At 44.8% G+C, this 288358-nt stretch overlaps 1 protein-coding gene across 1 annotated transcript; it reads right to left on the reverse strand.

Moving 5' to 3' along the window:
• Positions 1-6858: 6858 nt before the first annotated feature.
• On the reverse strand, positions 6859-154651 carry LYPD6 (LY6/PLAUR domain containing 6). The gene is made up of 5 exons (XM_075529814.1): positions 154536-154651; positions 40056-40244; positions 30305-30403; positions 11615-11745; positions 6859-9834 (listed from the first exon to the last, which is right to left on the reverse strand). The coding sequence occupies exons 2-5, from the start codon at positions 40171-40173 to the stop codon at positions 9667-9669; spliced, it is 516 nt and encodes a 171-aa protein (XP_075385929.1). The 5' UTR covers positions 40174-40244; positions 154536-154651; the 3' UTR covers positions 6859-9666.
• Positions 154652-288358: the final 133707 nt, after the last annotated feature.

A 288358-nucleotide genomic window follows, 5' to 3' on the forward strand; every position in this document is an offset into this window, starting at 1 on the left:
GTCATCCTTGATTCACAGTCAGTAGGAGTTCCCGGTCTACCCAGCACACACACAGACACACACACACACACACACACGTTCAGCCGCTCTCACAGTAATCCCGGCGTTGCCTGCAGGAGATGCGAGAAACACGTGGCAACTGGAACCCTCGTCACCAGAAATCTGAAAGGGTCAGTGGTTCTCCACCTTCCCAAGGCCACACCCCTTTCATACAGCTCCTCAGGTTGTAGTGACCCCCAAACCATAACATTATTTTCGTTGCTACTCCATAGATGTAATTTTGCTACTGTGATGAATTGGGCGACCCCTGTGAAAGGGTCGTTCAACCCCCAAAGGGGTCGCGACCCACAGGCTGAGAACCACCGCTATAGGTGAAACTGCCCTCAAGTCCTGGACAGAGTTTCATTTGAACAGAAAGAACTCAGCCGAGTGTACACCGTTTAAATGGTCATTATTCATGTGTTTAAAGTGCGATCTTTGGGACACTAGAAAATAGCCTATACTCTTTCATGGATGATTCCATCCTCGGATTCGATCTCTGAATGTACCCTCACACGCTGTACTTCTACGTTTAAACTTGATACTTCACTCACAAACTGAAACATTAACAAATATGTATTTTTAAAGGTGGGCAGAAAATTAAAGTTCCAATGGTGAGATCCAGCTATTTCACCGAAAGCTGTCCCTCTGAGGACGAGCGGCCTTCCCAAGGTGCTGGGGAAACACACCAGGACAGTGCACAGGGGCTTTCTGGAAGGAAAGGTGGCCCCTGGGATACATCAGATGGAACTTGTCGGGTTTGACAATTCATGGCTAGAGATCTCTCGTCTGCACGTCTCTAATCAACTTCCACAAAGGTCTTTCTGGGTTTTGTTCTCTTTGTGGTGTCAAAGTTGAAGACTTCTCTGAACTGCCCTCTAATGTGGGGACATCAATCCTAGGGTGCCCTGAAGGTGAAGGGAACGGGGTACTCTGTACAAGGGAGGGACTAATCTCCTTGGAGCTTCTCCCCAAAAACCCCCAAATTTAAAAAACCTCACTGCCATTGAGTCGGTTCAGACTCAGATATCCTATAGGGTAGGGGAGATCTGCCCCTGTGGGTTTCCGAGACTATAACTCTTTATGGGAGTGGAAGGCCTTCTCTCTCTCTCTCTCTCTCTCTCTCTCTCTCTCTCTCTCTCTCTCTCTCTCTCTCTCTCTCTCTCTCTCTCTCTCTCCAAGTGACTGGAAGATTTGAACTACTGACCTTGCGTTTAGGAGACAAACTTGTAACCCCCCAGGGCTCTTTGTGAGCTGCTAGGGGGACAGAAGAGCACCAAATCCTGATGCAAATGGAGGCTAGTGTGGTGCAGTACGTTGAGGTGTTCTCCACTGCTCTTTGCTCTTTTCTGTGTGACGTTGAAGAAGTGCCATCTGTGGAGCCTGAGGGGGGAGTTGGAGGTCTGCAGGGCGTGGCCTGGGGAGGGCAGACTAGGTGCTTGGCAAAGTCGATCAACCGTGAGTGCCTGCAGGGGACTAGCTCATCAGGGTGCGGGCCAGGCTGAGATCTGGCCAAGAGCTTTGTACCTATCTGGCGCTGGTTAGCTCCGTTTAAATGAATCACTTTGACCTTGTGTGCTGGTTTGGTACCATCATCACACAGGATTATCTCTGGACAGAATAACTCCCCAACACTTTTCCATCATCCTGGACCAAAATCAGTTTTCTGGGGGGTGACTGTATCCATAGAGAATACTCTAGAACTAAGCTCTTTTTACAGCCATTGAGCTAGTGAATTAATCAATGTCTGTTGTTTCTTCTGTACAATAGGCATTGTGGTCTATATTTTCGAAAGAGTGTACAATATAGCAGAACTTCCTTCTCCTTCTTTGTGCCATCTAGTCAATCCCTATTCACAGAGACCCTAGGCCAGAGCCAAATGGAAAAACCAAACTCACTGCCACTGACTGAGTCAGCAGGGAGTCATAATAATAACCAATGAAATAATTTCAAGTGAGTTAAAGGAAACCCTGGTTGGAGCAGACAGCTGCTAAAAGACTAGAGGGTTGGGTTCACTTCAGAAGAAAACTTTTGCTCATCTACTTCTGAGAAGCCAGCCATGGAACATCGATCACATGGAGGACAATTCTACTTCGATACTGTGTTAGTCTGGGTAAACTAGGGAAACAAATCCATAGAAACTCATATATATATATATGATAGTTTTATATAAAGGGTAAGTGTACATTAAGAAAACATCCCAACCCAGTGCTGTCCAAGCCCATAAGTCCAACATTAGCCCATATGTCTGATACCGATCCACAAAGTCCTCCTCTATCTCACAAAACACACGCAATGACACCGACTACAGGAGGAAAGCCGAATCAGTGAACAAACATGTAAGCATCTCAGCACAGGCAGGGGTCTCCACACGGGTGCTCCAGCACCCAGGGCTGCATCGGGGTAGGTCCATTTGGCTTCTCCTCAGGGATGCCTTGCAGGAAGTGAGTCTTGCCAGCTGAAGCAGGGAACTGGCTAAGGCAGCTGCACCCTAGTCCGACCATCACAGACAAGAGACCCAAGAACTAGAAAGGCGAGGCTCACGGAGCCACTTCTCTCTCCTCCCTTTAATTAACCCCACATGTGTTTATCAGCCAGGTTGGCACAATAAACCTTAACTATCTCAGACACACATGAGGTTGTCATGATTCAGAATCTACTCACTGGCAACTCAGTGTTTTTAAAGTGTCATGAAAGGGAAGTGCTGCTTCCCCTTTCTATAAAAGGAAGGTGACTATTAAATATTCCTGGTGATTTTTTTCAATGCCGTCACCTAGCCTGGACTTAACTCACAACCCGTGCTTTCCTCCCGGTCTCTTACTTCTTCAAGGAGGCCTTTCAGTTCCTTACACCTGACTCTCACGGAGTCATGGGACACTTTCCCTTGGGTCTAGGACGGTCTCCCATCACACAGGGTGTGTCTCTTCACTTGGTATTTAGGTCAGCAACAAAACCACACTGTGTCATTAATTAATTGCATATTATGCCACGGTCTGAGAAAGGCCCTACCGTTTAAGTGTTTAGAAAGCGTTTCGAGGGACCAATCTTCCCAGTTTTGATGTGTTCTAGGAACAAGCCAGCCTGGTTCAGCCATGAGGTCTCCTGGAGAGCTCTGGACCCAAAAGACCTCAATGAAGAGTAATTCCAGCCCAGGCACTCTGCTCAAGCAACTGGTCTTCGCATGCCAACTGTACAGTGGGGGCCCCATGTTGCTCGCTGTTTTATTGCAGGGAGGGGCGAGGTTGGGCCAAATGAAGCCAGTGAGTGGTTACGCAGCTGGAGGAGAGGTTATTGCACAGGGAATATGGACAGCTGACGGGGTGCGCTCAGACTCTGGGAGCTTCTCCATGCACCGCCACAGACACACATCCTTGTGGGTAGAGTGACCCATTGCTGGCAAATTGATTCCCCTCATAGCAGAGCTCAAAGATTAAAGAATGCGTAGGGGGTATGGCTGGTGTTTAGCCTGTCCTTTTACATGACAGATAGGTTCTGGAGATTTGCACACTCAACAGAAAGGCTTTCGGTCACACTTTCCCCACACTGACAACATGATTTCTGTCACCTCCTCAGGCCAGAGCCCCAGCCCCAGGGACAACCAGGATTTGGGAGGTCATTTCTGACACTAGTATGAACACAAATCCCTCAGAGACGATTTCCAAGTGACTGATAGGCCAGGAAGCTAGATGCAGCCTTCCTCCTTTTTAGATGATAATTCTGAAATTGATTATTTCCCAAGTATTTTTCTTCCCAATTTAGAATCTAGGTTTCCTCTTGGTTAGCTTGCCTTTCTAGGTACAAGTCTGCCCTCTCCAACCTTTACTCTCTGCCCTTCCCAACCCTGATGGTCTCAGTAGTGCTGCCAGTCCCACGAGAATGAGGACAGAGATTTCGACAATGATTTCATTCTCTCCACCTCCGTGTCCTTGAGAAAAAGGAGCATTTGGAGAAGTTCCTTTTTGTCTTTCGTATGGGCCATGCGGTTTTCTCAGAGACAGATGATCTCCATTGCCCAGGGTCCTTGTCTCTCCTCTGTAAAACAAAGGCACGTTTTCAAAGGCCTTGCTCACTTTTTACATGGGGACCCAAGAAATGGCTTTTCTGATAAAAGTGCCAAAGAGAGGAGCCATAAAGCATGTCATCCTGGTGACAAGTTGATATGGCACAAAGGGCCCTAGGCCAGGTGTCAAGATCCTTGAAGTTGAAACTCACAGTCGTTGTTGTTGTAGCTAACTGCTGTGGAGTCAGCCCCCCGGTGCGGGTGCGTGGCCACAGCAGGAAACACTGCCCGGTCCGGTGCCATCCCCATGATGGGCTGTGTAGGAACCGCTGCAGTGCATTGTGCGGATGTCCTAAGTGGATCCCGACGCTTTGCTTAGTCTGTGTTAATCTGCACCTGGCTCAAACCCATTGCCATCAAGTCAGTTCCAATTCATACAAACCCCAAGGAGCAGAACTGCTCCAGTGGGTTTCTGAGACTGTTTATCTTCCCGGGGACAGATGCTCTTATATTTCTACGTTGGGGCAGCTGGTGGGTTGGAATTGCTGGCCATGGTTAGTAGCCCAATGTTGAACCCGCTGTGACACCAAGGCTCCTTGTTAATCTGGAAGGCCCGCTAAAACCTGGTCGTCATCATAGCAACACACAGCCTCCAGTGCCAGACCAGTGGTGGCTCCGTCGGGAATCGAACCTGCACCTCCTCCAGGGGAGACATGAATTCTGTCACCGAGCCACCTCTTCCCCTAACGTTGTAATGGACCTCCCTTAACCACGCCAAAGCTTCTGCATGGAAAGCTGTAAATGTACATGAAATGTTTTGAAAGTAAAATCGTATACAAAAATCAGGGCGGCTTTGTTTTTGTTAGGTGTCGTTGAGTTGGTTCTGACTCACAACGATCCTGTGTACAACCGAGTGGAACACCGTCCGTCTGGTCATGCGCATCCTCACAATTGTTCCTGTTTGAATTCAGGGCTGCAGCCCGTGTTCACCTGTCTGGCAGAGGGCCTTGCTCTCTGTCCCCGCCCCCTACCACGCATGTTGTCCTTCTCCAGGCAGATGCCTGAGGTACAGGAGACAAAGGCTCGCATTCTTTGCCTCTAAGGAGCATTCTGGCTGTAATTCTCCCAAGACAGATTTGTTTGTTCTTTTGGCAGTCCATGCAACTTTCATTATTGTTTGCCAGGATCATAATTCAAATGCATCGATTCTTCTTCAGCCTTCCTTAGTCAAGGTCCAACTTCCACATGCATGTGAGGCCACTGAAAATACCAAGGCTTGAACGAGGTGTACCTTAGTCCTCCAAGCAACCTCCTTGCTTTCCAACACTTTAAAGGGGTCTTTTTAAAAGGAGGAGCAGCGTTTCCCAGAGCAATGTGTTGTTGGAGCTCTTTGCTGCTACATTAGGAGCACAGGTTTGCTGCAGAACAATAGAAAAGGGTCTCCCTCAGAGGCCATTCTCAGCCTGGGGGTGGTAGGTGTCTACTCAGCTCCAAATTCAGCATCTGCTTTGGACTTAAAATTTGCCAATCATAGTAGCAAGAAAATAGTCCATCATTTGGTCCAGGGAGAAGCCCCGATTTTAAAATTGGCTAGAAAGAGCAATAGCTGAGAATGAAGGCTTGGCTTGAAAGGTATTTGACAATCTGCATTGGTTTGGGAATAGTAACTTATTGTAGACATTTTGATTAAAAAAATAAATCTTTTTTCTAGTACATTCCAGTAGAGAAGGCTCCATGATGAAATCGTGCCATTTTATATTCATGCCTTAGTCTTGGCTCTGACTTCTTGTGCATCCTTAGAAAATTGGCCAAATCTCTTGGGTCAAGTTCTCCCAATTATAAGATGGGCAAATCACAGATGCTCAAAGACTTTTTGCATATTCACTGCTGGTTGCGGTAGTTTATTAAGAACATTTGTGAGCACCCCTCATGCATTTCAGTTCAAAGATAACATAATGTATCCCTGGCGCTCCGCCTGGCTTTACCTACTTAGTATGCCTTCAGTGGTGTGTTTGTAAATAAAATTTTATAAATGTGTTAGGGAAGAGATATGAAAAGCCTTCATAAAATAAAGAACTCTTTTAAACCTCCCAACTTGGTTAAATGTGTATGCCTATGATTTCAAAATTAGGTTTTCTAAAAGCACAGTCTGCCTGCGGGGCTATTTACATGAAGCACATGTAGCTATTCACAGATCAGCAGCTTGAGCTCGCTCGGTGTATGGATGGCATTTTAAGGAGTGCTAACGACATCATGGATCCAGAACCGAAAGGAGAGACTTTGTATTTCCTAGAAATTTCAAAATATTGGGTGTTAAAGAATGGCCAAGAATGGCAGATAGGCTGGAGTTTTGCACAATCACTTCCAATAGCTATAATTTTGTAAGAGAAATCTAATGTATTCATTGTATAAATTAAAATGATATTCATATGATTTCAATGTTTATTTTTTACTTCAAGAAAAACCAGGAAAAAAGGTCTTCTATCTGATCATCATTAACGCAATTCACCCTAACAACAGGATAAGGTGCAAAAATAAAGGTGGGTTGAATAACAAAGAAATGTAAGAAAACTGAAGTCCAGGTTGAAAAATCTAGTTTTCTTTCATCTTTGGGTTGTTTTGCTTTTGAGGCTTCCCCCCATCTGCATGCCTCACTTAGCCCGGTTTATTTATCGTCTATCATTTCATAAATGTTTCTCTTCTCTCTACACCTGAGCTCCTGAAAAGAAGCTCCCTGTGATCCTAAGTCTTATCCACAATCTGAGATCACTAACCATTGATTGACAAGGAGACTGGTGAGGTACACTTAAAGCCTTTATTCGTTGATTTACAAAATGTACACTATTTACAAAATTTAGGTATTAATCTCATACTGACATGAAAATGCTCAGGGTTGTCTAAAAATAAATATGTGGTACAAAGGTTAACACACACTTCGCTGCTCCTTGCACGTTAAGCCTCCATCAGTGTGGGACTTAACTGGAGGTTAAGTGTGGTTGATCGGTTAGAAGGCTGACCCATCCTGGGCCTTCCAGATAAATATCCCTCCTGGGATTTTAGAGGCTGGGGATGGTGGGAAACCACATTCTTGTGAGAGATTCATCAGAAACTGTTCTGGCAGACCCACTGGAGACTTGCAGCAACACCTGTACAGCCTTCCAGGATGGGTGCAGTGTTGGGTGGGGGGGGGTGAAGCCATACCATGTCAACCTGCTGCCTGCACCCAGACAGGGAGACTTTGACGGGTCTCTTTCTCAAGAAGAACCAAAATTTGGATTTTGTCTATTATTCAAATAAGCATGCAGTTCTTGGAAGATGTCAATGAACAATGACCATGCACAAAAATGGTACTTGTAGACATGTACAACATTGAAATTCAGATGCAGGATCAACCTGTCTTCTCTTTTAGTAAGCGGATGAATGAGAAAGCCCTACCCCATGCCCCAGAGAAAAGCAATCAACTAGGCACACACACCAAGGGCCTTCTTAGACGCAGAATGTGATGCACTCCACAGAATGAGATGGCCAAATTCTCACGAATCAGACCTGGAAGTTTCCAAGGAGGGGGATTTCAGCGCCCCTTTTCCTTTAATCCCACACCTCATCCTACTTAACCTACATCGGAAGGAAAAGACCTCATGTTATTGAACTTCTCTGAGCCTCAGTACCTTCATCTGTACATTTAAGGATTACCAACATTCCTCTGTAGGGCTCTTGCGGGAATGATACGACCTAACGTACGTAAAGTGCTTAGCAAAGTGCCGGGCATGTCTGAGGTGCTTGCTTCATCAATGTCGTCCTTTCTCCCTCTCTAGCCCTCGCCCTCCATTGTAAGCAACAGATTGATAGACCTACCAACCTCTGAATTAAGGCTGCTTGACGCGATTTCGATTATTTTGTCTCAGAGGTACCAATAACCATGCCTGTGTAGTCCCTGAGAAGGTCTCGTTTTCCAGGCCAGAGACATTTTTCTGTACAGGGCAGAAGAACCCTGACAACGCGGTCCTCTTTCTTAGCACCGGCTCCACTGCGGTCCATGCGGGCATGCCTCCACACCCTGCACAGAAACTCACCCCAGCAGGGAGCACCACCTGACCACTTCCAGGATGTCACCATTGAGGACATGGTGATCGAAATCCTTGAGGCAAACACAGCACTCTCTCTTTCTCGTGATATAAGTTCACTTTTTTTTTTCCAACACCGGTATCAGTATTATAGGTAACTTTCAACTTACGAGCTCTACCACTGTTGAAAAATACGTATTCTAATTTGACCATCTCGTTCAAATGTATTCTTTTGGTTAACAATATATTGTTATTTCTAGTCATGCCATAGAAAAATAAATATTGTATAAATGATTTACAAGGGAGAAGGGAAAAAATAATAATTTGGAGTGCCTCAAAAGAAGAGGAAGGATGGTGAAAATATCACCATGAACTTAAAAAGCAGTGTCTAAAACAAACCAAGAATGTCCCACTGCAAAGTCGGCTGGGTCTCCTTACCATCACGGGGCCATCCTACAGATCCACCGTGTCCTCACCTTTGCATATGACATCCCTTCCCCTATCGATCCTGAGGCGATGCCCGTAGAACCTTCTCGCAAAAGCCACTGGGGAATTGTCAACAGCACAAGGAAGCTCCTTGGGCAACAGGAACTGCAGATGGGGGAAGAAGCTGGCTGAAATACTTCCTGAGCCTTGATTTAGCTAAGACTGGCCTGCGAGTCATCTCCTTGCTTTCGTTCCCCAAATTCTCTGTCTGCATACCCTCTCCCTGGGGAGAACCCACCTCGGGAAGCAATCCCCATCTTCCTTTGGCACTCGGAGGGCAGTGGCCACGCTTACTTGTCCAGGTGCAGTCTGGCCCCTCAGGCAGCACAGTTAGGTGCCCACACAAGGCCGCCCTCACTCATTATGGGAAGGGATCAGCCTAGCTGCGATGTGAAGTCCCTTATGGATTTCCATACACGGCAGAAAATACTCCACTAGCCACATGCCAGACTTCCACGGCTGCCCTTTCTCTGCCACACAGAGCCGACGAAATCTTAGTCACGCCACTAGAAGGTGAATGGTGGGGAAAAAGACACTGCACAAATTGCCTCCTATCTTCCAGGGAGGGGCTCAATCAGAAGCTCCAAGGAAAGATTCCATCCATTTAAGAACAAATGTTGGAAAATTCTAAAGCTGTCAGTTAATTCATGACTGTATTAAAACCAACGATTCTTTAGCCTTTTCCTGAAAACATACCCATCGATGAAGAGCCATTAAACGTGTCCTAGAGGATCCCGGGCCCTCCCCCGGCTTCTGCATGTATTCCAAATGAAGACACCCCACCCCCCAACTCAATAAATGCACAACTGTTTTCTCAAGCAAAAATAAAGGTCTGTGGTTGGGAGCTCTGGGTCTGTCTCGGGGGGAGGCTGGCGCTCGTGTGGTCTTGGAGAGACACGGAGTGATCGTGCTGAAGCAGGGGCAGTTCCTAGGGGCCTGTGGAAATGCTTGGCCCTGACGGTGTCCTTACGTGTTGGGGTCTCTCACAGGTAACTACCGTCAGGCCAGTGACTCATGCATGAATATGGACCAGTGAGAATCCCTTGGATGGCTACTATACATGGTGCCCTGCAGCCGCTATAAGGCGAGGCCCAGCCACACCCACAAGCAGGACACTATCACTGACACGCAGTGTGGGTGTCTGTTTGTCTGGTTTATGGGCGATGTGGTCGCAAACGTGGCATCGGTTTCATTTCGGGGGAGCGGCAGGTTGCAGATATTTCCTTCACAGCAGGAAGTGCAGACCTTAAAGAAAAGAGGACAGAAAGCAGTGGTGAGAAGCTGGCAAGCAGGCTTTAGAAGGAGGCAGAGGTTCTGGAAGGAACCGCGTCGCTCATGGCAAGACTCAAACAAAAATGACCTGACTTACAAAGGAAGGCCCACATGCACTTGGGGGCACCGGGGTGTTATTTTATCTCAAAACCAAACCTCCTTGGACTGACTTCAAGTGCTCTCTTTTTGGCAAGGCCGCCATGCAGTTTTAACCAAGTTTCACAACCTTGCTGGGCCTCGGCTACTCCATCTGTACAATGGGGATTATGACACTTGCCCTGCCTCTTTGAAGAGGCTCTTTTCGGATCACTTAAGGCCGCCGTCTAAACGGCAAGCTGGCATCTGCCAAGTTTCAACAGTGAGAATGAAGTGGCCACAACCCCGGTCAGTTAACTTTGCATGTCCACTTCCATTGACCCGTACGCAGGGCCATCCCTATTCTCACAATTGAGGGAACGTTTTAAAGGGTCTCTGCGGGTGCAGGGCTGTCAGGTGGACCCTGGCTCCTGGTGTGCCCACACCCGTCGGGGTTTTCAATGGCTGTGATCTGTCAGCCACGCTGTTCTGTCGATCCCAGTTTGGGAAAGAGTTGGGAGTTTGTTAGAACCGTCGACCTCACGCTCCACTCTGGACCTACAGAAGCTGCATCCGCATGGTGACAATAGTCCCCGGGGGTTGTGTGCCCAATGAAGTATGAAAAGCTCTCCGATGGGCCACAGCCGAGGCGGTCATTGTCCTGCAGGATTTGGGTCTGTGGTCACAGTTGATACAGCCTAGGAAGGCAGTCTGACACGGGAGAGAGAGCCGGGAGGTCAGACGGGAGTTTGAATTCTGTCTCTGTCACTTAATCGCTGTGTGGACCTGAATCTACCACAGAACCTGTCCAGCTCTCAACTTCCTCCCTGGTAATCAGAGCCATGTCTAGCTTTGCTCAGGGGGTTCAGGCCAACAATGTGTTTGAGATGTTGCTTGAAAATGACGTTTCTGCTTTTTCAAGTCTAAGCCCTAAGGACAGTGGCGTTCCAGGGTCACGGGAGGGGCCCCTAAACAGGAGAAGGGCAGCCCGATGGGGAAAGAGGGCAGACTCGGAATAAAGACCAAGATCTGATACAAAAGACGACCCAAGCAGCTAGCTCGCAGGCCCCGCCGGACCTGCAGCTGCACTCCCTGCTCCAATCGCACGCCAGCTGGTCTCTCGGGCTCTCCATTCTCCTGCGAGGTGGCCCTCAAAGTCCCTTCTGCACAGAGTGCATCTGTGGACAGGATGCAGATGAAGGGAGCCAGTTCACAGATGATTGTCCTCCAGTGGAGCCAACCAATAACCTTCCCGGAGCCTGCAGACTCATAGACACGAGCTTTACGGAGAGCTCTCGCGACTCAAATGCTGGGGCCACCCCCGGCTGCAGGAATTGCTGGGACAGCTGCAATGGTTTCCTGGGATGCACAGATCTGGCCCCTTGTTCCTCCTCCTACTAGTACATTCATTCCTCTTTTCGGTGGGAAGTAAAAGATGCCTGGTAATTCCCATTACCTTCTTGGGGTGTGCTTACACACTTCACATCAGTTGTTCTGTGCCCTGTGAGTTTGTACTGTTTTAGAACAAAGAGGACAGGAAGTGTTTTTTTCACAAGGGATGAAGATGGTCAAAGGCCAGCCTACAGTGGGGACTGAGCCTCTGCTCACGGTGCCGACAGGCCTCTGCATGGGAAAGGGCCGACTAGGAAGTACCAGTCACTTGCTCTGTTTCCCAGACCTTGTGGCCTTCATGCTCGGAGTCTCTGCAGCCAGTGGACAAGCACTCCTCCAGCGGCACGCAGCGTTTGGTGACAGAGATGCTGTTCCCTGTGACTTCCATCGTGTGCTGTGTGTAGCAGTATCTGGTCTCTGTGAACAAAGAGAGAACATTTGAGATGCGAAAAGGCGGTCCAACTAACCCGGATGGAAAATGACAGGAATGTGACACTACAAGTTCTGGACAATCCAACCGTACATGGGGTGTATATGGGGTCACGTTTATGCTCAAGCCCAAAGATCTCCTTTGGGAGAGAGAGCCCCTTCCCCAGGGAAGGAGGACAGCATCCCAGACTCCTGTTCTCTCTGTCCATCATAATCGTATCAGATAAGCACACAGCCGCATCACTTTTGCCTTTTAATGTATTTGCCATGGTACTCATTTTTCTTTGGGGGGAAGAAGATTTAAGGGCAGGAGGAGGATTTGATGGAATAATTTCTCTTGTGAGATCTAGAACAACGTTCAGAAATCCGAGCCTCACACGCACTGGTATCAAGTTGGTTGCCGTTCACAGCAGCCCTCTATGAGGTTTCTGAGACTGCAGATCTTTGAGGGAGAATGCATTCTTGTCTTTTCCCAGGGAACACCTGGTGGGTCTGAACCGCTCAGCTGGGGATAAGCAGCCCAGAGCCTAACCCACAGCACCGCCAGAGCCCTCAGCAAACCAATGCGTCATTCGGACTCATCGGAACCCTCTACGACAGAGTCTAACTGCCCGCGTGGGTTTCCAAGACTCTAACTCTACGAGAGAAGAAAGCTTTGTCCTCACCCCACCAGAATGGCTGGTGGTTTCGAACTGCCAATCTTGAGGCGAGCGGCCCAACTGGTAATCATCACCATGCTCTGAGCTCTCTGAAGAGGTGATTAAATTAGAACACATGATTAAAGAGGTGAGACAGGTAACTGATTGTTAAGGAAAGACCACAGCAGAGGCGGAAATGTGCATCCGTGTGGGGTGTCTTGTTTGTTCATTTCAGTAAAAGAACAATTCCCAAGTAAGGGTGGAATAACTGAAAACAGGTTCGTTTTATCTAGAGAACATGACTTTATCCCAAAGAAAAGCCTTCTTGCCAACGTGCAGAGCTGCGACCTAGACATCATGACAGATGCAGACAAACCAACAGCACAGGCTTTCCGGGGCCCAGGAGATGCTTCTTGCCTGAGCGTCAGCTCAGTGTCTGTCTCCAGACCGGCAAGACCAGGACCCCGATGGGAGTCCTTGGGGGTCCTTCTGAGTCCGATGGGCTCTGAACACTGGAGAACTCTTCCAAAATTCTTTAGAGTTTTCTGATCTTTAATTTAAAAACCAGCAAAAAATGATGGTGGCAGTGTCATTCTTTAAGGCCTCCAGGTGGAGTTCAGCTTTCTGAGCCTGGGGTTCAGGAGACTGCTTCTGCTCCATTTGCACATTAATAGAGAAAAATGAATAATTCCTAGGAACTGTCAGTGAGCTGTTTTTCATCTATGTCGTGGACTCAACTTTGCGTGCTTTATACATTTTAGATACCTGGTGACTAATATAGAATTATGACCTTCGCTGGTTTTACTTATTAGGCACTAAAAGCTCCCGCCACCAGGTTCCATTGTGATTTCGGGAGCTTTTAGCTTGCATAGTCAGAGCCAGAGAAGAAAGCTGAAGAATTTCACTCCTTGGTAGCAAGTGAATACAGATTACCACACTGATACCTTGTAGAAAGTCCAGAGAAATCAAGGGCATGGAGCAAATGGGTGATGTACTCAGCTATACCCAAAAGGTGGGGGATTTGAGTCCACTCTGCGGTGCCTTGGAAGAAAAGCCTGAAGATCTACTGAAAACCCTACACAGCACCATTCTCTTCTGGCCCAAACGCCTTGTCCTCAGTCAAGTCAACCAAACGGCAACTGCTTGGAGGGGTCGGGGTGGCGGGATAATTTCCTTAGGCATCCTTCACAGGTGCCATTGAGTTACTTCTGACTCAGCGCCCAGATGTGTAATAGAGCCGAACACTCCAGTCTTGCTCCAGTCTCATAATCATTGTTGCGTTGGATCCCACTCTTACAGCCACGGTGCCCATCGCTCCATCTCACTTGAAGGTATCCCTCCTCTTTTGGTTAACCCCCTGCTTTACCAAGCACAGTCTCCTCCTACGGATGACAAATCTAAAGTACAGAGCTTGGTGTCTCGCCAGCCTTAATTCTAAAGAGCGTTCTGGCTCTGCTTCCTCCCAGAGAGATATGACCAGCACCCACCCCCGGATTCAATTTGCCAATCCATCTTTGGTCTTCCTGATTTATCCTTCAGTTTTGCCTTGGCGACGAGGAGATTGCAAGCACTGTGGTTCCACCAGGTGCAGCTGAGTCCTCAAAGTGATATTTTTGCTTCTGAACGCTTTCAAGAGGTCTTTCAAAGCTCAATGCAATGGCTCAATGCAATACACTGGTTTAATTCCTGACTGCTGTTCCCTTGGCCACTGAGTTGCAGATACAAGCAAAATGCGTCTCTTGACCAATTCAGCATTTTCTCCGATTATTGGTCCAGTGGAGAGGATTTCGGTTTCTCTTATGTTAATGTGTAATCCATAGCTCAGGCTGCACTCTTTGATATTCATAAGTCCAAGCTTTATATCCTCTTTGCTTTTGGCAAGCAAGGTGTGTCGTCTACAGATCACAGGGTGTTGATGTGTCTTCATCCATCCTGATGTCTCATGCTTTTTGAAATAATCCAGGTTCTCAGATTATTTTCTCAGCACAGACACTGAACAAGTATGGTGAACCAATACAACCCTGACACACACCTCTTCTCACTGTCAACCGTGCTTTATTCCTGTACTCTGTTCATATGACTCCCTCTTGGTCTATGTACAGGTTCCTCCGTCGCACAATTCCGTGTCCTGGAATTTCCATTCTTCACAAGATTATCGGTGATGGTTACTGGTCACCACTCCGTCAAATGCCTCTGCATCGCCAATAAACGCAGGCATTGAACTTTCTGGTCTATGAAAAGTGATCAGGGAAAACCCTTACCCGAATGGCCTCCGAGTGAGTCTTCCCAAGGTGGCCCCTTTCCCCATGGTGACGCTCACTGTGGTGTGACTGGGCAGAGTCTTTGGCAATGCCTTCTCCCTAAACATCCTCTCATGCTTCACCCCGTCCAAATTCTGTCAACTAGAATCAGGCCATCCAGTCCCTTGCCTGCTCTGGCGCGGACAGGGAAAACGGTGGAAAGTTCTGTACTGGGTGATGATTCTCCCAAAGCCTTGGAAGACTTTCAAACAAGAGCGCCGGCTTCTTGTGAGGAAGAGCACATAGGGATGGCAGCTCTCCTCCAGGTATGATCTTCCAAGCCTTTGGCAGGTTTTGACAAATAGCGGCCAGGAGCCTTTAAGATTTCACACACTCTCTGAGACGGCATAGTTGGCTTCTTGGGCACCAGCCTGGATGGGCATTTATGGCCACAATGGGTACACTTCTCCACTCCCATTCCATCTCCAAACGTCAAGAAAGCCAGGCAAACAGTAATGTTCTTACCTGCGGTCTCTTCTGCTTCCAGACAACCAGAAACAGCTGCCAGCCTTTTTATTTCTCCGCTTGTACATCAGAGCAGATAAGATCCTACTTTATGGAATAAGTCAATCACGACGTGGGTTCCGTCTGGGAATTAGATGCGCCCTCCAAGTAGTGAGTCGCGGTGCTGTAAGTAAGCCTTACAATAGCAATTTGTGGACTTGGTAGCAACGACTTCTCGGTCCTTAAGAAATGCTCGGATGGACTTATTGTTCAGGAGCTTAGTCCACTGAATGGAAGTGAAGGCAACACGTGGTGAAAAGATCTTTTCAGAAAATATACCCCCGCGAGGTCCCTAACAAGCCAGCTCTGGCCATTCTCAGGAGGAGTGGGGGCCAGTGGTGTGACTGGAGAGCATTTGTTCCTCACGCTTCTCCGAGTGCAGTCCATGCAACACAGACGTGTTGAGAACACACCATCCTTCCAGCACCACAGCCCTCCTTTCTGAAACATCAATTCCTCACTAGTCTCCAACCACCCTTTTTATCTGACAGGATGCCTAGGGGTCATGGAAGGAAAAGGAAAATTGCTGTGGTTAAATAAGTCTTGGAAATGCTCAGAGCTAAATGGGCTTCTTTGGGTGCACACATTTTGAGAAACCCAGTATCTAGTGTGATCCCCAAGCGGGAAGACAACGAAGACAGATGATCCCATGCAGAACGAGGTGGACCTCCTGTGGTTTGTCTCTGGGCTGTAATGTTGATACAACTGAGTTTCAGCCGCAGAGCATGGCTCACTGTCCCGTTTGAATAATCCTTCAGGTCGTAATGAGGTTATACGAGAGAATCAAGCCTGCTGAAAACTTCACCTGAAAGGGTTTCGAAGGCTTTTATCTAAAAGATAAAAGCTGGATTTGAATTTCTACCAGGGTAGTTTTGGCTGCGAAAATCTCATATCCTGCCCCTGCGTGATATTCCCAGAGGTTGTGAAACAAAAGTTTTTACTCTGAGATGCCCAGACACTCTGCGAAAATCAGCAGAGGGAAGGAGAGCTTAATTGACTCTTTAAAAACACAACATAGAATGTTTGTGAAATTCACACATAGTCCAAAAATATGTTCTCAATTAAAAAAAAAAGATCAGGGCTCCAATGTCAGTTTCCACTGGCCCCGTGATATTCAGCTTCTAATAACAGGCACTCGGGACAACGAGGAGGCCTGTTGCTCTCAGAGAGAGACTGGCGATGTCAGAAATCCACGGGGCAGTCGAGGGCCGAGGGTTTGTTTGTTGTTCAATAACAGGCAATGGATTTAAATGAAATCTGTATAAAATGATTGGACTTGAAATTATACATTAGAAAACAGCAAGCTCTGTGGTAAAACGTGTTCTTTGCACAGACACGCATAACCATTAAAACAAGGTTGGACTATCAGTTAGAACCAAGTGCAAGAAAATCAACAGGGGTGGGAGTGGAGGGTGGGGGGTCACCTTAAAACTAATGTCATGAATCATCCTGAAGAAGAAAAGGCTAGAGAGTGGCCTGTTCCCGCATGGTCCCCATCCCTCACTCTATGCCCAGCCTTACCTAGCCGCTGTCCTAATTCCAAATTGGCATCTCAGGGACCTTAACCCAAGTGTCAAAATCAAGCTGACCCCATCAGAGCCTTTCTTAGCAGGGACTCTGTTATTAGCTGCCATCCAGGGGGCTCAGGACGACCCCAGCTGTATCAGAATGGAGCACAGCCTGGTCTTTGTGTCTTCTCCACAAGTTCACTAGCACAGTCACTGGTCTTGAAGGCCTTTCAGTCTAGGAAGTCGATCTTCTATATACTATCAGACAGTATGCTGTGGTGATCCTTAGGGTTTGCATCGACTTATTTTCAGAAGTAGGCTGCTCAGTCTTGCTGGTCTAATGTGGTCCGGAAGCTCCAAAGACACCTGGCCTCCCTGGGTAATCTTGCACTATTTTAAAATACCATTTGGCATAGCTTCCACCATCAAAGCAACACGTCGACCACAGTATGGCAAACTGGCCTATGGGTGGTGGCACAGGACCTAGCTATTTATAATTTCCTTGGGAAACTTCCCCATCCTTGACTTCCTGGTTTTGTGTTCTTGCAGTGCAGCGAATTATTTAATATGGCTTTTCAAGCCATAATCTCTGTAACTCCCAATCAAATGGTCCTCTCCTGATCCGGCTGGGGAAGAGGAAGTGAGAGAGGCTCCTGATAGGATTCAGCTGAGTAACTGCTCACAGGTTTAATTGCGATCGCCATCCTGCTGGGAATAAATGGGCCATCACAGAAGTAGGGAGGGAGAATCTCACTACTAGAGAAGAGTCAGGAGGGAAGGATGTCCTTTGGACCCCCCAAGGTCACCATGCATTAAATCTCCTTGACCCAAGTGACAGCCTGGCACTGGAGGAACAGCTGAAGAGCATCAACAGGGGAACCAGGAGCCAGAGCTTGACACAGAGTAGGGGGTTTCCCAGCCCACAGAGCAAGTAAAGTTGAGTGCGTTGGGGCAGGAGGCAAGCTTGTAGAGTTGGGTGACAATGAACACTTAACTGAGTGAGCTGGTTAACTTTGGGTTGAGGCATACAGTAGGGTGGTCTGCTCTTTGGGCATTGATTGGCAGCCCTGAAAGAGTTTTATAACATTGCCTAACCAGGTGGGAAGCACAGCGAAGCGCTAAGGACCAGAGAAAGGCCTGGCTAAGTAGTTACATGTTGGGCTGCGAAGCCAAGGGTCAACTGTCTGAAACCATCAGTGGCACCAAGGAAGCAAAAGGAGGTTTTTTCCGCCTGTAAAAAGTCACAGTCTCAGAAACCCTGTCCTATAAGGTTGCTATGAGTCAGAATTGACGTCGTGCTGGTGAGTTTGGCCAGCATAGCAGAGAAGAAACTATCCTAACTGAACAACCATGTCTTGGGCATTTCTCTGGTCGATTGTAACCTGCTAACTTCCCTTTAATCTTGACTACCGTCTGAGTCCTGAGTGGCCACACAATGGTTATGGCATGTATCAAGCACCCATGACTTTTTGTTGGCCACATTCTTCCATGGTGTACGGATGTAGCAAAGTTTGGAAAGATACCTAAGTTGTTTCCAGGTTAGGAAGTGGTTATGAATACAGCTGCTGGATGTAAAGGCCTTTGGACAGGCTTCTGTGGGGACATTTCTCTTGGAAATGGCGTACATCTGCACTTGAGTTGTTGTAAGAGCTACCTAGCTGGTTTTCGGAGTGACCGAGCAATGTTATATTCCTACCAGCAATACCAGTGTACAAACAACCTACTGTCTCCTCATTCTTAGCATTACGTTTTATTTTTATTTTCAATTTTATCTATGCTGATCTATGTATAGTAGAAACTCATATTTGCAGTTTATATTTCCCTAATGAACAATGATGTTAACTATTTTTTTCTTGTACGTTTTTGTGACTATTGTGTACATCAAGTTAATTCCAACTCATAGTAATCTTACTTGCCAACTATCTTTTTGGATAAAATGCCTTATTTTGGGGGGGGGGTGGGCAGGCCTATTTTTTAATTGGATTGTTTTTGCTTAAATTTTTCAACAGTTTTATTGGCACATAATATCCACATCATAGAATTGAACGGAATTCAATTGCTCAAACACATCAAGAGGGAATTGTACAATCACCACCACATCCATCTTTGGGCATCCTTTGCCTCCCTCCCTCCCAGGGTTGACACATCCCCCCCCAAAGCGAGCTGTTCAATCACAACCAGTGCTGGGCTCCCTGCCCCCTCACAAAATGCTTTCATTTTTAAAAAAAAACTGTTGAGCTTTGAACCTTCTTTGTGTATTCTAGATATTAGTCCCTTGTCAAATACAGTCATTTTTCAAACACCGTCTCCGAATATATAGTCTGTCTTTTAATTCTCTTAACAGGTTCTTTTGCAGATAAAAAGTTTTAAATTTTTATAAAGTCAAATTTATTAAATTTTTTGGTTATTCTTCCTACTCTTTTGTTTCTTTGTTTTTAAATCATTTTATTGGGGGCTTTTACAACTCTTATCGCAATCCATACATCCATCCATGTGTCAAGCACATTTATACATTGGTTGCCATGATCATTCTCAAAACATTTGCTTTCTACTTGAGCCTTTGGTATCAGCTCCTCATTTTTCCCCCTCCCTCCCCGCTGCCCACTCCCTCATGAACCCTTGATAATTTATAATTATTATTTTGTCATATTTTACACTGTCCAATGTCTCCCTTCACACACTTTTCTGTTGTCCATTCCCCAAGGAGTTTATATGTAGATCCTTATAATCGGTTCCTATCTTCCCTCCACCCTCCTAGTATCACCACTCTCACCACTGGTCCTGAAGGGATCATCTGTCCGGGATTCCCTGTGTTTCCAATTCTTATTTGTACCAGTGTATATTCTCAGGTCTAATGGATTTGTAAAGTAGAATTGTGATCATGATAGTGGGGCAGAGAGGAAATATTAAAGAACTAGGAGAAATTTGCATATCTCATCGTTGCTATACTGCACCCTGACTGGCTCGTCTCCTCCTCACAACTCCTCTGTAAGAGGATGTCCAGTGTTTAGTTGCCTACAGAAGGGCTTTGGGTCCCCACTCCGCAGTCCCCCCTCATTCACGATATGAGTTTTTGTTCTTTGATGCCTTATACCGGATCTCTTCGACACCTCGTGATCACACAGGCTGGTGTGCTTCCATGTGGGCTTTGTTGTTTCTGAGCTCGATGGCCTCCAATATTGAGGGGATTTTTGTACAGTTCAAAATTTTATTTCACTCTTTCTATTTTAAATTTATTTCCTTAGAGTTTCTATTATATAATTCATTTGACGTGTGTTCATAATCATTCATTGATGTATTTTATCGTGACTGCTTTAAGATCCTCAGTAGATAACTCTGTCATCTCAGTGTTGGCATGTATGAATTTTCACTTGCCATTCAGTTTGAGACTTTCCTGGTCAGATGACCCGTATTTTATTGGGGCATTTTAAAACTTTGAGTCTCATTTCAGCCCTCGGTGTTAACTGTCCTTCTTGGACACTCTCCAGTGGGGCATGCAGGGAGGTGCATCTCATTAGTGCCAGGTAGAGCTAGAAGTCCCGACTGCCTCTCAGCCTTCCTTCCCTGCTGCGGGCTTGTCTTACTATTTCTCAGTGGAGTGGCAGTTCCAGTCCCCTCTGGCTTCCTCCAACATGCCCCCCTAGCTGAGAAGAACAAGAGTGCCTAATGGATGTCTCCACAGGGGTGTGCCTCCCCATGACAGTTATAACTATCCACTAGGCCTCCCCTGAGACCACCTGAGGACAGAAGGGGATGGCCATGTAATTCTTAAAGGGCAAATGTGAAAGTCCAAGCTCCCTACATGGTCTCTACTGACATCTGTTCCAGCTATGAGCCCATGCCTCATTTACAGCCTGTTTGGCGGGGATGGGGGAGGATAAGCCTAGGCATTTCCTTTAGCCATTGCTGGTGTGGGTAGGGTGAGGCCACAGTACTCTCTCCGCCACCCCTCCACCCCCTACCCCCAACTCCCAGCTCTTGTCTGCCCTGCCCTCCTGTGGAATTAGGCTGGAGTTGAGCAGTGATTTTCTGCAACTTTTTTGTATTGTTAGGTCTCCTTCCTGAACACTTGACTAAGCAGAGCAAGCTTTCCCCCCAAGCCCATTTTGTCTGTGGTCACTGACATTTCTAGGTTTCTAGCCTCTTGAGCTCTGAGTATAAAATATGTGAGGCAAAATCAAAACCGGGAACACTCCCCTTTGCCGATTTCCCTGGCTCCTGAGGCCCCTAGCCAGTGTTTGTTTGTCTCAGACACCCATGTGATGGTCAGGGTTGTAATTTAGCAGGATGAATAGAAACACATGACGACTCCATTTCCCAGAAGTCCTCAGGTCTTCTAATGCTTAGGGCCAAATGATTTTTCCCTTGGGTGGGGGCGACCCCATGCAGTGCAGGGTGTTTAGCAACACCCCCCACTGACATCCACTAAACCAACTTAGCCTCTTGTCATCAAGTCGATGCCAACTCATAGAGCCCAAGAGGACAGGGCAGGATAGAACTGCCTGAGAGGGTTCCCAAGGCTGCCAATCTTGATGGGAGCGGACAGCCCACCTTTCTCCCCCAGAGGGGTTGGTGGGAACCAAATCGCTGGTCTTTCGGCTAGCAGGCGAGTCACTAACCACTGCCCCACCAAGGCTCCTCGTTGGCAGGAGCCCCCTCCATTTCCACAATCAAACAGGTTAATAGACCTAGACAAATGAAGGGGAAAATTACTTCTAGTTGAGCCCTACTGCTCTAGACTATCTTCCTCTTGAGAGAAAGATTCGTTCTTACTTGTGTCTGCATCCCCTGCAGCCTATAACACAGGGATGTGTGCAGGGCAGGCCCTTCCCACGTCAGGAACAGCGCTGGCTGAGTGGGAGGGATGCAGCTAGCAGAGCTTGCCAACTCTGAGTTGAACAAAATTGAAATGTTTAATTTAAGTGTTCCATCATATTTGCAGACATATCTCATTTCACATTTTTGTTTTTGCGCGGTGCTGCCAAGTTGGCTGTGACTCAGAGGGGCTCTGTGTGCAGTTGAAGGAGGTGCTGCTAGTCTCATGCCGCCCTCCCCTGCTGCCTGAGCCCTTGTCGCAGCCTCTAGGTCAGGCCAGCTCCTTGGAGGTCTCCTCTTTTACTGACCCTTTACTAAGCATGGACTCCCTTTCCAGGGACTGGACTCTCCTAATGACATGTCCAGCGTTAAGTAGTCTCATTAAATTTTAAAGCAAAACAACACTGACTTACACATCTACTCACAGCGTAACCTCATGATGCCGGCAGAAGTGTACATTGTGTAACCACTTTGGAAAACTGCTCTGCAGAGGCAACTAAAACGGAACGTACTGCGTATTCTATGAGCCAGCAATTCCACTCCTAAGATACCCCCCAAATGTGAATCTCCATCTATATTAAGTTCAGACTGTTCAGAACGATTTGGATAGCCCTAAGTGGGAAACAACAAAGATGCCTGTTATAGATTGAACAATGCCCCCCCACCCCCTACCTCCAAATATGCGTTGTGTATCCTAACCTCTCTCCCTGTGGCTGTAATCCTCTCTGGAAATAGGTTGCCTTTGTTATGTTCATGGGGAAGGAGTAGGGTACCTGTATCCTGAGTCCATCTCTTTTGAGATATAAAAGAAATTAAACAAGGAAGTGGAGGCGAGAGGTCAGATACATGCTGATAACACAGATCTCCGAAGAAGCCAAGAAGCTGAAGCTGAAGAGTCAAGGTCAAGGAAGGACCCTCCTCTGGAGGCAACAGACTTGTAGCCTCCCTACTGTGGGACCGCACCTTTCTGTACCGCAAAGCCACCCCCTCATGGAATTTCCGCTACTGCGGTACTAGATAACTAGAACAGAAGTTGGTCCAGAGGGTGGGGTGCTATTCCAACAGATTCCTACACTGTGGAAGCACTTTGGAACTGGGCGATGGGAAGGGGCTGAAAGAGTTTAAAGGTGCCTGAGAATAAACGCATTGAAGGGCAAAGACCTCCTTCTAGAGGGAGAGAGCCTTCTCCCAGGGCTGAATTCAGACGTCCAGCCTGCGGAACTGTGAGACTCCATCTGTCTGCGTTAAAGCCATCGGCGGGCAGAGTTTCTGTTGTAAGAGCACTAGAAAACTAAGAAACAAGAAACTAAGGCAATGCTCGCCAATGGTAGAAGGAATAAATTAGAGTACGTTTTCACAAAACAGTAAGAATGAAGGAAGTACAGCCAAGAGCCCGAATCGCAGGAAACCCACGAGACAGGCCAGAACTGCCCCTGTGCATTTTTGAGCAAGGCTGTCACTCTTCATGGCAGCCAGAAGCCTCGTCTTTCTTCTACAGAGTGGCTCATAGATTAGGACTGCTGACCTTGGGGTTAGCAGCTGTGGAAGTCAGATATTATGCCAACTAGATACTCTTGGCTTGGGGTGGTGTTCAACCTGTCAATCAAGTGGTAGCTTGATGGATGATTCCTCCTTGAGGGTGTGGCTTCTTATAAGAATGACAGAAATGGGGACTCTCCCTCTCTTTGCTCCATTGCCTTCTGGCCTGCTGGGATTCTGTGTGGCCTGCCTGACCCTGAAAGGGGCCGACACCCCGGCCACGTTCTTACTGAACGTGGCTCCCCGGGACTCTGCGCTCACAAGAACATGTTCTTGATTCCCAGCTCACCTTTCTGCTTTCCCTGTCTGTGGCTTTGAGAGGGACTTATGGATTTGAGGCAGGACTGGGCCAGCATGCCTTCTTGATGTAGAATCACTTCTGGACATCAAGCTCTTTCTTATGCATCGAGAAACTGGATCTGTTTCTCCAGACAACCGGCCCAACACAGCAGCCTAGGATGCAACTACTATGCGGCCAGGGTTCCTGGAAGTATCACTAGATCTAACAAGACAGATAAATTGCACATAATAATACTGAATGCATGAAGACAGAGAGCACATGCCGTATGATTTTACTTCTCGAAAGAATAAAAGATGAGGCAAAAGGAATGAAAGTCAGGACAGTGGCCCAGGTTAGGGGCAGTGACTGAGAATGGACGGGAGGAGAGCTGCTGGGCCGCTGCGGAGGGAGGGTCTGTTTTTCCATCCGGATGTTGCTGGTTACCTGGGTGCATTCCATCTGTGAAAATGTGCCACACCATTTGATTACTGTTCTCTAGGTACGATGCACCACAATCAAACATCCAAAAGAGAGGAAAGTGAAGAAAAAGGAACCCAAGATGAAAGAACACAGGTTTATAAAGAACACAGGTTTAAAAAGGAACCCAAGATGAAAGAACACAGGTTTATAAAGAACACAGGTTTAAAAAGGAACCCAAGGTGAAAGAACACAGGTTTATAAAGAACACAGGTTTAAAAAGGAACCCAAGGTGAAAGAACACAGGTTTATAAAGAACACAGGTTTAAAAAGGAACCCAAGGTGAAAGAATACAGGTTTATAAAGAGGATGAACCACAAATCGAGTTGCAGATACACTGAATTATTTAACGTATGCTAATTAGGGATTCTCACTTGGTCTCTAGGATGCAGGCATCAGATTAGCCTCCTGGCTCTCCTGGCCCTATCAATCAATCTCCAAAGACCCTTAAAAATGATTCCTTTGCTTTTCGTGCCCCAAGTAAGACATTCCCCGTGGCAGAAATTAAAAATAAATACTCCTCAAACCCGATGGGGTCATAATTAACTCTCCCTTTACCTTGCGGTCCACATCTCTTGAGAAAACTGCTGGTGTTTAAAAGTTACAGATCACAAACTCTTCTTCGGGAGAGCAGCACACTTGTTTGCAGAGCCTCCCCCATAAAGGAAAGGCCCAACCCAGGAAGCAAAGCGCTTGTGACCAGGAAAAGTCCAAATGAAACTAAAAAGGGAGCACTCTGTGCCATCCAGCTGGTTCCGACTTATAGCGACCCTGTAGGGCAGGGTAGAACGGCTCCTGAGAGCATCTGAGACCATAACTCTTAACGGCACTAAAAAGCCTCATCTTTCTCCCAAGGGGAGGTTGATGGTTTTGAACTGCTGTCCTTTCAGTTAGCAGCCCAATGCATAACCACTACACCACTAGAGCTTCTATTGCCAAGGTGCCCAAAACCCACACTCCAAACTCACTGCCATCAAGTGGGTGGCGACTCATTGCAACTGTACAGGACAGAGTAGAGTGTAGCCTGTGAGTTTCAGACTGCACCCTTCAGGGGAGTAGAGAGCCCTTTCTCCCACGGAGTGACTGGGCAGTTCGAATTGCTGACCTTGAAATTAGCAGCTAATGAGCAGCCATTGTGCTACCAAGGCTCCTAGACACAGTAAAGATACAATGAAACAAACAAACAAACCAAGAACAACACAAGAACGAATATGTAGAAGAATGCATAGGAATCTGCCAGGGCAAGTAAGGATGTGAAGAAGTTGGGAAATCGAGTGGCAAAGAAAAGAAAAGCGCACTGAGGCGAGCCCAATGGGTGATACCAGTTCTCCCGAGAGGCCTGTGCTGATTCGGCAGCTGCCGGGTGAAGAGGCGGTGACAACCTGCAGCTCTGTGTTGAATGGCTTGGGAGGTGAGACCAGGAGTTCGGCGCTCCCAGCGCAGCCAGACGAGATGGAGGGAGGGGGACAGAAAAGTGAGACTGAGGTTCTGTGAAGGCCTGTGCTGGTGGCATGTTCCTTCCGGCGCTTTTCAAAATGCATTCCCTTAGCTTTTCCTGTCAGTGCCAAGAGCTGGCAGCCCTCCATGAGCTGCTGGTGAGCGTTTGACCATTCTGGAAATGGTGAGGTAGCTTCTAGCAACGGCTGAGTGGGCACACCGATGCCCAGCAATTCCCCTTCCTGGTGGCCTGGTGGTTAGGGGTCGGGCTGCTAAGGCCAATGTCAGCAGTTTGGAACCACCAGCTGCTCCGTGGGAGATGAAGAGTGACAGGCTGGGAAATGCACAGGGCCCTTCTAGCTGTCCTGTAGGGCCACGGCGAGTCGGCCTCGACTCGGTTACGTTCTTGGAAACCCACAGGGGCAGTTCTAGCCTGCCCTACAAGGTCACTGGAAGCCAGAGTGGACTCGATGGCAGTGGCTTCTTTTGGAGTGAGGGTATGGCTCCATCGCTGTCCCAAGGGACACGGACAAGAAGGGGCAGAGCATCCGGGCGCAGTAGCTCTTCTGCTGCTACACCCAGATAGCAACTAATGCCCTGTCCGTTGGGCCAGTGACCTTTGTCTTGCTGGTTTTGATATTTGAGACATTCCAATCTTAGCTGTCCCAGCTACATGGACTACTTACTCATAGGCTTGCTTTTTCACTGCGTGGCAAGCTGTTTGGGTTGTTTCGCCTTGTGTGCCTCAATGCAGGACTTTCTATTTATCTTCTAAAGGTATTGGCAACGAGATAAAAGTTGGAGGGAAAAGAAGTACAGAAGGTAATTTACATGAGCCCATATGTGAAGGCCCAAGGTGAGTGGATGTCATGCACCAGGACTCAGAGGCTGCAATGCTGAATGTAGTTAGGCTTCGTCTCTCAGGTAAGAGACTTCAAGAACCATGATCTACCTTATACGATACTTCAATGGGTTTGTTTGTTTGTTTTAGTTGTGGATTCACTGGAGATAAAACTTTGAGGGGATAAAAACCGAAGTTTTTATTTTGAAAAACAATAGACCATCTGTGATACTTCTAGGTATCTGCACTTCGATAGAGTCTAGAGAGAGCGTGTGCTTTAGAGAAATTGGGGGTTTACAAGAAAAAGTGTAGAGAAAGGACAAAGTTCCCTTTCTGTATCTCCTTTTGACCCAGTGCACAATGTATCTCCTGTCAATACCGTGTCTCACCACAATGGTAGAAATTAGTACATTATGACTAAGTGAAGAATATAGTTTCCATTAGGGGTCACTCTGTGTGACAGCTTCTAGGTCTGGACAAATACATAATGGCTTGTGCGCCCATCGTGGTCTCCTGCAGAAGAGTTTCATGCTCCTAAAATGCCCTCACTTGAAAGAGTGGATTTTGACTTCTAAAGCAAGCATCGCAAGGGAACGTCCCATCTTCCTCGGGGGAACTCAAGTCATAGTGCTACCACTCATTTCTCTCCCTCTGGGATGACGGATGTACTTGTGCACCATCAGACTTGGACCGGCTCGGCGACATACAGACGGAGGCTGCAGAGAGCTCCAATTCACAATGTGTGCACCCCCCCCCCCACTATTATGCATGCTCTCTGCCACCTTGGTGCAGTGCTAACCTAATCCGCAGAGGAGCATCCTCTCACTTCCTGAATAATAGCTCCGAGCAGCAGCAATGCTGGCAGCAAATCCCTTAGGTTTGCCCTCTCCCGCAGCCAGGAGCCCAAAGTGTCCTGAATACACATGCAAATCATCCTGTAGCTTGTTTCTAGCAGGTGCCACCCAGCTCTTCTCAGGTTTGGCTGCCGACTCAAGTGACCCTGGAGGCCACAACAGAACTGCTCTTGGGGGCTTTCTGAGACTGTAATTCTTTCTAGGAGTAGAAAGTCTCATTTTTCTCCTGTGGAGTGACTGCTGGCTTTGAACGGCCGACCTTGAGGTGAACAGCCCAACGCGTAACTACGACACCACTAGGGCTCCAAGCCGATATACTCCTACCAATAGCCCAAATAAGAATCTCTGGGAGCGGCACCAAACCAAACACCAAACGCATTGTGGTTGAGTCCATTCTAATTCAGATCATCCACCCTACAGGATAGTGGAGAACGGCCCTGTTGTGTTTCCAAGGGTATTGTCTTCCCAGAAGCACACTGTCACCTTTGTTCTTGGACTGGCTGGTGGTGGGTTGGGACTATTGACCATCAGCAGGTACCAGGATTTGAAACTTACCAGGTGATTTCAGTGGGCAGTCAGTTTTGAACCTCTGGGGTTACCAGCCCCCTTGCCCCCAATGCAGGCACACTTGTTCTACAGCAGTAATATTTGGCTCATCCAGAAACCACCCAGTGAGTCCTAAAGACCATCAGAACTGGAGCCGTATGCAGAGGGTGAGCTATCTAGCTTGTCACTGGATAGTCTCTAGTGTCTCCTCCTGCCTTTCTTCCCTGTGAGCTTTTAGGACCCTATTGGCATATGTATGGGGCCCTGGAGGATAACTCGCTGGGTTGTGAACCACAAGGCCAGCAGTTCAAAACCATCAGTCACTCCATGGGAGAAAGACAGGGCTTTCCACTCCCATAAAGATTTACAGTTTCGGAAACCCACGGGGCAGGTCTCCTGTATCCTCCAGGGCCGCTAGGGGTCAGAATGGGCTGGAGGGCAGTGGGTTCTTTGTATTCACAGACCTACCTATGATCAAACAAGGAAAAAGTAGAAATGATTATGCAACAATTCACTTTCTATTAAATCTTAATGACGGCTCCTCCCTCCGCTCAGAGATGCAGACTCAGAGCTGTGAATCATCCAGTGGAGTCACTTCAGAGCTGGAGCACCCAATAAGCAAGGTAAGCACAGGCTTACTTGTGTTTACCTACTAATCTGCAGTGAATCATTTCACTGTGTCTGCAGCTGACTCGGCCATACTTGCTAACCGGTAGTCAAGAGTTTCACATTTGTTTTTATAGCCTTATCTTTGATGTGAAACTGACCGTGTGAAATGATTCACTACAGATTAGAAGAATCAGTGAGCCCGTGCTTACCTTGCTTACTGGGTAAACACACACCCTGCTCCAGCAGCAGCAGCATCATTGGGAAACGTGCTAGAAATGCAGATTTGCAGGGCTTACTCGCCCTTTATGGAATCAGACCCCTGATCGGAGGCAGACATGTGCTTTAACAAACCTGTCAGGGAAACAGCGCATGCTGAAGTTTGAGCCCTCTTTTCAGAAACTTGTAGGCAGGACCCAGTGTCCCTAGGTGGTATAAATAGTTCATGGACTGACTGTTCATACACACACACACACACACACACGCACGCACGCACACACCCCACACTGGTGGGTTGAGTCCAACTTTGGTCAAAAGGCAAGTAGGAACAGAGCCCGGCAACCTACTTGGGGAAAATCAACCATTAAAACCCCTACGGAGTAAACACGGATGGAGTCGTCATTCGTCAGATCCAATTTGACGGCAACTAGCATGCTCGTTCACAGACAGGGCAGACACTCCGGTGGTTTTAAAAGAGCGTAACAAGTATTTCTCCAGTGCAGTCGAGCTGGGGACTCCAGCTGAGGTCACACAGTACTGGGTAAAGTGGTCAGTATCTGCCTCTTGACTACAGTTTCCCTGGTCTCCCAGTTTCTAACCCACCAGAGGGATAGAAATCCACCGGGCTGAGTAGGAGAGCTCCCCATGCATTACGTTGAAAAACAAACTGGGTTTGTTGGCGGTGTGTTGATTTTGACACCTGCAACGAACTTAGTTGGTTTGAGCTGCAAACTGCTCAAATATGGGTCGAGAGAAGATGGCCCAGCCGTGCTCTGCTGCTCCAAATGAATCAACCGATTAACAGCAGTCCCAGTTGCCAAATAGAGACATCTTTTTAAAAAACGGGACTTAAAAGATGTTGCAAAGAGGTGCCTCTTCACTCTAATCTGGAGCGTGGGGTCAAGTTTTCATGTTTCAAGTGAGCATCTATCTTATCCTTGAAAGAGAGCTCATTAACAGTTTTAAAAAGTCAGAATTTTTTTTTGTTCAATGATGACATTCAGAAACCCAGCTTTCATGTAATTTCAGGGCAAAGGTCTGCGTAATATAACTGCTGAATGGATTCTTTCTGTGAACATCGTTTTATAATTGACACGGAGGAGGCACCTAGGCAATGGCTGACACTTCAAGGAAGAGTGGACATCATGCTAGCTGTGCTGCGTTTGGCTGAGCCTGAGGTGGAATGGATCACTTACCTCTTCTGGAACTCCAAAGATGCTTCATGAGAAAGGGGGCAGTCTGATGGCTGAGCTGATGTCTTGGAGAGTCTTTGATGATAACTTTTTGAGGTGGCATAAAAGATCTACTCCCTGGCGGGAGGATGGGGAGCGGGGGAGTGGCGGGACCTGGCTACCACCAGGAAAGGAGAGCAGGGAGCAGCGTATGTCCTTTGGACCCAGGGTACCTGCTCTCACAAGCTCCTAGACTCAGGAGGAAGATTGCACCAAGATACATGGGAATGTCCAGGGAATGCTGGGCCCACAGATGTTGAAAAACAAAAAACAGCCTTCCCCAGGATTGGTAGAGAGGGAAAGTCTTTCAATAGAACTGGTGCCCTGAATTTGGACCTTTAGCCTCCAAAACGGAAGATAAATGTCTGTTACAATAAAAAGATCTACTACTACTTAGAGCAGGTGCCCTCAAACTACGGCCCGCAGGCCACGTGCAGCCTGCTGAGGACATTTATCCGGCCTGCCGGGTGTTTTTGCCTCATTTGTTTTTTTACTTCAAAATAAGATATGTGCAGTGTGCATAGGAATTTGTTCATAGTTTTTTTTAAAACTATAGTCTGGCCCTCCAATGGGTCTGAGGGACAGTGAACTGGCCCCCTGTTTAAAAAGTTTGATGATCTCTGATTTAGAGGCTCTGGCAAGAGCGGTGCCTGAAAGTGCATGCACACCGCTCTCCAAGCGAGCACCCAAGTCCACAGCACTGTCATGCACGGATCACTCTGGGACCCCTGTGGGGGTGCTGGGGGGTTACCTCGTGGACAGTAGATGTCTGGCGCCCACCGGTTGCATTCATAATTGTCTGCTGCCTTTTCACAGGTGAAGCACTTAAATCCCCCAGGGTATGGCGTGGCTGCAAAAAAGGAAGGAGAAAGTAGATTTCAGAGGACACAGAGCCAGGCACCAGGAAGCTAGACAATGTCATTAAAGGGTTCTCAATACAGTTTGGGAGTGTCTTACAAAATGAAACAGGCAAGTACCCTGTGAGCCAGCCAGCAACGGCGCTCTTTGCCATTTGTCCCGAAGAACTGATAACATGCGTTCACACCAATATCTGCACTTGCTGTTCATGGCAGCTGTATTCCTAAAAGCCCCCAAGCAAGAAATATCCCAGATGTCTTTTAGCAGGGGACTAGTTAAAAATCGGTGGTGCGTCCATACTAGTACCAGTCAGCAGTGAAAAGGAACGGACTGCTGACTATCAAAGAAATTAAGCTGAATGTAAAAAGCCAGTCCCCAAAGGCTACACGGTCCGCCCACCCACCCCAACCCCGATTTTCCACTTTTGACATTTTAGAATAGGAAGACAGGTTAGTGGTTGTCAAGGGTTAGCGATGAGGGACAGGCAAGGGGATGTGAGGGCAACAAGAAGACTCTTCATTCAGCATCAGTACTAGGGCGGTGGACACACATATCCACACACAGGAGAAACCCAGATCAAACCATATATGCAAGCGTACCCGCGCCAAGGAGTACCAGGAACACTGGGCAAAGCTGAGCAATGTGAGTGGATGAACTAGACTGGGATACCATAGTTCTTCAAGACCTGACCGTTGGGGGGAAACTAGAGTGCACAGAGCGTCTCCTTATTATTCCTCACAATTGCATGTGAACTTGCAATTATCTCAATAAAAATTTCAACAAAAGAGCCATCTTCTGAATTTTATCTACTCTACAGAGAGGCCCTGAGAGATGGGATACTCTAATTATGTCAAACTGCACTTCGGACCATCTGGTTTTATTTTGTGTGGACCACCTTCTCACCAGAGAAGGAGCCACCGTGCTAACTGAAAGGCCAGTGGTTTGAACGTGCTGTCCACGTGGAGGGAGAAAGAGGTGGTGGTCTGCTTCGAGAAAGGTGTCAGCCTAGGAGACCCCAGAGGAAGTTCCCCTCTGCCCTTCAGGGTCGCTGTGAGTTGGAGCTATGTCAGTGCCACATGTCCCCGATCTATGTCAGTGCCACGTGTCGTCTCTGATCTATGTCAGTACCATGTGTCCCTGATCTATGTCAGTGCCACGTGTAGTCCCCGATCTATGTCAGTGCCACGTGTCGTCCCCGATCTATGGCAGTATCATGTGTTGTCCCGATCTATGTCAGTGCCGCATGTCGTCCCCAATCTATGTCAGTACCACGTGTCATCCCCGATCTATGGCAGTGCCACGTGGCATCCTTGATCTATGTCAGTACCACGTGTCATCCCCGATCTATGGCAGTACCACGTGTCATCCTTGATCTATGTCAGTGCCACGTGTCGTCCCCAATCTATGTCAGTACCACGTGTCATCCCTGATCTATGTCAGTGCCACGTGTCGTCCCCGATCTATGGCAGTATCATGTGTCATCCCGATCTATGGCAGTGCCACGTGTCCTTGATCTATGTCAGTACCATGGTTCCCTGATCTATGTCAGTACCGTGTGTCCCGGTCTATGTCAGTACCACGTGTCGTCCCTGATCTATGTCAGTACCACGTGGCGTCCCTGATCTATGGCAGTGCCACGTGGCGTCCCTGATCTATGGCAGTACCACGTGTCATCCCCGATCTATGGCAGTGCCACGTGTCATCCTTGATCTATGGCAGTGCCACGTGGCGTCCCCGATCTATGGCAGTACCACGTGTCATCCTTGATCTATGTCAGTGCCACATGTCCCCGACAAGACGGTCGTGCATTATCTGCTGAAGTCCTCACGCTCCGAGGTTCCCTCACGAAACTCAGTGTTATGATTTGTGAACATGCTGAGAGTAAAAGACCATCATAAGGAAAACCTTTTTCATGGGGCTCCTGACTGACATCAGCTCTGACTTCAGACAGAGCCAAGGAATACATACCTTAGTCTTGTGCGACACCTTCGGGGACACATGGGTGTATAGTTATGGACAGTGGGTTGGATCAAAATACTATTTCTGACCAGTTTTGAACGACAAAAGTGGAGACTTCTAGGGCCGTAATTTTAGCTGCTCAGATCTGACATGGTTAAGCATCTTTGAGGATGGCAAACCCAAACCAAGTGCACTATCGTCCAGCCCATGGGGACTCACAGTCACCCTATCGGACAGGATAGAGCTTCCCCCATGAGCTTCTGGACTGTAACTCTCTACAGGAAGAGAACGCTTCAATCACCTTGACGCAGAGGGTGCCACTTAAGAGAGGAGGACCTATTGCTAAAATGTGTGCTTGCTTACGCAGGGGCAACCTCCTACGGGCCCTTTGGGGCACAAGTTCAAACATCCAGGTCTCTGTCTGTCTGTCTGTGGGTGTTAGGAGCAGGCTGCTTGGGGGACGTGGTGAGCAGGTGCAATTTGGGGTGAATTCTAGTGAGGGGTCTCTTGGTGAAGGAAATGGTCAATGGGACGGTTTGCTGACCACAAAGAGGCTCCGTTCCACCAAGCGGGACCTTGGAAGATAGGCCTGGTGGTGTATTTCAAAAAAACAAAAATCAGTCGCTGAACATCCTTTGGGACACAGTTCTGTTTTGACGATGAGGCATCAACTTGATGGCGACTGCTTCCAGTTAACTCTAGTGGTCTAGCCTGAGAGAGAAGAACCTTCTTCAGCAAGGCCCTCCTTCTTCTGCTCCCCCCCCCCCAAAAAGAGTATCCCCCAGACACTTTCATGCACTGCCTTGCATTTAAGCTCAGGGGACTCGGTGTCACGTGAAAGTCATGCTCTGGAGCGCCTTCTGGCAGCATTCCAGGATGAGGATTTACAAGTGATGTCTCCGGCCAGCTGTTCTCTATTCTTCTCACTCACATTCTTTTCACTGTGCCCTTGTGTGCCATCAAGCCCAGGCCGATGTGACAGAGTGGACTTGCCCCGAGGGATTTCCTAGGCTATAATCTTTTCTGGAAAATATCTCCTGGTCTTTCCCACTCCAGACCCACTGGTGGGTTTGAACTGCCAACCATTCAGTGAGCAGCTGAGGACTTAACCACTAGGTCTTCAGGGTTCCTACTTGGTGCTTATAATTATAGAGTATAATAATTATATAATATTATAATTATAGAGTATAATAATACTGAGCACATGTAGTTTATATTCTCTTCTAATTTTATTAGAATATGTTACTCTAATCATATTAGAATATATCCTCATTCTAATATATTCTATGTAGGATATACTTGTTATAAAGAGTATAATCAATTGCTTGTTTGGTACCTAAAGAACTTTACCTTTCATAAACAAAACGTGTGTGTGTGTGTATGTGTGTGTGTAATTCAGGGCTTCAACCTGTTTGTTCCAGTTCAATCTGCTGATAATTTGCACTTCTCCCTCCTATCTACTGAACTAGAATCTACGTTTTAAACAACATTGTACATAAGAATCACCTAGGGACCTATAAGGCTCACAATCTATAGGAATCATCTGGGGATCTTGTTAACATGTAGATGGATTCAGTATATCTGGGGGGGGAATGCAAATTTTGAACTGGGAGGGGGTGTGTCAAACCAGAATGAACCAGTTGGGGAAAAAAAAGTGAGTTTTGACTCAGAGAGACCTTATAAAACAGAACAGAGCTATCCCTGTGGCTTTTCAAGACTGTAACTCTGTATATAGGAGTAGGAAGTCTCATCTTTCTCTCAAGGAGCAGTTAGCTGGTGGTTTCAAACTGCCAACCAACACAACCACTACACCACCAGGACTTCTGAACAGGTTCCCAGCCCTGGCCAATTTGTAAAATCACCTGGCCTATTTGAACGTGGCAAAGGCTCAAGCAGTTCATCCTCGGGAGACAACTGTTTCCCTCGCAGATGGCTGAGCAAGCATATCCCACTGGGGAAAATAACCATCTGGGATAAATTGCTTTGCCCACATGGAACCAATTAAGTATGTTATCAAAAAAAAAAATGGAGGAGGAGGCAGCCGCTTAAGGCCAGAATTATGATCCTGAGATAACTTTGATTCTCACCTTGCCTTGAATAGCTGCCCATCCATGCACTTGTTTGCAACATTTCACAAAACCGACTGTGGTAATATCCCATGACCGAATCTGATCAAGAATCACTGACGTCTGAAAAGACACGCTATCTGGAACTTTTTACGCGGCCCGCAGGGACTCCCGTGTTCCGACAAGTGGATTCATCTTCCCGAGCAGGTTGATAGAGAGGGCGGGGATGTCTTAGAAATGGAGAGAAGGGCGGAAAGCAGCTCAGATCTGGCTCTCAAGTCACAACAGTCCCCGAAAGGGGATTTCACTGTGACGGGACTTGCTGTCCTCGCATCTTAAGTACAACTAAACGGACGTGGGTTGTGTGAAACTACAATTCCTGTAGCGTTGTGTCCCACAACCTGGAAAAGCGATTTCCATCTGAGTTAGAAGACTCCAATTAGGTTAAGTGCAGGTCTGAAGAACTGAAAACAAACAGATGCTCTAATTTCAAAGCCACTTAGCATTCTCATGGCCATATTTGCTGACTTTGTTTTAAGAAATAACATGAGAAAACACGTACAAGACATTGTTAGGACATTTTTGTGATTGAATGGGAGAAAAGACGGGGCTTTCTACTCCCATAAAGAGTTACCGTCTCATAGACCCACAGGGGCAGATCTACGCCGTCCTATAGACTCAACTCGACGACAGGGAGTTTGGTTTTCTTTTGGTTTTTGATTGAATGTATTAAAGATATCTTTATGATCGATTAAAACACATATGACCTATATGTAGCTCTCAAAGATATAGCTTTAAGATGGTTTGTAAGACTTAAAGCAGAATGACCGAAGCGGGCATTTTGAAAAACGAAAGCCATCTGTCAAAGACAGCATGTGTAAAGAATGAGCATCGTATGTACACCAACACACCAAGGTTTATGACGGAAAGCTAAGCCGCACCCCTTCAGCTGCCATGATTAATTCACTAGGACAACTAATTTTACATGTCTGTCACAGCAACGAGTGACACCGTGGGCTGGAATGTGACATTAGTTATTCCTGGAAACTTTCCCATTGAAGAGCTACGTTATGCATTTTGAATGAAGTCTGATGATCCAACTTCTCGGAGAATAACCATTCTTAAGAGCCTACCGCTAATAAGTTGTAGTGTTCCCGGATTTGCATCATCAAATGAACGCTTCACATTTTTCTCTTGTAAGGCTAGTGGCACATGAAAGCACATCCCATGTGAGTTCTAACACACCAGTGGCCCACGGGAGAAGGAGGAGGCTGTCGGCTTCTGTAAAGGTTTGTAGTCTCGGAAACTCTAGGGAGTGTGTCTCCTCTGACTTACAGGATGCTGTGCATCAGAGTAGACTCAGCAGTGGCCTTTGGTTTGGTTTTAAAAGCTAAAGCAGCTGTGCTTCAATGTCTTTCTCTCTGAATGTGTATACCAGTATGTGTCATTGGCAGGTAACCAAGGGATCTCATTGTAGGAGAGTTTTACTATTCCATACCTGTGCAGCCTCTCAAAGGTCAGAGATTAAGATTTGATAGGAACTTTTACTTACTTCTTGGCCGGCAGCCTGGTTACTGAATAACTACATCCTCTTCCATGGCAAATCCCCACACATCCTAAGCTTTACAGTGGCCAACTGTAGCCCAAGGCCCGAGGAAATGGTTAATTTCCTCCTCCCTCAGGTACTCTTGAGCCACAGCCTGGGCCCATAGAAGAACAGCTCTCTCCAGGCTCCTGTGAGTTGATACTGCATCTGATAAAGGTTTGTGAAAAAGGGCAGAAAGAAGTTCCAACCAGAGGGTGTTACTTCAAAGCCTTCCCGAACAAGTGAAGTTTCAAATTGTTGTTGCCCCAGCTGTGAATGAATCAAATTTGGCTCTTGATCACAGAGTTAATAAGCTTAGTGCTCTGTATTTCAGGCCATAAGTCCCTGGTCCCTCAAGGGAAGGCGATTGTGAAGGGAAAAAAGGGACGCCGAAGTGCCCAGTTCCTTCCTGTAACCTAATCTGTCCATTAACTCTTGTGGTCAGCCACAGTTCAACCAGCCACCATTCGTTCGCAAGGCATCGGAAAAGATGTAGTCTTTGTCTGCATCTCTTGGAGCTTTTGCCCGGACAAAGGCCTTCAGTCACTGGAAATGTGGGGAGAAGGGGATCTCATTTTGAAAAGTATGCTGGTGTGTGAAATGCACCCCAACTCTTTTTGATTCTTGCCCAATTAATTAATTCCCATTGTTCTTGGAGACTGGAAGCAAAGATAAACATTCTAGAAATTAATTACTTTTCTTAGCCCACTTGGCAGTACAGTCAGTGCAGTTTTGAGAGTAAGAATGTAATACGTCTGGACAGAAGTGGGTCTCCTGGTAGCTTTCTAGAAGGTCTCCTTAGCCTCTAGGATGGACACAGGGACGGTTTGTGAGTGAACTAAGAGGTTCCCTGCCTGGGCACAGGCAAACCACCTGCAGGGATAGGCTAAGGCTCTTGAGTGCACAGGATTTAAAAAACAAACAAATTTCGGAACATACAACCCGAGAGATGCTTGAAATTCTAAGGAACGTTTTCTATTCCAGGGAGAGAAATGGAGGCCAGGAACAGGACAAAGACACTTCAGCTACCAAACGGTTCTATCTCTTATCTGGTGTGTGGCGAACAACCAAACCAGTAACTTTGTTTCTCTGCCTGTCAAGAGGAAAGCCCCCCCACTCCCCCACCCCCCCTTGAAGGGCTTCATTAAGCTTTGGTACTTGAATCACACGCCAGGATGCAAGGCACCGTGATAAAGCCACAGGCACATATAAATGATGGGAGAGAACGTCATGGGGCTGGCCCCTTCCGTCTGACAGCCAGGAGCGTCCTTTCTCTTCAAGGCTTCAGAGCTTGGAAGACCAGGAAACCAGACAACAGAGGTCAGTCCCAGACGGGGGAACGTTCCCAACCTGGTTTCCGTCTCACCCGTTGTTCTTGCCAGTGGTGGTTCTGGGCCCACGAGAAGCGAGTATGTCTGCAGCTGGTATCGAGAGCCTGGGGGTCGCCCACACATCCGGCTTCCCCCCATTTCTCCCAGGGCAGGTCCTGAGCTTTCACACCTAACGTGAATCAGGTCTGCTTCTGTCACCGAGACCCAAAGCAAACTGCCTGTTCCTCCACCTACAACATCTTGAATCACATCACTGATTTACAAATCAAAGTCATCTCCTACTTCTTTTAAGTATGGTTTATGGTCCCTGGTTTACAGAAACCTGTTTATTATAAATTGAAATTAAAATATATATACAAACAAGTTTCTGGAGTACTGCAGAAAAAATACGAAGCAAGCTCTGAATTCAAAGAGGCAGCGTGACCCAGGTGCTGGCCATGGAGGAGCCTTCATTCCCAGTTCATTCGATCCACCAAGAATTCACAGTCCTCACGACCAGTTACAGAGCTCACCAGAGAACTTGAGCCAGGTCTGCTCACCGACAGTGAGTCTGATGTAGCAACGGCTGTGTCCTACATATTTCAAAATCACATCAGAAAACCCCACAGATTCTGAACATACGGCAAGTGCCTTCTAATCAGGTCATGGTTCTATGCCATGAACACACATCATGCGGGCAGACCTTCCACCAGTTTTTGTAGAGCGGGAGGGGCTCACCCTCTGACCTCCTTCAAAGACCCGATCCTTCAAGAGCCTCTATCCGAATTGTACCGACTCCCGTGCCATGGGGCAGATGCGGTGTGTCTGCTTGCTGGCTTGTTTTGCTTTCGTTCGCATGAGCACACGCAGTCACATCGCGTTTCCTTCCCTCCAGGGAGCGCTGTAATCAGCCTCAGAGAAGCGTTTGGTGGGGCCTCTTCGGTGGGCCACATTACGACAGTCTCTTAGTAAACCAACGAGAATCTTAAGAAGCCAAGAACCCTGGCGATCAAACCTAAGGGGCTGAGTTCGACTTCACTTCTGCTTCACGACGCAAGAAGAGCGACTGGAGAGAGAAAAAAAGCACGTTCCTAGACGGCAGTAACCAGCTCTGCAGCTTCCTCTCGGGAAGGAAGCAGACAGGTGCGCCACAACAAGCTGGCGGATGTGCGGCCCAGGTAGTTACTGAGTAGGCACCAAACTACTGGGCGCAAGGCACGACTATAGTAAATGTCAACGTTGTTTTGCTGGTCCAAAGGGTGGTTGGCGTTGAGCACAATTTGTTGTTGGTGGCTGTGGGATCGCCTGCAGCTCCTGGCTACCGGGTATGTGGTGCAGAGCGGCTCTGTGGGGGTTCTCAAAGGCTGGGGACCCCGTGGAGGCAGATCCCAAGTCTATCTTTGGAGGCATCTCTAAGTGGGCTTGAACCACCAACCTTTCCACTAGTCGTCATGCACTTAATGATCTGGGTCACCTAGCCATCCTGTGCAAAGTGAGGATGCTGAATTTTCAGGACCTTCCCTTGACCAGATAAGTCAACAACGACGTTGTAAACAAACACGCTTTCTGTGTGTGTGTCTCACATCTTATGGATACTGCTCCTAGTCTATAAAATATGGAAGGGACGCTCGTTACCTTATACACTTGAGGAATGAGGAAATGAGCACCTACAATGAGGCCGCTATCCCTGGGTGAAGCATCTGCTATGGCTCCCATTGGGTGCTTCATTTTTCACAGGCCCGACTTCGCCAAACCTTCACACAAGGTGAGGCTCTTTATTTCAGGTCACCAGGCTCAGAGGCCTGGGTCCCAGTCCCTGGGCGTTCCACGGCAGAAGGCGCCCTCTCATCCATTCCAGAACACTCAGTGTGCAGCAAGGTTGTCACCAGGACTGGAGGGAGGCTCGAGTGGCTGCCTCCACATTGTAGATGACGAGGCCCTCCCTTTGATTTGCCTTTACGCCTCTGATGACGATCACAAGGCAGGACACATAGGAGACACGCCAACGGGAAAAAGGAAACACGTGTCTGCTGAACAGACCGGTTCCAAAGAGGCATGCACCTGGGGGCGGAAGCCGCAAGGTCAACCGCCCACCACAAAGGCAACACTGCATCGCAGGGGCCACATAGGAGAGGACGCATTGAAAACTCAGGAAGACAAGACAGACATGGGCTATACAGCCAAAGGGGAAATAAAAATGGCCGCATCTCCCAGAGTCATCCTTGGAATGTTAGCATCAGAAGCACACAGTGGCTTGCTGGAAACCAAAACCCACGGATCTGGGAATCCCTCTTGTTAGGCGATCCCTAGAGAGTTCTTACTCACGGGAACCCCAAAAGGATGGAGGATGGGACGTTGCAGGAGGCGGTTCTGTTGAAACCGAGCAATGGGTGAAAGAGCAGTGATTATTCAGCCTGACAAGACAGTGATCTTTCACAAACAATCTTCTCCAGGGGCAGGAGGGCCACTTTGATAAGGGACTCAGGGCTGCCACGACTCAAAAGGAAGGGTGTTCAGGATCAGAGGGATGGTGTGGGGGAGGGAGAAAACAGCCTGACCCTGCGCTTCCTGAGTAGTCATGTGCCTTGTGTTGAAAAAGTGAGGGTCCTTACCACACCCCTCCAATTAAATCACCAAAGGGGTCTACGGCTTGCCTTCTCCTGGCCAGTTTTCAACCCGTTTGGTAGACAGTGACATTTCTGTGCCGAGAGAGCGACGTCTTACTTGAAGGGTGGAGGTAGACAATGTCTTTCACGGTGAAGTCTCGGGACTGGGCGGCTTTCAGACAGTCGGCCAGCAGGCTCAGGAGCAGGAGCCAGGCCAGGGCAGGGCCCGGTTCCATGGCAGACTTTGACGTCAGTCATACAGAGGGCCCACGAGTGGGGGCTCGGGCCGCTGGGAGAGAGCTCGCACCTGGAACAAAAGAGAGAGAGAGACTCATCTCAATGTCCACCTTGAGAAGTGCCCTGGCTGCTTGGCTGAGTGCCCCCACCAGGGAGTGGGCAGACATGGAGAGAAACTTTATAGAAGGTAATTTTAGAACACTTATAAAATTCCAACCAAAATCTGTTCTGAATCAGGTCTCTAAGGCTCTGCTGGTAGCAGTCCCCTCTCATATCCAGCAGAGATGGTATCACGAGAGATTGAATTTTAATGAAATCCAGCTATTTTCGCTCGGAGGCCGGGGGGATGGTTGCCCGAGAGTAACAATAAATAAGTCAGGTACCAAAAGCCCAGAAGCGTCTCCTTGATAACGGTGTGGGCCAAGGATGAGAGCGCAGCCTTCCTGAGTCAAGCCGTTCATGCAAACCTGCCCAGGCTAGCCTCTCAGCAGGAAAACAGAAGAGGTCAGTTAGCCCCTGCCAAACCTATAGCACAACACCTGCTTGGTGTCACTAATATTTTCTGGCCCAGTCATGTTGAAATCCTGTGCAAAACTCCATTGCCAAGTTTCTCCTAACAACTTGATGAGACGGGCATTATTTTTATCCCATGTGGAGTAAACTAACTGGGGTTTAAGGACTAGAGAAGCGGGTTCAAATCCAGCCACTCGATCCTCTGGACAATTTTTAGCCACTGGGCAATTCTGAGATTTTAGACACTGGGATATTGTGAATTCTTCCCAAATGGATTTGAAAAGTACAAAATCCTGATGAAATCGATGAATTCCTGTAGAATACACATCATCTGTCCTCGGCCCCCTTTAACTTATAATCGAGGTGGCAGCAAATGTGTCGAATTGACCAGCTTACTTGAAAAGCAGTGCTAGGTCTTCATCCAGTCTCTGCATGTGCTATTCTCATCTATGTCCCTGATTTCCTAGAAAACTGGCTCCTCGTGTTCTTTTCTACCCCCACCACCTGCCACCCACAGGCACCAGCATCTCAGATGACCATGCAACGGGTCCTGGTTAAATATCTACTTTATTTTAACCTGGCTGAAAAACAAACAAACAAACCAACCATCATTTGGACATTTTTGTTACTAGATAGATATTGAATGACAATCTCTTAAATAGTATAACAAAATAATCTTTAAATTACTCTTGCAAAAAAAATAGTCAACGCGTACCTCAAGAAACAGGATATCAATGGAGGAAGATACAGCCCGGGTATGATTAGGATTTCGCGTCTATGACAAACACAGCATTAATGAAGACATGATGATAGCGTGCGTACAGATGAACGCAGAAAGCAGACCCTCTATGGAGCTCACAAATAGACTCAACTCTGGGCATGACACCAGAATTTTTTTTCAAGAAAAAAATTAATATTTTTAATAGGAAAATATTAAATGAGTTATGATAACTTGATTAAAACACATGAAAAAGATTAATGGAAACCAAACAATGCATGTTTCACTGAAAGTTCAGATGGATTAGTGTGTTCCATGTAAGCAGCAGCAGAAGGCACAAACACACGGTGAGAACACGGTAGCAGAGTTATCACCCTCTAGCAGTGTGATGATGCCAATTTCATGCTCGCTCACCATCTTCAGCTTAACGAAGTGGTTCCACAAAGCAAACTTGCACTCAGGGAGAGAAAGGGCTGCTGGTCGCTCACTTACGAAATAACGACTCCCAGGTACTGTGCTAGGCACCAGGTTGAATGAAGCGATGGGGAAAACAAACTAAGCCGAAACCTGTGTTTTCTTTCCTGCACTGAGCAGGCAGCCGCATGAGAAGAGCAGCGCCATCTCATCTTAAAGGAATGCCTGCTGTGCTTTGATAGAAATCAGTTCTGGCTTTTCTGTGCCAGGGAAGTGAACGTGTACGGGGAAGGACAGGCGTGTACAGCACCCCCCTCTCCTTACAGTGTGCACCAGGGTTAATTGTGAGGGGGAAGAAAGGTAGATGGTATCTGTTTGTAACCGTAATAGTAAATGTGGAGACAAATATGCAGACCAAAGGTCGGAAAACCAAACCCAGACCGAACTCAGCCACCGAGTTAATTGTGACTCACAGTGACCGTCCATATAGGACAAGCTAGAACTGCCCCCTGGGGGTTCCGATATTGTTCATTCTTTACAGGATTCAGAAGTCTCACCCTTCTCCCTCGGAGTGGCTGTTGGTTTCAGACTGGTGATCTTGTGCTGGCACCCCAGCGTGTGACCCCTTATGCCAGCAAGACCTCTTCCTAGGGCTGGAAAGGGAATGACAAAGTGGCCCCAAGGCTGTGCTGCTCTTAGGAGGCATTCTCCTGAGCTTCACAGTTATAATGTGCGTACATGGTCGTTTAGGATGTTATGTGAATGAACTAAAGGTGCTACTGAGTTGTAAGCTCCTTCCAGAGTTGAGGGACAGGAAACCCAATGGTGCAGGAACTTGAGGTGATGATTTAGGCCTGCTCTTGCTCCAAACCTGGCTGCCTCTAGGGTCCAGCACACGCGGTGTGTGTGTGTGTGTGTGTGTAAACATCTACATCAGGCTAGTTCCATGCAGTTCCTCCCCTCACCAACCCAGCCTGTTTGTGTCAGGAGAGACTATTGATTTAAAAAATACATTGATTTTAAAAATACTATTGATTTTAAAAATGCAGGGCACCGGTTAAAAAAAGTGAAAACTATCCAGATCCAGGCTAGAGCATAAAACTTAATTTGATGTGAGATATACCATCCCTGTATCTATTTTGTGAACCCGGTCATCAACCAATGGGAAGGTGGGGGTCTTGAAGTGCTATTGTAAAATTTACCAATAATACGGAGACTATAGAAATGGATTGCCATAGGAAAGAAAATGGAAGAAACTTTACTAATTTGCCTTTGGTAAAAAGTATAAGCAGGTTTGAAACTATGGGGCATCACCAAACTTTTCTTACTGGGCTTTAGGCAGCATCTGCCACATTGGGGTTTTCAGTTTGGTTTTGGTTTGGTTTCTCAATGCTGTGTTGAAATTGTCTAAAACACTTTCCCTCCCTCCATGGTATAATTTATTTATCATCTAACTGGTGGCTGCAAATATCCACCCATTGTGTTTTCCCTGCAGTGGAGACAAATAGGTATGGTTTGATAGCAGGTATTAATTATTAATCTAGAAAACAGTGTATTAAAGAGCCTTATATTTATTAAACATAAATGATAGAGTGTATGTTCCGCTTCTCCTAGAGGTTTCTCATGGCAGTTTCTACCAGCTGACCCCCTCAAACCCAGAATATGTCAGAAAGTACATCCATATGAATTGTTTCTTTACACTGGAAATATAAGTCAGGAAATCATCAGTGGAGAATAAGCTGAGCATGAAAAGGGGGTGAGGTAGTTATTTTATTGTGCCAACCTGGCCAATAAACACATATGGGGTTAATTGAACGGTGGAGGGATAAATGGCTCAGTGAGCCTCGCCTTTCCAGTTCTCAGGTCTCTTGTTTTCTGATGGTCAGACCAGGGTGCAGCTGCCTTAGCCAGTTCCCTGCTTCAGCTAGCAAGATACACTTCCTGCAAGACATCCCCAAGGAGAAGCCACATGGACCTACCCTGATGCAGCCCTGGGTGCTGGAGCACCTGTGTGGAGACCCCTGCCAGCACTGAGATGCTAACACGTTTACTGACTTGGCTTTCCTCCTGCACCCTACATTATAGTGTGTGTTTTGTGAGATGGAGGAGGACTTTGTGGATTGGTGTTGGACATATGGGTTAATGTTGGACTTGTGGGTTTGGGCACCACTGGGTTGGGATGTTTTCTTGATGGCCACTTACCCTTAATATAAAACTCTCTCTTATACATGAGTTTCTGTGGATTTGTTTCTCTAAAGTACCTGGACTAACACAGGGGGGGAAGGAGTGACTACTGTGATGTGCTGAACAATCCCCCACTCCCCCAGAAAGATGTCCAAGTCCTAATCCATGGGATTTGTCAGTGGCACCTCACATGGTAAAAGGGACTTCACAGTTGTGATAAAGTTAAGGACTTAGCCGTACTTCGGGTGTAATTTTTCTGTACACCTAAAGCTTCTCTAAAAAAGAAAGTCTATGTCAGAAGATGAAGCAGGAACCACTCCTGCTGACTGAAAGAAATGCTTTAGGCCTGCCGTGCTCAGCACATATTTTCAAATTTTGGATGCTGAATTCATCTTTTAAACTATGGATTTTATATGCAGTAGAGCACTGTCTTGTAGATGATCCCTTCAGGTTGGAAAGCGCTCAAAATACGACTGGGGAAAGAGCTGCCGCTTCAAAGTAGAACCAACCTTAACGACGTGGATGGAATAAAGTTTTCGGGGTCTTTGTTTGCACCTGCATGTGGTGTTTCCCCACAGGATGAATTTGAATCCCACCCTGTCCTCTTCAATGTGTCACATGTTTGTCACCATGGAGTCAGTTCTGCCCTAGCATGACCTACGCACAACAGAAAGAAACACTGCCTGGTCCTGTGCCTCAGCCCACTGTTGCAGCCACTGGGTCCATCCATCTGGTTGAGGGCCTTCACCTCTTGCACCGCCTCTTACTTTACCAAGTTCAACGTCTTTCTCCAGGGACTAGTCTCTCCTGGCCACACGTCCAAAGTACGCGAGACAAAGCCTCACTGTCCCTGTCTCTAAGGAGCACTTTAGTTATCATTCTTCCGAGTCAGATTGGTTTGCCAATGTGGTTTTGGCAGTCCATGGTACTTTCAATATTCTTCACCAGCACCACAGACAAATGTATTGGTTCTTCTCCAGTGTTCACTATTCAATGTCTAATTGTCACATGCATATGAGGCAATGGAAGAGAATATGCCTTAGGTCAGGCCCACCCTAGTCCTCAAGGTAACACACCTGCTTCTCAATTCTCTAAAGAGTTCGTTCTTTTTATTTTGTTATATTTTAATCTTTTGAGGAAGAAAAATATACCCAATGGTTTTTCAGTATATTCACAATGTTGTGTAATCACCACCAATATTGACTTTTATCACCCTGCCCTACCCCAAATCACGTACCCATTAGCAAAACCCCAAATCAAGCCCGATGCCAATGAGTTGATTATGACTCATGGTAGTCCCATGTGTTGTATGCTAGAGCCGGTTCTGCGGGTTTTCTTGGCTGTAATTTTTATGGAAGTGGGGCACCTGCCCTTTCTCCCATGGTGCTCATGGGAGGCTTTGAGCTGCCAACCTTTATTTTAAGAGTTAGCAAACACCCAAGGGCCTTACCCATGGGCTCAAACTCACAGCTATCAAGTCAATTCCAACTCATGGCAACCCTTGTAGTAGTCACTCCCCAATTCTCCCTCATCTCATCCCTTCACAAACCCCAATCTATTGTCTCTATAGATCTGACTATTTTAAATATTTCATGTAAATGGAATCCTATAGTAAATGGCCTTTTTGTCTGCCTTATTTAGCATAATATTTTCAAGGTTCATCCACATTGTAGAATAAATCAGTACCTCATTCCTTTTTATGGTCAGATATTTTTCACTGTAAGGTATTTCACATTTGTTTATCCATTCAGTTGATGACATCCAGCTTTCTATCACTTTTTTGCTGAGGAATCGGTGCATTGGAAATATGGTGCTGGTGAAGAAGACTGGAAGGACTGGCTTGGAAAAGTCTGGACAGGATGCTCCATCGGAGGAAGGACAGTGAAACTTCATCACACATACATTGGATAAGTTAAGAGGAAAGACCAGTGTCTGGGAGAGGACTTCGTGTTTGGTAAAGTAGAAGGGCAGTGAAACAGAAGACCCACAAGGAGATGGGTTGACTGTGGCTGCAGCGATGGACTCAAACATAACAACAGCTACGGGGATGGCCCAGAACCAGGCAGGGTCACTCTGTCGAGCTTAGGGCCACTATGAATTGGAACCATCTCAAGAGCACCTAACCGTACGGAGTCCTGAGGACACAATGGTCCGTTGCTTAGCTGCCAGCGGAAAGGACCGAGGCTTGAAGAAAATGAAAAGACCTGGTGATCCGTTGCTATAGAGATTACAGTCAAATCCCCAACATGGTATGAACAGATAGGATCCACCCTTCCCTCTGCTTGTCTATGTGAGCCCTGACATGAACAGGCATGCATGCCCAGGTTCATCACAGCACAATCGCAAGAAATATAGAAACAAATGTCCATCGATGGAAGAAGAGACCGACAGCAGTGGCGTGCTCCGCAGTCTTAGAGAACAACAATGAGTGCGTGCGTCAGACACCTGATAGCATGGGGGAACCTGGATGACATTGTGCCTAGTGAAATGAGTCAGTCACGGAAGGCGTACATGCATGGATGTAGCAGCAAGCTGAACAGCTGTGTAAGGCAGAGTGGGGTCGGGAGTATACCTTTGAATATGGATCTCAGAGCGTATTTGCATATGGGTATTTACCTTTGCTGTAACTATATCTATAAAGGTAACAGAATATACAAGGGTCAAATTTATGAACATTTATCAAATATAACCAAATATCTTTAAAAAATGAGTCACTGGACCTAGGGGCTCAAGACATACTCCTGGTAGACTCTGTGGTAGTTACATGATTTCACGTTAACTTGATAATAGCGTGTTGTGGTAAAGTCTAGCCTGTCATCAGGTCCCACAGCCTAATGATGTCTCCTTGTGGGTGTGGCCTTCTCATAGGGAGGGGCCTGGGGACCTCTCCCTCTCTCTCCACCTTCCTGCTGTCGAGACTCTCAGAGGGCTGTCAGAGCCACGCTGAGGCCTGCGAGAGCTATGGCAGTGTGTCCACTGCCTTGGATCCATAAGACTTTGAACTCACCAGCCTGTGATCTTCCTGCATTCTGTATCATTGTGTGTGGCTGTGTGAGTCCGAAGAGGGATTTATGGATTAGTGTCAGATGTGTGGAGTAGTTTTGGACTTATGGACTTGATCTGGACTGGGTTGGGATGTTTGCTTGATACATAATTACTTCTTGATATAAAGCTCTCTCTTACACATGTATGAGTGTCCCTGGATTTGTTCCTCTAGTCAACCTAGCCTAACACAGAGACCAAAGTCAATGGCATAGCCTTTTCCATAAAGACAATGTTCTACACGCGACAAGGGTCTTAAATGAACAGGACAGGCCATCTACAGCACATCTTTTAATCTCTCCCTGTTGGGGGGAAGGATTGATAAAATTTGAAAACATATAGAAACAATTAAGTCCAATGGACAAATGGAAGACAAGAATATAATCCTCAATGCCCCTTCACATCTGAAGAATTTGATAGTGCCCAGCTGCCACGGCCAACTCTTCTGACAAGGAGCCCCTAAGAAGATCCTGGCTAGAGTGGAACACAAATGGAGAACAAGTCTCAAAACCATATAAAATGACCATTCTCATTGGGCAGATGGAACCCCTGGTGCTATCTGGGGTCCTTCGTCACTTTCCAGATCTGGCAATGAACTCACCCCCATGGCTCCACATTCAGTCACACAGTGTGCCTGCCTTCCAGTCAGTGCTGGCTCCTGGCAACCTCCCTGTGGGTTTCTGAGACTGTAACTGTTTATGCCGGGGTAGAAAGCCCGGTCTTTCCTCCCCAAGAGTTGCTGGTAGTTTTGAACTGCCAACCCTATGCACTGCGGCCCAACTCATAACTACTTTACCACCACCAGGGCTCAAACAGCTGACAGATCTCTAAAGGGGATAACAACATTAGTGAAACACATACACTGCAGATTAATCCACCATTTCCGATCAAAGGGAAGCTATTAACTTCAGTTTACTGAAAGTATTAACACTTTTCACCACTAAGATCAAAAGGGCAGTGTGCATGCCAGGTCAAAGTTCAAAAGGGCTAGGAGAGAGGAGGAATGGAAACAGGAAACCTGGGAGGAAGTGGGATAATCAATGATACAAGGTGGAGATTGCAATCAGTGAGGTGAAACAAAAGGTGTCTGAATTGCTGAATGGAAAATGGATCTTGCTCTGTGAACATTCACCCAATTCACTATAAAGCAGCAACACTGCAACGTGAAGAGGCAAAAGCAAAAGGATGCAAAAGACGGGGGGGGGGGGGGGGGGGGGGGGGGACACCTCAGAGGATGGAGGCAGACCTCCTCGCTCCCCTCAAGTGGTCGCCAAGAGTTGGAACCAGCAAGACGTGATCGCAACGACGAGCTGCGACGCAGTCTTCCAGCTGCAGGCCAGCCATTGGACTGTATTTTTTTGAGAAATGTCTATTCAAATCCTTGGCCAAGTTTTAATCAGCATACTGTTTTTAATTGCTGCACTATAAGAATTCTTTCTTTATGACAGGTACCAGACCAGTTTTTCTCCGATCTTGTGGGTTATTTTCTCTTCCTTTGTCATGTCCTTCCATGCACTACGGTTTTCCAGCTTTAAGAGGCCCGGACGCTGCTTTCATCCAGTACCCGGCCATGCGGGGTGAAAGAACCGTCTATTTTGTCGTCTGTTAGTGACGGCTGGGGTCTGTAGCTGCCACGTGTTTCCCATGAGACAAACAGAGTCGCCTCACCCCAACCTACATTTCGGCAGTGAATCAGTGAATCTATCAGCATTTCTGTGACACTGCAACATGAACCGGGAATGGCATGCATGCGCAACTAGTCTGCTCCTGAAGCCTGGGGCCGCCGAGGGAAGCTCATCTTCTCCTGAGCCTCCTTAGCTGCTGATGCTGGGCACACTCAGAGAACATGAAGGGTCTTGGCTGGAACACTGATGCTTTCCCCAGGGTCTACTGCGCCTTTGGGCTATCCTACCCGTTCAGAAAAGACGCTGAGCTCCCACATTGTGGCCCTGCTGTGTGACACTGCCCTGTCCCTGAATACAGCTCCCTTTATGAAGAAGTACACTCTCATCTCCACAGCTCCGTGACCTCTCATTTGTTATTTATGAGCTTGGGCAAATCTAATACCACTCTGACAGGTTTAATTTGTGCTCTAAATTACCTTTGCGTGAGTTACTCAACGGCTGGTTTTATTCCAGTGGACTACCAAAAAAATTAGTTTAATATCTCTTGTACCTGAGGAGAGAGTTGAGACCAGTTGCATTCTGTGGATGGCGACAGATAATATAAATGGCCAGAGAGGTGAAGTGATAGGCTCTTAATCCAAGTCAAACCGGTTGCTGGAAGAAAATGAAGCATTTCTGGAAGCTACAAGTGACTGAATTAAAAGCACTGTGACCCATCCCATGGCAACCCTGTGTGTATCAGATAGACCTGTGCTCCCCTGGGCTTTTAATGACTGATGCTTTGGAAGCTGATCACCAGGCCTTTCTTCCTGTGTGCATCATGGTAGAACCTTTCAGTTAGCTGAAAACATTGCTTCTCACTCCTCTGGAATTCCTTCACTAAGGTGCCAAGTAGGAAATGACAATGTCTCACTACTAAGTCAATGTATAAGTAATGGTAAAAAAGAAAACAGATTCAAGTCTAAATATACATCCATTCTATTCAAAATGAAGTCTTAAAAACCTGATTGAAGAGCATAAGGTAATTCTGAAGTTTTAAAGATCAGGGATAGGATCTCTTAGCAAGCCTTGATATCATTTCCAATATGCATAGACTACACTTAGTAGTGCCTCTGTGACCTAAAAATTAACTTGGTCTCAAACGTATAAACTAAGAGACTTCTTCAGAAGAAAACTAAGTCTACGTTAAAAATATTCTGACCACGAGTACCTTTCTTGCGGTTTGGGAATTGTTCAGAAGAGATGGCCAATTCAAATGGTGTCCGCAAATTCTTTGACACGCTTCCCATCCGGAGGTGGGTTTTACATCCTTTCCCTTTGATTCTGGGCCAGCTTTATTGACCAGTTGATCAATCACTGCAGAAGTGAGACTGTGTGACTTCCAAGGTTAAGTCACAGACTGAGTAGCAGCTGGCGTGTCTGGTCCTCAGGAGCACTCACTCCTGCTGAGGCGCTGAGCCTACCTACCCCTGAGACTGCCCCACTGTGAGGACACCAAAAGTGGCTTATACAGAGCCCCCGAAACGTCATGAATGGAGAGGGCCAGACAGCCCCTGCTGCTCCAGCCCGCTTCCCTCACCCCCAGCCAGCCTGAGCCACAGTCTGACTGCACCTGCAGAGAAACTCCAAGCCCCACGAAGTTAGCCCGGCCCTCCCCATATTCCTGCCCCACGGAAACTAAGAGAGATAATAAAATGATTGCAACTGTTTTCAGCACAACGAAGAGGCCGCTGTACCCACAGCCAATAAAAATCGCTTCAAAAACTCCTGCCTTTCTTCCAAAATAACAGAATTGACATTTGGCAGAATGTTCTCTCTTGCCTTCTTCATAAAGTATTTGCTCCAGGGTCTAAGGTAATTTAGGTCATTAAAAGTAAACCTTAATTGGGAGGTGCCTTCCAGACAAGAGACCGGAAGTTCAAGTCCCAGCACAATGTGTTAGGAGTCACCGCCTGCCTGTCCAAGGAGGCTTCCATGTTGCTATGATACGGAACAGGGTTTGGCAGACTAAGAGGCAATCCAAAGAAAAAGACTGGCTCGCCCTGGTCTCTGGTACAGGAGCCTCCCTAACATGATACGGGGGAGTCTGAAAGCCTCCTGGCAAGTGATCACGGCGATGGCCCGGGACCAGGCAGCATTCCACTTGGGCGGCGTGGGCAGGGGCTGATTCAGAAGCAGCAAGCTGTAGGTTCTGCGGTGATGCTACCCAGCAACAGATACAGAAACGCAGGGGTGTGGAGCGCTCTCCGCGAATTGTAGGCCTGCTCTCGCAGGGAAGAGCCATCTTCAGAACACTGATTACTGCACTCGTTAGGTGTCATCAAATCAGGCCAGACTCACAGCGACAGAACAAAACACAGCCCGGGCCTGATTGCTAGGTGCAACCTGATTGCTCATCCAGCGACACAAATGCGCTCTGCCTCACCGAGCTCTGCCCGTCCGGCCTCCTCTCACCCTGTTTTCCGGAAGCCAAGTGTAAACAGCTCACGCAGACGTCTCTAATCTCCGTATGAACGATGCCCTCCATTGCTCAGTGCTTAGGGAAGCCGCCGCACACCGACCATGCCTCTCATCGCTGTCCGAGGTGATCCTGGTGGCCCTCCGGTTGCCCGGTGACCACAGATGTGCCAAGCAGAACTGCTCCAGGAGCTTTCCAAGGGCATAGAGTTTCACCTGTCTTCCCAGGCTCCTGTGGCTTTCCACTGCCAACCTTCAAGCTAGTATTTCCGCCCTTCCCTGCTTGTGCACCTGGTGGAAGGTGTCCATTCCCCTCGGCCCACGGGTCCCTGTGCAGGAGGCCAACATACGTGCCCACCCCGCAGCTTACCCATCACAGCCCGTCCTCTCCACAGCACATCTCCTTCTTTGAGGCTCCCCTAAAAGCCCAAGCCTCCTGCCTTTGTGGCTGTCCCGGGAGGGTTGGAGAAGATGCAGAATGTGACTCATTTAAAAAGAATCAGAAGCCGACGGCCACAGAGTCAACAGGCCGCATGGTGACCCCATCCGTGTCAGAATAGAATGATGCCCCATAAGTCTTTTTCTTTTAATCCCAGAAATGTATTCTCTCAAGTTCTAAAGGCTGAATGCCTGGAACCAGGGAGTTGACTAGCAGGCCCAAGCCCTCTCCAGAAGCTCAAGAGGAGAATCCTTCCTTGTCTCCCCCAGTTCCTAGAAGCCTGGGCACTTCCTAGCTTGTCGAAGCCTAGCTCCACTGTCTTCATGTGGTCACTTTCCTCGGTGTCTCTGCCTCTTTGAGTCTCTCCACTCTATTATAAGGGGCCCGGTCATAGTGAATCAAAATATAATAACTTCCAAACTCACTTCCATGGAGTTGATGACAATTCACAGCGACCGTAGAGGGCAGGGTAGACCTGCCCCCCGTCAGTTTGTCAGATCACAACTTTTTAAAGGGGTAGAAAAAGTCTCAGCTTTCCCCTGCTGAATAGCTGCTGGTTTCCAATGGCTCACCTTGAAGTTAGCAGCCCAACAAGTAACCACTACACCACCTGGGATCCTAATATTGAATTAAGGCCCATCCTAATATAGCAGGATTTCATGTTCATTCAATTAATTAAATGCATCTTCCCCCAGCTCTGCCTGTGGGTATATAACTCCCCCTGCCCCCAGGACCACATAACGGGGGACACCAGGATGCCCGAGGCAGCGGAGGTCCAGAAGAAGCTTTCAGTTGGAGATAACGTGAGGCTTTTTTATGGTTCTTTTAAGGTCAGAGGAACCACTCCTTACCTCCAAAGGAGGGCAGGCTTCTGGCTCACCCAGCAGTAACTCATAAGGCTGCCGTGGCCCTGGGCGCACGGATACCCCCTAGAAGGTGCCTTCTGCAATGTGACAATGAGGTTAAGTGACTCCCGGCCCCCGATGCTCATCTCAGGACTGCTGTGGGCTAGCCGCCTGAGTGCTTCCAATTGCTGGAAGAGTCCTGGCAGTGCAGAGACCCAAAAGAGAAAGAGCTGGCGACCTGCGCTAGGGACGACAGCCCAGAAAACCTCCGGGGGGCGGGGGGGGGGGGGGACTGGCTATGTCGCAGGAGGCCTCGGGGAGTTGCACATTCCTTCCAACTGCACCCAAGGATCCCATCTTGCTGCATAACCTTGAGCAGCTGCCTTTCCTCTCCGTGCCCCAGTCTCATCCCCAAACTGGGAAAACAGATCACATTTGGCCACGCTTGCTAGCTAATAGGTCGCTAACGCTCAGCATCTTCCCCACGTGGCCCAGACACGTGCCTGTGTTATTCACTTGAGCGAAACCACTACTTCAGGAAGTGGATGCTCCCGCTGGACCTAACGGAGCTTAGAAAAGTCTTCACAAAGGCACTGTGTTCTATGGAGAGAAATCAAAAGCCTCATTGTCTGCCAGATTTTAAAATTGATCGCAAGCTAAGATCGGCATCCTGCAGTGAGGATAAACGCAGGCAGGTAGATGGAGTGAGATGAAGCAGATTGGGAAGGACTAGGGCCAAATCTCTTAAAATCAAGCCGAGCCGCCCCCCTTTAAAGGGACAAAAGGTAAGACCATCAGGACTGCTCCCACCTCCACCGTCAAGGAATCAATGACACTGTGATGTTTCTTAAGAACACACGATGCCCCTTAACTATGCACAGACAGAAAACCAGGAGTAAAGCTCCTCAGGCTTCACGTGCGTAGCTTTAAAGCTAAACAAAAGCAACCAACTATAAATAAAATTATATTCAAACTACAGTGTAATTCTACAAAATAGGATTGAATAAAAAAAAATTCACTGTCATCGACGCATAGCGACCCTATAAGCGAAGAGCTGCCCCTGGTGAGTTCTGAGATTGTAACTCTTTATGGGACAGGAAAGCCTCTACTGACCTTGTGTTGAGAAACCCAATGCTTAACCCACTGTGCCACCAGGGCTCCTTTGGGAAATCGTAGTATTAATGACTGATGTTCACTGAGCACATACTGTAATACTGACCAGTATGAAACTGTCAATATTCGATCATTTTGAGCTAGAAGAACAGGACATGCAGATGGCTCAGTTCCGCATGGGCGAGGTACTCTCACAAGTGCTTTCTTCAGTGCCCACAACGATCCTGTGATGTGGGTACTATTGCTACCCCCACTTTACAGATGAGAAAACTGGGGCACAAAGAAACTGAAGGATGCGTTTTGAAAAGATCTACAGAACTGGTCCAGACAGTGTGTCTTCCGTTACAACCCAGTCATGACAGGAGCTAGGACCCACGCGAGAACAGCTATCCACAGAAATCCCTAATGCACGGGGGCCAAGACCCAAAGCTGGTGATTCAAACCCCCAGCCACTCCTCGGGAGGAAAGAGGTGACGTAGTCTGCTCCTGTCAAGATTCATAGGCTTGGAAACCTGAAGAGGCATTTCAACTCTGTCCTAAAGGCTCGCTATGAGTTGGAATTGACTTTATGATGCTGGGTTTGATTTCCTTTGACAGCCTCCTGGGGCTGGGCGATCCGCAGAGAGTCAGGATCAGGTCACAGCTGAAGGCAGCCTGCAAGGTATTGGAAGGCCATTGGGACTTGAACAGCGACCGCTATTGGACACAGGGAGGTACTACAGACCTCAGTAGTGTTTTTGTTCCCCCTGAACAGCCTAGAAGGAGGAAGCGTCCTAGCGGCACCATGGTTAAGTGCTAACCTGCAAGGTCGCAGTTAGAGCCGACCCGCTGTTCCACGGGTGAACGAGATGGCGGTCAGATTCTGTAAAGCTGTACAGCCTTGGACACTGTGTGGGGCAGCTCTCTGCCCTCCTGTGGGATCACTTGAAAACAGCGCGGTTGGGTTCTTTGGTCAGCAACTCGGTGATGGTGCAGCAAGTAAGCGTAGCTGGACCTTCTTGGGAAGACAGGAGAGGGCTGCAGTGGGGAGGACAGGTGAGGTGAGACCTGACAAGGGGCAAGAAGGACAAAGGGATGCTGACGAGGGAGGGAAAGTACAAGCCAGGATTAGGCCAAATACACGCTGAGACTTCCAATTTGGTGCAAGCTAGAATCACCCGGGGCTCACAAAGAGCAAGAGAGCAAGTGAGCGAGCCAATGCTGTCTCTCTCCCTGTGTATTGTCATTGGTATGGACGAGACTTTGTTATCCGAATTGTTAAAACTCCCCAGTTAATTCTAATTTGCAGCAAAGTTTGGGAAACTTTATAATGCTTCTGTCAGTTGCTGGTGAGATGAAGTAGCCCTGAAATGCCTCTGTCCATCCATGGTATTCCACAGCCCTCTTAGTGAAGTGCTGTTAAGCAGTCCAATCTATTTTGCTGGGTCTCCCCTGCCTGCCTGTCCTGGGGCTCCTGGGAGTCTTTGGGAGAAAGGAAGTGGGCAGGCTGTGATTTATAAAGCTAGTACAACATGCCTCCTGGTTTCTACAATGTTCTGGCTATAAACCTGCTAGGACCTCTTCCTTGCTTTAAAACCACTTCCCCAAAGCAAATGCCCACGTTGCCCTTGGACTGCTGCAGGGAGAATGTTTGCGCTGCCATTCCCACGTAAGACACTTCAAGTTTATGACCACCGGAAAGAACACATCTGGGGTCTCTGCAAGCACAAATTTATACTCACAACCATCACAGGCAAGGGAGCTCAGTGGGGATGGCAAGTCTTCGGGAAAGGAAACAAATATGCCAACTTGTGCAGACACCGCGCGGTGATGGGACGAGAATGGCTTGGGTACACAGCCGACTTGAGCTTCCACTCCTGCTCTGCGACAAAGAGCCCTGTGCACTTGAAGCCACAAAACTTCCCGAAGTCCAGGATCCTTACCTGCACCCTCACAAAGATAGACTTTCAACTCCCTACACCCCACACCAACCTTCCGACTCTGAGAGGCTCTGACAGGACTCCTGAGTCTTGGTTTTCAAGTGAGCCCCTCGCTTTAGTGTTGGCAAATTTTCCATCTCCTCCGACATCCTAGTCATTGATTCTGATACTGTTCATAGAGAAAACATACTATTTCACATAAACAAAGAACAAACTCACTACTATGGAGGCAGTAGAACAGGGCTTGTAGAACTGCTCTGGGGGGTGGGGGTGGGGGTTCGGCGATTGTAATTCTTGATGGGAGTGAAAAGCCTCATCTTCCCCCCTTGGAGGCACTGGTGGTTTCCAACTGCTGACTCTGTGGTTGGCAGCCTACCGCCTACTGCGTAAGCCACTCTGCCCCGCAGGCAGCACAGTGAAATCCTCACCCCGCTGGTTGTTGTTATTGCAGGTGCCGTTGAGTGGGTTCCCTAGATACAATGGAATAAAACAGTGCCTGTTTCTGTACCATCCTCACCATTGCTTGTGTGTCTCGACCCATTGCCTGCAGCCACTGTGTCGGACCATCCTGTGGAGAGCCTGCCTCTATGTGGCTGCCCCTCCACTTTACTAAGCATGATGTCCTCCAGGGACTGGTCTCTCCCCACATGTCCAGAGTACCCGAGACAAAGTCTCACCATCCTTGACTCTTGGGAGCATGGTGGCTGTACTTCTGCAAACAGATTTGTTGGCTGTTTTGGCCATCCACTGTGCTTCCAATGCAAACACACTGATTCATTTTCCTCCTTCCTTAATCAATATCCAACTTCATATGCACATGGGACAATTGAAAATGCCATGGCTTGAGCCAGATACATCTTAATCCTCAAAATAACCTCCTTGCTTTACAACACTTAGGATACTACAATTCCACTCCTGCCAGATCTTTTCAACTGGATCAAAAGGGCGAGGTGTGAGGTGAGGGAGGACCTGGTAATTAATTGTATAGAAAGATCCTCTAAGAGGCAAAGAATTAGGAGTCTTAAAGAGTCTTTAAAGGATTAGGACTGAAATGATATGATTGGTGGCTTTAATCAACAGCAACAATAGCAACAACTACTACTACCCATTGTCATCAAGTCACCTCCTACACATAGTAACACTATAGGGTACAGTAGACTTACTCCTTAAGGTTCCCACGAGCAGAAATCTTCATGGGAGCAGAAAGCCTCATCTTTACCCTGCAGAGCAATGAAGCAACTCTATGCTTGACCCACTATGCTGCCAGGACCCCTTAACCAAAACCCAAATTCACTGCCACCTCACTGAATCTGACTCATAGCCATGATGTTTACAGGCATAGACGGCCTCCCTTTTTTCATGTGGAGCTACTGGTAGGTTCAAACCGCTGATCCTGTGCTTCATCCACCATGCCATCAAGCCTAGTCCACCCATAGTGAGCCTATAGGACAGGGTAGAGTGCCCCTGTGGCTTTCCAAGACTGCAGACTTTGACAGGAGTTCAAAGCCTCGTCTTCCTCCCATGGAGAGGCTAGTGGCCTCAAACTGCTAACATTGCTGTGAGCAGCCCAGCGAGTACACACTATGCCAACAGGGCTCTTCCTCCAGGACTCCCGGGGATTTCGAGTCTCTGGCCAGCCTGTTTGTGCCTAGGACTACAATAGACAGTGACGCTCAATGCTACAAATATACATATGTAACAACCAAACTCACGGCCACAGAGTCAAGCCAACTCAACGCAACCCTATAGGGCAGGGGAGATGGCCCTGTGGGTTTCTGAGATAGTGACTCTTTACTGGGGTAGAAAGCCCGGTCTTTCTCCCATAAGTAGGTGCACAGGCAGCAAAACAAGGAGTCTAAATTAGCATAGTCCAGGAAGGTGTCCTCTGATGTGAAAATGCACTTCGGGATGCACCAGCCACCGGACGCCTAAGAGCAAATGAAAGGAGGCTAATGCAAATGAGGACTTAATTTCAATTTAAGTGGACACCTATCGCCAGTGGCTACAATATCCAGATGAGGGTAGAGGTGATTTTATGGTAGAATTCCCCTTCCATGAGGGAGACCTGGTTTTGTTTCCCGACATGCAGCTCATGTGCTTTTTTCAGTGGAGGCTTGCCTGTTGCTCTGTTGCAGCTCAGGTTTCAGGAGGAGCTTCCAGACGCAGGCAGACTAGAGGAAAAGGCAAACAAAAACCTTACAGACACACAGAGCATCTCCAGTCGATCCTGGGAGAGCTACAGACAGACAGCCTTGAGTTAATCCCATTGTATATGGGGATGCCACGAGTCACAGGTCACCTTGGTGGCATCTATCCACAACAAATAAGTGAGGACCAGGCACTGAAAGCTGTGCTCTCTGAACCAATTGGCACTAAGGCCAAGTGGAATGATTAGCATCCCGTGAAACACCAATGGAGGAACGGTAACAAATAATGTCTGATGATTGCTGCTAGGAAACAAAAAGAATCCAACATAAATGAAGAAGCCCTCCCTGCCCCGATTGGACCAGGCAAGAATTCTGGGGGTTTTCCGTTCCCTTGGAATTATGTCACAAAGTAAGAAGATATAGGTGTCTACCCAAGGATGCCTTGTTTCATGCTACTGAAAATAAACAAGAAAGAAAGAAAAGAATTGTTGTCAGTCCATGCCTGTTGCAAGATTTGATCAGCACCATAAAGATCAGCCCATGAAATCCAGAGACACCCAAATTGCCTGTGACTTAACTCACCCTCTCTCTATACCTCACAGGACTCATATCAGGATGGATCATGATGGACCGGGCATCTTCTCTGGTCTTCATTTGCAGTGCCAATCCAACCCCTCCCACGGATAACTCCTGCTCTGGTGTGGAGATCAGCCTTCAAATCCCACATCACTTCTTGCATTTAGCAAATATCCACCGAGGCTAATAAAGACTGGGCCCTGCTCCATGTGTGGGGTACAGATTAAGTAATGCCCAGATTGGACCAGGCAAGAATTCTGGGAGTTTTCTGTTCCCTTGCAATACTGATGAGAATGGCTTGTGATGTTCTTATTCAATACAGTTCTTGTTTATCCCAGCTCAGTATTTTGGGGGGGAAGGGGAGAATTCATGCGATAAAAATTAATACTGGGGTGCAGTTCAAGGTCCAGTTGATCGAATAGAGTTAACTAACATGTTTGGCTTGGCACAGTTCACTTCTTCTAGTGGTGTAGTCTTGGGGGACTCTTTATACCACATGAAATCCCATCTGGTTACTCAGCAGAACCCCAGGCCTGAGATGTGCTCTGGCTCCTCCCCTCTCCCCTTCTGCCCACAGGCAGTTCTCCCTCAGTTTGACGGACCCTACTTTCTACTTCTCACACCAGCCGATGGCCAGAACGTCAATCCAGATTCGTAATTTTTGCAATAGCGTCTAAACTGGCCGGTCTGCCTCCAGTCTTTGCGTCAACCATTTCGCAAGAATCGTTTTTGAAAACAGAGTTCTACAGCTGTACCATTAGAAACTGTCCATGGCTCTGCCGTGCGCACAGGATGTCGTTTAAAGACGTTAAAGGTAAGCACCAGCTGCTTGGGCCCCCATCTGCTCTGAGGGATAAAGACCTGGCCACCTGCTCCTACAAAGACCCCAGCCTAGGGAGCCCCAAGAGGCTCATGTATTCGGTCACACATGGAGCTCTGAGTCACATCCGTGGGGCAGCATCCTGTAACAACGATCACAAAGGCTTTTGCCATGACACATCCCATGATTCCCAGTCAAAGGCATGCCAACTGAAGTAAAGGAATACAATCTGGGGGTTCTTTCTCTGAACGGTGGCTAAAACACACATATATTGGTGGGCAGACAATACAATTTTCCTAATGGAACATGTACTCTATCAAAGTTCCATTGCTTACTAAGTCCTATTTCTGCCACTGTTGTTAGTGGTTGTCAAGGTGATTCTGACCAATGGTGACTCCATGTAGAGAGAGCACAGCCCGACTTCTAGTCAGTAAATTTGTCAGTAAAGGTGCACAACTGCCGTCCTAAGTGGTTATAGAGAAACATGGCCCGAGCCTCTCAGGGACTCTTGAGGCCCATCTATATAGGTAGCACCTCAACTCAGTTCACTGTTATCAAGTCCATAGCAACCCGATAGGCCAGGGTAGAACTGCCCTGTGGGTTTCCAAGACTGCAACTCTTTAGAAGAGTAGAAAGCCCCAGCATTCTCCCTCAGAGCGGCTGGCAGTTTTGAACTGCTGACCTCGTGGGTATCAGTTCAATAAATAGCCACCACAGCACTGTTTTGGAGCTATTGCCCATTCAGTTCCAAATCATCAGAGTTTAGCAAGCATCTCAATAAAGGGAATCGTAGGCTATTTGTTTGTTTTCTCAGTGCATATAAAAATTCTGTTTACACAGCAGTGCATTTTATTGAAAGTGCTGTGGATTCGGCGTGAAGCTGCTTATAGCAAGAACAGTGGCTGAAACCCACCCGCCCCTCCATGCGAGAAAATCAGAGGCTGTCTGTCTCCTCCGGTAAAGATGTTGTCTGGGAAACCCTCTACGGGGCTAGTAAGAATTGGAATGGACTTGAGGGCGGTGAGTTTGGATTTTGTTTGGCGCATCTCTTAAGTGCGCACGCACCTTGAGAAGAAAGGTGGAAGGTATCCCGAGAGTTAGTCACGTGGGACACAAAGACATGCAGTGTCTGCCACATGCTGCTGGCAGAATGGTGCCACCACCCTTGCTGGACACAGGGCTGCCACCGCTTTCATGCAGGGCAACAAAGAGGAGTGCCGCAAAGCGAGCTGTGCCTCGCCCGACCCCTGCTCCTCACTTAGGGGACATTTCAAGTGGGTTCTCCTGGATGCAAGGGGCAGCCTCTGTTAGAGGGCCCAGAATCCCCCTACTTGGCCCCGCGGACTTGGCAATGATCCCAAATCTCTCTTTCCTTGTTTGCCTGCGCAGCCCAGGGGGTCACAGAGCAAATGGACTGCCTGGAACTGTCCTGGCTCTGCAAACTAAAGGGTGGACTTCACTTCCCTAATGACCCTGGCCGATACTTGAACACACGCAAATTGAAACCGCTCCGCGTCAGTGCATATTGGGAGAATGTTAACAACCAGATTAAAAGGCCATTCAATTAGTAAATCCCCAGGGGACTCCGTAATGCGAAGAAATGGATTAACTGTTAACTGGCTTCTAGAACAAATGGAAAGTGCAAATCTTCCAGAAATTAGGTGGGGAAAAGTGAATACAGTGGTCGGAAGGTGAAACACTTAAAAGAATCGGGAGTCATAGAAATGGCTTGATAAGGCTAACATTGTCAAAAGGGAATTCTTCCACATTCTTTTTTCTTTGTCCTTCCAAATTGTGTTGGATCTTTCTTTACACCTTAGAGACTCTGGATTGACTTATTCTGTTCATTTGCTTTCCTGTATCATGTTAGGGAGAGAGCCTAAGTTGGAAATGAATACGGTAACTCACACACTCAGCCTCTTCTTTCCTCTAGCCCAGTGTCCCCTGAGCAAGGAAGGCTGTGGGAGATGTCTGCTTTAGATTTATCGAGATGTCTGGCAGACTCAGAGGGAGAGTCCTAAATACTATTGATTGGCCTGTGTAATGAGACTTGGCTTTAAACCGGTTCATTTTGGTTTGGCTTCCTGATGAGAATTTGCCTTTCCCCTCCAGATATACTGAATCAGTAGCTACCTTTTAACAGGATCCCTCTGGTAATTCTGTAAGATCTCATTAAAATTCTTTGAAAGCCCTGGAAGATAAGGCCGACCATTGAATGATAATCACCCAATATGCTGAATGAAACAGCCATCCTTTCTCAAGGAAAAGAAGCTTTGGTGACAGAGTGGGTTAAGTGCTTGGCTGCTAATGGAAGGGTCCATGGAGGAAAAAGAGGCGGAAAAAGAGGCAATCCACTTTCGCAAAGACTGGAAACCCTTTAGGGAAATGTTTCTCTTCCCTACAGAGCTTCTGTGAGTAGGAACTGACACAGGGGCAGTTAGTTTCCTGGTATTTAATCTAGAGCTCTGAAGCCAGGGAATAGGGACCATGCAGCATAAGATAGATTTTCTGAAACGACTGTACCCTTCTCACAAACAACAGAAATGCAAGTGAAATGAAAACAGCAGCAACCTAGTAAAATACCAACTGCTTGCCTGTCAGTTTGTCCTATGGTGGTGGCTTGGGTGCCATCGATGATACCAACATGTTCGCCGATGAGCATTTCCGTGTAGGGAGTGATGTACTTTCAACAATTAGCCAACGAAACTCATTTGGATCATAACAGAATATTGTCTGATGTAAGGTTGGAAAGATGATTTCTCTAGGTTGGAAGGGACTCTCAATGCAGAGTAGCCCAACCGTGGGCTCACCCATGGGAACACTGGGACAGCCGGCCAGGACCCAGCACCATTCCTTCTGCTGGAGGTGGGGCTGCCATGAGCTGGAGCAGAGCTGCTGGAAATTCGTGGTCATAACAGAGTCACTACCCCCATTATCAAAAGTCCAGGAAACTTGCACCCAAAGTTGGTGTGAACTGAAGAGCGTAGGCATCTTCGGGGAAGAGGCAGGGAGAGGCAAACACTACTTTCAGGGGTGTACCAACCGAGATAGGGAGATGTTAAGAAATCACAGCTTGACATTTGGGGCATTTTTGTTTAATAATTGCATCTATGATTTCATAGCAATACTTTTGGACTTATCCTGGTACACACAGGGACACAGCATCTTTGTTTTTGAAAAGATCCACAAGATGTCATTCATGATTATCTTTGGGTGGAGGACCTTCACTGGGGCCTAGGGCTAACTTTTCCTTCTGATTGTCCGTTGGATAGCTCTCCATAGTGTACTTTGGTTTTTACATCATGTACAAATATGCGAGGACAGGCATGGTGATTTTAAGCAAGCTTCATGCTCAGTCAAGCAGAAAAGAGCAGAGTGGCAGACTCTTGACGAGATGGGTTGACCCAGTAGCTGTCGCAGTGGGTTCAAGCATGACAATGGTGAAGGCAGTGCAGGCTGAGGCGGTTCTTCCGTGGTCGGACGTGGGAGCCTGTGAGTCAGACCCAGCTCAGGGGCACTTAACAACAACCTGTTTAGTTGTGAGACAGTTTCCCAGACTACTGAACATATGGTTTGGCCAAACACCTTCACTGTCAGCCATTGTGCCAGTGAGTCATTTTCTTCCATGTTATATTATTCTGCACCGGCTAGCAAAGTGGAGTTGCGAAGGTCTGTAATAAAAGACTTGTCCTAAAACAAGCTTCTAAAACTCACAGAAAGGAAAACCATGGCTCGACTCTGATGGAGCAGTAAGGACAGCTGGAGTTTCCTGGTGGAAAAGGAAAAATGGACATGTGGTGGGTGATGTCATTCTCATTTGCAAAAAGTTGTCCTGTTTAGCAAAGGCGATGTTTTGTTTTGTTTTTAAATTTGGTGAATTCGAAGAGGTGTTATGCAAGCACCTTAAAAAGATACCTGGTCCAGCGCATAGATCGCCTCCAAGTAAGAGGTGAAGTGATGACACTTGAAGAGCTAGCAGAAAACTGTATTCTCACTTCCATTTAATTTTTTTTAGGGTACAAATGTTTTCTTAGTGACCAGATTTGATTTTTCCAGTGAAATAAAATGTGTTGTAATAAAAAAAAAGATACCTGGATGTTCTGGACATTGGCCAAGGATTCTGGAGCTTGATCATGCATTCAAATCACCCTGGGGACTTGATCCAGCATGGGTAGGGATGGGTCCCTGGGCTCCCCGTCCCCTCACTGTTTCTGATCCAGCAGATGGGGGAATGGGACTGGACCTGGGCTTCCCAGGTCTAACAGGTTCCTCAGGTGATGCTGATATTGCTGATCAGAGACCACCCTTTGTGAGACACCGTCTTGGACTCACCCGTCAGCTGTCCTAATGCTGAACAATCAAGAACATCACCAGTAGTTCTGCTAAAGACCCAGAAATACTCTTCCCACGGGTATCTGAGTACAGCCTTGGTATGCAACCCTGGGGAAGCACTTGTAAAACGAATGGGGTCCAAATGCATTGCTTTCTTACTATCTAACCAGAAAACCAAGATGGAACATGAGACTGCTCTAGATAAGAGCGTACACATGCCTGACCTTCCTTAATAGAAATGTATTACACATCACCTGCCCCGAAAGTGCTTAGACGGGAGCTGATAATGCAAATTCACGAAATCCTGACTCGCATTAACAATAGCCTTATTTTATCCACACAGAAAGCTGGGCTCCTGCCAACATCCCAATGCATTCTAATTCAATTACGAAATCAAGAATCAAAGATCTTTAGAAGATCTGCACTCTCTCCCCCTTCCTCAGTCCCTCCATAGCTAAGGGGAGTGGAGGATGATCCACTGGCCAGGAATTCACATGGGCTCTTTTCCCCAGAGAAGCAAAAGTTCAAATCTCTTGTCAGGTAAAAAACTTCATTTGTCTTCCAACATCCCTGAGGGATAAGCAGGTCATCATAGTCACTCCACCACTGTCTCTCACCCCTACTTGGAGCATGCTCTTCAGGCACCATAACACATAACTGGCAAGTGCACATATAAAATATTGAGCTATATATTTCTACCACAAGAGCAAAACAAAAAAGCAAAGATAGATCGATAGATAACTGGTATATTTAGTCATCTCTACCCAGATACAAATACCTGCATACAGGGCACCAGCAAACTGAATCACATGTTTCCAAAGATTAAAGACATCTAAAAATGTACACGGTGGATGGGATGCATTTATGAATGAATATTGGCACGGCACCTCTAGAAAAAAAGATAAAAAGAGCAAGAATTTTAAAAAATCTCCAAGGTGCTCTGAAATCTCTGAATTTTGGCAAGTTGCATGCATTTTCAACATTTCAGTTCAGCTAACTCTAACTGGGCCCCCGAGAGTGTGTCAAGTGCTATTTTAGGTGCTGGACCACAAACCCTCTTCTCATGGCGCTCACAAGTTTGACGCGGTGGTGTTTGCACCAGACAGACGCTCCCACACAATATGGATGAGCTGAGGAGCCCTGGTGCTGAAGTGACTTAGCTCTTGGTTGCAGTTCGAGCCCACCAACTGCCTGAGGGAGAAGGATGACTCAGTCTGTCAATATCTGCACCCTGGGACACCCTAGGGAGTTCTACTCTGCCCAGAGGGTCTTCCTGAGGTGGAGTCCATGAGGTGGTTTCATGGATCAGACAGATGCTATGTTGGGTGTCTGGCAACACAGTACCATCCGTATTCACATGATGAGTCTGGCACTTGTCCTGGGGTCTCACAGATAGTTTCCTAGAGGAGCCCTCACTCACAAAGACGGCAGGAGGCAGCAGGAATGAAGGTAGCAGGTGGGGTGAAGGATCCTGTGCCAGACCTTGCTAGCATATATCCAAACTCCAGATACCCCTTCTTTATTACTAGTGGAGCTCAAATTTTATTCAGGGTGACTATTGGCCTAACAACCACAAATAGACTTTCCCAGAATTCCCTAGAGTGATCTGCAAGTGATCATTAGGAGCCCTGGTGATGCTCTGGGCTGCAAGTTCAGTGGTTCAAACCCACCGGCTGCTCTGAGGGAGAAAGATGAGACTGGCTATTGCTATAAAGATTTATAGTCTCAGACACCCGATAGAGGGTTTGGAATGAGTCATGATCACCGTGGTAGGCATGGGTTTGGATTTCCTGGTTTCAAGAGTAACCATGTGACACAGTCTTGGTCAGTGAGCTCTAACTGAAAGCCTCCACTGGGGGACTGTCCAGAGTAGCGTTGAAAGAAAGAAGACTTCGCTTGCATGTGGGGTTTGCTTGCTTCCTGCTTTTCCCTTGACTTGACTGGCTGCCAGAAACACAGATATGAGGCCTAGAGGTGTGGTTGCCATGCTGTCCAGCACAAGGAATGAAAACACGGAAGGGTCCTGATCTTGTGGAGCCTCTGCACCTGCCCGGCCTGCCCATACCCAGCTGGCTCGCCACTGGGGGGAAATGCAGTTCTTTGCCGTTGAGCCTCTGGATTGAAAATGCACCAGAAGCATGCCATCAGAAACCCACTTCATACGAGAGTAGAGAGCACTGTGAAAACACAACATCGTGGTTACGTGTTGGGCTACTAATCACCAAGTCCAGCAGTTTGAACCCATCAGCTGTCCCATGGGAGAAAGTCGGGGCTTTCGACTCCTGTCAAGAGTTACAGCCTCAGGAACCGACTGGGCCCAGTCTACCCTGTCGTATGGGGTTGTCAGCAGTCGGCATCGGCGTGATGGCAGTGGGTTTGAGTTTAGCATTTGCTCTCTAGGGATCCCTGGTGGTCCACTGTGTTAGACTGCTAACAGGAAGATGAACCCACCAATTGCTCCTCAGGAAGAAAATGAGGCTGTCTATTTCCAGAAAGACTCACAGCCTTGGAAGCCCCAGGGAGCAGTTAGTTCTACTCGGTCCTAGATGGTCACTTTAAGTCAGAATTAACTTGACATTTGCTTTCATATTCCAGGGAAGGATTTGTCTAATTTCATATTCCAGGGTAGGTCCCAAATTTTAGAGCAAACATTAATATCCAAAGGCAAACTCTATTTCCTTCCCTCCTCTAAATGGTGTCCTGGCACTTTAGCTGTTGCTGTAATTCATTAGCAAACACCATTAACAACTGTGCTACCCAAAAGTTTAAATACGGTATTTAACCAAGAGCCAGCAACATCTGCAGTTTCCTTTCCAAAAGCGCACATGCATATATAATCCCAGGGCTTAAACAAGATTTGTTTAAACAAGAACTGTTCCTCTCTCATTTTCCCAGAGGAAAACTATGAACTGCAAGACACCAACGACACTAACCCACACACTGAGACACCCACGTGCACGCGCGCATGCGGCTACCATCTGCTATCCCCATTCAGTCATAAAATAAAGGACAATCTTCCCAAACAAGAGAGACAAAGGCTCACAATAAAAGGACGAGTCTTCCCAAGCGAAGGCAGTTGACATATACTCCTACAAATAACAAGATGATGCCGATATCAGAGAAAAGGAACACATGGAGGAGAGGCAACAACTGAGGAAATCATAGAGGAAATTTCCCGATTCGCAGAAAGCATCAACTCAGTCGGCAGACTGAGAGCACTCGTCCAGTTCTGGGTTAGGAAGGATTTCACAAACATACCCGTTCTGTGCTTGGCTAGGACAGAGAAAAGCGATTGGTTTCTGTATGTTTGCCCTATCATCTGATCAAATGCTCTCTTTCATCCGTTTGGATTTATTTCTTCCTTCTCTTCCCCACTATTTGCGAAAACCTCTGAAACTGTTCACAAGGGTGATCAAAGGGGAGCACCAAAGGTGGGTGCAGTACGACGCAAAGACGTCACTAACAAGCGTGCCTGAGAAATGGAGGTGTGTGCTAAAAGAATTGACAATACACTGGGCTTCTAAAAGTCCACTGAAAACATGGGGTCACACGCAGTGGATTATTTTTCCCCATGAGCTTTTGAAAGCCTCAGAGACTTTACCACCACCACCCCCACCACCTCCACCAGCAATGACCCAAACCAAGAGCATGGTCATGTATATATATGGAGAGGCATAGAGGTGTGTGGTGGAATAGGAGTAGACATATGACTACACGAAGGATCGACACGTAAGTCTGAGTGCAGATATCTGTGTGCAGGCACGTAGATTCATGCAAGACACAGTCACAGATACTTCTCGGCTATAACCAAACACCGTCAGAGATTGGTTGCCTAGGTTTAAAAGCTTAGACCGTTGGTCTTATGGGCCAACTTAATCCATTGCCACCAATAAAAATGTTCAAATCCGTGTTCTGATCCCCAGGGACACTGAGGAGCTTCTGGGGTCTTGAAAGCTTGTGAGGGTTCCTCTAAAATACAACGACTCATAGATCTCTACTCATCGGGAGTAAATGAGTAGTAAACATGTCTGTTACGACTCAGAGAAGAAAGGAGCCAATCCTATCCCTCACAACAATTTAAAAATTATGGGAGAGCCATAAATCCCATTAAAAAAATAAACAAGACATAACCATTATTTGGATACGATCCTTTTTTTTTTTCTTTTTCAAGTTTACTTCGGAGCCACGTGTATGCATGGAAGGAGCCACCGGTGGCTTCCGAGCCACAGCTTGTTTACCCAGAAGCTAGGTGAATCATTTTCCCAAGCCACAACCTCATCTACTCTTAGACCAGAACTACATGGTGCCCCAGTACTTCTACCAATCGCTTCGATTAGGGCCACAAAAAACCAAAACAAACTTACGGCCATCAAGTCTGACTCATGGCAACCCGGTAGGGCAGTGTGGCACTGCCCCTGTGGGTTTCTCACGTAACTGTTTAGGGGAGTAGAAAGCCTCATCTTTCTCCCACAGAGCAGCTGATGCTTTCAAACTGCTAACCTCGAAGTTAACATCCCAACATGTCTCCACTGTGCCACCAGAGCCCCTAGTAAAAGGGCAAGAAACAGATGCCGTGAATTGAATTATGCCATCCACACACAAAGTGTCAACTTGACGGGGCCATGATAGTTACATGATGATGTACTCTGGCAGTTCTAGGACGATGTAATCAACTCCGCTGGTGTGTTCTGGTATGATCAGCCAATCAGTTGGACGGGGTCAGGTTGGCGTGAAATGCACTGTTAGCAGTCCAACACAGAACCAGTAAGGATTCTAAAATCACCTCCTTCCAGATGAGGAAAATGAATTTAGGCTGCTTTGCTTCCTGGGTCTTTACAGTGTGATGAGATGACATCGTTGCGAATCAAGAGCTGAAGCAAAAGCATTTGCTTCCGCCTTTCAAACCGAAAGTCTAAGTACTCTAGTCATCCTGATAGGAACGTGACAGGGTAAGCTGATTACTACATTTTTTAACATAGGTTGTCAAACCGCCCAATTTGCAAGCAGGCTTCCTGCCCTATCTCCCTACCTCCATCACCAACTCAGAAGCCTTTCCCCTCTCTCATCTGGCACCTTGATAGTCAATCCCCACCACAAAAGAAAGCCAATCGCTCTGCTACCGCTGCTGTTTCTGTAAGCAGTCCCGCTTCAAAGACCCAGGAGCTAATAGATGGTAATAGATTCCAGGAGAACTTTAAATTCCCTCCGGTTAAAATTCTTTTAAAAATGCATCCAGTCTTTCTAGCTGGGGAAGGCTAATCTCATCTTCTCTCACGGTACAGCGCAACCCAGATCCCTTAATCTGCCGCAGATTTGTGCATAAAGCCTTCTGATGTTCAAGGAATACTGCATCCAAAGAGGCAGCTCTTCAAGCATCCCTGGGTCTGCAGCCTGCAGCTGTGAGCAGGGACCACACTTCGCTCCCACACACCTTCCTGAGGAGGCTGCTCTCCCACGCTCCATCCTGTGTGTCCACCAAGTATGTGCAGAAAGATGCCCTGGGGTGGCACCGTGGGTTATGCATTGTGGGGCTGCTAAACACAAGGTCAGCAGGTCAAACCCACTAGCTACTCCATGAGAGAAAGATGAAGCTGTCTGCCCCTGTGAAGGGTTACACTCTCAGAAACTCTAGGTAGGGTCATGACGAGTCAAAACAGACTTCGCGGCACACAATCACAACAGCAACATCCTGAAGGAGCGCCGATGAGGCGATTTCTTCGCCAAATCCATACTTGTAAGTGTGGAGAAGGGAGCAATACTGCGCTCTGCACCCAGGGAGGAGCTTCAAACGCACAAGCTCACACGTGGTCACTATTGGCCTGTCTTCATCTGTCTTGCTGCTGAAGCTGTTAGAGCTATAAAAATGGGGTGTAAATAGAACCTCTTCAAGCTAAATCATCTCTCAACATGCTCCTGATGGCATCTTTTAAAATGTAAATGTGAAAAGCTATAGACAGATACGTGGATTCAGGGTCTGATTATAATTGCCATGAAAAAGTAAAGGTCTTTATCATTTGCACTGAATCATTCTAGAGTATGGAATGGAAGGTGGGGGGGAAGGCCTAGCATAGGGCTATATCTGAATCAGGTAGCTATGTGGAAAGAACCCAGGCCCATGTTTTTTATATGACACATCGGAACAGATGTGTGGGGGCATCCGTAGGGCATGATCTTTTCCATTCACAAGGGACATTGCCAGGAGGCCAAATCTGGACCAAAAGGATTTCAAAAGAATCCCTGTGCATAACCAAAAGAAAGGAAGATCTCTTCATACATCTGTAGGTAGAGCTGTGCCCTGATTACAGAAACGGGGAGGGCACTCAACACCCAAGTTTCCCTTCTCCTCTGGGACAGGTGTAATCACTATGTGAGTTGTTGAACCACTGAAGGAAAAACAGAGATTCGATGTGTTCACCAACCCCAACGTCCTCCTTTTTGCATCCTTACCCACCATCAGCGAGTGTTCTCTGCATGCTAACTCCATCCTAGAGTCAGGTACTCCTACACAACTCCCCACCATCACGTGCACCTTCTCCTAGCTTCCCTCTGGTACATTGCCTTTGTCCAAGTCAGGCAAACCATGTGTCGGGCTGAGAAGATGCCCCTTAGTTCCTAGGCCCCACATATGAATCAGGATACTTGTAACCACCTTTCCTTCGATTCAATAGATCTCTTATACTTTCAGAAAACTACTTGCTACCAGCAGTACCTTTTGCTGACACAGAGAGGGTGGCGTGCCATGGGCAGTGAGAACACACACTCGTGTCTGGCTTATCAGGTACTTAAGTGACCTCTGACAGTCACACTTCCTTGAAAACCAAACCAAACTCACTGCCATGGAGTTGATGTCGACTCACAGCGACCCTGAAGGATAGGGGAGAACTGCCCCAGAGGATTTCCAAGACTGTCACTCTCTATGGGAGTAGAAAGCCCATCTTTCTCCCTCAGAGGGGCTGGTGGTTTTAACCTGCTTTGCAGATCGCAGTCCAATGTGTAACCACTGTGCAAGAATACCAGCCCTTATGAGTATAAAATTAAATGATATAAATGGGGAACAATTTATAGATGGTGGTTACACCATCCCTTCAAAACCTATCAGTTTGTCACACTGTGGTAGCTTGTGTGTTGCTATGACACTAGCAGTTATGGTATCTGAAATACCAACAGGGTCACCAGGGTAGACAGGTTTCAGCCTAGCTGTCACACTAAAACAGACTAGGAATCAGGATGTGACAATCTATTTCCAAAATCAGTCAAAGAAAACCCGATGGGTTACAACAATATCGCGCCAGAAGATGAACCCTCTATGTTGAGAGGCACTGGAAATGCAGGAGAGTCCGTTGCCATGGCTATTAGGGATCGATGAACATGAAGCTGAGCCAGAACTAGGCAGCATTTTGCTCTGTTTTGAACCGAAGCACCATGAACTAACAGCGCAAGGCCCAATGAACTGACAACAGCACAGATGATATACTGAGGGTGAGATGCCAGAAACCCACACCAAAAGGTGGGACCATGAGGCTAAAGGTTTTCGAAACAGCTCAAAGCTTCGCTCAGATCATCAATGTAGGCCATCTCAAAAGTTACTCAGAGTGCAAAACATGGAGGAAATATCTGGTTCAGCTTACCTATCCCTGAGGAGTTGAAACAAATTAAGGATCATCAATTGCATCTGATTAGCAAGCAAGCCCCGGGACTTTCAATCACCTCCAGCGCATACCAAAGCCGGATCATGATAAAGAAGACCCAAGAAATTGATGCTTTTGAGTTCTGACGCTAGCAAAGAGTACTGAGTATGTCTTGGACTTCCAGAAGAATGAGCAACTCTGTCTTGGAAGGACAGCCAGCCAGAATGTTCCTTAGAAGTGAGGTTCGTGAGACTTCACCTCATGACACTGGACATGTTATCAGGACAGACCCATGCCCGGAAAGCAGAACACCGTGGTTGGTAAAATGGACAATCCATGAAACTGAAGAAGATCCTCAACAAGGCAGAGTGACACAGTGGCTGCAACACTGGGCCCGGACAGAGCAACAACGTTGGGATGGCAGAGGACCCAGGACTGGACAGTGTTTGGTTCTGTTAGGATGGATAAGAGTCAGAACCCACAGAACTGAACCTGAAAGGGCTATCAAGTCAGCAGTGCTTTCAAAGCAGGGCTCACATGTATATTATTGCATTTGAGAACAATTCCAGAGAGCCAGGGACGTTGATAGACCCGGGGTTCCACTGGCATGGTCCCCAGAGAGCAAGCCACTGTGTCAGCCCCGCAAATGCATACAATAGACCAACACAGGAGACGACCCCCTACCACCATAGCCTGGAAGAGAGAGAGGAGTGGGGTCTCCTGTCCTAATGGAGCAGAGGCAGCCAGGCTCAGCAGGATCAGAGGAAGCGGACTAATGAGAAACATGAAGCCAGGCCACCTCCACTCAGGGTCAGACATGGGGAGAGATCAACTTTGCCTTGAACAAAAGACTTAACAGACCAAAAGTAAAGATAGCAACCTTAAGTCCAAGTGTGGTGACAGGTCAAACCCTTCATCCTGATGGCCCTCTCTGCAATTCAAAGGCAGTCATTGTGCTGAAAATGTCCCTGGATGCAGTTTGAAAGCCAAGAGCAGATGTCCCCCCCAGGCACTCTCCTTTATGCATGGTGCCATTTTGCGTCTGTTTCTAATGTTCACATTTCTCTAATTCAGAGCTCATCCTTGAAATGCCCAATGCAGGCATTCTCCCTGAAGCCAGCTCCATGCCAGCTGTGATAATACAGCTGAGGGGTTTTTTTGTTTTAAGTCTTAGAAATGTTAGCTTTTTCAGGTGTCTGGATTTCAGTCTACCCAGGGCAGCATAATGGAACCAACTGGAACACACAAGGCCGCCCCATTGGCCTGCTCCCCACCCTGCGAAACAGGCTGCGTCTCACTGAGGCAGACACAGGACGGTGTTTCTGCCAGGAAAGAGCTTCCTAAGACAGGTTAGGGAGATTGTTATCGTAATGGAAATTAAGAAACGTGATCGATCAAATGTCACAAAGTGACTGCGATTTCATGTCTTAAAAGCCGTGAGTTAGGGTATTTTTTTTAACCTCCCAGCCACTCTCTTCTCCCTCTAAAACTGTGGCATGGTCGACCTTTAAATCCTGTGCTGCAACTTGATCTGACCATGACTGCTGTCAGGCTTGACAGAGCCTGCAGCCAGCACGAACCCGCTCTGTCTGTCGGCCAAGCGGTTTCCCAACCCTCCAGAGGAGAGAGGTATAGCGCCCAGCTTTGGGAAGGGCCAGTTGATCAGCCTATGGAGAATTGTTCATCTTCCTTTTAATAGAAAGCTTAACACCGCTCCCCCCCCCCCCCACCAACTATCATGATCCCAATTCTACCTTGCAAACCTGGTTAGACCAGAGGATGCACAGCAATACAGGTGGGAACTGGAAACACAGGGAATCTAGGATAGATGAACCCCTCAGGACCAACGGTGAGAGTGGCAATACTGGGAGGGAATGGGTGGGTAGAAAGGGAGAACGGATCTCAGGGATCTACATATAACCTCCTCTCTGGGGGATGGGTAACAGGAAAGTGGGTGAAGGGAGACGCCGGGCAGTGTAAGATAAGATAAAATAATAATTTATGAATTATTAAGGGTTCATGAGGGAGGGAGAGGGAAAAAAGGAAAATGAGCTGATTCCAGGAACCTAAGGGAAGGCGAATTTTGAGAATGATGAGGGCAATGAATGTATAAGGGTGCTTTACTCAATTGATGTATGTATGGTACGGATTGTGATAAGAGTTGTATGAGTCCCAATAAAATTATTTTAAAAAAAAAAAAGGCTTAGCACCATCCCCTTGAGTGTTACCAAAAACAGGTTTCTCTGGCCAGCTCATAAAAATAGTAACAGAGGAAAAAGGGATTCTGACTTCGATGAATCTAAGACTACACGAACAGGTTTTTAAATCTAATCATCTTGTAAAATGAAGACACACATTAACGCAAGAATGATCTGACTGTCCCTCTCCCTCCAAACCCCTCACCCCAGGGAGAAAGCATCATGGTATTCACCGAGTCCTACGTACATGCCCTGACTACATCACTCCTATCTGAGGACTTCATTTTCTGGGGGCTTGCTCAAATCTGGAAGCCCCTCATTCTAAAGGACCTCAACCATCATGACTTATTGGATGCCACTGAGTCGACCCCAAACCAGGGCAATCTCATGCACAGGAGAATGGATGCTGCCTCGTACTGCACCATCCCTGTCGTCCGGGTGTTTCCAGCTAAACTGTCAATATAGTTTTCATTGATTTATTTAGCGAAGTTGATTGGCAGGTCTTTCTATGAAGTTTATCTTACTCTGGAAGCTCCACGGAAACCTGTTCAGCATCAAAACAGCTGCAAGTTTCCACTGGCAGGCTGGCAGCGGTTTCCCATGAGATGTACCAGCCAGATATCAAAAGGGACTCTCCCACACGGGAGATGAGACGTCTCCTGCTGAACAGCCACTTCCCCCAAGTCCCTAACCAGAGAGTAGGACAAATGCTTATCTAAGGGGACTTGGGGAGCCCCGGTGGCATAGCAGGTTACCCTGGACTGTTAATGGCAAGGGCAGCACTCTGGAGGAGAAAGATGCCATTTTCTGCACCTGTAAAGATTTACAGCCTCAGAAACCCAAAGGAAGAGTTCTACTCTGTTTTACTTTTTCTTTTGGTGTAGGTGTGTGTGTTTGTTTTTTGGTTTAAGGAGGCTTAATATTCAGCCCAAGGTTGGCTGCCAGCAAAAATGTCTTTGATACATGTCATGGGTTAAATTGTCTCCCTGCCAAAATAGGTGTGACCTTGGCAATACCATATTTCCTAGTACTATGTGATTGCCCTCCCTTTTGTGATCTGAAGTAATTATCCTCCATGTTGTAAATCCTACCCTCTATGATGTTAATAAGGCAGGATCAGAGGCAATTATGTTAATGAGGCAGGATACAAACTTTAGGATCAGGTTGTATTTTGAGTCAATCTCACTTGAATGAAATGAGATTAAACAGGTGAGCAGAGCACAAAGTAAGAAGAGCCAGCCGTGCAGAGTATGTTCCTTGGACCGTGGGTCCCTAACCTGAGAAGCACCTAAACCCAGGAGAAGATTGATACCAAGGCAGATGGAGATCCAAAGAATTGCCTGGCCCACAGATAATGAAAGGAGACAATGACATTCCGCCCCCCCACCCCCCCCGAGCCACCAAAGGGAGAGCCTTCCCCTACAGCTGGCACCCTGACTTCTGACTACTCGCCTCTTAATCTTGGAGAGAAGAAAAGTCAGTTTGCTAAAGGCCCCCTCTTGTGGCATTTCTCAAGGGAGAAAGACCAAACCGGCTGCTTCTGTAACGATTAAAACCTTGAAAATTTGCAAGGGCAGGTCTGCTCTGTCCCATAGGCTCGCTATGAGTCAGGAACAACTTGATGGAAGGAGGAAAGTAAGCTAATAAAGACGATGCCTCGTGATTTCTTTATCAAAAGCATGTGCTTACTGCATTATGTTCCACAATATATCAATTTGTTGTAATATAAAAGCAATATCGTTTCAGAATATATGTGCACCACCTGCTTTGGGAAGCAATACCACATCAGTTCTGTGGTCACGTGACATTGAAAGTCACACACGATTGACTCTCTAGTCATATTACTTGCACTAGCCTCCCATAGAAATTCATTCAACCACTCCTCTCTCTTAACTTTGACGACCTTCCTTAGGAAGAAGGTCATTAGACATATTTAAACATTAGGAGGGACATTCAGAGGAGAGAAAATGTCCCACTTTTACTCTTCCTTCTGTCTTCCCTTCAACCCATCTATCTTCCTGTTGAGACTTAGGGGGCTGGAATGTTGGGTCTTTATTCATTGTCCTTTCTTGGAGCTAGTAGAAGCCGGTTTCAGGTGGGAAATCCATTATAAATAGTTCAGGGACTTCAACCCCCAATATTAGTAAATGGGTTGATATCTGGCTGAGCGCTAGGTGCAACTCCTAGCTCCTAGGCTATCATGTTTGGTTCAAGAATGGGCATTTGGTCAACCAAAGCCAGCCAGAGAGCTTCCCGGCACATCTGGCCTAGGATTTATAAAGGCTCTCTCTTCCATAGATATTGCTAGAATGTGGGACATAACTCAGAAGAAGTTGGTGGCCTTCTTTTCAAGTCTTCTAAGAATCAACATAAGTCATTATAAAGAGGTGCTGAGCGGCGATCAGAGCAGAAAACAAACCCAGAGACACACAGAGAGAAAGGCATAGAAAAGACTAGATAGATAGATTATAGGTAGGTAGGTAGGTAGGTAGGTAGGTAGGTAGATAGATAGATAGATAGATAGATAGACTCAAAGCATTAGAGAGAATCATGTCCTACTAATATCGTTTGAACGTCTAGCTTCTGCTGTACCTGATGTCAGCACACTCCTTGAACCACCGGGGAAAAAAGACTTTTTGACCTAGGAAGTCCAAGTTAAGTTTTAGTTCTGAGAAACTCACAGTATGTTTTCTGAAATGAAAATAAGAACGTATGATTTCCACACCAAATCACACTCACTGCCATCGAGTTAATTCTGACTCGTAATGACCCTACAGAACAGAATCCAACTGCCCCTGTGGGTTTCTGAGCCTGTAAATCTTTACAGGGGCAGACAGCCTCATCTTTCTCCTGCAGATTGGATGCCAAGCTTAAAATCTTCCAATGCTCCCCACCTCCTACTTCCAAGGACTCCACACTGATGTTCAGTCTAGCTCCCACCTGGCATGGGACCAGGTTGAGCCTGGTGGATGAGCCTTCACTTGGTGCAAAGATGACTGGGAAGACGTTGTGTGCCTGGGTAAAGTCCACCTTCCCATCTTCTCACTCCTTCCACATGTCTCGTCTACCTATGAGTGCCTAGCGTGCCTCCCTCTGGGGAACGCCTCCTTCTTCCTATTGACCCAGCGAGTGTTTATGCTTCCATTCTCAGCTCAGGCAGACGTTCCCATGAAGAGTCCCCGCCAATCCTTTCCCATGGAGTTCCTGACTTTCCCCGGCTTCCTTACCACCATTGTCACCATTGTCACCATTGTCAGCAGGACTGACTGCCCAGCCAACCAGCAGAGCCCACAGCCCGTTCTATTTCTCTTTGAATCACTGGCACCTAGCATGGTGCCTTCCATGCAGAATAGGTGAATAATTATTCACTAAACAAAATAACGAATCAGTGAAATTATTTCATACTAATAATGATCCGTGCACCTCATACATAGCCACCACCCATACATCAGTGGAGGCTTACATGCTGTCATGATGCTGAACAGGTTCCAGTCAGCTTCCAGCCTATGACCAACGGGGAAGACAAACCGAGTGGGCTACTTCTATGAATCACAACTCTGGCTCTGAGTCACAAGCCAGCTTGGGAATAGTGAAGGACCAGGCAAGGTCGGGGCCAATTCAACCAACGTGAAACCAGAAGAGCTACTTTCATCAAAGGGCCAAGAGAGAAAGAGAATGGACTTAGCTGCCAATCTGCCTCCTCCCATCTGTAACCCGACCCAGGAGCTCTATTACTCAAAATTATTTGGCCTGGGGAGAAACATCAAGGGGACCAAATTTATGAGACTAAAAATAATAAAAACGTTTTTTCCTATCCTACTACCTACCTCTAATTGCAATGGCTCCCCCTTATTTCTACTCATTTGGAAGAAATATGCTCAAGTGCTCATATGGGAACTGAAATATAATAGAATCTTCTAAATATGATAGAAAATAGCAAAGTAAAAATGAAGCTGACTTTCTAGAAGTTGTTGTTTGCTGCGGTCTAGGGGGTTCACAGTGATACCTGATACTCCCAGTGATACCCTCATGGACAATAGAACTAAACCCTGACAGGTCCAGCACCATCCCCACGATCATTCTCATATTTGAGCTCGTGTTGTAGCCGCTGAATCAAATGGTCTTCCTCTTTTCTGCTGTCCCTCTACTGTACCACACATGATGTGTTTTTCCAGGTCTGGTCTTTCCTGATAACATGTCCAAAGCATGTAAGGCAGTCTCACCATTGTTGTTCCTAAGGAGCATTCTGACTGTACTTTCCAATACAGTCCTTCCATGATAGGCTGTATTTCTTCCAAGAGAGACTTTCTTGAAGAGCATACCGCAATGCTGCTGGAGAGAACAGTGTCTTACGGGATTCATGGAGATAGTTCCATTTGGTCTTACCAACTACCACTGCAGTCTAACCTTTCCGGGACATGTTCCTGTGCTAGATTTATGATCCAGATGGGGGGCAACTGCTATGTTTTCAAAACCTCGAAGCAAGACAACAGGTGAATGAGCTGTGCTTTTCTGCACCGCATGCAACGATGATTAGGAAGAGGCTCCTAGTCTTGACAAAACACATCTCGCCATTTTTGCAATGTCTTTCAGTGTTTCTACTCAACAAGCAGTTCATGGCTGTAAGGGTCACATGCAGCCAGCAGCTGCCACAGAGAAAGGGGGCAGATTCTCCCAATCAGTGTTGACAACAGGCATCTGACCACCATTTGCTCCTCCTCCAGAAATTCCACAAGCCTTCAGGCTGCCTCTGAAATGTCAGCTTTCTGAATCACTGTGCTTTGCTCCATGAGAAGTCATGGCTCAAGTGGTGGGATCCAGCCGGTTCACACTGGTTCCACAGAACCAATACCCAATTTTTTTGTTGAGTTTGGCCAAATGTCCCTTGTAATCAGGATTCTCTCTAAGGCGGGCAGCTGGGCAGCCACCCAATGTGGAAATCACAAGTTTACACCCCTTCCTCTTTGGAAAGCATTCTTCTGTGCAACCACGTAGTCTAAGCACCGTGGTAATGTTCATAGGTATAAAAAAATTAGATAGACTGTTTGTAATATTTAGTGATTCATTTCATAACCCTTGTTATACTTTTGATGAAACACTACGTTTTATTCCTTTGCATTTGTCACTTCAGCAAACAAATATAGGACACAAGGAGAAAAAGCACCAAGCAGCCAGAGAGAGACATGCTGTCATTCACTTCAGCTTTGTGTCATGCTTCAAATTCTCCCAAGATATTATGCATGAATTAGTCAATCCCTAAAAGTGTTCAAAGAACTAGAAATGTTATCACTGAAAATTGCTGTAATTTCAGCAGAATAAGAAAGGGGTATTTCAACGATGAATGTAATATGTTCAGAGAAAAAAATTCACTGGTCTAACCCTGTTTTGCGTACCTCTTTTATTGTTCTGATTTAAGTGCGAACTGTATGAAATAATAACTACCTTTCAGTATAATTTTTTTATACCTGAACAGTGGTCATAAAGGGCAGCAACCCAACTGTTGACTGCTTTGAATCCCTCCCCTGCGTGCTTGTCCACAGCCAGGATCGTCCTGTGTTGACTTTCCCTTTGTTCCCAGCGGTTGGAATAGGCTCTCGCCGTGTCCACGTAGGGAGAGAGTATTCAAGTCTCAGCCAAGGTGAGTCCAAAGGCCCATTACCATCCTGACCACTGAAGGCTGTGCGTGGCCATCAGGTGCCTTTGGAAGAGAATGGTTTCCCCATAGCTGAAGGTCAGAGGGTGAGGTTAGCGGGCAGCAGAAAGTCAGGACCTTCCATGTCCATGTGCATTATTAAACTTGAAAGCACACAGGGATGAAACATGTGACAACCGTCTTACCCAAAGGGGAGAACGTTTAGGCAGCTGTGATTGAAACAAACCCCACTCTAAGTGCAAGAGCAATAGGAAGTAGGATCTACTAACCCAGCCATTACTCTGCACAAGAGTCTCTGTCCTTGTAATTATGACTAAGCTCAGGGTAGTCCTCATTCTTTGAGAAGGGGAAACTTCCCCCACATGCTATTTACCTTTTATAGAGGATTCAAAGGTTAAAATATACGGCTTAGGTTTTAAGGACATTTTCATTTGGGGAAACACAGGCAATTATCATTGCTAATTACAGGCTCGAGGGGAAATTCCGGATCGCTTGCCAATGTGTTCCTATAGCCACACCCTGTGGAATGGTGGCTGGGAGGCAGTGACAGTGTTCCAGATGCCAGTACCACCAGCACTGTCCCAGTCCTGGGTGGGAGCCTCCACCCCTCCCTCCCTTCCACCTCACAGCCAGCATGGCAATTCGAACTCCTGGCAACCCCATAGGGCATGGAGAATTGCCCCTGTGGGTTTCTAAAACTGTAACCATAGAGGAAGATTCAATGACTGTCTGTGGGAGTTGGGGAAGGGTGTCACAGGGAAACAGCATTAAATTTAGATCCTTCGGGATGAGTATGTACCTCATCTTTCCCCTGTGGAGCAGCCGCTGATGTCGAACTGCTGACCTTAGCAGCCCAATGTATAACCTCATACACGCCCACGGCTCCCATCCATGACACGTAGCTCTGGTTCTTGCCCTCGTTCTTTCAGTATAAGGAATCACAGATGTGTGTATGTGAGTTTTTTTCTTCTTTAGAACCAAAGAGAAGTCAACCCTCTCTCTCTCACCCATTCCCATTGCCACCTTGTCCAGCAACAATGCAGACAAAGCTTGATTTTTCGGTTTGGTAGTCATAAGAAAGAAAAAAGAAATCCAGAACCTGTACAAAACGCGTGTAATTGCATTCACCGGACTGACTAGCCGTGTAAGTCCAGGGAGGTCAATCTCAGCAGTGCCTGGCTGAGGTGCCCAGTGAAATCACTGCGTGCTTAACAGAAAGGTCACCGAGGTTGCCGTCTGCAGACATGCCCTATACAAGGACTGCTGCTCATTTTCCAAATTACCAACGTCTTCTGATCCCATGGCCAACACCATTGAACACAGACAAACCCCCTCTGTCCTTGGTGGTGGCGCCTGTCAGAAGCTTCTACTCTGCACGCTGCCTGGGAGATCAGCCAGGGAGGTGTCTTCAGGATGGACAAAGGGAGGCAGCCCGGCCTCATTCATTGGCACGCCGCCATCTAGAGCTTCACACACCTTCCTTGAGCACAGCGGGGACCAAAAGGGAAGCAGGGGGATGAGAAAGAAAATCAAAGGACGGGTCCCACCCGCAGGTCACAATACAAACCCATCACCATCGGATTGACTGACTCACGGCGTGTGCTCAGTTGTGAACTGCCGGGAGTAGCTCAACTCGTCTTTTCCCCATGGTGTCTCTGGACGATCTTGAACCTCCAAGCTTTCGGTTCGCAGCCTCCAGCATGAGCATCTGCACCCTCTGGAGAACGTATGTGAAGGTCTTTTAGTAGATCGATGCTTTTATGCACATGGACAGGGCCTGGGTTTGGGTGGGGGGTGTTCTAGGAAAGGCCTGTTGTCTATTCTCTGATGCTATCTAGAGCTGGACTCTTCCCTCTGGGCTATTTCCTCTGTGGTGGCAGCTGTTGTGCCAACACTGGCACCCAAGTGTGGCAAGTGGCATGGCAGGTCTCCTTGGATCAGTGCCCATGACTGGATGGGGATTCCTCTTTCTAGCACAGCGACGTGAGAGGAGACCGTGTCCTGGTAGTGCCTTCTCCATTCGCATGAAAACAAATGCAGACATGCAGGAATTTCTATGAGTATTGCCATCCTAATATTCTTAGAAATCCTTACAACTAGACCAACAGGTAATAAAACATATCATGATAAGTGGAGAAAAGATCGAAGGTGTCAAGGGTTTGGTCTTGTTGGGATCCACAATCAAAGCTCATGGGAGCAGCTGTCAGGAGATCGAAAGACCTCTTGCTTTGGGTAAATTTGCTGCCCAAGACCAACTGAGTATTGAAAAGCAAGGACATTGTTTTGAGGCCTAAGGTGCGGTGCATCTTACACAAGCCATAGCATTCTCCATTGCGCCACATGCATGGGAAAGTTGAACACTAGATAAAAAAAGACGTGATGCATTCGCATTGCAGTGCTGGAGAAGAATACAGAAAGAACCATGGATGCTAACAGACCAAACAGATCAGTCTTGGAAGGACGGCCACAGTGCTTCCTGGAGGCAAGGATGCTGAGACTTCGTCTCACAGACTTTAGACATGTTCTCAGAAGAGACCAGGCCCCGGAGTAGGATGGCATACTTGGTAGAGGGGCAGCGAGAAAGTGGAAGGCTCTCAACCAGATGGATGGACACACTGGGCTCAAGCTGCAACACTGGGCTCAAGCACAGGAACAATTGTGAGGTTGGTGCAGGATCGGGCAGGGTTTCCTTCTGTTGTGCATAAGGTAGCTATGGGCTGGAACTGACTCAATGACACCTAACAACAACGATAACAGTGTTTATAGCGACTGGCAAGTATGCAGGCATCTATGATCAGGAGCACCTTCAATTTGTAACACACGTTCTAACAGTGATACATCTTCTACCTCAGCACATAACATTAGAGCCCATATATGTTTCATTGCTCACCTTAGTAAATTTTATAAAAGGAGCATTTTATAATGGGGTGCTGTCAAAAAATGAACACTCCAATAGAGATGATTGATTCATTCAGTCAACAAATCACTGATGGGTTTCCACTGTGTGCTCAGAACGACATCAGGAAGACGAGTAGGAATAAGACATAGCCTCCACTCCTGAGAAGCTTAGAGCAGGTAGGAAATGAGAGTTTAATGTACTATTTGCTATAATATGGATTTTTGCAGAATGTCATTGGACCATAGAGGAAGATTCAATGACTGTCTGTGGGAGTTGGGGAAGGGTGTCACAGGGAAACAGCATTAAATTTAGATCCTTCGGGATGAGTATGTACCTCAGAGGAGTAGAGATCAGGGTAGGTTACGGTAAGCTCACTGTGAACAGAGAAACTCGCCCATACTGTTGATTAGTATATATGAGGGTGCTTCAGAAAGTTCATGGAAAAAACGCCATCATCTTTCAGTTTCATTTTCCATAAACATTGTGTGGCCACCGTCTTTTAAATTGAGGCTTTGTAAGTTTGATCGAGGAATACACAAGGCATGCCAGTTTCCCACATAGAGCCTTCTCTGTGGCATTTACAGAGTTCACAGAGAGCTGAGGACTACAAACAGTACAGAAATGTCTCTCTCCTTCTTGTTTTAGTCATCTGTTATTTGGGGTCTCTTTAATCTTCGCAGTACACACGAGGCAACACACATGATCACGCGATCACTTTGATGTTAAAGGAAAAGAGGTCAAGTTTAATTTTGTGGTGCTTTGATAGAGGGATCAAGAGAAGTCTCATGAAAGCACTCACCTTACTTGAAAAACGGAATTTTAACAGCAACCGACGATGTGGTAAAGTTCAATCTAGGGCGAAATAAGCATCCCATAATATGAAGACTCAGCTGGTTTTGGGCCCCAGCCACACTCACTAATCCATTGAAATATAAAGGATTATTTGAAATGAGTCTGTTGATACAGAAAATTTTTAGACTTTTAAAAGTCCTTATTGGGATATTTCTTCACAGACCAGTCACTGGTATGGGACATTTGTTTAATCTTATCATTTCCCTTGGAAAATATTTGAGGTGATCATCCAAGACTCTAGGTAGAAGCTAGTACCTTGCATCACCAAACTCACTGCCATTGGATTGATGCCAATTCCTCGTGACCCTCTGAGACAAAGCTGACAGTCCATGTGGTTTCTAAGACTACCAATCTGTACAGAGTTGAAAGCCTCCTCTTTCTTGTGCAGAACAGCCAGTGGTTTTGAGCTGCTGACCTTGCAGTTAGCAAGCCAGCGCATGACCACTATGCCACCAGGGCTCCTTAATGTCCTGTCTCTAGGTAGGTAAAATCATATGTACATTACTATCAAGATAAATTAAATATCATTATTTAAAAATCTAGTCTACCTTTAAAAATCCCAAGGGGGAAGTGCAGTTTACATTGTACATTTCTGCTTTGGATTTTCTGTTGAAACTGAATGTTTTTAGTCATGGAAACCATCTCAAATTAAATGAAAAAAATTGCGTGAGGTCATATGGATTTTGATATACCAGTGAGACATATATGCCCTGAGAAGTCCCACGTATTGAGGTGGGTGAGAGGAGGTGTGCTTTTTCCATTTTGCATAGGTATATAGGCTCCCACCAGACAGCAGCATACAGCTTCCCATTAAACCAGTGGTTCTCAACCTTCCTAATGCCGTGATCCTTTAATACAGTTCCTCATTTTGTGGTGACCCCCAACCATAAAATAATTCTTGCTGCTACTTCATAACTGCAATTTTGCTACTGTTATGAATTGTAATATAACTATCTGATATGCAGGATGTATTTTCATTGCTACAAATTGAACATAATCAAACATAATTAAAGCACAGTGATTCATCACAAAGCAATATGTACTCATATATTGTGAAATATTTAGGTTTTCTTAGGTGACCCTGTGAAAGGGTCACTCGACCGCCAAAGGGGTCACAAGCCACAGGTTGAGAACTGCTGCATTAAGCTCTTGAAACTAAAAACATAGGTGGGTATTCCATGTCCCACTGGTCACAAAAAGGTTCAACTACCATCCCTATGACAATATAACCGGCTGTCAATTTAAGTATCTACGAGGCTTGTACAAGCATTCTAAAATGATTTCAGTTTCTATGGTTTTCGTGTCTGACTAAAATTTGTGCACAGGTAAGATTGGTTCTGACACTAAATTTTATACAAGATTTGAATCGAGCTGCTGAAAGTTTTAGAAACTCCACTGATTTATAGCACAGCCGGTGATCCCGAACTGAGATGCTGACTGACAGCAAATGGGAGCTTCACCAACACAATTTACGTCCGCAGCATCTGCTCTCCAGGGCGGTGAGAGAAATGAGCAAATACTCAGAAGCGGGAGCCTATTGAAGAATTCATTTTCAGCGTCGGCATTTTCAGGAGGAGCTGTAGCGCTGGAAATTGATTAAACCACTTCTAATACAATAGAGAAAGAATCGATTCCTCCTCAGAGAGTCTAACCATTCCTAAGGGAAAATGAGAGGTATTTTGGCCCAATATTACTTATTCATATGGTACAATTAACATGGCATGAGAGATGACTGCAGAGTTGTTCCATGCACCCCATGCCTATTTATAATAATACTTCGCACTTAAGAAAATTATAACTTCCCATGTTAACTAAAGTATTTCTAAAAATGTATTTATGATCTGGAAAGCCACCAAACCTACCATTAACAGGGTTATATTTTTCCTATTAAATTAAGCAGATTTTGTTTTTAAACTCCGCATGGATTTTCTCACCATTAAGAATGGTGCATGCTGGCCTGCCAGTGAAGATGATGAAATTCGATCCTTAGGAGGAAGGGACAAAGAATACTTAATCTGCTCCTTTGATTTTAAAGGACTATTCAGAGCAATAAAACACAGAAAAGACAACTAAAATTCTGTGAAGGATTTTCAAACCCAGAAGTCACGACTAATTAGCACTCATGAAACGCGGAGGGTGTGGTGGACGGAGGAAGAGAGTCAGAAGCGCGATGCAGACCATCTGGGTTGGAGCTCCACACCTTCACTTGCAATGCGGTGATTTTGATAACACCCAACTCTCCCCCAAAAGAGGAAGACCTTCGACAAGATGAATGGACAGCATGGGTGCAACAAACATCAGAATCATGGAGACGATGCAGGGCCAGGTGCTGTTTTATTCTGAGGAGGAGTTGAAACAGACTAGCTGGCACCTAACAACAACTACTACCTCTGTCACCTCATAGGACTCTTGGAACCAGCCGCCTAGGAGAGACCGTTTGATAAATGACACAACGTGGACAACTGCAGCTCAGCATGGACAATAAGGACTCACATGGCCATTAAACTTAGACTTTCAGTAGCCCTGGTGGCTGTCCGCTTAAGTGCTTGGCTGCTGAAAGGTTCGGAGTTTAAACCCACTCCGCAGCTCTGTGGAAGAGAGATCTGGTGACTGGGTTCCAGAAGGATTTTTGTGGTTGTCAAATGTTAATGAGGGGGTTCCAACTCGCTGCAAGCGACCCTAGGTACCACACCATCTACACAACTGTGTGAGCCCGTTATGGTAGCCACTGCATCACGCCTATACAGATTACAGTCTAGAAAGCCCTCTGGGCACTTGTGCACTTGTGCTCTGTGACATGGAGTTGCTAGGAGTCGGGTTCAACTCCGTGGCATCTAACAAGTGCAACAGGAGACTCTAGAACTATCATGGGCTAATCCTCTGAATGACAAGTTCTCTTCTACCTCCCAACATTTCCACTCTCGAGTCACCCCTGTACACGGCCTGGTTTCTGCCTTCACGAAAAAATCCTAACAAATCAGACAAGAACCTCGACGTGTGCTCACCATCGCTTTTTCTCACGCCTGTGCCTGTGCTCCTGTATCCTGCCTGCCCCCCACTCCAGGACATGAACCATCCATGCTCCAGTCGTAGGACAATCACTCCAGTAGATCCCACCCCTTCTCACTTGTTCAGCACCAAGACACCAGCAGTTCTCTCAAACCAGCAGCGACCCTACCATTAGCTTGCCCATCTGCAAGCAAAACCCAAACCACAACACAGACTCCTCTTCACGCCGATTTCCCTAAACTGAGCTCCCGGCCTGTTTCCGTTCTTCATTTTGTAGCAAGACTCTTCAAACACCCTCTACGCTTGTCTCTGTGTTATCTTTCAATATTCTTTACTTGATCTCTCGATTCTAATATCCATTGCAATGGCTACACAGAACTTACAGACAAAATCACTTATTTCTGTATGGACCTGTCTACTCAACATGCCTCCCTGCGAGTCTATTGCACATAGCAAACAACATTGTTAACGCTGAACTGCCAACCATTTCCAAAGGTCTGCTGTACTTCAGCGAGTACCCTGCCTGAGCTAACTCTATCTTCCCAATTGTTTGGGCCCCAACAAGACTCCAAGGATCAGAGGGACCCCAATACAGGTTGCCCTGCCTTTATTTCCCTATGTTCTTTAGTTTTCTATTCTTCTCGGGCCTTTCCATTTAGAGGCTACCCCTGAGAAAATGCCGGTCCCTGAAGGCGGCCCTGCTGGTCTGACAATGCAGCTCACACGGGCGGACTGTCCGCCATGCCCACTTCCACCACAGCTGGTTCAGCAAACACAGTTTCCTCAAGTCATTAAGCTGAGCAGGCAGATTGCTGCAGTCTCCCAACACTAAGTCCTGCCAAGAGACCACATTGCTCAGAACATTCCCCACTCAAAAAAGGAAGTAAAGGTAAAATTTTAAAAATACAAGAGTCATCTATTTTGCCACAGAAAAACTCACTTGCCTACTTCAATGTAGAAGAGACTTTTCATCTTTCTTATTAGACAATGTTCAAAAGCAGGGACCACCAATTCTCTCTGAAGCAATGCTTTGAGACACAGTTAGGATGGCAGATTCCTGCAATGGGATGGCTCTACTATGCTCAGCACTGCAGGAAAAAGGCTGCACATTACATCCTGCCCTCTCCAGTCAGTGGTGTGACAAAGGAGAGAGGGAAGTGCAGTGCTTGTACAACCCATTTTGCATAAAATTAAAAGAAATAACATTTGTTTTGCAAAGCAGGTCTTGATAGAACCTCAGCACTGCAAAACAAGGTGATACAACCCATGGGTTGGCTCGGCCACAGTAGCGCAGCACTCAGTTGAGGTGAAGGATTAGCTCACTCATTATATTCTATAGCAGTTGTTCTCAACCTGTGGGTCACGACCCCTTTGGGGGTCGAACGACCCTTTTCAGGTTGCCTGATTCTTAACAGTAGCAAAATTAAAGTTATGAAGTAGCAACAAAAATAATTGTATGGTTTTGGGTGGGATCACCACAACATGAGGACATGTATGAAAGGGTCTTGGCATTAGGAAGGTTGAGAACCACTGTTCTAGAGGGTCACTAAAGTCAGAACTGACTCGATAGTAGGTTTGGGTACCTACTAGTGGGTCACTAAGAATCAGAATCATTTTGATGAAGTTAAATTTGACTTTTTGTTTTGGCCCCTACTAAACATCAGACTCTGAATTAGGGTACTGCTATCATGGTTAAAGGTTCCTGAGTGATGCCAACAATTAATGCCCCCTGCTGTTGGTGGAAAGGATGGAGGTCCAAGTTCACCCAGGGGCACCTTAGAAGGTCTGACAATCTACTCCCACAAGCCCCATCAGCACCATTTGACTGTGACACACAGGATTTCCATGGTTCAGCAGCGTCAGTTGCTGGTTTCCAGTGGCTCCACGCAGGCTTGGCTGTCCTTTCTAACAACTCCAAATCTCATTTATGTACCTTACCCTGGATTAAGTTGCATGTGCAGAAAGCAAGATTAACTTATAAAGATCTTGGGCTAGTGGGCAAGACCCAGGAAGCACTTCATCATATGTGATTATCAGACCCAAAAGTAAAGAATCTAATGATAACGTATTCTTATATTACATTGCAATAATATAATTAACTGCATTTAATTCTCACAACCACCTTGCAATCTAGTTATTAGTAGAACCTTGCAGAGGAGGTTCAGGTTTAATATCTGCCTCAAGCCTTGTTCTTTAATCGCTCCTCTACAACACCAAGCAGTGATTTCTCCAGAGTAGAAGGGACCCACCTGCTGAGGAGAGTCAGAGGCCAGGGGGGAAAGTGCTGAGGTTGCTGGGAAAGGGAGGAAGGAAGCGATTTCTATCCATGTTGTTTCCCTTTCTTTAAGTGTGGGAAATATATGTGTGCCACAACCTTTGCCATCTGCGCATTCTTTATAAGTACAGTTCAGCGACATGAACTTATGTGTGTGACATTCAACCATACCCTGACCATTCCCAAATGCTTCTCTCCCTCTCTGTTCATTTTAATAGTATTCCGGTGAGATGCTGAGCAGACAACCACATAAAGATGAGGGGCTTCAAAAGTGAGCGGGGCGGGGAACAGAGATAAAAGAGCACAGCTTCTCTTCAACATTGCCAAGTCAGAGAAAGCTGCTGCTTTGGTGAGGTTTTTGGACGGCAACTCTGAGAATGCGGTCCCACGGCTGTTTTTCTCCCCCCAGGCTTTCCAAACAAACCCCAGGAAAACCACACATCCCCAGCGGACACAGTTCAACCCGCGTCTGTTGTTTCAGCTCCGAGGCTGTTTCCACGCCAGCGTGCGGCCCTTTTGTGTTTTTGCAGCTCCGTCCGGCTGCGTTTGTTTAGGTGTGCTCCTCTCTCCTCTCCCGCTGCAATCACACTTGGCATCGCTACTGAGGAAATGCTGCCACGGCGATTTGCAGCGGTTGCGTTCTGGGAATGAGACGCCCAGCCGCGGACTCTGTGGCTATTTATGGCTTTGTTCTGGTTAGCCGGTTCCCACGAAACCCGCCGGATCTTCGTCCTCGGGCCTGCATCTGCATCTCGGGACACTGTCTAGCCCGGTCCCTGGCCGCTCTGCCCCAGCGATCCCAACAGCAGCCGCACTCTGGTCCTACTGGGGCAAGCACCTGAAATGCGGTGAGGACCCCGATCGCGGGGGACTCCGTGAGCGAACAGGCAGAGAAAGAGAAAAGGGCTTCGGGCTGCCACACATTTCTCCAGAATCCCTGTAGAAATGACACATTCTAAAGCTTGTTTGGGGTGATTGAGAGCGGGGGTCAAAGAACCCCTCTGCACTTTCCTGCGCTTGAATCTCCCCATTTCCCTACCAAGGACGGGGAGCCCCGGGCTCCTCACACAACAGGAATGGTGCTCATCACCTCCAACTAGCCTTTGGCCCAAAAAGGAGCCGCTCACTTTTCTCTACGGGTGGCGGGCACCTGCTTCCAGCTCCCACAGCTCCGGGCTCAGCCTCGCCCAGCACCAGATCATGTAGGGTGAGGCATGTTTGCTGTCAAATCCACAATGCCACACACAGGTGCGCAGTGCCACACACACACTCACATAGTCTCTCTCATGCGGAGATGGGAGAGAGGCAAGAAATTAAGCCCGCTTTCAAAGGAAAGCCACCCTCCACCCCCCTCACCCTCCCACCCTCCGTCCCCCACCCCACCCCCGCGGTCACTAAGAACAACCTGCAAGAGCTCCGACATTCTAACTCAAAGCAAACTCTCAGGTCTGTGAAACGACTGTTGGGGAGGAGGGGAGGCTCACAGGCACACCCCAAGTCTCTGAAGCTCCTTGAAGACTCAGCTCATGCCGACCAAAAAAACTAGGTATCCAACTCATGGCGCAGACCCAGAACTAATTGCCTGCTACAAACCATGGGGATGATGGAAGTCCTCTACGTTCTCTCCTTGGTCATCCCAGCAAAATTCCTTGCATCAAATGTTTTACAACAGAATCTTTTGTAAATAGGACTATGCCGTCAAACCCAATTTCACCGCTAAAAAGATGACCCATCTGCAGTAAAAGCCTGGCATCTATCACCGTCCTAGTAAGCAGGCTGTTAACCCTCTGCCCTGACCGGAGTGCCATCTAAATTCTCACTATAAAGATCTGACCTGCCGATTCACTAAAGACCCTCAGAGAGAGAGAGAGAGAAATTGGATCTGGCTCATGGTTACCCAGGCACCCGAGAGACTCGGAGGGAAAGCTGGAGAGAGGAGATGGCTAGCGATGGGCTTGCCACTCGGTGGAATCTGACCAGTGAAGATGAGCTGCTGTCGAGTCGATTCTAACTCAGACGGACTCCATGTGTGTCAGGGTACAACTGCCCTCCTTCGTTTCCAACGGCTGGCTGTTTGGAAGTAAATGACCAGTTGAGGCACCTCTAGGTGGACTGAAACCTGCAAGCTTTAGGTTGACTGAAGAGCACGTTCATCTAACCTGTTGTTGGAACATCAGCGTTTTAAGCGCTGCGCCACCAGGGCTCCTTCAGTGCCATGTTATTCAACCAACGCCCCTCCCCCCTATTAAACTCAGTGTCACAGAGCCAGTGCGTAGTCATGGCAACCCCCATGACTCGACAGTTAGTGTTCACTCTCGCTAGGCTCTAGCGAAAACTTAGCACCCAAGGCTCAGCATCCCAACACAAGAAAGTCACCTCTCTACTCGGCGCTGTTGGATACCATTGCCCAAACCAATGAGGCGCCATCACATGCGCCAAACACGTCCTCCACTGAAGACCTGTCCGTCCATGGTCTGTTCTCCTTTCTATCTCTCCATCTCCGCCATGCAACTCAAGAAACCAGTCAGCACTCTTGGCCTCTGCAGGGACGTGAGCACGGTTGCCCTGGTTTCTTTCCATTACTGGGATTTCTGAGACAAGACTAAGAAAAAATGCTGGTCATTTGGCCTGGGGGGGGACACTTAGCCTCAATATCAACAAGAGAAATTCTAAATGTCTCAAGAAAGTTCGCTCGATATGTTGCCCTTTAAAGCAACAGAATCAAGTATTGTGCAGTTCATTACTATACAGGGTCAGAAGTGGACCATGAAAATGACCTCTAAAAACCTGACCAAGTAAATATGTGTACTTGAAAATCATTTCCCACAGCATTTCCTACATTCAATTTCTTTGACTGAAACAGTTAAGAAGCCAGGACCCTAATTAATCCCTTTCACACTGCACTATAGAATTGAACTTCAATTTAAATCCTGTTACACAATTAAATGTTACATAAAGCATTGTTGTTTTGACGATCCAGCTAAAACAGTAACTAACCCACAGGGTTGTGGGGGCAGGTCCGTCGCTGCCTTGTCCTCAGTAGCTTCTAGCTGCTCTCTCCAACCACCGTTCTAGTTGAGCTCAATGGCTTCCAAGCTACTCAATTCCCTTCAGGAGCTCACTCAGTCTTCAACTTACTTGACTCCTTGCAGGATTCACCACCGCGGATTGCTCTCGGCTTCTCTAAACTCTCTCATCCTGCGGCTTCGGGGGCATCCAGTCTCCGTTCTGGTCTCCTGCCTCTCTTGCACCGCAGTTTAGCCTCCTGTTTCAACTCCTCCCCAATGACCCTTCTAAATGTGGTGATTCCTGTAGGCACAGTCCTGGACTCTCTTTCTTCTGACTGTGTGACTCTAGGCACTCTCCTTCAGTGATCTCATCCAATCGCTTTGCTTTAAAGTACCATGCCAGCAACTCCCAGATTTGTAACTTCTGCCCAGACCTATTTTCTGACTTCACACTCATATGTAATTACCTATTTGTCATCTCTAAGGATGGCTTACCGACATCTGAAACTTAAAACATGTTTTCGGCGGAATTCTTGATCTCAAGGCAATGGTACCTTCGCACACGCTGCTGCCTATACAGGCCTCCTGGGAATTCCCTTCAGCCCCTCCTGCTCCTGCATCCTCATGTCTCTCCATCCCTCTCTCTACACCACCCCGCCGCTGCCTCTTACTGGACCACTGCATCCCCCTTCCATTCTTTCACCAGCAACAACCACACACGCAAGACCCAGCTCACTGCCCTTGAGTCCACTCTGACTCACAGCAACCCAGTCAACAGGGCAGAATGGCCCTGGGCGTTTCTAAGCTTAAACACTTGGAGGAGTGGAAAGCCTCATCTTTCTCCCTTGGAGTGGCTGGTGGTTTCAAACTGCTGACCTTCTGTTTATCAGCTCAATGAGTAACCTATGCCACCAGGGCTCCTTTATGAATCTTTATACACGCTTCTGTGTAACCCCCACTTCCAGCATTCATGTCCTTGCCCAATCTCATCCTCTCTGAGTATTTGTCGTTCTGATTTTTAATGACAATGAATTAATTTTCCTGTTCTTAAACAGCACATACGAAGGCTCATCCAAACAAAATCGAAACCCACTGCTGCCAAATGGCTTCCAACTGCTGGCCCCCTGTGGTCTAGAGAGCTGAGCTGCCATCTTTATGGAAGCAAACCATGAGGCCTTTCTCTGATACTTGAATCGCCAGCCCTTATTTCATCAGTAACCATGAGCCAATCCCTTATACCATCAAGGGTCCTAAATAGCCTCCCACAGAAAGATCCTTTTAACAGCGCAACCAGACTCCTCAGATGCTCCTGAAATACAGTGGCTGGACAAGTTTTAAGGCAATAATTCATCATCCTGCAGTCCCCTGAAGTCAGGGGTTCAGTTTCAGCAGCTCAACTTCTATAGAGAGTTTGCTAATTAGCGAGTGAGCAAGCAACCCGGGGGATGCTCCAGATTACTGTCAGCTGTCCCCGGGAACCGTGCCTCAGTCTTGAACACACTACAAAAAGGCTACTTCGACGCACAGGCTTTTGACCATTTGATCTGCGGCGGGGATGCTCTGACTTACACAGAGAATTCAAAGTGACAAAAATGTGAGCGCATGAGCGAGGTGTATTGTTACAGTCTTGACAGAGGAAAGCGACTTCAACCAATCTGAGGAGAGCCGTGTTGTGTTACACGGGTTGGGAATTAATGAGGATCAGGTGTGGCAGGGTTGGCTTAAAGCTTGATACACCTCACCGGCACCAGCTCAACGTGATTCACTTTTCCCTGGAGAAGGGCACTCGGGTCTCTTCAAAACACAAGCCCTGATTTTGTCCCTGGCTCCAGAATCAGGGCCATTCCAACAAACAGCCCAGGAATGTCAAGGCCCTAGATGGCATCTGTCCCTTCGGAGAAAGGAAGAAGGCTATTCTGAAGTCCAAAGAGCTGTCTCCCCTGGCTTCTGAATTGCAGAGACCCTTGAGGAGGAATGGAAGCAGAGGCTCGGGGGCTTGTCTTTGCTCCTTTGCTGGCCCAGTACCCCTCCTCCCTAGAGGGCTGAGGAAGCCTAGACCCTCCAGAGATGCAATGACACCGTGGCTGCAACCCAGCAAGCTTGTGAGGCAGTGTTTTGTTCTTGTGGACAGAGGGGAGCGATGAATCACAACTGGCTGGATGGCACCTAACAACAGGATCAGGAGGAGAAATTCTAGGACTAACATGTGGATCCACTGGGGCTACTTTGAAGATTTTAACACAGTTCAGAAGAAGAGGCAAAACTAGTCACACCCTGCACCCGGTTGCTAGAAAGTCTTACCCACTGTCCCCTTTGTGTATTTCTCTGGAACCACGGTGGAGTGGAGCACAGGCTAGGTTTATCGCCTGGTCCCAGCCCGTTGATGTCAGCTAAGTGTCAGGCACGGGCAATGATGGCCCAATTCCTGGCACATGTCCTGTTCTCAGAAAACCTTGCAGATGGTTACCACTTCCTCCTCATGCTCTATTAGCTTTGTTTGTTGGTGCTGCAGGACCCTTTGCTTAGTTCTGTTCTCTTCTGGATCCGCAAACACTCCCTTGGTGAATGCCACCTGCTCACAGCTTCAACGCCTTCATGACCCGTGGGACATCTATCGCCCACCAACCTTTTCAGCCTCTCCAGTTTCTCGGAAATCTGGTATCCCAGTTATCGTGTGTGTGCTGCCATGTAACTGTGCGAATGAGAAGTAACAAGCCTCACTGCGTGGATCCTACCACCAAGAGTTCATGTAGGGCACGCGTGTCCCACATAATTGTATCAGAATCCATAGTGCCTTAAAGGAGGGCTTTCTTTGAATTCTGTGTGCTCTTCATTACTTAAGGCAAATGGTATCAACACAATTTCAGTGAAGAAATTGGAAGGGTCAGCTACCCTCTCTGCAATCGAAGTCACCGGGCACAGGTTTCTCTGAGCACCTGACCTATTCTCCCAGCGGTGGACATTTCTGCACCCCTGACATCACGTGAATATACGCTCTCCTCTCCTCTCCACTCTGGCTTCACTGAATTCTAGACTCCCTCCCTCACTCGCACCCTATTATTTGGCCTTCTCCACTCATAGCAGCCCTCCAATCCTATTCTACTTCTGAAACACAAAGCTCACTGGATCATGCCTGATGCTTTCCAGGTTTAACCCACATCCCTTCAAACAGCATGCAGGGGGCTCTGAGGATGAGCCGACTCATACCTCCCCACTTCCCACTTCCCAGGGAGTCCCTGACCTCCAGCCATACCAAACAACTTGCAGTTTTCTAAAGTTCCAACGTCCTACGTAATCCCTCACCTGCAAGACCTGCCCACCTTTCCTCAATGGCTATGAATTCAGCTCAGCACCACCTCTTTCAGGAAGCCTTCCCTGAACATCATCTAATACTCACCCAGCTTTGGCTTCAATGAGGTTTATAACTTCTATGTTCTCGCTGTACTACTGCACAATTTCATCACAAGATGTCATTTGGTAATTGTCCTTGTCTACAGATTTTAAGTTCCTTAAGGAAAAAGAAAATGTCTTTCTTCCACTTATTTTCACAATAAATATCATGGGGTGGGTGAGGGCGGGCAGCAGTGGTTCAGTGGTAGAATTTTTGTTTTCCATGAGAGAGACAAGGCCTGAGTTTCCAGCCAATGCACCTCATGTGTGGTTAGCATCTATCAGTGATGGCTTGAGCGTTCCTATGATGCTGAAGGGACTGCAGTGGGGCTTCCAAACTTGGACAGACTAGGAAGAAAAGGCTAGTGATGGACTTCAGAAGTCAGTCGGTAAAAGTCCTATGGGTCACAATGGTCTGATCTTCAAGGGAATGGGACAGGACTGGCCAATTTGCCACAGAGTAGTAGGAACGGGGAGACCGAAAAACCAGCGGCTCCAAGCCTTGCTGGAGCCTGGTCAGGCATTAAACCACCAGCTGCTTTGCGGGGAAGAGAGGCAGCTCTGCTCCCATAGAGTTACGGTCTCAGAAACCCACAGGGGGGAGTTCTACCCTGTCCTGGGTCGCTCTGAGTTGGAATCAACTCGATGGCAATGTGTTGGATGTTTTGGTTTTTAAATACTCTCATCATGCAACAAAAACTTTCCAGAAGTTTCTTTTCCTGAAGCCCTCAACAGAGAGAGGAGCTGAAAGCATCCAAATCTAGAATATAGGGTTTAAGATGGGACGGAAAACATGAGTATACATTTATAACCACTGTGTTGATAGAGACCTTGGGCCTTTTTCTTTCTCTTATTTGATAAATCTCTAGGAGCTGTTTTCTATCTACCATTCCTTGACCACGTGGTCTTGCTACATCCTGCACAGCGCTGGTCCAGGGCTTCTGAACCTAGTTCTATGCATGCCACCACTTACAAAGGCTCTGTATTTTAGCTTGTACAAATCTATGCCCCTGCCTTCAACATAAGATCCTCAATGGGTGTTGGAATGGTGCTGCATTTCGCAGTGGCTATTCCATAACAGCCCCACTCTGGTATACACACCCTTGTGGCACACCCTTCCCTAGTGGCATGGCAACCAGTGTGGAACTTCTTTTTCACTGTATCCATCGCTGCCAGCTTTGATGAAACCAGTTTCCAAGTTGGGAAGCACATAGCAACAATCCAGGGCAATCCCCAAAGAATCTAGGAATTGAGATTCTCAGTCAAAAAGTCCTCAAGGACTTGAGTTAGGTAACAACAATGTGATTGTAGCCTTGTTAGAGACCCTGAATCAGTGACTGTTAGTTGCCCATGTGACCACTGATGCATGGTGATTTATACATAACCCAACACAAAGTTGTGTAGTCCTGCACCATGTGCTTGGCCATTGATTAGATTTGCGTTCATTATTGCCATGAGCCATCTAATTCATGCCCTTCAAAAAATATGAGGTAATAAATATTTGCTGGTTTGAGCCACTAAATGGTAGCAATTTGCTACTTAGCAATGGATAGTTAATACATGCTCCTTTATTACCAGTGGCAAGCTACCCTTGAAAAACGACACTTCTAATTTACAGCAGGCTGAGAGAAAGCCTTTATCCCTATGTGTGTAATCAATTTAAAATGAAATTTACACACAACTCCCTGCCATCAAGTCAATTCCGACTCATAGCGACCTTATAGCAACCTCGGGCTTTCAAAGCATTTTTGTAGAGGTTCTAAAAGCGGATCCTACAAGAATCCACAAGACATGGTCTAAAATGGAGCAAAAGGGAAACCAGGAAAAAAGAAAATGAGGTTAGAACTTGTAAAGGGGCCCTGGAGAAAATCTTCAAGCTCCATTGGTTTATTTAACTTTTAAATCTTATTAAATTTGCTAGATGCATGTTAGCATTCATGGTTCATTTCATTTTCTTCTGACTTCTACCAATAGGTGCTCTGTGAGCCCTGATAGAAGACTTCAAATCTTATTTGACTCCAATAGAGAAATCAGCGACTTCATCTTAAAAGTGCGACCCACAAAAATGAAATGGAAAAAAGCCTCCCTTCTGCTGCCCCCACTCCCTGTAAATCTCCCTGCAAATACCCCTGAACACCCACCTCTATGCCCCTCCCCGTATCCTGTGCTTTTGTTTTTACAACCTGGCATTCTCTCAAATCACTTAGATGCGGCTCACTAGTAAAAACAAACAGAAGCTACCTGGGGCCCTTTATTCCTGTTCAATTGCATTCTTTCCAAGCCCAGGGTCAGCGGGTGTCAGCGTTGGCAGCAGGCAGACAAGCCTAGCCTGAGAGGTCCTTGCCTCTCCCAGTAGAGTCCCTCGGCCTCTGAACACACCAGCGTGTATGTCTCTCAAATTATACGTAGAAACTTACCTTGTAAAAATTTACCTTCAAAAAGTTCACGCACACATGGATTGAAAAGATAATGGAATTTTCCCATACACGTTTCTGAACGTGATTATATTAAAGCACATTAAACCCCTTGCTTATATTAAACTGACACAGCTCTGAAAACGAACCCATCTGAAAATTCAGCTCAGAGCTGTTGCGCATGAACAAGACCCCACACAGAGCTGACGAAAAGCAGGCAGTGGGTGGAGAGGGGAGACAGACCTATGTGACTTAGACAGTATACAGAAACAAAGAGCAGTTTAAAAATCCTGTGGGTTGACCTTGCAGAACGCACGCATATTTAGCAATGCACGGGAAAGCGCTGCTTTTTTGTAGTGCGTGGGTTTGCTATAGAATACTGTCAGTTGCCTACATGCCTTTGTCTGTCTCTCTGGATGGGGAGCCCTGCAGGTGTGGTTACAGCCTGGCCTGCTCACTGCAAGGCCAGCAGTTTGAAAGGAGAAAGAGGCTTCCTACTGCTGCGGACTGCTGGAAACCTACAGGGGGCAGTTCTCCCCAGTCCTACAGGGTCATGATGAGTCAGCATGGATTCGATGGCAGTGAGTTTGATTTGGAGATTGGCAGTTATATCATGTTGGAAAATGAATGCTAGGCAAGGTGATCTCTGGAAGGCCACTGAAACTCCAAAAACCATATACATCCGTTCCAGCTCTAATCCCACAACCTTCCTCTCTGCTCTGACAGCCACAGTGAAAATTCATGGCTGGGGGGAAGGAGGTGCGGGGGTGGGGGGGGTGATCAATACAAAGTAAATGTCTAGGAAAGAATGCTGGCAGCATAAGTACAAATATACTTGATACAATTGATGTATGGATTGTTGTAGGAGTTGTAATAGCCATAAATAAAACGATCTTTTAATAATAATAAAGAATAAACACCCCCAAAATCCCCCCCACAAAAAACTTTACACAGCAAAGACTTTACATAAATGTAAACATGCATGCCAACTTTATAATTAAGCAAAATAAACTTTTAGGTACAAAATTAAACAAACCATGGCCACTTAATCAAGACCACCTCTAAAGCACAGAGCATAGGAGACTCTTTGCGAGGACAAAGGGGGGACTGCCCATAAGGTTTCCAAGGTGATGATCCTTACAGAAGCAGACGGTCGCATCTTTCTTCGACGGTCGCATCTTTCTTCGACGCAGCAGATAATGGGTTCGAACCACTAACCTTTCAGGTTGCAGCCAACACTGTGCCACCAGGGCTCCTCTAACGAGCCCACCGTTATTGAGTTTATTCTGACTCCTAGCAACCCTATAAAGGACCGGCTAGAACTGTACTGTAGGATTTCTGAGGCTATAAATCTCGACAGAAGCAGAGAGCCTCAACTTTCTCCCTCAAAGCAGCTGGTGAATTTGAACTGCGTACCTTGCAGTCAGCAGCCCTATGTTTAGACCACAGCACCACCAGGGGTCTTCAGAGCTGTGCAAAGTTATGTAAATTACTGTTTACAGCAACATTTTCATTCTTTCAAGAAGGTGAAAATCAGTTGGGGGTTGTGTGTCAAAGTAAAAACCCAAAAACCTGAGACATTGCAAGCATTTGAGACCTTCCAAAATTCAGCCTTACCCAGTAAAATCTTATTTCTTGGTTTACTTTCTCTCATTAAGGAGAATTAGGTTTCATTTTGAAATATCATTCTAAGAGATTAGGACTCAAGACAAGCATAAAAACCCAAACCAAATGCATTGCCATGAAATTAATTCTGACTCATAGAGAGCCCTTCTAGGAGAGAGTAAAACTGCCCCTTAGTTCCAAGGCTCTAATCTTTATGGCGCAACACTGCTGTGCCTCCTCCCATGGAGCAGATCCACTGGTGGGTTTCAACCTTGCACCCTTCGGTTAGCAGGCAAGAGCTTAGCCGCTGCTTCATCTGCTCCTTACATGGGAGAAAATGAGCACAGGGAATAGAACCTGGCAGGCACTGAACAACCCTAACAGCCGTGTAAATGGGTCCGTTTTGGCATTAAAACCAAGGCAGAACTAGAACTGCTCGCTCCAGGGAAGCTCTGCCACAGCACTTGAAACAGAGCTTGAAGTCCGAAGGTCTGCATTCCATCAGCCGGGCTACTAACTGTGTGACCTCGGAGTAAAGCTTTTAGATAGCTCTCTTTTTCCTGTTTTGCTTTTCAAATGGCTTGTATTGTGCTGCAGCATCTGGAAAAAAATTTTTTTTAATTAGGGGCTCATACAACTCTTATCACAGTCCATACAGACATCAATTGTGTAAAGCACATTTGTACATTCATTGTCCTCAGCATTCTCAAAACATTTGCTTTCCACTTAAGCCCCTGGCATCAGGTACTCATTTTCCCCCTACATCTCCCCTCCCCCCTCCCTCATGAACCCTTGATAATTTATAAATTATTATTTTGGCATATCTTGCCCTGTCCAATGCCTCCCTTCACCCACTTTTCTGTTGTCCATCCCCCAGGGAGGAGGCCACATGCAGATACTTGTAATCGGTTCCCCCTTTCCAACCCACCCTTCCTCTATCCTCCAGTATCACCACTCACACCATTGGTCCTGAAGGAATCATCCGCCCTGGATTCCCTATGTTTCCAGTTCCTATCTGTACCAGTGTACATCCTCTGGTCTAGCCAGACTTTCAAGGTAGAATTGGGATCATGATAGTGGGGGTGGGGGAGCATTTAGGAAGTAGAGGAAAGTTGTATTCTTCATCATTGCTACATCACATCCTGACTGGCTCATCTCCTCATCTTCTGTAAAGGGGTGTCCAGTGGCCTACAAATGGGCTTCAGGTCTCCTCTCCACACACACCCCCCATTCACTATAGTAAGATTTTTTTGTTCTGATGTTGCCTGATACCTGATCCCTTCGACACCTCGTGATCGCACTGGCTTGTGTGCTTCTTCCATATGGGGTTTGTTGCTTCTGAGCTAGATGGCTGCTTGTTTACCTTCAAGCCTTTAAGATGCCAGACACTATATCTTTTGATAGCCGGGCACCATCAGCTTTCTTGGTCACATTTTCTTCTGCAGCCCTTTGTCTTCAGCAATCATATCATGGAGGTGAGCATGCACTGATATGATTTTTTGTTCTTTGATGCCTGATAACTGATCCCTTTGGCACCTCGTGATCACACAGGCCGGTGTGCTTCTTCCATGTGGGCTTTGCTGCTTCTGAGCTAGATGGCCGCTTGTTTACCTTCAAGCCTTTAAGACCCCAGATGCTATATCTTGTGATAGCCAGGCACCATCAGCTTTCTTCACCACATTTGCTTGTTCACCTGCTTTGTCTTCAGCAGTTGTGCTGGGAAGGTGAGCATCATAGAATGCCAGTTTAATAGAAGAAAGTATTCTTGCATTGAGGGAGTACTTGAGTGGAGGCCCAATGTCCTTCTGCTACCTTAATACTAAACCTATAAATAGATGCACATAGATAGATCTTTTATATAGTTTTTCTTATGACCAAAAGAGTAAAAATGCTTACTTCACAAAGCCATGGTAATATTTTAGTAAAGTAATATGAGGTTAGTGTTTCCTGAGCAAGAATGTGCTTTTTTTGCTGAACAGTAACACCACTGAGCAGAAGTATTCAAACACTGGGAGAGGACCACAGGTCACGTCCAATATTCAGTGGAACGTTATATCAGCTCTTACATAAGTCACACATAGCTTGTTGTGAATTGTTAATAGTTTTCATTATTATTGTCTTTTATGATCAGTGTTTTTATAAATCTGATCTTTATGTGGCTTTGGGGGCTTGGAAACCTTTCATATAAACTGACAAATATGTTTTAATAAAGTTGTTTCAGTTTGTAATACTGTCTGTATTCCTGCCTCATGATTTTTCTGTTTTGTTTTGTCATTGCTGTTAAGTGGTTTGTTTGTTTGCTGCCTGTTTGAGTTTTCTATGATTTTCTGTATATGAAATCCAGGATGGATAAATCTGTAGACACAGTAACTGGATTAATAGTTACCTAGGGGCCTGGCAGGAGAGGTTGGAGGAAAGCAGAGCGATCAACAATGAATAAAGAAAGAAGAAATTCTTCTGAGATGGATTGTGGTGATGATCATACAATGCTTCTTAATATATTTGAATTATTAAATTATATGCTATTTGAATAACAGGCCAATAAAATTATTTTAAGAATCCAGAAAGCATAAAGAAATCACTCGAATGATGAAAAAAAGATCTGGGCAACATTGGCATTTTGTCAGTTGCACTGATAGCTCCACGTGAGGCAGGACCTGGTTCATCTGAAATTAGGGAGACGTGTCAGCTGTTGTCCTTTTCTTTTTGCTTCCAGGATCTTGCAGTGACAATGTGCTGCTTCCCAAGTTCACCGACTGACTTTGTATGGACCCAGGTTTTCATGCATCTTTCGATAAGATGCCCACAGAAAAAGACGTGATGCTGTTAGTCATAACTCAAATGCATTGAAAGTCAGGGGCTAACTGTGTATCAATGTCTGCAGGTGAAACTCCACCAACTGCCTACCAGCGTGTTATACTGTGGTGGTGCCTGTGATGTTGGAAACTATGCCACCAGTATTTCAGATGGGTCGCCAGCAGTGTCGCCCATTCCGGACAAGTTGCAGTGGAGCTTCCAGACAAGGAAGAAAGCCTGGTAATCTACTTCTGCAAACTAGTCAAAGAAAGCCCTCTGGATCACACCAGAACACTGTCCCTCTCATTTGCTATGGCCTCGTCTTCAGGAGGGTTCCAGTCCAGGAGGAGGACATCATGTCTGGTGAAGTAGAGGGCCACACGGGTAAGGGGGGCCTGGCACAGACTGGCACAAGAGCCCCCACGACAGACTCGAACTTCCTGGAGGCCATGAGAATGATGCGGGACCAGGCAGCATTTGGGTCTGTTATACACAAGCCACCATGAGTTGGTATCGACTCAGTGACAGCGAACTTCTCACTCTAGGGGCTGCTCCTTACTGTAAGCCATTGTTTCAGAGCTGGGAATGGGGCTGCTCATTAGGAATATAACAGAAAGGAAAAGGAATGACAGGTGAGCCGCCTGAACTTTATTTTAAGGGAACGGTGGGAGAGAAGTGGCAATAGAGAACCTCCTTTCCTCTTACCTTCCTCCCGTCCACTGAGCCAGCTGGCTACACTTGGAATCACTCGGGGTGCTTGTGAACACTTTCAGAAAATATCAAAGCCTGGAACTGGGCCAAAGCTCCATACATATTTATTGAGTAAGTGAACACTGCTAAGGTGCAAGGAGACACCCATTCTCAGACTACAGAGAACAAATTAGTACAGTCGTTGGGGAAGGCAACCAGTCATTATGGATCAAAATTCTTTTCATTAGTCCTTTAAAAAATTTTTTGTTTTTATTTTAAGTTCATACCCTTTGTCTAATCATTCTACATTGGAGAATCCGCTGAAGGGAATCCATCAAAGACAGGCGTGTATGTATATTGGAGGGCTTCTCTCCACAATCAGCCAAGCCCCCTCTGACACTGGCAAGCCCGTGTGGGGCCCAGGAGAACTGCGCTCCTTAAGGTTTGGGTGCCTCGTTGTTCAAAAGTACATCCTCAGCCCTTTCTTCTAAGTTGCCTTTGGGTGGATTCAAATGCCCATCCTTTCATTAACAATCAAGCATGCTACTGTTCTTAGGCTCTCAGGGATTGCGCGATATAGTGATTTACTTGATTTGGCTCTTCTATCCAGTCTTAGTAACTCCTACCAATTGACTGCATGGGATCATGCAGAATAGGTGTATTTCCTCTTTTCCCGATGGGTCTGGATAAGAGACATATGGAGCTTGGGGTCCTGAGAGTTGAGTTGAGCTTGTTAATTGAATGAGTTGTGCTAATAAAAACTTGGAACTGAGGGCCTGGTGCAGAGGGCTTGAGTGGAGAGCAAATGCTTTGAGGGTGATGAGGGCAGGGAATGTGCGGATGTGCTTTACACAATTGATGTGTGTGTGCATTGTGATGGGAGTTGTGTGTGTCCCTAATAAAATGTTTTTTTAAAACACACACACACACACATAAAAACCTTGGAACTGTAAGGTGGGGATTGGTCAATTCCACCAATCAGCTGGGTATAAAATGAGCCCTCCCAACAAAAATGGGGGTGGAGGAAAGAGCCAGGAGCAAGCATGTTCATTGTACCCCAAGATCTCTGTGCATTGAACCCTGAACTGCCTCAATCCAGAAGACAGAGAACTGTGACACCAGAGGTAGTAGAACCAAGAACCAGAACATGGGACAGTGGCAAGTAGAGCCGAATGCCTCAGGCAGAAAAAGGGCTCATGTGTGAAGTGGAGTGCTAGATATATATAGCTATATATGTAGCTGACCCAAAGACTAGAGCTGAGTACGTTTGGGCTGATGTTTATGGCAGAATAGAGTGCCCTTTGGGCATTTACTGGCAACAGTTTAAGAGCTCTATCCTGTTGCCCAAGCAGGGCAGGCAGAAGCCACAGGGCCCCATGGCTGAGGTCAAGGGTGAGAGAGAGACCTGACTGCAGGTATGACTGGGCAGAGACTGTCCAGATTGGAGAACTTGGTCCTAAGCATTTCTGATCCTGAAATGTATATCATCCATTAAAAGTTCTAATAAAATCCATCATCATCATGACTATGTAATGAATTATCTAATCCAGGAGAGAAATAGAGTCATGGGAGAGAGAGTTGGAGCTGGAATTGGTACAGATGAATGGAGAGGGTAGAGGTATATCTGACCTCTGCCTCGTAGGAGCAGGCTTTGGGCTGAGAAGTTTGATTCTTCGCCCTCCTCGCGACCTTCGAGGAATGCCCCCATACCATTTCTTACAGACTCAATACTCAACGTCGTAGGCTTGGATGCTACACAATTCAGGATAGCTAGACTTGCTTTAAACGTGCACAAACCATGCATATGATCTGTAGACTCTATATAATGGGTTGGGAATGTCTTACAGGTAAACAAAAGAAACAATAAAACAAGGTACTGTAACCAGTCAGGTGTCATCTCAACCAGAACTCACCACCCTGCAGCTCATTAGTTTCTCAAAAGAATTGCAAACTTGCCAATTAGTTCAGGCCTAGTCAGGTCTGGTGTAGTCTTCCATCACCCTGGTGATCTCAACTAATCTCAACATCAACTGTAGGCAATTAGCAATTAAAGTATCTTAAAGGAACAAGTCATGTTGCAAGCTAAGGCAGGATGGGAAGAAAGAATACATTTTATTTCATTTTTTTTAAGCCCTTTATCTTCTTGAGCCAGGACTCCTTGGGATTTGCAACTCATCATTAGCCTAAGATTCTCCACCACAAATTTACAGTATTCTCAAGGGATTAATTGTCCTCTTATCCTACAAAAACCCACCAAAAAGCTGCTGGAAGCCTTGCAAATATTTGATAAGTCCTATCTGCCGGGAGGCAACACAATAGAAGCATTCTCTCAAGAGTGTAATGAGAAAGATAATTTTAAAAATAAAATGGAGCTCTCTGCAGGGAAATAAATGGTGGACTCTTAGAATTTTAGCAACCGTGACTCAAAATAAAACATTAAGAATGAAAACCAGGAGAGCAAAGGAGCATTTGTTTTAGTGCAAATTCTAGGACTTGTCAATATCCCACACAAGTAAACGAGACACTTGTACCAACTTGGAAAGGGAGTGTTCTCTCAGTTTACGTTTCCTATCAAAATGATTTGTTAAGTACTAGGACGCGTCCACTCAATGAGTCAGGCAATCTAGCTGACGCTCCTGGTAGAGAGGAATTTGTGGAACAGATACAAACAATTAAATACATGATGATGGCCAGCATACCTGCAGTGTTTGATACTTTTCGAAGTATTTTTCACACATGATTTATTACTCAATCCTAAGGGAAGCCGGAGAGATCAAACAAACAGACGTAGGCTAGCTGACTAGCTCACATCTAATAAACCAATGATTGTTGACGCATCGATTTCAAATATAGCTCTTCCAGTTTTCTTCACATTGTATCAATCATCCTGTGACAAAACCTGTTGCCATTGAGTCAATTCCAACTTATGGGAACCCAATCTTGCAGAGTAGACTATTCTATAGGGTTATCTTCTATATTATCTTCACAGAAGTAGATAGCCAAGCTTTTCTTCCATGGCACCAATGGGTGGGTTCATACTGCCAATCTCTAGGTTAAATGTCCAAGAACAAAATATGCATGACTCAGAGGCCTCCACCATAAAATACCAAAGCCACGGTCATTGAATCAATTCCAACATAGAGCAGCCCAACCCGATAGGGCAAAGTAGAGGAGCCCTGGTGGCATAATGGCTTTGCATTGAGTTGCAGACCACAAGGTCTGTGGTTCGAAACCCCCAGCAGCCCCATGGAAGAAAGATGAAGCTTTCTATTCCTGTAAAGATTCACCCTCTCAGAAACTCATGGAGGCAGTTCTGCCCTGTCCTACAGTGTCGCTATGAGGCAGCAAGGACTCGACGGCAATGAGAGTGTGAAGACCGAGTAGAACTGCCCTAGAGTTTCCAAGACTGTAAATCTTTATAGAAGCAGATCATCACATCTTTCTCCTGCAGGGACTGGCGACTTCAAGCTGATGGCCTTCGGGTTAAGCGGTTGAGTGTTCTAACCACTGCACCACCAGGGCTCCAACTGCACGATCTCACTCACTGCCACCAAGCCGATTCCAGCACACAGCGACCCTGCAGCAGGGAAGAGAACTGCTCCTTTGGGTTTCTGAGATGTTTCAAAGTCTTTCAGGGAGAAGATAACCTCATCTTTCTCCCTCAGGGCATCTGGCTGTTTCCTTCAGCCACCAGGGCTCCTTTCCTTTACGATCACATGTGCCAATCCTGTGCATTCATACACAATACAACTTCACAGATGGGCAGGGTGCGGTGATGCAATTGAAGATGCAGGAGCCATGCAGCTTTCTGTCAGGTTATGGGCCGTCAGCTTTGGGCTGGTACGATTTGGGGAAAATTATTTAAACACCTCAGAACAGCAGTGTCCTCTTCTGTCGTCATCTGTGAGGGTGATAACAGTGCTTACCCAAAGGGTGAGGATGAAGGTCATGTATAACATGCCTGGCACAGAGTGAAAGGCCCAACTGATACTGTAAAGACGCACTGCCTTCAAGTCAATGGCAACTCATAGCGACGCTGTAGGGCAGGTTCGAACTGAGACTAACTCGACAGTAGTTGAAAACCTCATCTTTCTTCTGCCGAGCAGCTGGTGGTTTTGAATGGCTGACCTTGTGGTTAGCAGCCCAATGCATAGCCCACTTACCATAAGGGCTCCTAATTGATGTTAGTTCCCGTCATGATGATGTGACATTGATTAAGAATCAGAAACAGTTGTCTAATAAGTCAAAAGAAGATGCCAATAATCTGAGTCAACAGTCGGGCAAACGTGACACACGAGCGTCCCGTGCCCGCTCGAGCAAATCACCAGAAAGCTGAGTGCTTAAAACAACACACATTTGTTACCTAACAGGTCAGCAGTCTGAGCTGGGGTTCACTGGGCTAACCCCAAAGGGTCAGCGGGCTATCCTCTTTCTGCAGCCTCTACAAGAGAATCCATTTTTTGCCTTTTCCAGCTTCTGAAGGCCACTTGCTCTGGTGGTGCGGTGGCTACAGTGCTGGACTGCAAACCGAAAGACTGATGGTTCAAACACACCAGCTGCTTAGTAGGATGTTGCTTCCTTACATATTGACTGCCTTGGAAACCCTTAGGGCAATTCAACTTTGTGCTATAGGGTCACTATGAGTCACACTGCACTCCAGAGAAATCGTTTAGGGTTTTGTTTGCTTATTTGTTTAGAGGCCACTTGTATTGGCTTATGGTCCCGTCCTCCATCTTCAAAGAGCACCAGTCTTAACTCCTTTCACCCTGTGCTTTCCTCCTCCTGTACATGCCATCTCTGCCCTGAATCCCCTGCCTCCTTCTTACAAGGATAACCCCTGTCTCAAGAACCTTAATTGAAGATTGGAGTGGTTGGTGTGTTTGAACCACCGACCTTGGGGTAAGCCGCCCAACACCCAACCCATAGCGCCACCAGGGCTTAAAGGAACATTATTCAACCATAAGTGCAAAGTGACAGGAACGGAACAGTGGCTTCTGCCCTGCCTGCAACGGGATGAACAAAGGACCCGGGAAACAAGGGATGAACAAAGGGCTCTGTGAGAACTTGCTTAACAACACCTTCACCTTGAAGCCAGGCCCCAACAAACCCCTGACAGAGGACTGGACCTGAAGACACTCCTGAGACATGCTGACCCAGAGCAGCAGCCCAGATCAAGCTGAAGGAGCAACATACTCAAGGGCAAACCAACCAACTAATTAGAACGTTACTTGACCATCTGCAGAGTGGCAATCCCCTCTCCTAGGAAAGTGCCATATAAAAACTAGATGCATTCTATTGTCAACTTCAGGAAGGGGTGGAGTCTAGCCTGTCAATCAGGTCGCAGCTTGATGACCTCATTTGGAGGCGTGACAGGAATAAACAGCTGACTGGAGGCCAGACACACTCACTCTCTGATACACATTCCTGCTGACAAGCCATATGGAGCTACACTGAGGGAGCCAGAGCCCTGGAGCTGGAGCAGCCATGTGAAGACCCATGCCAGTCTGAGATGCCTCCTTCGCCAATGGATCCACAAGACTTTCCATTCCTCGCCTGTGATCTGTCTGCATTTAGCTTCATTGTGTGAGTCTGAAGAGGAATTTACAGACTGGTATCAGACATATGGGCTAATATCAGACTTATGGACTTGATCTGCACTGGACCAGGATGTTTTCTCAATATACATTTGCTGTTTTATATAAAGATTATTCTTATACACATATAAGTGTCTCTGGAGTTGTTTCTCTAGTCAACCCAGACTAACACACCCTCAGACACATCCCCTCTCACCTCTGGAGGGGGACCCACTTCACTCCCAGAGAGAAGTGTATCTTATCTATGCTTAAGGTGTCTTTCTCAACTCTTGAGAGGCCCCACTTCATATCTTTTGAAGTGACTCTATGCTTTAATAAACCTGTGGCTTAACTCTTTGCTGTTGCTGTATGTTTGTGTGTGTGAGGGGACCGTGGCTAATCTCTGGACCCTAACAAACCACACGGATTCTGAGCTAGCTAGTTCCTGGGTACTGAACTTCACACTAAGGATACAAAAATGATTTTGATATAGAAGAGGACACAGTTAGCAAATTTATGAAAACTTCTGAACCATAATCTAGGATCTTGAGGGAACAAGTCAGAGACTGGGGCAGGGGTCGGCAAACTGCAGTTCAAGAGCCGGAAGTCACTCTTTTGGTTACGTACGTGTGGCTCTGAAGTCAAATTAAAAAAATTATGGATGTGATTCACATCATGGTGACTCCATTTGTTTGTGAAAATATATTTATGGCTCCCAAATAATTTTTAAGTCATTTTCAGGGACAGGATTGGCTCTTCCATCTCAAAAGTTTCTGACCCTTCATCTGGGGAGATCAGGACTATAGTGTCTTGAGATGCTGAAGTCAACTGGTGTAACATAGTCTCAAAAGGATTAAAATATAGGATTTTGCCATGACTGTTGAGTGAAAGGAGTTCACAAACAATTAAATAAATGAGACATTAATAAACAATTCCAGGGCAAAAATCTATGTACATCTTTTAGGACCATTAGTGACATAGAAACAAATTGTTCTGAGATAATACAGGATGGATCCATTTATCTCAACCAAGAAAACAAGGGGAGCTGCCATACGGCGCCATGTACAGAGAATTGGGCACACATCTGTCTGGTATGAAGAACTGGAGTGATGGAAGGGCACAAAGTACACATAGGAAACGTTAGGAAACTGGACTGGGTTGCGATTAGATGAAGGGAGGAGAAACTGGACAGAAGCAAATGTTGGGGAGTTGCATTAGGGCCAGATCATTAGGGGCCAGGGCAAGACAGAGGGACTTTCTGGAATGAAAAGCCATGGAAGGCTATTGAACCCATGCAGTAGTTACATAATCTGGGACTTGAGAGGATTAGGAGTGAAAGGGTGGAGTCTAGTCTGTCAATCAGGTCATAGCCAATGGGCCTCTGTGTGGGCATGGTCTTCTCTTGAGAATTCTGGGAACGCTTCCTATTTCCTTGATGGAGTTGGGAGACACTCTCTCTCTATTCACTCCCTGGAAGACACTCTACTGACAAAACACATGGAACTATGCTAGTGCCCTTAGCTGGAGAAGCTGCCTAGAGACCCCTGCCAGTGCTGAGATGCTTACACCGCCACTGGATCCAAAGACTTTCTACCCACTGGCCTGTGACCATCCTGCATTTGGTGTCACATTACATGTGTTTCATGAGTCTGAAGAGGACTATATAGATCGGTATTGGACATATGGGCTAATAGTGTACTTATGGGCTTGGACTGGACTGGATTGGGATGCTTTCTTAATGTACAATTACCCTTTATCTAAAACACTCTTTTATACATGTATGAATTTCTATGGATTTGTTTCTTTAGTCTACCCGGACTAACACAACTCGTCATTCAGATTTATGTTTCACAAAGGAAACTCCCGAGGCCGTTGCGGAGAGGATTGGAGAAGGCAGAGTGCACTTTAAGTTACGTCAATAGAGAAAAGCAGGAGGGAAGACTAAATTGAGAAAGGCGCGTAGGAAATGAAAGCAAAGACGGATTTGAGAGCCAGTCTAAGAGAAGTGAAAGGACCAGTGACTCACCGGCCAGAAGGGAGGGAAACAAAGGTGATGCTGAAATGATGAACTCAAGGGATGGGTGACTGTTGATGCCATCACATGATGCAAAGAATAGAGAAAGAGGGGAAGTTTATGGCAGAATTCCATCCGATTACGGTCTTCAGTAGTGGTTCGGGGGGAGAAGAAGCATGAGGAAATGCTATCTAGATGGCTTAAAACTAACTATCTAGGGGGCTTACAACTAGAACAATCTGAAACTTGGAGTCAGGAAACCTGAGTCTCATCTACTTCTGCTAACTGGTGACCTCGCAATTTTGGACAAGTAACTCAATGTCTCAGGACCTCAGTCTTCTCATCTGAGAGTGTGGAGATACTAGATAATCATTAAGATCCCTTTTCAGTCCCTAGGTCTACCATCTGAGTCATTTTCTTCTCCATCACTTGTTAGCCACTCTCAATAGTAGCCACTGACAGAAAATCTGATGGACCCCAGTTTTCAGTAAAAGGGGACGAGATGGGCACTAACCATGCTGGCATGTCTCCTATGTGCCAAACAAGATGCCTACCATGTTCTCCTCCAACTGAGGCTCCCACTTGTCTTGGACACCCCACTCAGAAAACACCTGCATTCTGAAAAGCAAACAGGTGGAACTACAAAAACAACACACACACACAGTAGGTCCATTTTCTCTCTTGAGTTCCATCCTCAAATACTCCTTTTCCATCAGTCTTTTAAATGTGGTGCACGTCAGCAGGACAAAAGGGAGTTTGGTATTGGTTAATGGAAAATGACATGAGGAATCACAAGACCCTAGAGATGGAGGCAGGGAGTAGCTAATTTTAAGGACTATGTCATTTAAATAATCAAATAAGATGGTACTCTAATGAGGTCACTGGGAGAATACATGGCTTTCTACTCCCGCCAAGGTACAGTCTCAAAAACTCATAGTGACAGTCCTATCCTTTCCTACATGGTCACCATGAGTCAGCATTGATTCAATGGCAGAGACTTTGGTTAAGGGAGGTTGTTTGTTTTTTTTTTATCAGCTTCCACTTTGAACTTTTCAGTGCCTCTTATTGCTGTCCACGTTAGTAACTGTCTATGAGGTAAGAATATGAACTCATCAGAAACACCTTGTGGCTTTTACAAGTTATTCATGTAACCCTTTGCTCACAAGATTCTGATACTTCTCCATGGAGACAATCACACACAATCACAGGAGAATTTATATTCCCTTCTTAAATGTAAGGATGGATCATATAGAAAGTTAAAAAATACAAATGTATAAAATACAATCTATATTCCTTAGTCTGAGTATATAAATACACATGTGTGTGTTAGGTACCAACGATTCAGTTCCAACTCAAAGAAATCACATGTACAACAGAAAAATGCTGCCCAGTCCTATGACATACTAATAATAGCTGCTACATTTACACCCATTGTGATAGTCATGGTATGTAGACCCATCCTCCTGAAGTTCTCCCTCTTGTTCACAGTTCCTCTACTTGACCAGCCATGAAAGCCCTCTGCAGAGGACGGTTCCTCCTGATAATATGTCCAAAACATACAGGTATTGCCATCCTCACTTGTAAAGAACACACCCTGGCTGTATTTCCAAAATAGGTATGTTCATTCTTTGGACACTCTATGTGTTCAATATTCTTCTACAACACCATAATTTGCATACACTCGTTCTTCTTCAGTCTTCCTTATTCATTGTTCAGCCCGTGGATAGAAGGTAATTAAAAACGCCGAGGCTTGGGGTCTAATACAACTTAGGCTTTCATGCGGTATCTTTGCTTTTGCCTACTTCCAAGAGGTCTTTGCAACCACTTCGTCCAACGCAGTACATTGTCCCATTACGTGACTGCCACCTCCATGGGCATGGGCTGAAATCCTTGACGAGTCCAGTTGTCAGCATTGTTGCTGCATGTTCAGAGGGAATCCACAGGAACAATGGTAGCCTTTGATTTCATTAGTAAGTGCTTCAAGTCCTCCGATGCTGATGCCTTGTTTTTCTTCATAGACTTTAGTTTCTCAGATAAGCTCAGCATGCAGATTGCTAATTCGGGCAGTATTCCTTCATTTTGTTTGATTTGTGAACAGGTTCCTGGTGAGCACAATTAAGTGTTCTAGAACTTCTATTCTTCACAATGTTATCCATATTTGTTATGATTCACGTGGTTGAATTGTTTTGTGTAGTCCGAAAACTATCTTTTCGTGATTCTCTGATTTCAGCTAAGGTCCATCTGACATCAACAATATCCCTCATTCTTGTCCCTCTTCTGAATCTAATTTGAATTTCTTGGCAGTTCCCAGTAGGTGTATTGCTACAAGCACGTTTAACAAATTACCTTCAATAAAAATTTACTTGTGTGTGATATTAATGATATTGTTCAATAATTTCTGCCATCTATTAGATCAGAGAGATACACAAAAAGAGGCATCGTGGAAAATTTTTCCATGGACCTTTGAAGCCTCTTCGTGTGTGTGTGTGTGTGTGTGTGTGTGTGTGTGTGTATGAGAGAGAGAGAGAAAGAGGTATTTATATATCCCTAACTAGGCCTCTATCCTCCTTTTTCTGTGTCTCACTTCTCTATGTGTATGTCTTTACACAGTTCATCCTAATTTTATTGAAACACATGACTTCCCCTCATTGGTAGGCTGCTTTATGCTTTGTATCTTGGTTCACATGATTTTCTTGTTTTTGTCTTCACTAGGCACACCCATTTAACTTGGCTGGCTGTGTTGGTCCAGGTTGTCTAGAAAAACAAATCCAGAAACACTCATATGTGTATAAGAAAAAGCTTAATGCATGAAAATCAGGCAACAATTCAGGAGGCTGAAAGAACACCAGCTAGACAGAATCCCCAGAAGAAGTCACAAAGGCACATGATAGTTAAATTATCTAACTTTGAGGAAAAGGAGAAAATCATGAGAGCAGCTAGGGAAAAACAAGCAATCACATATAAAGGTTCCCAAATAAGAATATGCTCAGACCTATCAGCAGAAACTATGAAGAAGAGAAGAGACTGGAGTAACATATTCCAAAAATTGAAGGAAAACAATGCAAACCCAAGAATACTCTACCCAGCCAAATTATCGATCAAGATAGATGAAGAAGAGTCTTCCCAGATAAGGAAAAACTCAAAGAATATGGTAAAAGAAATCCAGCCCTACAAAAAATCCTTGCCGACCCAGTATGGGCAGAATAACAACACTCACCAAACATAAATAAGAGACCGCCACAAAGAACAACCTCACCCAGAGAGCAAAAAAGAGAAAAGAGACCTCAAGATAGCATTGGCTTAAGGAAAGAATTCAAAGTCTACTGAAGTAAGCTGGGGGAAAAAATGCAAAAGGGGCATAGGGAAAAAGCTATGATACACAAACATTCCTGGGGTGAGGATCATGTAATATGGCAGGGACCAGACCAAATACAGGGATACACATGGTAGACAACTAAAAAGGAGGTGGGGAAAGGAAAATAATAATAATAAAGAAATGGGTAGCGGGGGCACAGGGCACTAACCCACCCAAGGGGAGGGTATTGTTTGTGTCTCCACAGGGAAAGAGGGACCAGACTTCAACCCAGTGCTCCAAGTTGTGAATACAACATGTCATGCCGGGGTGGAGTAGGGAACCAGTGGAGAAGCCGGGAGGGGCCCAACCCCAACTACTAAGTGGACACCTGCCCCTCCCTTCAGAAGAATTTACTTCAAAGGACGACACTGAATCTGCAGCTGAGAGAGAGGGACATATCTGATCAGAGCACATGGGAGCAGATAAAGGGGGAGGATGAGACAGTGAAGCACATCCTGGCCCACCAGGCCATGAGGACGATGTTCCCAATTAGAGCAGCCAGTCGACAGAGAGGACCTCATGGCCAGCCCCACTATGAGACATGATGCCCCTCACTGACCCATAGCCCTATAGGGGACAACACCAGAGACACAGTGTGGGAATTTCACCCAATCTGATCCCGCCACACCAAGGCAAAATATTAAGGGGGTGCAACAGAACAGCAAGGGAATGGAGCAGGGAGGCACCCAAGGAATTCTGAAGGTGGATTTTGGGGTCAAAGTGTGGTGCCCCAACAGACTGGACTGGAAAACACTCCTAAAGGCCAACAAACAATCCTTGAACTAACTATAAGCTTTTCTTCCATGTGTTTTGTTTATTTTTTGTCATTGGTTTGTTGTTTTGTTGTATATTGTTTCTTGGTTTTGCTCTGTCTTGTTTTTGTGCATGTTATTATCTCCGCAGGTCTGTCTAAATAAGATAGGCTGGAAGAGAAAACAACACGACCGACAGTTCCGCGGGAACATGGGAGAGGGTGGGGGGTATGTGGGTAAAGGTAGTGTTGTTAGTAAACCCAGGGACAAAGGAACAACAAGTGATCCAAATCAGTGGTGAGGATGGTGTGGGAGGCCTGGTTGGGCATGATCATGGGTAATGTAACCAAGAGGAATTGCTTGAAACTCTGGTGGGGACTGAGCATGAAAGTGGGACAGGAGGAAAGTCAAAGGAAATAGAGGAAAGAGCTGGGAGGCAAAGGGCATTTATAGTATTCTAGATAAAGACATGTACATATGCAAATATATTTATATATGAGGATGGAGAAATAGATCTACGTGCATATATTTATAGGTTTAGTATTAAGGTAACAGAAGGACATTGGGCCTCCACTCAAGTACTCCCTCAATGCAAGAATACTTTCTTCTATTAAATTGGCATTCTATGATGCTCACCTTCCTGACACAACTGCTGAAGACAAAGAGAGTGAACAATCAAATGTGGTGAAGAAAGCTGATGGTGCCTGGCTATCAAAAGATATAGCATCTGGGGTCTTAAAGGTAAACAAGTAGCCATCTGGCTCAGAAGCAACAAAGCCCACATGGAAGAAGCACACCAGCCTGTGTGATCACAAGGTGCCAAAGGGATCAGGTGTCAGGTATCATCAGAACAAAAAATTTTACCACAGTGAATGAGGAGGAGAGTGCGGAGTGGAGACTCAAAGTCCCTTTGTAGGCCACTGGACATCCCCTTACAGAAGGGTCTTGGGGAGGAGACGAGGCAATCAGGGTGCGATGTAGCAACGATGAAAAATACAACCACCCCCCTACTATCATGATCCGAATCATTCCTTGCAAGTCTGGCTAGACCAAAGGTTGTACACTGGACAGATGGGAACTAGAAACACAGGGAATTCATGGCAGATGATCCCCTCAGGACCAGTGGTGTGAATGGCAATACTGAGAGGCCATAGGGAGGGTGGGCTGGAAAGGGGGAATGGATTTTAAGGATCTACATGTGACCTCCTCCCTGGGGGACAGACAAGAGAAAAGTGGGTAAAGGGAGATGTCGAACAGGGAACGATATGACCAAATAATAATTTATAAATTATCAAGGGTTCATGAGGGAGGGAGGAGTGAGGAGGCAGGGGAAAAAATGAGGAGCTGATGCCAGGACTTAAGTGAAGAGCAAATGTTTGAGAATGAGAAAGGCAATGAATGTACAAATGTGCTTTACACAATTAATGTATGTATGGATTGTGATGAGTTGTGTGAGCCCCCAATAAAATGATTTTTTTTAAAAAGAAAAAACTTTATATCAGAGTAATTGTACTTTAAGAAACATCTCAGCCCAGTCCATATCAAGTCTATAAATGTGATATTTTCCCATATGTCCAATATCAGTCTATAATTTCCTCTTCAGACTCATGCAACACATGCAATGACACCAAATGCTGGAAGATCACAGGACAGTGCGTGGAAAGTCTTGTATATCCAGTGGCGGTAGAAGCATCTCAGCATTGGTGTGGGTTTCCAGGTGGCTCCTCCAGTTCCGGGGCTCTGGTTCCATCAGTGCCACTCTGTGTGTCTTGTCAGCAGGAAGATGCAGAGAGTGAGTGTGTCTGCCCTCCAGTGAGCAATTTATCACCTTTGCGCCTCCAAATGAGGTCATCTAGCTGCAACCTGATTGACAGGCTAGATTCCACCCCTTCACAAGTTGACAGGAGATTATGTAACTATCCCACTGGCCCTCTTCAGCCATCATCTTCCAGTTAAAGCCTTCCAGTGTCTGAATTGACTACTCCCTCCTTTGAGCCCCATGAGCCTTCAGCCATGATCTGATGAACTTTCACTGTAGCTCTGCCACATAGCTACCTCTCCCTACTAGATTTTAAATTGCCAGAGGCAGAACCAGCCCAAACTTGCTAGGAGAGTTATTCGATATAGCTGATGTTTGAATTGACTGACTGAATAAATATGATAAAATAAAAATAGAAGGCAGCAAATACATTATGTAGCCTTCCTCAAAATCCATTTGTAGTCCAGAAAACACTATCCATTCATCTGATACCAGTAAAGAACTGCAAAAGAGGGTGCAGCTTTGTAATATGATGCATTTAGAAGGCAAAGAACGAGCCAAAACAAACCAAACTCATTGCCATTGAGTCAATGACGCCTCACAGTGACCCTATATGACAGGGAAGATCTGTCCCTGTGGGTTTCCCAGGCTAAAACTAGTTACAGAAGTAGAAAACCCAACTCTCTCCCAAGGAATGGCTGGTGGTTTCAAACTGCTGACCTTTTGGATTGCAGCCCAATGCATACCCATTGCACCACCAGGATTCCTTTCAGCATGACCACGCAATTATACGTTGTTTGATTTAAAATGGTCCCAATTTTATTTATCTTGCCACCATGCTTAAAAAGGAGGGGAGGAGGAACTGAATTAGTGCCACCTTGACTTTCCTCCTCTAGGGGGCTTACAGTTTGTGATACTGGAACAGCAGACTGTTGACTTGGGCCCATCGGTGCTGAAGCCGCTGCAGTTTTACCCTGAGGGATCTGTTGATGGCCATATCTGTCAACAAGCCCGACAAACAGCTCTTGGGGAATACGATCACTACTGATGGCAGAAACAGAGTAAGCAGATCAACCTGGGCCAGGTGAGATTGTTATTGATGTGCTCTCCCAGAAGCACATTCTAAAGGGAGCCCTAGAAAGCAGTGACGCCTGGGTAAACTGTGTCCAAGTCTCCTTCACGCCTGTGAGACATGGCCTTTTCCAGCACAAAGTACTCGCCTGGTGTCCATGACAGTGCCCTTGAAGTGAAAGCTCACACGGCTCTCTTTAGGAGGAGGGGGGAAATCTAATTCAAAGGTTAAATGCCAATCCGGGCTGGATAACTAGGCAGCAGCTGGAAATACAAGATTCCGAAGTCTATGGAGACTCCATTGGGAATGCACTGCTGCTGAGCCCGCTCATCAGGGAGTTAGCTTCAGTCACCTGGGAAATAGCAAGTGGCTCCTAGTTAAGTGGAGAATCCCATGGAGAATTCCAGCACGTTGTGAAGAATCACACATCCAGTTGGTTTGGGGAAACTCTCTTCATCTGAAAAGGATGTGCAATGAATTTTGACAATGGAAACAAAGCAGGAGATGAAGAAAAAGCCAAGTGCATTTGCACATATGTTGTGAATTCATAAAGACCCAAGTCAAGGATCTCCCGAGGGAGACGTCGGATTGTGGATTCATGATCGATCCATTCATTCTGAGAAAACATCCAGCCGTTAGCACAAGAGCATTATCTCCTGGGCCCAGAGCAGCTTGTGAACTTCGGCACCGGCCTTTCCGTCTGCCTGCTCCTGAGCCACCACTTCCCGCTGCATTTCCCAAATGAAGACAAGGCTCACGGGACAATATTGGAAAGACCCACTCCCAATTACGGACTCAGGAACTCTGCTACAATGCAAACTGCCTTGCCCTCAAGTTTTTACCAAATCGAGAGCCTTACAGGAGTAAGAAGAAAAGGCATTTTGGTCAGGACGATAGAAGGAGGGCCTGGAAGAGAAGCGAGGTCATCATGGTAGGAAGGAGAAAGGTTGCAGAAGGTCCGGGGCTTTCTAGCCAGCTCGGGCTACCCGGTGGAAGTAAGATAGCCCAGCCCACGGGCGTCTCCTCTTACTAACACGGAGGAAAGAAGCCACCATGGACAAGCTATGCGATGCAGCCTCACCCCTGGTCATAGCCAATTCATCCGATTTGCTATCTCACCCAACCGAGGGAGATGGGCTCTTTTCTTAAAGCCTGTTGAATTTGGGATCACATGGACATCAGTTCATCCTAAATGGTGGCATAAACTAGAAGGTGTACACATCTCAGGGGCAATTTGAAGCCATAGTGCCACCTTTCGGGTACCTGGCCTTAAGTACACATAACAGTGCAACGTAAAGGTGATGAAATCCACCATGTCCAAACCAACTCTTAGCACACCACACAGGCCCAGAGGGCTAAGACCAATCCCAACAGAGTCCAGAGTGTGCTCCGGGCAAGGAAAAACAACTCTGTCCCCACAAACGTGACACTCCTTTTAGGTGAATTTTCCTGAGTTAAAGTGGATATTTTTATTGCTTCCAAACAAGAGCCTACGTACCTAGGAAGAAACACTAAAGTGATGCTATCTGTACCCGGTGGGTGAGGCTGGGTTCTCAAGAGGAGCAAAACCAGGGACACTTGTATATAGAAAGCGATTTACAACAGGACATGGCTCACACCGTTATAGAAGTGGTTAAGTCTAGTTCGATTCAAGTCCATGGGTCAAATGCAAACCGAAGTCTTCTCCTGACTCCTGTAGCTGCAGGAGGCAGGAAGATGAAGCGGGACGACCACAGGCTGGAGGAGGTTAAGCTGACTAAATCTGAGGACTGGCCGAATGGATCCGAGGTCAGCAGTGTGCTGATGGCTCCTGGGATCGGCAGAGAGTACAACAGGATGTCAACAAAGATGCAGGATTCAGATCCAGCAGGAGAAGTGAGCTCGCTTCCCCATACTGTCCATTTCCACTAAGAGCAGGACATCCCCTGAATGAAACCTCCCTCAGTTGAATCAAGGCGGTGACCATATTAAGGAGCTCCGTTCTCCCCACAGCTGCGTGGCTCCTTCAAAGAAGACCCCATCATGGAGTTGGCCGTACTATGTTAGTATGGGACAATCCTGGCCCAACCAAGCTGGCATAAAATCTAGCTATCCTAAAAGGGGAATCTTTTTGGGAAAAAAAATTATTATTAAATGGGAGTTAATACATAGATAGTATCATTCCATAGTTCAATCCCATCAAGCAGTATTGTACAATCGCTACCACAATATTTCCAAACACTCTTTTCCTTCCTGGACTCCTTGACATTCATCTATCTTTTAGCCCTCGCCACCACCACTGCTCTTCTACCCCCCACACCCCCAAAACCCTTATTCCACTTGCTGTCCCTATAGGTTCATTAATCCTGAGTTTCTTATATCAAAAACCAGAAAACCATATAACATGACTTCAAGGGAGTGACCCCCAATGATCTAACACCTCTGAGATATACCCTATTATGAACAAACAAAACAAATATACAGAAAATGTTGAAAACCAGAGCAGGCCTGGTGGACATCAGAGGGGGGAATCAACTGACAAAATGTTAACTATTCAAGTCAGGTGTACCCTTTGGTCTTCTACAGTTTAGTTCCCACTTCCCTCCCATCCCTCCTCTACGGGTACAGGGAGAGCACCACAGGCGTATTTCCTATGTAGTTCCCACAACTGAATCTTGGGCCCTGCGTTACTCTGGGTAGACTAGAGAAACAAATTCATAGACATTCATATGGGCATAAGACAGAGTTTTATAGAAAGGGTAATTGTACATTAAGAAAGTATCCTAACTCAGTTCAGTCCAAGACCACAAGTCCGGTATTAGCCCATATGTCCGACACCAATCTATAAAGTCCTCTTCAGACTCACAAAACACATTTAATGACACCAAATGCAGGACGATCACAGGCCAGTGGGTAGAAAGTCTTTGGATACAGTGGTGGTGTAAGCATCTCAGCGCTGGCAGGGGTCTCCAGGTGGCTTCTCCAGCTACCAGGGCACATCAGGGTAAGTCCATAGGGTTTTTCCTCAGTGATGTCTCGCAGGGAGTCAGCAGAGAGAGAGTGTGTGTGTGTTGTCCCATCTCCAGTGAGGAAATACAGGAATTCCCAGAATTCTCAGGAGAAGGCCATGCCCACAAAGAGGCCTCTTTAATTATATTTTGATTGACAGGCCAGACTCTACCCTTTCACTCATATTGACACCACTTTTCGCTCAAATTGACACCACATTATGTACTACCACAACCCCTGCTGTCATCCACAGCCTTCTGCAAACCGGATTCACACAATTTAGGCTCTGACACTAATCCTTCCTTTGACTTCAGATGATATGATTTACAATCCTTCGGCAACTGAATGGGCTTCTTCCATGTGGACTTAGTTGACATCTCACTTAGACAGCTGCTTGTTTAGAGACAAGACTTTAAGACCTCAGACACCATTTTATCCACTAGCCGGGCACCATCTGACTTCTGTACCACATTTCCTATAACACTTGGGTACCTTCAAAATGTGAGAGGAGACCTATAAAGATGCCTAGTTGGAAAAGCAAAGACTTCTATGACAGTCATCTGAGTTTGTGCAAGTCCTCTGCCTCACTGCTGGCAAAGTCTTCTGGGACTTTTCACTTGTATGTACGGAGCCATGTATTTCTGAACTGGTGACCTTTTGGTTAGTGACCGGCACATCTGTGTACATGTAATGACAGTATATGAATATCCGTTTTTTTCCTCAGCACCAAAAGTTAAAGCCACCTTCTCCTCACCCTCATCCTCTGGAGACTCTCAAGATGATGTGAGTCTGTACGAGGAGAGTAACAAAGACCAGTTTGGAGTTCTGAAACTACAAAGAAGTTTTGAAAGTTTAGATGTTCCAAAACTAGATGTAAGCCTTCAGTAAGCGCAAATTACTTGTGCTTATGTGAGAAGAATCATTGGAAGACAAGATCTCATACAGGTGATGACAATTGGGGCTGGAAAACAGATTTTATTCCTACCACGCAAGCTCTGTACCTTAGCAATGGTGAGGTTACTAAAAGCCACATAACGCTATTAATCTTTTTTGATATTTACAGAAAGACCCTTGAGATTGCCGCTGGTTTTATTAGTCACCTCCAGGTAGACTGTCCTACCTTCCTGCAATATGACAACTATTCTGAATGAACACTCACTATCACCTTCAAAAGAGAAAAGCATTACCAGGGACAAGCTGTGCCCAAATGAGAAAAGATTAATTTATGTAATTCCCAATGAAGTAAACTCTAGTTCTCATCATCATCTCTCCTCAATGGCTACTTGATAAATCAGAATTCTCTACCACCTACACGTAGCATGTCTCACGGTTGTTCAAACCTCACAGTTTAAGTCCTTCTAAGCCTTACAAATGTATGCAAGTTCTGGCTAGCCAACACAGCGAGCTCCCCCTCCAGGGGACTCGGCTCAGTAATGTTCTTGAACTTCTACCCAAACCTGAAAAAGAATGGGCTTTTTCACCAGGTAAAGAGCCAACCTCACTCCCAGCCCCGTCACACCACAACATAGTGAAAACATGCTGCCTGGGGGACTCGCCTCGTGCCCCTGTAACGACACAGGTAGTGCATTCCTTAACATACACTGGGCAATGGCACCATGGAGAGCCAGCTGAGACCCAGGCTGCTAAGTGTCAGCTCCTCCAGATGTAGTTGCTCCCTGGCCAATGGTCTATTTCAAAGGGCATTTCCTTACTCATTAAAAATGCCACCGAAATGCCTTAAGGGACTGGGCCAAGCGCCAAAGCCACCCCCACCACAGCCCGAACCGATTAGCTCCTCAGGGACCAGGACGCCCTGCCCATAGAAATCCTGCCCAAGGGCAGGGGCCCGTGCTGGGAGAGAAGCGCAGGGATCCTCTTTATCTCCTTTAAGAAAGAGTTCTGTCTGCCACCAGCCCTGTGCCTATTTATACTTACTCTTGCCAGACTTCAGGAGCCCCAAACCACTGCCACTGCCTCGACCCTGACTCAGAAGGCGCTTCAGGACAAGGTGGACCTGCTCCGTAGCTTTTCCACAGTTGTAGATCTTCGTGGAAGCAGGCTGCCACACCTTTCCCTCATAGAGAGGCTGGTGGGTTGGAACTGCCAACCTTTCACCTTGTGGTTAGCAGCCCAGTACTTAACCCACAGTGCCACCAGGACCCTGGACTACGGGACAGAATGCCTTAAAGAAACAGCAAACTCCGCTGCTAGGTCTCCACTGGGTTCTCAGAGGGAATCTTCAGCTCCGTGCGTGCCGGCGGCAGCGTCCCACCTGGGTCTTCACTCTGCAGCACTCGGAGCCCGACCACTGCCACCCTAGTCTGGCTGGTGCCAGAACGTTCTGATTGACAAGTTGGCGGGTCAAAGAACAGAATTTTAAAATGGTTTCAGGGTGGAGAATTTTTTTTTCTTTTTAATGAGGATATTCTGGTTGTCATGAGTCAAGTTCAAAATTCAAGTCACATATGAACAATTTTTACAGGAGGGGGAGGGGCAGCCTGATGTTCAGATTCATTTAACCCCCATTTTGAAGCCATTTATCTCGAACATTTCTGTGAAAATCCCACGGTATTGCCAAGAGAATGGCACCAACCATCTGTAAGTAAAAACAAAAGCTCTCCATAGTATATTTTACAGGTTCAAAGCACTTTGGCATCGGCAGATTGAACACGTTATTAAAAGAATTTAACTGCGAGAAGAGTTGCCATAATTACACAGCAGCTGGTCTAATGTTGACAAAACAACTTTTAAAGGCTTTCAGAAGCCTTAAAGGCTAATCAATTAAAAAGGCATGAATAGTAATGTGCATCCTCTCCTTAACACCACGAGCCACGCAGCTCCTGCAAACACAGGGAGCATTTCATTTGGAAACAACCGTTTCTCGCATCCTACCATTAAGCCAAACATGTGAATAAATTCTAAGTTATGCCTAGGTGAGACCATTATACTTAAAATAAAATAACTCCATAAAACTCAATTATAAACACTGAACTTAATGAGCATTTCCATACTAGCAAAGTTATTATTGAAATGCCAGCAGCTCCTGCCAGAATTTGTTTCCTTTACCAAGAGCTGGCAGAGATGGTTTACAGAACTTTCTACAGTGTCAATGAATACACTGAGGCACAAAATAGAGTTCGAAGGAACGAGAGGAAAAGAAGGGGCAAGAAAGGATGCCTGACATGAAGCTCTACTCTCTCGCCCAGGAACAGTGACTCAATCTCACTGCCCAAATGACCCACATTGAATGGCCTTCTCAGGCAGGCGCATCGAGGGCTTGTTTGACTCATCCTTCAAGACCCATTGAAAGTCCATCTCTCCTAAGAACCTGTTTACAGATTTCTGACAAGGCTCTAGTCTTTACTGTTTCTCTGACTCCCTCACAATCAGAAAATTAAAATGGGATTTAGCATTTTGGATGATCCAATTCTCTTCATAGATCAGCAATTCTTGTCAGTAAATGACCAGAGAGGAAATACCTTAATCTATGGGTCATAAGGTCTCCAACACAATGTCTCACCTCTGTTCGTATAGCCTGAGCATTGTCATGGGCGGTAATCGGACAATTGGGCATGGCTCTACTCTAATAAAACTTGACAACAGAAAAGTGGGTGAAGGGAGATGTCAGACAGGGCAAGATATGACAAAATAATAATTTATAAATTATCAAGGATTCATGAGGGAAGGGGGAAGGGGAGGGAGGGGGAAAATGTGGAGCTGATGCCAGGGGCTTAAGTGGAGAGCAAGTGTTTTGAGAATGATGAGAGCAATGAATGTACAAATGTGCTTTACACAATTGATGTATGTACGTATTGGGATAAGAGTTGTATGAGCCCCTAATAAAATGATTAAAAAATAAAACTTGATTTCCAAAACAAAAGGCAATCAGATAAATACGGCCATGGGCTGTAGTTTGCTAACCCCTGCTCTATCTGGTAGGTAGCACAAATTTCCTCCTTTTCATTCTACATGTACATTCTCCCTGTGAAGGGAAGGGCTCGCATTGGGTAAATCTGCTGCACAAAACCTCTTGAGTATTGCAAATCGAGGATGTTAGTTTAAGGACTAAGGTGTTCCTGACCCAAGCCACGGTATTTTCAATTGCCTCATATGCCTGTGAAAGTTGGTCCATGAATAAAGAAGACCAAGACCAAAGAAGAGTTGATACATGTGAACTGCGGTGCTAGGGAAGAACACTGCAAGCACCACGGACTGCTACAAGGACAAACCAACCCACCGTAGAAGTATAGCCTCTTCTTAGAGGCAAGGATGGCACGACTTCGTCTTACAAACTTTGGACATGTTGTCAGGAGAGACCAGTCCCTGGAGAAGGACATCATGTTTGGTAAAGTGGAGGGGCAGCGACAGAGAGGAAGGCCTTCCAGGAGGTAGACTGACATAGTGGCTGTTCAATGGGCTCCAGCAGAGGAACAGCTGTCAGGGTGGTGCGGGACCAGGCAGGGTTTTGCTCTATTTTGCATTGAGTCACTATGGGTGAGAAGCATAGCACTTACTGGTAACAAGAGCTGCACAATGGGCACCCTGGTGGTGTAGGGATTACACTTCAAAGTCAGCAGCTCAAAAACATGAGCTGTTCCGTGGGAGAAAGATGAGGCTTTCTATTCCCTTACAGAGTCACAGTCTGGAAAACCCACAGGGGCAGTTCTGTCCTCCTAGGTCGCTATGAGTCCGACGGCAGTGGTAGAATCACATAGGGCCATTTAAACTTAAATAAACTTAAACATTCCATTTCTCTGCTGCTCTAGCCATATATCAAGTGTGCAGCCGTCACATATGACCGGTGCCTACCATGCCGGATACATAGAACATTTCTGTCACCACAGAATGAACAGAACATTCTAGCAGTCAATGCTAGAAGGCCCACAGGTTCCTCGGAATCTACTCCCGAACCGTTCACTGATGTTCTACAGGCCCCACCTACCAGGATGGATGGATGAAGGACTGAGTCCAGCTGGAGTTGGACCTCTGTACCTCTTCCGATCCCCCAAAATAGGAGGGATATGGAAATGCTAGACCTGCCAATAGCAAACCGTTGACACCAAAGATTTAAAAATATTCTTTAAGTAAAATGAACACACGCCCAAAACCATTGCTTTCAAGCCAATGCCAACACACAGAGCCTGCATAAGGTGGAGTAGAATTGCCCCAAAGGGTTTCCAAGGCTATCATAGCTCTAGATGCAAACTACCACACCCTCTACCCAACGGGATTCTTCTACCCACGTGTTCGGAAGTTGGAATTCTTTGAATTTTATTAGGTCAATTTTCGCTGTAATTATCCCTTTGTAGCAAAAAGAATGCGGGGTTGTCTTGTTTTGTGTTTGAACGTAACTCACTTCAAGGTTCCAGGGAATGTGTTGAGATACTTCTGCACCTTGAACTTATCACCAGGCAGGAAAAGTTATCCCACAATGTGCCCCTCAGTAACACAGCATATTATTCTTTTTCAGGTTTACTGAAATTGCTCTCACTCTCTAACATTTAAGAACAAGCAAAAGTTGCTAATAAATTTTCAATTTCCCTCTTAGTTACTCTGGAGAACATTAAATTATGAGAGGAACTAAATTTAAATTCCAGTCTGTTTTCTGGAAGAGGAGATGACCTCCTGTTAGTCTATAAAGACTGTGAAACATCTGTTTTGATATAATATGTATTTAAAATTCCCCACGTGTCAGTTTCAAGTTTCTACGTAATGGGAGGCAGCACCAGCTGCAAGGAAAAGCTGTTAGCCAAGTGTTGGGAAATATGAAGGATTTCAGTGGGACCCAAGGCTCTTTCCTATTTGCATATCCTGGCCCCAGGAAATGGACTGCACATATACTGCAGACACTGGGAGCCCTACCCCTTCCACGCGTGAGAAAATTCTCCCATCTGACATATTTCCTTCCGGAACTTTTAGCTGCATGGCTACCTCTCATAATTCCAGGAAACCCGGGTTGGCACAAACAGTTCATGTATTAACAGAAGGGTTGAAAGTTTGGGTCTACCCAAACGCACCTCACAAGAAAGGCCTGGTGACCTGATTCTGAGAGATTTGTCAATGAAAAGCCAGTGGGAGGGTGAAGTACTTAATATGGCCCTTCTAGATATAACTCCCACCAAATGTCTTTTTCTGAGCAGGTCTGGGTAAACGAGCTTGGGGAACGATATTAAGAGGATTATATGGTTCAGTTGAGAGTGATGGCTAGCAGATGGTGAGGGTAAAAACTTGGAACTCTAATATGAGGATTGGTCCAGGGTGCTATCCAGCTGGGTATAAAATGAGCCATCTCACCAGCAGACTGGGCAAATCTTACTACATAGACTATGGTCCTAGATGAGCCAAGAGTGACGTGCATCCTCTGGATCTCAAGAACCCTGTGCACTGAGCTCCCTGGATCCAAGAGGCAGAAAGCTGTGACATCAGAAAAACAGCAGCAGCGGAAACAGTCACAGAAGAGACAGTGGTGGACTACCCACCGATGGAGCAAATAAAACTAATGAAACTGTCGTCGGGCAGGAGACTCACTTGCAGAGTGGGGCACCTCCAGGCACTTACGTAATCAAAGAGCTAGGCTTGCAGACCCACAGAGTGAGAGCCAGACACCTTTGGGCTGAGGCTTATGGAGGCCAAGAGTGCCCTTTGAGGGGCTAACAGAAGCTTGTAACATTGCCTGAGCAGGGCAGAGGTCAAGCCCAAGGTCTGAGGGTCAGAGAGAGGTCTGCCTATGAGCACAGAAGACAAGAAGCTATTCTGCCCAAAGACCCATATCCTCACCATTTCTAATACTGAATTCTAAACCTGTTAACTTCCCCCAGATAAAACCCACAATTACAAATACTGTCTGTGAGCACTGTTAGGCCATTCCAATGGACTATTAAACCAGGCGGAGAAGCAGAGTGCTGTGGGGGGAATCACTAGTGTCGGAATTGGTAGGGAAAGTTACAGAGTGAAGGCTTCTCTGAGCCTTGCCTCATAGGAAGCAGCCTTGAGATGCCGTTTTATTCTTCATGCTTCTTGTAAAGTCAGCGGTCAGACACCACCCTGCCCCCCATTTTCACAAAACTCTATGAATCACAGTTCTACGGACACCCATGGGGTCACCGTGAGTCAGACAACTCTATGGCACTGGTTTATTATTTATACCCCATAAATAATAAGAAGAATAAGACTTTCTGTCCCAGTGGTGCAGTGGGATAAGTGTTGCACCAACAATTGCAAGGTCAATGGTTCAATCCCACCAAGCTGCTCTGTTGGAGAACTAGGAGGCTGCCTGTCTCCTTCCAGATTTTGTCTCAGACGCACAATTCTACTCTGTACTACAGGTCATTGTGAGTTGGAATTGACTCAGTGGCAGTGGGTTTGTGGTTCGGTTTTTAAATACTACTCCTCCCAAGGCCCAGTTCAATTGTCCCACTTTCATAAAGGTTTAGGCATTTTCTAGTTCACAAGCAAAGGTTGCCGGTGGTGCAGTGCTCATGCGTTGGGCTGTTAACCTAGCCCCCAGTCAAAAGCACCAGTTGCTCCAAAGGAGAAAGGTTTTCTCCTTCAGTAAAGAGTTCCAGTTTTGGAAACCCACAGGAGTTCTACTCTGTCCAATGTGTTGGCATTGACTCAGTGGCAGTAAGTCTGGTTTGGGGTTCTAGTCCACAAATTCCCACTTTACTCTGTATCTATATGGCAAGAGCCCTGGTGGTACAATGGGTTAGGCATTGGGCTGCTGACCAGAAGGTCAGCAGTTTGAACCCAGCACCCCTCTGGAGGAGAAAGATGGGCTCTCTCCTTCTGTAAAGGGAAAAGTTCTGCTTTGATCTATAGGGACATGAGTCAGAAGTGACACCATGGTAGTTTTCTTGCACTCTGCTCCTATAGCAAATATGGGACCGCACAGAGGCAGCTTCTTTGCCTCACATTGTTTCTGACTTTCCAGTCTGCCTACCCCATGTCTCCATCAAGAAGCCCCCTTGGCACCTCAAATGTAAGGTTTCTAAAGCATAGCTGTAGTTTTTCCAAACCTCTGCTCCTCCTTGCCTGTCCTTCTTGTCTCGGCAAATGGCAGCCCCATCCTTCCAGGCTTCAGGATTCAAACTTTAGGACCGTCTTGTAATTCTGTTTTCTCATTCATGCCCACATCTTCACCCACATTCAGTAAATTCCATCACCTCCACCCTGGATGCCCCCTTCTATCAGCCCCATGGGACCAGCACCTTCTGGATTTTGGCCGTAGCAACCTACTTAAGTCTCCCTCCTTCCAACCCAGTGTTCTTTTAAATCAATCATGTCATTGCTCAGTTAAAATCTTCAATGGCTCCCCAAGATGTGCACACATTTAAAAGAAAGAAAGAAGTCAACATCCACGTCCTTGCAGTAATCTCCATGGGCCTGCATGATGAATGCGTTCAGTGGCTCCCTTATCCTCTGGCCATTGACAGCTCTCCTTACTTCCTCTGCTCCCCACACTGGTTATCTTGTGATTATAAAGAAGCCAAGCACACTCCTGCTGTTGGAGCACCATCGAATTTCTGCCTAGAAGTCTCCTTCCACAGAAGTCCCCATGGTGCCTCCCTCACATGCTCATACAATACCGTCACAAAGGGTGGTCTTCCGTGACCCCAAGGTTTAAAGTCATGGACTGCCCCTGAACCCACAACAGTTTGCTCCCTAGCCCTTCTCATCATCTAGCACAGACTACATGTTTGTATTTCCTCTATTTGTGTTTGTGTTTGTGTGTGTGTGTGTGTGTGTGTGTGTGCGTGTGCGTGCACAGTCAAGAAAGCATCACCACCCCTGTAGGATACAAACAGTAATGAGAGTAGGGATTTTTATGAGTCCTATTCACGGCTTTATCCCTAGGGACTTTTGCCAGCTTTAATCACTCCTGTATCTCCACCCAGAACTTCCAGGGGCAGGAGTTGGCCCTCACATATTTAAACAGGGATAGAGAGAAAGAGAAGAAGCTTAATTCAAAGTTCAATGAGAAAAGCTGCTACGTATTACACTTCCTTACTATATCCCTGGGCAGGGCCCCAAAAGAAACCCTTGTTCTCTGATGATCCCATGTTTGCATTGGCAAATATATAGTAAAAAAAAAAATTGGGTCATTCCAATGGTTGGACATGTTGGATGTAGGCAGGGGTGATGCAATACAAAAAGATGCAACTATTTTTTAAAGATATCAAAGCTGTTTAAGCTTAAGCTCATAATCTCTGTTCAAGTATGAACAATTCGCAAATCACCAAAGAGACAGGTTCTTAAGTGTTGCCAAAAAAATTGCCACAAGATCCCTGCTTGTCTTGGGGGGTGTGGGGGGTGGCAGGGAAGGGGGTGGAAAAGAAAGGCTCCATACTGTCATTTATTGGGTAAAATTACAACAAATGAGATCAGTTGCAATGCCAGGCTCCAGGACAAATCATTTGAATTCTTTTGCCATTAAGTTGATTAAAATCAGCAGGTGCTTTTGCAAATCAACTCAGTTTTGTCAAGCGCTGATGTGGGTCTGATCTAATGAAACTGTAAGGGAGGTGGGGGCAATGCAATGGAGGAGAGGCACCTTTCGCCCCCACCCTACCCCCGACCTAGACAAGAAGGGTGTCTGCACTGTCATCTCCCAAAGAACTCATCTTTAATGACAGAGAACTAGTCAGTAAGTCTGGGAACGCATAGGAGAGGTTCCATCTTTCTACACATCCGAAGCATTGCCTATAAAACACCAAAAATCAAGTACAGACCAAATGCACACTCAATTCTTTTTCATGTAAGATGGCTTGAAGGTTACCTAGAAGGCTTTATGGAAATCCTTCATCCATAAAATGACTGAGCATTCCAGAGGGGGACTGCTGTAACACGCTAAAGCAAGCCCGCCGCCGAGTGCTTTGACAGAGCTTATGTTCAGTCTCATAAAGAGCATCTTGGGTCTATGGGAGATGACGCGGGCCTCTTCCAAGGCTCATTTTGCTGCTGTGCCATACGGGACTGATCATTAGCTATGTCTCTCTTCTGTATTTTGAAAACTCTGCAAAAAGTCCATGTAGACTCCTTTCAACCATATCTGAGCATCTATTTTTTTCTTTAAAAAAAAAGGAAAATAAACAATTTCCTAAAAATAAAATGTACTAGTAATTAGCATCATGCTTGTGAGGTATAAAAGATTTAATTGTTATAGATGAAAGAACTAGGAGGCAAAGGCTATTTATAGAGCTAGCAATACAAGCACATACACATGTAAATATATTTATATATTATGATAGGGATATAGGACTGTGTACATATATTTATATGTTAAGGTAACAGACGGACACTGGGCCTCTATTCAAGTACTCTCTCAACACAAGAACACTTTGTTCTAATAACCTGGCATTCTGTGACGCTCACCTTCCCACCACGATGACTGAAGACAAAGTGGGTGCATAAGCCAATGTGGTGAAGAAAGCTGATTGTGCCTGGCTATTAAAAGATATAGCATCTGAGGTCTGAAAGACTTCAAGATAAACAAGCACTCATCTCGCTGAGAAGCAGCAAATCCCACATGGAAAAGGCACACCACCTGTGCGATCACAAGGTGTACACAGGATCAGGTATCAGGCATCAGAAGACCAAAATAAAAAAAAATCATATCGATGCAAACGATGGAGGTTGGAGGTCAGAGTGGAGACCCAAAGCCCATCTGTAGACAACTGGACATCTCTTCACCTCGTCACAGAGAAGTCACAATGAAGGGACGAGCCAACCAGGTCGCAGTAGAGCACCGATGAAACATACAGTATTCCTCTAGTTCTTTAATGCTTCCTTTTCTCCACTATGGTGAACTCAATTCCACCTTACAAATCTGGCTAGACCAGAGCATGTACACTGGCACAGATATGAGATCTCTAGAGACAGAATCTAGGACAGATAAACTCCTCCGGACCAATAATGAGAGTAGAGATACCAAGAGGGTAGGGGGAAGGTGTGGGGGGAGAAAGGGGGAACTGATCGCAATGATGGACATATAACACCCATCCATCCCCCACACCCAGGGTGAAGAACAACAGAAACATGGGTGAAGGCAGACAGCGGATGGTGTAAGATATGAAAATAATAATATATAATTTATCAAGGACTCATGAGGGTGGGGGAGGGAGGAAAATAAGAAGAGCTGATATAAAGGGCTCAAGTAGAATGAAACTGTTTTGAAAAGGATGATGGCAGCATATGTGCAAATGTGCTTGATACACTGGATGTACGGATTATTATAAGAGCTGTAAGAGCTCCCAATAAAATGATTTTTTTAAAAATATTTAATTGTTAAGAAATACAGTGCTGTGAGGCCCAGGGATGGCAGCCTGTGGACATGACAATGGTGGCAGTAGTAAGCACTGCTTACCAACTACTCTCTGCATTGGTGCAGCACGCACTAGCTGAGGTGGGGCTTCCTCGTTGTCGACTTTCTTCAGAGTAGCTCCTCTGCGCCAAGGACTGGGAAAACAGAGGGAGGGAGGCACGATCTGTATGCTTCAGGGGATAGAAAAGTTGGCCTCTGGAAACGCAAGAGAAGCCCATCAAAATCTCTGCTGAGTGTCGATTCCGTCTCATAGCAACCCTAGAAGCCAGAAAAGCTTCCCCTCTGAGTGTCCAGGCCAAAATCTTCACAGGAGCAGACAGCTCATCTTTCCCCCAAGGAGCTACCAGTGGGTTGGACCACTAACCATGGCATCAGCAATACAATGTGTAGTCTACACAACAAGGGTCGGAGCTGAATTAAAACACTGGAGTGCCATTTACAATCCTCACCAAGACCATGCAAGAAAGGCGATGACTACAAGACCTCAAATCATGCCAATACTATGATATCTTTTTCACTTGTTTTTTAAAAAGTCCTTTAATCAAATTTTTCTAATGCCCTCTGGCATCCTCAAAAAATTAAATGTATACAACTAGTTCTAACTTGTAAAGCAAAACAAAAATAACTAAACAGGAATATTAATGGTTTATCATCATAGGTAAGCTTAAATGAAAACAACAGATGGTGTGATCAAGAATCCTGAAGTCTTTAAATGAGGGTGGTGATGGTGATGGAAGCATTTGCTGGTGGTGTGCTGTCAGGTGAATTCCACAGTGGCGTCATGGGACAGAATAGCATTGCTCTGTAGGGTTTCTAAACAGTCAGCAGATGGCTAGTTCTTAAATTCAAAACTAACAGTCACTCCTTAGGTGAAAAATGAGTCTCTTAAAGGGCATTTATAGAGGTCTAGATAAAGGCATGTACATATGCAAATATATTTATATATGAGGATGGGGAAATAGATCTATGTGCATATATTTATAGGTTTAGTACTAAGGTAGCAGAAGGACATTGGACCTCCACTCAAGTACTGCCTCAATGCAAGAATACTTTCTTCTTTAAGTTATTATTCTATGATGCTCACCTTCCTGACACCCTGTTGGAGACAAAACGGGTGAATAAGTAAATGTGAAGAAATCTGACGATGCCCAGCTATCAAAAGATATAGCGTCTGGGGTCTTAAAGGCTTGATGGTAAACAAGCAGCCATCTAGCTCAGAAGCAACAAAGCCCACATTAAAGAAGCACACCAACATGTGTGATCATAAGGTGCCAAAGGGATCAGTTATCAGACATCAAGGAACAAAAACTCTTATCATAGTGAATGAGTGGGGGAGTGTGGAGTGGAGACCCAAACCCCATATTTAGGCCACTGGAAATCCCCTTACAGAAGGGTCTCGGGGAGGAGATGAGCCAGTCAGGGTGCAATGTAGCAACGATGAAAAATACAACTTTCTTCTAGTTCCTAAATGCTTCCACCTCGTCCCCCATTATCATGATCCCAATTCTACGTTGCAAGTCTGGCTAGACCAGAGGATAGACACTGGTACAGATAGGAACTGGAAACACAGGGAATTCAGGGCAGATGATCCCTTCAGGAGGACCATTGTTGTGAGTGGCGATACTGGGAGGGTAGAGCAAGGTGGGTTGGAAAGAGGGAACCGATTATAAGGATCTACATGTGACTTCCTCCCTGGGAGATGGACAACAGAAAAGTGGATGAAGGGAGACGTTGGACAGGGAAAGATATGACAAAATAATAATTTATAAATTATCAAGGGTTCATGAGGGAGGGGAAAAATGAGGAGCTGATGCCAGGGGCTTAAGTGGAGAGCAAATGTTTTGGGTATGATGAGGCCAATGAATGTATAAATGTGCTTTATACAATTGATGTATGTATGGAATGTGGTGAGTTGTATGAACCCCTAATAAAATGATTTTTAAAATAAAATGAAATTCTTACTTAAAAAAAAAAAAGGTCTCAACATTCCCAGAAAGGATTAGAGTCTCAGAAACACACAGGGGTTTCTAGAGTCACTATGCTCTGGAATTGACTCAATGGCAGTGAGTTTGGTTTGGGGCTCCTGCAAAGTTGGACACGTGTGTGCGGGTTTGAGCACCTAAACTCGAGGTAGCAGCCTAGTGCTTCACCGCCATGCCACCAGGATTCTTTAACATAAAGGTGGAAGACGGATAGCAAGCCTTACAAAGAAGCACAGCGTACAAGCCTTATCATTTTTTTAAAAAGCTATTATCAGATTTTTGCGTTTACAGTCTGACATTACCTAATAAATAATTTCTTTTCCAAAACTATAAGAAGAACCAAACCCACAGCCCACTGTAATGGTCTGCTAGAGATGGCATGTAGTGATTTTAGTAAATCTGATCACAGGAACTCCATGAGGGCAGTGCCGATACAATGGAAAATCGTCCATGCAAATCCTCACACTCGCTCTCTGACCTACGGGGTTATAGGTGACTGCAGTGCAAGTACAAGGTACTTCCGTAGCAGAAGCCACAGGGAATGTCTTCAGCAGCCCCCACACCCCCTAACACCCCAGCCAGCTGACCAAGACTCCTCATCAGGGGTGAGTAGCTAAGCCTGAATGCTGGAGGAAGAGACAGTAAAAACACCTGCAACGGTGAAGCTGACGAAGAGGGCACATTTTGTACAGGTTCAATATTCTTTCCATCTTCTGTTACGGCTCCATGATTAATTGCATGACTTTGCTAAGAAAGCCTGCTGTCTGCATGAGACCTGGGTCTTTTAGAAATAGTCCTTTTCTGAGAGATTTCCAGAATGTTTTGGACAGGGTGTCTGCGTGCACGTGCGTGTGAGTGTGCACACTTGGAGGGTTGGTTGTGTGTTCTGACTGCCTGTGACTTTCTGTAGTCTGAAATAGCAAAGTAGAGAGACAAGTGCCTAGCTTTCCAGTTTGCGGGGTCTTAACATGCACTGCTCTTGAAAATAGACGCAGGGAGTTTTCCAGCAGGAGAGCACATTTCTGAGCTGAAGCTTTACAAAGCAGGTGAGAGGCAAGGGAGCCAGCTAGATAAGAAACAGGCAGACCGATGAACTCTCTAATTCTAGACCCCAGGACTGAAACTAAAAACGACCTCTCGGCCTGTCCGATGCTCATGTACCACAAAGATCAAGATGAGTTTCAAAAACAGTTCCCATGGTCAAAGAGCTTTAAGAGGGAAATATACATTTTCCAGATGTTTAGAGTGACCGTTCAGTTACTAAACATTCTAAAAATCCTCTCATTAAAAACAACCACAAAACACCGTTTATCTCATTGTTTCCCCAATATATTTGACGGTTGGACCCATTTTTCTCATGGTGTCTCTTGCAGGGCTGCCCTAGAAGAGCCAATCTCGTACAGTTATTTTACATAATGAGGAAAGTGGAGTTCAGAGACGTGAACTGTTGCGAGGTGCTGGCACGTCGGTTGGGACTCCTAGAAGCCCCAGTTTTCCACAGCACGAGACCCCACCCGGTCCTCTGTCATCCTCATACTTACTCGTACGTTTGAGTCCATTGTTGTAGCCACGGTGTCAGCCCATCTTGTCTTGCTGATGTCATCGTGTATTTGACAGAAAGACAAAGCTGAAGTTAAGAGAAGGGAACCCGCTAGGCCAACATCCTATAGCTAACTCCCAAAACCACACTCATTGCCATCAAGTCCATTCGAACTCACTGTGACCCTAGAGAACAGAGTAGAACCCACCCCCTGCCGCCTGTGGGTTTCTGAGACTGTCAATCAGGAGTAGAAAGCCTCATCTTGCCCCCTCTGAATGGATGGCAGTTTCAAACTACGAGCTCGCAGCTCAATGTGTGATCCACTATACAACCAGCGTTCCTTTAGCCAAACCAGTAATTGATAATTCAGCAAACAGTGAGATGAGAGTTTGGTTAAAAGCAGGGAATGAAGATTCCAACATCACTCTTTTCACCCAACCCTTACCTGCCCCCCAAAATAGTCTTTTGTGTGGTCTATTCTATACTCTCATAGTAGTCCCCTGTACGCTGTCATTCCCTCAACTTTCACATGCCTACTTAATAATATGCACCTATTAGCTAGCTGGGATTTATTCACTAATAAGCATGTCCTTCCCCTCAGGGAAACTTTTTTAACAGCGATTTCCCAGACTTCGGAGTCGAGAAAATAACTTAGCAAGGGAGTGGTTTTAATGGCGGGAGTGGCAGGAACGTAAGAGATGATTTAAGGCTGATGGAACTTTGTGGCTCTCCTCAAATTTATTTCTGTTTATTTTAAGGATTCCCCATGGATTAAATCAGGTAGGACCATGGAGCTTTCTTAAACTGATGACCAGGTAGGTAATACTTTCCTTGTTATAAATCAGATCTTTTCTGGGCTCTCTTCCTTGATCATTTTCCATGTTGAACCTCATCAAATGCAAATACTTCTCTTGGAGAGACCTGATCCCCTCGTGTAAGGTCAGATCTGCCCAGGGGCAAGGAAGAAATAACTTCTATCACACTCTACATTTCTCTAATATGCAAAGTAGAAACTCAGCAAAAACTAAGGACATCCGCAATGTGATAAACCGATGTGACAGATGTAATAACAGACTCAAGCCTGCCAATGATAATGAAAATGGAGACGAAGTGGGCAACGTTTTCTTGGTTACACACAGATTTAAGGTTGTCATGAGTTAGAGCTGACAGCCAGGTACCAAGACAGTTAAAAACTACTGCTTCCAACAGAAGCCCATCCTTAGTGGTTTCACATCTTACTTCAGGAACTAGGGACTGGAATCTGACAAGCTCATGAGCAACCGTCTATGGTGCAACTGTTGATCTCTCCCCAGGTCAAGGAAAGAATGAAGGAAAAAATTTAAAAACATATGAAACTATTTAGTCCAATGGACTAATAAGTCATTCAAATATTAGCATCCATGACCCTTAGATCAGAAGAACTAGATGGTGCCCAACTATCACTAACAACTGTCCTACAAAGGATCACATTGGAAGGTCCTGGATAGAATGCGAGAAACATGTAGAACAGAACTCAAGATCCTAAGAGAGACAGGGCTTCCTGGCTGGATAGAGACTGGTAGAATGTCCAACTTTGTGGCCCTTGGTCAACCTTCGAGTCTGGAGCTGAACTACCTCCATACAAGAATAATCTCAACCATTTAACATCAAAAGAGTTACATTTGCCCAAGGACAACATACAGAATGTCAGGGAAGAGGAAGAAGAGAAGGAACTACACGGAAGAAGTGGGGGAAGTACATTGAAGGGTCTGCAATAAGTAAGTTTTAACAAAACATGTATGAATATACAACTGATGCTCTGCTCTATGAATCTTACCAAATTTAGAAAAACAAATTAAAAATCAAAACCCATATCTCTGAGGAAATTCGTTGCTAACTCAATGCAATAAAGATAAATAATTTGAAAATTGAGGAGCTAGAACTGTGACCCAGAGTACATTCATCAATGCTATTCAACTTTTAATAATTGCCCCTCATTTAGAAAAAGCCTGATGGATAGCTTAGGTGGGGAAAAAAACAGCCAACATACCCTATTGAGTTTCACTTGTGTCATTTGCCTATTCTAAAGAACATTGGCAGCAGAAGTTGTTTTCTAAGCTGTTTATCAGAATTGATGAGCTGATAGGGAACCAGCCACACATTCACCTCACACTCCTTTAATCATCTTTAAACCAGCTGGCTTAGATTCTAATCTAAGGCAACAGAACAGGAGAACACCAGCGATTAGTGATTTAATAGATGTAGCCCTGGTGGCATAGAGGTTATGCATCGGGCTGCTAACCACAAGGGCAGCAGTTTAAAACCACCAGCTTCTCCAAGGGAGAAACGGGAGGCTTTCTATGTCCATGAAGAGTGACAGTCTAGGGAACCCACAGGGACAGTTCTGCCCTGTCTCAAAGGGTCACAGTGAGTCAGGTTTGGCTCAATGGCAGTGGGTTGGGTTGGGTGTGGGAGCCTTGGCTAGTTCTTGGTTTAAAAAGGAGCATCTCTTGAGGATGTGGGGAAATTGTGGAGTCCTGGACCATTGAATGTGGGGATGAGAAATGATACAGCCATTGCTGGAAAGAGAGTGGTGGTTCCTCAGGAAACGAAACATGGAATTACCAAGTGACCCAGCAATTTCCCTCCTGGGCAAACACCCCAAGCCCTTGAAAGGAGAGACTCAGAACTGTTCACTGCAGCAGGTAAAACAACCTCCATGACCACCAACAGATGAATTGTCCGATCAATGTGCATACATATAATGGAATACTACTCAGCCAAGATGAGAAATGAAGTCCTAAGACATGCTACAGTATAGATGGAGCTTGAATATATGATGCTAAGTGAAATAAGCCAATCCCAGAAGGACAAATGTTGTATGGTTTCACTTACATCAAAGGAACAAACAGAGAACAGAGTTGTTCTCCCAGGTGGGAGGGGCATGCAAAGGGAAGGTCGCAGTGACAGGAATGTCATATTGATTAAGGGTAGGACTGCATAGCCAGTTACTGGAATCGCTTTCATTAAGTTGAACAACTTGAATTGGCAAAGGCTTTGTGCTAGATACATTCACAACATCAAAGAGTAGCAGTTGAGACTCTTAGATTCGACCAAATACCTCCTGGGATTTGACTTTTTGGTTTGGAAGTTTCAAGTCATGGTTTCATGGGCCATCCCAGTCAATTGGCCTAGTGCACGTGTGTTTTCCTTGTTACGTTCATGCAGAATGCCCGAGGTCTGAAAAGCTTGGAAATAGCTCTTCAGGCTACTTGTTGACTTGACTGTATTGTGTATATTCTCAACAGAAAAAATAAATTAAATTTTATCTATTTTTAAAGAGTATCAGTGTAGAGAGAGACAACCGATTTCTCTCTATAACTGGGGACAAAAGAAAAAGGGGAACGATGTGGAAGGTGTGACCCAATGACTTCATGAACAACTGCCTCCTTTGCAAAGCAACCACATGAACTAGATGGTGCCCAGCTACCATTACTGAATATTCTGATTAAAGGGGGAGCCTAAGTAAAGTTGGGGGATGCTGCACAGAATTTCAATTTCTCACTTTCTGGAGTCATGAAGGTTAAATTGAACCCCTGAAACTACTGCTATGACATGATCTGTAAACCTTAAACCAAAAGCACCCACTGGAGTTTTCTTGAAAACAGTGATGTAGCTTAATAAGAAATATCTGCTTTGAGCATTATTCTTGTCGAAAACGATATTGGATCAAACTGATAACAGCGACTAGAAAGATGAGGTTTTGCTGATGAGGAAGGCACACTCAAAAAAAGATATCAAGAAAGGCTGCACAAGTCATAGATTATAATCAGTATCACTAAATGGTTTGTGTAGAAACTGTTGACTTGACTATTTTGTGGTGTATATTCTCAACAGCAAAATAAATAAAATTGTATCTATTTTTAAAGAGTATCAGCCCTAACTGTGTATATTATTCTCTTCTACAAAAGGAGGAATGTAGGAAACAATTTATGAAACCATTGTTCTCCCATGACTTTGTGAGCTCACCATGAAGCATAATCAACTCATGGCGAAGGGGTTTGGACAACTCTGGCTGTGTGTGTGTGTGTGTGTGTGTGTGTGTGTGTGTGTGTGTGTTTAAATAGCAAATGATAATGTTTCCTTCTAGTTTCCCATATTAGATTAAGATGAAGCATATTGACCATGTCCTATGCACGCCTCGGGGTAAGCATCATGTGACCTGGAGGAAAAGAGCACCTTTAATGTAACCAATAAATGATATGCGCAGCTCTCTTACTGACAGATTGCTTACTTACATGCACTCATCTGATTTTCTTAAACCTTTTTTTAAAAAGAAACTAAGCATATAAAAAAGTCAGAGTGGCTTACTTATGATGGTGTGAAACCACCAGCCTTTTATTTCCACCTATAAAGATGCCATCTCTGTACCAAAAAGAATTGGTCCGACACTCAACCATTTCAAGAGGCAGCATAAGATCAAACACTGATGGGACGGAAGACGTTCCGGCTACACTGAAGGCATTAGTGACACACAGGCTACAGGAGGAAAAGAATAGCACTTCATATGTCCAACAGACTGCTGATGCAGTGCTAGGAGCGCTGGACCACCTGGCTGACTGGCTGGGAGAAAGCCCTGTTTGTGCCCCAACAGAAAGGTGACCCAAACAGAATGTGGAATTATCAAACAATAGGATATCATAGGTGAAAGCTGAAGAATGAAAAAGGAAGAGTGGAGAAGAACTGATGCATTTGAATAATGGAATTGGCAAAGAATATCAAAATACTATGGGCTGCCAGAAGAACAACCAAATCTGTCTTGAAATACAACCAGAATACGTCTTAGAAGCGAGGATGGGGAGACTTCCTCATGTACTTCGGATATATGACCGGAAAAGACCAGTCCCATGCTTGGTAAAAGGTCAGTGAAAAAGAAGATGACCCTGCATAAGAGAGATTGATACTATGGTTGCAACAGAAGTTCAAGCACAATTGTAGGGGCTTGTGCAAGACTAGGCAGTGTTGCATTCAATTGTATGCAGTATCACTATGCATGCACCAGAACTGATTTGACAGTATCTAAGAATAATTAAGATGGTGGATCCTTGGATGGTTGTCGTAGTTACATAATTTCATGTCAACTTGAAGATATGAAAGCGTAGGGTGGAGTCTAGCATGCCAATCAGGCCACAACCTGATGGTGCTTTGTGGGTGTAACTTTCTCAAAAAGAGGGTCCTGGGAATCTCCCTCACTCTCTCTTCCTCACCTTCCTGTTGAGTCACTCAGAGACCCGCTGAGACCTGTACAAACCCTGGAGATGCGCACACAGCCATTGGATCCACAAGACTTTGCATCCACCGGTAATGTCCCTGCACTCTGCATCATGGCATGTGGCTTCGTGAGTCTGAAGAGGGACTTAAAGACTAGTCTCAGATCTACGGACTTGAATTGGACTGGGCTGGTATGGTTTATTGATACATAATTGCTTCTCTCTTACACACATGAGTGCCTCTGGATTCGTTTCTCTAGTCAACCCAGCCTAGCAGTGTAAACAATTAAAAAGGTCCACTGCCAACCCAAAAGGTTGAAGGGTTGAGTACACCCAGAGATGCCTCAGAAGACCTGGCCATCAATGTCTGAAAAATCAGCTATTGGGAATCCTTGGAAGCATAGTTCCCCTCTTGGTGCCACCATAGTCACAACAGACATGATGGTAGCCGGTTAACTGAAGATGCCATAACTGACTTCCCAAGTCCCTGCCCCAAGCCCAAACTCACTGCCATTGAGTCCATGCTGACTCCTAGCCACCTTGTATGACAGAGTAGAACTGGACCCATGAGTGGACAAGGCTGTAAGTCTTTATGAGAGTAGAAAGCCAGGGCTTTCTCCCTCAAAGCAGCTGGTGGTTTCAAACTCCTGTCCTTGCAGTTACCAGCTGACACATGGCCACTACAGCACCAGGGCTCCAAATCCTAGGGCCTAACAATTAAGAGCTTAGAATGCTCTGAAAAGCCTCGGCTCCTAGGAAGAAAGGAAGACAAGGAACTGTCTGTGCTGAGAATCACACAGCTTGCACTTCCCACCCAGGACTCTTATAGCTTTGCTCTATCAAAGCTCCCATTCGATTCACTGTATTTCTCAAGGGCTTACTCTATGCAAGACAGTATGTTCATGCTAGCACCCCAAGATCAACGAGTAATTAAGTAAATACTAAGCTGATATGAAAAGAGAATATATCAACACTACCCACTACAGTACAGCGTAGAACTGCCCCATAGGGTTTCAATTTCATCTTCCCCCTGAGAGGAGCAGCTGGTAGGTCTAAACTGCTTGCCTCATGATTAGTAGCCCAACATTACACCCACTGCACAACCAGGTCTCCTTATAGTAGTACTAAATATAGTGAACCAATAAATATCAAAAGGATCAAGAGAAAAGTCTTCTAAGGAGAGGTTGTATCTGAATTTGGACTTAAAGGAGCCCTGCTGGCACTGTCAGTTAAACACTGGGTAGCTAACTGCAAGGTCAGTGGATCAATTCTACCAGCCACTCTTTGGGAGAAAGATGAGAGTATCTGTTCCTGTACGATTGACAGTCTCAGAAATCCTCCGTAGGGTCACTCTGTGTCACAGTCAACTCAGTGACAGTAGGCGGGGTTTCAATGACAGTAGGGACTAGCAGATGGAAGGACAGTTCTGATGAAGGACAAGCCGGATCGAAGGATGAGTCAGGACTGTTGTGAATGGCTACACGAGGTCCACTTGGTGGAGCGACTGGGGATCTAACTTAAAAGAACTCTACAAAAGAAAATTATTCTGTAAAGGTTTACATAAAAGAATATAAAAAGCAGAACATTGGGGCAGAAAAGAGTATGGGCCAAGACCCTCTTTCCCACCTGCTCATTCTTACCTTCTTCGTCTTCTAATACCACCCCTTTCATCATCTACAGAAAAATACTACAGAATGCAGATTATTACTTCTATTAAAGTAGTTATATTCTTAGAATGTTTGAAAGTACATAGTGTTTTTTTCTAAGATGAAAAAAAACAACAATACCTAAGACATTAAATATATCCTACATGGATAACCAGTCCAGGACCAGTGAAGATCTACATAGCAAAAAAAGAATAAGTCCAGGGTGATGCGCTGCTGAAACTTCTTAGTTATTTATTACAGATCCCAGGCTCGTAAAAGCCCAGAACCCTGCCAGTTACCCTGAGTTTGGTCCATACAGTAGCATGAAGGTGCACTTTCAGAGATTCTAAACTACTTTATTAGATGAGCACTAATGAGTAGCTATAAATGTCAACAACAACAACAACAACAACAAAATGTATGTTGGCTCCCACTCATCTGGGAATTTTAAGTTGAACTAGTCTAGACCCTTGATTTTATATTTGAAGCAAATGAGACCCAGATGGGAGGTGACTAACTTGCTAAAGGTCAGGCAGCTAGTTAATGATAGCCAGTTAAACTGGAGGAAACTAATTAATTTGCCTAAGGCCACGCTATGAACTGATGTGACCCAGACTAACAACACAGGGGCTATCCCAGGCTCCTAACCTTTAAACGCTACACTGCCTCACGACTGGGAAACTAGCCTAAGCTCTCAAAAGCAAGTAGAGTCCTGTAGATGAAAAGTCATGCTCATAAAAAGTCGATGGTAAAAAGTGCTGGTAGTATAAACAGACGGAAGTGCGCACGGTACCTAAATTGCTTTAATGACCGTAGGAATCTTACATTTTTAGATGTCTTAATGGAACCCCAAATAATGTGGAGATTTGTTCATTTATTATGCCGGTGGGTGCTTAAAAGGTGGGGTGAGTGGTAAGATGCGCATAAATTCTATCTTTCCTTTTCGTTCTTTTTAGGAAATAAAAATATTAAATATATTTTTGAAAATGTTCTTCTAAAAACCCTCCCACTTGGATGCATTAAATGAATTGTTAGCTAATCATTTGGAATGCTTAGAGATAGTTTGGATAATTGAAGTAGCAATCATGACTTTAAAAAAAAAAAACCCTGTGTGGGTAGATAGTAGAACAGTTCTGGGTTTGAAAATTCTTACATCCATGGCTTCTAAAAGGTCTATCAAACTATGGAAGAGGCAGCGCCCAAATTTTCAATTTCCCTAAGGACTCATTAGTAGTAATCAGTCAAACTTACACCTGAACATGTTTTGAAGCAATTTTTAACTGTACTCTATATCTCCTTGTTAAGGATTGAATTGTGTCTGTCCATACCAGGTATTCAAATTCTAACCTCTTTGCCTGTGGTTATAATCCTATTTGGGCAAGGGTTGTCTTTACTATGTTAAAGAGACAAGATGAAAGTATGGTGTGTCTTGAGACAATCTCTTTAATAACATTTTTTTAAAAGCAGCTTGGGACAAGCAAGCAGAGATGGAAAAAGATACATGAACTGAATAGAGATGTGCATGGACGGAGGACACAGACGCTGAAGAGATAAAGACCTTCCCCTGAAGACAATAGAGAGAAAGCCTTCCCAGAGAGCCAATTCTCTGTGCTCAGACTTTCAGCCTCCTGTGGTAGTTACATGAGCTGTTGTCAATCTGAGACTTACAAATGAAGGGGTGGAGTTTAGTCTGTCAATCAGGTTGCAGCTTTGGAGGTGCTAAGGAGATAACAGCTTGCTAGAGGTGGGACACATGCGGACTCTCTGGGAGACATTACTGAAGCAAGTCTGATGGAGCTATGCTGATGTATTTAAAGTCCTGGACCTGAAGGAGACCTATGCTAGTGCTGAGATGCTTCGACCGCCACTGGATCCACATGACTTTCCACCCACTGGCCTGTGATCTTCCTGCATTAGGCATTATTGCATGACTGTGTGAGTCTAAAGATGAATTTATAGATAGGTATCGGACAGAAGGGCTAATATCGGACTTGTGGACTTGATCTGGAGTAGGCTGGGATATTTTCTCAATATTCAATTACTCTTGTGTATAAAACTCTTTCTTATACACACATTTGATCAAGTGCCTCTTGATTTGGTTCTCTAGTCAACCCGGACTGACACACCTTCTAAACTATGAAAATCCATGTGTTTAGTAAACCCATCACTTGTGGCATTTCTGTTACAGCAGCATGAGAGAACTAGACACTCCTCCTCCTGGCAAAAGAGAAGATAAGAGTGAGCAATTGGGAAAGAAAGGAGATAAGATCTTGGTTCTTACTATTTTCTACCCAAAATATCCTGCTTTTAAATATCACAGATGTGTCCACATTCTAGCTCTAATCTTTTCTGGTGGGTTAGTGTGGTAATTACATAACCTGGTGTCAACTTGAGACTATTAAGAGTGGAGAGATGGAGTTGAGCCTGTCAATCAGGTCACAGCTTGATGACCTCATTTGGAGGTACTGTGGAGATAAGTAGCTTGCTAGAGGCCAGAGTCCTGGACCTGGAGGAGCCACACAGAGACCCACACCAGCGCTAAGATGCTTCCACCACCACTGGATCCACAAAACATTCCACCCACTGGCCTGTGATCTTCCTGCACTCAATGTCATTGCATGTGTTGTGTGAGTCTGAACAAGAACTTACAGACTGGTATTGGACATATGGACTAATATCGGACTTATGGACCTGACCTGGACTGGGCTGGGATGTTTTCTTAATATCCAACTACTATTTCATAAAAGCTCTTTCTTATACACATATGAGTTCTATGGATTTATTTCTCTAGTCAACCCAGACTAACACAGCTAAAATCTTAACAAAGGAGCAGTGCATGTCTCAAACGATGAAATATTCACCGTGAAATAATAATATTTGGTGTTAGTCACCGCAGGGCTGCCTTGGACTCGTAGCAGCCTTACATATAACAGAACCTTAGATATAGCCTTCTGTATTCAAGGGGCCCAGGCTGTGCCATGATCACATGCAAGCCCTCTCAGGGTGACAAACTGTCCCATGGGGGAAATAACCTTGACCTCCACAAGGGGGTTGACTTTCACTCCTGACAGTCCCATTTCCTACACAGGATTTTCAGTAGCTGATGTTTCTGAATTAGATCACCAGGCTTTCTTGCCTGCTACCTCTAGGCACATGGAAGCCTGCAATCTTTCAGATAGCAGCGGGTACATTTACCATCTATATTACCCCTAGGTCTCCATCTAGGAGTCATTTTATATGGTTTGTTCGCAACAGTGCAAGTTCATTTTTCACTCTGTTCATGAGAATTTGACTTTCACTTATCTATCCATCTTGCTGGGCTACCAGCCTGATATTGATAAAAATGTCAATGAGTTTTCTAGCTATGGTAGCCAATAACCAGTTGCAACAATGGCTCTTGACTGGAAAATAGGGAGAGCTATTCAATACCTGGTCTGGTCGAAAGCGCAGGCTTGTAGCAGCGACTCTTGTGAGGGGATGGCTCCTGTGCCTGTCCCATGTGGATCTGGTCTCCTGCCACTTGAACTGCCCTTTGTGGCCTCCCACTAGGAGGTTCACCTGACATCAAGCAGTGGTTCCGATTCCATAACCTTCTGATCAAATTGGTGCCAAGGTGACTGGCAGTAGTCTTAGAAGTCAGAACAGCTCGTTGAGTCAAAGAAGACCCCTTAACAGGCATTGTGGTAACCTTCGTAATTTACAGTGGCTGGGGGGGGGGGGGGGAAGGTTTTGCTACTAAAGTAGCTCAGGTTAATAACAATGCAGGGTGCTAAGCCTTAACTTAGCATCCTATCATTTGATCTTCTTTACGATCCATTTCCATTTGTTCTAGTTTTTAATAGTTTCTGCTTTCTTTCTGATTGAGGTTTTTATCTGGTTTTACTTTGTTCTTCTTGTTAGGTTCTTATTGCTGTTGGTGTTTTAATGTTTTTCTGTATTTGGAATACAGGATAGGTAAATATGTAGAAAGAGTAACTGGATTAATGTTCCCTTAGGGGTATGGTTGAGTGGCATTGGGGAGCTAATAACGATAAGTACAAAATTGAAGACAATGATGTAAAACTGTTTGTGGTGATGATTGTACAACTCTTCTTGCTGTGATTGAACTATTAAGTTACATGATACATGAATTATACACCAATTAATGGTTGTGGGGGGGGGTAAGTATAGAAATTTTGATGGTAAATTTTTAAACTTTTTAAATGGTTAAATACAACAATGATGAACTGAAATATAAGCCCCCACCTAACCCATTAAAAATGTTAAGTAAAGAAACCCCAATGAAGGGAGAGGCAATACACAACACGAGAGAAGTCAGCACAACGTGACCATAGGAAAGGACGCAAAGAGAGGAACGCAGCACTGGAGGGCAACGCCAACACTGGCCATAACGCCGGTGACCCTGTGTGATTGAGCAGATTATAAAATGAGCTTTCTATGGTATTCATTAAAGGACATATAGACAGTACTTCCTGTAACAGACAAAAGTAGAGGGGCAGGGAAAAGGGGCCGGGCCTTGATGAGATGGACTGGCACAGTGGCTGCAGCAATGCTGAGGCTGGGGCAGGGCCAGGCAGTGTTTTGCTGTGGCTCAGACCAATTCAAGATCACCTACCGACAGCAATGACAGACAACCTTGCAACGGTAACATTAACAAACAGTAACTCGTGAATGTGTACATAGATAGGTATGCTAAAGAGGTGTGGGAAGGTATAAGTGAGCTCACCTACCTGCCTGCAGCGAGAGCTTTGGTTGTGGCTATTTCTACATACATGATTGTAGTTGTTGCCAGTGAAAGATGAGGATCCAATCCCTTTAGTCTTTGCCTTTCCATCTTGAGTTCTTATCTTTATATTATGTCATCAGATAATAACTCCTTACCAACTGCTGACTGCGGACTTGGTCATTTGAGTACTCTCATCTGGGTCTCTCCTGTATTTCTTTCATAAATACAATGATTAGAATTGCTTGTAGTAATGTTATCTACACTAGATTTTATGTAAGAAAAGATTGGATCAGCTGTTCCTCTCTTAGTATTATTTCTGATGACACTAGGTATGTGACTGGGCATTTTGATCATGGCATCTTATTAACCTGATATAACAGAACAATTGGCAATGACACATAGATTCTTCTGAGGATCTAGGGGTAATATTTATTAGTTTGGGATAGAAAGCTGCTCCCTGTAAATACCCTAGCTTACGGGCCATAGTGGCGAATGAAGGGGATAAACTCGAGCCAAGAAATGGGAAAAGGTACCACCCAGAGGCAAGAACCCAGCAGCCCCAAAACATAACACATCGGCGTATTCTAGGTGACCAACACAAGCCACTCTTTGTGGTTCAAGCGGTTAGCTCTCCGAGGTGTCGCAGTGATTCACAAAAAACATGATACTGAGTGACTCATCTGACCTCGGAAGACAAATGAACTCACAGGCTCTCTTCTGAACTCAGCCGTGTATGAGCTTCCAGCCTTCCATTCAAATTCAAAACATTCAGCAGGAATCCCTGGGAGGATGCTATGTGCCAGGCACCCAGGAGGATACTATGAAGTCTGAAGGAAAGACACGGGCATGACCCCTACCTTCATGGAGCTGCCAGTCTGGTAAGAAATTTATAACACTGCCAGTAGCTTGGCTTGTCATAGCCTGGTAGTTAGGGAATAAAGAATGGAGTTTCTCAATGCTCACTAGCTAAGGGAAATATCAGCATTCAGATTCATGTTTAGACACATTTTTTCCTAATAGAAAAACAAATTTTGTACGCATGACCGCCATGTTCAGAGCATTCAGGAAATATCAATAAAAGATATAGCTAGAAAGTAGAGTAACATGAGCCCTTCCATAGTAAGATGTGAAACCTGACATTATAATGCCTGGGTAAGTCAAAAAGCATTGCTACAATATCATAGAAACTCTTACTAAACAGAAATATCAAAATGCGAAGCTACTGTTTCTTGAGAGACCTCCATTTAAGTCCGTACAGAACTGAAGGTGGAGTTTCATCTCTCTAACCCTCCTTAACGAGTCCTTTGCTCTTCAATTCATACCGTGTATAAATGGCATCTTGGCATCCTGGAAGGACTCAAACTATGTTCCTTTTAAATGTTCTTTGAATTTGGAGGGGGGCATAAAGAAGAAGTCTGAGGGGCAACAGGAGGGCTGTAGGGTGAACAGGGTAAAGTTTCCTCAATACATTCTTGTAAGGTAGCCCTTGCTACCCTCAAATGAACAGGTACATCGCCATGTGGGTGGATGCCAGGGAGTTCCTTGGTGACATTTCTTGGCCTGTTCCTCACCGATGCAGTTTCCGATGGTCTTAAAACGTCTTCATACTAAGCCCCTGTGATCGTTTATCAGGATTATCACTTTGGAATCCCCCGAATCAAGCATCATAGCTTGCTGACCTCGCTGCCTTGGATTTCACTGGCCTAGCCGGACCCGTTGGAAGTCACTATCTTGATTGTATCTTGCTCTCTGTATCATGTTAGCAAATACATAATTGTCCCCAGCTCTGATATACTTCAGAGAAGCCTCTTCATTAGCTTTGACCTTGATTAAAGAGTGATGGAAAGATTAGCTCTTTGAGTTAACTGATCTTCATGCAACGCTTTTGGCATCCTTTGAGTTGAAAGCTTACTGAGGCCAAGACATCCACTTTCAATGGAAAATGCCAAACATTTAAGATCCCAAGTTCAATAGCTACTGAATGAAAGAGTGGTTACTTTAAAGTCTTCTTCCAGGGATTTCTGGACTTCAGACACAACTTCTTTATTCGTGGAGGCTGACGGTCTTCCCTCTCATTGATCCTCTCCCTGATCTATAAATGCTTGATCCATCTTCAAACTGCTGGCTTATGTGGGGCAGTCTTCCAGTATGCAATGCTTAAATGATTCGGGAAGATGTCCACTTGAGATTTACTAAGAATTTGGTATTCAAATTCAAATGTTTCTATTAAAAAAGTATCCTTTTTTTCCCCCCTGAAGGCGTTAAACTTATCTGCAGTCATCCACTGAGCTCGAGGACACGTTGAAACGTGCCTTGTTTGAAATAAACCTGTGCGAGCATGCGCTGCCATGCTAGCAGCAACACTTTCTGACTTGTCTTCCTATTTAATGTTCCCTTTCTAATCCTTTTGTTTCTGATAAGAGCAATTAAAAAAAAAACAAACGAAAGCAGTTACCACTGAGTCCATTCCGACTCGGGATGACCCCACGGGTGAGCAGAAGTGTCCCCCAGAGGACTTTCCTCCCCGGGCGGCCTCCAGCCTCCCCCTTCGGTGACCAGTTGAGTGGTCACCCATGTGTGGCACTCAAGGAAGTCCATGAAAAGAATGCACACCCGTCACTGAAAATTTGGGAACTACTGAAGCAAGAGAAGCCAACAACAATCACTTGCCATCTGCAGGGAAGCAACATGACTGGGAAAGGCTTTTGCATCAGTCCTTTGTGTAATTCCCACCAAATGGATGGGCGGGACCTTGCAAACAGGGTGTCAAAGGTATGAAGGGGGGGGGGGGGTTGAGTCCGTTTTGCCATCCCACTGATTAAAAAGTGAGTCGTCTCAGAAGCAAAACATGGAGAATCCCACATCCAGCAAGAAAGGAGTCAGGAATGAAGCCCGTCTCCAATCCCTACATGGAGCAGGGGCAGAGGAGCCGCGCTGAGACCCTGAAGCAGAGCAGCAGGCTTCCAGGCCACTCAACAAGGAGAGTGCCTTCGTGCAGGAGGCTGGCTGACAGAGCAGGGTGCCCTTGGCATTTATCAAGCTAAGGAACTCGGTAGCACTGGCCTGAGCAGACCATAGGCCAAGAGGTCGAGCGACTGAGAGGCCAAGGACAAGAGAGAGAGATCCTTAACTGCATGCCTGAGAAGAGGCACTGCAAGCCAAAATAACTCCATCCTTACTATTTCTGATTCTAACTTGTTAACTACTCTCATAAATCCCATACTTGGGAGGGTTTTTCAGATCTGTGTGGCCATTCTCCTGGATTTCAAACAGCGGAGTAGAGCATAGTGGGAGGGGCACTTGGTGTCAGATTAGGGTAAAGGAGCTTGCAGTGTGTAGACCCATAGGAATCATCTTTAGGCAAATGTGGTGTTGGCTTCGCCTTCTCCCTTGCGTAGTCAGAGGAGATCAGACTTGGCCTCCACATCACTGCCTTAAAATCCCCAATATCTCGATGGTCACTGGTAAAGACTGCTGCACCTCTGTCTTTAAATTTAGGAGTATGAACAGATTGAGGCATTATAAGCTTCCTCAATTATACATCTAAAAACAGAATAACACAAATAGAGCTTAGACATGCTGGGGGGGTTTTCTTTTCTGAGCATTGACATTCATTTGATCAACACAGGTTTCTAGAGAGCTGAGAGAATCACATTCAGCTATGTGCACTGCTGATGGCGACAGAATTTAAAACCATCTCCTAGAAATGTGCTTGGGATTGCTTTCCCAAATACACTTATCTTCAATCTTCCATTTTGACTTTAATCTTCTATTTTTTCTCCCTTTCCCTTTAGGTTGTCTTTTAAGTCTCACTCTAGTTAGACCTTATCGGTTTGGTGTATATTTACCCCCCAAAGAACTACATACACCTACAAACATTCACAATGGATGGATGGATGAATGGATTGTGATAAGAATTGTATGAGCCCCCCATAAAATGATTAAAAATAAATAAATAAAAGCAAAAAAAAAAGAGCAAACAAGACTATGCCAGGAATAGTTCCCGGGAGCGCCCGGGAGCCCACTCAGAGCGGTGGGGGTCTCACAGTTCTCTGTTGGTTTCGTGGCCAGTTTCTTCTTCAAAATAATCAGTTCATGAATAAAGCGGAAACTGGGATCAGTCCTGTGATCGAGTTTTTCTTTACTTTTAAAAAGATTGCCATTTCTGGGTATCTCAAGCCACCACCGTGTTTTCCTTCTTTAACTCCAAGATAGTATTCGCCCTGTGGGTATCTTTCTCCCAGGCAACTTGTATGCACTTGCTCTCATCTGTGATTGCTTTCAGTACAGATCTCTCAATCATCCAGAGGGAAGGGGACCTGGTGTGACAGCCCCAGGGGCCTTCCAGAGATCTCTCCCCTGAGCATCCCAGGCTACCTACCACGGCTCCCCAGAGCTCATGTACACAGCCAACGGTCTTCAGTATGGGAGAAGCATGGAAGGACATCTGCTCTTGGTGTTTTTTCTGTATCTACTCTTGATTGGATCTGGAATATCCTGAGCACTTGCCACTTCTCGATCTATAGCTTCCAATGCACGTGCTGTTTGAGACAGCCTGGGTCGGGGAGTGCTACTCAGCGAAAACAGAAGTGCAGAATCCATTTTCACTCAGTTTTCTCTGTCTGAGTCCACCTTTGGTACCAGGACGACCAAGTGTGGCCGCGATTGTCATGTCACACTGAGTCTTGCATTCAATGTCTTCTCCCCCTCCCCGCACCCATGTATGTAGTGTTTTAAATAATTTGATTTTTCCTCTCATATTTGGTCATTTTTATTCTCTCCAACTTTCTTATAGGTCATTTGCATTTTTTAAAGTATTGCTTTCCATGTTTCTCCCTAACATGGCTGCATTGCATTCCTTTTATAGAAATGTACTAAATATACTTTGGAATTCCACTGCCCATTTGAATTGAACTGAAATGCCTTTCATTCTAGACTGCATCTTGTAGGCAAGCATTCGCTGAGCATTTCCTGAATGAAGGTCTAATATCAGTAGCTAGCTGTTATGAGACATTTGTTTGGCTAATCACTTTGTATGCATCGTGTCATGTAATTTTGGGCACCGGATGACAAACTTCATTGGCAAGGAGCTTGCTCATTTATCCCTAGTACCTAGAGTAGGGCCAGCATGTAAAAGATGCTCAATCTTTGTGTGTACGGAATAAAAAGAATAATAATGCACAAAGTAGGTGCCGTTCTTAGTCATGCTGTGCCTGCAAGGAAACTGAGGCACAGAACTGCTCGATCACATCCTAAAGGACTACAGCATTGTTCCTTTTAGCATTGCCATGACTGGGGTTAGTGCACCTTACTTGTGAACAGAGTTGCTATGGGTCTGAACCGCGTCAATGGCACCTGACAACAGCAAGGCTAAACTCTTAGGTGGGGTCAATGGGTAGAGCACCGCATTCAAGCCTACGCTAGAGGTATGTGGAAAGAAAGGCTTGGAGGTCTACTTCCCAAAAAACAGGCATCGAAAATCTTCTAGAGCCCCATTCTACCTTGACACACATCAAGTTGCCACGAGTCCAAACTGACTTGACAGCTGCTGGCTTTTATAGTTAGAATTTGTGACACCAGGACTTGAATGAAAAGCCCACACATTTAACTAGACTTTATTACTAGTAAATTCAACACCTAGTGATATTGGTACAAATGAAAATTCATTCCATTCATGTTAATATTATGCCCAGTAGCTCAAAACCACCAGCAGCTGCTCCGAGGGAGAAGGCGAGGCTTCTACTGCCATAGTTGCAGCTTTGGAAACTCACACATGCCCTTCTACCCTGGCCAATAGGGCTGCTTTGAGTCAGAATCAGCTTGATGGCAGTGAGTTTGGTGTTGATTAACATTATGCAGTAACGCAAATAAATGCTGGGAGCCGTCATTTCCAAAGAAAGGATAAGCAAATGATGAGCCTTTAATAAATAATTGGATAAGCAGATATCTGTAAGCTCCTTGTTGCTAGCTATGCACGTAAGAAACATTTTTCTTTAATCATATCTACTATTGCATTTATATTTTTTGGATGAGGATTTCAGAACTTTTGCAAAGCAGATGTTTATATTTTCAGAGTGGTTTTGGTTTTACTTAAGGGATCTATTTTTGTCAAGTCTTTTAAAAATAAAAACGGCACCAGTGGAATTGAATTAATGAAATAATCATGCATCAGGACTTCACTGGAACTGTCTAGAAAGTGTATGAGGAGTTTCTGTATATAAAGTGGGAGATAGCTCTCTCTCAAACATCTCTACTAGTACTGGTCATCAGACGTTCCTGCTACCATTAGGGCATCGCCCTTTAGGGTTACATGGTTACTTACATATTTAGGAACGCACTCATAAAATTACTATCACCTTTAAAAAGGCAAGATCCTGATAATCATTATTAACTTCTTCCTTAGATCCTCACTGGCCTGCACTTCAGTGGGCATTAAGTGATATTTGGCAGAGAGCAAAACATTTGGGGAATGGTACATAATGATCCCTGAAGTCATGGGTTAAATAATACAAAGAGGTACGGAAGCAAGAAGTAGGCAAACACCAAAGATGTAGCCAGGAAGAAAGGGTAGGAGGATCTGAGAGGAAAACATGAATTTGAGCTCAGTTATTCACCTTGGAAAAGGTACTTCCTCCCTGACAGCCATATTGTTCCACCAGCAGAAAGAAGATGATGAAAACATGACTTCCTCTCAACTACTTCTACCAGTACATCTCATGAGCCATGTAACTGCAGAACACTACGCAACATACGTGTGATCTTTCACTTGGCCGTATTTGGATAGAATCAGCCCCGTGGATGTGCACCGTGCTATAAACAGTCATTGTACAAAAACTGTCAAGAGCTTCAAAATATAGTCCCATAAATCCTGCCTGTAAGTTTTGGGGTTTGGAAGTATTTCTGACATTTTTAACCCAATGAACCAAATCATAATTTCTTATAGCCTTTGTGTGCCTTATAAGCTTCCGAGGGCTGGAGTTCTACTTTAAAAAACTAAAAAAGAGAAGAAGAAGGAAAAAAACCACCTCTGTTTAAACAAGGTAACGTCTTTAAAGTCCTTTTTCGGTCTAGTGCCTTTGGTAAAGGTGGAAACTAAAATTGAAAACAGATAGATGTTTTACATTTAAATGAGTTTAGCATAAATGTGCATTAAGCCATTTCACAGACGATTGCACAAATATCTTTTTGCAAACTTGGTACACGCAAGTGCATATTAAAGATCTAAAAGCCCAAACCCAGTGCCATGTGGATGCAGACTCATCGCAACCCTGCAAGACAAGGTAGCACTGCTCCCTCAGTATTCCACGGCTGTAAACCTTGACAGCAACAGAGTGCCACATCATTCTCCTGAGAAGAGGCTGGTGGTCGAAACACGGACCTTTCTGTTAGCTGTTGAGCACTTTAACCACTACACCACCAGGGCTTCTGAGCCCATGTTCAGCAATCATTAATGCCTTCCTCAGAAATACGGTTCAATATTTAACCGTTTCTCTGCCCCTAAGGAACATGGAATGGCTTTACGGGACTCACTCTAACGATATCATGACATCTGCAATGGCTGAGCAGAGCACAGCAAGAGTGTAATTCACCGCAAGTCAATTTAACAAGAAACAAGCTTCCCTCTGGAGAGCCCAAACTCCCTAGCCTCCCACAAAGAACATTGAAATTTGGAGGTCACAGCTTGGGTAGGTTACCATAGGGAGAAGCTTACCTTAAAAAAAAAAAATCCAAACAATTATTAAGATCAGGGAGGTCAATCCTATTCTACCAACAAATCACTATCAAAGATCTGTTTATGCCCCCCCCACTCCAACCCCACAAATTATAACAAGTCTTTCCAGTCCCCCAGGAATTGTGACATTAAAGATGCCAGTGAGCGGGTGGAGCGGGGGTGGGGGGGGGGTATGCCAGATGAAGTCAAGTTCAAATAGGAGCTAAAACCACGCAGTGACAGGGTTGGGCTGGGGGCCGGCGGCGGAGGCAGGAGAGGGGATAGTGAAGATGTGTGTGGTGGGGGATTCAGGTGAATGAGATGGGCCTACCCACCCAGTAACCAGCTTTCGGCTGAAACAGACTATGGAGTCAAATTTCAATAGACCAAACTCTTGTTACGGGGTGAAAAAGAGGACATCAAGTCAAGGCCAGTAGAGGTCCTGGCTCCATGGGTGGATGGCCCCCTCCAGGGTGGGTGGCCTCCGTCGGCATGAGGTCTCCCAATGTACAGGAGCCCCTGGCACTGCGCCTAGGATAGCAACTCGGGGATGGGGGGGGGGAGGACGCAACAGGACCACGGCCACTGATCGTTCCCCCCTACTTCCCCGTCACCCTCCACCCCCAGCCCCCCACCTACACACACCCCACAGCAACCTGTGGGGGCAGCTGCCACTTGCCACCGGTCACTCCCTCTGCCTGGAGTTGCCGGTGGACACAGGTTGGCCTTGGGAAGGTGCCGAATTACTCCCGGGGAAGAGTCCTCCTGTCTTGAACTTGGCAGCTTCTCTGACATTTCCATCCCACCCGGGCGCCCAAGCACAACACGCGCGCGCGCGCACACGCCCCCCACCCCGGACCTCTCCGGGCTGCGCGCGGGGCTCGCTGCCCACTCTAGGCAGAGCCCTCAAGCCCGGCACCAGGTCGGAATCTCCAGCTCCGCGGGCCCCAGGGGGCGATCTTAGCGCTGGGCAGATCCAGGGACTCAGCCCACTCGCAGGCTGGGCCCAGGCCCGGCCCCGACCCCGGTCCCCCGGCCCCGGTCCCCCGGCCGGGGCGGCCGGCTCCAGCCCGGCTCCTTTTGTGCTCTCCCGGGCAGCACGCCTCTACTCACCGGGGCTGCGCGCGGATTCCGGCCGCCAGCGGCAGCCCGCTGCCCCATCCCACGATCGCTGCGGCGCCCCCCGAGTGTGCAATGCGGAGCGCCGCCAGCGCGCGGCCGGAGCCGGGGAGCGCAGGGAGGGAGCTGGAGAGGGAGGGGCAGGGGGCGGCGGGGGGCGCGCGCGCCACTCCCACCCGCGCCCGGCACTCGCCGCCGTCTGCCCCGCCGGCCGGCCTGGCCTCGCGGCCCGCCGGCCAATCCGCGCGCGCGGGGGGAGCCCAGCCCTCCGCGGGGCGCGCTTATTGGCCCAGCACGCACGCCCCAACTCCGAGAGGGTCGGCCTGAGCGCCAAGTCTGCAAACTCCGGGCTGCGGGAGCTGGCCGCCGGGGCCGGTGGAGGAGCCGGGCTCCGGGCACGGCTTGCGCGAGCGAGTCCGCCGAACTCCGCGGGCCGGACCGGGAGACGGCGGAGGAGGGCTGGCTCCTGCGGCCGTGCAGCCCGTTCCCAGGGAAGGTTCAGCCTTACACTGTTTGCTCAGGCTGCACGGGTTCCTTCCTGTGCTCCAGCCAGGTGCCCTCTCCCTCTGGGCGGGATTCACCCCTGCTCACAAGGGCACCCGCGGGAAGCCTTGCACTGGGAACTGGCCCACGCTCTTGGATTTTCCCAAGACCTGGCGTGCTGAAAACCAGTGGAGCTCAGAACCTAGGGCTGCCAAAGACCCCCTGACATTTCCAACTGAAGATGGAGGGGTGGACAGAGCCGGGGAGGCAAGCACTGGTGAGGGGGTGATTTGGAGTGGGAAGAGCCCAAGTCATAATTATCCCACCTTCTGCCATTCCTCCCCAAGGTAATATCCCACCCCCACCTCCCAAGTCCTCTCTGGAACTATTGATTTTTCTCCTGTTGTAAATCATGTGTGAGTCCCCTGGCCTTTTCTGTTGAGCACTGCAGAGAGCTCCGGAGTGGCGATAAGCACTCCCTCCCTGGCTCTCACCTCAATGCTGGTGCCTGGGAAGGAGGGGCTGGACCCCATAAGTCTGGCTGGAGCCTAGATTCTGAGGGGCGTCCCAGGAGCAAGGAGCTCATGATGAGCCCCCTCCCTTCTGCCCTGTGCCTGCCCTGGGGGCCTATCTGAGGGAGGGTGACCGCCCCAGTGGCTACATTGGTCCATCTTTGAGGAGTCTCTTCTTTCTTGCACATTTCATTCCTTGAACCGCTTTTCCAGCGTCGGCATCTTCCCATCCTTCCTCAGGTCCATAACTACCACCACTCACATAAAACATTAAAAACCCAACAAAAACATGTCTGCTTCCTGTCGTGGAAAGGGCCTTGAAAAACAACCATGTGCTTTTGATGAACAACTCCTGGAGTTCAGTAAGCTTTACTCTGACTTGGTTTCTCTGCTCTGGCATACATGAGGTCAGAGTTCAAGTGGGCAAAAATAATTAGCACTCTTCGAAGCCTTTTGCTAAGCGAGGTGCATGGAGATCCGCGCTGGCGCGCTGGCTTCCTGGGGGACTCTGCATGTATGTGAAATCAATCAAACTGAACCTGGAAATGCCCTCAGTGGCTGAACGAGTTACTTCTGTGAGTTTAGAATCTGGTACTAATGACGGGCACGTGCATGACTCTCAATTCGTTTCCAGGAATGCAATCTCGTCTTCCCCAGTGCCCATCCACAGATGCTTGACTTTTTAACAAGTACCTCGTTCAGTCGAAATGTGCTGTTTGGGTTCAAAATGAAGCTTGTATTAATGCAGTCCATGATGCCCGAGTTCTTGGTACCTGTTTTCAATAATGTATTTTCAGAGAAGGCTGGAAGAAGATGCACATGAATGTTGCCTGTCATTATCTCGGGATGGTGGGATTTGGGATAAACTGCAGAGGGGGAGGGCTGGTTTTGTTTTCTCTTTCATATGTTCAATAGTTTCTAACCAATTGCCCTGGGATTTACATCAACACGCGGTGACCTGTGCTTCATAGGATGCTCAAAGGAGCATGTGCTACATGTGTGGGTGGGGAGGTGGGGGCAGGCTTTCACAAAGGGCGGTGTTGGTTGCCATAAAGTCTGCCCTGGTTCACAGCAACCCTCCGTACAAAGAAGGAAATCCTGGCCAATCCTGTGTCCTTCTCACAATTGTTCTTTTGTTTGAGTGTGTGGTTGCATCAAGCCATCTTGTCAGGGGTCTTTCCCCTTTTCAGTGCCCCTCCGGTTCACCAAGCACGACGTCCTTCTCCCAGGACTGGTCTCTGCTGATAGTATGTCCAAAGTACTTGAGAGGAAGGCTCGCCATCCTTACCGCTAAGGAGCATTGTGACCATCCTTCTTCAAAGACAGAGACAAAAGTACCTTCTAACAAACAGTGGAAGAGCTAAAATTGTAAGTCTTCCTTCCATTTAACACTTCCCATCTTCTAATCACCAAGGCCCCATAAATGTTGTCTCTGAAAATGGCTTTCAGATCTGTTCCCCTGCAGCCTCCCTGTTGCTCCAGGCAGCTCCTCATTATCTCTTCGCTGGGCTTAACAAGAACCATTTAACAGGCGTGCATTTGGCCTGCCACCACACTGCCATCTCTCTTTAAGAATCAGAAACGTGATCAAGTCACTTACAAGCTTAAAAGCATTCAGTCCCTCTAACCTTGCTACTGTGAAGCTTAAACTGATCCTAGCTGGTACAGCTTTCCTGCATAACATTTGGCCTCCTCTTCTGTCTGGCCAGGAAGACACTGCCTCGTTGTCATTTTTTTGTCCTTCCCAACCGTATTATGCTTTTTCACATGTCCATGTCTAAACCTTCACACAGCGGAAGTATTGTCCTTCCTCCCCAACCTTGCCCCAGCCCCCAACAGCAGTTCCCAGCCATGCTTCTTAACTCACTTCAAATGCCATCTCGTTTTATGAAACCTTCAAAACTGCCAAGGGCAGAATTAGCAACTCCTCTTTATACTTCCGGAGGGAGCTCTTTATTTATTCAATCACTGTGAATCCAGATCATACAGTCACAAGGAGGGAAACATATGTCTTCTCAATACTCCTGGAGGGTACCATGAGAGAGACAGACTTTCATCAAGTGGGTGAACAGAGAGAGTACAGTCTACACTGAGTGCCTGTGGATCTTTGATCCTATCACATTGGTCATAATCTTTTGGTTTATTTATCCAAAGGTCTTTCCCCCACGTTGTAGTCTCCGTGTTTCTTCGTGTGTAATACAATGCCTAGATCAAAGAGGATGCTCAGAAAGACTTTGTAAAATAAATGAGTTTAGAAGTGGATGAGAACTTAAACCCACCTTGAAGGACCACATTCCACATGGTATAGTTGCATGCTTCTTGTACATAAACAAGGTTCCTCGATGGCATCACAACTAACGTGCTGAACTGCTAACCAAGAGGTCACCGTTTCAAAGCCATCAGCTGCTCCATGAGAGAAAGATGAGGCAGTCTGCTTCTGTAAAGACTTCATAAAGATTTACAGCCTGGGAAGCACTATGGGGCAGTTATGTCTTGTCCTAGAAGGTCGCTATAAGACGGAATAAATTTGATGGCAGGGGCTTTGATTTATTGTACAAAATCTGAAAGATGTTAGTTTTACATCATAACATTTATTATCATTAGAGATTTTTCTCACCTTTAAAAATATATAATGGGACTGGTCCAGCATACATGACCTACGTTCTTTTTATTTCATTTCATCTTTAGGTAGAAGGTACTTTGTAGCTGCTAACTTTGCTAAGGTGATGTTCTATACATCTGGTTTTCAACCATTGAAATTTAAAAACAGAAACCACTAAGGTGCGAACAATAAAAATTAAAAGTGCACGATTTGGACTTGGTTAAAATGAAAAGTACTTGTCCCATGAAAGACACAGCTTAGAGAATGAAAAGCCCATGCCACTAGGAAGAAGTCCTCTGAAATCACATCGCTGTCTGTAGCTAGTATATATCAAGGACCTCCAGAACTCAATGCAGCTCACAGCCAGCACCCCGGAACCGCTGTGTCAACAGCACCACTCCTAAGGTTTTACCCAAGTGAAGCAAAAGCCTGTGTTCACACAAAAGCCTACAAGTAAATATTTGTGACGATTTTACTGACAAAAACTTGAAATGACCCAACCGTCCCTCAACCGGGCAATGGTTAAACAAATGGTGGCCCAGTTCTAGAGTGGAATTGTACTTAGTATTAAGAGGAAACGAAGCACTGGTGGAAGCAACAACATGATACATCTCGGATGTGTTCGTTGAAAGAAGACAGATTCCATTGACTTCGTGTATAAAGTGATAAGCAGGGCAGAGCATTGTGACAACGGAGCTGGGGGCTTTGAACGATGATGGGATCACTCTCCGAGTCCTGGAGGGCCTGTATTTACAGAAGACAGTTTAAACCCTGTTATTTCTGTTTTCCTGCCATGTAAAGTTTACCCTCGTTTTTCTTAATACAGTCAGTACCGGAATTAGTGCAACTTCTGGGAAGGGTAGACATTATAAAAAAAAAAAGAATCTGTGACTGTCTTATTCAGTGAAATATGCCTAGCAGAAATCCAGTACACTGGGTTGGCACTCAATACAAATGAATAACAAATAAACAAATAAGAATGAAGATAAAGCTAGGGTTTTACAGGGATAAAATTTCATACTCATATGAGTTGTTTTCCCCTTCAAAGTAGGTACTTTGTCAAATTACATCCATCATTCCAGTACTGCTGCCATCTCAAAATATTTCCCCTTCCTTTTTCTCCTTATTAAAATATTGCCCCTTCTTTAAGTAAGACTATTCCCTTAAATTATTCACTCTCTTTCTTTCCCTTGAAGAACAAACAATAAACTAAACCATATCTTAATGTCTGAGTAGTGTCTAATTTATCTTCCTTTTCTCCATAACAAACATCTGAAGTTTATACAACAGGCATATATTCAAATGAAAGTCCAGATTTTATGTAAAGCTTGAAAGATTTTGGCTCAAGAAGTCATCATATTTCCAGATGTATCCCCAAAAGTAATTTTCATTTATTGGACACTGATGGTTGACATTAAGCTCTTGAAATATCATTAAACTATTTCTTCTCTAACCAGTTTGCACAGTCAAGTGACTTTTTAAAAATCATTTACAGCTAAGCTAGGGAATTTATTAGAAGAACTCAATTTCCCTTACCCGATTTCCTACTAGGAAATAGTAATCCTGGCTGCCAGGAGAGACCCTTCAGTTGCTTAAGACACCAATCCATTTTATACCTTCTCTCTATCAGGGAGCGCTTTTGCATAAACAAATACCATCCCACATGTAACTGACCTGGTGATGCCTAGGCTAAGCAAGCCTGTCTCCTGATGGCCACGTGGCAATGAAAGTATTGGAGGTAAACAAGAAGTCCAGGGAGATGGGCAGGTGTATGCAAGTGCAACAGAACATTGTGGAGAATCCATCCATAAAGGGCCTAGGAGAGTCATCAGCTTCACTCTCCCCAGTCCCCATTATTCTACCAGAAATAGTCAAATGCTTGTTGAATTGCTGTCTCTGAACTTTCTTCTGTCCTCAAGGCCCCAAAAGGTAAAACACGTGAGATTTCCAGAGACTGTCTCCATTCATCCCATCTACTTCCCCTTTCTTCCCATTGTGGACGCCTGGAAGGAGCCCAGGGGCACAGTGGATTCAGCATTGGACTTCTCCCCAAAGGCTGGTGATTGGGGAGAAAAATGTGAGGCAGTCTGCTTAGAGTAAAGATTTACAGCCTGAGAAATCCTTTGACTTTATTTTCATATTTTTTTTTCACAATGGGAGGTGATTTTCAGCAAGCAAGCTGTATTTCCTAATAATCTTATAGCGCTGTAGCAACACATTCTACTCAGAACTACCCTACCTTGGGAGCTCCTTGAAGGTCACAGGATCCTGGGCCGGTCCTTCCTTTGTACTGCTCTTTGGTGCCAGGACAAGTCTGGTAAGCCTAGGATTCTGTATTGATAAAACAACAGGCGGTTTTTCTAACAGGCGCAAATTCATTCACTTACCAAATGTCTATGGAACCAAAGATATACTCTAGACAACAGCGAGCAAAACAAGAACACAGCCAATGTCATGTCTCATTGAACAATCCATCTAGTGTTGGACAAAAAAAACTGGTAAAATTATCTCACCAGTAAGTATGAATTATGAGGGTGTGAGCAGGGGACTCTGGGAGGTCTTGAAAGGTTTGCCTGGAGGAATAAACACTAGATTTACTTTATTGTATAATGTGTTCCTGCAGAAACTATTCATAATGATATATCAAAATATTCATCCAAAAGGCAGTAGTAGATATCTGCTTCCAGCCAAATACAGTGTTCATATGGACACTGAATTTGCCTTTTGTGGTAGTTACATAATCTCAGCTTGAAGGTTTTCCAAGTGAACTGATCATGCCTCCTTGTGGGCATGACCTTCTCATGAGGATTCCGGAAACTTCCTCTCTCTCCAGTGCACCTTCTTTTGAAGTCACCTCAGAGAGCTTGAGGAGTCACATGGAGACCCACACCAGCAATGAAATGCTCTCACCACCTCTGGATCCACAAGACTTTTGCACCCACTGGTCTGTGATCTTCTTGCATTTTGTATCATTGCATGTGACTGCGTGAGTCTGCAGAAGGATTTTAGGACATATGGGCTAATATCAGACTTATGAACTTGATCTGGACTGGGCTTGGATATTTCCTTAATATACAATTACTTTTTGAAATAAAGCTCTTTCTTATACATAAGTGTCTCTGAATTTGTTTCTCTAGTCAACCGGTCTAACATACCTTTCTTCTGAAATGATCCAAAACTATACTCTTTATATATATATATATATATAGATAGATAGATAGATAGATAGATAGATAGATAGATATAGATATGGATTTAGTTCACTTTGAGTCCATTTTGACTCATAGCAATCTTGTGGATAGAGAAGAATGGCCCGCCAGTGGATTTCTGAGGCTGTAAATCTTTATGGGAAAGTCTTATGTTTTCCAGAGTAGCTGGTGGGTTCAAACTGCTGACCTTGCAGTTAGCAGCCCAATGAGCAATCCATTATATCACCGGGGCTTAAATCTAAAGGTCCTTCTCCCTGTCCCTTCTCTTTTCACTTCTCCCTCTAGCTCTCTATTTCTGTATCTATATATTAAACAGTGATTTATAAGACACTGAACATCATACTATAAAAGACCTTGATCATCCAGGGCCAGGAACCTGCCACCACAATGGTATTTAAAAGTTAAACAGATATAGATAGGTAGGTAGATAGATAGATAGATATAGATAGATAGATAGATAGATAGATAGATAGATAGATAGATAGATAGATGATAGATAGATAGATAGATATGTATTTATCTGTAAGTGTGTGGGTAGGCATGGCAGAAGGGACCGGGAAAGTTATTTATTTTTTTCCCTTCCTAACTCCATTCACTGAGACAGTTTTTAAGTAATCTTGGTTTTTAAATTCCATTCTGCACAAGAACAACCAGGACACCTTAGAAAAACAGTCTCTCAAAGGGGGCAGGGAAAGTACAAGATGAGTCTGAAATATTGTGACAGGGGTGATGAAAGGCTCAGAAAATGATGGGGGTGTCGGAGAAGACACGGGAACCGCCTTGAAGGGGCTCCTATCTGTATGACTGCCTCTGAGCTAATTTATGGATCGACATAAATCATACTAGTAAATGTCCCTATTGGCTACAATGAGAGTTTACAAATATACATTGAAAATAACTACAGCTAACTCAACGTTTTTCGCCACAGTAGTAATTCAATTAAGAAATATGGAGTGATGAAATCAAAATATCATAATGCAACAACCATGGTTCCAATTACTGATTTGGCAGAAACCACCAATGCATGCTAAAACGAGTGGATGCTATATGAGAAGTAGTAGGGTATTTTTAGTCTCCAAGAATATCCCCCAAGGTACAACTCTTAATTACAAGGAGAAGAATACTAACTTTCAGTGTGAAGAAACCCTGCAGACACCACTTTAGTTAAGTGACCAAAAGTAATGTCACCAGTCTTCGGACCAAATGACGTCCTATGCCTCCTGACACAAGATGCTGAGCTGAATACAGCATCGGTTCTGTGGGATCCCTGCTACCAGGCACCGATTCAATCTCCTTGCAGGGAACGCCAGCCAGACAAAGCCAAACTAAGGAGCTGAGACTGCCGGCTGCTGTCAAGATTTACAGCTTCTAGACCAGAGGACATACACTGGTATAGATAGGAACTGGAAACACAGGGAATCCAAGACAGATGACCCCTTCTGGACCAGTGGTGAGAGTGGTCATACCAGGAGGGTGGAGGGAGGGTGGAGTAGAAAGGGGGAACTGATTACAAGGATCTACATATAATCTCCTCCCTGGGAGACGGTCAACAGAAAAGTGGGTGAAGGGAGACATTGGACAGTGTAAGATATGACAAAATAATAATTTATAAACTATCAAGGGTTTGTGAGGGAGGGAGGGTCAGGGAGGAAAAGGGAAAATTAGCTGATATCAAGGGCTCAAGTAGAAAACAAATGTTTTGAGAATGATGATGGCAACAAATGTACTAATGTGCTTGACACATGGATGGATGGATTGTGATAAGAGTTGTACGAGCCCCCAATAAAATGATTTTTTTTAAAAGATGTACAGCCTCAGAAACCCTACCTAGGGTCACTCTGAGCCAGAATCGACTTCTTGACATGGGATCAAGGACATTATTGCTACAATTGGCAAAGTCCGAATAAAGATTATACACGAGACGGTCATTTACAGGGTCAATGTTGATGTCTTGAGTTTTTAAACTGTTGTTCTTCTGTGTTTACGTGACTGACTGTATTTTTAGGAAATAAATAATTAAGTGCTTATAAGTGAAAAGGCCTATGCCCACAACTAATGCTTTGAAAGTTTTAGATCAGCGGTTCTCAACCTGTGGGTTGTGACCCCTTTGGGGGTCGAATGACCCTTTCACGGGGGTTGCCCAATTCACAACAGGAGCAAAATGACAGTGATAAAGTAGCAACAAAAATAATGTTATGGTTGGGGCAGGGGCTCGCCACAACATGAGGAGCTGTGTTAAAGGGTCGTGGCATTAGGGAGCTTGAGCACCACTGGTTTAGAAAAATAATTGGCTGCATGGGTAGGGGATGGGTGGAAATTAAGCAAATGTGGTAAGAAGTTCACATTTGGGGTCTGGGGAAAGAGTTGGAGAGAATGCTTCAAACTACTCTGCAATTTTTTGGTAAGTCTGCAGCTAGAAACTAGAGTAAGCTAAAAGAAAAAACAATGCCACGTTTTTGTAGTTTTCCTGAGTTGTTCCTGTTGTTGAAATGGGAGTAATTTCTCTCACGACTCTACTTCCTCAAGGAAGCAGGAACCACCGCCTACATGCCAGGCTATCACTTACGGGATGCTCCTGTTTTGGGCAGGTACCATCCAGTCGGTTCCGACCCATAGTGACCGATACGCCACAGAACAAAGCACTGCCCAACCCGTGCCACCTGTGCCACCCTCACCATGAGCCCATTGGTGCAGCCACGGAGTCAATGCCTCCCTTTGAGGGTCTGGCTGTAGTTCACTGTCCCTCTACTTTCCCAACACGATGTCCTTCCCCAGGGACAGTTCTCGCCTGTCCAAAGTGCGGAAGACCAAGTCCTACCAGCCTTGCCTCTAAGGAGCACTCTGGCCATACGCCTTCCAAGACAGATTTGTTTGTCGTCTAGCAGGGTAAGGTCCTTGCACAATTCTTTGCCAGCCACGCGATGCAAATGCACAGACTCACCGATGGCCTTCTTTAGCCCATGTCCAACTTTCACATGCATATGAGACCATTGACACTCCCATGGCTTAGGTCAGGCACATTTTAATTCGCAAAGTAACACACCTGCTTTTCAATACTTTAAAGAGGTCTTACGCAGCAGATTTAATCAAGACAGGGTGCCGTTTGGTCTCTTGACTGCTGTTTCCATGAGCATTGATTGCGGATCCAAAGAAGACAAAATTCTTGACAGCTGCCATTTTTCTCCAGTTATCATTGTGTTACCTATTCATTCCATTGTGAGGCTGTTGGTCTTCTTTACATTGAGTTGTAATCCGTACTCGAAGCTACAATTGTTGGTTTTCCCCAGCAAGTGCTTCGAGGCCTCCTCGCTTTCAGCAAGCAAGGTGCTCCCATCTGCATATCACAGGTTGTTAATAAGTCTTCCTCCAATCCTGATGCCACATTCCTTTCCATATAATCCAGCTTCTCAGATGATTTCCACGGGCATACGGATTGAACATGGATGGTGAAATGATACAACCCTGAGGCCCACAGTTCACAGGCTGGACTGTTAAATGCTAACTAGGTCTTATAGTTTCTTGTAAGGGAGGTACAGGCAGAAGTATGAAAGCAGCCCACCTTTGTGGGCCTCATAAAATTAGAGGCCGCAGAAAGGAAGACAGCCAGAAAGTGAAGCAGCCTGAAGTATATTTCCCCTCTCAGGATGAGGAAAACAGAAGGCATGTTGGATAACTAAGAAACATACCTGCTTCAATTCTCAGTTAGGACTCAGATTGCACCCCTCAGTCAGCCATGCCAAAAGAAACTTGGCCGTGCAGTCTGGTTTGGGAAAGGGAGGTGTGGTAGTTACATAATTTCATGTCAACTTGAAGATACATAAAAGTACACAGGTGGAGTTTAGCCGGTCCATCAGGTCACAGCCTGATAGTGACTCCTTGTGGGCATTGCTTTCTTATAAAGAGGATCCTGGGAACCTCTCCCCTCTCTCTGCCTTCACCTTCCTGCTGGCTGACCTTGGTTGCTTTGAGCCCTGTGATGTGACCACTGCCATTGGATCCACTAACTGGCCTATGATCTTCCTGCGTTCTGCATCATTGTGTGTGGCTTCGTGAGTCTGAAGAGGGACTTGCGGACTAGAGTTGGACTTGACTGGGAAGTTTTCCTGATATATAAAACTTCTTGACATAAGCTCTCTGAACTTGAAATTTTCCTCTCTCTAAAACAGCGCTGTTTCCGTGCCTACACCACACTGTGGTTACTGTAAAGATTAAATGAGGGCCAGATATGAGACGTGCTATTGAAACTGCAAAGCACTGGGAGATAAGTGTGAATGGCCGAGTCCTGAGTAGTTGCCGGCTGGAGCAGGTTTTAGGTGTGGGTTCTGAATAGGTTGTCCCTACAGTACTTCACAGTAGCCCCAGGGAGAAAGGCTCCATGTGTGAATGGGGTGGGGGTGCTGATGGGGCTTTGCCTTTTTCCCCAAAGCCCAGTGCTTCAGCTCAGAAAGCTAAGAGCCAATAACCAGCTGAAAATTGAGAACAGGCTCATTCAGTAATTAACAATGTAGGAGTTATTAGCTGTGCCTGACTTTATCAATGTCATTTCCAATGCACTTAATGATCCTTTAAGGAGCCCAAGTAGTGTAGTGTTTATGCGTTAGGCTGCTAACCCCAAGGTCAGTAGTTCAAAATCACCAGCCATTCCTCAGAAGAAAGCTGTGTCTGTCTACTCCCTTAAAGAGTTGACAGTGTCAGAAACCTCCATGAACCACTCTACCTGTTGTATGGGGTTGATGTGAATTGGAATCAGCTCCATGGTAGGAAGAATGGTTCTTTGTGGGTGAGGGCTGGTACACTCACTTATCCTAAAGAGAATGGTAGCCGGGGCCATGCCCTGATCACACACTGTAAGTGGGTATGAAGCACCTTCCTCCTCAAACAGCCTCCATCACGTTCATCTCCTGCCACTCAGCTTATAAGATTGGCCACTGTACTGCAGCTAAGAGTTTCTTGAACATTTTTATTTACTTTGTTGTCGTGTCTATAGGACCATTTTGTGCCCCTGGATGCATGCTTCAAGTTGCACGACCATTCTCACTTTATTTTTCAGAGTCAAGCAGCCCTGGTGGTGTACTGGGTTGAGCATTGGGCTAACCTCTAGGGCAGCACTTCAAATCCACCAATCGCTCCTGGGCAGAAGGATGAAGCTACCGGCTCCTATAAAGATTTACAGACTTGAAAATCCTAAATCGCGTCGCCTTGAGTGGATGGGTGGGGTTATGAGTGAAGAATCTCTGGGGGCATGGTGGATTAATCTTGGGATTGCTAATCCAAAGGCCAGCAGTTCAAACCCACTGGCTGCTCCAAAGCGAAAAGATAAGACTATCTGCTCCTGTACAGCTTTCTAGTCTGAGAAACCCAGTGTAGGAGTAAGGATCCACTCTTGGGCAATGGTTTGGCTTAGTTCATGTTCTTTAAGGACAGGGATGACAAGACTTCCTCTCACACACTTTGGGCATTTATCAGGAGTGCCAAGTCTCTGGGAAAAGACATTATGCTTGGTAAATGAAACGGTCGACAAAGGAGGAAGCTCCTCAACGAGATGGATTGACACAATGGTGAAGATACAACTCGTGGCTGCCAAAGCGGTGCTCAACTATAGTCACAATTGTGATGCTGACGCAGGACCGGGCAGTGTTTCACTCGGTTGTACATTGTGTTGTTATGAGTTGAAACCAACTTGACCATCCCTAACAAAAACACACTCATTCGATTTGTCATTTTCTAAACTCTGCCCTTTAGGATTCCCACCAGCAGTGGTTCAGAGTTCCAGTTCCCCCACCTTCTTACCTCCACACCAACATTTGGCTTTTTCTTTTATTTTTAACTTCGCCATCCCGGTGGGGGAGAGATGGAGAATTGGGGTGGTTCTGATTTGCGTCTCTCTGATGATTAATGATGCTGAGCATCTTTTTATGGGTCTGGTGGCTGTCTGCATTCCACCTGTAGTGAAATGTCTATTCAACTCCTTTCTTGGCCTGTTTTATGACTGGTTGTTTGTCTCTCTGTGGCTATGTTGTTGGAATTTATACCCGTTTGGGTATTAGATGCCTGTCGGATATATGGTTTCTGAAGACCATTTTCCCAGGTGGCAGCTTGTCTTTTCACTTTTATAGGAGGGAAGATTGAGGTGGGTGGGTAACGTATTTTGATAAACACGCATTTTGAATTTTTCCGAGGCCCCATTTCTTTGTTTTGAATGTGTCGTTTGTGCTTTTGGTAACAGGTTTGGTCATCTATTGGGAAAGCCTAGGCCGGGCAGCCTCACTCCTGCTCTTCCTTCTAAACAATCCATGGTTTTATTTGCACACTTGGGGCTTGCTTATGAGCTTGGTTTGGATGTGCTGTGTGAGGTCTGGCTCCCGTACCATCTCTCGACATGTGGACATCTCCCTTTTCCAGCATCGTTTAATTGATGTGCCTCTTCTTTTGTCACGCTTTTCCAAAGTCAGCTGACCGCAGATGGGTGGGTTTATTTCTGGAGTCTCGGTTCGGTTCCACTGGCCTCTACGTCTCTTGTTATACCAGTACTAGGCTGATTTTACATTTCTTCTGATCTGAAGAGACATGACGAAAATGAGTAAGCAAGATTCTTTTTATTTATCAACCTCCTCTAGCAACATTCATTTGAAAAATGAAGCAGAAAGGAGGGGAGAAACCACGCAAAGTCTTCACATACAGATACCTCCGGGGGATTGTGCTAAGTCACTATGGGGTTCATCCCGACTCGTGGGAGAAGCTGACCATCAGGGAGCGTGTGGACGGGGCTGGAAAACCAACCCCACATCCACTGCTACTGAGCTGATGGTGACTCATGGCCTCCCTACAGAACCGAGTACAACTGCTCATGAGGGTACCCAAGACTGTAGGTCTTTACGGGAGCAGACAGCCTCATCGTCCTCCTGCAGAGTGACTGCTTGGAAGCACCAACCTTTAGGTCAGCAGCCCAATTCTTTTTTAATCATTTTACTGGGGGCTCTTAGCGACCTCATAAGAATTTATCCATCCTTCTATTGTGTCAAGCATATTTGTGCGCATGTTGCCATCATCGTTTCATAATATTTTCTTTCAACTTGAGCCCTTGCCATCAGCTCCTCACTTTTCCCTTCCCTTCCCTCCCCTCCCCTCCTTCATGAACCCTTGAAAATGTATAAATTATTATTTTTTTGTGTGTCTTTTACCGACTGCTGTCTCCCTTCACCCACTTGTCTGTTGTCTGCCCCCCCTCCGGAGGTGGGGGGAGGGAGACCGGGTGTTATAGTCGATCATTGGGATTGGTTCCCCCTTTCTTCACCAGGAGAGGACAACTGGTGTTCTTTTCATTGCCAAGGAGGACGCTCTCCCTCTCGTGACCCACTGTGTGAGAGTCATGCGGCATCAAGGTCGCCAACATTGTCTCTAGACTCTACCTATGGATGAGGAAAACGACGGTGAAGGCAAGAACGTGCTTGAAGACCACTCCTGCAACAAAGCCTGGTCATTGTTCTTTTGCACCAATTGTATCATGTGGAACACACCAGGCCCAAACCCACTGACACGGACTCAATTCTGCTGCCCGGTGACCCTATATGGTTCCCCAGACTGGAAAGCTTTACAGAAGCCAACAGCCTCGGTTTTGTCATCTGGAGCTGCTGGCAGCAGGTTTGTGCCACTGACCTTGCAATCAGCAGCCTAATGCCTGACCCACAGCACCACCAAAGTCACTCCTAAATGTCAATTCTTTAGTTTGGGGTAATTGCATGTATTTGAAAATTTTTCCAACCTCTGTCTTCTATTTTATTTCTTTGTGGTATACCTACTAGATTTTAGACCTCCTAAAATTATCTATTAATTTTCTTAACTATTTTCTCCTGTTTTCAATCTCAGTTTTATGTTTTAAAAAGTTTGATTTTCTCTCCAAATACTTTTTTAAAAACCATTTTAAACATTTCCATTCATCTATATTTCATATCTGTGCGGGTTTTTTTAAAATCCTGTATTCTAATTTTATGGTAGTCTGGTCAGTAAGTAGGAGAAAGACTGGGTTTTCTACTTCCATAAACAACTGCAGTCTCAGAAACTCACAGGGAAGTTCTACCCTGTCCTGTAGGTTCACTCTGCATCGGCTTTGATTCCACGGCATTGAGTGAGTGGTCACTAATTGTTAAAATCATTTCGATGGCTATGGGTTAGGTTTTCCTGATATAATGAAATAAAATTTGACATTTCTTTAAAGGTACTTATTAAGTCAGCCTCTTATTGTAAAATATCATGCATCAACACACTAATATGAGCACATGCGCACACGCTCTTCACCCCAGTTCTTCAGAGGTAGGAAAAGATAAGCAATACTCAATGTGCTTGTCTGGGTAGACTAGGGAAACAAATTCATAGAGACACATATGTGTATAAGAAAGAGGTTTAGATTCAAAGAGCAATTGAATATTAAGAAACATCCCAGCCCAGTCCAGATCAAGTCCATAAGTCCAATATTAGCCCATATGTCCAATACCAATCTGTAAAGTCCTCTTCAGACTCACGAAATATAATGATGCCGAATGCAGGAAGATCACAGGCCAGTGGGTGGGAAGTCTTGTGGATCCAGTGGCATTGTAAGCATCTCAGCACTGGCAGGGGCCTCTACATGGTTTCTCCAGCTCCAGAGGTCTGGTTGCATCAGGGTAGGTGCATGCGGCTTCTCCAGCTCCCAGGGCGTAGCACTGTGTGCCTTATCAGTAGAGCGTCTCTCAGGGAGTGAGCGCAGAGAGAGAAGTGTCTCCACTTCCAAGGAAGAAGTACAAGAGTTCCCAGAATTCTCAGGAGAAGGCCGTGCCCACATAGAGACCTCATTGGTTATATCTTGATGGACAGGCCAGACTTCACGCCTTTACTCATCATTCTCTCAAAGTGACACCAGATTAAGTAACTACCACACTCAAGAAGTTAAGTGAGAATTCTGAAACTGGCCTCTTGATCTTAGATCCCCGAAGCCGGACAGGCACGCATAGGAGATCAGGGGTGAGCTCACCAGACAATCCCAGACCGATCACCCCTCTTTTGAACTAAATAGAGCTAAGGTTACCCCCTCTCTACTTACTCCCATTTACGGGTCTTCTTTTTTGGAATCTGGGGAGCCTTGGTGACGCTGTGGATTAGGCACTGGATGGCTAACAACAAGGGCAGTGGTTCAAACCCACCAGCTGCTCCTCAGGAGAAAGATAAGTCTGTTGGATCCCATAAAAACGTATAGTCTCAGAAACCCCTCCGTAGAGTCTCATCGTGAGTCAGAAGGGACACGACAGCAGTGAGCTTGCTTTGACTTTTGGTTTTTAGAATCTAATTCTTCTGACTTTGTACTCTTTCCTGTGAATACTCACACATATAACATCTCAGTCTAGCAGCACTCTCTTCTATAACTACTCTCACATTAATCATCTATTTCACTTTTGAGCAACCACTCGATTAAAAAAAAGGAAAACATTTTCCCATACGTTGTTTGAAAAGCTGCCGATCCACTTTCAGTCCATTGCACGGGATATTGCAACACAACAGCAATCTCGTTTGTCTTTATAAGCCTAACCTGAAGCTTGAAAGGAAACCTGACCATAATGATAACCTTTTCAATCATCCTGCCAATGATGCCTGTATTAAACATCCCTCCTCTTCTCGCACAGATTCATGGACATACATGTCGCCCAGTGGGGTTCTGTAAGTGCAGGTTTGGCCACACTACGCTCACACGAGTACGTATGAGTGCATGAGTACTGGGTGGGGGTGGCTGGGGTGAGAGGTGGGAGTGGTGGCAGTGTTCACATCCTTGTCCCCATTCTGTAATTAAGATGCAGAGACCATTGAGTGGACAGACTTCTGAGGAAGGAGTCTTTCAATAAAAATTAGTTTTGCATATGGGCCAGATTTCTCCTGCTGTCTTTTGGGAAGTCTTGGCTGCCTAAATGGCTGGACTGTATTTCTTCTTCAGATGTCACACCTTGTCACCAACAACCCCCCCCCCCAATGAGAACACCCCCGGGCATTTGTTCCCTTTCAGTAAATGGCACCCTTTCTGCAGGATAGAACATGCTTCCCACAGAGTCCACCCCCCATCCAGTGAGCGACGCCAAGAACATTCTTTGCTGAAGTGGATGCAGGATCTAGATATGCTGTAGAGGATACAGCGTTTTGCATTTTTTTCTCACGGGCTGCATCGTCTCAAAGGCAAGATTCTTGTTCTAAATCATGGACGATGACGAATAGAGTGTGTTCGTTAATTTACTGGAAGAAAAGAAAGAAGGGAGAAATAATAAGTGTTTTCAGTCTACAGGCACAGGAGGTTTTCCACATCACGGAGAAAAAAGCTTAGAAAGAGATGTCATTTTCTGTGTTTCTTCATTCTTTGCCTGGGGCGGTGTAGCCCCTGTCTTTGAACAAGGTCAGGTGCATTGTGCCTGGCCACGTTTTGAAGAGCATTGAAAGATTCCTGGAGGGGGCGTGTCCCAGGAACAAATGGCTCTTGGAGTGGGGGTGGGGGGTGGAGGGAGCCCACACAGGCTGCCTCTTTATCTCCCCAAGGTAGGGGCCCTGTGAGCTGGCTTTTAGCTAGCTGGGGCAGATTCACACCTGCTTCTAGAAAGAATGCACTCAGGATCCCCTTCACAGGTAGATGGCTTCCGGATGGGCAGGGCAGGAGGCCTCTTTCCTGGGGCACAGTTCTCTCTCCATCTCAGTGGGAAATGTACTGTGGACAAGAGGTCAGTGGATGCTAATTCTCAAAGCAAATACATAGCAAGAAAAATAATGTTTTGTTTAATTGTCAAGTATGTGGAATGAATCAGTCTGGTGAGTGATATTTCTTGAGGCTTTCTGTGTGTGGTTACCATAACATGTGTGGTGGGTTGGGGGCGGGGGTCCTATTTTAATAAGGAAACGGGGTACTATCTGGGTTTAAACAGTTAGCAGAGTATCTGGGGAAGAGGACATATACTCATGTAACATTTCTAACAAATCAGCAAGTACCTACTTGTATAAGGTGCCTCAAGAATTAATAGAAGACTTACAGGCTCAGGCTCTGCCAAGTTGAGAAATAAAGAGGAGTCCATTCTGGGAATTTTCCAGAAGCATTTCTTGCACTATTATAGAGAAGGGTGTGGATTTGACTCCACAGACGTGCACTTGGAAGAAATGTCATTTATTCGCCATTTTCAAACGCATTAATTCAGACTTTTAGAACCATCCCCAGGCAGTGAGTTCCCCTCGCTGCTCTCAACTGCTCACGCAGACAGATGAAGCACAGAAGCCAAGATGACCTCCCCAGCTCCAGCACAAGAGGAGCATTTCTGAGGACCAGGAACAAAAGAAAAAGAGGAATCAGTTGTCTGGGTTATGTAAGGAAGCAGTGGTGACTGGGAGTTTGGCCCGTGCAGGATGGAGATCTCTATGTGTGAGTGAGACTTGGCGCAGAGCCAGGCTTACTGTTGGATGCCAGGGGCAGATAGGGCCGGCTACCCTACTGGAACTCCCGGATCAGGTGAAGTTGTGAGCTAGGGAAGACAGAGGCCAAAGACAAAGTGTCAACCCCAGACACTGAGCCAACAAACAGCCCGCAGACTCCAAAAGTAGATCTGCAATATCCTGAAATATCTGGTAGGGGCAGTATCTCCCAGGTTCAGTTATGCATTGCTTTCTGAATCAAGCTTGGCACTAACCAAAGGTTGGTGGTTCAAATCCACTCAGCTGCTCCCTAGGAACCAGACCTGACAATCTGCTCCTGTAAAGATTACAAAAAGATGGACCGAATGATAGCCAACACCAAGAGCTTGGGGTAGGTAGAGACAATGAGCAAACTCAGAAAGACCAAAGTTTGGTGGGGGGGCGGCGGCGCGTAATATTCCAAATGAACTTGCAAACCCAATTTCAAAACTCAGGAAAAAATCTGATGTCTGGGAGAGCCAAGATACAGAATTTTAAGATTTGTAAGAAAAATTCACTCCAAATGAAATTTTATTCTAGAGAAGAGTCTGAAAAGGCCTCAGAACAAATGTGTTGAGGTTCTTAAAGGAGGTAAAGACATCCACACATCAAAGAAATAAGTTCACGGAACAGCCATAGGCAGAAAGGAAGTAATATATATTCCATTCTGAGTTTCTATATTGATGGACATACTGAGACTCTAACCGCCACCAACACCAAACTTCTTCATCTACATAGGCAGGGACAATGAATCTGTGAAATTTATATAACACGATAAGATGAAGTCCACTCCCACTTATCAGTTGGCCGTACTGTGGTGACTTGTGAGTTGCGGTGAATCTGGAGACTATGCCAGTGCTGTTTCACATATCTGCAGGCTCACTCAGAGTAGAGGGGGTTCAGGGAAGCTTCCAGACAAACACAGACTAGGAAATCTTTTCACTATCAGTCTGAATGCTGAGCAGATAACCTGAGAAACTTCACAATATGAATAAAAACACTACATCAGATTTGAGGAAAGACTCATTCACAACTGTGATATACAGATGATGTAACTTTGCTTCCTGACAGTGAAATTGGTAGATGCACTTAATGATGAGGATCAGCGACTACAACCTTCATTAGGTCTGACTTACACCTGACCACACAAGACACCTAAAATCCTAGCAACTGGACCATTAACAAGATTATGATAAACACAGAGAAAGATGGTCAAGGATTTCATTTTATTTGGATAGATAATAACGTGCATAGAAGCAACCATGGAGACATCTAACAAAATAATGAGAACTCTGAAATCTCAAAAACCTAAGATAGCACTTTGGGACTTAAGATGGTCCTGACTCCAAATGAAATGCCATTTTAACAAGTAGTCTAAAAAGACCAAATGGTTGAGGTTATTCTCAAACGATGATTATTTCCATGACCCCTCTATGCATGCTGGACAATGAAAAGGGAAGCCCCTCTCCCGAAAAGAATTGCCACATTTGAATGATGGAATTGGAAAGGAATGCTGACTACTCAGCCAGCATGCTCCTTGGAAGAGGCACACATTGGTGAAAAGGAAGACCAGCGACAAAGAGAATGTGGTTTTCACAAATGGAGTGCAACCTACACAACAATCGTGTGTGTGGCACAGGGGCGCTCTGAGCCAGCACCCACTGCACGGCACTTAAAGACATTACATTTGCATTTGAAAGCAAAAATTCTCTGGTCCCATCCAGAATTTTTTTTTTTCTAGAGCTGGGGCGGGGCTTTGAAATTAGTGCTTTGACCAGGTGCCCCTGGTGACTTTGATGCCACAAACGGTGAAATTGTTTTACATCAAAACCAAAAAACCTGGGGCTATTTTACGGCACATCAAGTCAACCCTGTCGGACAAGGCATGACTGCCCCACAGGTTTCTCAGGCTGTACGCTTTTACAGAGCAGACCCGTCTCTCTCTCTCTCCCAAAGAGCGGCTTGCGGGTTAGGACTGTGACCTCTTGGTCTGCAGCTGAACCCTCCACCACCCTCGCATTCCAATAGAGGAAAAAGAGGGACCGACGGAGTCACAGAGCCAACATGTCCTAGAATACAGCTCAAGCCTTTTTTCTGCTGATTGTATGTAAATGTGTTCTCCTTTTTCTAGTTCCTTAATGTGGAAGCTGAAGTCATTGATTTGAATTTTTTTTCTTTTTTCTTTAATTTAAGATTTTCATGCTAAAGATTTCCTCCTACATATTGCTTCAGTGGGCTCCCTCTAATTCTAACGTGCTGTGTTTTCAGTTTCATTCACGCAACAATACTTTCTACTTGCGTCCTTTGGCTCCTCTTCTTGACCCAAGGGTAAGTAGAAGTGGGTGATTTGGCTTCAAAATACTCGGAGATTTTCCATATAGCTTTCTGTTCTTGATTTCTGTTTAAGTTATGTTGTGCTCAGAGAGCATACTGTGTATGACTACATGTTATACTCCTCTGTAATTTGCTGAATCCTTTGGAATTCCTTGTTTTCTGGCGGAGTATATGGTTGATCTTGGCAAATGTTCTGTGTGCACTTGAAGAGAATATGTGTTCCACTGTAGGTGGGAGGCAGTTCTATCAATGTCGCCCAGGTTCAAGTTGCTTGAGACTCTTGTTGAAGTTTACTTGCTGCTTTACTGCCTGCCTGATTTATCTGTTGCTGAGCGAAAGGTAATGGGTTCCAGATCATAATGGTGGACTTGTCCCTCTTTCTTTATAATTCTACCAGTTTGGTTTCATATATTTTGAAGCTCTGTTACTAGGTTTATAAATACCTAGAATTATTCTCTTGTTGAATTGACCCTTTATCATTATGAAGCAGAGTTCATTTTATTTCCCCAAAATATTATTTCCTCTGGTGTCTACTGGGTCTGATAGCAATACAGCCCATTTAACTTTCAATTGATAAGGTTTCTCTCTTTAACCATTCCTTGTACTTTTAACCCATTTTTATTTCATACCCAAAGTGGTTATCCTACAGATGAGCCTTGCGTTTTTGGATTGGTATTAATCCAATCTGAGATTTGTCATCTTTTAATTGAAGAGTCCAGTTTATATTCATTTAAGGTGAGTATTGATTAGGTTTGGGTTACAACTATTATTTTTCTATTTGATTTTTATTTATCTTTACTTCCCCCTTCAAAAATATTTTGGGTTGATTTTTTTGAAGTTATCTTATTTTATTTCCTCTATTCAATGACTTAGAAATAACTGTGCTTTGTTTCTCTTCAGTGGCTGCTTTGGACGAGTTTACATTTACTTTAACATATCAAAGTTTGTCTTGAATTGATAAAATATTGCTGTACGTATGGAGGGAACCCTGGTGGCATAGTGAACCCATTAGGCTGCTGAAACCAGTGGTTCAAGACCACCAGCCACCTGGGATGAAGATGATACTTCCTGCTCCCATAAAAATACACAGTCTTAGAGACCCACAGGGGCAGTTCCACTCTGTCCTATAGGGTCAGTGTGAATCAGCATTGGCTCAAGGTTGATTTGGTTTGGGTAGAATATGAACACCAAGGCTGTCTCGGGTCTGTGCTCCATTGTTCTCATGTGTTTTATTTCTACCCATGTTAAAAACCTCACACTTCTTCACTATTTTTGTTTAAACACTTATTTCATTTTAAAAGAGGTTTAAGTAATAAGAGAATCTAATGTATTTATCCATCCTGTCATCATTTCTGCTTCTCTCTATTGCTTGAAGTAGACCCATAGCTCCATCTATTATCATTTGCCTTTTGTCTAAAATAGTCCCATTAGTGTTTTTTATAGTGTGGATCTGCGAGGGATACATTCTGTCTACTTTAGTGTGTGTGAAAATAGCCTTTGTCTTCTCTTTAAAACTTCGATAGACTTTCATTTGTTTGGCAGTTTTTCATTTACAGAAAAACTGACTAGAAAGTGCAGGATTCCATATACCACAGGTACCCCAAACCAGAATTGTGCTGGGCAGGATAGAGCTTGATGCTCTCCTAGTGGGGAACCCGCATAATGTGAAAGCTAATGCGCCCAGGGGCATTGCCTGGAAAGGATCTCTGGTCACTGTTTTTATAAAAGCAGTTTTGCTCAAACTTCATTTTTTGTTATAGTCAATTTAAAAGAACAATATGCAGCTGTGAAATGTTGTTTCTTGCTTGGGAAAAATGCCGTAGAAACTGCTGTGATGTTGAACACAGCTTACAAGGTCAGCATTATGGGAAAGCTCAAGTGTATGAGTGGTTTTCTTGTTTCAAAAAAGGTGGTGTCGATTGATTATAAACCTCGTTCTGGACGTCTGTGAAATTCTTGAATGGACGAAAACTGTCGACTCATGTTCGTTTGTTCCACCAGGGCAGACTGTTAATCAAGCTTTCTATTTAGAGGTTCTGCAAAGATTGCGTAACAGTGTATAATTTTTTAAAAAGGCCTGATTTGATGGGGGACTGAGTTGGGCACCATGAAGTGGTGTGTCAGTTTTTGACAAAAAAACCCCAAAAAACACATGCCTCTCTTGCCCCATGCACTTGACTCACCTGACTTCACTCTGTGGGACTTCTTTTTGCTTCTGCGAATGAAGAAGGACATGAAAGAACAGTGATTTTATAACTTAGAAGAGGTGAAAAAAACAAGGGAGGTGCTGTCAGCCATCCAAACAGATGAGTTTGAAAAATGTTTCCAAGAATGGACTCTCAGATTTGACAATTGTGTTAAGCGTAATGGAGAGTATTTTGAAGGTGATAAGTTTGTTTTGTAAAAAAATTTAAATACATAGCTTTGAAAAAAATATTCTGGTTTTTGGGGTGTACAGCTTTGTATCTCCTCCTTACCACACATTCTTCAAAACATCTTGCATTTACACATATATTTTAGTTGGTGGACTGATATTGATTGAATTGTTACAGTTGATACACCAATAATGATAAATTATTATTAACTAAGGTCCATAGCCTGCATTAAGTTTCATTCTTTGGGCTGTACCGTTCTATAGGCTTTAACACATGCCAGTCATGAACCTACCATTATAAAATCACGGAAATAGCTCCTTGCCCTAAAAAGCTCCTGTGCTCCAAAATTCATCCCTAAAATTCATCCTTCCTGTGCCTCCAAATCCTTGGTAACAACTAATCTTTTCCTGTCTATTGTTTCATCTTTTCTAGAGGGTCCTATAGTTGAAAACACAGGATGTAACTTTTTCATACAGATTTCTTTTACTTAACACTGTGCATATAAACTTCATCCATTATTTCTTCTGTCTTGATAACTCACTTATTTCATATTCCATCGTGGGATAGCAATGTACCATAGTTTGTTTACCCATTTATCTGTTGAAGGCCCACCTGGTTGCACCTAAGTTTTCTCAATTATAAATTTTGCTCCCATCAGCACTCATATTCAAGTTTTGAGTAGGCATCAATGTTCAACTTCTTGTGTAAATACCTAGGAATGTGATGGTTGCATCATATAGTGAAACTTCCAAATTGTTTTCCTTACCAATTTGCCATCTTGTATTCTCGCAATGAGTCTTTATTGCTACACAGCCTCCCTGACATATGTTGGTGTCAGAGTTTGGAATTGAAGCCATTCTCATAAGTGTATAAGGGGCTCTGCTGGGGCGGTGGTTACATGTCGAGCTGCCATCTGCAAAGTCAGCAGTTTGAAACCACCAGCTGTTCTGAAGGAGAAAGATGAGACTTTCTACTTCCATAAAAATCCAGAATTTGGGAACCTTACCCTATAAGGTCTCCATGAGTCAGAACTGACTAGAAAGTGAGTTTTGGTTTGTTTTGCTCTTTTAACAGGTGTGTAGGAGCCCTGGAGGTGCTATCAGGTAAATGCTGGGCTGCTGATTGCAACCACCAGCTAGGGCCACTGTCAGCTGGAATCAACTAGATGGCAATGGAATAGGTACGTAAGGGAGCTTTGGTGACACTGTAGATAGGCCTCCGGCTGCTAACTACCAATTCAGTGGTTCAAACCCAGCAGTCATTCCTTGAGAGATGAGGCTGTCCACTCCTGTAAAGATTTGGTCTTGACAACCCCCGTAGCATCCCTCTGAGCCAGAATCAATTCAATGGCAGTGTTTTTGTTTTGATGTTTAGTTCCCTAATGACATCTGATGAGAGACAGATGTGGCAGACTGATTCTGTAAAGACTGACAGCCTTGGAACACCTACGGTATAATCTTACTCTGTCCTACAGGGTGACGAGTTGGAGTTGACTCGACGGCAGGTGTTGGGAATGAACTATGGACGTAATTGACATTTATAGACTACTTCGTACATTGGTTCGGTTTAGCTCAATTATATCCTTACTGATTTTCTGCCCACTGGATTTATCTATTACAGGTAGAGAGGTGGTGAAATCTCCAACTACAGTGTGATAATGGATTTGTCTATTCCTCCTTGCAGCTCTACCCCACAAATTGTGACGCTCCGGTGTAAGGCACCTACACATTGAGAATCGGTATTACCTCTTTGGGGGTGGGGGTGGTGGGCTCTTTTATCACTATGTAAAATTCTTCCTTGTCCATGGTCATGTTTCTTGCTCTGAAGTCTTCTTTGCCTGAAATCATTAACCGCTGCCCCAGCGTTCTTGTGATGAGTGTTAGCATGGTATGATTTTCTCCTTATAGTAAAAGTGTGAAAGTGATTTGTGAAAGACCTCTCTGCTTCCAGTCATTAATTACTCCGAGGAAAGAACTGAGGTTTACAGTGGGGCAAGAGACACATTGACACTCACACAACTCACAGATGAGAGAAGTTGAACAAAAGTGATGTTCAGGGTTCTCTCCAATCACTGCCTGTTTCAAGTTCAAACCATCCCAGTAAAAAGGAGGGGGTTTATGCCCTTATAAAAATATACAAGAGGGCTTCAAAGAGTTTGTGGGGGAAATCCCCTTATCTTTTAATTTTATCTTCCCATAAACTTGTTGAAGCTTCATCGGATTTTCTGAAGTAACACTACTTTAGCATTTGAAAGGAGTCCTGGTGGCACTGTGGTATAAGCACTGATCTGCTAACCACAAGGTCAGCAGTTCAAACCCACCAGCCTCTCCCCGGAAGAAAGATGAAGCTGTTTGCTCCCATAAAAATGTATAATCTCGGAGACCCTTAAGGAGAAGTGCTCCTCCGTTCTATTTTCTTTCTTTTTTCTACTAACCCTAACCCTAACCCTACCTCCGTTCTATTGAGTGCTACGAATTGGAATGAACTCAATGGCAGTGAACATATAAGCCTATGGCATTTGAAAACCATGAGATAAGTGTCACTGGCTCTGTTTGTTTGTATTACTATTATGTTTTAAAAGCCTATTTTCTGTCTCCTAATGGATACTTTGGAGACAAACTTGTTCACCTTTCCCCTATTAAAATGAAATAAGCTTGCAGTCCATGAGCAAAGTAAGAGTTGCGTTATGTTTTAGAATCTGACACAGGCTTAAGGTCACATAACCTTGTAAACGCTGTTGATGTTGACGAGATGCAGCTGGGACAATCCTGTGCAACAGAGAGCATCCACCTGACCATTAACGCTACGTGCGGGGAAGGCCTTTACTTTAGTCCACGTGTCAGGCACATGGCTGGGACCTTCAGGACTTCAAAGGTCTGCAAATATGTTTGAGAGACCAGGGGAAAAGATGGATTGGTGTTAAATATAAGGAAGAAAATTACACAATCGAAACCAATGCTTTCATTTATAAAAGCTGCATGTAACTGCAACTCAATAGACATTTCTGCGTGCATTTTATTAACTAGGTGACTCTTTAATCTGCTCACTAGGATCCCAGAGAAAAAGTCAAAGTGTCAATGTTCTTTTCTGCCCCCCAAAATTGGGTGATGAATGCCAGCAAATACATGTTAATTAAAGATTTTTATTTTTCCATTCTATCGAGTGGGTACATATGGTAGGAGCTTAGGTCATTTGTAGTGGGTTATATGTTGGGCTGCTAACCACAAGGTTTGCAGTTTGAACTCACCAGATGCTTCTCAGGAGAATGACGGGGTTTGCTCCTCCTATAAAGATTTACAACCTTGGAAACCCTTCGGAGCCATTCTACTCTGCTCCATTGGGTTGCTTTGAGTGAAATTAACTCAATGGCAATGAGTTTGGACTTCTTTGTTGTTTAAATTTTGCTTGATGGCCTTATTTTTAAAAAAAATAATTTTATTGGGAGCACTCTCAGATATTATCACAATCCATAATTGTACAATTGCTGCTACCATCATTTTCAAAATATTTTCTTTCTTCTTGAATTCTTTGAGATCACACTCCCTTTTAGCCTCTCCCCCCCCACCCCCCCAGGAACCCTTATTATCATATAAATTTCCCCTTATTTGCCATATCCTACACCATCCAATGTATCTATTCACCTACAATTCTGTTATTCATTCTCCCCGAGTGGGGTTATACAGTCATCATTGCTATCAGTTCCCCTTTTCTCCCAATCCTCTTCCTGTACTCTCTGGAAATTATCACTCCCATTACTATTTCTGAAGGGTTTTTCCATCTTGGATTTCATGCATCAAACAATCTTAATTATACAAATGAACATATACAGGTCTCACAAGATTAATGAGGTAAAACGAAAACCATAATAGTAGGGGGAGGAAATATTACAGAACTAGAGGATAGTTATGTGTTTCATCAGTGCTATACTGCACCCTGGATATATCATCCCTTCCATGTGGACCTTCTGCGAGGGACTGTCCAATTATCTTACAGGTGGATTTGGGGTCTCCACTTTGTCTACATTCTTTCAGGTCAATTTGCTTATTTTTGAATTTCTGATACTCGATCCAGTCAAAACATCATAATCACACGCACGCACACACACATACACACACAGAAAGACAGAGAGAAATACCTTTATATATTTAGATATATACATATGTATAGTTATATATATGTAATTTTTACTCTCTTATTCTTTCTTCTTTCTTCCTGACTCATTATCATGCTTACCCATTGTTCACTTCTCATTAATTACTCTTGGTTACCTTTAATTTGCTCCAACATGACCAGGAATGCTACACCCTCCTCACCTCCAATATTAGATCCTTTGCTATCCCTCGTCCCTGTCATGATTTGCTCATCGCTTCCTTCCCCCTGTCCCCTCCTCTCCCATACCCCTCCAGAACTGTCAATCTGTTGCTGTCTCCTTGAGATTGCTTATCCTGTCTATCTTATACAGATAAACACCAAGAGAAACAATAAATAAATAAAAGAGAGCGACCATACAAGTAGCTCCAAGTCTAACTGTTGTCTTGGCCCAGAGTAGACGAATATCCCTTGTTAAATAGTGAGCAGGCCTGGCTATAATCCATCGGTCCACTCTCCTTTTATTTTTTCCTTTATTATTTTTAAATGAAAAGTTTGTTTTAATGTGGGCTCTTACAGCTCTTACAAGTCAGACCTCAATTGTATCAAGCATATTTGTATGCCTGTTGCCATCATTATTTTCTAAACATTTACTTTCTGTTGGAGCCCTTGGTGTCAGTTCTTCTTTTCCGCTCCCTTCCCCCCTGTCACCCTCATGACCACTTGATAAATTGAAATTATTGTTTACTTTCATATCTTACACTGACCACTGTCTCCCTTCCCCCAGTTTCTTTTGTTCGTCCCCCTAGGGTGTATGTGTGTAGTTATGTGTCGGTCATGGTGATGGGTTCCCCCTTCCTCCCTCCCCTTCCCACCTTCCCCTCCTGAGATAGTTAAAATTTATTGTGCCAATCTGGCCAATAAACACATGTGGGGTTAATTGAAGGGCAGAGATACAAATGGCTCAATGAGCCTCGCCTTTCTAGTTCCTGGGTCTCTTGCTCTCTGATGGACAGACCAGGGTGCAGCTGCCTTAGCTAGTTCCCTGCTTCAGCTGGCAAGGCTCACTTCCTGCAAGACATTCTTGAGGAAAAGCCACATGGACCTACCCCAATACAACCCTGGGTGCTGGAGCAGCTGTGTGGAGACCCCTGCCAGTACTGCGATGCTTACACTGATTCGATTTTCCTCCTGCAGTCCGCATTATTGCATGTGGTTTGTGAGATGGAGGAGGATTTTGTGAATTGGCGTCAGACATATGGGTTAATGCTGGACTTGTGGTCTTGAACAGCACTGGGTTGGGATGTTTTCTTGATGTACACTTAACCTTTATATAAACTCTCTCTTATATATGAGTTTCTGTTGATTTGTTTCTCTAAAGTACCCAGACTAACACATCTTCCCTCCTGGTATCACTACTCCCATTCCTGTTCCTACATTTTGTATGCCCTGACCTCTTATCTCTTATCTGTACCAGTGTACATGCTCTGGTCTAACACTGGTGAAAGGCAGGACTGGGGTCATAATGGGGGTGGGGGGGATTGGCAGGAGATGAGGAAGCCTCAAGGAACCAGAGGAATATTGGTTGTTTCATTGGTGCTATATTGTGCCCTGGTTGACTTATTCCTTCCTTGGGACCCTTCTGTGAGGGGATTATCTACAGATGGGTTTTGGGACTCTGCTCCAAACCCCCTCATTCTCAACAATATGTTTTTGTTTGTTTGTTTTGGGTCTTCTGATCCCTGTGACCCGATTCCGTCAACACCTCGTGATCGCACAAGCTGGTGTGCTGCTTCCATGTGAGCTTGTTTCTCTGCTAGACGGCTACTTGTTTAACTTCATTCATAAAAAGAGGTATTGACCTATGTACATATATTTATATGGGAATACACTGAGGTAGTGGACAACTTTGGGCCTCTGCTCAAACCTTGCCTCAATGCAAGAATACTTTGTTCTAACAACCTGGCATTCTGTGGTGCTCACCCTTCCAGCACAATTGCTGAAAACAAATGGGTGCATAAGCAAATGTGGCAAAGAGAGCAGATGGTGCCCAGCCATCAAAAGATATAACATCTGGAGTCTTAAAGCCTTGACGTTCAATAACCAGCCAATACCCCTTTCTTTCAGGGATCCATATCCCAGGGTCCACTTACCTAACAGCACTTGTACCCTGTTAGTCCTCAGTATTCCTGTCTGAGGGGCGTGCCTTCTACAAGACCCACTACTCTTCCTGCAGTCAAGGATGGAGCATCTAGTGCTGTACCCCACACACTGTTGCACTTTAGACTTTCAGTGTGTCCCCTGGTGAATATTCCCCAGCTAGTTCACATGAGGTGCCAAGCACTGCCCTCAGAGTCAGAAGTCTTCGATCTAGATTCCTCGGGGCTTTGTGTCTTTGCTCCCATTGCTGGTCTGTTGCACTCCCCTCTCGGCTTATAGCTGCACTCCTACTCTGCATCTTCAGTGCTGCCCTTTGTAGCACTGCTGTCTCCGGAGAGGACATCATTTCTTCAGCTTAGGCTGGTCCTGCAGCCCTCCCTCTGAAGGAGCTTCTCCAAGCAGCAACGTCACCCTCAAGGATGGCTGCACCGGAATGAGGTCTACTCTCTCTCTCTCCCCCTTTCCTGTGGAGACATAAGCAATACGCTTCCCTTGGGTGTACTTAGTGCCTGCTGCCCCATTGCCATTATTTTTCTTCCTCCAACCCTCTGTGGGCCATAAAGGCAGATGGGGGAGATGAAGGTGGGTAGAAGATGTCTTTCTGCACAGGTGCTATGTGTATCATATATATATTTCATATATGTGTGTGTGTGTATTTGTTTTGTTTTGATGAGATATGCATTATTGTGGTTGGCCTGGCTCTTGCCAGAGTAGCTGGTCCTCAGCCCGGGAATTGTGCAATCTGTACATTTCCCCTAGGCCTGTTCTGTTGTTGGGACTTACCCCAGTGCACTTGTATACATGTTACCATCAACATATCCCAAACAATGTCTTTCTACTTGAGCCCCACGTATCAGCTCCTGTTCATAGAGTTTTCAAGGGTGGATTTTTTTTTTTTAAGGTAGATCACCAGGCCTTTCCTGTACCATACTTTTGGGTGGAGTAGAACCACCAGCCTTTCAATTAGCAATCAAGTGCATCTTCACCTCTCAGGACTCCTCCCACTGTGGCCTAAAGAATGCCGAGTCCATGAAAAATCTAACATGCAGTTTTCGAGGGGAAAATAATTCTGTATATGGCTTAACAGTTTCAGATAAAAACACAAAACATCCACGCATTGGAAAGAGGAGCTTAATGATGACTTTTCCAGAAATCCCATTAGATCTTTCGTAATCCACTCAAGCTTCCCCAGAGGTCCCTGCTGGAAGAGGTGCAATGAGACAAGATCAAGTCTCAGAAAGGATAATCCCTTGGTGGTTTTGTCGGTAGCATTTGGCATTAAGGGACGTGAACTCTTTGGAATGGGATGGAAAGGTCTCCTTAAGCAATGTCACTCAGATTGCTATCTCGGCAGTACAAGACACCTGAAGGATCCGTATTAATCAAGAGGAAATGGTAATATGGCGCAGCCCTCGGGGTTCCCAGCTTGGGGGATGAAGAGGCCAGCTTTATGCCACTTCAAGAAGTAACATGGCTGGCGGTAAATAAACTCGTGTAATGTAATCCACTCTGCTTAAAAGCCCTTTGTCACCCGTCTTCGTGAATACTGTTAGATGTCTTAGGATAAGCTATGAAGCATCTTTAAGATAGAAAAACACCGCTTTCATCAGGGGGATCAAGACTACTTGTTGAAAACTTAAATGGGTGGCTCGTTCCCCATGACAAACCTCAGTAGCTCTCAAATTCAAAATAGCACAGGACAGAAGTTTGGGTGCAGTCTCTTTCCTCCTAGACATTAGGGCAAATGAAATAGGGTTTGATATTAGGAATGATAGCAACTTGCAGAAGGAGACAGTACAGCCAAGAATAAGATTTTCTAAATGGTACCCAAGAGCGGCCTCCTTGGTGATTCCAAACTCAGCTGCTCCTCCCCAGCCATCTTTTGGGCCTCTAGCGATGGACCACTTCACGTATATTCAGAAAAAGTCCACCTGCCTATGCGCCCATGGTCCCCTAGGTGCTTTGATATTTTTAGTAAGAAGGTAGTTTTCCTTTATTTTATTATGTCTGCTTATTTATTTATTATGTATTCATTATTTCTCTCTGATGACGTTAAAGACTCTTAACCCAAACTCGTGTAGCACTGATGGAATACAGGCAGGTGAGCCAGAGGACACGGCTCGGGGCACAGGTTTGGGGGCTTTGTCTGATAGGAAAGTGGTCAGGGGAAGCCAGGCCGCTCTTGCTGCTCCAGTAGGTGGAACAGTGTAAGGAACATCAGGCAGGGCTGGACACATATCACTCCCTCCTCATTCCGTTCCTCTCACTCCAATCCCACCGCCACCCTCTCAGGACGGTCACTGCCAGCACCAGTTGCCCAGGCTTCTTGGAGAAGCTCCAACAGCGGCGGCGGCAGCAGCTCTGGTAACGAGAAAAACCAGAAGCAGGTTCTCCTACGATTTGAATATAATGTTCATTCACAAAACGTCCAACTCACAGAATATCCAATTTCACAGGATATATTGTGGATGTTAAGTGATGCGTGCCTCTACTTTTGCCTTTTTAGTCTGCACTATGCAATTAACACCTGATTATATCCCACTCTGGTCTGTACACTTGATTCTTTATAGTTTTATTTTGTCAGTATAAGATATAGTTAATTATCACCTTGTCGTTACACTAATTGCTGTTTGCGTTGTTTTCTCAGCTAGATTTTAAACTTCTTATGAACCAAGAATATCGAAACTTTTGATCAATGCCATGATCACTAAAGTAGGTATAAGCTAATAGGTGTGCAAATTCTACCATCAATAATTGTTTCTTTGATTTAAAGCACATCTCAGAAATAGAACTGATTATGTCTTTTCCTCAAAATTCAAAGTTGTCTCTCTGATGCTGTAAAATATTACATTATTTGGCATGAAATCTGGTTTCTTTTTAAAGCCTCTCTATGGAAACTCAGTACAAAAACAAAGCATCACAATACTCCAGGAAGATGATGACATCATAGTAGAGCAAGGCTATGTTTTTGTCTCTGAAGGGGGAAGTGTTGTTCTCTACATTTAAATTCTTGAATGAGATGAAAAGGGTCGTACCATTCCATGGGACTGTTTGCAAGAGTTAAATCTGGGGCAGATGGAAGACGAAACACACAAAGACTATGCCTCGTGTCAAAGGTCATCCAAAGAGAGCAGGATCATCACTCGGGCCGGTCAGACCTTCTGTGTCTGTCACCACCTTGGAGCACACAGAAGGGCTCAGTCCCGCTGCGCTGCGCTGTGGTCGGAGACGAGATCACAGGACTGCAGGAGGATGACCCAGCTGCTGACAGGACCTGTCAGACTCGCGTGTCACTGCTTTGTCTCCATTCCTGAATCATCAGAGCTTCCTCCCCCGTCTGGTTCGCATCACTGACCCATTCCAGTTTTCCTCCCTAGAGAAAGACGCCCTTCTCCCGGCCCCATGGAAGAGCACATTCCTTTTCAAGAGGGAGCCGGAATAAGACAATTGCAAGGGGCTGAGATGAAGCACCCCGTGAAGCAAGAGTAGTAGAAAAAGTCAGAAAGAATGTGTGCCTTCTCAAAGAGCAAAACTCCCCATCCATCAGTGGCTAAGAAGAATCTGCGGTACGGCTTAAAGTTGTCATTGAAGTGGAACAGAGTGTGGGCAAGTTAGACTTGGGCCAGCCACCGTGAGCTAGTCTTCTTACACTTTCTCCCCTCTGGACAGCCTTGCTGTGGGCGTCAAAGTCCTCGCTCCAACCAAATTCAGGGAAGTTGCTCTTTCTCTCCGCTCTCTGAGCCCGGAGCTTTGGGGAGCGCAGCGAAGTAAGCCGAAATGAAATTGCCAAACTGATGGTTCTCGGGTAAATGAGATTTTCTCTAATGCTTACCCACTGTCACCAGGTCAGATGGATTTTTCTGCTTGGAGTCCCCAATGCATTAATTTCTCTGCAACCTTATAGTACCCCTCGATCAGTAACTGCAGCAGCCATGGAAAGCATGAAAAACAAAGTCCATAGCCCGACTGGTGGACAAAACGACAGTAAGAAATAAAAAGCGAGGTGAGAACAACATGAAAGGTCTGTGGACATGCGTGTCATTTGCTTGGTTTTCAACTCAGAGGATCATTCACTTGTTCCTACCCTGACCTACCAGAAAGTGACATGGGACAGCTGAACAAGTGACATGGGACAGCTGAAGCAGAAACCCTAAACGGAAGCTGGCTTCATATTCTCTGTTCTTGATGATCTGCTGCAGTGATTTTTAAATTAGTGACACCTCCTTATGGGAAATAGCTAAAAGCGAAGCTGTTCTGATTGGAATCAGGTGGATTTGACGATGTCTCTGGCAGAACTTCCCCTCCCCACCTTAGCAGCCATGAGACTAGAAGAACTGGATGGTGCCCAGTTATGATTACTGAACACTTGGTCAAAGAGTCCACAGGTAAATACTATTATACACACAGTCCCGCAGTAACAGCCATAATTATATGTGAATGTATACATAGATATACACGCTGAAAAGGGGCGGGCAGGTGAATTGGTATACACACACACACACTCATACACATGAGGGGCTTTAAAAGTGGATTTTTTTTCAAAGCTATGTATTTAAATTTTTTTACCAACCAACCTTATCACCTTCAAAGTACTCTCCATTACACGTTTGTGAAATTTGCAATTCCATTTTTGAAACACATCTGTTTGGGTGGCTGCCAGCACCTCCCTCATTTTTTCTTCACCTCCTCTACATCATCAGATCACTGTCCTTTCATGTGCTCTTCATTCATGGAAACAAAAAGAAGTCGCACAAAGTGAGGTCAGGTGAGTAAGGTGCTTGGGGCAAGAGAGGTGTGTGGTTTTTGCCAAAACCTGGCCCACCGATATGACTGCATAAGGAGGTACATTGTTGTGGTGGTAAAACCAATCCCCCATCTGCCAAAAATCAGGCCTTTTTGTCACACACTGTTATGCTATCTTTTCAGAACCTTTAAATAGAAAGCTTGATTAACAGTCTGACCTGGTGGGATGAACTCCAAATACACTATCCCCCTCACGTCAAAAACACAAATGATTATCATCTCGGTCTCTGTTTTCACTTGATGAGTTTTGGGGGGTGAGATGATAATGGGGTCTTTCACTGATGTTTGCTTTTGGGGTCATAAGACTAACACCAGTAATGTCTGTCACTGACCCATGTCTCCTCACCAGTAATGACCTTGGGGAAAATGTCTGGGTTACTTCTGAGCTGTTCTTCCAAAGCACGGCATGTTTCCACTTGATGCTCTTTTTCCTGACCAGCCAGAACCAGAGGGACAAGTTTCACAATGACACTTCTCATTCCAAAATCTTCCATTAAAATCCACTGAACTGAACTCCAAGATAATCCAGATAACTTACCCATCTCTTCAATGGTCTGTCTTTGGTCTTCAAGCACAAGTGCACAAATTTTGTTGACATTTTCTTCCATTCAGGAAGTTGATTGATGTCCAGAATAAGGTTTGTCATTGATCAAAGTTTCACCTTTTTTGAAAGGAGAAAACCACTCATGCACTTGAGTTTTTCCCATACTGCTGTCCTTGTAAGCTGTGTTCAACATCACAACGGTTTCTGCAGCATTTTTCCTGATCAGGAAACAACATTTCACAGCCACACACTGTTCTCTTAAATCGGCCATCACAAAAAAACAAGGCTCAAGCAAAACTGCTTTTACAAAAAAAAAATTCTCCGTGACCTTAGAGAACCTAGGGGTGAGCAGAGCTTTTTTCTGTTTGGGGTGGGGGTGGGGTACCACCCACCTGTGTGCCTGTGTGTATCCTCTTTGATAGAGAATATGTCTGCACATGTATTTCTATGGATAGAGGGGTAGCGAGGGAGATGGATGGACCCTGTTGCTATACCAATGGGCTCAAGCATAAGAACAATTGGGAGGATGGCAAAGGACCAGGCAATATTTCGTTCTGCTGTGCATAATAAGGTTGTTATGGGTCAGAACCATTTCATTAGCACCTAGCAACAACAGCAACATTTATATATTTATATATATTACAAATATATAAATGTAGTTAAATATGCATACAGGGGTAAAATTAGAAAACCTTTTTTTAATTAATCATTTTATTGGAGGACTCTTACAAATCTTATAATAATACATCATTCAATTGTATTAAGCACACTTGTACATATGTTGCCATCAACATTTCCAAAACATTTTCTTTCTACTTGAGCCCTTGGTATCAGCTCCTCTCCCCTCCCCCCAACCCTCATGAATCCTTGATAAATTATATATTATTGTTGTTATTTCATATCTTATAGTGTTCATTGTCTCCCTTCACCCCCATTTCTATTATTCATCTGCCTGGGGGGCTATATATCCAACCTTGTGATGGGTTCCCCCTTTCTTCCCCTTCTCCTCCCACTATCCACCTACCTTCATTATATCACTATTCCCACTATTGTTCCTGATGGTTTTATCTGTCCTGAATTCCATGTGTTGAGATCTCTTATGTTTACCAATGCGTGTACTCCAGCCTAGCAGATTTGTAAGGTAGAACTGGGTCATGGTAGAGGGGTGAGGAAGCGTTCAGGAACTAGAGGAATGATGTGTGTTTCATTGGTGCTATACTGCACCCTGGTTGAATTGTCCCTTCCTGTGACCCTTCTGTGGGGGGATGTCCAATTGTCTACAGATGGGCTTTGGGTCTCCACTCCATCCCCTCTTTTGCATTGATGTAATTGTTTGTTTTGGATCTTCTGACCTGATCCCATTGACACCTCATGATCACACAGGCTGGCGTGTTTCTTCCATGTGGACTTATTTGCTTCCCTGCCAGATGGTCACTTGTTTGACTTCAAACACTTAAGACCCTAAACGCTATATCTTTTGACAGCCAGGCACCATCAGCTTTCTTCACCACATTCGCTTATGCAGCCATTTTGTCTTCAGCCATGTGTCAGGAAGGTGAGTATCAAAGAGTGCCAAGTTATTAGAACAAAGTGTTCTTGTGTTTAGGGAGACCTTGAGTAGAGACCCAAAGTCAATCTACTATCTTAATATTTAATATATAAATATAGGTACATTGATCTCTATCCCTTTCATTATAAATTAGTATATCTACATATACATGCCTATAACTATGCCTCTATAAATAGCTTTTGCCTCCTACATCTTTCCTGTGTTTCCTTTCACCTTCCTCCTGTCCCACTATCATGCTCACCTTCCATTCAGCTCTCATTAATTAGGAAAACTTTTTACTCATCATTTAAACTCCTTGATAGGATGATTCACTAGGCCTATGAACTAATCTAGTCTAGGGCCATAATCTAGGGGACATCAAGGTCAATTGGCATAACATAGGCCCCAAAGACAATGTTCTACATCCTCCTTTGGTGAGTAGAGCCTACATGGTTAAAGCTTGTAAGTGGCTATCTAAGGTGCAACTGTTGCTCTTTCCACAGCCCAAGCAGAGATGAGTGAAGAAAAGAAAATGGTCCAAAGGACTAATGTGAATCCCAGCCTCCGTGACTCTGAGACCAGAACTGGCAACCACTCTGAAAGGGATCACACTGGGGGGTCCTAAATAGAATGGGAGACACATGTGAACTAATAATAAGATAATAAAGCATGACCAGGCTTACTCCTCTGACAGAGTGGTAGTCTATGGTCCTTGACATTGACACCTTTCACACCTGGAACTGAACTCAGTCCCATGGCTCAAATTCCAGCCAACAAATATCAAAAACTCACTGCTATTGAGCAGATTCTGACTCAACGTGACACTATAGCATCATATGGAACTGCCCCTTTGGGTTTTTATGACATCCAGTCTCTACGGGAGTAGACGGCCACTACTCCACGAGAGCCCTTTAATCAAACAATTGGTCTGGCCCATCGGGTGAACAATAACAGCAGGCAAATCTGGCTGGACCAGAGGACGTACACTGGTACAGATAGGAACTGGAAACACAGGGAATCCAGGGTGGATAATCCCTTCAGGACCAGGGGTGAGAGTGGCAATACCAGGAAGGTGGAGGGAGGGTGGGGTAGAAAGGGGAAACCAATTACAAGGATCTACATTTAACCTCCTTCCTGGGGGACAGACAACAGAAAAATGGTTGAAGGGAGACATCGGACAATGTAAGATATGACAAAATAATAATTTATAAATTACCAAGGATTCATGAGGGAGTGGGAAGTGGGGAGAAAGGGGGGGAAATGAGGAGCTGATGCCAGGGGCTTATGTGGAGATCAAGTGTTTTGAGAATGATGAGGGTAACGAATGTACAAATGTGCTTTACACAATTGATGTCTGTATGGATTGTGATAAGAGTTGTATGAGCCCCAATAAAATGGTTTTAAAAAACAATAACAGCAGGGAGCACACATTCTTTAGAAAAAACAATCCTGTGAGATCCTAAGGACAGCGTTTTCCCAGGAATAAAGTTCAGCGGGATAGGAAGGCAGGACACATGGAAATGAGCTCACAGGGAGTAGGTGGGCTTGCAGTCAATGCTGGGAGTCAAAATGGGCATGAACTATTGAATCAAAAACCAATTTTCTCTATAAACTTTCACCTAGTTCACAGTGAAGTGTTAAAAATAAATAAAATCATGCCATTTTTTTAAAAAAAAGAAAAACACAATTCTAAAAGAGACTCCTGATTGAAAGTGGAAAAGTGTAGAACAGAACCCCAAATTTCATGGACTCCAGACTTTCTGGGGCCATGGAGGCTGTGTGAACCCTAAAACCATTGCCCAGAGATACTTTTGAAACCTTAACCTAAAAACCTTTCCATAAGGATTACAGCCTGGGAAACACCGTGGAGCTGCTCTGCCCCGACCTATCGGGTCTCTATGAGCAGGAATCACCTCACAGGCAGAGGTTTGTATCCTAAGCTCCAGAGGATGCTGAGTTCAGACACAGCCAAAGCAGGGATTTAGCGCGGAACAAAGCCAGAATTACTTTCTCTAAGCGAGAGGGCAAGAAGAAATCTTCTGCTTCTTTCTAGCGTGGCATTTCCCTCTAACGGCAGTTTCTCCATTCCTTCTGGTTTCCTGGGCTAAAAATTAGTATCATTTCTAACTGATGTCACAAGTCTTGTCGCCTAGCATTTAGCTGCCCTCATCTTCCCTTTTTCTTGAAAAGTCACTTCAACAAGGGGCTCCTATGACCCAGAAACCAGCTAAACATGGAAAAGCACGAGCTGAGTGGTAGCACGCATAGTAATGACAGTGACCTAGCACTGACTGCGTGCCAGCACGGTGCTAAGCTCATTACCGCTATTGAACCCTTAAACAACTAAGTGACACTCTGTGGAAGATGTGAGTGTGGGTTTCCATTCATAGATGAGGAACCTGAGAAAAGTCACATGCCTCACAAGTGGCAGGGCAGAGCGTCAAATCTAGGCTGTGTGACTTCTGTTTTGTTGTTGTTTGATTGGTTGGTTTTTGAATCGGTCTTCTTTTACACATTGGCTTTATGTGATCTGTCTTTGGGGTTGATCAGTAGACTGCATGCTGGTGTTATCATCTACGCCCCAAAGCAAACCTTTCTCTTAACACAACATTCAAAGTCCTTGTTTAATAGAAGACTCTGGACAATGTAAACCTAAAATAAAAGAGTACTGACCTCATCTTTTCCTCCCAAATCATTCTTTGCCTACCTACCATTGGTTAGTCACTTACTCGAATGACCATTGGTAACTGAAAATAAAAATTTCTAGGCAGTTATTTTCTAATCCACAAAAGAGCTGAGGGTCAGAAGAATTAATTTGCTTACAGATGTCCAATTGATAACAATTGGAGTTCTGACCAGCTCACTACCATGCCCACACGAATGCTTCCCTTGTGTTGTCCATCCTGGGAAGAAGTGGTTGAAATGAGTCATCAATGCCTCTAATTGGTGCTATTCATGCTGTGAATCCTTTCCTCCAACTCCCTTCTCTTATACTATTCAGGGCCCAGATAGTCCATACACATGTGTATATCTTATATCACCGAGAGCACATTGATAGCATGTAGCATATTAACTGTCAGGCATGTAAAGTCTGAAACATGGAAGTAGGACATATACTGGTGTCCTGGTTTTAGAACTCATGGAAATGATATCTGGATAGACAGGTTTTGTCAACTCTAAGTTCCTTGGTTTCCCCCCTGCTTTATCCAGAATTTTCATCTCTGGCCTTTAGCAGTATCCAAATATTTATGATTCTCCCCACCCCCCCCTCGTCAAAATGTGCCACAGATCCAGGATGACCCATGTGAAGCTCACAGTAACTGACAAAGCCAGGCAGCATCCGAAATGCTAATGACCAGGTTAGCAGAAATGATGACGCACTTTAAGATTTTTCACTCCTCTAACCGACCAAATCGGGAACCAACCGTGCGGATTCATGCTGTTGCTATTGTTTTGGTTGTTAGGTGTCATCCAGGCAGTTCCATCCCGTAGCCACTTACCAAACAACAGAATGAGGCACTGCCGGGTCCTGCGCCAGTCTCACCATTGGTCCTCTGCCTGAGGCCACTGTTGAAGCCAGGGCGACAATCCAGCTCCTTGAGGGAATTCCTGTTTTCTCCACTGCCAAGTTTACCAACCGTGGTGCCCTTCTCCAGGGACTGGCACTCCTGACAATAGGTCCAAAGTATGTACGACAAAACCTTGCCATCATTGCCTCTAAGAGCATCGCTTCCAAAACAGATTTGCCTATACTTTTGACAGTCCATGGTACTTCCAATATTCTTCACCAGCTCCACAGTTCAAATGCATCAATCCTTCTTCGGTCATTTGTATTCAGTGTCCAACTTTCACGTACATATAAAGCAATTGAAAATACCATGGCTTAGCTCAGGCGCATCTTAGTCCTCCAAGTAACACCCTTGCTTTTCAATACTTAGAGAGGTCTTATGCAGCAGATTTACCCAAGGCAATGTAGCTTTTGATCTCATAAATGCTGCCTCCATGATTGTTGATTGAGAATCCAAGCAAGACCAAATCTTTGACAACTTTAACCTTTTCTCCATTTATCACAGCGTTACCTATTGGTCCAGTTGTGAGGATATTGATATATTTTTCACATGGAGTCATAATCCATACTGAAGACTGCAATCCCTGATCTTCATCAACAAAAGCTTCAAGTCCTCCTCACTTTCAGCAAGCCAGGCTGAGTCATCTGCATTTCACAAATTAGTAATAAACCTTCCTCCAATCCTGATGCTGCATTTTCTTCATATAACCTAGTTTTCCTGATGATTTTCTCAGCATGCAGATTGAATGTAAATATGGTGAGGATATAACCCTGACAAAAATAAACTCCCTCAAAATTACTTATCCCTCAAGCCTAAATATTGGTGTGAGTGACTTAAAACAAAAGTGATGGAAAATAAAATTGAAGTAAACTTGGAGTCTTTATCAACAAACAAGTTCATTTCAAAGCAGAAAACCCTGTCACATACCTTTCTTGATTTTAAGCCAGGCAGTATTCCCTTGTTCTGTTTACACAATGGCCTCTTAGTCCAGGTACAATTTCTGCATGAGAAAAATGAAGTATTCTAGAAGTTCTACTCTTCTCAAAGATATCCGTAGTCTGTTAAGATCCACACAGTCTAATACCTTGGCATATCAATAAAGCACAAATAAACATCTTTCTGGAATTCTCTGCTTTGAGTTAAGATCCATCTGACATCAGCAATGTCACCCCTTGTTCCACATCTCCTTTTGAAGCCAGCCTGAATCTCTGGCAGCTCCCTGGTGCAGTAATTTACATAGGGTTAAAAATTAAAGTGAGTGGCTATTGTTCTCTGGTTACAAATGGAGTGAAGAATTTGCCATCTCAGAGAACCTAGACCTATTGGCTTATAGACTTATTATAAAGAAGCACTCTAAGGTAGACCACATAATCAAACCAAGCACCATTCTATCACCATCAATGGATTGCTTGCATCACCAGACATAGGTCTTTGTTGTATCACTTACTACAACTCTAAGTCCACAGCAGGTCTGGCCATGACCAAACAGCAAATAGGATTACTAAAGAGATGAGTCTGCTTGGGAAGAGTGCCGTGTGAAACATTGCCACTCCCTGAAAGTCTTTGGGGTTTTCTGGTAGACAGCCTCCTGTCACAGATTTTCAGGTCACTTCCTAACTATCTTGGATTAAATGGAGGATGGTGTTCCAGGGTCCCCCAGAGGAGTATAAATGGTCGATGCATTTGAATGCTGCCCTAAAGATTAGTGCTAGGAGTTCATCCAGAGGTACCTCAAAAACAACAACAACAACAACGCCTGGCAATCTACTTCCACAAAACCAGCCAATGAGCATAGTTCTACTCAGGCACGCATGGGGTCACCATGTATCTGGATCAACTCATTGGCAACTGGCACCTCGGAGATACTGGCAATAGGCACCTATTGATCTCCTTTGATTTTTAAGGAACCCAGTAAGCCATACTAAAGAGTTTGAATCCTATGTATAATTAGCCTTAGGTAGTATACATCCCAAGGAGAAACAAGAAATCCCCAGAAAGGAGCAAGCTATAGAACACGGAAATGAACTCTTGGAGAAAATTCACACCGAGGACAGGAGAAGCCTGTTAGGGACGGTGCTGACCTCTCCATGCTGCTTGGAGGTAAGGGCCTCACTCCCTCCTCCCCCACCCCACCCCCAACGCACACACTCCTGGGTGGAGGTAAAGGCCTCACTCCCCTCCCCCCCCCGCCCCAACACATATGCCCTATCATGGTCTCAGAGTTTCTGGAAGCTCTGCAGAGAAGAAGGCTAGGGAATCGAGAAACTTGTCTCTAGAAGCCCCACAAGTGCGATATGGAAAACTCTACTGAAACCCCTGGTCAGGAGAAGTAGAAATGCTTCTTGGGAGATTGAAAGAGAAGAGAGGCGATAGCATTTGGTGCATAAGAGGAAGCCAGGTGTTATGTGGACAGACACCTGTGGGTAGCATGGAGGTCTGTAGATGTAGTCAACAGCATCACAGGCTAAAGCTTGATTACCTTCCAAGCATGGGTAGAAAGAGTTGGTCCAGAGGAATACTAGTAGCTACATGGGCAATGTCAAGGGCAATATCTAGTGGGTGACCAAGTGACAATAGAAAGATCACAGTGATCAAAGCAGACTTGAGGGACTGCTGGCTGCAAGTGATGACTCCAAACATCTATGAAACAATATCCCAAACTGGAACTTTCTAGAGAAGGAATGACTCCATTTTGGACCCCCAAACCCTGGGGCAGGTTTAAAGAAGGGTCCAGGGGTATCCAAGTTACACCTGAAAACACATTTAGAAAATGTCTACTGTTGGAGGAGAGCTAATGATCGGAGGAGACCAGGCATCTGGCCAGTTAGTTAGGCAGGCGGAGGGTCTGAGCATTGAGGGCTGAGAGCTATCATTACAAAGATCATCCACAGGTCCTCTTAAGAGCAAATGCTTGGAAAATGATGAGGGCAAAGAATGTACAGATGTGCTTGACACAATTGATGTATAATGGATTGTGATAAGGGTTGTATGAGCCCCTAATAAAATGTTTTTTAAAAAAGAAAAAGATACCAAAATAAAAATAAAGATACTGAATTCTGAAAAAAAAAATAAAGATCATCCATGTACAGTCAATGTGATATGTAACGTTTGAATTTCAGGCCAAATGAAAGTGCAACCTCTGTTATTTGGAAAGGGCTGGTGAAAGAGTATTGTTCCAATAGATAAATCTTTGGGGGCCTCTTTCATTCATACTCTTCCATCTTTCTTCATTTAGCAAGCATTTAATCAATATCTGTTGTATGCAAGACAGTAGATCAGAGGGAAAGAATACACAAATAAATATATAGCCTTTGACCTCAACGATCTCACAGTTTAGTGAGGGAAAGAGAATTATTAGATAATAAGTATTAAGTGATAAGTGACATAGGGGAGGTGTAGATATATGTAAGTAAATATCAAAGATGGACTTAGTAGACGCCACAGTAAGTTAAAGAGGGTGGTCTGATGGACGTTCAAGGTGAGCATTAGTGGGTAACAATATGTGTTCCGGTCGGTAAAGAGGAGTTTGTGGAGTCAACAAAAGGGCAGAAAGGCATTTCGATCTGTCTAACTGCTCATGTCCAGACTCCTTTTCCCTGCCCTGTATCCTGGGAGCTGGACTTCTGTGGATGGCACCCTCCCACCTCTTGGACTTTCTGTTTTGTATTTCCAAGAGGAGACCCCAGAGGAGGACTGAGAGGTGCTTATGTGCCCGCGCCTTCCCTGCCCAATCAAGCTTTAGAAGTGATGCTCTGTGTTTCTCTAGCCAAGCCCAACCCCGCCCCTCTTCCAAATTCCACCCTGGAAGAGAAGGGTTACACAAAGCATGCAACTTGAGCAGCTTTGGGCAGTTGCCAGTCCCAGGTGAGCTAGCATCCCCCATGGTTTCCATTTGGCTGACCATGTCTCTGCGGCTCTGTCCAGTACCCCCTAGGGGTGTGCCCAGTGTTTGCTCCCCATCGACCAACCGAGTGATGCAGCATGCTCAGCATGGGGTAGAGAATAGGCAAAGGAGATGTGAAATGACAGGGCTCATTTAGAGAACTGCTACTGCTTCCCATGGCTGGAGATGGCACTCAAGAAGCAGGGGCAGGAGAGTGGCTGGGGAAGATGTCAGGAGCCAGGTCACAGAGCATCTCCTATGCTTTGTTTAAAAGTTCAAGCTCTATCCCCAAAACGTTGCGCATACTGCACACTCACCCAAAACTCCCAGCCACTGAGTCAACTCCGTGGACATCAAGTCCACTATAGGACAGAGTAGAACTTCCCCTGCACGTTTCCAGGACTGCAGCTCTTTATGAGAGTAGAAAGCCTCATCTTTCTCCCTCAGACTGGCTGCTGATTTCAAACTGCTGACCTTGTGGTTAGCAGTCCAACATGTAATAACTACGCCACCAGGGTCCGTGGTAACCCCACTAAAATTTATACCTTTGGTTTTTGTTGCTGTTTGTTTGGTTCTTGGGGGGGTGGTATTTTATGTTTGGTCTGTTTCCTGGTCTCAGATTAAGATATCCCCTCTACTGAATTACAGTATAGAGTTTTCAAATAACCTACAGGAAAGGCAATGGAATGCCCTTTATATTTTATTGAGAACAGTTCTCTCCCCTCACTGCAGGGCAAACAAATCATCTACTGATGAAAGACCTAGAATGGACTATTCTCCAAAAATTAAACATTAGAGTTACTCTTCACTGGATCTAGCAATAACCACATCAGCTCGAGACCATGGGTCTTGTGAGAATAACTGATCCCAGCATATTTCCTGTGCTTTACCAATCCCCCCAGTCTCTCTCTCTCTCTCTCTCTCTCTCTCTCTCTCTCTCTCTCTCTCTCTCTCTCTCTCTCTCTCTTTCTTTCTTTCTTTCTTTCTTTCTCTCTTTCTCCAAAGCCAGACTTTGATGCTGTCCGATAGAAGACAGAGCTTTATTGTTGTCCAAGAATATTAGGATTTACATAAAATCATCGGCCTGGGATGAGACCGGTATTGTATGTGGGCTGCCCCGACCTTCATCGCCAGCCCCTACCATAGAGACAGGAAGGAAAGTTCCATGGACTGTCAAAAGGACAGACATCTGTCTCGGAAGAAATACAGGCAGTGTGCTCCTGAGAGGCCATGGTGACAAGGCTTTGTTTTCCATACTTTGGACATGTTGCCAGGAGAGACCAGTCCCTGGAGAAGGACATCATGGTTGGTAAAGCGGAGTGGCAGCAAAAGGACAGGAAGGCCCTCAAGGAGGTGGACTGACACCGGGGCTGCAACCATGGGTTCATGCACAGGAACAACCGGGAAGTGTCTCCAGAGGGCCACTATGGTTGGAACCTACCGATGGCAGCTATCAAGAACAGGGAAGTTAAATCATCATTTCGCCTACCTCCCTCGCAAAGTGGACATGTGATGGCATTGTAAGTGTAAGTCGCTGGATCATTTCTGGACGAGGTTTTGCATTTCTGATAAAAAGGGACAATCCCAGATGGCGTCACTCTGGTTCTCCTTTCATTCCAACTTAATGATGTTCCTCTGGAGTCGTGGCAACCAGCTTATAATCAGAAGGCAGTAATTATGGGACAAAAGTTTATAAAGAGATCAGGGCCCAGATAGCCTTGCTGAGCAACTAGAAGAACTTCTGCACCGGTTCTACCTCTATTCCTTGGTATCTTACATGTCATTCAGGCTACTTCTCTTGTTGAGTGATCTGTTCCTGCAGCTAAATACATTGTAACTAATGTGCAGGTATCACAGACAACCTGAAGCTATTCCATACCTCTCATTTCTGAATTCATAACCAGTGTTTTTAAAAGATAATAACATGTGCACATCTAATGAACCAATTTTTTCCCAGAAATACCTTACAGGTCTCCTCTCTGAAATTCATGCTCCCATCTCAAATGAAACGCATTTGGCAGAAACAAGATCACTTTCAGCCTTGTCCAGGTAGATGCCAAGATCATCGTTACAATCTGAAAGCAATAGCAACCTCCCCCTCTGTGTCCCTGTCTCCTTGGGTCGTAGTCAGTTGGCAAAATGGAAAGATTCAGCCATTCGTTCTTTCTATTGGCATCCAAGTAGTTGAATGTTGTAAACTGGTTTCATGTTAAGGGTTTTTTGGTATAAATAAAGCAAGATTTGGGGTTTTTTTTGGGGGGGTGATAAACTTTGAAGTCATCATTGACCTCAGTGCAGACCTTTTAGCTAAGATGTTAAATTCTCCTGGTCACTGGAATCGCTGGGTATAATTAAAGCAGAGGGATTCCTTTGCAAACATTATTGCTCTCTCTTTGATGAGATCAGAAACAAATCTGACCACTTGGGTTGTGTATCACACTTTGCCTGAAAATGTCTAATGTTCTGCAGAAGACAGAGCTAGCTTTTGTAAGTAAAAGCTCACTGAGGAACTAAGAACCGATGGAAAACACTAAACTAGAAGATTCTGTCATCAGTTTACTACAAGGCAGTATTGGACTAATCACCTTACAGATCGCCTCAATTAATTTTCCAGTATAAGTGGCATTTTTAAATAATAACTAAGCTCAGAATGGTAAATTCCTTTTGTAACATGCTTAGTGGCAAAACCAGGATTTGAACTTAGTGTTAAGGATTGTATGTTAACTAGGCACGGCCAGCAGGTGGGTCAAAGTGATACAGAAGAAAATTGAGAGTACAGGTGTCTATCTCTCAGCCAGCCCCTCAGGGGACTAATCAGCCCTATGAGGAAGCATCAAAGCAACTATTTCATTGAAATGAAACACCAGCCATTATCCGTGTTCTATGATTTCCTAGGCGCCAGTCATGTTTCAACTTCAAGAGCTACGACATTGCAGCACTTGGTTCTGAAAATAAAATACTAATAAATACCACACCTTGTAGATTCATTTTAATCAGCTCTTTCTTAAAATAGCTGTTTAGTAATTTTGCATAATATAATTAAATGTCCAAACACTGTATTTAAGTAACATGAAAGGTACGACTTACCTTAAGCGGTTGGGAAATTTCAAATTGAGAGTGTCTACAACCCCTGAGGTTGTGGAAATAAGGTTGTTCATGAGGACAGCAAATTGGAAGGGGATTTAGAGAGTGTGCTTCCCTTCCTATTAAGCATTACGAGGTGTGAAGAATGCAAAAGATCGGACCTCCCGGAAGTTCAGAATCTGGCTCGGCATTTCTTCCCTTTGTGGGTGCCATCCACAGAGGGGGCATTCCGTATGAGCTTTGGAAAGCTCCTCTCCATAAAGATTTGCCGACAAAGGAACTGAAGTATGGTCAAGCAGATTGATCATTTCTTCAGCCTTCTTTTGTCATTTGATGTCCCTTCAGTCATCTACCACTCTTGGCTTCTCCCTTTTCCTAAAACATATTTTTCGAAGTATTGAGTCGGAAAATGTTTGCCACTTGCACACGATCTTAATCCTAGTGAGGTCTTAGTGCTTACTCAACGAGCCTAGTGCCAGGGGCCTTCTGCCGTCCAGTTTCTTTGTATTCACTGTGGGACTCCCGTGAGCCCTGCTATTTCTTCTCCTTCTTCGGGCTGTAGGTGAAACTTTGTAGAGAAAATGCATTCCCCACTCAATATTTTGTGCATAAAGTGTTCGATGACATTGATTTCATGCATCCCCCACAATCGGGAGGGTATAAGGACCCTCCCCATTTCCACGTGGGTTCCCTATTTCCTTTGGTCTGCATTTTCTACCTCTTCTTACCTTCTTATCTTTTTGCCTGTGGGCAAATGCTGGCTTTTTGATCTCATATAATTGGCTGTTCTAAAACACATGCTCCTCGGGTGGTTGTGTTTATTGTATGGGCCTGTTATTTGGCTGACAGGGGGTCTCCAGCACAGGATTCAGTCCCATGCCAGAAGGGTGTGGTAGGACCATTGTCACGGGGTTTTCCAGTCTCAGCCAGATCCTTAAATTTAGTCTTTATTGTAAATAGGGCTTTTGGTATTGTGGTGGTGCTACATTTTCCTACCACTCGATCTGGGTCTCTCTGTTGCAATCGATGTCAGAGTGGTCGATCATGGGACCTACGCCCCATCTAGTTCTCCTATCTTGAGGTTGTGTGGTCCATTAACGCTTTGGCCTAATTGCTGCCTTGCGTCTCTTATTGTTTTCACTCTCCTTTGCTCTGGACATGTCGAAACCAAGAGCTCTATCTTAGATGGCCGCCCGCAGAATGCCAAGACCGCAGACTGGAACTTAACAAAGCAAGACTCTGAACACTAACTTTACACACTATGTTGATGTAGCTGTTCCCCAAGCCTATGACCCTTCACCTTTGAACTCTGTCCCATGAGGTGTTTGGTTATGTCTAAAAGAGTGTTCCCCGCCCCTCATTTGTCAGGTTGTGGTACTGTGGTGGATTTCATGCTGCGTGGTGCTGTAAGAAATGCCAGCAATATTTCAAATACCGGGAGGGGAGCAGGTTTCAATAGGGTTTTCACACAAAGAGCAGACAAGAGAGACCTAACAGGTTGTTCCCTTCTCGAGGATTAGCTGCTTGAAACCCTGATAAAGAGCAGCAGACCAGGGCCAGAAAATGAAGGGAAGAGCTGCCCCTGTAAAATATAATTGACATTCATTACCAGTATGTGGCTGGAGGAAACTTTCAGGAGCTTCATTTGCTGATTAGGCATAACTCAAAATGAGGAGAAACAGCTTCAAACATCTATGAACCATCAGAACACGGAATGTAGAGTGTGCAGATCTAGGGAAATTAAAGGTTTTCAGAAATTCAATGGAACCCTAGGCGCTAGTGAGCTGCAATGGGCTGACATTGGTCATTTGGAGTGATACAGTTCTATAATTTACTATGCAGGTAATGATACATTCAAGAGGCATGGCATTGATTAATCATCAAAAAGAACACTCAAAATCCATCCATCTGTCTATGATAGGACAATATCTACATGCATACAAGGAAGTCAAATCAGTACAATTATTCAAAGTTACACACCAAACACTAAAACCAGTGATGAAAAGAAATGGAGAAGTCGATGAAATTCTTCCATTTGAAATTGACCAGACATGCAAGCTTGATGCATTGTAAATTATTGGGTGTTGGAAGGCAAAAGTTGGAAGTAAAAATGAAGGAAAAGTAGTTGGAAAATGTGATGAGTTAATTTATTGTGCCAACCTGGCCGATAAACACATGTGGGATTAATTGAAGGGCGGAGGGATAAGTGGCTTGGTGAGCCTCACCTTTCTAGTTCTCGGGTCTCTTGCTTTGTGATGGTCGGACCAGGGTGCAGCTGCCTTCGCAGTTCCCTGCCTCAGCTGGCAAGGCTGACTTCCTGCAAGACATCCCCAAGGAGAAGCCGCATGGACCTACCCCAATGCAGCCCTGGGTGCTGGAGCAGCCGTGTGGAGACCCCTGCCAGCGCTGAGATGTTTACACATTCACTGACTCGGCTTTCCTCCTGCAGTCTGCTTCATTGCATCTGCTTTGTGAGATGGAGGAGGATTTTGTGGACTGGTGTTGGACGTATGGGTTAATGGGTGAATGTTGGACTTGTGGGCTTGGACAGCACTGGGTTGGGATGTTTTCTTGATGCACAGTTAACCTTTATATAAAACTCTCTCTTATACATGAGTTTCTGTGGATTTGTTTCTCTAAAGTACCCAGACTAATAATATAGCATTGGTGACAGAAATGAAGCTGGAGATCACATGATGGAAATTTGAAAGACTAATGACATCTTCAATTGAAATACCTTTTTCAACAACATAAATGGTGACTATACAGATGGACATCACCAGGTAGAATACAGATGGAATGAAATTGACTATATCTATGGGAAGAGAAGATGGAGAAGTTCAGTGTCATAAAAACAAAGGCAGAGGCAGACGGTGGAACAGAATATCAGTTGTTCAAATTGAATATGAAGAACATTAAAAAATGTCCCCCAAAGCCAAAATATGACTTGGAGTATATCTTACTTGCACTCTGGAACCATCTCAAGAACAGACGCGATCCACTGAATACTAATGACAGGTCTAACGAGTTGTGGGATGACGTCAAGAATATCATCCATGAATAAAGCAGAAGGTCATTGAAAAGATAGGAAAGAAATAAAAGACCAAGGCAGATATCAGAAAATGCTCTGAAACCTGTTCTTACGTGTAGAGAAGCTGAGTTAAATGGAAGAAATGATGAAGTAAAGAGCTGACGAGAAATTTTCACAGGTAACCAGAAAAGACACAGGAAAGTATTATAACGAATTGTGTAAAGACCTAGAGTTAGAAACCCGAAAACAGAAGAACATACTCAGCACATCTCAAGCTGAAAGAAATGAAGAATTTAAGACTTGAGTTATACCGGGGGATTCTCTGGGAAAAACATTGACTGATGCAGGAAGTGTCAAATGAAAATGGAAAAAATACACAGAATCACTGTACGAAAAATAATTGGTCAATGTTCAGCCATTTTAAGGGGTAGCATAGGATCCAATGATCCTGAAGAGAACCAATGATAGTGAAGGAAGATGTCCAGGCTACACGGAAGGCATTAGCAAAAACCCAAGGCTTCAGGAATAGACAGAATGCAATTAAAATGTTTCCACAGCTGATGAAGCACTGGAAGTACTCACTCATCTAAGCCAAGAAATTTGGAAAACAGCTCTGTATCCAACAAAGTAAAAGAAATCCATATTTGTGTCCACTTCAAGAAAGGTGGCCTAATAGAATGTGAAAATATCATGGGAAAGTAAGATAGTTGTAGCAGCACATCAACAGGGAACTGTCAGAAATTCAAGCTGGATTCCGAAAAAATGATGTGGACTGGGAGAGATCATTGCTGAAGTCAGATGGATCTTGACTGAAAGCAGAGAGCATGCAAAAAAAGGTTTTTGCTTGTGTCTTATTGACTGTAAATATATTAGACTATGTGGATCATAACGAGCTATGGAGAACACTGAAGAATGGGAAGTCCACAGCATTTCATTGTGCTCATGAAAAACTTATACATGGGCCAAGAGGCCAACATTCTAACAGAAAAAGGGAAGATTGCATAGTTTAAAACCAAGAAAAGTGACTTCAGGGTTGTATCCTTTCCCCATACCCATTCAATATGGATGTTGAGCGAATTATTCAAGAAGCTGCTCTATATGAAGAAGGACGTGCAGATGACACCTTCGTTCGCTGGCAGTGAGGAGGACTTGAGTGGCTTGCTGATGAAGATCAAAGCTCACAGTCTTCATTGTGGAGTGACATTCAATGTAAAGAAAGCCTAAATCCTCACACCTGGGTCAATAGACATGATCAACAAAAGAGAATGAAGTCGACAAGAATTTTATTATGGCTGAATCAACAGTCAATGCTTATGGAAGAAATCAGAGTAGATACTGATTTTGGCAAATGTTAAAGTGTTAAAAAAAATAAGATGTCTCTTTGAGAACAACGGTGCACTTGACCCAAGCCACAGTGCCTTCAATCGCCCATGAATCATAGGAAAGTTGGACAATGAATAAGATTGAACAGCAGAAGAATTGTTCTATTTGAATTACATTGTTAGCAAAGAATATTGCAAAGACTGGACTGCCAGAAGAACAAATAAGTTTATCTTGGACAAAGTACAACCAGAATGCTCCTTAGAGATGAGGATGGTTAAACGTTCCATACTTGGTCAGGAAATATCAGTTCCTGAAAAGGCACATCATGGTTTGGAGAGCAAAAAGGAGGGAGACCCTCAACAAGACAGACTGACAAGGCAGCTGTAAAACCGGGTTCAAACATAGCAATAACCGTGTAGATGGTGCAGGATTGGCCGGTGTTTTGTTCTGTCACTCTGGGGAGGAGCCAACCCAACACCTAACCACAGCAGATTTCCAGCTGCTATGGTTTTGTATGGAGAAATATCCATAATTATCCTATATCTGCAGGGGAATGTCTCCCTTACAGTGACATACATATCTTTAGCATATTTGTCTGCCTGTATATCCATTTGTAAATTACTGTTTCCTAATACTACTGTTGGCTTGTTCCTTTATGACAGTGATCTACAATATTTATCTTTTCTTGATTAGCTTATTCACTCAACCTAGTGTTCTCTAAATTCATACATGCTGTGGGATGTTTTGCAGATTCATTGTTATTCTTTATCTTGCCATGATATTCCATTCTGTGTATGTACTAAAGTTTGTTTATCCATTTATCCATTGATGAGAATTTAGGCTATTTCCATCTTTTTGCTATTGTGAATAATGTTGCAATGAACTTGGGCGTGCATATGTCTATTCATGCTTTGATTCTTGTTTCATTAGGCTATATTCCTAGAAGTGGGATTACTGGATGATATGATATTTCTATTTCCAGTTTTCAAGAAAGTGCCATGCAATTTTCCATTATGGCTGTGCTATATAAGTTTTCGCCAGCAGTATATGAGTTCCAATCTCCCCACAACCTTATCAACGTTTGTTGTTGTCTGATTTCCATTTTTTGTTTTTTAATAAGTTCCATTATTGCCAGGGTGAGACAGTATGTCAATGTTGCTTTGATTTGCTTCTCTCTAAGGGTTAATGGTCACGAGCATACCTCTATGTCTTTGTCAGCTGCCTGGATGTCTTGCTTGGTGAAATGTCTATCCATATCTTTTGCCCATTTTAAAATTGGATTACTTGTCTTTTGTTGCTGAGGTGCTAAGTTTTCCTATAAATTTCCGAGATTGCATATGCCACAGGTAAAAAGAATTACTGCAGGCTGTCCTCTGGAGAAGCGTTTTAATGAGCATAAGTATTTAATTGTCAGGAGGTCTCACTCATCTAGTTCATCTTTTGCTGTTTGTGCCTTTTTAGTTATGATTTATATTCCATTTATGCCTTATTTTGGGGGCTCCCATGTTGTCCCTGTTTTTTCACCCATGATTGTCATGGGTTGGGGTTTTATATTCAGGGTTTGATCCTGTATATGGTGTGAACTATGGGTCCTGTTACATTTCTCTACCGATAGACATCCGGTTTTGCCAGCACCGTTTTCTTAAAAGACTGTCTTCCCCCATTGAGTGGATTTTAGCTGTTTTCCCAAGAGATCAATTGTCCATGAGTGGATAGAGCTACTGCTAGATTCTCAGTTCTGTCCAGTTGGTCTGTGTGTCTGCTGTTCTAACAGTGCCAGGCTGTTTTGACTACTTTGGCCATGTACTAGATTCTGAGATCAGGTAGGATTGGGCCTCCTAGTTTATTCTTCTGTAATAATGCTTTACTTAGCTGAGAATTCTTTGTTTTTTCCTATATGAAGTCAATGATTAGTTTTTCCATCTTGTTAAAGAATTCTGTTGGAATTTGGATCAGGATTGCATTATATTTATAGATTTCTTTGGGTAATGTTGACATCTTCACAAGATTAAATCTTTATATCCATAAACATGTCATGTTTTTCCATTTATGTAGATTTTTTTTGGTTTATTGAAGTAATATTTTGTAGGGTTTTTTTTATTTGCATGGATTTTTATGTCTCTGGTTAAATTTATCCATATGTATTTAATCTTTAAGAGGACTATTTCAAGTAATATTATTTTCCTAATTTCCTTTTCAAAGTTGCTTCCACTGGGGTAGAGGAATTTACGTAATTTTTATATGTTGATCTTGTTTCCTGCTACTTTGCTGAATCCTTCAATTAGTTTCAGAAGCTTTCTTGTGTAATCTTTGGGATTTCATATGTATAAGATTTTATCATCTACTAACATGGATAATTTTACTCCAGTTCGTCCTTGTCAATTTGGCTGCCTCTTTTCCCCCCTGCCTTACTGCTTTAGCTAGAATTTCTGGAATTCCAGGACAATGTTGAATAACAGTGAGGACCAAGGGCATCCTTGTCTGATTCTCATTCTCAAGGGAAATTCTTCCAGTTTCTCTCCTTCAAGAATAATGCTGGCTGTTGGTTTGTATAAATGCCATTTATTGTGTTGATGAATTTCCTTCTATTGCTGTTTTTCTGTGAATTTTTATCAAGGACGGTTGTTGTGATTTATGGAATGCCTTTTTCTGTAACAATTGAGATGTGTGTCATTCTTTTATTGGTTTAATGGTTACAGTGATTGATTCTACAATGTTGAACCATCCTTGCATACCTGATATGAGTTCCATGTAGTCATGATTAATTTTTTTTTGTCACATGGAGAAAAATGAAGCTATCTGCTACTGTAATGAGTTCCTCTTGTGGAAACTGTAGGATCACTATGAGTTGAAATCCACTTGATGGCAGTGGGTTGTTTTGTTTGACCTTGATATCGGGCGTGTGCTGGCGTCATAGAGAAGCTTGGTAATAGTCCTTCCTTTTCTGTGCTGCAAAATAGTTTGAGCAGTATTGGTCTGAGCTCTTTTCTGAATGTGGGTAAGATTCTTCCGTGACACCATCTGCACCAGGGCTTTTTTTGTTGGGAGTTTTTGTTGTGGTTGTTTTTACATCTCTAATCTCTTGTTATGGGTCTATTTAGTTTTTCTACTTTCGTTTGTGTGAGGATAGATGTTTCTAGACATTTTTCCATTTTCTCTTGGTTTTCTAATGTGTTGGAGCACAATATTTTATAGTAATCTTTTATGATCCTTTTTGCTTCCGCCAGTCCTGCTGTGGCGTCAGCCACCCTGTTTCTAATTTGTGTTGTTTTCTTCCTCTTCTGATTTTCTTTTGTCAGTTTGGCCAGTGTTGTTATTGTTGTTGATCCGTTCAAAGAAACAACTGCTGGTCTTGATTCTTTCTCTCGTTTTCTTTTCTGTTTCATTTATTGCTAATCTTCACTGTTTCCATTTTCCTGCCAGCAGTTGCTTCTTTTGCGGCTCTCTTCTTTGTTATTCAAAACTTCTAGTTGTACAATTAATCTTTTTATTTAGGTTCTTCTTCTTATGCATTGATTCACACACACACACACACACACACACACACACACGGCTTCCAGTGGTTCCTACAATCTGATATTCACACCCTTGCATGATTCTCTCCCCTTGAGTGTGGAGTTGACCTAGTGGATTGCTTCTAGTGACCAAAGTGCAGCAAAAGTGATGGGATGTCACTTCTGAGATTAGGTTCAAAAGATGATGTGTTTTCTCTCTCTCTCTCTCTCTCTCTCTCTCTCTCTCTCTGATGCTCACACTGATGAGGCAAGCTGCTGTACAAAGAGGCTCATGTGGTAAAGAACTGTGTGGTCCATTGCCAACAGTCAGTGACTAACTGAGGTCCCCAACCCAATAATTTGCCAAGAACCAAATATTGCCTATAATGATGAAAGTAATCTGGGAAGAAGATCCTTCTCAAATTGAATTTCGAAATAACTTCAGCCGCAGTTGTATCTTAATTGCAGCCTGTGAAAGACTGAATCAGATGCTCCAGCTAAATGGCTCCAGGATTACTAGTCCACAGGAACTGTGTAATAATAAAGGTTGTATTAAGCTACTAAGTTCCGGGACCACTTGTTACACAGGAATACATTAGGTAAATGCAGGTAGGTGGCATGGTTGTCTCGCTTACATATTGCTTTGGATTGGCCCAGACTTAATTTCCAAATGAGGAGGCACTGATAATGCTCACCCAGCTTTATAATGTGATGGAACTCACAATCTTAGGAGAAATTTTATATCAAGAAAGTGGCTCACTGATATAGTTAAAGTTTATTGTGCCAACCTGGCCAATAAACACATGTGGGGTTAATTGAAGGGCGGAGAGATAAATATCTTGGTGAGCCTCGCCTTTCTAGTTCTCGGGTCTCTTGCTTTCTGATGGTTGGACCAGGGTGCAGCTGCTTTGCAAGTTCCCTGCTTCAGCTGACAAGGCTCACTTCCTACAAGACATCCCCAAGGAGAAGCTGTATGGACCTACCCCGATGTTGCCCTGGGTGCTGGAACAGCCGTGTGGAGACCCCTGCCAACGCTGAGATGCTTACACATTCACTGACTCGGCTTTCTTCCTGCAGTTGGCATCATAAGTGTGTTTTGTGAGATGGAGAAGGACTTTGTGGATTGGTGTCAGACATATGGGTTAATGTTGGACTTGTGGGCTTGGGTAGCACTGGGTTGAGATGTTTCCTTGATGTACACTTACCCTTTATATAAAACTCTCTCTTATACATATGAGTTTCTGTGGATTTGCTTCTCTAATGTAGCCAGACCAACACACTCACATAGATGTAAAAACAGTGAAGTCCAGTCTGATCCAAGTCTGTGTGTCTGATGTTAAGCTGGAGCCTTTTCTTGACTCAAGGAGCTGCCGGGACTGATGGACCAAGAAGGAAGATGAAGAGGGAAGCAGGAAGACCGCACGCTGGTGGAGGAGATACAGATGCATCCAAGGCCAGCCAGCCTGGCCCACGTGGTTGCGGAGTCCAAGGAATCCAGGACCAGCAGAGAATATGGTGGAGGAATGAGCCAGACTCAGGACCTGGACCCGCAAGGAGAGAAGCCGTCCACAGAGCCTCCTTCAATAGGACTAGGTGACAACCTGTGTGAAACTGCCTTTCATGGTCTCAGGGCTGTGTCCTGATTAAGGGGAAAGATGGCATTCCACCCAAATGTTTCCACAACTGCTTGGCTGCTCACAGAAGCTCTCATCCTGGAGTTTATTACATTATGTTAAATCCTGGGTGAGGTTTCAAATATTAAACTACTGACTCTTTTGGTCCATAATCAAAGAGCTCTATCAAGTATTGTGCATCTCTCTTAGTGGCAGGAAATATAATGATTTTGCTTTTTTAAAAGAAAATAGGGAACTTTCCAACATATCTCCAACTCTGTACCCCTTGAAATTTCACTAATGTACCCCTTCAAATTGCATAAATATAAAGGGTTCCTCAGTTATGACACTTTCTGGCATACTGTGACTTACCATGGGTGTACTTATCATCTCTCGTTCCTTCGTCCCATCACCATGACATAGCCTCAAGATACTGGGTTAGTATGCTACTCTGTGGACTGTTAAAACAACCAAGCTCTTTCTTTAATAGTTGTATTGGCGTATAGTTCACACGTCACATATTTATTAGCTCGGTCATATTAAGGAGAATTGTACAGTCATCCTCACAATCCATTTCAGAACATTTTCTTCTTTCTCGTACTCATTGTTCTTAGCATCCTATTTTTCCCAGTCTCCTCTGCCAGGAGCCTGGGTAATTAGTTACCCAGTTATTATCTCTATAGATTTACCTATCCTGGATTTTATATACAGAAAATCATATGGAACACAAAAAGAGAACAACATAAAAAATGAACAATGACAAAACAAAACAGAAAAATTCAATGGAAAATAAAGCGGAAAACGTTAAAAGCGGAAACACGTTTAAAATGGGTGAAAAGGGAGTTTAAATAAAAAGGTGCTGCATCTTAACCTAACTGCATGTGTCATCATCCGCTTCACAATGTTCTCTGTCTGAGAGCAAAGCTATTCACACCCCTGAAATATGGGCAAAGGGGATTCCAACGCCCCACCCCTAACCCTCCCCCAAAGCCAAAGTCACTGCCATCGAGTTGACGCCAACTCACTGCAACCCTGTAGGACAGGCTAGAGCTGCTTCTGTGAGTTTCCAAGACTGTAACTCTTTACAGGAGTCTTTCTCCTGAGAAGCAGCTTGGGGTTTTGAACTGCTGACCTTTCAGATCACAGCCTAACTGATAGCCACCATGCGACCAGGGCTCCAGGGGTTGATCAGAGTATTCATCCACATGGGGGGCCCACCAATATTTGAGCTTCCACTATCATCCATGACCTTCTACAAACCAAGGGTTCAGAATTTAAGCTCTGATGTTTTCCCCTCCCTCAGATTTGGATTTTATTATTTTCAATCCTTGGATCACACAAGCTGGTGGCATGCTTCTTCCATGTGGTCCTTAATTGATGCCTCACCTGTATGGCTGCTTGGTTTAAGACAAGCCTTTAAGGCCCTAGATGCTGTTCCTTCTGATAATGAGACACCATGTGACTTCTTCACCACACTTTGCTGATCCAAGATCCTTTCGGATTATATTCTGCTAGAAATCCTGACGCACACAGACCTGAGCAAAGACCCCAGTGTGGACAGCTACCCATCCAAACTAAATGGGAACTCCTCTTGCCCCCACTTCCTGATGCGACTTGAACCACAGCCGCCTTCCACGTACTTTGTGGTTGCATTGACATGTTTGAGCAAAGATACTGCATGCTCACAACTGAGGTGACCATGACTGCTACTCAGTCAAGTTCGTGGTAGTTCACCATAACCTGGCATGGTCCACTTGAGTTTTTCAAGGACCAGACTGGTATGCTTAATGCAGAAACCTACCTGTAGAGAATGCACCGTGGATTTTGGCTTATACTCTGTCTGAAACTTAGCTGCAGAATGTTTTGAAAGTTAATGGAAATATTCAGAATGCAAAACAAATTTCAAGGTGCTTTCAATAAGAAAGAGCTTGAGACATTGATCCACCTTGACATATATTATTTTCCTTGGGAACACCACCAAAATTGCCACTGATTCATGCACCCTAAAGTACTCTACTAGAAGTAGAGTGTTGAGAATATCTGGCTATATTGTTACACTGTAAAAAGTTACTTATTTTGGAAGTAGAGAACTCAGAAGAGATCAGGAACTGGAACCTCAAAGTATAAAATAGGAATGATGCAAGCTTAGTCCTTTACTTACTTGAGAGGAATGGTTGTGGTCACTTCTGCACCGATCTGGACAAAGCTGAAAGTTGGCTGTTGGAATTCTGCCCATGGACTGAATCAATCAGGCTCTGGGGAATACGTTGAAATGTTCTGATACCATTCTTGGGTGGGGCTAAAAGTCTAAGGTTGAGCTTTCTCTGAGGTCCTGGTCATTCCCATCGAGAGTAATCGTGGGAAGAGGCAGCTCCTAGAATGAGATAAAAACTAAATACACGTACGTTCAAGGAACTAATACTTTGAAAAGCAGATAAGCATATGAACAAATGATTATTAAAATAACTCATTATAAGGAAGAACAGGAGAACAGATTATCAGTGTTTTCATCACAAGTTTACCTACCCAAACAGGTTTAGCCTGGAATCCGGTGATTTACTAGGATCCGAGAAAGGAAACACACAACCCATAGCAAGAATTTACAGACTTAGAAAGCAATTGCTTTATCTTGCAAAATAATTTCCAAGGTAATGAAAACGATGTCCAGAAGAAAAAAAGCTAAGATCTAGGTTAAAGGAATGAGCAAAAATGGTCAAAACAGAAGCATTGGTTATATTGAGTTTACTTCTCTCAAAATCTCTGTTGGAGAATACCAACTCTAATTAATAGTCCAATACTGGTATTGATGCTGCTGGAGATTCTCTGGGCTGCTAAAGAGCAGGTCACCATCCGACCAGCCCAGAACATTTGCACCAAGGGACAAGTCTATCACATCGTAACCCTCTCCAATGATTCGTGGGATCCACCCAATCCTAAGCACAAGACATAGGATTTCCGTAGCCCCATTGTCAGAACCCCCTATATGTCAGTTGGTTGTACTGTGAGAGTTTTTCTATGTGTTATTATGATCCAGAAAGCTTGCCAATAGAGTTATTTCAAATACCAGTAGAGTTATCCATGGTAGACAGGCATCAGTGAAGCTCCCAGACTGAGGTAGACTAGGTAAAAAAGATGACTTCCAAAAATGAGCCAATGAAAGTACTGTGGATCATAGAATATTATCTGAGTTGTCAACTCACTTACTTTGGATGTATTATCACAAGTGACATATAGGCAGAAGGTCAAGGAAGGTCAATAGGTAGAAGGCAGAGAACCAAAGTAAGTCAGTAAGATGTACTGGCACAATGACACAGCCATGGACTCAAACATACCAATGATCATGAAGCTGGCACACAGCCAGCCAATGTTTCATTCTGCCATACGTGATTTAGAGCTACGTCATGGTAACTGACAACAACAACAATTATCAGAATGAGAACATTTCCCTCCATACATCTTAGAGCAGTGTTTCTCAACCTAATGCCACCATCCTTTAATACTGTTCTTCATGTGGTGGTGACCCCCCAACCATGAAATTCTTTTCATTGCTACTTCATAACTGTAATTTTGCTACTGTTATGAATTGGGTGGTCCCTGTGAAAGGGTCATTTGACCCCCAAAGGGGTTGTGAGGTATTTTTGTTTTCAGTATTATATGACTTGAAATATTCTATCTTCACTGAATTCCAAAGCAAATATATCTTCTAAAATTGCTTTAAAAACCAACAGTGTCTCCCTTGACTTTCCTCCAGCCTGTGCGATCACGAGGTGCCAAAGGGACCAGGTATAAGGAATCATTCAATAAATATACACCATAGTGAATGAAGGGGGAAGTGCAGAGTGGAGACCCAAAGTCCATTTGTCAGCCACTGGAGATCCCCTCATAGAGGGGTTTAGGGGAGGAGATGAGTCAGTCAGGGTGCGATATAGTACCAATGAAGAATACAGCTTTCCCCCAGATCCTGGATGCTTCCTCCCCCAAACTACCATGATCCAAATTCTACCTTGCAAGACTGGATAGAGCAGAGGTTGTACACTGGTGCAGATAGGAGCTGGAGGCACAGGGAATCCAGGGTGGACGATACCTTCAGGACCAGGGGTGTGAGGGGCGATACTGGGAGAGTAGAGGGTGAGTGGGTTGGAAAGGGGGAACTGATTACAAGGATCTACATGTGACCTCCTCCCTGGGAGACGGACAGCAGAGAAGGGGGGAAAGGGAGACTCTGGATAGGGCAAGATATGACAAAATAACAATCTATAAATTATCAAGGGCTCATGAGGGAGGGGGAAGCGGGGAGGGAGGGGAAAAACAAAAGAGGACCTGATGCAAAGGGCTTAAGTGGAGAGCAAATGCTTTGAAAATGATTAGGGCAAAGAATGTACAGATGTGCTTTATACAATTGATGTATGTATGTGTATGGATTGTGATAAGAGTTGTGTGAGCCCCTAATAAAATGTTTTAAAAAACCCCAAAAAACCAACAGTGTCATAATCATGATTATCTTTAGGGCATTATTGTCCAGGTCCTGGGCTCTCATTATTCTGCCGCCACTATATAGATCTTAATTATTGTCAATTCTCTCACACACATTCTTCTACATATATTTAAGTTCAACCTTTATAGCTAAGAAAGTGTATAACATTATCTTTGGAGCCTTGGTTCCTTCTGTTCACAAATGCACCACTCCTTCCCTTTGGTCATGGTGCTGCCAAGCGTTATCCTTTAATTTAAAGCTAATGGATGGTGTCTTCCACTCCATCCATTCTCTGCAGCTGCGGCCATCGTTTTAAATGACTATGTAAATTGAATTAATGTGCAGCGAGTACATACAGTGTCCTGAACTACATTTAAAATGAAGAGTGATGGCCCAAAGGAATACGTCCATATTTTCCTTAAAGCTCAAAGTCTGCATGAAGAAGAGATTAAAGCTCTCTAGCTCATTGTTGACGTCCCAGCTGTGGGTTAGGAAGGTGGATGCCTCATAACAATGGGACGCCTTGGTTTGGGGATGCATTTTTGTTCAAATGTGGATGAAATTCTGGGCAGTCACAAAACTTCAGTCAAAAGAGAAAACCACTGCCTGAAACTTTGATCCTGCCGGCAAAGTACTGAGTGTCCTCGAGTTCCATGTGCCCTTGGTCGTTCATTCCAGACTAAAGAGGTCATCACGGAAGAAGCCAGGGGATTGACAGGAAACAGCGGGAATGCCCCCATGGGATTTGGGAGAGATGGGAATGAAGGAGCTTACAGAGGTGCTGCTGCTGGGGACGTGTTGGATTTCTTACCGAAAGGTCAGAGGCTCAAACTCGGCGGCCTCTCTCTTCTATAACAATTTAGAGCCCAGAAACCCAGTGTGTGGTCACTGTGAGAATCGATTCAGTGGCAGTGGGTTTGGGGTTTGGTTTCGGTGTGGTTGAGGGAGTCAAGGGGTGATGTTGAGACGAGATGAGAGCACTAGAGGAAGTCATTGCCAAATAGAAACCTGGGTGGAGAGAAGATGGAACATCACTATTGGATGTCGGAGAGCTGGCACCCTGGAAGGGTCGAAGCTACCATCAAGGAGGCAGGTAGCCACTGAGAAAATGGCAATGTTGAAGTGGGAGAAGGCTGGGGAGAAATACTGTGATCTCTCTCTCTGCCTTCTGCCTTTCATTGATCAAAGTGAACCAGAGACAGTGGAGTCCAGAATACATCATGTAAAGTAGTCTGGCTCCCGGAGGGTGATTGATGGATTGGGGGAAGGGCACAAAAACAATGGCCAACACAATCATTCTTTAGAGGAAGTTTAAAAATAAATGCAAAAACAAATCAAACCCATGGCCATCAAATCAATGCTAACTCATAGTGACCCATATGTATTTCAGAAACTATAGCTGGTTATGGGAGTAGAAAGCCCGGTCTCTCTCTTCTGAGGAAGTGCTGATGGTTTCAAACTGCTGACCATTTGGATCACAGCCCAATGCGTAGCCACTACACCACCTTAGAGGAAGATGAAAGACCTATCTTTTCTTGCTCTAAGAAGGGGGCTCTGTGTATGTGAAGGGAAGAACTCTGTGCACAAATTCATTTGGGAAACACAGGATCAGACCATTGAAATGTATATTTCTTGACCTCAGGAGCTCTGAAAGCCAAACCAAAGTGATTGTCTTCCTTCCTTCCTTCCTCCCTCCCTCCCTTCCTTCCTTCCTTCCTTCTTTCCTTCCTTCCTTCCTTCCATTTCTCTCTTCAACAACTAATTGTTGAGTACAATGATGGGCCAGGCTCTTGGCTAAGTTCTCAGGATACACAGTGAATAAAGAAGAAAGGCATTCACTCTTGAGGTGTTTACATACACAAGGGAGACAGATTATTAATAAATAAAAATTAAAATATCAATCAAAAAATGTTTATGATGAATCTCCTAGATAGAGTTAAAATATGCAGCACGCAAAGTGATTTAGCTTCAGAAACCCTTATTTCTAGAAATTTGGGAAGAAAACGAATTCTTTGAGAAGGGCCACTCTATTTCTTAACTATTGGTTACATTTTTGGCTCCAATTTGTTATAATTAAATGTTTAATACATATTTTTGATGAGAGTTTTTCACCTTCCTGACTCTAGATAGTTAATCCGAGAGTAAATGTGATAGTTATGGAAAATAGGCAATGTGGGAAAGTAACATGAGGGAGAAAAGTATTATCATAGTTGTCAAAACCATGAAATTCAACTTGGAGTTTTCTTGCAATGTAGCATTTTTCTTGGAATCCCCCCTGATGGAAAAGATGATATTGTTACTTTATTTCTGGGGACATCTCGGTAAAATGGCACGACACAGTTCCTAAAGACAATGTTCTAGATCCCACATAGGTGGGTCATGACTGGGGTCCTGAAAGCTGGCAATCGGCCATCTAAGTTACAACTATTGGTCTCTCTGTCTGGAACAAAAAAAGAATGAAGAAAATTAAAGAAGCCCCCAATAAAATGATTTTTTTAAAAAAAGAAAATTAAAGACTTGAAGAAATAATTAGCCCAAAAGATCAATGGCCCTTGAAAACCAAAGTCTCTACTTGTCTGAGAGCAGAAGAAGTCGTCTCACTGCCATTGAGTCGATGCTGATTCACAGTGATCCTTCAGAACAGGGTTGAACTACCCCAGTGAGTTTTCAAGCCCCCATCCTTCTCCCAAGAGGACTGGTGGTTTCAAGCTGCTGGCTCGTGGTTAGCAAGCCAACACATAACCACTACTATGAGGGGTTCCAATGAACTAGATAGTGATCAGTATCGACACCAACTACTGTGATGGTGATCATAAAAAGGTAATTGATAGGGGTGGGGTGGGATTTGAGATGAACAATTTCATATGGGTTTCACATGAAACGCTGTCCTTGTCAGGAATTGGAAATTTTAAAAGAGGTTTTGGTTCTACAGGCATGGGCTGTTGAGTTAGCAGACGCCAACCACACCTAGAAGTGGAAATTTAGATGTGATGCAAAATGTGAAACTGTTCACTACAGATTAGTACAAGTAGGCACACATTTATCTTGCTTACTGAGTACTCTGTACCTGTCCGAAATGATACAATTGAAAGGAGCTTTTGATTCTTTAGGAAGATGCTTTAGGATTGGGAGAGAAACAGGTGCCAGTCATCCCTAAAAGCAGAATTTTATATGTGGTAAAAATATATAAAATTGTTCACTATAAAACTATATTATCTTAATTATATTATATTAATTATATTATAAATTGTAAAGTAGGCCTGTGCTTACCTTGCTTATTGGGAAATTCAACACTGCTTATTTCTCTTCTATCCACTGTTTTTGTGTGTGATTTTGGGAGGAAGTTTATAGGGCAAATGGGTTTTCCATTCAACAATTCATACATGCTTAGATTCGTGACATTGATCGCAATCCCCACAAGGGAGCGTCATTCTTTCAGCTCCTTCCCTGTGTTTACCACTTTCCTTCCTTTCTCCTATCCCTTCCTGACCTTGAGCTTTATTCCTGGGCAAAGGCTTCCCTCTTGATCTCATACCATTGATTGTTCTAAGGAACGTGCGTGCGTCTCCCAAGTGTTGTCCCTCACCTTCTAGGCCTCTCTATTGTTTGCCTGGCAGTTGAGCTACCTGGGTGAGTTCAGGTCCCGGCTTGCAAGGTGACTACGGGCCATAGTCTTGAGGATCTTTTATTCACTTTAGTATATTTTGTCATTTTAAAAACATACTAGAGTTTATGATTTAGTCATTCTAAAACTATGTAGTAGTACTCGTATTTGACATTCTAGAACAGACCTAGAATGTATATAAAGTACTGAAATGAGCTGTCTATTTTTTAAAATGTACACTATTTCATTGAAGTTTATGCATCAAGGTTTTTACCTCTCTCCACTTATTGCAAATTTGATTTGTAGTTTTGTAAAATTAATGCCACTGATTTCTCAGAAAACTTGCATCTGCTACATGGAAGGCTTGTTTTTTTAAGAGAATCAAACAGTACATCATTATGGATTATGGATTAAGAACTTCCTTAAGAACTGCTCAGAATGGGCAAAGAATGTACAGATGTGCTTTATATAATTGATGTATGTATAGATTGTGATAAGAGTTGTATGAGTCCCTAATAAAAATTTTTTGTTTAAAAAAAGAACTACTCAGAATATACTATGAATGGGTACCCAGACATAACACATTATTTAATAATTTTCCCAAATTCAGCCCATCTCCAAGCCAACTCCAGCATAGTTTACTCTAGAAATAACAATACATTTTCATCAGTCCAAAAAGAAAAAAAATAGGGGAAAAATCAACAAAGGAAATATCGTCTCAAGCTTTTTAGACACGGAGCAAATATATAGTTTCAGCTAGTGAGAAAGAATAGAAACCATCTTTTCTCTGTGACTTAAAATACACAGAGCCTCCGTTTGCATTATCTCCTTGCGTTTGTGCAGTTAAAGTTACAACAGGAATATTGATGGGGCAGCGAGGGAACCTAGAGCCGTGGAGGGGCTCCAGTATCCCTTCCATGTTATCATTCCAAATGCCTCACGCACCTGTTTCTAACCCTGGGCATGCATGAAAGAGCCAAGCAAATTCCATGTAATTGCTCTGCTCTAAGGATCCCAGAGGGAAATTACCGATCACCGTGATTTACTTACACACAAATGGGAAGCTCCAGTAACCTCGGGGTCACACCAAACAGCTCAGGACTTGGGTTACAACTTTAAAATGAATGGCAAAGAGCAAGCAGTGAGGCCGTTGGGGTGCGCTGAATTGTCTCACCATAATTAAAGACCCACATGCGGCCAAATGACATTGCGTGCTGCTCTGGGAAGGAACAGCTCTGAACATCACATGGTGACAAGTTCTTGCCACACAGTGCCTTGTCTTTAGAAGTCAGGCTCCCTTCAGTGTTGTTGATGAGTGGACTGACATGGGCAGTCATTTTAATTACTTTTTAATCCCCAATAATCATGTTATCAAAGGATTTAAATACCTTCTCATGCCTGGCATGGGGCTTCAGGCACCACACACAGAAGATCTCCTTGTACAATTAGTTCTAATAAGCATAGAGAGCTTAACTCGACAAGCTTCAAACAAGCATGGCTTGCGAGTCAATCACGCCACTCTGAGCCGGAGATGTAACTGCTAGATTCTCAGAAGGTAGTCTCTTTGGAAGGTTATTACAATATTAAGACAAAGTAAGATTTGAAGTGGAATGAGGATCACACGGAGACCCAGTCAGCAAAACCTGATTACGATGTTCTCCCAGCTGCATAAACAGAGGCCATGAGTCCTCCCTGAGGGTGACCTGAGGTCCTTGTAATCATCTGCCTGGTTCATCGTCGCTGGGCCTGGGTCACTGTTTGGACTGAGCGTCCCACCCAAGATGAGTCCTCACACACAGACATAAACACCCCTGCTCTGGCGCCTCTCTTCAACTCAGATCTGGCGATGGCCCTTACCGAGAAAGACACCAGGGAGAAAGTGGGAGAAAAACTAAGTAATGCAGAGAAAGGATATGCCATATCCCCAAGCTCAAACCCATCGCCATCCAGCCTATACCAACTCACAGCAAGCTTCCTAAGGTGACAGAGCAGGGCGGCCCTTTGCAGACGCAGGACACCTCTGTTTGGGGTGGGGTCAGACACCAGTGCAGTCAGTCATGGAGCACTTTAACCGCCGTGCTACTAGGGATCCTGCAGATCGTCATAACAGGCAATTTTTTTTTAGTACTCCTTTCAATTCTGATGAAATTAGTTGACAGAAGTGAACTTTTTTGGCCCTTAACTACATAATTGCTTCTTATTTCTTATGCCTGGTCTTAGTGGAGGAAGCTTATTTCTTATGCCTGGTCTTAGTGGAGGAGACCTGGTGGCATAGTGGTTATGCGTTGGTCTAGCCATAAGGCTAACAGTTTGAAACTACCAGTGATGCTCCACCAGTGAAAGATGAGGCTTTGACTCTCATCCAGAGTTACACTCTTGGACAGAGCAGCCCTCCCCTGTCCTGCAGGGACACTCTAAAGCGCCTTCGACTGGATAGACATGAGTTTGGTTTGGGGTTTTCTGAACGTAGTGGTAACACATCAGACTTGGGGGGCTCTTGAGGGATCTTGCTAGAGCCCAACCTTGACATGAGGCAGAGTGGATGACCATGATGAAGGCCATGCCTTCTCCGGGCTTTTCCGCAGCACCACCAAGCCAGTGACTGATAAGTCACATGCAGCTCCAGGAGACACACGGGTTTTAGCACAGGGCTGCACTCCAAGGGGTTTCTCCAAACCCGCGCCCAGGAGTAGGCTGCCAGGCTTTTCCACCACGGTGCCTCTGGGTGAATCCAGACCACCAACCTTTTGGGTAGTAGCTGAGGGCTTACCTCTGTACCCCATTCTTTACCTTGGAGTCAATTCTGCCTCATAGCAACCCTATGAGAAAAAGTAGAACCGCCCCCAGAGAACTGCCAAGGCTCTCACTTTAATGTAGCGGGGCAGCGGGAAAGAGGAAGGCTCTCAGCGAGATGGACAGACACACTGGCCGCAGCAATGGCGCCGGCAGAGGAACGATTTTCATGCTAGCACAGGCCCAGGGCCGGGGAGTGGTTGGTTCTGTTGTGCATGGGGTCGCTATGGGTTGGGACAGACGCAACGGCCCCTAACAACAACGAAACAACCAACCCGATCATACGGGAAGACGATCACCACGTCTTTCTCGGAAGGGCCAGTGCGTTTGAAGCGCTGACCTCTCCGTTAGCAGCCGAGCACGTCAACCGCTTAGCGAGACATCAGCACAATGGGTTTTCTTTTTCACCGCACTTTCCCACCTGTTGCCAGCAAAGGAGAAGCGAGAGTTCGGCAGGGAGGAAACCGAGGCACAGAATCGACTCACTAACTTGCCCCAAGTCAGAGACCTGTAAAGTATTACCTGTCATTCTTGAGCTCATTGGTCGCCCGGCAGCAGGTGCCTGTCCTCTTGGTCCACTTGTTCGGGAGAAGCCGCTCCCAGAGATACTGCCCCCTTCAGCCCCACCCATTCTCAGCACACGCCTCAGCCCAGCACGATCCATGCTTGTTGGGCCGTGACTCACCTGCGCCTTCCTGCTCTTGTCTTGTCTTCTTTGGCCGCTTCCTGTCTACCTCCTACTTTTTATTTATACAAAGTCCAGCTGATCACGTACAATCACAGAACCATGGATGGAAGGTTTGACTTTAAAACTTCTCATTCCCAAGCATTCAGGTCAACTCCATCTTGCCAATATAACTCAGGCTAATAGATTAGACTAGGATCCAAGACTGCAGAAAAATTTGTTTTTAAGACCAAAATTTTTTGTTTAAATTTTCTTGTTCTTGAATGATCAGGTATTGTTGGTTCTTTTCTGGGATTTTTGAACACTAAAAATATTTAATTACTGCCTGGTGGAGTTCCAGGCTTGCAATGCTAGCAGATTTTCAGCCACTTTACCAAGCCACTTTGGTTCACCCGGGCGTGCAAAAAATCAGCGGTAGACACATATTTTGGCTACATTGCTTGAAGCAGAAGGCTTTCAGTCACTTCTTTAGATGTCTCTCATTTCTCCCAGAATCTGCTGTTAGGCTTCTGTGGTATTTTAAATAAATGCCTTAAAATATATATAAATTAAGCTGCAAGCAGAGAGAGGCACTTCAACAAAAGAACCTTAGGGTCTACTCATTGGAGCATAGAGGTGAAGAAGCACTCTCTGCGAAACAAAAGGTTGGCAGTTCGAGCCCACGAGCTGCTCTCTGTGATAGAGATGGCCAATCGGCTTCCATCATGATCACAGCTTAGGAACCCCTACAGGACCGTTCTACTCAATCCTATAGGGTGGCTGTAAGTGAGAATCAATTCAATGACCACGGGTTTGGTTTTTAATAGCCTTCCCAAACATCAGTAGCAACCCGATATGATCTTATCATTCTTATAGTCAAGAATCCCATTGTTTCCTTTTATGTTGCTGTTATTGCTAACGTAGTCGGTTCTGACTCGGCACACCTATCTATGTACAGCAGGAAGAAACGCTTCCCGGTCCGTGTCGCCCTCACGTTGTTATGTTTGAGCCCTTGCTGCAGTCACTGCATCAGTCCATCTCATTGAGGGGCTGCTCTTCTCTGCTGACCCTCTACTTCACCAAGCATGCTCGCCTTGTCCAGGCCCTGGTCTCTCCTGCGAAGATAGCCAACGCACATGAGACTTTTAGTTTGTGTTTGTTTACTTGTTTTTTAAAAGGGAATTAATTACTGATTTCAGACAGTGTAGTGAGGTTATTTGTACTTGTTTTCAGATTTGTAATGACTGATGGGTAGATTTTTTAAGTGCCATTTTGTGCCTTGGAATCAATTTCATTTGTTTTAAATGTATGCCGTGAGGCAAGCTAAAACACTGGTTACAGACATTTAAACTTTGACCCTACGTAGTAGTTGCCCTTCAACATGATTCATTTTCTTTTTTTCCCTCCAGAGGTCTAATCTTTCAACCCTTTCAGACAACCTATAATTCTGCTCCTTTGCCCTCTCTGAAATTACCCAAGAGCTGTCTGCCTTCCAGGGAAATTTACTACTCTAATGGCAGAAGCACTGAAGGTCAGCTGAAAACGCCATGTCTGTCTGCCTGGGGACAGGGGATTCCTAAATAATCTCAGCAGCCCCAAAAAATAATGACTGGTTTCAGTAACCTGATGACAGGCAAACGACTGCCTGGTACAGTGAGGAAGTTTGTTTCTCCACTGCGAAGAATCCATTTGCCCAGTTTCAGCATGTGAGGACGATCACTCAGTGTGGGGCAGAGCGAACCTGACCGGCTGTTTCATACTCTAAGCAGACCGCTAATGAAGGGGGTAGGGGTGTTTTTAAACAATAAGAGTTTGTGGGGTGGTCGTCCTGGTTACCCTTTATGTGCACACAGCATTTGCTTCGCATTCCACATCATCACGAGCTTTCCTCAGGGCCTGCATTGTAGGTGCCTGCGCTTCATCGTTCACCATGAAGCCTCTTCAGACCTGGCCTCCTCACTTCTCTTAAAAGATTTATGAGATAGTTTCAGCCAAGTGCTTTTGCGAGTTTGGTCTCCAACGAGGTTCGTAGCCATAAATTTTGTCGGCCAGAAATGGACTCTGATCGCTCATGTCCATTCTCCCTTCCCTGAAAGGGCTTGCCTCTGGCACATGCCCCTCGGTCTCTCCTCCGCGTGGGAGTCAGAAGGATGGAGGGGAGTGGGGTGAAAGCGTGACGGTATGAGGGTTGTAACGTGCTTACGGATCAAGGTCCTTCTGACGGCATTACCAAGGCAGAGACTGAGATCCATTCATTCAGCATGCGGTAAAGGCAAATCCATTTATGAGGAACTCCGTGGTCTTCTCCGTGACGGCTCCTGCTAATGTCAAAGAACGCATGGTACGTGTTAGGATTAAAGGAAATTTCCTTGCTACAATGCTCCTGGTGGTTTTCTCACCAACGCAGTAGTCCATTTCTTAAAGCTCCTTCCAAATAAGCCCGCATGATTGCCCTGTGTCCTTCAAGAAAACGATCAAGAGCACTTCTTTGGAGTCTCAAAGACCAGTCACCATGACATTCTGAGTGGAACGCTCTTCCTTGAATTTAACTGGCCCAGCAGATCACCTTTGAAAGCCACTGTTTCATTGGAATTTTGGGGGGCTGTTTTTAAGCACCTTAATGAGACTAGACAAGTGTATTATGACCAAGAGAACCCGTCTAAAGCCATCCAGTGATCACAGTTTAATGATATCTTGTTTGGAATAAACTCATGCATGTATGAGCTAGTAGCAATAATTCATGACTCACTCTGGTAAACCAAGCCACAGAAGTGCCGCTGATGGTCTCACAGATATTTGTCTGCAGAGTGGCCCCGTGAGTCAAGTGCGGTCTCCCGTGGACCAAAGGTAGAGGAGGGTACTCCAGTAGCATCGGCCAAGGTTTGGTCATGTCAAAGAGGTGAGCTCCTAAGATTGGGCCTTATTTTGTAGTTAGTATCAAAAAGCATCATTCATAAAACAGAGAGCAAAACTGTCTTCAAATCTAGAACATCTTCTGGTAGGTTTCTATTTATGAAGTTAGGAGATATATATATATATATATATATGGATTATTTTTGAAAGAATGAAACATATATTGGTACATTATAAAGAGACATGGTCATCATTCTTGAAGAAAATGCAATTGGACTATTTACTATTAAATTGTATTTTTAAAATGTTCTATTTCTTTACCCCTGTTTGCCATTTCTCTTGGTCTATATGAAGTCAGGAATTCTCATTAGCCTTAAAATGCTTTCCAAAAGGTGTTTCCTCTTCTATCTCCTAACAGTGTTAGTGTCCTGTCATATGCTCCTGCCGTCGTTTTTACAAACTGCCCGTAGGCATGCAGTGCGGCTCGCCCTGTTCTTTCCCATTAAGTTACCTCCATGAACAAAGGAAAAGATGCACCCTCATATACACATGTGAGCTATTTGGCTTGTTTTTGCCTTCATTTTAATGTAAAACTCATTCCGTTTTAACAACTTAAAAATAATAATATATACACACAGAATACGCACGGAAGAAAAATGATTGGTTTTCTAAATACGAGGCCGTGACTGCACTAATTGCTATTCTTGTTTAGTGCTCCTTAAGCAGGCATGAAGGTCATAATTTAGCTTAGCTTCCTTAAATAAGTTTCAGACTCATTTTTCTTCCTTTTTTCCAACTTTCTATGTCCCTGTTTTCATCCTTCAGTTTGATTATTTAATCACTTGTCCTTGCTTTCCACCAAGCTGAGATTAAATTTCTTATTAAAAATCTCCCGAATACTAAATTGGCATTTCCTATGCAGCAAAAGCCTCAGCTCCTCGCCTTCTGCTGCGGGTTTGCCAGCTAGCCCCTGCAGCCTCTTCCTCCCCCGAGCAAACCCAGACATGTGACGTCTGTTGACTTTTATATTTCAGTTTGGGGATTTCTTGGGAGCTTCAGATTTATGTCCCCATTACAACGATTGGGTCCCTTCTTCATCCGTGTATTGTTGACCCCTCCGTCTATTCACTGATACAATTACTTTCCTTAAATAATGGAAATAAATCTTCCCAAGCTTGGGATGGAATTATAATTTATTCTTTTGGCTGACTTCCCTTGATTCATTTCTCATTTTTCTCTAGAGAAGAGGATGACTTTGCCCATCATCTCTTTGTCCTTGGTGTCTAGTAGAGTCAACTCCTGTGTCAACTCGATAAGCAGTAGGTGTCACTTATTACACACATTTTTTTCAACCCTCAATAAATTCTGCACTAGTTCCTTAAGGTTCAATCAAGACAAATTATCTAGTATGCATGTGGCTTAACAAGTGGACCTTTTCCCATTTTTCAGGAAAGGAACTACCATTTACTACTATGTATATCCCAGATATCTGTCATTGTGCCAGGTTAATTCATTTAGTGGTTGCAAACAGTCTCACAAATTATGGACTCTGACCTTTATGGCCACCGCACAGGTAAAGTAACTTTACTCCAATCACACAGCTGGTAAGTAGCAGCCAGGAAATCATCCCCAGCTCCACCTGACTTCAAAATAACTACCTTGTCTACAACCCATAAATCATACTACCCCTAATCAAATTTCACCCTTTGAAGAATCAGAAGACCGACCAACCCACCCTCTCTCCAAGTCAGAATAATAAATAAATAAAATTCACATTCTTTGTTAATAGCCCACTATATATTATTCCCAGGCAAGCTAAGGCAAGCAAGCTGTGCTGTGAGTGTGTTTGCTAGAAAGACTTGTCGACAGCCCCTTGTTCTCTTGAGTCCCCACAGTTTAAGATCTGTATCCAAACTACCCGAATGACTTCGTATCGCCAGCATTTGCCTCTGAATCTGGTGAACATGGTTAGTTCATTCTTGAGTCCTGTTGACTCAGAGAACGCACAGCATTTCTACCGTTTCAACATAGCCGCAAAGCACCGGTAAACAAGAAATTGAACACAAACGTAGACTCGTGGTTCGTCCAACACTAAAGAACTGAATACACTTTGAGAGCACATGGTCCCATTGTCTCCCAGCTGTTTGGCACTGCGAAGGTACTGCTGTCTGTCATCAGCTTTCGTTTGTTCTTTCAAAGAACTCCTGGTCTTGCCCCTTTCTGTCCATCCCCATGAACCGGGCCTGCAGGTTGTCTTCTTCTGTTGCAGTAAAACCAATTCTAAACGCAATCCCTCGGCCTCCAATTGACCCGGCGCAACAGACTAATCTCTCTCACGCTTTGCGTTTATCCTTTTACCCCCTTGGATCAGTATTTCCGATGGCACCGCCTGGTTCATCAAGTCTAGAACTCTTCGGTTGAAGGCCTGGGGTTTTCCAATATCAGGCTCTGCCCCACTCACGTTCGTCCATGTTATTCCCAAGCACAAAACCATCGCTCAAATCACACCAGGTCTCTCTTCTTCATGCTCAATGTGACTGGGTGCAGTGCAGCCCAAGTCCCATCTCTGGGCCGATTTCAAGGCTTCCCCACATCTTACTCCTGTTTCAGCATTGAACTGTGTGGGTGCTGCAATGACCTGCTTGTAGACACCCAGGCCCCAAAGACCAGACTGACACCAAGGCAGTTGAAGAAGGTCCAAGAAAAGGTAGTGGAGCTGTGTTGCCACGCAAGTGAGTTAAAGCCTGAGCGGAGAATGAAAGAAGTGGGCAGAGGGGAGGAAATGGATGGGCAGGGTTAGCCCAGTGTTCCAGTCACTGGCTTGAGATGAGGAAGAGAAACGGCAAAGGGAAGCATGAGTTCCTTTGGGAGACTTGGAAACAAACGAGCGATCATCACATGCCCATGAACTATAACTGGAGAAGTTTACATTTCCATCATATGCGGACATATTTACAGATTCTGAGGAAAGGTCTACCCATATTTGTGGTGCTAGAAGTACCTCAAGGCTGCAAAACTCAGAGAATGATTCTCTCAGGGTCTCCAGTACAGCATCACATTATTCATCCACCCTCTGGTTAGACCAGCTTAATCTCTCTTTTCACAGAACACATTTTACTCAAGCTCAAGTCTCCGCATCTTTCTGATCATTTCAATACCTGGTTCTCAGCTTATGTGAAACTGATTTCCCTGTGTGTGTCTAGGTGTGATGGAGGGGGATTTGTTACAACTCCTAAAAGTAGTACAATTTGGCTAGAATTTTTTCCTCTTATTTTGTATGGAATGCACAACTGTGTGGGAATCTGAAGATCCGTAGATAGAAAACTCTTCCTATTGGTTCCAAGTGCCAGGAAGCATTTTCTTTTGGAGTATCTGAGTGGACACCAATAATCCCTAAGTTGTTGCTTAGATGATTAGCTAACCTTTTTCTTGACTGTGCTGCTTGGAGCCACGTGCCTGTCAGCAAACACCAAATCTCTAAGAATAACTATAATTAGGTCAGGTGTGGCCCTACTATGCCTTGGTACAGAAAATTTGAAGCACCCCTTGATTTTGCAAGCAGCAATGAGACTGTAGGGAAGCCCCCCCTTTTTTTCTCCATATGATGCACCTGTCAAAACACTTACCCTCCCTAAGCCTCCTCGACGCTCCAGTGTATATTATGTAGGACCCTTCAGAAGGTCACAGGGGTTGGAGCTGACTTGATGGCAGGAAGTTTTTTGAGGAGCCCTGGTAGTTTAGTGATTTTGAATTGGTCATTAGTTTGAAACTACTAGTCATTCTGTGGGAGAAAGACAAGGCTTTCTGCCCATAAAGAGTAACAGTCTCAAAATCCATAGGGATAGTTCTACTCTGTCATATAAGGTCACCATGAGTCAGAATTGACTTGATGGCACTGAGGTTTTGGCACTTTCAGAAGCCTCTTTGTCTCATAGCTTTGCTAAAAGAATTGATTGAGCTCGTGCCTGCCAAGTACTAAGCATATTGCCTGACGTATGGAAAGTGCTATAACTACTAAATGTATCAAAAGAAGATGGATGGAATACACAGTGTCACTGTATCAAAAGGAATTAGTTGATATAAAACTATTTCAGGAAATAGCAGAGGACCAGGAACTGATGGTATTGAAGGAAGAAGTCCAAGCTGCAATGAAGAATTGGTGAAAAATATCATTCACTGTCATTGAGTTTAATCCAACTCATAAAAACCCTACAGAACAGGGTTGAACTCCCCCTGTGGGTTTCTGAACAGGACACCAGAAAGCAACAGGAAAACGGTTTAGAAGCTACAATAAATAGAATCCAGCGATTGCAGTGCTAGAAGCACTGCCTCCTGTGTGCCAAAGAAATTTGGAAGATGGCTACCTGATCAACTGGCGAAAAGATATTTATATTTATGCCAATTACAGAGACATGTGAATCAATGAACTGAAGACATTATCAAACAATATCATTAGTATCCATGCAAATTTTGTTGAAGATAATCCAAAATATGGTTTCAGCAGTGCGTTGGCAGGGAGCTGCCAGGAATTCAAGCTAGACTATAAAAAGGATGTGGAACAAGGGATATCATTTCTGATGTCAGCTGAAAGTAGAGAATATCAGGGAAATGTTTATATGTGTTTTATTAACTATGTAAAGGCCCTTGGCTATGTGGATCCTAACAGACTATGGACAACACTGGGATCATAATGTACTCATTAAAACAGAACCAGGAAATGCTTAATGGTTCAAAATCAAGAAAGGTGTGCATCATTTCACCAAAAATATGTATTTAATCTTTTTGCTGAGCAAATAATCTTTGAAGCTGGACCATATGAAGAAGAAGGCAGCATCAGCCTTGAAGGGAGGATTATTAACATCTCGTACAACTTGTGATGTGCAGATAGCATAATATGTCTTACTTACTGAAAGGGAAGAGGACTTTGAAGTGTTTGCTGATGAAGATGAACAATGACACAGCCTTCAGTCCAGCAAGAATGCTCCTACGAACCAAGGGTGGCAAGACATTGTCTCGTGTACTTCGGATACGTTGTCAGGAGAAACCAGTCCCTGGGAAAGGACATCAAGCCTGTAGAAGGCCAGTGCGAAACAGGAAGACCCTCAACAGGACACAACCATGGACTCATGGCCAGCAACAACGACGAGCGTGACTCCTTCTGTTTACATGGAGCCATTATGCAGTTGGAACCAACTTGATGGCACCTAACAGCATTTGAAAATATTTTCAACCACAATAACTTAAGACAAAGTTTAATATACAATTAAGTTTCAGTTGCTTGCAAAATATATTTCTAAACAGTACTGCTAAATACGAGATATTGTACACATTATCAATACGGTTATCTTGTTATTGTTGTTGTTGTTATTGTTAGGTACCAAAGAGTGGTTGCCGACCGATAGCCACCTTTCTTACAACAGAGTAAAACACTCCAAGCTCCTGTGCGGTCCTCACAGCCACTCCTATGTCCGGGCCCATTGTTGCAGCCATTGTGTTAATCCATCTGGTCGAGGATCTTCTCCTATTTCCATAACCCCTGCTTTCCCATGCATGATGTCCATTACCAAGACTGGTCCCTCCTGATAACATGCCCCAAGCATGTTTCTGAGGAGCTTGTTTCTGAGGAGCTGATGCTTTTCCCCAGATGGATGTGTTGTTGCTCTGCAGTCCATCGAACCTTTGAAACGCTACATCATGATAGTCGAAATGCATCAGTTCTTCCTCGGTCTTCATTCATTGTTCTGTGTGGGAAATGATTGGAGGCCACTGAAATATCATAGCTTGGGTCAGGTGAAACAGTCTGCAAAGTGATACCTTTGCTTTTAGCATTTTAAGAAGTATTTTACAGTGCAATATGCACATTGCAATATGTAATCTGATTTCCTGGCCGCTATTTCTGCGGGCGTTGATTGTAGATATAAGTAGAATGAAGCATTTGACAATTCCAATCCTTTCTGCAGATATCGCGATGGTGCCCCCTGAGGATGTGCTGCTGCGCTTGTTTCTGAATTACCTTCAGGACAAATTTACTTTCATGTCATATTAATGATGGTTTCCACATTCATTTGAGTCAACAGATCCTTGGAATGGGCATAAGTATGGACCTCTTCAGTCAACTGACCAGGAGTTGTCTTCAAGATTTCTTGGCATAACTAATGGGTGCTTACAGAGCTGCTTCAATTTACAGAAACATTTCATTTGGTATTTTAGGAATTCTGGAGCCTGTTTTTCACTAATGCCTCCAGTGCAGCTTGGACTTCCTCCTCCAGTACCATCGTTTCATGATCATAAACTTGAAATGGTTACGTGTCAACCGGCTCTGCTTGGTACAGAGACTCTCAAAGTCCTTCCACCTTCACTTCATGCTCCCTAACGATTGCCGTGGCTGGTTTCTTCTGAAGCACTTCCGGATCTTTCAATATGCAGCCTACAGAATTCTTCAATACTGCAAAACTGGAGGTTTGAATGTTTTTCTTGATTTCTTTCATCTTAAGATGGGCTTAGCATGTTCTTCCCTTTCAATTTTCTAACTCTGGATCTTTGCACATGAGCAGGTATCCAAAAAATGGAAAATAATTTTTCAAAGCTATGTATTTAAATTTCTTTTACAAAACAACCTTAGTACCTTCAAAGCACTCTCCGTTACACTTAATACCTTCTGTTCATGAAGATCCATGTGTTTCAAAGTAGAACTCTGCTCCATTGCAATGTTTGGTTTCTTCTGAGACACCTCTGGGTGGACTTGAACTTCCAGCCTCTAGGAACTGGACGATTCTAGAATCACCTTATTTTAAGTCATAGTTCACTGTTGATAGTGTGAGTTCTTAAACCCCCTGAGACCTACTTTCCAACTATAAGTAAGGATAATAGTACCTACCTTTTAAAGTTGATTAATTTTTAAAAATTATTTAATGAGAATAGTTTATTTTGTATTATTCTTTGTGTGTGTGTGTGTGCGTGTGTGTATAAAACACTGTCAATTCCCACTAAAAGGGAGCCGATATTGGGTTCATGAGATTGTTCATATTTACAGGAATAGAAAGCTTCATCTTTCTCCTGAGGAGCACTGGTAGAGTTGAACTGCTGACCTTCTGGTTAACAGCCAAACACCTATCCAACACCTCCCCTAAATTCCTTTTACAAAATATGGATGAGTATAGTGTTTGGGAGGTACTGTCCTCTGTTTTTAGTCTCAATGAAAACATCCTAGGCATCAGTTTAGTGGGAAACCAGCGATCACTGCTCATATGTGCTACTGGACATGAAATGACAGTAATAAGGAGGACAGCTGATAGCAAACCAAGGACCATCCGCTCACTCTGCGTGGTCAATTTCCTTTAATTCTCACAAAGACCTATTTATTGTCATCTCACAAATAAGGAAACTGAACTGTTAAGAATAAGACCTACTGTCATCCAGATAGATGAAACTTCCGAATTACTGTGGTCAAGAATAGCCAGTTGCTGTGAAGGTGATTTTAACTCTTGGTGTCCCCATGTGTCAAAGTAGAACTGGGCTCCATGGAATTGTCAATGGTGTCTTCTTCAGAAGTAGATCACCAGGCCTTTCTTCTGAGGCACCTCAGGGAGGGCTTAAACAACCAACCTTTCATTTAGTTGATGAACACATAGACACTTTGTACCATTCAGGCATGCTAGGTCAAGACGGACAACATCTCTAAAGCTAGTTTGAAAACGTTTGCAATGAAACTCGCCTTTTTCCTTTTTCTTTTTTAAGGAAAAGATCCCTGATGGAACTGTGGGGTAGGTACTGGGCTACTAACCACAAGGTCAGTGGTTCACACTCACCATCTGCTCCTCAGGAGAATAACAAGGCTGCCTACTTCCATAAAGATTTATAGTCTCTGAAACCTCATAGAGTATCCCTACGAGTCAGAATCAACTCGATTGATTACAATGGATTTCATTTTGCTGTTATGGTGAGGACAGAACTAATGTAAGCCATACATTCAAGGTAGCTCCTTTCATTAAGGTTCCGTTTGGGGGATGGTGGGGAGGTGCTTGGTTAAACGCATAAGAAACACATGAGAGTATTTAGAATAATTAACCATAAGAGCATTAGCCACTTATAAATTATCACTGGAACGGCTTTTAGTTTATTCTTGATGTCTCCTTGCTAGGAAACACCGTGTAAGGTTGTAAATTCGCATAATTAGTGTGAGGCTACTAAAAACATGAATTTTAGTATTAACCCAAGCAAAATATCATAAAAGGAGTCAATCAGTTGGAAGGGAAAAAAATCATAGCACAGTTTGCAATGTCCAATAAAATGGCTTTGGGATCATCTGTTATCAGGAAGTGTTTCGTTCATGTTCCAACTCCATCATTATAGGCAGTCTGTTACATACCCAGGACTTAGAGCCTGTGTTGAGACAGATCCTTGACAACTGATGATGCCGAGCTGATGTGGAACAGGGCTATCAGCATCTAGCCCAGGTCTCCCTAGAGGTGTCCTTTGATCTTTTAGTACAACTGCAAAAAGCAGAAAAAGAGAAAGAGCCAGAAAGAGCCCAGCCATATATGTGTGTATATATATACCATAGTGAATGAAGGGGGAAAAGCAGAGTGGAGACCCAGGCCCCAAGTGTCGGCCACTGGAGATCCCCTCACAGAGGGGTTTAGGAGAGGAGATGGGTCAGCCAGGGTGCGATGTAGTACTGATGAAGGACACAGCTTTCCCCCAGATCCTGGATGCTTCCTCCCCCCAACTACCATGATCCAAATTCTACCTTGCAGGGCTGGATAGGGCAGAGGTTGTACACTGGTGCATATGGGAGCTGGAGGCACAGAGAATCCAGGGTGGACGATACCTTCAGGACCAGGGGTGTGAGGGGCGATGCTGGGAAAGTGGAGGGTGAGTGGGTTGGAAAGGGAGAACTGATTACAAGGATCCACATGTGACCTCCTCCCTGGGAGATGGACAGCAGAGAAGGGGGGGAAGGGAGACTCCGGATAGGGCAAGATATGACAAAATAACAATCTGTGGATTATCAAGGTCTCATGAGGGAGGGGGGACCCGGGAGGGAGGGGGAAAAAAAGAGGACCTGATGCGGAGGGTTTAAGTGGAGAGCAAATGCTTTGAGAGTGATTAGGGCAAATAATGTACGATGTACTTTATACAATTGATGTATGTATATGTGTGGATTGTGATAAGAGTTGTATGAGCCCCTAATAAAATGTTTTTTTTTAAAAAGACACACAGTCTATTGTAAAGTCAATTGTGGCAGATGTAGTTTGGTTAAAAAGTAGTTTGATTAAAATCTCCCTTTTGACTAAAAAAAAAAAAAAAAGAGGCCAGTCATCACCGGCCACACTCCGGGCCTTCGTCTTTGGGCTGGGGAGCTCAAGGTGGATTTACAGATAAATCGTCACAACCGGATGTTAATTACACATTGGAGTCTCACCTCCCATGGGTGCTGTCGGAATCTCCCCCCAAATACGGAGGTCACTTTGAAAGTGCCTCAAACAAACTCTAAATTACTGGGATTACTGGCTGTTTCTTTGAAAATGGCTTTCATGTGAAAAACACTTCAGAAACATAAAAGTCAATCACCCCCTATCATTACCTGTCTCCAGCAGCAAGGTAAAGAGAACATCGTATTCCTCTGTCATTCTTATCTACAAAATGAACGTGAACCTCACTCCTTTTTCTCCACACTACAGGTAAAACTGGAGTGCTCCCAGCAATCCCTTTACTCTTAAACAAGACAGAGCCACACACCCAAACTTTCAAGGCTGGAGAGGAAATCCAAAGAGGGCTCTGCTTTCCAATGGAGGTGCATTGTGATGCTCTAAAACACAAGTTCCCGAGCTGCTGGTTCTCCGGCAAAGGAGGTGTGCCTTAGTCACGTGTTCAACAGAAACCCTTGAAGGCTAGCTAGTTCAGTGTGAGAGTTCGGCGAGTTCTATTTGTTCTTAAAAAAAAAAAAAAGTAAGTAAAGGATGCCCGATACCAACATTTCCCTCCTATTTCAAACTTTTTCCCTGGACTGGCCTGAATGTAAAATGGAAGCCTGGTGTGTTTAGAACACCGCGGGGCTCAGCCTGAACCCTATGAATAAAATATGATGGTGATCATTAAAATGTCATAAAAGCGAGTTCTTTGAGAACGTAACCTACACAAGCCTGCTTTCTGATCTTGAAGGCAAACTTGAGCCGTTCTCTCAGCAGGCTCTCCTCCGAAGAAAGCCCAGGCCTAGTGGAAAATGCTGAAAGCACTCCTCGGAAACGTGCACAGCTGCACACAGAGCCAGAGCCCTTCCAGCAAGTTCGGGGACCTCCAGACGGAGCTCAGTGCTTTGTCATTTTCCAGCTGCCTTCCCTTCCCACTCTCCTCACTCAAGGCAAGGGCAGGCTCAGGTGGTGGGGAGGTTAGGGTTGTGGTGGGAGGTCCCTCACTACTATAGTTTACTCCAAATTTCTCTCTCTCTCTCTCTCTCTCTCTCTCTCTCTCTCTCTCTCTCTCTCTCTCTCTCTCTCTCTCTCTCTCTCTCCTCTCTCCCCACAGGAGGATAGAATAAGGTGCCAGTTCAATCAGATCATACCTGGGGGCAGGTGGGCAAACGTGCACAAGAATTGGCCAGTGGGATGGGGAATGAAGGCCCTCAAAGCAGGCCTGGGAAAAGCACAGACCTGCGAGTTGCAGAACCTGCAGTCAAACTTGAGCTTAGAATTTTGCACGGGTGCAAATGCAACCCACTCCAGGATGGGTGGGAAGTAGCCCCAAGCCACTGCTGCTTTTGCTGCTGTGACTTGGATCCCCCCCCCCCCCGGGAGGTACTTAACCTCCAGAGAGTTCTCTCCTAATGCAGTGTTTCCGTGCTGGGACGAGCAAGATCATTTCAGCTCCCACTTCAGCGCCCAAGTCATTGTTCCCTCCAAGAGGACAAGCTCAGGATTTCTCAGTCCGTACACGGCACATGCAAGTACCCGGATGGAGGAAACGAAGTTTCACTCAGGAAAAAGGAAGGAGTAAAGGGAAAAATTAGAGTTCTCAGGCACAATGCAACTAATACCAGACCTTTGTCCATGTACTTCACAAGAAGACAAACACTTCTTGGAAGAATTAGTGTTTAAACTTTTATACGGAAAGTGAATTTTGGACCAATCCAATCAAACCAATGGGAACATCTGGGGGTGGGGAGGGACGGAAGAATATGTCTAAATTCAAGTTCTCAAACATCTGAGTGCGAGGAATATGTGACTATGTCAAAAAGGTGGACGCTGAATCCATCAGAAGCCTAAACACTCCAAGCGTGTAGTCGCTCAGTAGAGGAAAGGGGGACTGGGAGAAACAAAAGCAAACACACAGCAGGAGACACCGGCATTTCCTGCGGGTTTTGATGCCCAGAGTCAACCATGACCTCATTCTTAATGATTTAATTTTCTCATATCTGAAACCCTGTTGATTACATTTTAGTTTGAGGGATTTAATCAATAACCTGACTCCTTTAAGGAGATTAAATCATCGGTTCGGGTGTGGTTCCTGAAGAAGACAGGAATGAGGAGCAAGAGGGAGTGGTCTCAGATCTGAGACCACTTTTAACTTCTTTTTGCAAGGTTTCAAATGATTTCAGTATTTTCCTTACCACTGTTGGGAACCCTTGAGTGGTGGAACAGTTTTAAGTATGGCTACTAACTTATATTGGAAGTTCAAGTCCCCCCAGAGGTAGGTCAGAAAAAAGGCACGGTCATCTCCTTCCAGAAAATCAGCCATTGTAAAGCCTGTGGTCCCCCTTTCTACTGCAATACACACCGTGCATCACACAGGGTTACCGTGACTCAGTGTCAATTCAAGGACAACTGCTTTTTGCCACTGCACTGGTTCATCTTGGCTGAAGATAAGAATGGAGTGGCCCGCAGATCAGACCAACTAGCCTTGTGAAAAATGCAGATTCATCGAAGCAAAGTTGTCAGAGTCTCTTTCAATATTTCTGGGGGTGACCTCAACCAAAGCTCCCGTTAAATTCCTCTCTCTAACCCCATCCTCGTTCTCTTAATTGTCTCTGTTTTTCGCCACCATTGATCCTCCATGTAATGCTTTTGACTCTCTCATTCTCTCTGTTTCAAAAACAAAACTGCTCTCTCTGCTCTTTGACTTCTGTTTCCCCTTTCGCATTCATTGCCCCTCTTTTCATTTCTCTCCACCCTTAGGATGCTCTAAATATTTGCTTCTTTTTGTAATGTTTCTATGTAAGCCACCGTGGCTCACTCTAAAAGCACTCACCTATGGAATATATCTATATAAGGACATGTATGTATCAGGACCAACCAACACCAAATGCGCAGGAACCCTGTACAGCAGAGTGGAACTTCCCTATAGGGTTTCCAGCTCTGTATAGCAGCAGATCACCACGTCTTTCTCCTGAAGAATGGCCAGGGATTGAACCATCAGTTAGCAGCTATATCACCAGGACTCCACACAGAGGCAAGTAAAGTGAACAATAAGTGTTTGTCTTCATTGCACACAGAAGACGGAGATCATCTCAGAGATTGCTAATGTTAAAATTCCACCACCCTGCGCTCCTTAGATGCATTGGCTGAAAGCACCTTTCTGGTTTTTCTCAAACCGACAACCCGTGTTAGTTTTCATGCATTCCTTGGAATTGTTTAGTCAGCATCATGGGCTGGTCCATTGGGCTTTCACCTCTCATTTCTCCTGCAGCTTCACCACATATTCTGGTCTCAGATTTTTACAGCCTTGGACAAAACCCGAGGACAGACATCTCCCTCCCTACTAAACGCAGCCTGATCCCAAAAGCCTAGTCAGTAGACTTTGAGGGGGCACTGCCAGGTCAGCAGTTGTACACCTTCATCCTGAGCTTGTTTGCCTTTGTGAGACTCCTTGTCCTTCAGCTGTTTGCTCAGTTTCCCAGGTCCCCACATCTGGTGGCTTCGGCTGGGTTCGGTCCGTGAGAGACACTGGCTGGACAAAAGAGAGAAGTTGGTGCTTCTCCTTCTTCCTTTCTGCTTTGGACGAGGCTGCCCCGACTTTTCTGTTTTAGAGAGGGCTCTGCACTGACTTCTCAGCTTCTTTCTGCTCCTATGTAACCAATTCTCTTTGTATTGCCCATCAGAAAGCTTCATGAGAGAGTTGGTATGTGAGATTTTAGTTGAATGCTTTGAAAAATATGGTGGTTGTTGTTTTAGGTGCCAGCCAATCAGCTCTTACTAAGGGAAAGCCATGTGCAACAGAACGAGGGAAATATTGCCTCCCCTGGGCCATCGAGCCCGTTGTTGCAGCTGCTGTAGACTATGAGAGCCTTTGACCTGTGGGAAGTGCCTTTCTGGCTGGATATCAGGCAAAATGCTATGCTATCCATCGAGTTTTCCTTGGCTGATTTTGTAATCTGTCTGAGTCTGGAAGTTCTGCTGACACCCAGGCTTCATGGGGACCCTGCTGGTATTTGACATACGGCAGCATAGCTTCCAGCATCCCACAATACACCAGGCCTCACAGGGCAACTCGCTGACAAATAGATCATGGAATTCGGGATATTGGGCATTGGGATGCAGTCCGTTTGTTTTATTTTATCTATTTATTACAGAACACACGCCACCACAATTAAGTACAACATGCATTTAAGAACCTGTTTTAGGACAAAAAGACAGGGATTCAGATCACAATATGTCTTTTCAAATCCACAATTTAGGTAATTCATTTGGTTAGGGTTTAGTTAGCTTTTAAGCTTAGGGTTATGTGACTGGGGTGAAAAACAAAACAACAAAAACCCCAATGTGGCATAATAAGAGAAATATTAAGCTTGGAGGTAGGAAATCTGGGCATAAATACTAACCCATCACTTATGACTTAGAGCAAGTCAAACAGCTTCTCTGAACATCAGATTCTTTACCTGAAAATGAGGCAGAGAATACACATTCCCCTATTTCCAAGGGTTGTTATGAGCTCAAATTAAAATGATATATTGAGAGAGTTAAAGTTTATTGGGTCAACCTGGCTGATAAACACATAGGGGGTTAATTGAAGGGTGGAGAGATAAATGGCTCCGTGAGCCTCACCTTTCTAATTCCGGTCTCTTGCTCTCTGGTGGTCGGACCAGGGTGCAGCTGCCTTAGTCAGTTCCATGCTTCAGCTGGCCAGGCTCACTTCCTGCAAGACATCCCCAAGGAGAAGCCACATGGACCTACCCCGATGCAGCCCTGGGTGCTGGAGCAGCCGGGTGGAGACCCTTGCCAGTGCTGAAAAGCTTACATGCTCACTGGCTCGGCTTTCTTTCTGCAGTCGGTGCCATTGCATGTGTTTTGTGAGATGGGGGAGGACTTTGTAGATCAGTGTCAGACATATGGGCTAATGTTGGACTTATGGACTTGGATAGCACTGAGCTGTGATGTTTTCTTAATGTACATTTACCCTTTATACAAAACTCTGTCTTATGTATATGGGTTTCTGTGGATTTGTTTCTCTAGTCTACCCAGACTAACACATATGTAAAGATACTGTATAAACTGTAAAGTGTAATCCAAAAGTGTAATTATAACCCTTGGTTTATGTTCCCCTTCAATTACTGCCATACCACTTTTCCAATTATCCTATCGCATCACTGGGAAGTCAGAATTGACGCGACGGCAGTGAGTTTGTTTGTTTGTTTGTTTGTTTCCAACTCAGGCTATTGTTTTGAACTCTATGAACTTCAGCAACTTAGCACACAATGAATATAACAAACATAATGCTAACCATGTGCAAATTACCTTCCACTCTTCATTAATGTCTAGGCACACATCTCTACATTGTAATTACTAGATGTTACATACAATTTTACGTTCTGTCATTTCCATTTAGCATCACATATCATTCTCAGGTATTAATATGCCATGTGAAATAGCTCTATGTTACTGTAAACTACTAGCATGCTATTGTTGATGTAACATTGCAGAATAATAACTTATCTTAAATTTTAATCAATAAAGTCTTCATAGGTAAACATATGTGCTAGTGATGCCTTGAATACAATTTTTCCACAAACTTTTTGAAGCCCCCTCATATAATCTGATGGGGTTCAAATTTTAGGGAGCATCATTCTCTTGGATGACAGAATTCTGAATAACCTATGGAAGACAAAAATGATGAATGTGGTAAATGATAGCCCTAGGAGAAAGACCTAAATGTTGTCAAGTTATTAACCAAGAAACACACTAGATTTATCACAAATGAAAGACCAAAGCATATGTTAGAGAACTAAAAGGGGGAGAGAGTGTATTCCCAAGTTCACAATTTGAACAGCTAAGTCAAGTTTGTGAAACTTGCATTTGAGCTATGAACTGCTCACCAATTAGTGACTGAGTTAGTCTGGGTACTTTGGATAAACAAATCCACAGAAGCTCATTTATAAGAGAGAGTTTTATGTAAAGGTTAAGTGTGCATCAAGAAAACATCCCAACCCAGTGCTGCCCAAGCCCACAAGTCCAACATTAACCCATATGTCCAACACCAATCCACAAAGTCCTCCTCCATCTCACAAAACAGATGCAAGGATGCCAACTGTGGGAGGAAGGCCGAGTCGGTGAATGTGTAAACATCTCAGCACTGGCAGGGGTCTCCACACAGCTGCTCCAGCACCCATGGTTGCATCGGGGTAGTTCCATGTGGATTCTCCTTGGGAATGTCTTGCAGGAAGTGAGCCTTGACAGCTAAAGCAGGGAACTGGCTAAGGCAGCTGCATCCTGGGCAGACCATCACAAAGTAAGAGACCTGAGAACTAGAAGGGTGAGGCTCACTGAGCCATTTATCCCTCCGCCCTTCAATGAATGCCACATGTGTTTATTGGCCAGGTTGGCACAATAACCTAACTATATCAGTGACACATACTTGTTACTGGACAGCATACTTTATTCTTATAAGCCTCCATGGCCCCATTTATAAGAGGATGTAATAGTAATATAGACATTATAAGGTTGCTTGGAAAATTACATATGATAACACACATACAAAATATTTAGCATGATGATTGACGTGTACTAAAGTGCTACAATTGCATGTATAAAAATAAAGTTGGAAATATATTTATCTATCTTAAACACATAGAATGTTAAGACCAAATGGTCTCACAGAAGGACACTCAAGGCAAAATCTATCTTGTAGGAATCAGACACCCCCAAGTAGGGGGTGCCCACTTGATCCTTCTTGGAGCATGTTAACACTTTTAAAGACTACCTCACTTGCTGTCATGCAATTGCTAACTGAGTGGTCACCCTATCCTCTACTCGAGACTCTTGACCATCTCCTACCTGCAGAACAAAGTAAGTCCTATTTTTAAGTGTCTGGTGATCAACCAATAATAAAGCAGGGTACCAGCCAGCCCTACCTCATGTCTCAGAACTCATCTAGTTAAATTCATCTTTCATTCAATAACCTTATCGACTGATTGGGAAGCTTTGTGTGGTACAAATGATTAATGGACGGAACTGCCCAACAGAGGCAGGAAGTTTGAGTCCTTCCAAAGAGACTTCAGGGATAAAAAGAAGTAGCGATCTATTTATGAAAATCCAACTATTGAAAATCCGACTTAGAAATTAGTCTCTGAGATCAATAGTCTCAATGAACCACAGCCTCAATTACTCTGAGACCAGAAGAATTATGTAGTGCCTGGCTACCACTGATCAGGGCCATAGAAGATGGACTCTTAAAAAATGAGAGAAAGATATAGAACACAGTTTCCCAAACTTATTAGACCTACTGCCAAGCATCCTGTAGCCCAGCATCCAGGAGAAGGCACAGGGACCTGCTTGTGCAGCCTCTCTGGAACATTCCAGAATTCAGGAAGAAGAATCACCCTCTTTGAGAAACATTGATTATACACCATAACCTCAAATTCTCAAAAAAAAAATTCAGACTTACCGAAACAGTTTTCTTCACACTGAGTTGTAATCAGACTCGAAGCTGAAATCCTTGATCTTCATCAGCAAGTACTTCCAGTCCTCCTTGAGTTCAGCAGGCAAGACTGCATCACTTGCACATCATACAAGCTTAATAAGCCTTTTCCCACATCCAGAGATCCCATAAAGAAAACAACAATCTTCATACATGGACCTGTAGACAACATCATGATAAACAGAGAAAGGATGGAGGTTGTTAAGTATTTCACTTTGTTTTGATCCACAATCAATGATCATGAAAGTAGCAGTCAAGCAATCAGAAGAGATATTGCAGTGGGCAAATCTGCCCTGCAAGGTCACTTTTAAGAGTTAAAGAGCAAAGGATGTCATTTTTAGGACTAAAGTGCACCTGACCCACAGCACGATATTTTCAATTGCTTCATATGTATGCGAATGGTGACAAAGAAGACTGAAAAAGAATGTATGCATTTGAATTACGGTGTTGAAAAATATCAAAAGTGTCTTGGTCTGCTAGAAAAAGCAAACCAATTTGTCTTGGAAGAAGTTTAGCAAGAACGCCCCATAGAAGCAAGGATGGTGAGACTGTGTCTCATACACTTTGGACACGTTGTCAGGAAAGATCAGTCCTTTAAAAAGGACGCCAGGCTTGGTCAAGTAGAACGTCTGTGAGAAAGGGGAGACGTACAACAACATGAATGAACACAGTGACTGTACCGCGGGCCCAAACAGTAGACCTTGGTGGTGGTTTTATGAATATGTTACCCTTTGTAATAATTCCTCAAACTCTCACTTTGACTTATGTATGTTCCATAAGTGTATTATACTTTAATTATACATTTTAATTTATTCATTTAATTATTTTTTTTCAAAATTGACTAATAGAAAAAGGTGGAGAAATCGCCTATTGACTCAAAATGACTGATGGCACAGGACTGAGCAGTGCTTTGTTCTGTTATACATAGGGTCACTATGAATAAAACCAAGTAACAACTGGATCAGTTATGACTGAAGGTCTCTCCAGAAGTATTACCCTGAACTACTCCTTTAACTCATGGACTGAAACTAGTCCCTGAAGTCACTAAACTAAATAACAAATTGGTTTATAAATTAAAGAGTACTATGTATTTTAAAAAAATCTATAGGAGACCAAACAGTGAACAACAACTTTAAAATAAGATGAGAAGATAAGGCAAAAGGAAACTAGATTAATGGAAACAGAGCAACCAGAATGAAAATGAGAATGTCCACATGATGTGAATAATGTAAACAATGTTATTAAACAATATGTGCAAAAACTGTTGAATGAGACCCTAAACTTCTGTGTAAACTTTCATCAAAAATACAGTAAAATATTATTTTTAAAAAACAAAACTTTAAAAAGAACACAGTTTTACTGTGACATCCCTGGGGTCACCATTAGTTGAGTCACCTGCTGCCAACTTGATGACAATTGTTATCTGTTGTTAAAAAAGAGAGTATTGAAGCCCACTTCTAGATATTGTAAGTCTCAGATTGATGGAAAACTTTTTTCTAAAGCTCTTAATGAGACATTAGAAAAAACTCTACGGGATGAGGAAGGCAAAAGGCAAGAAAGCAGCAGGTGAGTTACCGAGTTGCAAACCACAACACCCAGCAGCCACAGAGTATGTGTCCCTCTTCTTAGCATGGACCCAGGAGCACCAGCTGGCTCCTTTCCTCATTTAGGAGAAAACGTAGAATCCATTTCCAACATAGAGAAACCATTGAGGGGGAGATGTGGGAAAGGCAGCATGCGATATATTCCTGCTTTTCCAAAATGTGATCTTCACAAGCATACTCTATGCCCCAGCAATGCCACTTGTTATATATGCAACACCCAGGCATACATGTGTGCAACAAAAGCATGCACAACACTAATAACAGCTTCATCCATAATAGTCCCAGTGTGGGGAAAACCCCACCTGTCCACAAGTGGAATGGATTAGTAAATGATCGTATATTCACAGAAAGGAATAATAATCAACAATAAATATGAATAAACTATCACTGCTCACAATGAATCTAGCAAACGTTGCTTTGAGTCCAAGCAGGCAGACAAAAGAGAGTATTGAAAATAATTGGTTTTATGTAAAGGTCAAGATTAGACACGATTAATCCATGATGTCATCAGTTACTAGGAGAGCTACCTCTGGGGAGGAGGAAGGATATAGTGATTGGTAAAGTGCCCAAAGGGCCCTCCAGGTTGCTGGTTATGTCTATTTCTGGACCTATGTAGTAATTATGTAGGTATGCTAACTTTTTGATAATTCATCAAGTTCTGACTTTGTTTTGTGTGTTTTTCCATATGCATATTATATTTTAATTACATATTTATTATTTATTAATTAAATTATTTTACAAAAAATGATTCATATAAAAAAGTGGAGAAATCCCCTTATTGATTCAGAATGACAGACAACTCACTATCATTTTCTCATGAATCCAGGAGACATGCCTTGGAGTCGTTACCCATGGCACTGTCATTAAGTTACACTTCCTTCTTCTATCTTTTCTGAAGCTCTAATGTAATCATTTTTATTACCTTTGCTCTGAGTTGAATTGTGTCGCCTCAAAGAGTTATATTGAAGTCCTAACCACACCTCTGTGACTGTAATTTTATTTGGAAATGGATGTGAGTCAGTTTATTGTGTCAACCTGGCTGATAAACACATGTGGGGTTAATTGAAGGTCAGAGGGATAAATGGCTCAGTGAGCCTCACCTTTCTAGTTCTTGGGTCTCGTGCTTTGTGATGGTCGAACCAGGGTGCAGCTGCCTTAGCAGTTCCCTGCTTTAGCTGGCCAGGCTCACTTCCTGCAAGACAGCCCTGAGGAGAAGGCACATGGACCTACCCTGATGCACCCCTGGGTGCTGGAGCAGCCGTGTGGAGACCCCTGCCAGCACTGAGATGCTAACACGTTCACTGACTCAGCTTTCCTCCTGCAGTTGGCATCATAGTGTGTGTTTTGTGAGATGGAGGAGGACTTTGTGGATTGGTAGCGGACATATGGGTTAATGTTGGACTTGTGGGCTTGGGTGGCACTCGGGATGTTTTCTTGATGTGCACTTACCCTTTCTATAAAACTCTCTCTTATACATGAGTGTCTGTGGATTGGTTTCTCTAAAGTACCCAAACTAACACAAGATGTAATTGGTTAAGACAAGGCCATAAGGTGGGCCCTAATGTAATATGTAAAAAGCAAGGATGTCCTTATTAAAAACAGAAAAGAGAACACAAAATAATCATGTGAAGGCAGGCAGAGATCGGAGTTGGGCTTCCACAAGCCAAGGGACTCCTAGAGTTAGAAGGAACAAGGAAGGAGCTTCCTCTAGAGCCTTCAGAATAGCTAAGGCCTGATGACACTCTGAATGCAGACTAGTAGCCTCCAGAATTACGAAAGAATAAAATCCTCTTATTTAAGCATGGCTTTGAACCAGTCCATTCTTATTCAGTCCAGGCTGAGAATTTGAATTTCCAATCCAGTTACCATGGAGCTTAAAAAGCGTGGTGAGAAAATTCTATTATCTTCTAATTCCATCTCCCCCCACCAATTTTGGGAGATCCTCATATATTGAATCAGAACTTACATTTAACAAGATATATACTCATAAGTATCACCTAGGGATCTTGTAAAAATGTAAAATTTTATAAAAATGTAAATTCTGATTCAGTATATCTGGGGTAGAAATGCATATTCTCAAAAGGGATAAAACTAGAATGTTGAAAGCCCTGGGTTTAAGCTACGTACTTTGTAGTAATGTTACAGTAGTATTAGGAAAATAATTATACTACTTTCTTGAATTTATTTTATATTCATGTTATACCACCAGCTAACTGAACAGATGCCATATCGCACAACTTTTGTCAATTTGATTTTTCCAGGTTATTGACAGCAACTACAACCATCAGTTATACAACTTTACCTTTAATTCGTGCCATTTTTTTCTGTCTCGGTACTTCTGTATCAGACCTTCAATTCTGAGCACTAGGTTTGTAGAAGACTGCAGGTACAGTGAAAGCCCAAAATCCATTTTTGAATGGTTATATAGATTAAACTTCTATTGAATTATTTTAACCATTGTGAATGGCAATGTGAATAGTTTCACCCTTAGGCATAGTGTGTTAAAAAGTGGATTACTATCATGCACTTTGCCAGATCAGGGAGAGGCAGTATAACCCTTAGGAACATAGCGTGGTTGTGCCTTTGATTTGATTTGGGGTAATGGGGCCCACATAATCATGGATCATAGTCAGACAGCCTTGAGGGGCTAGAATTTTCAGGCTTTTTAATTTTATTTTTTGTCCTCTCTTTCCCTTTGTAGCTGCTTTATATTGAGAAAAAAAGTACTTGAGGCATTGGTCCACATGCCCTGGCAAACATACACGTCAACCACAGGACTGAGGTCTTAACAAAAACAGTAGCCAACTCTAGTTTTTGAAAACAGGACAAAAGCAATATAACAAAAATAAATGAAAAATTAGAATTCAGTCAAGAATATCAGTGAGAAATTCAGATTTACACTATAGCACTAGAACTATATGACACTGAAACTTTGAAAGAGTAAAGAAGTACAATTTATGCAACGGAAGGCCAAATTAGTGACTTTTAAGACAAATTTCTCAAGATAAATCTATAAAAACAAATCATTAATAAAACAAAACAAAAAACCCTTAAGAAAGTCTATGTGGGCCACTATCAAGAGGAATAATTTTCATCTAATAAAACTTTCTGTAAAGAAACCAATAACTGAAAAACCACCAAGAAAATAGTCCCAGTAATGCTCAAAGAAAAATTCCCTAACATCATGACAGAGGAGAGAAAGTTACCATTCTATAAATTGTAAAAACCCAAAAAGAAAATCATAATGACATATCATCATCAGACTTCCCAATTTCAAAGTCAAGGAAAGAATCCTGAGAGTTAGGGGTGTGGAGAGCAAAATTATTTACAAAAGGGAACAAATAAGAATAATCTCAAATTTTTAAACAGAAATCTACAGGGAGAAGGCAAGGAATGATACACACAAAATACCTAAAGAAAAAAATTACCAACCAAGAATCTTATATCCAGCAAAATCATCCCTCAAATCCAAGGATGAAATAAGGGAATTTTTAGACAAGGAAAAATTAAAGGAATTTGTGAAAACAAGACCAATGTTACAAAAAATACTGAAACTTCTTTGGACAGAGAATCAACAAGAGCAAGAGACCTAAACCTAAGATGACCTCACAAACATTGCCATTGAGAAATCAATTCCTCAAAAGCAGTACTCACAGTGAAACAAATCTATAAGACTGAAAACAGAGAATCAGAGGTAACATTCTGTAATGAAGACAAACTAAAAAGAGAATAATGTAGATATAAAACAAGCAGAGAAGAAATCTAACAGTTCACAACAGGGAACAAATAGTCTTTTATATGGAAATACGACAAAGAAAAAATGAAGGCAATCTCAAAAAAAAAGTAAAAACATATCAAAAATTTTAAAAGAATAGAACCAACAAGGACGCATATGGGCTTGGAACCTCTATTTAAATCTTACCTCAGCACAAGAATGATTTGTTCTAATAATGTGGCATTGTATGATACTCATCTTCCTGGCACGATTGCTGACGACAAAATGGGTGCAAAAGAAAATGGGGTGAAGAAAGTTGATGGTACCTGGCTATTAAAAGGTATAGCACCTAGGGTCTTAAAGACTTGAAGTTAAACAGTCATTTTACAGGGAAGCAACAAAGCCCACATGGAAGAAGCACACCAACCTGTGTGATCATGAAATGTCAACAGGAAAAGGTATCAGAAATTCAAAAACTAGCAACCAAATATGTGTGAAGGGGCCTGGATGTAGTGGAGACCCAAAACTCACCTGTAAGATAATTGAATAGTCCCTCTCAGAAGGGCCACATGGAGGGGATGATAAATCCAAGGTGCGATATAGCACTGATAAAGCACACAACTATCCTCCAGTTCTTTAATATTTCCTCCCCTTACTGTTATGGTTTTTATATGTATAACTCATTAACCATGTCAGATTAGTATAGGTGCATTTGTGTATTTAAGATCATTTGATACATGACAACCACCTCCCCACCACAAGTCAACTTTAGTCTTTATGTATTTGCCTTTTCTTGTCACTTTATAAAACTGGTCATATAATACTTGTCCTTTTGCGATTGGCTTATTTCACTCAGAATAATGTCTTTATGCTTCACCCGTACTGTAGCATATCTCAAGATTGCATCTCTCCTACTGACAAAGATGTATTCCACTGTAGGTAGGTACCACATTTTGTTTACCCGTTCATCTGTTGATGACATAATAGTACAACATAAGTATGTTTATTTCAGCATGTAACCTAGAGCCTCTGAGTAGTGCAAGTGGCTAATCAGCTGGATTGCTTACCAAGAGGGTGGAGGTCCAGGTCCACTTAGTGTGTTTTGGAAGAAAGCCCGGGTGATCTACTTCCGAAAAATAGGATTTTGAGAATCCTCTACAGTAACATTCTACTCTGATGCACAAGAAGTTGGCAGGAGGTAAGAGTCAATTCCACACCAACTGGTCTTGAACATGAGACCTCTTCTACTACTTCCTGAGCTAAATAAATATATCCAGTATTTCACATCCAAACAATGACAACAATAATAACTACCATTGGAAGTTTACCCTGCACTCTCATGCACGGAACACTTTGCTAAGAAATGATATGCTTTTATCTTCTTCAATTTTTTCAAGTCACCCACGAGATAAGTTCTACTACCTTTTCAGGCTTAAATTTGGTTAGAGTCACTTATCTATTAAATGGCAGAGCCTGGGTGTGAATCCAGGTGTGACCAGAGCTATCCATACTCATAGAATATTCAGCCCCTTCCGTTTCTTTAACCTTTCTAAATGATCTAACTAGATACACTGTTTCATGTGATATATTATGAGTCTTCATTACCCCATATTAAAATTAAAGCCCCAAAATGCATTTGGAAGTTAATTTAAGTTATTTTTGGATTAGGAAGGCTCTCGAGTTACCCGCTTCCATTAGCATTGGTAATCAAGGTTAGAATGTAAATAGCAATGATTTAGAGTCAGCAAAACGATCAAACTATGGACTATGAAAAGATCGGCAGTTGCCAGGGCCTTGGAGGGAGAGAAATAGATATGCAAAGGGGGAGCACAAAGAATGTTTAGGGTTGTGAGACTACTTTTGTCAGATATAGTAATGGCGGACATGGAATATTATGTATGTATTTGTCAAAAGTCAAGGGCTTTGGAGGCTGTCTATCTTTCTAGGAACAGAGTGGCTCATCTTTCTCTCCCTGAATGGCTGGTGGGCTCTACATGCTGACCATGTTTGTGGTAAGCAACCCAAGTATAGCCAACAGGACAGTCAGAACTCCTGGCAGGAATATCAATTGCCTTCATTAGTTTGTTGTCTTTGGGTTTTTGGTTTGTTTGTTTTATGCTATCACCTCCTATTGCAGACTAAAAAGAGAATGGAATTTGTGCTTGAGGCATTTTTAATGTTAATAATATTAATTCTAGTACTTAATGTAACATTAAAGGATCATGGCAAATGCCTAGATACTTGTCTGTTATAATCTCTAGAAAACAATGCTTGATCTTTCAAGGAAAAGTTAAGGGCTAAGAAGTCACGGAGAACATTACATTCATGTTTATGAATACATATAAATAGTAGCCACTCAACTGGAAGCTCTTGACCGAATAGGTGCAATAACTTGGGGTCACTCTGAAAGTGTTCCTCTAAGATTTCTCCCCTAAAGCAGACTGCACGGGGAACAAAGAGCCTTGGAAAGACTTGAGTTAAAAGGAGCTGCAAGGCGAAGCCTGATACAGAAGAACGGCTGTACAGGAATGACACAGATTTCATTTTAGAAGAAATCTTTTTATCCTCAACATCATTAGCTCGGTGACTGAATCAAGAAGAACACTTGAAAATGAATGGCATGTCTATTCAAAATTGGACATAAACCAATAAACACAGGCCAGGAAGACGCTCGTTAGCAGAATGTGTTAATGCAAAAGCATTGAGGCCATATAACACCTCTGTGCAAACCCCAATTACCTTTGGGAATTGGGTGATAAAGAAAGGAAAGGGCTATTGGGACCTCAAATATATTTATTCACTTTAACTTATAAGCCAATTTCACTGAGATGAAGTGATAATAAAATACCAGGAATAGGCTTTTCTTTAAAAAGAAAAAAAAGAATAAGAAGCCATTCGAGGTCTCCTGGCTGAGTTGTCCACATCTCTCCTAACTACAGTTGTGAAGGAAAGGAAGATGAGTACTTTGTGGCTGTAAAAGGGCCATCAACCCCTCCTTCTTTTTCCAAATGATAGTACAGACATGGTCAAGGATTTGACACCTAAGAGACCCCATCACTGCCACAATTTTTCCTCTTACCCTGTTATGTTTTCATCACAGTTCTCACAAGCATCAGTCATTTTTTTCTTTACCAGGTACCCTCAGTTTTGCCCATCAGAATGCAAGGTCCATGCAGGTAGCTATGTCTCCAGCTCTTAGGGCGGTGCCTGCAGCATAATAGACACTTAACATCTACTTGTGGAATGCCTGCAAACATGGGAAAATGGAATCGTTATCTAGCTAATTGGTTATCTAAAGTATTAGAATAACTTGGTGGGTTTTGTTTTCAATATACTTATTCTTGGGCTTCCATTCCCCCATCAGGGATACTGATGTGGAAGTGAAGTGATTCTGACATCCCTTCAATGTCGCTAAACCCATTAGGAACTACAAATTTAAAAGCACAAAAAAAAATAAAAGAAAGAAAGAACTTTTGTTTAGGCAAAGAAATTGAAATGAAAAAGAATAAAGATGCTTCAATAGAAAGCGAGCAGCATGTGAACAAATAATTCACAACAGAAGATGAACAGCAACAATGGACCTCTAAGCAGTTAAAGAAATAAAATTAAAACCGTAAGGAAATACCTGTTGTAAACCTGCTCGCCACTACAATGAAAGGAGGCAGTTACCATTTGTACACATGAACAGGGCAGTGAGCACTAGTGTGTGTGTGTGACACTGCATGGAGGCCATATCCTCCTCTGGCTACACAAAGGGCCCCAAGTTCAATTGCAACAAGGGAGGGGTCAGACAGGACTCCACCCTCCATCCTACTTTAACCTCTTCTGACACCAACTGTTCTCCTGTCACACTCTGCTGGGTCTGGTAATCTGTTACAATGGCCAGAACATACGCCGTGATAAGGAAATGGTAAGAATACAGCTTTTGTTCCACAGCAATGCCTCTCCTCTGACAACACCCAAGTCTCTCTCTCTCTCTCTCTCTCTCTCTCTCTCTCTCTCTCTCTCTCTCTCTCTCTCTCTCTCTCTCTCTCTCTCTCTCTCTCTCTCTCGTCCTTCATCTCTGAGCCACATGGCCCCTGGGCCTCTGCCTCCATTGGCCAGGAAGCCCCCCTAGTGCTCTGTCCCACAGTCTCATAATCGCTGTGCTACACCTCTGCTCTATCTCATGGCCTCCTTGCCTTGACCTCTGCTCTCCGCCTCTGCCATTTCCGACAGAGATCTTGAACATACTCCACTGGTCACTTTTCTTCCTCGCAAGTCTGACCGTTTCTCTCTCTCCTGGCTTCCGAGCTAGCTTTCTTATAGAGAGGTGTGGTTTTTGGCTTTCAGCAGACCACACCCCCCAGCAAACAAAGGTGGTGACTTGATTCATACCTTCTAGTAAAGGGAAGATGAAAATATATTCCACTTTAATTCTGTCCATCAGCATAGCAGAGAATTCTCTCCCAAATGGGACTGTAACCACAGGCATAGAGGCTAGAATTTATAGCTCATCAAAAAAGAAATCATGGCTAGGAGGCCCACATTAAGTGACTGCATCTCAATGTTTCTGGAAGACGTGTCAAGTGTTGACATTCTGCAGAATAGCTTAGGATTATGCAAGGTTTAGAATTCCTAATACTATCTGACTACTGGGCATTTATCATTAAAAATATACTCAGGACCAGATGCACAGATAATAGCTTTAAAACGTTTCTCACAAAAAGTGAATTAAGGCAGATATCCACAGCTTCAAACCCACTGCCACCCAGCCCATTCTGACTCATAGCAGCCCTGGAGAACAGTATAGAACTGTCCCTGTGGGTTTCTGGGACTGTAAATCTGTACAGGAGTAGAAAGCCTCATCATGCTGCCACAGAGCAGCTGATGGTTTCAAACTCCTGACCTTGTGGTTACCAACCCAATATTTGACCCACTATGCCACCAGGGCTCCTAATGCACATCATACCAAAACCAAAGTGAAGCTCACTGTCATTGAGTTGATGCTGACTCATGGTGCCTCTCTAGGAGAACTGTCCCGTGTGAGTTTCTGAGACTAACTGTATACCAGAGCGCAGAGCCCTGCCTTTCACCTTTCAGTTAGCAGCCTCGTGAGTACCCAGGGCTCCGAATGCAGATAGAGGTAGGTTAAATGTTAACATCTTACCATTTGCTTTCCCGTTTGACTCATTTTTAATTTGTCTGGTTTTTATGATTTTCTACTTTCTTTTGGATTGAGGCGTTTCTGTGTTTTGTATTATTGTTCGGGTGGGGGTGTTACGGTTTTCTTTATATGACATACAAGACAGGTAAATCTGTAGAGAGAGTGACAGTTTCTTGGGGGTATGGCAAGGAGGCCTATGGCACAGTGGTTACATGTTGGGCTGTAATCTGCCAGCTTCACAGTGGAAAGCACCAGCCGCTCTGCAGGAGAAAGACAGGGCTTTCTACTCCCATGAAGAGGTGCAGCCTTAAAACCTTATCAGGGCAATTCTACACTGCCCTATAGGATCCCTGTGAGTCCGCATTGACTCGATAGCAGTGAGTATGCTGTGTGTGTGTGTGTGTGTGTGTGTGTGTGTGTGTGTGTGTGTGTCTGGAAGGTTACAGCAGGGGAGGTAGGGGGCGGAGGCATGGGAAGCTAATAATAGTCCAAAAATGAAGAAGATGTTCTCAAATTGGGAAAAAAAATGTGTAGCCTGTGACAGAATTCTATGTAACAAAAATTTTTATGAAATACTTCACCCCAACTTTTCTTATTTCCTGCTCCATCAACTTTTCATTTCCTGCTAATAATGACAATATCAGTAAAAGCAACAACAATAGTGTTAGTTGCAGTTCATTAAATTTATTCACAATGTAATAATGGGTCATGCCCCAAAGTTGGGAAAAACACCATTTAATGTTTTCCAATAAACACTGGGGAGGCCTCCCATTGTCACTGTCGATAACTATTGGACTCCTAACTACGGGGTCAGTGGCTCAAACCCACTAGTCACCAACCAGCACTCTGTAGGAGAGAGATAGACTATCTGCATCCTTAAAGATTTGCAGCCTTGGAAACCTGCGTTGGACCAGGTTGACTAGAGAAACAAATTCATTGACAGGTGTATGTATTTAAGAGAGAACTTAATATCAAGGAGAAATTGTGTATTAAGAAACATCCCAGACCAGTCCAGATCAAATCCATAAGTCTGATATTAGCCCATACGACTGATACTAGGTCATAAATTCCTCTTTAGACTCACACAGCCATGCAATGTTGCTGAATGCAGGAAGATCACAGACCAGTGGGTGGAAAGTCTTGTGGATCCAGTGGCAGTGGAAGCATCTCAGTGCTAGCGTGGGTCTCCATGTGTCTCCTCCAGCTCCAGGGCTCTGGCTCCATTAGTTTGTCTCCATGTGGCTTGTCAACAGGAATATCTAGCATGGAGAGTGTGTCTCTTGCCTCCAGGGAGGAAGACAGGAGTTCCCAGAATCCTCAGGAGACAGACATGCCCACACAGAGGCCTCATTGGCTATGGCATGATTGACAGTCTAGACTCCACCCCTTTATTGAACTTGACAAAAGATTATGTAACTGCTATAAACCCTGAATAGAATCACTATGAGTCAGAATAAAATCAATAACAGAGGGTGGGCTGGCTGAATTTGTGGGTGATTTTACAAGTTTATTTACAACACCTGGGAAGTAGCACAACACCTCCTTAAAGTTGTAAAGAGCAAAGATGTCTCTTTGAGGTTTAAGGTGCACCTGATATCTTTAAGTGGCTCACATGCATGTGAAAGTTGGGCCATGATTAAGGAAGACCAGCGATGAATTGACACATTTGGTTTCAGGTCTTGATGAGGAAAATTGAAACTAGCATTAGCCGCCAGAGGAATAAACAGATCAGTCCTGGAAAAATTGTAGCCAGAATGCTTCTTAGAGGAAAGGACGGGGAGACTTCATCTCACATACTCTGGACGTGCTATCAGGAGAGAGCAGATATGACAAAGGACATCATGCCTGGTAAAAAAAAAAAAAGAGGAAGATGCTCCATGAGATGGGTTGACAACGGGCTCAAAAATAACAGCCATTCTGAGGACCTGATGGTGTTCTGTTGTACACAGACTTGCTTATCAGTCTGCAACGAGTAATAACCAAGAACGACAGAAAGTCACTTTGCTAAAGCGCTTAGGCTCTATTCTGCTAGGGGAAATCCCTGAAATTCTTTTTAGTGCTCATTTATTTAATTTCTGAGCAAATTGTGCATCCCCACTCTACCCCAAATGTAGAGAACTTTGAGCAACATTGAAAATGAGAACCTCACTGGTCCAACCTTGGAGCGAATGGGAGTGTCATGGTGTGGTGTGCGTTACAATCACACAAACGCAATGGTCCACTTTGAAGGGCAGGAGATGGTTTCCAGAGCAATGAGAGCTCGGGAATTCTGCCACAATGGCCACTTGTGTTGTCCACGGGCCCTCTTGGTTCTTGTGTGTGTTCTCACAACAGCGAAGTTCCAACTGCTTTGATGTCCTTGTCTGTAGTGAGGATATCGGGTGGCAGACGACTTCAGACACCGAGGTTAAATGGAAGAAGCTGACCTGAAACTTGTCACTCGGTTCCAGAGAGTTTTTGATGAGGAAGGGGGAAAAAGCGCTGTGTGTTTCAGCCCCTGGGAGTGTGTGTGAGACTGAAGGGCAGAGCGAGGTCTTCTAGGGAATTGGCTGTCTTTGCTTTTTCTTGGAGACTATGACTGTGACTCCTCCCATTTCAATCCAGGACTATAAAGCAGAAGCACTTTTTCTTTCACAAGAGACCTCATATTACTCTGATAAGGCAATGAAGTAGAAAGAGGGTAAGAAATGGAAAAGTTCGATCACTCCTTAGTGCTCTAGCGAGTTCCAATTTGGGAGATTAGCCTTAACTGCCATTTCTGTCTCAAGTGTTTTCATTGTTTCCAACCACTATGGGTCTTGTTATACTATCCAGATTTAAAGGAAATTATTGGAAAACCGCACAGGTTAAAAGAGAAATATATATCGGAAAATCATGCGAATGTATCGCTCATGACTCGATTGTGTGAAAATATTGATTTTGAAAATAAAGCAGTATAAAAAGCCCCACTGGCCAGCTAAGCAAAACAGACTCCAAAATGAATGAAAATTGCCAAACAACCAGACCCACTGCTTGCAATTATGATGCTCAGTCTGGACCCCAGATGGGACGGGTATCACCAGTCTGACAGGAGAGTCTCAAGAATGGTCTCCTGTCTCCTGGATCACATAAGCGCAAATGTAGCAGCCATCACTGTCCTGGTTTCATGTCTACGAGCTTAACTTCTGACTGCCTGGGTGGCTACAGCTCACAGTGGGAGCCCTCACTCCACGTTGAGTCGTCACATAAAGGCAGCCTCCACTGAGGTCGTTGTGACCATACATCGGCAAGGCAACACACTGCCTGTAGTCAGAACGTATTCCAAAGGAGATGATGATTCCCCCAGCCAGCTCAGGGAGAGACAGGCTCACGGTCGGGGACTGTCTTGAACATGTGTCTAATGGAAAGTGGGGAACCAGGGCCTCATGGCTCTGAGTCATATCTGGACCAAGAGGGCCCGAGAACCTATGCTAGATGCTTTTTCTAACCTGTGATTATGTACAGATCTTAACCACGGCCCTTTCCTTGGCTCAACTGTCCTGTCTGCAAAAGCAGTGAATTGAGCTGCGGCCAATCATGATTTTGCGATGCTTTTCTTTGTTTCCTGGGTTTTATAATTAGCCCCAGGGCCTTGAATCCTTCAGACGTTGTTATGACCTCACGCTGATGCTCTCCTTCACTGTCTTTCATTGTTTACGACATAGAAGGGGTTGAAACCCTGAGACCAATATTCCCTTTCTATGTCTGTGAACCTCTCCAAGGGAGGAAGATGAGGAATACATAGAGTCACGCCCTCAGAAACCCACAGGGGCAGTTCTACCCTGTCCAAAGGGCATTACGAGTTGGAACTGACTGGTTGGCAGTGAGTTTATTTTGCATCCAGTGTTGGCTTGAGTCCCGTGGACCAGTAAAGTATGCTGAATGGATCATCTGAGAATGCAGCATCAGGACTGGTGGAAGACTTATTTAAAGACCGCGATGTGCAGAGGGCACAACCTTGCTTGTTGAAAGCAAGGAGAGTTTGAAACACTGCTAATGAAAATCAAGGTCTGTAGCCTTCAATAGAGATTACAAGTGAATGTAAAGAAAATCAGAACTCTCACACCTGAACCAATAGGTAACATTGTGATAAATGAGGGAAAAATTGAAGTTGTCAAGGACTTCATCTGGTTTGGATCCACAAGCAACACTCGGGGAAGGAGCACACAAGAAATCAAACACTGTATCATCATTATATTGGGCTAATCGGCTGCACAAGGTCTCCGTAAAGTCCCGAAGAGCAAGGGCATTGCCTTGAGGACTAATGTATATCTCAACTACATCACAGTATTTTTTAATGACTTCATAGGCATGCAAAAGTTGGATATTGAATAAGAAAGTCCACACCAGCCTGTGTGATCATGAGGTGCCAAAGGGATCAGTTATCAGGCATCAAAAACAAGAAATCATATCATTGTGTGCTCATCTCCCAGATACGATTGCTGAAGACGAGTGGATGCATAAGTAAATGTGGTGAAGAAAGCTGATGGTGCCCAGTTATCAAAGGATATAGTGTCTGGGGTCTTAAAGGCTTGAAGGTAAACAAGCGGCCATCTAGCCCAGAAACAACAAAGCCCACATGGAAGAAACACACCAGACTGTATGACTATGAGCTGTCAAAGGAATGAGGTATCAGGCATCAAAGAACAAAAAATCATATTGTGAATGAGGTGGAGTATGGAGTGGGGACCCAAAGCTCATCTGTAGGCAATTGGACATCGCCTTATGGAAGGGTGGTGGGGAGGAGACAAGCCAGTCAGGGTGCAGTGTAGCAACGATGAAACATACAACTTTCCTCTAGTTCCTAAAGGCTTCCTCGCCACCCACAATCATGATCCCAATTCTACCTTATAAATTCAGCTAGGCCAAAGGATGTACACTGGTACTGATAGGAACTGGAAACACAGGGAATCCAGGACAGATGATCTCTTCAAGACCAGTGGTGAGAGTGGCCATACTGGGTGGGTGGAGGGAGAGTGGGTTAGAGAGGGGAACTGATTATAAGGATCTACATATAGCCTCCTCCCTGGGGGGCAGACAACAGAAAAGTGGGTGAAGGGAGATGTCAGACAGTGTAAGATATAACAAAATAATAATTTATAAATTATCAAGAGTCATGAGGGAAGGGGAACAGGGAGAGAGGGGGAAAATGAGGGGCTGATGCCAGGGGCTTAGGTGGAGAGCAAATATTTTGAGAATGATGAGGGTAATGAATGTACAAATGTGCTTTATATAATTGATGTATCTCTGGATTGTGATAAGAGTTGTATGAGCCCCCAATAAAATGATTAGAAAAAGAAAAAGAAATACATTAAGTCCGAAGAGGAATTGCTGCCTTTGAATCACAGGGCTGGTGGAGAATATTGAAAGGAGCAGGACCGCCAAAACAGCAAACAAATCCGCCTTGGAAGAAAGTCGACCAGAATGCACCTTGGAAGGAAGAACGGAGAGACTGCACCTCACATGCTTTGGGCACATTGTCAGGAAAGACCTGCCCCTGGAAAAGGCCATCACGCTTGGTCAAGGGGAAGGGCAGCCAAAAGTAGAAAGCCTTCAACAAGCTGGCTTAGGACAGTGGGTACAGCAGTGGTCTCCAGCATAGGCAGAAGGGTGACATTGGCACAGATCAGGCTGTTTCGTTCTGCTGACCAAATAGCGACCACCACCAATGACAGTAATCACATGGTATAAGAACACGTGGGCTTGGTTGATAACAGGGTCTTCATAATAAAATATATGTGAATCTGGGGTCTGTTTTTCCCCTAGAAGGATTTTGTAATAGAACCATTCTTAGAGGTAATTAAGAAAAGTCTGAAACTATAGAAGCTCTTGTCTCCCAAAGTGTACACACACACACACACACACACACAGTTAGTTAGAAATAGAAAAGCAGGCAGAAATTATTTTAATGAAGATACTACAATATACATCTAAGTAGATTTCCAGAAAATTAAAGTATGGACAGGAGTTTTTAAAGATATTTATCCTATCTTTGGAAGTGAGGGAATTTTCTAAGCCTAAAGACAAAATATATTTATTAATACATTACTTTTTAGATGCTGAATAAAATTAAGCAATAGTTCCACTGTCATCTAGTTTGAATATTCTTTGTTGCAATTTCTAAATCTTATTTTTAAAGGAAGTGTACAAAATAAGAAAAAGCATCACTATAGTAAGAGAGGCAAAGGGAAACATGCATGAAGCAAAGGAGCTCCATCCTTGAGGAAGGGAATCAGACCAAGAGCCGGAATGATACGGCCTTTCCCCAGAGTAGAATGGCTACAAGTCAATGTGAAAATCAAAAATCATACTCACTCCATCATGTCAATTCTGATGCTCTAAGCCTCTGTGGGCTTCCAAAACTGTAGCTCTTTATGGAAGTAGAAAGCCTCCTCTTTCTCTAGTGAGGCAGGTGGTGGTTTTGAAACATCGACCTTGTAGTTAGAACCACTAAGCCACAAATTTTCCTGTGGTAGTTACATAATCTATTGTCAATTTGAGACTATTAAGATTGAAGGGGTGGAGTTTAGCTTATCAATCAGGTCATGGTTTGATGACCTCATTTGGAAGTGATAGGAGATAAATAGCTCACTGGAGGTGGGACACAGGCCCACTCCCTGTGAGACATTCTTGTGGACAAGACACATGGTGCTATGCTGATGGCAGCCATAGCCTTGGAGCTGGAGGAGCCACGTGGAGACCCACACCAGCACTGAGATGCTTCCACCACCACTGGATCCACAAGACTTTCCACCCACTGGCCTTTGATCTTCCTGCATTTGGTGTCATTGCATATGTTGCATGAGTCTGAAGAGGAAGTAATAAATTGGTATTAGACATATGGGCTAATATCAGACTTCTGGACTGGGCTGGGATATTTTCTTCATGCACAATTATTCTTTGATATAAAGTTCTCTCTTACACACATATGAGTGTCTATGAATTTGTTTCTCTAGTCAACCCACACTAACACATCTCCTTAGGCAGTTTTACTGACCATACGAGTCAGGGATGGAGTTTGAGGCTGACAGAGGAGCTGGAAATTAAGGAAAGTAACTCTAGAAAACAGGGACCCACAAATCTGCTCATAAACATGGCTAAAATCCTTGGCTGAACTTTACAACCTAAGTGTGAAGCAGGAAACTGGTGGGGGTTGGGGGTGGGGGATAGGAAGGGGGCTGGAGGACAACAGTCATAAACCTGAAAAAACTGAAGAGAAATTTCAGCTTTTTACTTCAGAGAAGACAGGACTTGTAATCTGAGTTATTGCAAGATAAAGGGACTTGATAACCACCCACAGGGTGAAGCACAGTCAGGGGAAAAGATTGCAAACTGAACAATGCTTCAGTAACCTGTAGAAGAGGATTGTGTAGTCTGGTCTATGCAGTAAGCATCCCAGAAAGAAGAGAATGTAGCCGAAAATTTTTGGAAGAAGTGCTATCCGTTAGCAAGGTAACCCAGAGACCCAAGAAATCCAGAAAAGGTCGCACTGCATAATAGAAAGAAAATCACACCCAGGAATATCAAGATTGAACTTGGAACAACCAATGGGAATGAGAAAATGCTTGTTTTCTAACCTCTAAAACAAAAGACAGAGTGTGTTAAGGGAAACGATCCAACGTCGAGCAATCACCGAAAGCCCCATGTACAGGAGGGAACTACACTTCTCAAGCTCTCAAAAAACAATCCTCCCACACCCAGAGCAAATTTCCTTGTAGCCCGAGGGAAAAATCTTTCTCCTCAAACACATTGTCCTGAATGGGTTTAGAATTTTTAAAACAAAAACCAGGAAACATGGTACAACCTCCCAGGAGGCAAGGCAGCCCAGAGCCTCCTACCTGCCTGCCCGGAAGAAAGAAAGAAAATATAAAGAGAAAACATAAAATATTTGTGACAGGCAATTTGTGCTATAATAATGGGTTATGTTAAAGCTTCAGAAGTGCTTCATAAGCTCCACTGGTTGTTAGGGAAGTAAAATTCGCTGCATGTGAGGTAGCACTTTTACTTTTTTACTCTTGTTTATAATACTTCTTTTATTTCTTTTCACAATGAGTACGCATTGAGACCCAGGAGGTGGTAGGCATTCATAAAAGACTGAAGTCAGCATTAAGACATCGGAAGTTCCAGGCCCTAACTCCTCTATTCATTCTACATCTGCTACTGTTATCCTTCTGTGTTAGTCCAGGTTACTAGAGAAACAAGCCTAGGGACACTCATATGTATGTAAGAAAGAGTTTTAGATCGGAGAGTATTGCATATGAAGAAAACATCCCAGCCCAGTCCAGATCAAGCCCATAAGTCTGACCTTAGCTCATATGTCTGATACTAGTCTATAAATTCTTCTTCAGACTCACAGAGCACCTGCAATGATGCAGAATGCAGGAAAATCACAGGCCAGTGGGTAAAAAGTCTTGTGGAAGCATCTCAGCACTGGTGTGGCATTCCACGTGGCTCCTCCAGCTCTCTGAGTGTGTCTCAACAGGAAGGGAAAGCAGAGAGATAGACAGAGTGGCCACCTCTTCTGATGGCAGAATCAAGAGAGATGTTCCCAGAGTCCTCATGAGAAGGTCACGCCCACAAGGAAGGATCAAGCAGGCTGTGACCTGATTGACAGTCTAGACTCCACCCCTTCATTCTATCTATCAAGTTGACATGAAGTTGTGTACTGACCACAGCTTCCCTTCTCTCTGCCCTGGTGGTGTAGTGGTACACTGCATGGGAGGCAGTTCAAAACCACCAGCAGCTCTGGGGGAGCTGACCAGAAACAGTTACAGTCTCAGAAATGCACAGGGGGTCACTCTGAGTCAGTGTGGACTCCTGGCACTCAGTGAAGGAGGGAGGGAGAGAGGGAGGGAGGGAGAGAGGGAGAGAGGAAGGGAGGGAGGGAGGGAGGGAGGGAGTGTTCTGTGCCCAGTTCCGTAATTAGTCTTCAACATTCTAGCTCTAAGGCTGCAGGGGGGAAATGGTGCCTGGCACCCAAGAGGTGTTAGAAACCACAGTGAGCATCATTCCCAAATAGTCAACAGAGAGCTGCACGAGAGGGGGTTGGGCACTCCAGCCAGGGATACCCAAATGGAGCAGCTGCAGAGCTTTCCTATGGGTTGAAGTCAAGAACTTCTTAAAAAGCTACCAACAATGTTGTCACCAATCCATAGGGGGTTGCTTCTGTTGGTTAGGTTTCAGGAGATTCCAACTCATAGCAATCCTGTATAGGGTTTCTGAGGCTAAAGATTTTGGGGAGTACAGACAGCCTCATCTTTCTCCCGAGGGGCAGTGGCTAGGTTTGTACGCAGTTAGTGGGCCAATACTTACCCACCAGCACTGTCAGGGATCCTGAGACCATCAAAGAGATGAAAACACCTTCTTTAGAAATGCACAGATGTAAAAAAACACAAAAAAACCTCACTGCTCTCAAGTCAATGCCAACTCATAGCGACCCTATAGGACAGGGTGGAGCTGTCCCTGCCAGTTTCTGAGACTGTAACTCCTTAGAGGAGTGGAAAGCCCTGATTTTCTCCCGAGAAGCTGGCTGGTGGTTTCGAATTGCTGTCCTGTGGTCAGCACCCTAATGGGTAACCACTATGCTACCAGCGGTCCTTGTATAGGGCCTAGATGGAGATTATATGGAGGAACAATAGCTCCAAACTTATATTTTGCTTAATAAACATTTCTATACAATCTTTATTAAGTATTTATATCAATACTTCGGGCCTACCCACTTATAAAGTTGTTGAGTTAATTTAGACAACCAAGTAGGGGCCCTCCAATCTTCAAAGGACCCTAAGTCAGGCATCTTCAATAACCTACAGATAATTCTGGAGAAGAAAAAACTAGAAAGAACATATCCTTTTTGCAAGACACAAGCTAAAAAGAATGCATTGTCTAAAGCACTAAAAAGAAACTATCCTGTAGGTATAGAATTCCTACAAAGCCAAGACCCTACTGAACCACCTGATTATCTAATAATACCACAAAGAAGAGACTAACTAAGACCCCACTGGATTGCAGGCATGCTGCTAAAGAGAGTCCATATGTGCTGCTGCTCGCCTTTGCAGGTCAGTAGTTTTGCTTTATAAGTTACAACGATGCTTTTGTCTATATGCTGTGGAGGAGCTCTGTACAACTGGTGCTTGGTGTCACTACTAAAACAACTTTAAATGTGCTTTTAGTCTGCTTGGGGTGAATGTAGGTTAGATGGACATGGAGTCATTTTTCAATATCAGGCAAATGGAAATTGTTTTCAGTCACCATTTTCTTAAAGTGAATTCAAGTACATAAATGGAAATATGTTCTTGTTGCTATATATTTTAGGAGCGAATCAAGAGCAGTTTTCTGAGCTTCTCAACTAAATATACTCTTCTGAAATGACACATACAGAGTGCCATACCTATAAAGAAAATGTAAATTCTGAACCTAGACACTCTGGAGATATAAAAATCAAATGAATGGTTTCCCAGAGCTAGCTGGTGACAACGAGGGGAGAAATGATGGTGGCTGAGTCACGTGGAGTGAGAAGTTTTATCCCTCGATGCTGTTGCTGTTCAGGGCCATTGAGTTGATTGGACTGCTACCCATTTCCATGAGCGCCTGGAGGAGCCCTCCACTGGGGATGAGAAAGCAATCACGTCTTTATAACTTCCACCCTCCTCACTCAGTTGTGAGCCATGGTTCTTTCCTTTTTCTGTCATCCCCACTCAGCCCAATGAATTTTCTGAATTTCTACAGAGAAAGCCTGGAGAAGCAATTAGTCAATGTCAATCAGAGTCTTTGCTCCCAACAATGGAAAGGCTTCTTCTTAAAGACAGTTCATCCGTGTTTCCTTTTCTTCCAGACGTGTGACTGCAAATGTCGGGATGGTCCCTGAAAGTGTCTTCTTGTTGTTGCTGCTGTGAGGCGTGATCCAGTTCCTTCTGGCCCATAGGGACGGCATGTGAACAGAACAAAACACCGCCCGGTCTTGTGCTAACTCATTCCCATGATTGAGCCATCTTCGCAGCCACGGAGTCAACCCATTTTATCCCGGGCTCTCCTCTCTGTGGCTGACCTTCGGCAAAGCGTGTTTTTTTTCCCAAGGACTGGTCCCATTGGTAACACATCTAAAGCACACAAGCCACCCTCTCTTCTAAGGTGTCCTAAGTGGTTTCAGTGAAATAAAAATGCTTAGCAAGACTCTTCTATCCATAGTCTTAGTGATGCCTACCGCAGATTAACTGACCCATGAAAAGAGGGTGTGTGAAACACGACGGGATGGGAATGGCCAGGTTTGCCGTTCCAGTGAGGATAAAATGAGCCATCTCCAGAGCAGAAACAGACTCACAGGAACAACAAGAACGTAGCAGCAGCAAACAGAGCACGGCTGGTTAACAGAGCAGCAGCGGCGAGACCAGGAGATGAAGCAGAGGAGCAGTGCCCGGACTGGGAGGCTGAGCTGAGGGTTTCCTGGTCTGTGGCAGAGTAACTTTGACCATGAGGCTGGCTTGCAGAGTGGGCGACCATTTGGGCTTTTCCTAGTGCTCAGGGAGCCTTGTAACACTTGCTCAAGCAGGGCGGAGGTCAAGGAACCCTGTGCCTGAGAAGGTGGGGGCCAGAGACAGATACGTCTGGCAGCCTGGCCGAGAAGAGGAGCAGCTGAAAAAGGACTGCATCCTTCCTGTTCTCTGATTCTATGGGTGACTCGTTCCCTTTCCGAATAAGCCCTCATAATCCCGAGACTTGCCTGTGAGTTCTCTATGGCCATGGCGAAGGATAATCAAAGCCAAGAGAAAAGTAGAGTGCTACGGGAGAGAGGTTGGTGTCAGAGTAAGAGCTAGACGGTACAGGGTGGAGGCAGGCATGAAGTTGGGTTCTCTCCTTCCCTTCAATTACGAGAGGAGGCCAGCTGTAGCTTCCATGCCAGTCCCTCAGTGATTAAAAACAAACCTTCCATTTTTATTAGAAGACACAGAGACACTGTCATCACAGACTCAGCTTGTCAGGGACCGGATTCTTTGTTCTCTCCTTGTCCCTGCAGTTAGAGTGATCCAATAACTACCTTGACTCCAAACAGCCCATGTTCACTGGTCATTGTCCGAGATCAGAAGGAAAGTATGGCACAGGAAGACCGTACAATTGATCACTTACTGAATGATTTGTAAGTATAAGGGACACCGTTGATAATTATACCAGGACAACAACCACTATTGCCGGGGAATTGGGACATATGCTCAGCCTACTCATTTGAGAGAAAAGCATTCTGGGGCTTTGAAAAGCTTCTCCTAGAAACACGTTCCAACCATTCCTTTGTCAGTTTGTAGGATACAGTGGCTTCTGTGTAATTATGCCCTGATGCTGGAAATTATGCCAATGCTATTTCAAATAACCAGCAGGGTCACCCATAATTAACAGGTTCCTGCAGAGCTTCCAGAGTAAAATCGATGTGGAAGAAGGAAGATGTGGTCCACTCCGGAGGGGTTAGTCACTGGAAACTCTGAATAGCAGAGCATTGTCTGATAAAAGTGCCAGAAAAGGAGCCCTTTGGGTGGAACCCATCCAAACCCACTGCCAGGAGTCCATTCCAATTCACTGTAACATAATATTGGGTTTCAGAATCTATAACTTTACAGGAGCAGGATGCCGCACCTTTCTCCTGAGGAGTTGGAAGGTCTGATGGGTTGGAAGTGTCAACCTTTCAATTGTGAGGGTGGTGCAGGACCAGACAGTATTAAGTACTGATGGGTATGAAATCACTGTCAGAACCAACTCAACAGCACCGAACAACAACATGCCATTGTCATCCATATGGCAAGAACCAAACTCACTGCAACATGCCATTGTCATCCAGATGGCAAGCACCAAACTCACTATAACATGCCATTGCCATCCAGATGGCAAGAACCAAACTCACTACAACATGTAATTGTCATCCATAAGGCAAGAATCAAACTCACTACAACATGCCATTGTCATCCAGATGGCAAGAATCAAACTCACTGCAACATGCCATTGTCATCCAGATGGCAAGAACCAAACTCACTGTGATCGAGTAGATGCCAGCTCATAGCAACTCTATAGGACATCAATATTGTGTTAGGCCAGATTGACTAGCGAAACAAATCCAGGGACACTCATATATGTATACGAAAGAGCTTTATATCCAAGAGCAATGGTATATTAAAAAAACATCCCAGTTCAGTCCAGATAAAGCCCATAAGTCCCATATTATCCCATAACTCTGATATGAGTCCATAAATCCCTCTTCAGACTCATGCAGCACACGCAATGATGCAAAATGCAGGAAGATCACAGACTAAAGGGCGCAAAGTCTTGTGGATCCAGTGGCAGTGGAAGCATGTCCAGGGTTTTCCCAGGTCTCAGAGTAACTCAATGTGTCTTGTCAGCAGGAAGGTGAAATGTGAGTGTGGCCTGCCTCCAGGGAGAAAAAAAGAGAGAGGCTGGGCTCTATCTTGGTTGGCCTCTAATCAAGCTGCAACCTGATTGACGGACTAAACTCTACCCACATGTTCCTAAGGGAGCCGTGTTGGCACAAAAATGTAGCTATCACATATATAGTATTTGTTAACTGGAAAGAAGGTAGCTTAACTATTGATTTGTCATAATCCCGACCTTCAATCCAAGTGTGGTAATAAATCTAAATTTGCTCTTCGTGTTTCAGAAAGAGAGAAGGAGGTTTGTTTCTGTGAGAACACAACTGCAGCAGAGGTTAGAAGCCGTGGGTCGCTAACCATCTTTTCTCCAGATGTAGGTCCTCCCAAACCCCACAAGTCATCACAACACTCTCTACTGTCCCATTTGCCTCAGCATGCTCAAAGGGCATTAAGCCAAATGCCCTTTACCTTGAAGTCGCCTTGTAAACGATTTTATGTGGTATAGGCCGGCACTCCTTAGCCCAACTACATGTCCGTATGCATGTGAGGAGTCTCGCCCTGAAGAGATATTGCAGCCTGAGCGCCTGGTGGGCTGGCGTTTATGTTCTCAGGGTTGAGGATGCCAGAAGAAACATCTTGAGACTTTATTCTTCAAGTCATAACAATGAAGTATTGCCTCCTCGATAATCGCGAAGTGTCCCATTTCTTGAATCATTTGCTACACCTTGAAAACCAAACAGCCCCAAACTCCTGAAAGGTGATTCAGAAGGTTGGCCAGCAAACAGAGGTGCCAGTAAAATCTTTGTTAACCATTTCTGGCTGGTTTCTGATAACATAAACTCAGCATTCGGTTCCAAGATGGATTCCTAGAGCTGGCACCCACAGATAACCTATAGATCTTAAAAACTGTAGATCCTCGGAGCACCGTACTAGTTCAAGTTCATTGTATCAGTACATAACCGAAGAGAAAACATGATGACCTCCGGACATTCCTTTGCTTTCATAGAGTATGACGACTACGTTTCAAGTGTCAAGTTTTTTTATATCCATTATGAATTTCTTTTTCATTTTAATCAAAACTCCTCTTCTTAAGTCACCATTTCCATTAACCTAGGAGAGTAAGCAAGGTTAGGGAGGACAAGTAATATTTTTTACATAAGCCTAAGTCTGATGTCCAGTCGAAGAGGAGACACTGAGATGGCAAAGGCCAGTTGCGAGGGGCAGGGTCATGGAGGAGTCTTGCAGGATGTGCGTATGTGGGCGGAGTCTCTGGGTGGTGCCAGTACTCAATGCACTGCACAGGGCTGCTAAGCGAAAGACTGGTGATTCCAGGTGATGCTGAGGTGCCTGAGGGAAGATCTACTGAGAAATCAACCACTCAGAACTCAATGAAAGCCAGTTTTACTGACACCCAAGAGGTCGATGTGAATCCCCATCGACTCAGCACCAGTTGGGTTTTTGGGGTGTGTGTGTGTGTGTGTGTGTGTGTGTGTGTGTGTGTGTGTGTGTACATGTACGTGTAAGGGAAGTGGTACTGCCAAAGACTGAGTCTGTGACCCTTTCCAAACTCCTTGAGGATGAGAAACTTTCCTGCAAGTCAGCGACTGATCCTCCCCCACCCCCCACCCCCCACCCAGCTGGTAAAAAGCTGAAACTCCCCAGGTGGGAATGAGCTAAGGTAGTTATTTCTTAAAGTAATTATAATCTCATTATGCGAAGCAATGGCTTCCACTCGGAGTACCTTTTAGAAAGGCGCCTCCCTGTCTATCAATATATAATATGCCCAGGAAACGAGAAAGAAATAACTCTATTTTCGACTTCCGCTTCTATGCCTATTTACCAAGGATGATTGATGCTCTCCTACATTTGCTTCTCAAATAATAGTGTATGTTTTCCCCTAATCAATCAGGATCCCTCTCACACACACCCCCAACTTTTTTTCACCAACGTATTAGTGTTTTGCTGTCATTTCGGTTCTTATGCACTGCTTAAAAAGCGACACTCAAATGTTAAAAAGGATTCTATTCCTGATAAAACGAGCAAAAGGACCGCAGACCCTTAACTTCGGGGCTACTCTCTGCGGCTCAGGCGTTTATGGAGCAACTAAGAAATGACATCATGTGGTGGGGGTTGGGGGAGCTAGTAATTAAGAAAGTGCTTTCCTTGAAATAACTGTTTCATGAACTTAAATTATTGCCAATGAGATATAAAGAATGAAAAATGCAGCTTGGTACCTGTCAGACAAAAGGATTTTTTTTTCCCCAATGCAGCACATTTGTTAAAATCTCCTGATAAAGCCTCAGTCTGAACCTCAATATCACCTCCCAGCCCCCTAAAAGTCCACCTTCCATTTTGGAAGCATCGCAGTTCCTTCTGTCAAGATTGCCCAATACACGTGTCACCCCAGGAAGAGCAGACCTAAAAAGGGCAGTCTTAGGACCCTGTCCAAATACGTTAGAGTTGACATACAGTCAGACAGACTACCATGTAACATCATTTTTATTCTTCTGCAACGGTCTCAAAAAGCTACAGGACCATGTCTTCCTTGTTTGTTTTTAACATGCCTCGGTTATTCTTCCAGCCTAAAATTGTAGATTACTTGGTAACTGGACAGGTTATTTTAAGCGGAGTAGAGCTTTCTTCAGGCAACGGACAATTTGCCTCCAGCTCCCCGGCTGTGGTTAGCTCCATGGGGTTCTCAACAGAAGCACCCAAGTGAGAGGAAGGCGCCCAAGGAGGAAGCAATTAGGAGATAAAACACCTCCAAATAACAAGGTGTTGCTCCCAAATTATACCCTCACATTAACAAATAAAATCCCTAAATAAGTCAAATTGTTCTTGTTTCCAAGTTCACTCGCTCCTCCTCTGGATATGCATCAAGTCTCCTATTTCTAGATGATCAAGCACCGAGCAGAGAGGCCAGAATGCAGTGAGCCAGCGATGCCAAGTTTTAATTCAAGGCCGCCATAACCAAGCCATCCTTCAAATTCATGGCTACGGAAATAGTGCCTGCTTCTTTGTGACTCTTCCTTGCTGCAGCTTGAGTTTCCCCCCAGGTACAGAGTGACCCGGAGAGATGTGATTTTTAAAAACAAATGTAATGAAAAATTATCACATCTAAAACTAAAACTGCACCATCACGGGAGTTGTGAAATCATAGGTTGTATTTTTATTTTTTTTCTTTCTGCTTTTCAAATTTCCCTAGAGCTCTTCAATGAGTAGATATTATTTGCTTACAGGAAAACACACGCACAGAAAACTAATAAACTTCTTCCACCGAGTCATGGCACCCCTTGAATCAATCATGTGCTTGTGGATAGACTCTCATTCTAAAGGAATGCTTCTGGGGTTTTTTCTAAATGTAAGCTTGGTGCAGTTCACTCTGGTGGCTTTATTTTCTATTAGACTTCTGACTTCATTTCAAAAATTTCCTTAGAATTTCCAGATTTCTTTTATTTTAGGTCTAAAGGGACTCTCTCCTTGCCACTCCCTCCACAGAAAGGTCCTTCTTTGCGATTTCCACCAAGCCCACCATTAACTGACTACAAATGGACCGCATGCAATTTGTTGCGACCTAACTATCGACCAAGTGTCTGTGCTGCTTCTTTCCAGAGGAATGTCTTCAGGACAGGGACTCATTAGTCTATAGGTTGAATGCAGCTGTGACCATGAGGGTAGACGCACAATCACAAGAAAAACAGCGCCTATCCTCTCACCTTAGGTTTTGTTTATTCATTATCTGTCCAAATGTTCTCCCAAAACCTTATCAGCACAATGTGGGGGAGGTCAGCTGCTTAGACACCCTCCCTGAAGGAAGTTGCTGCCAGACTGCAGTCTTGCCCCTCCACAGGGATGAGCCTGTTCCCCGTGGCTGGAGACAATGGATTACTTCTCCCTAAGGTTTGCGACCATTAGCTTGGTTCCTGTAGGTGGAGTTCACACCCTTTTGATAATGGTCTCTATAGTTGAGCCAGGGAACAGGCCAAACTGGCCCTGTGACATCCAAAGTTAGGCTGCCATCCTATATCTAGGATCTGCCAATCTTGCCACATGTATACCCCCAATCCCTCCTTTTCCTATTACGTGGATACCCCTAGATCACCCCCTTCCATTACTGTATTACCTATAGCACAACCCCTTCCTGTGAGGTATGTCTTCACATGTAATTAGGGGGCTCGCATGTCCCCAGACAACATAAAAGCCTTAGTCGGCATTAAAGATTCTCTCTCTCTCCCTCCACGTGGACCACCAAGCGGGGCTGAGGTGAGCATGCTGCCATGAATTGTGTCTGACTCCACTTATTTCAATACTTCTCTTCTATCTTTCATGCGCTCTATAACTTTACTATAATCTTTACTTATTAACGCTGTACAATTGCGCCTACTGGACCCGTAATGATGTGCTAGGGGCTGGCTCCCCCTGACAGGGGAAGCCCAGCATCCTGAGAGAGAAAGTGTGGGAGAGATGCCCTACAGCTGGGAGATTGTGAGGGTAGAACTTATCAACTTTCTGCCTCTTCCAGAAAAATAAAATACTAACCTGAATATTGTTCTAGTAGAAAACCTGATTCGGGAGGAAGACTGCAGAGCAAGGAGTCGGCCTGGCCAGTTAGCATCAAAACACAGTTCTGGGTAAATCATTGAAGCAGGTGCTCTGATGGACTCCCCATGCCCCTGGGGAAATGCAATTTTCACATTGAATTCAAATTGTTCACCTACCTGTCTATCGCTATAGGCATGAAGGCTGCTGCATGCACACCACTGATTCTTAGAGTGTTGGGTAGATAGTTAATGTTTAAGCAATAGTTATCCAATGACTCACATAACTCATGCCCTGATATTTGAACTTCTGGATGAGAAAACCATTCCAGAAACATGCTTTTTGAAACAAGGCTCCTGTGAAAAACATACTTCTTCCTCTGATCAGTCTTTGTCCCATGACACATACACACACACACACCACCCAGCTTCCTTTCCTTGGTGTCGATCCCTAGCAAGCATCAGGCACCTGAATATCAATGTCAGGATCTGGTTCTAGAAGACTTAACCCATGACCACACAGGAATCAAATATAAACCAAAGCCGACTTCAAGGCAAAGCGCATTAATGGAGTCTTGTCAAACGCCACCCCCTGGAGGAGGCCTGAGCGGACCCTTTTCTCTAAAACCAGAGCCCTGGTGGCACAGTGAATTAAGTGTTGGGCTGATAGCTGAAAGGTAGGTGGCTTGAAAAATTGATCTGCAAGAGAAAGATAAGGAAGTCTACTTCATGTATTAGAGCTTAATAATATGATAATAATACAGTGCCTAGTCTCTCCCCTCGAGGGAGAGAATTCTGAGGGCTGGGCTTGCAAAATGCTGTGGTTCAGTTGTTGTTGCTGCTGCTGCTGCTGCTAGGAACTGTCCAATTGGACCCATAGTACAACTAAATGAAATGCTTCCTGGTCCTGGGTCATCTTCACAATAGTTCCTATAGTTGAGCCCCTCAAACAGTGGTTTACAGGGGGAGCCCTAAATCTGCTCAGTCTCCATATAGACTCAGCCTCCAGGGAATTATGCCTGACCTTGGACCAGCAATGAAAAAAGCTTTGGCACCCTACCCCTTCGTCCCACAACTCCCCCTGGCTAGCCCAGGGAGGGGCAGTCTACCCTTCAGGAACTAGTTTGGGCCTACTCTGGATGGCAATTAGGGCACTGGGGTTGTGAGCGCATGAGTCATGCTCCCACCAATGCCATCAGATGGCTTCAGAACCAATCCCCTAAACTTTGCAAACCTACAATAGTGTGTGCGTCCCCACTGCGGTCCCTTCTTCATTCTTCTCGTCCCTCCTGCAGCTGTGATGAATGGATCTGCTGCCAATCAGGATCTGAGGCCCATTTCATATTTAAACAGCCTATTTGACTGTGAAACCATGGGTTCCCTTATGACCTCATGTAGATGGTCTCCCTTATCCAGATGATTTGCCTTTGTCTTATCTTGGGCCTGTTTAAGACTTAATAAATGGGTCTCCATCAATTCTATTTAGCTAGGATACCAATGACAAAATTGCATTGGGTAAACCTTTGCGGTGCTAAAAGGATGTCTCTCTGAGGACTAAGGTACACCTGACCCAAGCGATGGTGTTTTCTTTCTCTTTTTAAAAATCACTTTATTGGGGCTCTTATAGTTCTTATCACAACCCATCCATACTTCCATTGTGTCGAGCACCTCTGTACATATGTTGTCATCATCATTTTCAAAACATTTTCTTTCTACTTGAGCCCTTGATATCAGTTCATTTTTCCCGACTTCCCCACCCTCCCTGCTATGTTGCTTTGATCACCTCATATGTATGTGACAGTTAGACCTTGGATAAGAAAGGTTAAAAAAAGAGTCAAAACATTTGAACTGTGGTGCTGGAGAAGAATACTAAAAGTGTCATGGACTCTCCCAGAAGACCAAACAAGCCTGTCTTGGAAGAAGTACAGCCAAAACGCTCCTTGAAGGCAAGGATGGCAAGACTTAATCTCATTTACTTTAGACAGGTTGTCAGGAGGGACCGGTCCTTGGGAAAGGACATCACGTTTGGTAAAGCAGAAGGGAAGCAAACAAGAGGTAGGTCCTCAACAGGATGGACTGACACAGTAGCTACAACCACGGCTTAAACATAAGAATAGTTGTGCGGATGGTGCAGGACCAGGCAGTGCTTTGTTCTGTTGTCCACCCGGTCACTGTGAGTCAGAACCAATGTGGCAGTACCTAACAACAACAACCCAAATCATGTTTGGAAGCGAGATCTCTTTATCCCTGAAACATTCTGTCAAGATGTACAGACTTAGAATCCCATGGAGCGGTTCTACTCTGTCCTAAAGGAGGTCCCTATGAGAATGGACTTGACCAGAGTGGATTTTGTTTTGTTGGATTTTTGTTTTTGGTCTCAATAACAAGTCCCCTCGATGGATTACTCATCTCTGCTCCAACTCTCCTTCATCCCCTTATGTTGCCTCATTTTTCTTTCTAACAAACTCTTTTCCTGTGCTAGTTCTCTTGCTTACTATTGCCTTCTTGAATGCACATATAAACCCCTTGAAGGCAAAGACTTGACTTGTTCATGGCTGTATGCCTCTGGCACCATATAGTAGGCACTCATTAAATAGTTACTAAACTATTATAATATTTATTACCTGAAACATAAAGAAAAATCCTAAATTCCAGATTATACATAGTGACATTTTAAGAAGTTTTTTCTTGTTGAATAAAATGTCGCTGATTGTACTTAATAGTCTCAGCTGTTCATTGAATTTATAAGCCTTGGTGTAATCAGGAAAAAAAACTACTAATTCATAAATCCTGAGCCAATTTAAAAACCTGAAGCAGATCTAAGAGAATCACCACCACCACCCCGCCTTGTGTTTGGATTTCGTTTCCAGGTAATCATCTTTTCAATTGAGAGAGAAAGAGAGAAAAGAACAACTTCAAGTATACTTACTTCAAGAAGACTTAATTCTCTTGTAGGTTAGAGCGAGAGACCCCAAGAGCAGGAAAACGCAATGAACAGGAGAGTAGGGGATTGCATCTTTGCAGGTAGGATCAGCCTGCTCGTTAATTGATTTTAAACACCTGTGTCGGACGGCTACAATGAGCTGCGCACAGGGCTGAACTGTGGAGGACACCGCAAAGCCTATCAGGAAGCTAGCCCCCTCGCTATAATAAACAGAGAACACGGCTGGGGAGGGGCTAGGGCTAATTAGGATGATCAGAGGCTCTTCCATAAGGCAGTGACGCTGAGACTGAGATCTGAAAGGCAAGAAAAAAACAGCCCGCCATGCAATGCACTGGTGGAAGGCGGTCTCCATACAGCAAAGTCGGGGGCTGGGTGGGGAAGAGAGACTGAAGTAAACGCCATGTGTTTGAACTTGTGACTGTGAGCATAGACGCGCAAGGAGGCTTTGTATAGAGTTGGAAGTATTCAAGGAATGGAATATTTTAAGTCAAAACTTTTATTGGGGAACTTCTAGTGAAGAAATGCCACCGCTTGTCTGTCACTTTGTCTTACTGTGGTGGCTTATGTGTCACCGTCATGCTGGAAGCTAGGTGACTGGTATCGCAAATGCCAGCAGGGTGACCCAAAGTGAACGAGCTGCCAGCAGAACTTCTAGACCAGTGGTTCTCCACCTTCCTAATGCTGTGACCCTTTCATACAGCTTCTCATGTGGTGGGGACCCCCAACCATAAATTATTTTCGTTGTTACTTCATAACTGTAATTTTGCTACTGTTATGAATCATAATGTAAATATCTGCTATTCAGGGTATATTTTCATTGTTGCAAATTGAACATAATTAATGCATAGTGATTAATCACAAAAACAATATGTGATTCTATATTGTGATATATTTATTTCTAATGACAAATAAATGAAATTTTGTCTCAAAGCATGGTATAACATGGGTAGGAGTCTTCACGCCGGGTACTCATCTGTGGGCATATCTGCATGTGGGCAGACCCTCCTGGAGATGACAGAGGAGTGGTGTCTTGCTTCCTAAGACCATTGGAAATATGTTTTCCGATGGCCTTAGGCAACCCCTGTGAAAGGATCATTTGACCCCAAAGGGGTCGCAACCCACAGGTTGAGAACCACTGTTCTAGATTAAGAACAGGCAAGTATGACTGTACAATAGGTAACATTATTGTGTTAGTCCAGGTAGACCAGAGAAACAACTTCATTGACACTCATGTATGTGAAAGAGAGACCTCTATATCAAGAAGTAATTATGCATCAATAAAACATCCCAGCCCAGTTCAGATCAAGTCCATAAGTTCGATATTAGTCGATAGGTCTGATATTAGTCTATAAATTCTTTAAACTCACGCAGCACGTGCAGTCATGCCAAATGTGGGTTGATCGCAGGCCAGTGGGTGAAAAGTCCCGTGGATCCAGTGGCGGTGGAAGCATCTCCAGGGCTCTGACTGCCATCAGCATGGCTCCATGTGCCTTGTCAACAGGAATGTGAAGCAGAGAGAGTGTGTCTGTCTCCAGGGAGGAAGAGGGGAAGTTCCCAGAATCCTCATGAGAAGGCCACACCCAAAAGGAAGCATGTCAGGCTGATTGACAGACTAGATCCCATCCCTTGATCCTAATAGCCTCAAATTGACACAAGATTATGTAACTTGTCTTTCTCAGATCCACAATCCATGCTCATGAAAGCAGCAGTCAAGAGATCAAAAGATGTGCTGCATTAGGAAAATCTGCTGCTCTAAAATATTTAGAGTATTAAAGAGCAAAAATGTTAATTTGATGACTAAGGTGAGCCTGATGGAAGCCATGGTATTTTCTTTTTCTTTTATAAATTTTTATAAATCATTTTATTGGGGGCTCATACAACTCTTATCATAATCCATCCATCCATTTTGTCAAGCACATTTGTACATTTGTTGCCATCATCATTTTCAAAACATTTTCTTTCTATTTGAGCCCTTGGTATCAGCTCCTTATCTTTTTTCTCTCCCTCCCCTACCCTCCCTCCCTCATGAACCCTTGATAATTTATAAATTATTATTACTTTTTCATGTCTTACACTGACCGGCATCTCCCTTCACCCACTTTTCTGTTGTCCATCCACCTGGGAGGGGGCTATAGGTAAACTATCATGATCGGTTCCTCCTTTCTTCCCCCACCTCCCCCTTCCCCTCCTGGTATGGCTACTCTCTATATTGGTCCTGAGGGGTTTATCTGTTCTGGATTCCCCGTGTTTCCAGCTCTTACCTATACCCGTGTACATACTCTGGTCTAGCCGGATTTGTAAGGTGGGATTGGAATCCTGATAGTGAGGGTGGGGGGGACATTCAAGAACTAGAGGAAAGTTGTATGCTTCATCAGTGCTATACTGCACCCTAAATGGCTCCTCTCCTCCCCGCAACCATTCTGTAAGGGGATGTCCAATTGCCTGCAGATAGGCTTTGGGTCTCCACTCCACACTCCCCCTCATTCACAATGATATGATTTTTTGTTCTGGGTCTTTGATGGCTGATACCTGATCCTATCAACACCTCATGATCACAGAGGCTGGTGTGTTTCTTCCAGGTGGACTTTGTTGCTTCTGTGCTAGCTGGCTCCTTGATCAAGGGCAATGTAACAAAGAGCAATTACGGTAACCTAAATGATAGTGGGACAAGAGGAAAGGAAAAAGAAATAGAGGAAAGAACTAGGAGGCAAAGGGCATTTATAGAGGTCTAAATCCAGGCATGTACATATGTAAATATATGTATATATGACGAAGAGGAAATAGATCTATGTGCGTATATTTATCGCCATGGTAGCCATGGTATTTTCAGTTGCTTCACACGAATGTGAAATTGGACAGTGAATAAAGACAAGTGAAGAGTAAATGCTACATTTGAATCATGGTGCTGGAAAGTACCATGGACTGCCTAAAGAACAAACTGATGTGTCTCAGAAGAAGTAAAGCCAGAGGGCTCCTTAGAGTCAATGATGGCGACACTTTGTCTTAAAGACGTTGTCAGGAAAGACCAGGCCCTTATGTTTGGTCATGTAGAGGGGCAGCGAAGGACAGGAAGGCCCTCAAGGAGATGACTGACACCGTGACTGTAACCATGGGCTCGGCTTAGAAGCAACTGTGAGGGTGATGCAGGACCAGTGTTTGTTCTGTTTGGCATAGGGTCGCTGTGGGTTGGCACTGACTCCATGGTACCTAACAATACCAAGTGTAGGAATAAAGAGCCCTGGTAGCGCAGCGGCTGATGTGCTGGGTTGCTGCTAATTGCAAAGTCAGCTATTTGACTCCACCAGCCACATTATTATGGGAGAAAGATGAGACAATCTGCTTCTGTAACGATTTAGAGCCTAGGGAGCAAAAAGGGGCAATTGTACTCTGTCATGGACTCATCAAGGCAGTGAGTTTGGTCTGAGTGAAGGAATATTGAGACGGAGAATACAGGAGGCGTATGTGGTTGAAGAGATTAGAGATCAGAGATGTCAGGGTACCAGAAGAAATACAATATTTGGGGAAGCAAAAAAGTCTGTGGGTCATCAGGTAAACTTGGTGGGAGGAAAGAATACCGAATGCAAAAGAGAATTCCGGTGGTGTGGTAGTTATATAATCTGGTGTCAACTTGAGACTATTAAGAGTGAAGGGGTGGAAGTTAGCCTGTCAATCAGGTCGCAGCTTGATGACCTCATTTAGAGGTGCTAAGGAGATACATCACTCCCTAGAGCCAGGACACACACAATCTCTCTCTGAGAGATATTCCTGCTGACAAGACACATGGAGCTACAATGATGACAGCCAGAGCTTTGAAGCTGGAGGACCATGAAGAGACCCACGCCAGCAGTAAGTTGCTTCCACCACCTCTGGATCCACAAGACTTTCCACCCAGACTAACACAGGGAGTGATGGGAACCTAGACAAGACAGCAGGACTTTGGGAAGGCCTTGAAATAATTAAGGATGAAGCAGGATGGAACAAGTTTTGAAGGTCTTTTAAAGAACCAGAACTCTGTTCTAGGATCACGGACCTGAATATTTAGCTGCATCCAGTTGAAAACCATTCTGGCAGCAAAACGATTTGTAAACACGATGAGTGATTCTTCTGAAGGCCTTTGACATAGCAGGCTGGTGTGGGTTGCAGAAAAACTCCACTTCAGTGACAATATCTAAACTGTCAAATGATTTTATTTTTAAACTCATGCTATGTATTTCTAGCTTTGACGTTCTCCAGCCACCCCAGTGGAGGAGGTCAAAGTAGTGACTTTCATAGCTGTACAGATGGACTGGGTTTGTTTGTTTCTTGGTTTTCTGTTTGAAGAGAGATCCGTTTTTTTATAGAATGACCTTCATCAATCAGCAAGCATCTGACTTTGCTCTGAGGAAGTCAACGGCTTGCACCCGGAGGCCCTCTTGCAGTGGGATGATCACACGCCAGCATGGTTTTCAACACAGTCTGGAGATGTTCGCTGTGCCCTTCATATTTCTGACCAAATGAAAGGCTGCTGACGAGCACATGTGTGTTAGAACTTGAACCTTACATGTTCGGCACCGCATCTTAAGAAAAGTAGCCCAGCCTCGTCAATTGCCGCTTGTTATTTTAAAAAGAGAAATCTTCTTATAAATCTTATTAAATCTTCTAACAAAGAATGCGATGAGACCATTTCCTCACACACATGTGCCCCCAAGGATCATGTGATCATGAACCAGGCACATTTGAAATATGATAGGTGTCCCTTCTATGCATTCCCATGGTACTCTGTAGATCTGGCTTTTTGAAAAATCTGTATTTCATGTCTGTATCCTATTTGTTCTTCCCCGAAGCCCCTAGGGTAGGATCTGTGCACACAAAGACCAATCAAATCTTGTTTATTGGTCATCAGTGTCTGACCCTTCACAGGTACTCAGGAAGGATTTGTTGAGAGAATGGATGTAAATTGGCGAAACAAGGTAACTAATCTGCTTTGGTAAGGAAAGTTTTGACCTCTTGAATTTAGGGTTTATAACAAAGAGTTCATCTTCTCCAATTCTGTTTCTCAGGAATAGTCAGAGTTTGGGGGAGCACCAGGAGCAGACCTCCTGGTCAGATGCTTTCTTAAACTGAGTTTTGACTGGCACTGCCCTTGAAAAAGAGCCCTAAGGCTGTCAGGTCAGAGAAAGCAGAAAAAACCCAGGGACTCATCGGAATGTGCCCCGGGCTTGTCTGGGTTGAGGGCTGGTGACATGTCTTGCAGCACTGCTACCAACATGGAGGTGTGCAAGAATGGGGCCCTACAGGGATCACACTGCGTTCCCCAAAGTTTCACTCTAGGGGGACAAACACAGTAGGCTGTCACCATGGTAGCTCCTGTTCTCCTTCCCTCAAAAAGACAAACGGGGGGAGACTTGTACCCCCATCTTTATGCCATGTTGGCTGGTGAAGAAAACCACACTGAAGCGAGTTGAGGCTCCGAAAGGGAGCAGGGTGTGTTCACTCAATTCGCATGTCTGGCTCCCCGCTCAACACAGCAATTTGGGAAAAGGGGGGATGCTTGTATTCTGGGCACCTCCATATCCCGGCCCATGCCAGCTCTTTACATATTGGCAGAGTCATTGAACGGGGTCCCTGGAAATGTCCATTTAAGCAACCACATTTTCCATCTGGTCACCGATGTGCCCAGTGTATTGGGTAAAGGCCACTGGCTGATAAAAACGATCACCAATGAAAAGCAGTACCTCCCTCTAAAAGATGTTCCACCAGCCTTTTTGCAGAATGAGGATCCAAAATTGCCTCCCAGCCTAGGAGGCCTAAGAGTTCATTGAGGTATTATCCACCTTTTTGTGCCCAAGCCTTCCAACACACACACACACACACACACACACACACACACACACAATCAACACACCACTCACTGCATGGGACCGCACCACTATACATACAAGCGAGGTAAAGTACCTCTTCATTCCCCACAAAAATGCTCGGCAAAGCCCATTCTGGCTGGTGAAATGCACTTGGGGAGACTGTTTTAAACACTGCCCAATCTGGCAGGAATACTGACCTGGCCATTGCCCAGCTGCTGTCAGAGTGAAGAACTATCTGAGGGCCAATGTTGAAATACAATCCTCCTAACCCATGTCTCCCCCCGCCCCCTCTACGGTTACATCTTCCTGTCTCGCTCAGCTCTGCTCCCCACTGGACTCCGCACTTCTCGAGGAAGTCAAGCCATGGGCCCATTTCAGTACAGTCTTGGTTTTTTTCAGCCTTAACTATTTTTGGATCATTCTTTTAGAGGTCACAAGACCATGGCACCTCTAAGAGTTGACAATGGGGTGGGGGTGGGGGGTTGGAGATATACGGAGATGTGGCTATTACCAGGGCAGGAAAAGAGGTCTGCTATTCAAAGAGCAGGAAAAGAGACCAGCGATAGACCACATGGGGCAAGAAACCCCTTCCTTTCTCTGTGCCTGGCACTGACAGAGCCTCACAAGACTACAGTGTCAGCATGCGCAGTGGCCCTCCAGGGGCAGGACTGCTGTGTGCGGGGAGGGATGGCGGGGTGGCGGGGTGGCTGTGCTGCCAGCGCAGGGACGCAGGCCAGCAGGGTATCAGGGTCTTTATAAAATGACCCTGAGGGCAGTCGCTTTGGGTGGCGGGGGACAGGTATTCCATGTGATCCTTTCCCGTTATCACCTACCAGTCAATGACGTTTTATTCAGACTTGGTGGTCTTAAGCTAGGTGAATCTATGGGAGGGCTGGAGGGGTGGGGGTGGGGGGATTATGTTCTGTGCTCTAACTGTTGAGAATTGTTGCAAAGGACAAACATAGAGGGGGAGCAGGGAGCCTGTCTGGATAGGGGCTAAGAAAACACAACTGCACAGCGTGAGAGACCAGCACCTTGAGAGGATTTTAGAAATATCAGACTCACTTTTCAAGTGTTGGAGCACAGGTCCATTCTAAGAGGAAGTCTTTAGTTATGTGGTGGGTTAGGTGTTGGACTGTTAAGCTCAAAGTCGGTGGTTCAAACCCATCAGCAGCTACATGGGAGAAAGATGAGGCTGTCTGCTCCGGCAGAGATTCCAAGTCCTGGAAACCCCATATAGGGTCGCTCTCAGAGTCACGAAATGGTAGTGGTGGCATAGTGGGTTATGCGTTGGGCTACTAAGCACGAGGCCAGCAGTTTGAAACCACCCCCTACTATGGGAGAAAGATGAGGTGTTCTACTCTCCTCGTCTGGGAATCCCACAGGGCCAGTTCTACTCTGTTGTACAGGATCACTGTGAGTCAGAATCAATCCAAAGGCAGTACATTTGGCGGGGTTTTTGTTTGCTTGCTTGCTTGCTTGCTTGGCTTATAATGAAGATGTCAGATTCTCTCAAAGGAACCACTTAGCAGCAGTCCACGGCTCCTTCTTTTGAACGGTTTTATTGGCACCTAATTCATGTATCATTCAATAGTTCAATCACATCAAGCAGAGTTGTACAATCATCACTGCAATAGGTTTAAGAACATTTTATTCATTTTTGTCCTCATCCTTATTTACTCCCCCTTTTCCCCAATCTCCACTGACACACTCCAAGGGACCATTAATCCAGTTACTGCCCCTTAGATTTCTCCATCTTCAGCATGCCCATCGCAAATACTGTCCAGACACGACCTGGTATCTCCCCACCTCCCAACTATTTGGCAAGAAAGAACAAATATCACTTATTGATTACAGCGCTGGTTCATTGCCTGGGTGAGGTTAATGATCTGTTCCTTTTAACATATTAGTCATTAGACTCTAGGAGTAAATATGAAGCAATTTGAATTTTCAAACATCGACCTGAATTTCTCCTTCATGTTGACCCTGGATGATATAATTCATCCATCGGCACATTCTTTCCTGACAGTTGGAGATCAGCTTCTTGGACTTTGCCTTTTCATGTAAATTTACTCGTGCTGACCAGCGGGTGTGACATTCTAATGCTCCTCCACACCAACTCCTAATAGCCCTGTCTCCATGACAGCCACAGGAGGACAGACAAATAAAAGATACTAGGAGACAAATGGAATAATGAATGAGATTGCATTTGAGAAATTTGATCTTGAAACACTTTTTTTTTTAAGTTCTTGTATACTGATATCCCACACTCTTAACCTTCAGCGAGTACAGCGTGACAGCCTATAGATGGCCCTTGGCCTAGTTCCCTTGTAGTCTCAGAGCTGGCATTCTTTATGGGCATAGAAGCAGTCGGTTGGGTCAATGCCCAGGAGCCTTGGCATTGGAGGTACTTAATAAATCAAATGATCCAGAAACCGGGATTATGTGAGACCGTCACTTGAACTGCCACCTCCTCTCTAGTCCCTGGTGAATCCACAGGGCAGGGAGGACCTGCAGCCACTCCAGAGTGAGGAGAGAGGCAAAGTAGCCAGACAGGGCTAGTGCTTGGCAACATGGGGACTTGTAAGGTCACAGCAGGAGCCTGAGAGGAGCCACACCCCACAGAAGCGAGAACACTACCTGATCTTTTCCTGGCACAAACGCCTCTTCTAGAATCCAGCCAGGTGCCCAGAACCCTGCCCTGAAGCTTTAATGACGCTACAGAATCCAAGCAGAGGCAAGAATTCATATCTTTTAAACAGGGTTTGAGTTTTCCCTCATCTCCTCTACCTTTTTTTGGACATTGAACTCAACACTACTTGTCTTGAATTGGCCAGTCCTTTAGCATAATAAGCCATTTGATTGACTCAAAGTGGCCAATGTCAGTCCATTTCAGTTCACTAAGGCCCAGGACAGCGATCTTTATGCATTCATTTCCTTTTTGAGGACTTCCAACTTTCCAAGGTTCATCCTTTGTACATTGCACATTCTGATTATGAATTAATGGATATTCACAGCGGTTTTGTCTCATCTCTGAGTTATGCCTCAGCAGCCAAGGAAGGTTCCGGAAGCTTTGTTGCCTCTATCTATGCCATTAAGTTAGACTCCACTCCGAGGGGGCAGTACTTTCCAAATCCCAAGGGGCTCATCTTCCGGCATATATCTGACAATGTGCTGTGGCGGCTTTGCACAAGGTGTTCAGCATCTCATCCCTCAAACGTGGACAGCCGGCTCCTCCTTCTAGTCTGTTCTTGCTCTGGCAACTCCCCTGAAACCGACGTGACATGGGTGACCCTGCTGGTATGTGCAATACCGGGGACATAGCTTCCCCATCACAGCAACCCAGAAGCCACCACAGTGGGACAATGAACTTGACGCATTTGGATTGTGGTGTTGATGAACAATATTGAAAATCCAGTGGACTTCCAGAAGGACAAAAGCCAGCAACCTATTTTTGGAAGAAGTACAGTCAGATGCTCCTTAGAAGCAAGGATGGGGACTTCAGCTTAAACAACTATAGACATGTTATCAGGAGTGACTGGTCCCTGGAGGATGATATCAAGTTTGGTAAAGTAGCAGGTTGATAAAAAAGAGAGCGAGGGGACACAGAGAGAGACCCTCAATGAGTTGGGTTGACACACGGTGGCTGTAACAACAGGCTCAACCATCACAATGGTGTGGATGGCACAGGACTGGGAGGGGTTTGTTCTGTCGTACAAGGGTCACTATGAGTCAGAAATGACTCCATGGCACCAAACAACGACACCAGTTTACTAACCAATTTTTACCTCGGGGGCTTGTTTGTTAAAAACCTGGTTACCTTGCATTGACAGACAGCTCTCAGAAATACACCCTTGAGGAAAGAAAATTCTACTTAAACAACTTAAAGAAATACAGCAAGACCGTCCAAAGTCTTGGGATACAGACAAAAATGCCTAATTGAATATTGGCCAAACAAAAACCATCGTGTTGATCGTCTCCTCGCATGTTCATTCTTCATGCACATCTAAGCAGTCCAGGCTCCGTGTCATTAGACAGGCCTGCAGGCCAGATCAGCAGAAAAGCGGAAATTCTCTTAGCTCTCCCGAACCAGGCCCACACCTGTCGCCCCATTCCATGTGGCTACTCGGAGGGAGCATTGAGTGTTCTATCTGTTACCACACCTGAGAACTCAAGTTAGAGCGTGAGCACGTCCCAGATGGCCTCCCCACCCGAGAGGTTTCATGAAGTGAGCCCCCACGCATCTGACACCGGCTCCCAGGCAGGGGTCCCCTGGACCTGCAGCCTCTTGCTGCGCTTCGTGTCTGCGTGCTGACTTCAAAAGGTGAGCACCGAAAGGTCCAGGACCCTCCCCCCCAAATAGCAGGCATTCTGGGGTCTCACTTCTCGCTACTCCTTCTTTGTGACGTGGAGTTTATCCTTGTACAAACATAACCCCCCACTGTTCAGAACACGGAACCCATAATTTTTTTCCATCAGCACTTGCCTCCAACATTTCAAGCCTCTACAAGTGTGGTGGCTGCCCCTGTCATGGCCTTGTTTGTTGAATTTGAAATACTGAGGCTGTAATTTCGCCATGGGGAAGGTCAGGTTAGGGAGTGGAGAAGAGACGTCAAAGTAAAAAAAAAAAAAAAAGACTTTTCATATTGCCACACTTAGCTTTAAAAAGATGCTCCAAGATAGGTCCCTGCATCTTATCCTTGGAGTCCTAATCCATCCCAGCACTTAGACATTGTCACTCTTAAGGGAACTTCCCAGCCCAGCTGCCATGCACAGGGGGAGTCCCACTCGGGAGTCCCACGCTCTTCTTGTGACGCATGCGCTTTCACACCCACCCTCCCCAATACTGCGCACAGTGCTTTGAACTGCGGTAGCCAGGCTGCACGCTGGACAGTGGCCTGTGAGGGAACCTAGTGTGAAAGTGCCTTTCGAAATCAGACAGGACCGAGCACATCAGACTGTGCAGGGGCAGCAGAGGAAAGCGCCATGCCGAGAGTGGCGGAGCAACCGAGACAGTCAGGAGGCAACAGAGCACCTGGCTATGCAGAAGCTAGACTCCAGAGCCACCGCCAAAGAGCCTGGGGGTTGCCTCTAGTGCTTATGCTAGAAGCCACACCCCGGGTGTTCAGACACCAGCAGGGTGACCCAAGATGCAGCGGTTTCAGTGCAGCTTCTAGATGAACACGGATTCGGAAAGGGCTGCAGCGCTACTTTCCAAAAATTAGCCCGCGAAACCCTTCAGGGTCCAAGCACAACCATGGTCAATTCACTTGCACGGCACAGGAGGAACCAAATGCTGGAGAAAGATATCATGTTTGGTACGGCAGAGGCCATGAGGGTGAGATGGACTGGCACAATAGCTAAGCAATGGCCTTGAACCTGGCAACAGTGTGAGGATGACTCGGACCAGGCTGTTTTCTTCTGCGGTGCATACATAACATTACCTTGACTCCGAATGGACTCAATAACCGCTATCTCTCCATCTACCACCATTTTTGGCACAGAGATGGCCAGCGATATAATTCTTAAGAGAGAGAAAGTGGGAAGACATCAAAAAGAGGCATTCTCAGAAATATCATAAAAGGAAATGCATTGGGTCGAGAGAAGATTCAGTTCTTCTGCCTTTTAAGGGTCTTCTTCTATCCCTGTGGATCTCCCTCCCACTTCAGGTCTTAAAGAAAACCAAACTTGCCAGAGTCTAATCTGACTTATAGGGACCCTCTCGGACAGAGCAGAGCTGGCCCATCGGGTGTCCAAGACGGTGAGTCTTGGTGGAAGCAGACTTTGTCCTGGGAAGCTGCTGCTGGGTTCAAACCGCCAACATTTCAGTTTGCAGCAGAATGATTTACCCACTTTGCCACCCGGCTGCCTCTGTCTCAGTGAGAGCTTGCTCATCACAGGCTTCATTCCATCCCTGTGGTCTGGCTCCTAGTCTGCCTTGTAGCTGGGAGACCTGCTTTCTTTTTTTCCCAGGTATAAAAACTAAGATGCAGCTAAGCTAGGCTAATGCTTCACTGGTGGGTATATGAAAGCCTCCTGATGTGGCAAGCACCAAGGGCAGAGAGGGAGCTCTGGAGATGAATTTACCTTTACCTGTCAAGTGCAATGGAACTGGTACCCATCAGCACCTTGAGATGCAGGCACACAAAAAAAGGATAATTAAACCTAGCCTTTTCAAATAAGCATTGTTGCAAAGGTTACAAAATACTGCAGTCTTGCCAAATTTGGTGAAATCAATTTCCATTTTCTTGCAGTGTGTGTCCTGCAGAGACTGCTGAAGCCAACAAAATGAAAAGCATTAATAATTGGTATTAATAGCGTGTATAAATAAATGTGCTTATTTGCCTTAAAAGAAAATTCATCAAACAATGCATTCATGGGGAACCCTGAGCATTTGATAATATAAAACATATACGTCTTTGTTTTAAAGAAGCATTTGATGTTGAGGACCGCCAATCAGTATATGACAACAAAATGAAAGTCTTTGTTAAGAAAATGAAGCCAATTGGTTAAGAGATGTAGGGGGAGCTGCCAACTAAGAGGTTCAAGATTTGAATCCACCCCAAGGTGTCTCAGAAGACAGCCCAAGCAATCTGCCGGTGAAGAGCACAATTCTGCTCTACAGCATCGAATTTATTTACTGACAAGAAAAGGGAGATACTAGAATAAATTCATTTTTATTTTCAGCACTTGCATACAACCAACTACTTAAAAGAATTGTCACTTGATCCTTCTGCAATGCCTAGGACTCATTGCCATCAAGTTGATATCGACTCTGAGTGGCCCTATGGGACAGTGTAGACTTGTCCTTTGGGTTTCAAAGGCTGTAAGTCTTTGTGGAGACAGGCAGCCTTAATTTTCACCTTCAGAGCAGCTGGTGGTTTCTAACTGCTGACTTTGCATTAGCAGCCCAATATACAATCGACTGCCCTACCAAGGCTCCGATGTTGGGGAAATGGTTAGGGAATCAAGAAGAAGCAAAGGGTGGGGGGGATGAAATAACAGTGGATTAAGTGCTTAATGAAGAGTATACCATCAATTCAATCCACCCAGTATGTAATGATTCTTGGGCAATGCCATTGGCCTCTATTTCATTGGCCTCTATTTCAGGAATGCCATTGGCCTCTATTTCAGGAACCAGTGGTGGGAAAGACGTGAGAGGCTGAGAGGTTCGAGGACCCTCTGTGAGCCTGGGCCCAGGCCGTGCTCCGTTCTTCGAGTCCCTTTAAACTTCAGGATCCTCCTGTATTCTTGTGCCCTTACGAGTCTTATCTTTTCCCAGCTGTTCAGTTTTATCAAGGATTTACCAGGGGTGGGTTTCCCACTGCTTCCTGTAAAGGATGAATACATCAAACATTGGCTACAATTCAGAATTAGAGGAATTTATCTTAAAAAGGTAGGAGTTTAGTCACATGCAGAGACCGTGGGGAGAGGGAGAACTCAAATTTGATTCTATATTAGATTGCAAAGCCATTTCCCACTGCAGCCTTATAAATAATTCATCGGCACAGCCACGGACCCACAAAGCATCATCAACCCATCCGCCCTCTGAGGGGTAAAGGCGTCTCCCTCCAACAACCTGGTCCTGAGTGCGTCCTCCGGGGCAAGCCTTTGAGTGAGCTAGGACTCGAGCCATTCAAAGCCTGGCTGTTTATAAAGCTAAACTGTCAGGGGGTGGGGGGGAGGGGGGGAGTCGCTCCCAAAGGGTCATCAGTTAGGTCAGCCTTGACCTCTGAGTCTCGGATGACTGCGGACTCTGCTGAGATTCCAAGAGCACAGACGCTGAGAAGCTCTCCGGCAAGTATGCTTTTCGTGCGCTGTGCACGTCTCAGCTTACACCTCCCCTCTGGGCGCTGCAGGCCTCTCCTCCGCAAAGCACTAAGAGCTGATTAGGATGCTGCACGTGCGCCCTGGGAACCGCAGGGCCCGCATACCTCTGCGCTGTCCTTGCACCGTTAGCACAAACACTTATCCACATCTGACAAGGGACATCAAACTACTTCAGGTAATTGCATTTCCAGAGCAGTTGATAATGAAATGGGGAAGATTTGGCCTTGCCCCTTGCCTTGCTCAAAGAGTAGATAAGATCTAGCATTCTTGCTTTTCTTTACAATCAGACAAGAAAGTTTTACCTCAAACTACTTGCCTGTTCTTTTTTTCCCCCCTAATCACAAACCCTTAAGTTTTTACCGTGTTACTTTGTTTGCATTATGTGCTTCATTAGCTTATTTAAGCGTGGATTAGCTTTCCAATTAATTAAACTCACTATTCACTTTGAAATGTGGCATTAAAAAAGAAAAATATAGACATCTTGTCGAATTATTTCACTAAATTAGTCTAACAGTCAAGTCATTGCTCCCTGCCCGCAAGGAGTTAAGATGAGACACTGTTGTACCCATGATCAAAATCTGTCTCTTGTCTTTCTTTAAATTCCTGACTTTTTGAAGCTAGATTAGTAAATAAAAGCTGGATCCTAAACACCATTGAGGAAGCATCTTCCCAAATCATTCGGATTTGTGGTTATAAGGAACTCCTGTATTAGAGCTGAAATTCGGAGCACCATGTTTGTAGAAGGATGTGGATGCAGTGGAAGCCCAATATCCAATAGGCATAGTCCCCACGTGGATTAAGCCTTCACTGAATTCCTCTTCACCATGGACCAAGGCCACCCCAGCTACACTTCTTTCCAAAGGGATTGGTTGGACTTCCATGTTTGGCCATGTTGTCAGGAGAGACCAGGCCCTGGAGAAGGACATCATGCTTGTGGCGGGGCAGCAGAACAGAGGAAGGCCCTCAGAGAGATGGACCGACACCGTGGTTGCAACAAAGGGTTCAACAAGGGACCAATCCTGAGGATGGTGCTGGACCTGCAGGGTTTTGCTCTGTTGGTCCCTATGGGCCAGAGCCCACTCGATGGCACCTAACAGTAACAGCAACATTGACCAGGATGTGAAGGCTTGCCCTGAGACAAGTGCACTAGAAAAAGCATGACCTCCACTCTCTTTCCCGCCAGCCCACGCAGGGAATGTCTCCGGTAAGGGCTTGTAGGAGATCACCATCCTGGGGATTTCCTGACGGTCTTGGTCTGAAGGGCCTGGACCTGTTTTGTAAACTCTTCTGAAATAATGGGTGTGCCCCAAACCTGGTCCCATTCTTGCTTCTATAGTTCCACCTACAGCCATGATGGATTCATCTGCCACTGGTCATGAGTTTGTGAAGGTTTCCTTTGTGTCCCATGCTTTATTGAAAT

Source organism: Tenrec ecaudatus, chromosome 13 (genome assembly GCF_050624435.1).
Source record: "Tenrec ecaudatus isolate mTenEca1 chromosome 13, mTenEca1.hap1, whole genome shotgun sequence".
Lineage (NCBI taxonomy): Eukaryota > Metazoa > Chordata > Mammalia > Afrosoricida > Tenrecidae > Tenrec > Tenrec ecaudatus.

Bases quoted from the DNA above. Each gene is read 5' to 3' on its own strand.
- LYPD6 (XM_075529814.1), bottom strand. From the start codon at position 40,173: ATGGAACCGGGCCCTGCCCTGGCCTGGCTCCTGCTCCTGAGCCTGCTG. The intron at 30,404-40,055 runs GTAAGACGTCGC...CCTTTTTTGCAG, and splicing joins TGTCTACCTCCACCCTTCAA to CCACGCCATACCCTGGGGGA. The intron at 9,835-11,614 runs GTCTGGGAAACA...CTTTTCTTTAAG, and splicing joins CCGAGCATGAAGGCCACAAG to GTCTGCACTTCCTGCTGTGA.